This window comes from Falco peregrinus, chromosome 8, assembly GCF_023634155.1.
Source record: "Falco peregrinus isolate bFalPer1 chromosome 8, bFalPer1.pri, whole genome shotgun sequence".
Taxonomy (NCBI): domain Eukaryota; kingdom Metazoa; phylum Chordata; class Aves; order Falconiformes; family Falconidae; genus Falco; species Falco peregrinus.
Genome location: NC_073728.1, coordinates 33,222,074 through 33,502,936, shown reverse-complemented (window position 1 = coordinate 33,502,936; position 280,863 = coordinate 33,222,074). Strand labels below are relative to the sequence as shown.

The following is a 280,863-nucleotide window of genomic DNA, read 5'->3' as shown; positions in this document are numbered from 1 at the left end:
GTGAGCAACCCTCAGAGGGAGCTGGAAATATTCAGGCAAAATACTGTCTCTGTGGGTGCTTGGGAGCCATGATCTCAGCTGAAAATGGGGAAGTTCTTTGTCTGCAGAACAGGAGGTGGGTTCTTGCTGCCTCCCTGAGTGACTAAAGAGCTCTTGACTCCCCATTTAAAGGACTTGGTCCATCACATAGCCTGATGGTCTGGCTCATGAACCAACACAGATCTCTAGGACAGAGAAGGAAACCCTTCAGGGATGTTCCTCACCTCAGAACAGAGCACTTCTGTCTCTGCAATCTCATTTTCCTGTAGATGACAGCACCTGAAGGTGGCTTTCCTTACAGCTTCACCAACTTCTGATGGTGCCAATTGCTGGTCCAGAGCCACGATGCTGATGCTTCACCCAGTCGGCCAGCAGCCTTTTGCCAGCCAGGGCCCAGCAGGCAGGGGAGCTGGCAGCTGCAGCTGGGGACGAACATTTGCGAGCTGCCTGCGGTGACGGTGACAGTGATGTGCTCGGCAGGGGCTGGGGGCTGCTGCTTTGCATGGAGGCAGGAGCCCACCTCTCAGCCGAGTTGGCAGCATCTTCCGGGAAACTCCTGCTGAGATTCTAATATCACACTTAACCTCTGATTAGAAAAAGAAAATGCAGCCTGGCACGTTACCCAGGAAAGGTTTCCAGTCACATGTTATTCTGGCTAAGAAATGCAGGAGTACTCATTGCTTTCTCTGTGCTATGTACACTTAGAAAATAGTGTAAAAAAAAATATAGAAAAATAGCCAAGTACAAGGTCCTCTGCTAACTGGCATGTGTTTCTTTTCCTTGTAGTCCACCCTTGGATTTATTGCCTTGGTAATCAGCACTCTGCACACACTCACATATGGATGGTCAAGGGCCTTTGATGAGAACCAGTACAAATTCTACCTGCCGCCAACCTACACCCTCACGCTGCTCGTCCCGTGTACTGTGATCCTAGCAAAAGTCATCTTCAGTTTGCCCTGCGTCCAGCAAAGACTTCTGCGAATCAGGAGGGGCTGGGAGAAGGGGAGATACGTGAAGTTTGTTCTGCCCAGCGCAACGGGGGAATATTCAAGCGGGGAGACCTCTAGCAACGTCTAACAGAGCCCTCGGCTGGGACACAATTTCAAAGCACTATCAACATTTCTATAAAGGTGTTTCTTTTTCTTAAATATATGTATGTTTTGGTATAATTGTGTTGTGGGTAAATAATAAAGTTTGGTGACTTTAGAAAATGGATAACCATGAAGCTAGTTTAGACAGTAGTAGTTAAATTATATTGCTGATTTGCTAGGACAATTATTGCCTTAAAAATGACTGTGAAAGCTGAGCTGGCAGCACTAATATACAAGGGAAACTGAGGGACTCTCTTAGATCAGTCATTTGAGGTGCTGGCTGGCAGCTCCTCAGACCAGTACTTCTCAGTTGCTTCCCTAGCTGCTCTCATGAATTGCAATGCCTTTTTTTTTTTTTTTAATATGAAGTAGCACAGATTTTCTGGGTTTTGTGACCGCAAAGATATGCTGCCTCTTGAGTGTCTGGCTCAGTCAAGGCAGTGAGGTTTAGAAAAATGAATTGTCTCTGCTTTTGGTCTCCTCAGAGAACTCTATGGATAAGTAGGAAGAGCAATGTCCGTGTTATATAGCATCTGCAGATTTTACTAAAAGCATCCAAACCTGGCAGCAAGTCCAAGTATACCTGTTCTCTCAAATACATACAGCACTTCTGGTCCTGTAAACTGTGCCTGATGCACCTTTATAAGCTATAGAAATAAAGCACTTTTCCCAGCAGCATAAAAAGCATTTGGAGAGATGTCCCTAACATCACTTGTCTGGTCTGCACGGCTGGCTCCGAGATTGCTGCTGCTGCTGCACGTTCTCTGTTTTACTAAGCCAAAGTTTCAAGCAGTATTTCATGGAAACAGAGCAAAGATAATTATCAGAAAGACCTGCTGTTTCACGAAATTACATGGAGAAAACTAAGGCCCTCCAGCTGGCCTTACAGCAAATCAAAGGGTGAAGCTTTTAGAAATCATCTGTCACCTGAACATGCCCATTTACACAGACAAAACAGCAGCTCTAAACCCATTGTTTTCACTAGCAATAATATCTTTGAATGGTCTTACAAAGGGATCAAAGAGTCTTGACTGCAGTATAAAAATACAGCAGTTGTACATTTTGGGCACAGTTCTTCATTGCTTTTCTCCTTAAAAAGTCACTTGCTAGATCACAAAGCAGGTAGCAAATGCTGTTCTGACTTCACTCACACTTTGGATAAGGTACAGGGCAATGAAGATTTCTGTCCTAATTTAATTTTCCAACTGTCACTTTCTATGCCTTCAAGCTGTTACTCTTGATCAGAATAATTGTCTAGGTTTTGGACATCCAAATCACCAAACAGAGAACAGACAACCATTCACAAAAGCTCATTTGAGCAATCGGGATGACACGAGCAGTCTACCTCAGTCAGGTCAGATAGAAGGACACAGCTGTAACAGCCTCTTTTTCCTACAGTTAAGCAAAACCCACCACTTCATGTTCAGTATTGCTTTGAAAAACAACAGCTGTCAGCATCAGATGAGGTACAGTTTGTGGCACCAGTACGTACTTTTACTGGACCAGTTCACAGAAGGGGGGGGGGGGGGGGGGGGGGGAGGGGGGCAACATCAACCTTGGGGTGCATAAGCCTTTCTACAAGCCAACATTGCTTCTGTAACGTGAACGGTTTCTGCACAGACCGTTCTAAGAATTCCCTGTTTAGCCTCAAATAACAAAGTGAGTAATATTCTCCAAGCATTGCTTACAGTGCCAGTGATGATACTGAGGGATTTCAGCTTTTGCCTAAGGCATACAGTAGTCCCAACACCGCTTCCTTTCGCTGAACAGAAGGACATCAGCATGAGGGAAAAGCCTAGATTTCATAATCAGCTGGGTTTTTTTGGTTCGTGGGGTTTTTTTGGCAACATGGGGAAGTTACCATGCTTTCCCACTGTCCCCTTCATAAAGTCATGGTTATTCAGGTTTCCCCATCCACCTCCACAACCTAGTCCAGATCAGCACCTGATCAAATCACTCACCAAGCAGATTGATTACGCAGCACTATTTATTTGTGGCTGAATGGTAGGTTATGTTTCTGCATGGCTTTGAGACAGTTTCACCTGAGCATAATTCCACCCACTCCAGTTTAACTCATCCTTGAGGAAAAACTGGATTCAGCAAGCTTGTTCTTTTAGTCTTCCATTTCACAGAAAGTCAACATCAAGCAAAGTCAACATAAAAGCACCCAGTCTGCACATTTTTTCTCGTTGCAATAGTGTATTCCAGTGCCTCTTTTTCCCACCTAAGCTTCTCTTCACATCTTTAGGTCAGACAAGACTACTGCCTGGCGGGAAAAAAAAAAAAAAAAGAGGATTACAAGGCAGGGAAAGAACATCACACAGGCTTGCAGGATTTTGTCTTCAAGGGGCAAGGTGTGGTTTTATTGTGGGCACTGCAAGGTTGAAGACTCGCCTTTCTGAAGTAAGGTTTGCACCTTTGCTTTGTTTACATGACTTTCGTGCCCACATATTCTTTCCTATCGATGGCAAAGGGACAGTTTTCACAAGCAGAAGCAGAGTCAGGCACCCGGACCTAACCTGAGGAGCTGGCTCCGTTAGTGAGTCAGCATGGTGCCCTTCAGATGGACACAGGCCCAGATGGACGGACGAGCCAGCTCAAACTCCCCACAGCTACTGCAGCTCCACGGCGTCTAAAAAAAGGCTGGTCAAGTGTCTCCAGGTAACGCCTGTGCCAACGTACTGTCAGCCAGTCACCATCCCTTTGAAAGACTGAAACGAATTAGTGTAAATGCAGAACAGCGTTTCAAGTGGTGCCCTCTGTAGGCGTCTGGTCCTGAAACCCTTTGACACAACAGTTTTGAGTAATTTCTTCACATGGTGGAATGCTGAAAAGTAGTTTGAAGAATTTTTCAGTTATCTTTTCCTTACACTTTTTTTTGATGTGGGCAGGGGGTTCAGTGAGGTTAGCTTAAAATTTACCAATGAACCGGTTTTGTACTTGGAGTTTCTCCCTCTCTGTATATTTGTACACACATCCATATATATTATCGCAGAATATATAGCTGGAATGTAAATTTTTTATATTTTTATTTTCTGTATTGCCTACTATGTGCCTCTGGGATATGTAAGAACCAACTGAAAAGCTGTAAGAGTAAGCCCAGTTTTAATCACTGGCATCTGTAGTTATATAAAAGATATTCTGAACACGTCTATATAATTATAACAGAACTCGTTTGAGTCTTTTTTTTCTGTCCTCCCCCTAAACAATACCATTACCTTGATGGCAGTAGTAGTGTGATTATCTACAATTTAACCACTAGGAAATTAAGCCCACTACAGCCAGCAGCTGGTAGAGTCTCATTATCAAGGTAATAAGTGAAAATGATCATTGCAGTGACCCACGGTGCCAGGGTCTCAATTACAGAGTTCCTATGCATGTGGGAGGGCACAAGTGTGTACAGACATAAATTTCATTACAAGAGTGGTATTACACAGCACTTGTAGCACAGGATCAAACAAGCTTAATTCACTAAACAAAAAGTGCTGTTGATACAGAGTTCAAGGAAGAAGGAGTTCCAGATGAGGGTTTATGGGACTGGAAAGAAAAACGGAGTTTTAATACTATCAATTTGTTCTCTGTTTCTTAAGTAACTTCTTCACAGAAGTGGCATGCCAGATCAACCAACTTCTGGATCTGCAGCACTGCATTTTAATGAGCTAATTTGTAAGTTGATTTTAATGAATTCATTTAAATTCCTGTGCTGAAGATTAACCTCTGCAGGTACAGTTCTCTCACTCCTTCTGTTTGATAATACAAGGCTTTTAACAGCACGATGGGTTTTTTGCTCTTCAGGGATTTACTTACAAAGTGATATATCAAACTACAGTTAAATCATTAGGGGGATGCACTTGCTTCAGCATCTCTATGCAATATATTTCCTCCAGTCTCTCCAAGATGGCCAGCACAGCAGCATCACCTACTACAATCGGCAACAAAAGCCTGGTGTTATCCTTGAGCTCAAAAGTTCACACACTGAGCTAGCAGGATCTGCAGACTGCGCCTCAGGTTGGAGGAACCAGATTTGTTACAGTAGGACGGTTTTCTTTTATCTGTTTATTGTGCCTTAATAAGCAGCATCGGTTTTGCAGAATTTCTGCTCAAGTTTTTTTCAGTGCAAGTCAGAACCATGCTTATTTTAAAGCTAAGCATACGATATACAGTAAGAAGATACCATCTATGATTAGGGATGGTTCTTAGCAAAGCGTGTGCAGGACTTTCATTATCAAAGACTAAAAATAACTGTTGTATGTGGCCAGTCAGGAGGATCACATGTTACAAGCCACAGTATTACTGGAACCTTTCAAAGACTTAAAGTGCTACTACTGCAGTCCTCCTAGAAAGATAATCTGCTTTAGATTTAGAAACCTCAGCGCTGGAAGATCCACTACAGCTGCTGTTCAGCAGGTTAGTTACTCTTCTTATCAGTTTCCCATATCTGATATGCAATTAGCTAGCTTCAGCTGCCACTGCTGCATGCCAGCCTGCTGGCTTAAAGAGCTGTCTACAATCAGATGTCTTCGTTTAAGTAGCTGTCTCATTCAGTGCTCTAGAAAAGTTGCTGTGCAAGACTCGAGTCTGCTTTCCGCAAAACCAGGTTTACTTGATTAGGGAGGGATGGGGCAGGGGAGCAGCGAGAGGAAATGGCCACGATACTAATTGCTACGATACAAGGCTTTCATTTCCAGCTTGGTGCTTTGACTCTAAAACCAACTGCTGTGCTCCAGTTGGATGGACACAAATATATGCACAGAGCCAAAGACGTGACGTCAAAGCCGTGGGAAAAACAGGCCAACACCACACTTCTCATTTTGAAAACCTCAGTTCACTGAAGAACAAAAGCTTCCCAAACTGGCCTTAAAGTATATGTTCCCTGGGCTTCAGGTTAGAAAGCAGAATTAAACCTTCCCAAGACGTGGAATAAGAACAGACGGCAGCAGTTCTTACAGTACATGCTGACATTCCTGGTACACCACACTAATCACCTGCCAGAGAGCAGAAATGGACATACAAAAGTAAATTCTTATACTGATCCGTCATACTAAGCTCTTGAATGTATTCATTATCAATTGAAACTCCAAACTTTTCTGGCTAGCTGCTTTCAGCCCACTACAAAGGAAAGAATATTGCTATCAGAGGGAGGATGCTAGCAAACAAAAGGTACAATCCATACTGATAAACAAAATATACTGATAAACCAAACAAAAGGTACAATCCATACTGATAAAAAATATCTCTACAGGAAGACGAAAGCTCTATGCCCCATACTGCATCAGCAGCCCAAACACCCACCTGGAGTGGGTGAGGAGTCTCCACTATCTGCCATGCACGCAATGCCTCTAGACAAGGTCCTGGTCCCCAGCAAAGCAGAAATGGGTGCTGTGCAGAAGGAAGAGAAGTGGGAATAACACCTCCCAAACAACCTGCATCATCATGCTGGCTGCACCCATGCACACTGCCGTCTTCCCCTGCAGACAGCACAAGACTGCACAACTTGTAACCTCCCATGCATCCCCTCTGGATTGTGAATGGTATGTGAGGATTATAGTGATCATTCAGAATCAATAAGCAGTTCTCATACACAGCAAGCTGTGGTAAACCGCTAGCATGACACCAGTGCTACCATGCTAGAAGAAAGGAACTAAGCAGCAGCGCAAAACAGAAGGAAGGGAGAACTCAGATGACACAGGCTTTACCTGCCACTTCCCTCTCCTTGACAGACTTTCTGGCATCTGCAAGCGGCTGCAAGAAAAGTAACAGGAATCTCGGCAGAAAACTCTGTTGCACCTTGTCCCTGTATGCACACTTCAATCACTGACAGCGTAAAGCTGTGCACAGTGCTTGGGTTCAGGCTCTGAAACTCATACCTCACCACAGCTCAGGAAGCATGGCCCAGGGAATGCAGCACCAGGTTCTCCTGAGCCCTTGCACTACAAGGAAGAAATAGTAGGAGCTTAGGGTCAGAAGCATGGAGGATACATTTGCTGTGTGTTTAAGCCGTGCTGCTGAAAATGTTTTGCTCTGCTTTGCGTGTGTGTCTGTTCTGGGTGGTTTTCCTTGTGTTCAAAAAAAATAGGCATACTTAAAGTCTACTTTACAAAACCTCAGCAAATTAACACTGATCTTTTCCAGACAATTCTTCAAATGAATGTTCTGCAAATGCCTCTTCACAGCATGCAAAGATTTAGATACGCTGGAAGTGGCTCTGCAAAGGATGCTCTCTAACAAGAGGAATTTAAGCACTGATACCAGTTCAATTTGCCGCTTTTTGATTTTAATATAAAAAGAAATACTTTCTGCAAGGAAAGATTCAGCTTTCATCACCAGAACCCTAGCGCAGACTTTGCAGGCTAAACCAATTCACAGATGAGCACTTCTCATAAACATTACATATTTCTTTGCTTACAGGTTCTGGAGAATGAAAGAACAGGCTGTGCTGACATCTGGTGGCTTTCTCTGCAGACAAAGACAGTTTATGGCAATAGGTCTTGGCTTTTCACTGCTTCCCCCCCCATTTCTGATACAACTTCCCTTGTTTCCTTCTAAGACACAAAGCATTATGATAAAAACATTTTTGTTGCCACTGACCAGTGGACAGTGCTGTCCTGTACAAGTCCTCCTGTAAAGCAAGAAAAGATCCTTTGTTACGCAGTATAAGCAGCAATGTAGAAAAGGTCTCCTCTTTATTTCAAAGCATATTTCTTCATGAACAAAAAAAAAAGTGTACATTCACTGCCACAGGAACTGCTGCTATTGCATATCAGATGAGGTGCAAATCTAACCATTAAAGCACTGCAAATCAGCAGAGGTGGCAGCAAGGAGCAAAGGGAAGTGGCTGGGAAAACACGCACAGCTGCGCCTGTTTCTCTGAGTAGGAAAGCAGGTAGCAGGGAAAAGTCAATGTCCTGATAATATGAAAAGTAGCAAAGTTGCCTAATGGGCATCGTTGCTTGACTTAATCATTTGCAAACCTGTGTGCCAAGTAGTGCTACAAAAAGGAAGTCACGGAAGGAGGATTGGGTGCCAACCAGGAAGACTGTGCCCAGTCCAAACTGGTTAATAAGCAAAAATGTGCGCTTGTCTCAAGTATTTTTAATGGCTCCAGCCGGCTGCCGTTCCTCTGAAACCAAGATCCTATCAATCATATGAGGCCAAGAATGAGTACTGTATGTTCTGGGTTTTCATTCTTGATCTCTGGACACTCAGGATTTCTGTGGCTATTAGCTTCCAATACAGGACCCATGGATGTCCTGTCATGGCTGTGGTAACTCTTGGACTGTTACTTGCAAGCTCATTTCTAAGTAGTGATCTGTCAGGGGATGCGCTGAATACTCCCAGGGAATAAAAGAGGAACACCACAGCTCACAACATCTCTCTAGATCACCTTTAAGACAGAATGTTCACATCAAATAAAGCAGTTCCCCAACTTTAATGGTGATGCATATCAGATCTTTGAGGACTCCTTTGTCCCACTGGTCACTGTGAACATTTAACTCAGCTATTCACATCAGCAGTTTTCTCAGCTCTTGCTTCTTCAAGAGGCAACATAACTACTCCTGGACAGAAAAATACACAAGACTGTGTAATACACACCTTTGCATGCAGAAAGTATAACATGACAAAGCCAGAAAGACCAGGATGCCTATTCCAGCAGTTTATGAGTTCCATTCCAGAAATTATTAAAATGCATTATTTCATGCATTTTCAAGCAGCACTACTCCAGTATTTATGCCAAGAGTGCCATACATTGAAGATTTTGCATCTTTATTCAGTTACACTGTTACCTCTTCTTCATGATAACTCCCTTCCTAATTTCCTTTCTTCTCCTTTAGTAGCTATACTTTCACACCTTGTAACTAAAACACCAGTCTCTCCGAAGTGACTTTTTTCTCCAAGAAACACCCAAGTCACACACACACACACACATAGAGCTTTGTGTTAACTACCTTTCCCTCCTATAGTGCTACAACCCAGCGCAAGTATCTTACTTCAGCACCCACTCTGGATGCTGCTGTTCTTGTTTAAAAAAAAAAAGCTGGTGAAAGACCCAAGGACACCCTCTGAAAGATGAATCCTTATTAACCCCATGATGTCTTAAGAACACTAGCAAAGCTACATGACTTGCCCCACTACACATTATGGGGAAGCCATCTTTGATTAACAGTAATTGTAAAATGATGTAGTTCATGACCTCTGCTAGGATAACAAACCACGGTACCAACCTGTAGGTGGCTTCTTTCAATAGAAGGAGGATTTCATAACAACATGGGCAAAGATACCTCAGTCTTCAGTAATTTATTAGCCAGTGTGCACAGATTTAATTCAATACCTAACAGTCCTGGATCCAAACCTACTTTGACACAAGGCTATACCATATACCACCCAAAAACATTGGAACAGCAGCTATTGTAACAAGTTCTCAGTTACCATCCATGGTTTTGTGGGGTTAATTTGAAAGAAGTATCATTAAAGGTCTAAAAAAAAAAAAAAACCAAACCCAAACAAAACCAAAACCCCCACAGAAACCCACAGTAGAAAAACACTTCAGAAAGAAACCAGTTTACAAGTATGGTCATTGAGAGCATTACAAAAGGCTCTACTGTGCTGCTGCAGAAAGGGGCCAATGAAGTGCCATGGCCAGAGTGAGCTGAGCTCACAAAGCACTAGTTTAACTCTTCCCTTGGAAAAAGAAGCCAGACACATAATTCTTGAATATTTGCATTAAAACATTTACCGTTTTCTCGTTGACGCTGTAAGAATTGCTCTTTCACTGCGCCACACTTGATGTGGCACTGAACATTTGTAACTGTACTAGCCCAGAAAGGGCAGTTGTTCAAATACGGTGACTATTTCAAACACAAATGCCTTAGAGAAGAAGGATCACAAAACCAATCCAAATCTGTCTGAAAGGGCTGGAGACCAAATTCAAAACCCCAGAACATGAGGAAAAGAATGACAGTGTTTGCTCAAGTCTGAAAGCCTGAGTGTGCTGACAGATGTCATCCTGATGACTTGGTAGGACAGTCGGAGACATTGATCTCTCCAGTATGCCATCTACCTCTTACAAAGTTACCTTCATTATTATAAATTTGGCTGAACAAAGCTGGTATACTCTGGAGTGCAATGCTTTAGCTTAAACTGTCTGAGAAGATGAGTACAAATTGGTATTAGCCAGTATAACACATCTGCAAACTTGATGCACTGTGTAGGAAGGTAGCTGAGACATGGGCCCATGTTTAGGGAGCAGGTACCACAACAGAAAGGCAGCCTGGACAGAAAGAAGAGGCAAGTGGTAAGTTCTCCTCACAAATTCATCAGAGAATGCGTAACAGCATTGAAATCCCAAGAGAGCACATGTGACTTCAGTGACACAGGAATCCTCCTTACCAGATAAAGATACAATCACCTTTTTAATCACAGATGACAAAGTGGTAGACTACTTGCACAAGACAATAACTCTGTCTGAAGCAAAGCTGTTGGTAAGTAACACCAGCTATCAAAACCAGCTTAAACCAGAGCACTGTCAGGAATGATGAAGAAAATGAGGTGGGAACAATACATAGAGGTCTCTTTGGCCCTACATCTAAAGTAAAGAGAACTTTTATTTAGATACTTTGGAAATCACACATCTGCTTTCACTATCACATGTCAATTAAAAAAAAATATATCATCAAAGCTCTAGGAAACGGTAAGCTTATTTCTCTGGAAAGTCTCTTGTGGAAATAGTGCTGTCAGCTCTCACCCAGAGCTGAGGGTGGATGTGTGGGTCTAAAGCAATTGTACATGAGGTCTCATTTGATTTAGCAGAACCTATAGCCAAAAAGGCTGCTAAGGCAGAGGGCCAGCATAATTTCTGTTTCAGTGAAGAGAGACTTAAAGGCACAGTGTCCCATCTTGGTACCACCTAAAAAGCAGTTTCATATGCAGTATCTATCTAAAGGTACTTTATTGGATGCATGATTGGGTTTTCTGTTATTTTTTATTTGGTTAATGTAGTAGGAAAGCCTGGAATAACAAAGAACTAACATATAGCAATGAAGTATTTGGCTCTTAGAAAGCAGGAAAGAATCAATTCCCATCTTGACAACATGTGGCTCGCAGAATGGGCCTCTCCTCGCAAAAATGCAATCATTCAAGTTTTAGGCTTAAAACTGAAACCATCAGCTTTCATTCCACTTGGAAAAATGCCCAGTTCCTACTTATGCACACTGATGTCCTAGCAGAACTCAGGTTGGTACCTCTTACATGAAGGTGTCTCTGTGAAGTAAAACTAGAGACAGGCCAGCTGGTCCTTGAACACAAAAGCCTCCCAACAGTCACTTGTCCCTTTCAGCATGCTAAAGAGGGCTGGAAGAGAATATAAAGGAACACATTCAGAAATGCTTGCCAGTCTCCACCATTTAAACAAAAAAAGACCAAACATAAAATGAGAGAATTAAAGCAATGACTTGAAACAAAGATTCTCTTCTCAAGATCTCAATAATACCCACTGATTTGGTCATAAAACTTTTCCATTTTCATTATAAGTTAAAACTGTAATGGGATCTTCCTGTGTACTGTACAGTCTCCATATGTAACTAATGTCTACTGTAGGATCGCACCAAGAATGTGTATCACAGGTCAGAGATTGCACTGCTTGCATCATAAGAAGCAAGCAAAGGAAAAAGAAAAGCAAGAAGGACAAAAAGTAATTTATGTCCCCCAGTTTTCCTTCTCTCAGTCGTAGCATATCGACAGAAATTAATTTCTATAGGAAGGGAACTGCACTGTTTGCAAAGCAATCCTCTAGGATTTATTGATCTTTAAGAAAAATCTCATTAAGCAGAATAAGGAAAATTTACAACAGGTATGGGAAAACAAAACAATCTCTTGGGATCTTCACCAGGCTGAAACAGGATTAGCTTTGTAGTTTCTGTAATCTTCCTCACAGAAGAATGCTAATTCGGTCTCATTTGCTGGAATGAATAAAAAAATTAAATATTTAGCACACCAGTAAATGAACCACCCAACAGCCAGCTATTAGAATCTTAGAAGAGAACTGGCAACTTTTTTGTTAAAGACAATTATAAATCACCACACACTTCCCCCCCGCCCCAACATGCATTTTTGAAAAAAAGATTCTAGTATTAAAGATGTAATTTAACCTTGTTACAAAACAAGAACAAAAATCAAGAACCTGAATGTATAGAAGTAAATATGTACACAAGACACCTCAAGGTTTGTTTAACACAGCCTCAGAATTGCTTGTATAAGCATTCAGCAAATTAAGTGATTGCATTCCTAACGCCTTCACATGCTAAAAAATAATGAAACATTATTTTCTTTTTCTTTCTTTTGTGCATTTTTCTGTTAGGAAAGGGAAAAAGAAACAATTTTTTCGATTAAATTAGCCTGTAGGTATAATAATTTAATACTTAGAGGATCAGTAGAATATTTTACAGATCACTTTACATTCTCCCTCATGACCCATCAAAATATGTGTCTGAAGAAGTTAATTTTTTGCCCTGCTGATGATTAATTCATGAGGCTTCAACAATATGCAAAGTGAAAGACACAAATTGGCTTCTCCAGCAATACCTTCAAATACCTCTAATTATTCACAGGGGATATGGCAGAGCTAAAGGACCCACAAAGGTTCAGAGCAGTCACAATTCTTTCAACCCAGTAGGTCAAGGACTTCCTCTTCTAAAACAATAAGTCAGCAACATTACTAATTCAGAACAGAGACAAATCTGATGGAAAGCCTTCACAATTATTAAACATGAAATTCTTTAAGGTGCTGAGCCAATAAGTTCCACATTCGTTTTTTAAATTAAACCTGAAGTTAATGAAGTCTGCCTGTCTTGTAAAAAAGAAAAAAAAAAAAAAAAAAGAGCACAAGGGGTTTTAGAATCTCAACTAGAAAACCGACAACACTGTTTGCAATGAATACTGAACACTTTATTAACATACACCTTGCTTTAAAAAAAAAAAAAAAAAAAACACCACCAAAACAGGGAAGCATTAACTTTGCTGACTAGATAATAACTGTAATAATAATCGCTACCACAGAGGCTTTCCCGAGGATACTTATCTAATGTCCTCATAATTTATAACTCTCTAGCCCAACCCTGTAAAGTGCCAAGGGCAATCAACTGCAGCTTAGAAAAAACGTTCTGTGTATCTCAGAATTTCCCAGATTTTCGAACGGCAATTCTCTCTTTTATTCTAGCAAATGTTGTCTAGGCTAGACATTGGAAAAATGTAATATGTCAACAAGAGGTTTAAAACCTTACTGATTTAAATGAAACTGTAAAAAACAAGGACTAGTGGTATATGCTATCATACTTCCTTGGTTTACTCTTTCCCACTTCTTGTTGAAGAAGAAGTAGTAAAATCTTTAAGATTTTACTACAATGACCCCACTTCCAACTTAGCTAATTTTCCTACCAAGATATGCTAGAACATACCAAAATTCAAAATAGCATAATGGCATGCTGCATTTTACAAAGCGAGAGTTTTTCTTTTCTATCACAATTACCCATTATACATTAACAATTAACTGCTGTTAGTTATTCTGAAAAAAAATAGAAAGCAGCTTTGAATTATCTTGTGTCTTTAATAAGCCACCCTCTCCATGCAGAGACGCAGAACAGGCTGGTCTACTCCAGTTTCCTTTCATTATAACATTTATCCTGATGTTTTGACACCTTTTCTGAGATCACATCCAACTGTTTCACTGCTGTAGCTACAGCTTAGTTTCAAAGATGGATAATATATACAGATATTTATCAATGCTATCAATACCTTTTTGAAAGAAGGCAGCTCTGAACAATGCAGTTTCTAATTCAACATTTGGCACTGTCATCAGTCCCTCTCCTGAACTGCATTGCCTCTTATGCCTTAGGTAGATAAAAATCATGCTTAAATGAATCTTCTGCTAACTAAATGACAAATCTGTAAGACTTGAGTGCCATTAATCCTCCTTTCTGAGGAACTTTTTTTTTCTTTTCTTTTCTCTCCAGATAAAAAGACCTGGTTTAGTACAAACAGCCAGACAGTAACTATCATTCATATTATAGGAACACCCAGAGACCTTTAGGAAAGGTATACTGAGGCCAGCTGCAGTACACCCTAGAGAGAAACATTAAAAAGACATTCCAAATCACTTGAAACCAGAAAGTAAATGTAAAGAAACAAAAAAGCCAAGAAACCTATGTGAAAGAAATCCCATACCCCAGCTGGGGAGCTATCAGAGGGCAGCAGGAACAGGAGGGAGCTTTCTTTGCGAAACCCCCACACTTAGAGCACAGGCAGTTAAGCATTCCAGCTAGGCAAATCAGATTCAAATGAGCAAATGTCCATATCAAGGTGGAATACAACTACATCCCTTAAGTACCCTGCTGCCACAAAGTCATTCAGCCACATTTATGTGAAGCCCAAAGGACATCCAGGGACCATCAATTTTATCATGACAGACATTTCTTTACATTATTACCAAAAGACATGCCCTATATGTAGTCCCCTGTCAAAATATGAGAAATCAGGTCAAGTTTCAACTCTTTGCTATGTTCAGCACATTCTCTAAATGATAATGCTTGAGCTTTCCTGAGCAATCTGGCTATCAGGCACTGTATGCTGCACATTAAACAAATCTAATCTTATTTCATTATTCCATGCTGGTTCCACTACATACATTTCTAACCAAAACATCAGTTTAAATGTTACTGATAAGACTAAGCAGACATGGTACTAATAACCTATCTGTCAATCATTTAAAATTACTCTCAGCAGAATTATAAGCATACCCTCTAAAAATCACAATTTGCATTCTGAACATTTGAGTGCAGATACCTGCTGCCCTCAGTCCAATGATTTGAATGTACATTATCCCCCCCTCTTCCCTGCATAATTATCAAGTAGTGTAAAGAGCATCAGGAATAGCATTTACTTTTCGGCAGACTATCCAAACATAATCAGCCAGTTATCAATTTAATGACAACCACAATGAACAGCACCTTTAGTCAATACAAATGTACTCCTACCTACTCCAGCTCCTTTCAGCGTTTTATCTTCTTTCAAGATCAGTTTGTCATCATCTTCCAAACTCACTACAAGTTCACCAGTCTGCAAAACAGAGAACCAAAAACCAAAGATAATAAGAATTTACTGAGTGCCTCTGCCCCAGTCCTGTTTGACAGTGCAGAGATCCACTTCAATTAAAGCATGTAAAAAGGGAAGAACACAGCTAATAATCATACCTTAGATTTGTGTGCTTGGTGAATAATCTTCATCGTATCTGAAAGAAAATACAATGTTTTCCTAAAATAAGGCTTAACAGGCAGGTAACACTGAAAGTTGTACTTGGGGAAAGAGAGACAAACAAAGGGCTAAGGTTCAAAATCTTTTGTTAATAAAATTTTGTTTCTTCAACCTAAAAGAGGAGAAAACATCTTGATTTCCCAGTCCTGCAGACACATTCTTAAACCAATCAATGCAACATCTCAAGGTACCACATCCTATTGGGCTCCTGTCTGCTGGCTGAATTACAGTAACTAACTAATGACCATCCCAATTGCCAGTCAAAACACATCAATTTAAATGCCAGTTAGGGTGTTTTAACCTAACAGGTTTTACACATGCAGGTGGTGCAGGACAGACAGCATTTATGCACTGTCAGCTACTACAGTTCAGACGATAGGCAGCAAGTGATTAAGACAGAGTAACCTGACCACTTCAACTCATTCCTTCAAATTTTCCTTCTCATGAAGAAAGCACCCACCACAGAAATTTTGTTAAGCAAGTCCATTTTCCATGAACATGTACAGCCTCTCCTCTTTTTAATGCTATACCCTCTTCAATAATATTTACCTCTGATATGCTTGTGCAGTGTAGGACTTTTAAGAAATTATGTTATATAAAAAAAATACTGCTTTCCTCTGGCAATGTTAGCAGGGCTTTGTTAACAGAAGGGAGAAAGAGGGGAAAATAATGTGATCACTAAAGCAACCAGATGAGTGCAAAGATCCAGAGGGAATGGAAGTCAGAAGATGCCCATGCAGTGCTTAAAAAAAAAAGAAAAAAAAAAAACCTCAAACTCTAAAGCCTCTGTGTTCAAATTCAGAGTGACACATGAATCCCTTCCCAGCAAAAAAGCAAAAACCAGTTCTGCTCGGCTGGTCATTTCCTGTTCTACTTTGTTTTTGTGCATTAACTGAACACTACATGTTAAAATAGTCTAGTAAGAGAATGATGCAAGAAAGTTAAATATGGGCTGAAACAACTTCCAAACTACTGAAAGCAAGTATTCAGATGTTCAGAATAACAGATATCACATTCCCATTCAGAAGTTTGCTTTCATACCACCAAAATGGCCCATTTTGAACATTTTATTTAAAACATTATAGAAAGTAAAAACTACTCTGTATTCCCACTGCAGAGGTTACTGAGAAGGCAACCTTAATATGTTGTAATAATTGCAGCATTAGAAGCAAGACACATATTAATTTGCAATTACCAGGACCCATCTTGCATAGATGTGTTGCAAAAAAGACCAAGCAATCACAGCAAAAATACACTGCAATCATGAAACCTTTCTGCCACAGCAAATATAATCCAGCCTCTGCTTGCTAGTTTTAAGTTTCTCCATCTACTTTGCCACATTCCCTTTTCTCTAGCCTTTGTCCGTTCTCTGAACTGTTGTCTCTATTTTATTTGTTCACAACTCCACCACTGGCATCCAGCAGTTTATCATATATTCACCTGAGCTATTCAAAGGGCTTCTCTAACTCTGTCACAGAAATGAAGACTTTAATCATAATGAGAAGAGACCGTGGTTTAAGTCCTCTCAATAGCCTTTGTTATTTCATCCCCATTTAATTCCACTCAATCATATTCCCAAATTTTTATCTATCCTTTTCCAGTAGTAAATACTCTGTGACAACAGACAAGAAATCACTTTCTAAGTCTGATTCTGTGAACTGTCTACCACATTGCTCTGCATTCATGGAGAGAGGGAATTGAGAAGCAGCTTACGAGACAAGCTGGCACCCAGGCTGCCATCGTCAGTGAAAAGATGGCAATGACAGGGTAGGAAGATGAGACTATTGACTGAGAAGAGTTCTAGACCAAGGACAAGAACAGTGTCTACAGAGCAATGAAGAGAAAATGAAAGCATTGATACGTGAATTAGAGCACCAAGACAAGAGGGAAAATGTGATGTCATTATAGATGATGTTGAGAGAACAAAGTGGTGCTGAATTCTAGAGAGAAGAAGCCATAACAGGCCAGGTGAGAGACAGCCAGGTCCACCTGAGATTTCTGGCACTGCCAAACAAAGGAGGAAAAATCTGATTCTTACGAGCACTAGTCATGCAGAAGTCTCACAGCTCTTTCATCACCAAAATACAACAAAGACTGCAGAGCACACAAGACATGCCAAAAACATGAACCTAGATGATTCACAGCCTGAAGGGAAGGTGAGGAACTTGGCTTTGATTTTTCTGTGTGAAAATTTCCATGCAGCTAACACCATCCCACTAAAAGCAGGCCCCCACTAACTGGTATAACAGGTTTTTAAGTTCTGCAGTGTTTTTCACCCACATTATGCTCAGTTCTGCACAGCACAATCAGGCACTCAGCCACAACATACGCCTTGGGAAAAACTAAACTGATGCTCTAAGTGATGAAACAGCTAGCAGCAGGGATAGGGAACACAAGGAATACCACTGACAGTAGCAGTTCTAGATAGGACACCCTCATCTAGCCAAAGCCACAGATACTGGAGAGAGGAAGGGCACTCCAAATTCAAACTTACAGTTACCTAGATTTTAAGACCTTAAGTAATGTATTAAAAATAATCATAACATTCAAGTCTTTGCCACAGGCATAACATAAATCTCAACCCCTAACTCTTCTTCTGCTTTCATTTTGCACTATCTCTTTCACCATCAGCAAGAACACAGAACAAAATGCTTGGCTTTTTCTTTTTTTTTTTTTTTTTAAATAGGCAAGTAAACTCTATTACCATTCACATGTATTAAGTAGGTTCCTCATACAATTCGTTGAATCACTGTAGAGGAAGGATTTTGTTAACTCCAAGAACATGGGAGAGAGAGGATCCCTTGCAGCAAAACTCCAAGGGAACTTTCAGAATTGCCGAGTTCAGGAAAAGATACGTTACTCACATCTGAGTTAACAGACTCCAGGAAAGGAAATAATTTAGTCTATTTTGAAAGTAGATTCTGTCCCAAACAGATGAATTGCACATGTTCATGCCAATCTTCACAAAAAGGAAATATACACATAGCTTTACATAACTTCACACCAGGCTATTTCACCAGTTCCTCTGCTTCTCTTATATCATGTAAATTATTTAAGTATATAAGTCTTAAGCATTTTCTATTTACTGACTTCAGCTCCTGCTTCTGACTTCACAAATAGATACTAAAATACATAAGTCCATAGACAACTACAGTTTCAAAGCCTTTGAGACCACAAGCTGCTCACTACAGTAAAAAGAGCATTAAAAGGCACTTACAGAAGTAATAAAAAATTAATACTAAAAACCATTGGTACCAATTAGCAAATAATGTATAACATGCAGCCTAATTCAAAGATTAATACGGAACTTCAAAATAACAGCCAAGCTCTGTAGACATGATCCCAGTGGTACAACCCCAGCTACAAGAGCTGGACAGAGTTGCAAATGTAGGCAGGCACTGCCAGCAGCATGAGGATTCTACAGCAGTTTAAATTGTATAAAAACTGGTATAAAATATTATGTCTGCATTTTACAGGAATTAAAACAAAAAGAAAAAAACCACACCTACCATACTTGTAATTTCTAAAAGGAGGAGGAAGTGCTGTTCTTGAAGACACATCTATTAAAATATAAAGCACCAAGTTAAAACACAGTTGTCTTTTATTATTTCCAATATTTTACTTTTCATTATTGTGCAATATATGCACCCTGGACATCCTTTACATCAAAATAAATCCACAACACAGGAGACTTGTTTGAGCATCAAATACTAAAACACAACCTTTGGCTCAAATTCTGTGTTTTCTCCATACTGATTAATTTCACGTGAGCTTGAAGTCCCTCTGAACAAAACGACCTGTGAGGACAGTGTGTCAATACAATTAAGATATGATCACAGGAGTCTGATCCTTCAGAAAGCTGGCAGGAACATCTTGTTAATGGTTTGCACAGCATCTCCCTCTACCTTATACAAACAGCAAACAACTGTCACTCATAACTGAATTGTTCAGTAAATACAGCCATGGGAACCAGCCACAAAAAGGAAGCCAAACTGTAGAAAATTAACTCTTTAGACCCACGCAGGACACAGCCCATAAGCAACTGCAAGAACACTAACACCTTCCCTGGTGCCAACGTTTCCAGTGACACGCAGGGATTTAACCTGGGCCTTGGAAGGCCCAGCCACCTTGCGATGCTAAGCAGCAAGGCGGCTGAAACCGTACTTTCATCAGTAGTTTAACAATTTATCTCAAACTCCCCCTTCAAAACAGGTTACAGTAAAGGAAGGAACACAGCTTTTGGACCAAGAACAGCACTATCCATCTGTGGAATGAGGTTCCAAAAAGCCTTATTCAAGATGCTAGCTTTGTCTCAAATAACAACGAGTTGCAATACTGCACACATCAAAAGCAAGTTTCTTAGCATTGTTTTTTATTTTATCCTTCATAACAGCAGCTGTACCATATGTTTTGGAAGTGCTTGTAGTTTTCTCAAAGCATCCTACAATATTGCCATGCCTATCACTGTCAAGAAGTATGGAAGTTGCTGAAAACACTATATAGCTGCGAGGCCCAGGGCAATGTCCTAGAAGTTGCTCAAATATTATCAGCTATAACAGTTCGAGACTTGTTTAAGCTGACTTCATGTAAAAAAAAAAAAAAATCAAATGATGTTATATTGCACTCTTTGAATGTCTCCATTTAGGTGTGTAGAAATACATCTGCAAGATCAGGGTAACGCCCTAACTACTGAGTCACTGTGTGGGCTGGTCTACGTTAATTAACTTTCAGATACATTGTCACTTTCAGCCAGGCTTCTAAACCAGGAAGCTCATAGATGAGTAAATCTGTACCACAAAGCTCAAGATGGAGACACAAACTGGGCAGCAAACATGCACAGTTAGACCTCGCAGTGTCAAAAACAATTTTTTGAGGTCCTCTCTTCTCACAAATAGCAAACAGATTTGCATTCCCACATTCCACATATTGGTGTAGTTCCTAAGGATCAAAGGCTCTCTAAATTTTACTAATTTACTCCTGTTAATTTATGAATAGCTGCCTGACAGCACCACTCAAGGAGCCTGAAGCACTGAGCCAAATGCTCAATGCCCGCGTCTCTTTTTGACTAAACATGGGGATCTGGGCAGGGGGAGCAGTCTATCCAGATTCAGGCATGGCACATGGACCATAGACACCCTTATTAACTCCAGACCTTTCATCCAAGGGAGGAGAGCGCACAGGGGATGTAAACACAAATCTGGCATCTCTACCAAAGCCACAGAATTCCCATTCATTTGCTCCCCTCCACTTTCTTGTGCAGAGACAACAACACATGGCACTGAAACAAACGAGTAAGGCAACAGCCCCTTACCCTTCTGCACAAAAGTAATGAACTGCTTTACTGTCTGATCCAAGTTAACTCCATGATACACTACAGGTCTGAAATTCCGGTGTTCAAAAGAGCGAACAAGACGAACTGTGATGGTTGAGCTTTCTGCTGACATGAGAATTAATTCTGAATAACCTGGAAAACATTAAAGAGAGGAATGATTGCCCTTCCTCTGTGTATGAGCGCAGCTAGGAAACAAGGTACAAGCGGGTCTCAGGCAAAGATTAAAACACGGCAAGAAATTCAATAGCATTTTGTCTTTCAGGACTTTATTTCTATTATTTCTACAGAAGCAGTATCAGAATCTCAAAACAAACAGGGTTGTCTAGGATATTATTGATACTGCACACCAAATAGTCCAGTATTTGTACCTGTGCTGTGTAATACAGCACCAGACTCCCTATTAAGCACACAAAAATGTTGTAGATAAATGCAAGTATGTTGTTTGGGATTTAAGTGACTGAAGACTACCTGCTGGGTGAGTAACATTGTGCTCTAAAAGAATGTACTAAAATGAACAAACCCAAAACCTTCTTAATATACTTATATCATAGAGGACATAATACCCTGAAAAATGCCTTAAGCTGTTACACAATGCTCATTTTTACCTCCCTACAGAATGTGGAAAAACCTCCCCCACATACACATGCAAATAATTCTCCTGGTATACTACTACATAATTAAGAGGCTTGATTTAATTTAAAATAGTAGGTCTCTAGAATGGTCTACAGGGCTTATAGTACTTCAGCGGAGAGCAGAAACTACAACAGAAGCAGCTTATGAACCCAAGCCCCTCTACAAACAAGCCCACGTGTTGTTCCATTGGGTTCTTTCTCTCCACAGGAAAACAAGCTATTTCCTACCTTGACAATCTTCTCTTAATTTTGGTGCTGGGTATTCCTCAACAACATTGCTTTCTGGTCACACAGTAAACTGCCGTGGCTGCTGCAGCAATGAGCAAAGACTGCAGTCTAAGTGCTGCAACATCAGCCAGGGACACAGTACAGCCTCTGCATCTCCTATCCCTCAGCAGCCATTTCAGTCACCACTTCCAGTCCTGCAAGGGATTCTCTTGCCTATTCATCCTTTCATGTTCTTTTTTTGTGTGTGTATGGCTTTTTTTTTTCTCCTTCCGTGCTGCGAGGGGAGATTATCTAAGCACCCCACCATCATGCAGGTACCCAGGCATCTCCCAATCCTTGCTGTATTTGTCCTAGCAAAGTAAGCAAGCAGTATTTTCTTCAAATACTTTCTGCAGAATGGGGACACAGGCCTTCCACATCAGAAGGTAACTTGCTTTTACATCCCCTTGGTCAATAACTCCCAGAGCTCTAACTCAATTTTCATTGTAAATAAGCTGTGATACACAAATGAAAGATGCCAATCAAGAAAAGCATACTTTGTACCTTAAAATCACTAGATTTTTGCTATACAGCAAATATTAATATCTTCTTGATGCTGTTGCACATGGGCTTGAGACCTGGAGGGCACAGTAGAGAGTAAAGGAAAGGGGATAGCATTCAATTAACTTTCTCCTGAGCAGCGTGGAAGAATGCTGTAAGAATACAGATTTGGGAGCAGAGACCGCCGCTTTTCACAAGTACTGCACAGACCCAACAGACCGATTCCACCTCGGGCGGAGACCAGGTACCGGGGCAGCACAGCAGACCCCCTGCAGGCGCTGGCCGGGGCAGAGGCGCTACCGACCGGTACCTCTTGCGAAGGGGGCCCACCCCTGGGCCCGCCCAGCTTAGGCCCACCCGCTGTAGCACCAGGACCCGCGGCGGAGCACCGCCCGCCCCAGGTATCCGTTCGAGATCGAACGGCCTCCCTCAGCCCTCACAGCCCCCTCAGCCCCCGTCCCGCCCCAGCAGGGCCGTTACCCCCCCCTCAGCCTTGCTACCGACTGCCCCGCCGGCGCTTCCGGGTCCCTCTCCTCAGCCCGCCTTCGCACAGCCCCACCAATCACCTCGTTTCGGTGCCACCCACCTCACCGAGGGATTGGCTGCGAGGCGCCCTGTCCCCGCCCCCTTCCCGCGCCTCCGAGCCGCAGCGGGGCTGGGCGGGGCTTCCGCCTGCTGTCGGACGATGGCCAGGCGAGCGCCTCACGCCAGCGAGCGCCGCGGCTCCCTCGAAGCCCGCCCATCCCGCGCTGCATCCACATTGGCCGTGTGCCCGGCTTCTCCCCGCCCCCGGCAGGCTCCGATTGGCGCCGTGTTGCCCGTGGCGCTGGGATTGGCCAGCAGGCGCTCTGGCGAGGAGTGAAGCGGCCGAGCGGCGGGGGCGGTGCAGCAGACGCCGGGTGGTCGGTAACGCGGTGGGCTCGCCGTCATGACTGAGGTGCGGGGGGCTCTGAGGGGACGTGGGGCGGAGGGGATGGGTGCCTCTTCCCCCTTTCTGTCCTTCTCCCCTGCGTTGGGCGGTGGTAGTGGCAGCCTGCAGGTACTGACCCCAGCTACGCTCTGCGGCTTCCCCCTCTAGGCCGCGTTTCAGAAGGCCGCCGAGGAGGTGAAGCAGCTCAAGTCCCAGCCTACGGACCAGGAGATGCTCGACGTCTACAGTCACTACAAACAGGCCACGGTGGGCGACGTGAACACGGGTGAGCCTCGCCTCGGTCCCCGGCGGGCAGCGCCGCCCTGTGCAGGGCCCCCGGCGGGCAGCAGCCTGGCAGCTGCGGCTTGGGGGCTGGGCGGGAGGCGACGGGGGCGGCAGGGCCTCTCCCCTATTGAGTGCCACCCTTCCTGCAATCCCGCGGTTTAGCAAAAACGGCTCAATACCGACTTGGCATGGATTTGTATGCGGGCAGGCATAAGCTGACCTGATAAGGGTTTGTGCAATTTGTGGTTTTTAGATTAACCCAGCCGCAGTCATCTAAATCGTGTAGCAACAGTCTGAGAATCCTTTGTGTTAGCTTTTGCAGATGTTGGGTTTGGGATTATTGGAGACCTCTGTCAGCAAGTACTTGCTTAGGCGGAGGGATGCTACCTTAATACAAACACTTCTCAGTTAAACAGCAAGGCAAACCGTACAAGTGTGGAATTGCAGTAACTTTGAGGGGTGGAGTTCGTTTAAATTGGATTGGATGCTAAAAATAAACTGTAAAGCCAAAACAGAAAAGGGGACAAAACTTTATAGGAGCTGCAATTAAATACCACATCTTGGAAAGACTGTAGCAGAAATATCTCTGCAGGTATGCTATGCAAAAATCTCTCCTGCTACTTCTGTTGCTACACTTAAGTCACTGGCAGCTCAGCCTAAGAATGACATTTAGAATGAAGCCTGTCTCTATTGGCCTCGTATAACACTTGAGTAACTAGAATTAGAAAGGGAAAAGGTCATTTGTTTGGAGCACTGGCCTCCTGACCCAGTTGCTGGTGAAGTTTATTGGGTGTCGATTAAATTAAAAGCTGGCAGCGAAGCGTGCAGGAAATGGTAAGTATGGGCACTTGCAGTCTCTTACCCCCCCCACACACATACACACCCTGCAAGATGAGCAGCATGGAGGGGGAGAAGAACTAACTGGTTTTAAGGTTTGATCCTTTAGGTATGAGTGGACCTTAGCAGTATTAATGTTTGCTATGGTGAAATGGTGCTTTAGAGCTGTTAATATACCAATGTTTCTGCATGTTGCTGCGTTTTTGTGAAGCAGTAGCTAACAGGAGTTGGCTAGAAAAGCAGTCTGTGTAAGAGTAAGCTAATAGGGTTTTTGTTGGAGACCGGTGGAGCTGCCAACTAGTTTTGCGGGTCACATTGCCATGTGAGCAGTACAAGGGTATTTTTGTGGGTAATGTCCAGTTCCATTTGTTAATCCTAAGAATTGTCTTCAACGAGACAGGAAGTAAAAACACAGAGGGTTTTATGTTTCTTGCTATATTATTTTCCATATCAAGGGGACTTCATGTGAAGAATAACCATATACACATCCGTATCTCATTTATTTCTTCTTTATTTGGCCACAATGTAGCCTGCAATGAAATGAGTTAGAATTCAGAGCTTATATCCCGAGATGACAGAGCAAATGAAGAACTGTGTGTTAGAAACATACTAATAACTTGATGATAATGAGTTCTAAGCTTTACGCTACTAGTTTTGATTTCATGTCTCTGTGTAATGGACCTTAGGGCATTTCTGCTTTACTTTAAAGCTGATGCTCTTCAATCGGAGAGCTGACACGCAACAGCAGTCTCTTCAGAAAGTAGGATAAAACCAAATCATGCTATTTGGTGGTGATCTGCTCAAATGCTGCCGTCTTAGGGGAACTTGACAGAGAATATCTCTGTTGCCACCAGTAGCATTCCAGCATGCTTCCGTGAGGTGATCTTCTGACTACAGGTTAGTAAGTAATAGCTGCAAAGATGAACCATTTTATTTTATCATAGTTAAGAGCTAAAATATCCCTTTCCTGCAGGAAAGGAATGAGTACTGCCTACCTTCAGACCACACAAACTAATACTGCTGTTTATCCTGTCTCTCTCAGACCGCCCTGGTATGCTGGACTTCAAAGGCAAAGCAAAGTGGGATGCCTGGAATGCATTGAAAGGTAAGTGTCTGCTTAAAAAATTAAAAATTAGTAAATAAAACCACAGGCAAACTAGTCAGAAAAGCATATGTCGTTCAGCAAGAAATAAAATAGTGTGGCCTTATAAGACAAGAGTTCTAGAATGCTGTGATAAACTTACTTTTGATTACCTCTGCAAGGCAGAAGTAATCTTGAAAAATGTAGCCTGTGTGAAATGGAATTAAGGTGAAATATCCCCCAGCTGGCCCAAGATGCCACACAAAGGAGAACTGTAGCAGCAGCAGCAACTTGAGTCAGTTTTCCAGGTCCCAGCCTGGTACCCCAGAGACTGAGCTCTCCCTCAGTTGTTTCTTTTGAAGCTTTCCTAAGTGGAAGATGCAACTGGGTGCTGCTCTCTAAATAAGAGCCAAAGAAATTATTTAATCTACGAAAATGGGATTTTTCTGGTGTTTTAAGGAGCCAGCACCACATTTAAATGCAGTCTAAGTTGGTTGAATAGCTTTCCTCTAATGGTTGTTATAGCGTTAATAGAACTTTATTTGTATAGACAGCAACAGTGTATTTGCCACTTCGAAACATTGCTTAATATGTCTGTTTAATACTAGATTCACAGCCAAGTGACCTTCTTCGCTTCTTTTCTCTCTGGTAGCGTGCTGCTACACGCTATAGCAAGGAATTGTGACTTGCATGCAAAAGGTTCTGACTGCTTCCTGTGTTCTGTCCTTCAGGAATGTCCAAAGAAGACGCAATGAAAGCTTACATAGCGAAAGTGGAAGAACTAAAGGGCAAATATGGCATCTGAGGACTGGATACAGCAGCCACTTGCACACCTGAAACATGCCTTATTTCTAATACTGTGGAAAACTGGTTTCTGCAAATAATTTTAAAAACCTGTATATTACAGTCAGTTTTCCTCATGCCTGTAGTTCTGAGGAAGTTGTGTACCTGCCTAATGTACTGACACGTTATAAATTTCTTCTGGGAACAAAATCTGGAACTCATTAAAGTGCATTTGGTACTTTAGCTGTTGTTATGGTCATCCCTTAGCGATTATTCCGAATTCATCCCTTGTTTGACAGCTGCAACATGGCAATCACTGCAAGGCGCAAGCCAGCCTCTCCAGTCGCTGTGCCGCTAGAGGGGGCTCAGCAGTCGGCGCTCCTGCCGTACGGGCTTGTGTCCAGACCTGTCGGGTCACGCCTGGTACTGCTTTGCATCTGCCTTGTGTAAATGAGAGGCAACCCGCAAAAGCTGGAGCGCCACGAAGATTACTGTGAAGAGGCTCGGTCTAATGCTGTGTGTACAGAGTACTGCTGTTGCCATGTACCAAAGCTGCAGTGAGGGGTGAATCAAGTATAAACTAGCTTAACACTGGCAAGGCTGTTCAAACGGAAAGACTTGGTGCTCATCAGAAGTTTTATTACCAAACCCACAGCTATGACTATCTCTAGTAGGCTTTTACCTGTTTTGGTCTGCCTAGTATAGTCTGTTGGAGCTGCTGATGCTGGAAAAGGGAGACATTGCTTCTAAAAGGTGACATGTACTGGTTAGCATCTGAACAGGTGAGGACTTCAGTCTTCAGATAAGCAATTGATTTATAGAAATACATAGGGGTGAAACCTATCATTACCCATCTGTCTAGGTAAATACATAGTTTTGTACTAAGTTACACAGGCTTTGCTGTGTCTAGTGTCTAACTCATACTTTTTTTCCCTCTTATGCTGGTGGTAAGAGAGAGAGAAGATTTCAAAAACTAACCTTCCCCCTTTGCTGCTTTTAATGGGAAATGCTCTTGGAGCTCTGTTCTTATAAGGAAAAAGTTTGTTTAGTCTTATTCTTCCTTGTTCTTCTGGGTAAGCAATATAAACATTTGGGGTTTTTTACCTCCTCTTGTATCCTCTGTTAGTTTTTCCTTAATTACATTCACATTGCAAAAGAGGGGTAAGAGTAGATCTTCAGCATCAGAGATGTTTTTAGCTGTTTGCTAGCCTGAAATTCCACAGCCAGCTCAGTCTTCACAGCTGTATTTGTGAAGCTGGTTATCCTTGGAGGATTCTGTCAATCTGTAGCAGGATGTAACTCATTCATACTGGCAAATGCTTCCACTTCTGCTCTAGTTTGCTGGAAGCTGATGGCTGTGAGCAAGCTGCGCTTTGTTAAACATGCTTTCTGTCAAAATGGGTGTTCTCAGAATTTTTGACTGCTAAAGCAATAGAATTAGATTCTGTCTAAAGAGTGGGCTGGGAGCAGTAAGTTCTGTATCCTCATCCTCATTCTGCTTTATTTCCCTTGTGAGACGTTACTGATAGTTATGGTGCTGCTGTCCTTTCTCATACCTGTCTGGCATTAGGAAAACATTGCTACATACACAGTGCTTATCCCAGAGAGGGCTTGGTCTTGGCCGGGCTTTTATACATTGCCTTGTACTTGCAAATAATGCTATTTGCCAGTCTATGCCAGTGACTGAGAACTCTACCTCTAATGTCCTTACTTGGGATATTCACCATAGTAACGCCTTCCTGCTTGCAGCTTCACCTTCCTTGGGAAAGTAACATCAGTGGTCTTACTATTTAGCTTGCCCTTTGGCAATTAATCTACCCTTTGGCAATCAGTTGTGCATCTCAGGAATAAGCTAACAAAATTCAAGTTGTGGAAGTAAGAGCTATGCAGTAAGAGACTGTACAAGAGGTGCTAAGGCAGGAAGAAGCATACTGATGTCTGTGCACAGTGTCCATGATGAGACTGTAACTGTGGGTACTACCACTGCAGGGAGGGTGTTAAAAAAGGCTGAACTGAGTTGAGGGGCTGGTTGTTTAGCAGTAGGATGAATGTCTGTAAGTGCATGGACTGTTGGGCTGTCTGAAAATGTTGCTGACTTAATGGTGGCATAGTGCTGTTGGTATGGAGTATGCAATTCCTGGGTTGCTTAAGTAACACTCTGGCAGTAGTGATGCTAGGGCAATAGTTGTTTAAGGATATCTACGAACAGACTTGTGGGTAGTGGTAATTACTTTTATTAAAAGGATAAAGTAGTAAAAATAGACAACCAATAAAGATATATAGCCTTGAGATTTGAAACAGAAGCAGCAAGCCTCAAACCAAAATATAACTTCAAAACCATTATTCTGTCTGTGATAAGGTATGCTTGGTGGAGGAGCTTTTGATGGCTGGGCAGTGCTGCAAAACAGGGAATTGTTCTGACACCCATTCAGGGAGCTGCTGCTATTTCCTCTGTATTAGATCAAAGAAAGGCCAGTAACATCCTGATCCTCGCAGCGCTTGGGAAGGGGAAAAGACGTGCACTGAAACAAGCCCAACAAGCAGGAGGTCAGAGGCCAGCTGGCACACACGCACTCAGGTCTGGTTTGCTGAGTTTGCAGAGTGTGCAGGACGGCATCTGGACTTTGGATATAACAATAATAAATGTTAACTTGTGTGTGTGATAAGACAGTGTTCCTTCTATCGCACTTCTACGATTAGTTCTTGCAGAGAAACTTTGTTGATTGGCACCCAGTGCAATTAGAGATAAGCTGTAAAGGGTACGTTTTGCTTGGTTGTTTTTTTTTCTTGTGGGTTCTGCTTGCTCTTACCAAACATATGTGAAGGTTAAATGCTTGTAGCACAGATTTAACAAGTCAGTATTGGTGTGCTGCTTAAGACATAACAGATTATTTTTAACCCTGTGAATTTTTATGTTTGACTAAAAAGCACTCTGAGGCTGACTGCAGTGTGCAACTATCTGTCAAAATTCTTCATTCCTCATCTGGAGTGATCTTGTTTCACAATGCAATTGTTTCAACCTTTGAACTTACTTGACCCTGATGATACTGCTAAAAATAAATGACAGTTGTATTTGCTGCTGTTTAAAATATTTGCTCTGCCTGCAGACTGTTCAGAGCAAACAATATCAAGCAATACCACTTTGGGGTGACTATACATCTGAGCCATCTTGTGGGATTGATTATAAGCTGGGGAAGACAAAAAAGAAAATGTATTTTGGCTTGGATAGGTTTCTGAATGCCATGCACAGCTGTCACCCAAAAAAGGTTATGCAGTCTTCCAAGTTGTCAAAGCCGCTTAGAGGTAAGACAAGTTGATATTACATAGACGTAACACATTTGAGTGAGAGTCACAGTGATAAACTCAGCGATGTAGAAGTTGATAGCATAAAATATAGAGTCTGATTTTCTTTTTGTTATTTTTTCCTCTGCCTGTAAGTATATGAAGTATCTTCAGGCTCAGATAACTGATCTATGAATTAGCCAATCTTCAGTTGCTCACTTAAAGTGCAGATAAGATCGATCCATTCTAGGCATGACTGTCTTCATCATCTGTAGAATGAGCTTGTATTTGCTGTAGAGCCAGCATATCTATATCTGTGGAAGTTAAACACAGCTTGGTTTTGTTATTCTAGAATAGAGAATTAACGTGGAGCTTGGCTGCAGTGATCTTTAAACTCATTCCCATTTCTACCTGTAGCTACTGGATTTTGGGTTAGTCCCTGTACACAAACATTTATTTTTCAAGGTCTGACACTATTAATGATCACTAGAGGTGATTAATCTCTTACAGCTGTCCTGCCATCCAGTATAGTTCTAGAGCAATCTTTTGCTACCTCAAAAGTACCTGAAGATGTACAGAGCTGTTCTCAAAATCATTCAGTGTGTCTTGCCTCTAATGATTGAAACCTTTCCTACACTTCAGACTGTCTAAATTGATGGAGAAGCTGTTCACAAATACAGTATCATTAATGAGAGTGGGCCTGGGGAGGAACAGCTGGTCAAAATTTCTGGAGTTTTTTGAGCTTATGAAAGAGGTGATACGGAAAAACTGCTTGGAAGTGTAATCAGTGGCTCAACTAATCCCTTCCAATCCTTACATTAGCAAGGATTACTCTAGCTCTATGTACTGCCACTGCAATGAGCAGCTCTTTATTGTTATGTAAAAGAGGCCAAAACCCTGGTGCATGGGGATATTACATGATCTCTGCCCCGTCGGTTGTAAACCAGGAGCTTGTTCTGTTTGCAAGCCCGGAGTGCATCAGTCAGGTGATTTTGCATCCTGGGAAGAAAGAAAGTTATGTTACGTGGCTAGAACAGCCAGGAAGATGCCTTGTTTGTCTCCACCAAAGTGTGCTAAGGCACGGGCTTGTACTGTGTTCCCCAAAAGGCTGAGATGGTGGTATGTCATCGCCACCTAACAAACACTGCTCATTTGAATAAGTTCTGACTCTGAAAGGTGATCTCGCCAGTTTCACATACTTGGTATTTTTAAATCTGAGTTTTTACTGCAAGAACAAATTTGTATGTGACAACTGAGAAATGGAATATGAATTCCCCCAGCTTACATAGTATTGAAATATGGACCCAAATTTTTCTAGTAGTGCTAAAAGGGCTGAAGTTTTATTTTCTCTATTGAATGTTTATTTCAAAGCATCAATTTGTTGCAACGGACGGATGCAAGTACTTTGAGGTATGTCCTAAGTCAATGTAACTATTGCCAGAGGTCCCTAAAAAGGGCTGAATCCAAAGCAGAATGAGTGAGCAACCAGTGTTGGGTCTCTGCAGTGTGATGCTGAAGTAAGTCCAGAAACTGATCAGAAGTGAAAAAACAATTATTCCAGGATACAAAATGTATTCCTTTAAGCCTGTCTTTCTGCTTAAAGTCTCTTCTTATTCTTGGAGTTAATGGGGGTGAGGGGTAAAGCCACTGTAATGGACCAGCATATTATCAGCATGTTTCTAACCCAGCTATGAGTGCCTTAACGAGTACGGTTTGATTTGGATGAACAATAGGATCCCAGACCTCGGCAGCAGGTATTCTTGCTGTGTCCAGCAGCCCAGGTCTCGCACGTGTCCAGTGGTGAGTGGGAGAGCTAGGGCTGCAGGGACGCGGGGCAGTGAGCAGCCTGCCTTCCCGTGGCACGGGAGAGACCTCCAGCCAGGACGCAAAGTGAAACCACCTGGCCCAAGAGCTTTACGTGCTTGACTGCATCTCTCTTACATGCTAGGATGATGCTGTCCGCTTGGCTGCAGTAACTTGCAGCGATGAAAAGAAAATTGTGAACTCAAGCCATTGTGGTAAGGGGTTGGTGTGAGCTGTACAGGCCTTGGTGTACAACCCAAAACCCCCTAACATTAAGTAGGCTGCCTGGGGTACTATTCACTGGGGAAGGCTGCGCCTGTGTTCCCAGAAGCTGTCGATCTTGAGCAGCTTGCCAGCAACTTGCTGACTTTTTGCCCCATTCCAGAAGCTCTGTTTGAGCCCAGCTAGGCTGAACCCAGCCTGAGCTGAATGCAGCTTCTTCAACTTGGATTTTCAGTCTGCTGCCAGAAAAAAAGAAAGAAAAAACACTGCGAAAAAACAGTGACATGAGACAGCTAGCCTCTTCCTTCCTCATAAAATTTTCTATGTGCTCATTTTTGGGGGAAGATACCAAAGAAACCATTTTGCACTTTATACAGGCTTTGGGCATCTCCCAAAGACTCATCCTGCAAGATAACGAAGATCTCCAAGATTTGTCTTCAAGATCATGTTAATGTGTGTCTGGAAAGACACCTTAAAACAGAAGTCTGACAAAAATGAGGGTGTAAATGCCTAGCCAGATCAATTGCTATGCCAGGAATTAAAGATGTGATCAGAAAAAAAAATTATTCAACTGACAAGTGTATTTACAGAAGTAACCAACTTTCAGATCTGGTGAACCTGGACCGGTGGTGACTCAGTCACTTGTGTTCTGCTTTACCTCCAAGTGAAATACTTCATTGGGTAACTGGTCCCTAAGCCCCTGGTGACTCTCAGACTTCAGTCCTGAACCTTGTCCGGGCTTCTGCAGGAAAAAATCTGAAACAGATTCTTTAGTGTTAAACTTTTCATGGTTTTAAATGAACCAGATGAAACTATTCCATGTTTTACAGCAGTCTCTGGTAATTTCCATTATTTATGAACACATTTCCCTGAAAACTTTCTCTCCAGGGAGAGGATGTGAAATACCCACTTAAACAATAGAGAAAAGGGACTTTCTAAACAAAATAATGAACCTGGCAATATACCAAGAACTCTACATTAACACAGCTGAACCAAAAATACATCTGAAGTGCTTTAAAGGTCATTTACCGTGTTGTTATGATGTAAGTAACGTGTTTTTCAGACAAAACCCAAATCTTATTTTTCCTTTTAAAGCACTGAGCTCTTTTTATTGCAAAACACTTTTCACTTATGATTTTCCAAAATAATAACCTCGAGGCATTTTTCCACAATTTGTCTTTTCTTCAAGCAATTCTGTTATTTTTTTTTATCTTTAAAAGACTCAAACTGCCATTTCCCTTAATGAACCAGCTTGGCAGATAACTATGTAGCTGCTCAAGTATGACAGGGAAGCAGTTTTCCTTTCGAAAGTAACCACTTTAAAGTTCCTCATATTACAAAGCTTCTTTTGCACGTGTTTACTCATGTGAGCCTTACCACAGGCTTTTATGGAAAAAAAATTATCTTGTTCGGCAGGATATGCCCCCATTATTAAAAATTATTTTTTAAAATTACTAAAGTCATTAGGATGACTCACTTGTTTTAAAGGCAGATTTATGCTTAATAATTTTGCTGATTGGGGCCCAAATTGCCTAATGCTTTGCAGGATTGAGCCCATGTTACAGAAAGCATAAGTCATGTGAGGTTCTTGCCAGATAAGAGTTGGTGTATTTTGTCTGGCCCAAGCCTGCATTTGCTTAGCACGGTTACGTGCAAGCAGCATTCGTTCAGTTCATGCAACAAATGAGACCAGACCTGCTTGTGCTTTTTGAGCCAAAATTGCATAAATGTTGTTGCATTTGGAACTTAAAAGTGGAAGGGTATAACAGCAAGTGCATGTAATCAGTCTGAACACTGCGATACAGGAATGCTATTTAACCTGTGGAATAAATAGCCCTGGATGTTCATAACACTATTCTACCCTCTGATGAACCTAAAATGAAAGGGATGTGGCAAACATCAAGTTTGCTAGCTTGGAACGCACATTCAGAAAACAAAATAATATTGCAGACCACAAACCCACAGAAGTTTTAACCACAAACCTTGCAAAAATTTGCCCCGTCTTGCAAAAACAGAAAACCCCAATTCAGCGTTTGATGGAAATATAATTAATAATATATACAACTTGAAGAGAAACAATTAAAAAAAAATATTTTGCAGGAAGGGAGAAAGAAAAAGGTCAGAATTTGTTGTCAAAATGAGTGGTACAAAACTGAAACTAAATGTGTTGTTCAGAACGCTCACTCTTACTAGAAACAGTGTTAGAGCAAACACCCCCGGCCAAATCACAGCAAATATATATGTATTTTTCAAGGAAACATAGGCAGCCCCCATGAACTTGTGTGGAGATTGAAATAATGAGACAATCTTCATAGACAGCTGATCTGTTCAGAAGTGGAAGCTGGAAGAAGGATGAAGTTGTGATGACTTGTACCACTCCATGTTGGAGAAGGGGAATGGTCGCATTCAGACCCCGGCTACCTGTGAGGGAGGCCAGGGCACCCCGGAGACCATCCACTAGATCCTGTGGAGTCACCGCAGACCTGTCCACTGGAATCAAAATCAAAATTTGGCAGTAAAACAAGAGTTTCTGGTGACAGCAAAACCTGCCTTCCTTTTTTTTTTTTTTTTTTTTTAAGCCGTTTCAGGAAAAAAGGAAGGGGGGAGGGGGGAAAGAAAAAAAAAAAAGCAGTAAAGCAATCCGTAATTCATTAGAGGCTGGCGAGTATGAAAAAGAGCAAGGGCAACAAACTTTATGAGGGGTGGCGTTTTTGCTGACGGTGGAGGCAGCGAGATCCCCAAGGCCGAGCACGGCGGGGGGAGATAAGGGTGCGCAGCAGGCGGCGAGCGGCCGCACCCGCAGCAGGTGCGGAGGGCCCGTGTGCGAGCGGCTTCGCAAACAGCCGCAGCGGGAGCAGATACCGCAGGGAGCAGGAGGACGAGGGCCGGGGCGTCCCTGTGGCCGCGGCCGTTTCTGCGGCTGGGTGTCACCGCTCCGCAGCGGCGCGGCCCCGGCGGCTGGTGCTGGGCCGTGCAGGGGGCTCCTTTGCAACACGCTTCTGCTGGAGAGCGACACCCGCCCCGCGAAGGGCTGCGAGCAACCGGCACGGGGCCGCCCGGCCCCCCCGGAAGGCAAGCAGCCGCGGAGGTCGCCCCCCCCGTCACCGCCCCGTGCAGGCCGGGCACCGGGGAGAAACGGGCCGCCGGGGATGCACCGGCACTCGGGGCAGGGGGGCTAGCGCTAGGCCGGGCACGGACGAGCCCGTGCGCTGGGCCAGGGCAGCGCTGCGGTCCCCGCTACGCCGGGCCGCGGCGGGGGGAGCGGCCCGGGCCGGCTCCGGCCGCGGCTCCGCCCGTCGGGGCCGCGCTGCTGACTCAGCCGCGGGGGGGCCCGGAGGGCGCCCCGGCCCCGCGGGCGTGGCGGGCGGCCCGCCGCCCTCCGGGGGCATAAAAGGCCGCGGCCGGAGCCCGCCCGCGCCTCTCGGCGCCGCCGGCAGCATGACCGCCATCGGGGCGCAGGTACGTGGCCGCCGGCGCCTGCCGCCGGGGCGCGGGGGAGGCTGCGGGCACCGGGGCGCCATCGCTCCGCCGCTGTCGCTGCGGCTTGTCCCGGGGCAGCCGCGGCCCTTTCCGGGGCTGAGGCCACCCGCACCCCCCGATCCGGCCGTGGCTCACCCCTCCTCACCGGCGCGGCCGCTCCCCGCCGCACCTGGCGGGGCGCGCAGGGCCGGGGGGGGCTGCGGGGCGCTCGGCTCGGCTCGCAGTTCGGTGTCGGGCGCCCCCGGAGGATTTCGGTGAGGAGGGGGCGTGCGTTGCCCGTGGGGGCTGCAGCCGGAGACCCCCGGCCCCGGGGGAGCCGAGCCGTCTCCGGGGTGCAGGGTCGGGCCGGGCCGCCGCTGCGGGCGGCGAGCGGAGGAGGAGAGCCCGGGGGGCTGCGGGGAGAGGAGAGCAGTGCTGGTAACGGGGTGCCCCCCGCCCCGCTTCTGCCGCCTCTCCCTTCCCAGCCGCGGACCTGCAGCGTCCCGGGGCCGGCGGTTCCCTGCAGCCCTGCCAGAGCCGGGCTGTGCGGCGGGGGCGCTGGGGCAGGGGTCTCGCTCAGCCCACAGCCTTTGTGATCCCCAGCCCAGCATTGATGTGGGAGCATCGTTCGTGCAGCCGGGAGCGGGAGGGCTTCGCCCACCCTTCCCTTCTCCGGGGTACAGCCTGTAGCTGCGCTGCCCTCCCCTGCGAGACGGGGTTTGATGTGCCCGGGCAAATATTTTCAAACGCTGAAGCCCCACAACTTTGTCCCTCTGGTTTCATTTCACCCTGAAGTAGCGCCGTTAACCTCAGGGTTTTTTCTTCCCCCCGCTCTCCGTTAAGTCACAGAGGCTGCTGGCGCACCGGAGACCACAGAAATCCTTCTTTGAGACGCTCATCAGGAGCCTGATCATCTTGTGTGTGGCCATCGCGGTGGTCTTGTCATCCATCTCCGTCTGTGATGGCCGCTGGCTCTTTGCAAGGGGGCAGCTCTTTGGACTGTGGCACTTCTGCACCGTTAGCAACGGCAGCGTCCTGAAGTGCGTCACTGACCTCAGCCTGGCCAGGGTGGAGGGGCTGAGCGTGGGGGCGATTCCCATAAGGAGCATGGTGTCCTTTGCTGTTGTGGTCGCCATATTTGGCTTGGAGCTGCTGATGGTGTCCCAAGTCTGCGAGGACACCAATGCAAGGCGGAAGTGGTCCATGGGCTCGGTTCTCATCCTCTGCTCGTTTTTGCTGTCGGCCACCGGCGTTCTGAGCTTCTCCATCCTTGTGAAGGATCATCTCACCTTCACGGGCTTCACACTGACATACTGGTGCGAGTTCATCGCAGCCTTTCTCTTCTTCCTTAATGGGATCAGCGGACTTCACATCAACAGCCTCACACGCCCCAGGAACAGGGTAGGAAAAATCTAGCTGCAAAGATGTACCTCTGCCTTCGTGTAATCAGCTTTGCCAATTAGACTGGAAAAAAGGGAGTCTAATGAAGTTTGAAAAGGACACTGCGTCTTAAATTGTGTGCATGGAAGGGAAGCATGAGTCAGTCCTGGTGCTTGTGGAAGACATACCCACCCACTGGTCAGCATAGAGGGCTGGGCAACGTGAGCAAAGCAGAGACTGGGACTGGTTGCTCCTGCAATGTGGTTTTCTGGAGGAGTGGAGTAAAGAAGAGGGCATCCCGTTAAATGTGCGCAGGGTCGGCAGACTGCAATCTACATGCATGGGCTGTTTTGAAGCTTACACAAAGCCTGTACTGCTGTGGGTTGGGCGTTGCTAGGATTTCTCCCATACTCTGGAGCCTGTGAAGAGTGTGGTACAACTTTGGTGTGTCTCATAGCTTTGCTCTGTCTCAGGGACAAGTGATCGGTGCCTGGCCATGCTCACTGGTGTGGACTATTGAAAATCTTCATGGGACCTCACTCCTCCATTTCTCTTTCAAAAGAGAAGGCACGCAGTTCTTGTTCTGGTCACCTGTTTTGTTACCTGTGTCTGTCCTTTCCCCTGTGAGTTTTTCTGGGATGCTTCTGACAGAGGCCCAGGGAGATGCAGTTGTCTTGAGGCCAAGGGCAGGCGCTGAGTGATGCAGATGTACAGGGAAGGGTTGTGATGCCTTTTTCAGGCAGCAGTGTGTATTCCTGGGCTTGCAGCCTCCCCACTGGCACTGCTCCTCTGCCAGCCACGTAGGACGCATGCCAATCGGCCACCAAAATTGGTTCATTCACAGCCCTTGCAAAGTTCAATGTAACAAGGCATTGCTCCTCCTGGTTTCTTTTTTGTCCCTTTGGGGCAAGAGAGATAAGCTCTGCAGGGGCTTTAGGCGGGCATCGTGGCTGGGCAGACCGCCACACTTACTGGAGTGTGTTTTGGTTGTTGGTGTTTCCTGCTGGGGCAATAGGAAATCTGCTCATCCTGTAGCTGAGAGTTCTAGGAGGAGAAGGCTCTAGATCCTTCTGACTAGACTAAGTCCTTTTCTTCCCCTAATTAACAGTGAGCCTGGGAGAAGCCGGTGATTTCCGAAGGAGGGGCTGATGGGGGCAGCTTTAATCCATCACAGCTGGTGGAAATACCAAGGGACTTGGCCAAAATTATATTAATGGTGGTCTTCCTGCTGCCAATGCCCGAGTCAAGATCTCTAAAATTGCTGCAGCCTTGATGTTCCCCATAGTGTCTGATGTAAAAGAAGACCTCAGCAGGAGAGGAGACCTCAGAGGTTGGTGGCCCTGCATGTATTCTCCCTGTCCAACATACAGCACTCAGCTGCCCAAAGATAAAAATGTCTTTAGAGTATTTCAGGGTTTCTGGTTTAACATTTATTGGTTATTGTATTTGCTGGTAAAGCTGCTTGTATTCTTGTTTTGGAACAAATGTTTCTATACGTTTCACCTCTGTAGTTTGTCTGGTAGCTGTTGAGCAAGGTTTTCTTTTCCTGTGCGCTGAGTTTGACACAATTTTTCACCTGAAATAAAAGCATCATAGCACAAAGTCTGAGAAGGCTGTGTAGGTGAGCTATGGGTAAGCAGCTTTGTCTGTGAAAGCAAAGACTCTTAAGAGCATACATCCGCCTTTGCCGAATGTGCTCTTGTGGACTCACTTGCCTTCATGTGGACAGTGTCAATTCCTTCTCAGATTTCCGTAACTATAAGACGACACTCCTGAGCCTTTTTTTGTGGTGCAGTTTCAGACCAGGCTTGCTATAGACAGTGCCAGTTATGTTTTTACACATGAGTCTGCCTGTCTTTCTGGCAAGATAATGCACAGAGCTGTGCTACCCAGCCAACTCCTGGAACTCTTGCAATGTCTGGGGCTCTGTCAGAGTTTCTTGACCTGCTTTAAGGACAAGGACTTGGGTCCTGAACTTGCCTCTGGAAAACTGCACTGTGTGTGTCTTTGTGAAGGTGCTTTTGATTTGCTGAATTGAGCTGTGAAAGGTATGCTAGTGGGCTGAATTTGCAGATGCTTGTGTGAATAGTGCTGTGGCTTTAGCAGAGCCGATTACCCCAAAGAGTCTGCAAGGTGCAGTCCTAAACCGTTGCACTTTGGTGTTACCAGGTAGTAGAGTGCCTTAACTAACCAGTAACTCGGTTGTGGTGCCTAGGGCTGCACATGCCAGGCAGGAGAGTTCCCCTACACGAGGTTAAGGGTGTCCACGGCTTGTCTAGAAACATGAATGTAACTTCAGAGTGGCGCCTTGGTGACACTCAAACCTGGAAATCAGTTCTTCATGTACTCCCCTTTGTGCTAGTGGGAGTCTGTGCCCCCAGCCCTTTCCCTGGGGGAAGGCAGCTGTAGCCAGACTTGAGTCCCAGGCTGGTGCCTCCCACTCGGGTTAGAGGGAGGCAGTGGACAATCGGCCATTGAGTTCACCCAAGACTTGGTGCAATTGTGAACGGTTGCAGATGCCCTCTGCTAGCTGAAGAAGAGGCCTTTTGTTGAGGGTAGGGAATCCTTTAGAGAAAATACAGTAACTTTTTTTTTCTCCAGCTGTTTTTGTATAGTACCGCTTGACTTACTAATGCTGGGAGAAAGCACGTTTTGGTGGCTAAATATTACAAAACAGGGTTGATTGTCTCGGACACCCTTACATACAGAAACCTGTGCAGCAATGGGTAACTGCTAATTTTCTGAAGCCTGTGGAAGTGTCAAGCAATATTCCTGAAACTTGTTAAATAAATTTCTTTGAAATAAGACAACTGTAATTATCTCTTCTTATATTTAGATGTTGGGGTGTAGATTTAAGGGGACGAGTGGGGTTTACATAATCTCCCAGGCGCCATCCCCTTGTGTTTACCCAGCTAGACCGATGAAGAAACAACTGCCTGGCGCTTTGCCGAGCTCTGACCAAGGGAGCCAAGGCTGCTGCACACTCTGCTCTCCTTCCCCCCCCCCCCCCCAACCCAAGCAGCCAGCACTGCTTTCTGGTCTTGCAAAACAAGGGGTGTCAGCTGTGCTGCTTTGTGGGAATTGGAGATAACCTTGTAGGCTCTAAATGATTTCCTGCTGTTGCATGTGCTCTGTTTACCAGCTAAAGAGCTCTTTCCTGTGTCCTTCACCTCCCTTTTCCCACACCGCACCCTGTGTCTGAAGCATCCTTGCTCTTTTCCCCAGCTCTGCTTATTTGGCCTGCAGAAAGTGGTATAAGAGTACAAATGTATTTATACAGGTTTTTTTCCAAGCTTACTGTGCTAACAGATTTAGTTGAATGTCAGGAAAACAGATTTCCACCTTCAGCACTGAATTCATTTATGTAATCTCAAGTAAGTTAATTAGCACCTGGTGTTCTCTTTCTGATGGGGGAGGTCATTGGTCTGTCTCAGATGGTTTAACAGTATCTCTTAAAAGCAGGGTAATGAACATCACCTTTTGTTAATGAGCTGTTTAGACTTAGTTACTAACTTTAATTGGAAACTTGTGCACAAACCATTGCTTGCAGATAAGAATAACAAAATATCGGTACAGGGCATGCTAACTAGGGAGATATCCTGGGCTGTTCACTGGTATTTTGATTTTAAGTCTACAGTACCTTCATCAGCTGTGCTTGGAGGGACAATTGGTTTGGGGGTTGAGCTTTGCTTGCTTTTGTGAGTCAGGGAAAGGTGGTTGTAGGAAGATGACTGTCCTCACCTGCCTTCTCTTTCACTCTTCTGAGACCAATGGTAAGCAGGTAGTGGCTCTTCTAAATTTTCCACCGCCAGCTTGCATACACCAGAAGGGCCTCTGGGTGGAAGGCAGGTCTGCCCCAGGGGGTGTTGGCTAGATTCCTGGGTCCTGTCACCTTCACCTGGATCCGATGCCTCTGAATTGGCACCACCCACTTCTGAAACAGTTCATTTGAGCTCCCCTGATGCCCAGTGAGGCATTGTACAATGTAATTAGTTATTCACTGCACAACAATACTGCTTTTTGCTTCTGATGGTTTTGCTGGGAACTTCCTCGTTGCTGTGTTGGGAGAGAAAATCCATTAATCATTTCCTCTTAAATTCAGCCCTAAGGCCTTAGACTGCTGGTGTTCCAGCTGCTGGAGCTGCTGCCGCCTGCACTGCTGGCTTGCAGAGCCACAACCGGCTTCTCAGGGGACCTAGAGTGAATAGCCAGAGGCTGTCACAGCATCATCCCAAAACAATGATAACTACTTGACTGAAAGATGGCCCTATTCACCGATAACAAATTCCTGCTTTACCCTGAATACTGAGGAGCAAGTATAGAAAAAGGGAAGCTGGTGAATTCTGAATATGGAGTTTGCATTCAGTCTGTGTCAGTAGTTTCAGGCCACCGATGCTGGAGTCTGCATGCCTTGCACCTGTTCATCTCTAGCTTCTTGAACTGCTCGCTGAGATTTACTTCCCTGTTCCTCTTCATCTGCTTACAAACATGTCAGAGTTCCTGGAGCTCCTTCCACTGCATGGTGTATGTCCCGCTATGGTGGTGATAGGCAGCAGCTTTCTACCTCCAGGTCACAGCATCATAACACCTGGGGCTGTCTGCTTCTGGCACCTGCACGAGTGGTCATGCTTTTCCCAAAGAGCCAAAGACTCCAAGTGCCAGCTGACATAGAAGGCTTTTTATGGAATCAGCTTTTCATACAAACCAGGCCAGTGCTTGATACTTGAATCAAATGTAATACAGAATCTGAGAATACTTCCTTTTTTTTGGTTATTTCAGACAAGTCAAATAAAACCAAAATGGCCATGTAAAACAATAACATACTAGAACTTTTTTTTTTAACACAAACAAACAGCAGTGCTATATTTCAGGGCATGTGGTTCGCCTCTCTCACCAGGACTCCTGTACAAATAAGTATGACACTCAGCATGAGCTCCACCCGAACTTGTGCCATCAGTGCTGGTCTTAACTACATACTGCAGGGCTGGGCTCTTTACACTGGCTTGTGGGAGAGCCGGTAATTGCATCAGGTCTAATTAATTACATGTTATTATATCTTTGAATCTCTATTTCTTCATTTATGCCGGAAGAAGACACTTGCATTTAAAACAAACAGCTGCTTTGGCTTGGCTGGTAGATGTTTAATGCTCAGACAGGGAACATACAAGTTGTTTCACTCCTCTTGGCCTTACTTGTAGGCCAGAGAGAAAACTAAGCTAATGGTGGTATCTTTTCAGAAGTATCTGACTTGCTAAATGCTCTGGGACAGAGCGAACCCCCGAGAAGGTTGGAGGCTCTACTTGGCTTGGGTAAGTCAGGGAGAAATGAGATCTTTCACGCAAACATGCATGGAGGGGGTCTCTCTGTTCTTCCTTAGTCACTTCTGCTCTTCCTTCCACTTGCTTTGGCTAAGTTTTAAAGGACAAATCCAACTCAAAACCTTGCCATTTCCAAAAACTTAAGTTTAAAATTAATTCCTGGAAACACTTGCCAGCTCACTGCTTTATATTTGATTATTTTTTTCCACCCCTCCTGGTGTTAAAAGAGGTCCAGCTCTCCCACTGCTGGGTGACCTGCATCAGCTGGCAAAGCGAACCAGGCAGGGGAGGCTGGAGCAAACACCAAGCCCTCCCTCCTGCCGAGGTGCCCTTCCTCGCCTGGCTGCCCGCAGTGCCCGCTTCAGCGGGGAGGATACGGGCTGTGCAGTCTGTCAGAAACGGCAGGAAAAAAAAGACATTTTCCTGAATCTTGGGGTTTGAAACACTGCTAATAGCACTCAAAAACCTGCTCCTGCACAGGTAATTTAACTTTGAAAGCATCCTTAGAATTCTCTGCATGTTTGCCTTCTGGCAAAATGGCAGAAGTCTACCATGATGGTTTGGTGTGAATAAAAGCTGGTTAGAGCAGTTTGGGCCAAGCAGTTGGGGAATGCCTCTAGGTCAGCATTTGACAATGTCATGTAGGTGATTGGGAGGAGGGGGAAGGGTGATAAGCACACTTGCTTTCTGTTCAGTCATCTTTGCCCTTGAAGAAAACCAGGCAAGAATTGCCCCAACTAGGGAAGTGCAGATGCAGACTCAGAAGTCTTGATTGCATTTGACGTATGAATTTTTATCCCTTTCCCACTAAAACCAGGGAAATTTGCTTAACAATTTTATCCTTAAGAATGTAAAACTGTAATAGAAGCTCAGATACCTTGTGACAGCGTATCACAGTGCACAGTCTTGCAGATTTCAGCATGCTGAGTGATCATAGACTTTTAAGATTTTTGCCAGCCACTGTGGTGGTGTTTTTCACAAGATAGTTTGTGCTGTCCAGTTCAATTGAGTTTTAAATGTCTCAAGGGTTTCATTGCTTCCCTTCAAAGACTAGCTGGACAAGTCTTAGAGGTACAGACACAGTAGGAAAAAGCTATCTTAATGAAGTTTTCTTGGCCACCCTTGGAATATGCTATGATAGCTTTTTTACCATTTCAAGAAGATATGAAGATCAAAATTGGACCACTGTTATTTCCAAGGTCTCCATTGTTAGGAGAGGCAAAGGAAGAAAACCATCTGAACCTGCCACTGTCACTGAAGCAATGGATATGCAGTCAGAGGGGAAACTGGAGCTCAGCTGTGCGTTATGTTCTCAGTGTCTATCATTTGTGACCCCAACAGAAAGACTTTGAATGTTGGTAAATTTTAGAGATTCATTAATTTTGCATTTCAAACCCATGGGCTGTGTTAGAGGGTGGCATAACCTTCATAGTACAAGATTGAGTGTCCTGCCAGCTTCAACAGCAGAAGAAATAGAGAACACTCACCAACCTGGCTTAGCCTAGAACATGTTGAAAAGCCACATGGAAAATGAAAGGTCACATTTAAGGTAGAAATAGCAGCTGAAAAATACTGGTGTGGAAAGAAACACAAATGACTATGGCTAGAAGCCCAAGGAAAAGCATAAAGCTTTGGCCCATTTTGCCTTGCAAAATAACTCTGGTGCTACACAGGATATAAATGAACAGATGTGCTTCAAGAATTGTTGATCTATAGCCAAAGCCCGCTTTCAGATGCATACACAAGACTCCCAGCACGGTCCATGGGACTTAACCATGTGTATCTGAGCATGGAGGTATCCTCCAGGTGTATAGTGTTAAAGCACGCTTGATCTTTGGAGGGTTGCTCTCCTGTGCTCTGGTGGGCTTGACCTCACCATCTGCATCTCTTGAGTTAAGCCGCTTCCTCCGTTACTTGCTGAGGCACTGAGATGCTGACGCAAGTGTTTGCTTAAATGCCACTGCCTCCATTTTCTCTGAACTTCCAGCTGAACCTGGGTAGAAAGATCACAAAATCCTTAGTTCAGCTAGTTTATCTTGGAGCCCTGCATCATGGAGAGCAGTATAACAGGAAAAGGAGAGCAGGTAACCTTTGCCAAGGTTTGGATTTATTTCTTTAACCCCCAGTTTAAGGGGTTAGGGTAGGACCTGTTTCTTGTCACTTCTACTGATACTGTTGTTGCAGCCACACAATTTTCTGTTAACCTCTTTTTCTGTTTAATTGCATGTTAAAATGCTCACAGTCTAGCTGGCTTTAGTGTTTGGTTTAGATTTTCCCAAGATTTTGATTTTGGTTATAAAAATTGGACAATTTTGTATACTAAGGTAAAAAAAAATCAGATTTTCTTTTCAAAACAACTTTTTCTGAACCCTGTTGAAGGATCAGTTGAAGTATTTCAAAACCCTCCTCCATTTCAAAGTGACTTTTCTTCCAACCATAGGCAATAATGATTTTTTATTCCCTTACAACAACCTCAGGATCTCCCAGGTTTGGATGTTTTTCCCCACCTCTACCAGCAGCAGCATTTCAGAGCCCAGGTTCTAGCCCAGAAGCCTGGGAGTTATCATGCAGCTACAAAGGAATGGTCCCTCTTCCAAAAGTTTTACTTATGAGAGGCCTAATAGATTTGGACTGGATATAGCTTTTGATAAATTCCTTCCCAAGGATCAAGCAAAGAGAACAGCCATAGGATGACAGATAATAGCACCATACATCAGAACCAGTTGAATGCCAGTGTGACCGTGTGCGGGATGGTACTCCCAGCCTCTGTTCCCAGACAGTAATAATGCTATCAGATTTACTAAAAGGCTGCAATAGTTGAGAGATGAAGTTTGCATCTGGCATACAATTACTTAAGTTTGCCAGATCCAGGAGGTATTTCATGAGTGACGTTGGGTAGCTGGGAAGAAAACCCTCAGATAAAACATGCAATTCATTGGAGAACGTATCCTGCTGATTAATAAGGCATGCTTGAGCAATAAAAAAGAATGTTATATACACAAAACTCACCTCACCATTAAGAAAACAATAAAGTACAGCCACGACAAAGCCCTAAAAGATAAAAGAACCATAGCCACAGAATTAGAACTGCAGTTTCAGCTTCTTAATGGGGATGAAGCATCTCAAGGGAAATTGGACAGCTTGGTTTTGCCATTGGAACTCTGCTCTGTTGCAGAGTTATATGTTATACCTATTTTTCTTATTTTAAAGAAATAATAGCTTGTCAAATATTACCTGGAATGATCCAAGAGCCAATTCGAAAAACAGCTGAATTTCCATTGTGCCACTGCCTGTGTCTTCTGGGAAAAAAGCAAAGATGATGTAGTGGACCCCAAAGAGTGGGATGAGGAGGAGCATTGACTTTGCAAGTCTCCTGAGAATGAAAACAGAGGGGAAAGCCATTGTAGACAGAGCAAGAAGAGCTCGGGTGGGCTCACATGGCATAAAGTCATGATGTAAGGGACATACTTGTATTGGTTGAAATCACTGTTCCGTCCTTCAGGTGAGCTGAGCTTCCTCATCAAGATTCTTAAAATGTTGACAAAAAGAATGAAATTTATCTGAAAAAAAAGAAACAGACCAAAACACAAAAGGAAGGACATGAAAATAAATAATAATAAAAAAAAAAAACAAATGCCCAGTAAGCATGCACATAACTGCTAGGTATCAGCAGAGCCAGTTTGGGGTGTTTTGGCTGAGCAGGCAGACTAGAGGGGCTGGGACTGGCCTGTCCATGTCTCTGTCCCCATCCCAGTCCCTGTCCCTGCCACTCCAGCCTGCCCTGAAGTGCTGGCTGCTTTCCCTGCTGGATTGCTGCACCTTTAGTTGTGGGGATGGTGATCAGGGCTTATTATCTAGGCATATCACCAAATGGCAGGGAGACCAGGCACATTGGTAGGATCCCTTCTGGTGCCAGGTTCAGACAGCCTCTGTGCAGTCTTTGGATGCCAGCAAAGGGACAGCACTGGAGCTGCCCATCACTAACCAGGGCTGCAAATGCACTTTGTTCCGTGCCAGAAGACGCAGCACGGTTTGGGACGATGGAGGCAAAGCAGTTAAAAGTGGGGATAGGAGAGAGTCGACACTGAAGTCCTTCCTTTTGCATTTTCCCCCTCTGCAAGGGTGGATATCAGATAAAAATGCTGATGTCCTGCTCAGTTTGGGTGAAGGTGGGTGAAGCAATAGCTGGGTTTTTTTCATTCGACCCTCAGGCAGAGCAGGAGTGGCAGGGGAGGCAGAGCTGGCCTGAGCGTGCCCCTCTCCCACGGCCAGCATGCAGTACTGGGAAGCGAGCTTGGGTAATCTGCCCTTTGCGTGTGGGCTCCCAACATCCCCTGTGCTCCTCCTGCACCCACAGAGCCTACCACAGCCCTTTTGCAACACGCTGCACCATGGCAGGCCCTTATCCCTCCCCTGCTCCTAGAAACACCATCGCAGTGGTGCATCCTCTTCATGGTGGTTTGTACGTGCCTGTGGGTGATGGAGCAGGGGTCTGAGGTGCTGGGTTTTCCTAAAAGAAGTAGGTCTACTGTAGATGGGACAGATCCAGGATGTCCCTGGGTTTCCCGACTTATTGGATTAAGAGGGAGCAACTGTGGCTGTGTGGTCTGGGCTGCTGAGGGTGTCTGGGGAGGGCTGGAAGTTTGGGGAGCTGGGAGGAACAAGGGGTGGGGAACATGAAGGAAAGACTGAAATATTCTGGGGGTGTTGGGGGGGGGGGGGAAGAGGTTCAGGTCTGGGGGTTCTGGGTTCTTTTAACCCACTAGGCCAGGTATGCGCAGTGTAGGCTGAGCAGGACTTTTTGCTGATGAAAACTCCTGGGGAAGGCCGGACGGTGGGGTTCCTGCTGGGAGGGATTGCCCGCGGGCAGCACAGCAATGCATGTTAACCTAGGAGCACAAAGGAGGTTATCGGCGTCGATTTTCTACCCTTTGAACTGCTGAGGACTGTGCTGTGAGGAATAAAGAGATTAGATCTGAATTCTGAAGGACTGGCTGTTTGTTTGTCTGTGGCTATGGGCTTGAGAAAAGCCTCTACCTTTTTGGGTAAAGAGGCAGAGTCGTGCTGGCGGCTCCTGCCTTAAGTGGCTAAGCTAGATGTGATCAGGATATTTAGGAAACCTGGAAGGGCATAGTGGGTGGTGGTCATCAAAAGATAAATTAAGATTGTGCTTTTTGCCTTTCAGAATGCCTGGGCTTTGTTGGCATTTAAATAGTGCTGAGTAGCTCCTGGAGCATAAGGGTAGTTTCATTAAGAAAAATAAATGCTATGGCCTCATTAAGTTGATCCTGAATCACTTTTGTGGTCTTCTGCTGATCTTGTGGGCATGAAGGATTGCTCACTGGTAAATGGGAGCAGAACTTTAACCCACCACCTCTGCTGCCTGGGTTTCCAAGAGATTGTGCAAGTGTTGCAGTTTCTGTCTTGCAAATATTATGGCTTCTACGGGCAACACAAAACCCTCAACCATCTCTTGGGTTCTCACATGGAGTGTCAGTGGGTTACTTGATAGCCACTAGCAGTACGCGTGTTTCTAGTGCTAGGGCTTCAGATAGATCATTGCGGAGCGGTTTGTCCCAGAGCATCTCTGCTGGGCGGAACAACTATTTCGAAGAAGCAGCTCCAGCCCCTCGGTGCCTAAGGCTCTGAAGATGAGCACCAGCAAATACTCAGACTGTAAGTGCGGAGTATTATATGTACCAAACTACTGCCTCGTACTGGGTAGGTTCACACTGGGTTTCAGTGCCTGTGCCTTATTTCAGTGAGCAATGCCGTAACAGTATAATTGTGATCTACTGACATATGGTGCATGCAGCCTGTGAGCTGCTTTCATTGCTGAAAACAAAAGCTAATGGTCATGTAAGGCAAGTTGTTTTTGGCTTTGCTGAGAGAGGCATTGACCGGGAGACACAAAGGTGATTGTACTGAAATGTACAGCCACTTAATTTCTCCTCCAGAGCCTTCCTTGAAACAGTCCAAAACAAGCTTCCACAAGCCAGCCAAGTTCACATGAAATCAACAGGATGTGGAAACCTGATCTTCTTCAGGCTCTTGCTTCTTGGGAGGACACTCTAGCTTTCCTTGTGAACTTAGCTTCGGGGCGTTAGTTACTTGACTAAATCCTGCTGAGCAGAAGTTGCTTAAGCAGTAATTCATGTGTCACACCAGTCCGGGCACATGTCTAAGATCAGTTCAGTAACACACTTCTAAAACATGTTGAGCAAATGATCTCTGACTTCATGATATTTGAAAATACACTTTGAATCTGCTTGTCCCAGAAAAGACTTACAAAAATAGACAAAACTACAGGGCCTCTAATGATCCACCAGGTATTGGCATTAGTGTTAATATCCCAACACCTGTAAAAATAGAAGAGAAGGTGCAGTCAGTTATCAAAACACTGGTGTCTGTTCAAAGAGGTTTAGTCTGTTTTGCACTTTAGATAGGCCCCTATCCCCTTCTTCTACAAAATTATTTTCCTGTTCTCAGTTAGCGGTACAACATTGCTGATAAAAACCTGTCCACCTGCACTGGACAAAAGTATATCCTGCCCTTAAAGTACAACCACTGTTCAAAATTTTGGAAGGGAGAAAAGAAAGGAACAAAGTTTCACCAATCAGAAAGTCAAATACAGATGCTGAAAACATCATGGGCTGATGAAAATTGAGCCTTTTTCTTAGATTGCTCAGCTGGGTGGGCCTCTACATGCATCCATGCTAGGATCCACACTCACACCACAGCAGGGTAGTAGTTGGTTTATTTGGTTGACAGTGGTTAGGAATGAGCAGGAGCCCGTGGAGCAGACTGCATGGGTGGGGGCTGCATGCTCCCCCTGGCATGCCACCTTCCCCCACTCTCCACGCAACTTACCCAATATTTTCATGGAGTTGCCTCGCAGTTGCCCATGCGGCCACAAAGACGGTTGGGGCACCTGCAATTGGAAAAGCTAGTTACTGCTCCACAAGTCCCTCCCAAAGGCAAAACAAACCCACATTTATTCTTACTGAAAGAACCAGTACCCCATCCGAGGGTGATGAACCGCCAGAGGAACTTTGTTTCCGAGAAGAAAGAAATAACCAGGAGAGTATGGAGGTACAGTCCCTCCACAAGGAGCCAGCTGTAGTTAGACATGATGCAGTACTGAAAGAAGACCATGGTGAGCTTACACCCAGCCTGAGGAAAGAGAGGATAATTAGCTTCTGCCTGGGTTTGTATCTACCTTCTAACAAAGACAGAGCAGTAAATAAATCTTGGCGGGCGAACGGAGGGATCAAAATGGGTGGCCTCGAGATAGGCATTTACATGACAAGAAAGCAGGGCTGGCACTTGCAAATGCATTAATCAACTGCCTGGATAACCTAATGTGTCATGGACACATAGGTTTGGGTTACTTTCTCAGAGGAGTTTCACTATTACTACCTTATTAGTATCAGTAGCACTAATATCACCTTAGAGAAGCACGTGAATGTATTTATCAGTCTTTTTTTTTCCAAGAAAAAGGGTCGATAAGACAAGTTAAAATTTGCTTAGAACGTTCTTGTTTAGAAACAAAAATCCCGCAAAACCTGGGGGAAAAGTTTTTCTTTGGTTTTTTGTTTCCCTTCCAAAATCTTATCTTTTGGTCTAAAGCATTGAACATCATCTCCGGTGCTCACACACACAGAGACACCCAATTTTCAAGATATTTTGCTGCCAATAAAAAGAAAAAGGAAAAAACAGTCCAAAATTTAGGTGGTTCCTTTTCCAGGCTCTCTGGGTGCAAACCCCTGTCTTAATATCAGGTCTCACACTGCAGTGTAAGTCAGCAATATTTAATATGTTCTTGTACTTTTCCTGCCAGCCCCATCTACTGGGATCTAAAATTCATGTAAGAATCTCCACCCTCGTGGTGTATCCTGTGTTCACAGCCTAAGACACCTGTGTTTAGCCATTTCTGGGTCAATATGCTGAACTCCTGGTGTCTTCTGTGGCCATTTAGTCAATGCAGTCAAAGTGATGAATGCAGGTACCTACTTCAGACTGACCTTGGTGCCCTCTGCTCCAATACTTGTAAAGGCATCTATAGCCAGGAGAAACCACACCTGGGTTTCTGTGGTTATGCTCCAGCCTGGCCTGCTTTTGCATCCTTATGCCTCCTTCACCCACACAGAATACCATCAAACAGGGAAATCTCAACCAGGAACAACCCACACAAGAGATCAAGGGATGGAGAAGGGACAGGGCATACCTCTCCTCTCCCGTAACCCCGCATGCTGAATAGAAAGCTGGGACAGAGATTTCCTTCCCTGCGTACTAACTACTGCTAGGATCCTGCTGGGAAACTGAGGCATGGAGCAAGCTGGAAGGCAGAGGGTTACCGTGTATGCCCTGCAGTAATTTGCATCTTCAGAGGAAAACAAAACAGCATCCTTGATGAAGTTGGACGAGGCTCGCAAAATGAATGATGTGAAGAGATGCATGTGGATGTAGTTTCTTGTACAGCGAAGCCTTCTGTTGCAAAAAGAGAGAAAGATCCTGTGAGGTTACGTTCCTAGCCAATGTGGGCAGCTTGTGGCTGTAAACAGCATGTTCAATCCCTATTAATGCTAAACTGGCAAATTTAGAATGCTGTTTTTCTGTCTGTGAAAGGAAGGCTAAAGCATTTCTCAAGAGGGATATCCTAGAGAAGACCTTAAACAGCTAGAGTCACATCTGCTCCATGCAGGTACTAAAACAAGCTGAAGGTTGCCAGAAGGATTGTGATTTCACACCAATATACTTGTTCTAGCCTCTCACCCTCCCTTCTTTCTGGAGTAACACGAACCTAAGGTGTTTATCCACACCTGGGTGGATTTATTTCGTTTGCCTGCACAGTGTGCTTGTGTCTGGAATGTTTTCTGTACTAAATCTCCACATAATCTGGGTCCAGAGGCCATGCAGCCTGAAGACAAGTTTGCAAAGCAGTTGAGGTTCCTTCTGCCTGGAGGTGCAGCCCTGACACTTACTGTAAAGGAAATTCATTTCACTGAATAAGCAGCAAAGTACAAATTCCAGGTTATAAGGATGTGTGAAGAAAAGCTGACTGTCAGATCACTGCTGTAAATCTGAGACACCTTCCCAGAAGTCAGTGCAGCAGCACGTAGAGCAAAGTTTTAGCCACAGTCTCAAGTGGGGAAAAGACACTCTTCCCAAGGGACACTGAAGTCATGGGAAGACCTCTGCAGGGAGGTGGTGCAAGTGCCAGTCTGAAAAATACATCCAGCTACATTTTGAAAAGGACAGGGGAGCACAATGTGAGGAACAGCCCTGACATTTTCTGGGAGACAAGACTAAAAGGTCATTTTTGTTACTGATTTCTGTGAAGGTTTTCAGAAATACTTCCATTTTTAACTTGCCCTGAAAGCCAACAGAAGGATCTGTGTTGGCTGACATGACCAAAAGTCCTGGCCAAATGCCAGCCAGAGATGCTTCTCCTCACCTGAAAGAGGCCAGCACCGCTAAGGCTATCATCAGCGTCACAAGGGAGGTGCAGTACCCGATGGTGTACATGGTCTTCAGAATCATGAAATAGGAACGCTGCAGGGGAACATGTATTTTTACATCTTTACCTTCGACTGTCTGGTAGAAATCAGCCCATACCAAGAGAAAGATGTCTCCTCCTATTTAACAAATTTTCTTGTAAAATCAGCTACTGAAATTTTATCCCAAGCAACCTGTTCTGATAATTTGGAGGAAGTGTTTATGCTGAAAAACATCTGTCACAATAACCCCACCTGAGTTAAATCATAGCATCATTCAGTCTTAACAAGTTCCTCCCCCAGAGCCCCAAGGCAGCAGATCTGTGGTCACAGGCACTCAGACTCACTCTTGCCTCGTTTGCTGTGTCATTGACATTGTAGCCACAAGCGATATCAGGTCTTGGATATGGGTCTGACCAACCTTCGCTTGTACAGTTTCGGTAGACAAAACCTGTGTGGTAGCAACAAAAGAAAGACAAAACCAAGTGTGATCATTTCTGATTGTATCTTCATTCTCCTTGGGAGTCAGTCACAAACATGTAGGTTACTCCAAGAGCAAAGAGAGTATTGTCCCCAGGCAGTGCACTCCGCATAGCTGGTGGTGAAATGCAGCTGAGCTAATTATGTTGTTACTTGCCCAGTGTACTTGTGTGGGTCATAATATTGTTTGCCCGCTCACAGATGACTGTGATGGATGTGTTTTTATTAATTGCAACATAAATAATACTGTTCAGTACAGCTGGTGTTTCTTGGCCAGTATTCCAAGACCAGCAAACACGTGACTTGTTCAGTCACAGATTCATGCTCCACGCAAACCTGCTACTTTCCTGAATGCTCCCACCTCCTTACTGTGCTTTGTCATGGTCCAAAGAGAACACAAAGCCTTAGACGGTCACAGATTTTTAGTGAGATTTAAATGAAAACCAAAAAGCTTGATCCCACAGCCAGGTCTGGGCATTATCTTACACTGTTGATTTCCTCCCTTACGTGCAAATTAAAGGCTAGGATGGGATTTCCCTCACTTAAGTTAGACTTCTAAAAGCTAAATTCTTGAGTCCAACTGTGTTCCTCATGGCTGTCTTACTAGTCAGTGGAGAAAAAGAGGCATTTGCAGAATTCATCTCATTTTCAGACAGACATCGGCAAAGGACAGTTTATCTGACCCACTTCTGCTGGGATGACTGACTTTTAGACTCCTAAAGCTGAGTGAGATGGATCCCCAGCAAGCTGCATGCGGTTGAGCAGGGCAGGTTCAAACATGTCCATATTCATGTTTGGCACCATAGTGAAAGTGAAAAGTCCTGCCCTGCACACCTTACAATCTCATTGGAAGAAAATGACCCTAGCAGGCATGTAGGTTACGTACTGAAGAGAAGAGAAACTTCCACAAAGAAGTAAAACCGCTGCTGACTGTCCTAATCATGTTGATCTGTCAGGTAGGAGCCACACTTGAGAAACACAGAGTGAAATCCTGGCTTTGCTGTAGTAATGGCAATACTAGCAAGGACTTAGGACCTGAAATCAGCAGCCCTTCGTAGCAGAAGCCTTGCCAGAAGACACCATAGAAGTCTGGTTTTGCCCACACATTTAACCATGGGGACTCCAGGGCATCCAGTTCCAGCAAAACATCCCCACAGTGTTGAGGATTGGAGGGAGATGCATATACAGCAGTGTTTGGCACTGGTTTATGCTCTTTAGAGCCCTGCTGGGACTGTCAGGACAAAGTCAGGGCTCCTGCTACCTCTGGGCTAATTCTGGTGACCTGACAACATGTCTGCACTGGATTTGAACACTTCTGTAAAACTGCAAGGTACAGGAAACATGCTGAGACCTCCAAGTGGGAAGAACTCTGGGTATGTCAGTATCAGACCATTAATATGATGCTTTTGTGAACATCTTGTTCCAGCTTAGCATCTTTGAAAGGGGCAGGGTTGCTTTTGTAGCCAGATCTTCCATGCCCTGCTGCAGTGCAGCAACAACAGGAGAGAAATAGCTCTCCCAAACAGTTCTCCCCAACCTGCCTTGGCACTCAGCAAGGGAGCAGTATGATGGCAAATTCTCTACTTCAGCTTCAGTTGTTAAGACACACATACTAACTCGTAGTATTGCGTGTATAAACATGCCTGTAACTGTTTTTAGCCTGAGGATGTCACAGTAGATCAGACAAGAGGTGAATTTCTGTGTTGGTGTGTGCATGCAATTGTGTTATATGCAAGGCATGGGAAATAACGCAGGGCATATTATGTTGATGGATATAAGCAAAATTTTAACAGTGCTACTTGCTTATGGGTGACACACGGTGGGGAAACTGCAGCATGTTCCACTCTGAGCAGACTCAGGTCCACACTGTGTAAAGATCTGTGCTTGGTGTTTACTGGTCCTTAGAGGCTTTTGGAGTTGCCTAGGCAAGGGGGAACAGGGACTAAAGGGATGGCTGTGAAACTGGGGCCATCTGATGGGGCATTTTCTGGCTCTGAATCCCCACAGTTGTCACACCTTTCCTCATTTCTTGCCTGAGACACAATGTGCGGGTCTGGATGTGAACTTGGTTCCAGTATTATTTTGTTTCTTTGGTCTGTTATGTGGGAAGGGGCCAGACAGTCTGGGCTGCAAATGCAAGCCTAGATGTCAGCACAGAGCTCAACAGCATGGAGACCAGGGTCTGGTCAGAGCTCAGAGCTATCTCTGTCCCTGAACATATGGGTCTTTGGCATTTGTGGCTGCCCATCTGCTTTGTAAGTGGTGAGGAGAGAAAACTTCTATTTTTTCTTTAAGCAAACAGATTTTTGGTTTCTTTTGCAAAATTGCTTCAAACAGGGCAATGACTGTAGCAGTAATTAAATGCAGGAGTCACAAGGCAACCGCAAGTATAAGATCAGAGAAGAATGTGGCTATGAGAATAAGAATAAACTATTGCTGACTTTGACTCAAAATGCCAGACGCAGAGGCCGAAATAAGATGCAAATGCCAATGGACCATGTCTTTGGTTTATGATTTGAACACTGTCACTCTGATTGTTGCTTATCAGAAGTGGTTCAGCTCTCAGCTTCTCGATAAGGAGGGCAACTAAAGTTTAAAGCTGTTAGACTATCTCCAAGATAACCCAATGCACATTTGAGATGCAAGCATGACCTTTGGACGTACAAATTCCTGTTTTCTGCCCGGTGCGAAGGCCAGAGGCAGGGAGCAGTTCCCTCTAGCGGCTGAACCAGCAAGGAACCAGCAAGAACCAAATTTCATGCATTTACGGTCCGGCATCACTATGCTAAGGATTTGTGAACACATGCCAGATGGATGATTTCTTCAGCGATCTGTGTCCTTGTGTAGTTTATCCTCTGTCTTTAAACCAGGCTACAGGATTCAATGGGCAGCTACTGTTTGTGTGTACAGAAAGTAGCAGGGTATTTATTTTAATCTGAATGGCTCATGTCTGATTTTATTTAAAGAGTACTAAGTGCTTCTCCTCTGATTTATCTAATCTTTATTAGACAATCTAATACTTGTCTCCCATTCCTCCCTCCATAAAATGAATCTGTATGCTTTTCTGTAAGTAAATTAATCCATGTCCTATAACCAAAGAATGCAAAACCCTCTTCCAATTTGAGTTATTAACTCGCTAAAGAGAAATGTAAGCACGTTTCTTGGGTATTGCTGAAAATGAACAGAAAGTAAGCAGGGAGTCCTACTTGATAGCTTATGATTACTGTAGCATTCTGGAAATAAATTTCACTTCATTTCTAGCTTAGAAAGACAACAAATGTTGCTTGAGCTTATCTCTTTTTAAGTTGTTTGGTAACAACCTGAGTTCCCATGAACGTGTGCCACTTGTGTGGAGCTTGTCACAGCCAAGGGACAAGCCCACAGTGCAGTCTTCCTCTTGATGAAGGCAAAAAAGGGATCTTTTTCCCCTACCTGCCTGGCTGTTTTCCCAAAACTTGTATGAACTTAACTGTGTGTGAAATTTTGTCTCCGTCAAGCTCAGTTGAGATCAGCCACTGGCTCTAGGAATTATTAGAAGTGGAAAGACAGGCAGAAATACATAAGCACTGAGCCTGAGTGAAGAAGAATCTTTCCCTTAAGAAACCATGCTAAAACCCTGCTTTTCAGTATAGCATTTGCTTCCTGCACTTTTTTCCACCTGGCTAAGAAAAATAAACATCTTGCTACTTTAATTCCAGGCTTTCCCACATCTAGCTTAGTGTTGGAAGTGGAACTGCTAAGTGACCATCAGCTGTTAAAAGAAACAGGGACACAATTTCACTTCAAGTTCAGACCTGACAGTGGCATCCCTGTACATAACATTTTTAATCAAAAATACCTGAGCAAGAAAAGCATATTTTCAGTGTTACCTTTTTTCCCAGTCAGCATCTGGAAGAATTCAGGGCAGTGAGCACTGACAGTCTGTCCCACGGCAGATGAAGGCCAGCAGCTCATGTTATCCCACATTCCAACACATCTGCCTGTGGAGGGGGCAACAATGAAATACCATGCACCATCTCCCAGTGACAAAACACTGTGAGACTTCTCCCAACAATGAAACACTATGAAACATCTCCAAGCAATGAAATGTCTCCCAAGGACCATGGCAGCTAGAGGAGCAAAGATGCTCAGTACTCTGAAAAGCAAGGTGGATGAGATAGAGCAAGTCCTGCTGAGACCTGTCAAGACTTGGATGGGACAGAACAGGTCCTACTTGCTTCAAACCAGCCCCAGCAAGTTCCATGCCTGTCCCATTCTGGTCCTTGACTCCACTGGTCTGTACTAGCCAGAAAAGAGCAACTTGGGGCATTGTGAACTTTGCATCAGGCCTATGGCTAACCCTCTGTCTCCTGGTAACTATTGAATGGCCCTGGAAAGATGAAGGAGACCAGAAGTGAGTTTTTTATCCTACCTTTCTGTCTTTCTAAAGCTTCCACTTTCACCCTAATGTTTTCCTTCCATACCCCTTTTTGTAAACAGAAAAAGATACAACTTGACTAGGAGTTTAAACAGCTTCAGAATGATACTAGGGAAAGGGCAGAGAGGAGCAGTATCGATGTCATCCTGTTATCACCATAGATACACCTCTGCTTGTTCATCTCTTTCATGATGCCAAGACTGTCCTGGAGTGAATAACACCAACAGACCACTCACTGGGCTTGGCCACAGCTCTCAATGGCTTTTTTGCTGCAGGAGAACAAAACTTTGCCAAGCTCTATCAGTCCTTGGGAGTGTAAAGGGAAGGTCATCACATTTACAGGCCAGGACAAAACATGGATACACTCCAATATGGTGGCAAAATCTGACCATACTGTTGTTTTTTCCAAGGCCAGGCCTCTGACAGTATGACATACCTGTTGGAGGACCCAGCTCAGAGCAGCCATTGAACCTGGAGTCCTGCTGGACTCCCTGCAGTCACAAGCCTGTGGCTCAGTTGCCCTCCCTGCACCTTCTGCCACCCAAGGCCTCTATCAGCTGCAGGGACTGACTGCCACTGCCCAGATTCACCCCATTTCCTTCAGTTAGGCATGAGAACTCCTTATTTTAAGGCTGGGCTTGTCATGGTCCCCTCCTACAGTCAGGGTGTGAGGAAGGCTTTTCCAGCTGCACCCTTGCCTTGGCTGTGTTGCCTTCTGACAAGGCTGGTAGACATGCATCAAGGAGCCAATGGTCAGTGGAGCACAGTGTGACAGTGATCTCAACTTAGACATCTTGCTTAGGTGCTAGAGGCTGGCATGGATGAATTTTGGCCTGTGGTGCAGAGTTTAAGAGAGAAGACCTACAGATGATGCCCTTTGTGCTACACAGAAACTGCAATCCTGGCCTTTCTTGTTTTGCTCTTCTCCAGACATAGGCTGAAATCATTCAGGCTGGTTCCCTTTTGCCTCTGTTTATTGTCATTAGTTTTAGCAAAACCTTCTCTTTGGGTTTTGTAACATGACGGGGAAAAAAAGAGGCCAGAGGAGCATGCCAAGACTACTGTACACCTGGCGGGTCCTGACATGTGCCAGATGACCTGCATGCTCACTGAAAGTGGAGGGGAGGAAGTGCTGAGCACTCTTCAAACACTTCGTGCTTTATAAGGCCAGCCTCTCTCAGCCTGCAAAAATATTTACATTTCTAGAAATGTGTTGATTTCCTCCTGCACAACAGTCCTAGTGCCTGGAAATACAGAGCTTTTCACAGCCAGGGCGTTACAGCTCTGATGTCCCCGCCTGTGCCAGTGTGTATAGGACTTGGTAACCATTTACTTCCAAGCAACAGTTTAACAGCAAATGATACATCACCTTGGGTGACATTTATGCCTGGCTGTGCTGCATTGTTTGCGTTATTGAACCTTCATGCCAATGCCACTGGCATAAAGCCCCCAAATCAGACTCAGTGCACAGAAAAAACACGGTAAAATTATGATGTTGGGATGATCTCTGCCCAGGAGAAGAAAACAAAAACCAGCTGAGCCATTCCTCCTGCAGGTGGGCTTCTTGCCATTCCTCACGGAACAAAGCCAGTGCCACCCACCCCTGCCTAGCTAAAGAGCTTCCCGGATGGAGGCAGAGTACAACAGCACCTCCCTGGCATCCCTGTGCTCTTCAGGACCTCCCTCGAGCAGCAAATAGAGCATCCCCCCAGCAGAAGTACATGGTGTCACCATGACCAGAGCTCCAAGACCTCCAGCAGCTTCCCTCCCCTTTCTCCCTGCACCTGAGAGAATTATCCCACCTTCGCTCATGCACAAAAAGGAGCGTAACCATGACTTGAGTTATGTTAATGCAACACTTCTCCCTTCTCCAAGCTAATGCTATCAAAAGCACAGAGTCTCTTTTTCCTTATACTGCAGGAGCATAAGAACTTTGTGCTTGATTCACCCTCAATTAATCAATCCTGTGTGTTTATGCCACTTTCACAGAGATGTGAGCATCACAGCAGAGATGGCACCATGGAAGCTCTGTTATGTGACAGTAAGTTAGAGCAAGGAGGAAGCGATGAGGACCTTCAGGCCACATGATTCAAATGTTGGCTGTTGGTATTCATTGATTCTGAAAGCATAGTTAAGTAAATTTGCACTTACTGGGCAGACTTTGTAAAAATTTCCTTGCCCAAGATGAGAAGAATTCCAAATCCTCTGCAATTTGCAAGATTTTGTTGCTGATGTGCTCCCTAGTTGTGAGGACTGCAGTTGAGCAGCGGAGTAGAAGGCTCCTACAGCTCTTGCTGTCACAGGTCAAAATCCCACTCTCAGAGCCTTATAACAGATCTTACCTGTTTTTCTGCTCCTAAATGAGAGATACATATAGGGTGCATGCCTTCTGTGGGGTTGTCTGATTGTGAGTCCACGGAGCTCTGTGAGTCCACGGAGCTCATCTGAGAGTGGTTTTTATCATGCATATTAATTCAGCCTTTACCTGAGCTCAGGAGCAGATAGTTTTCAGTTGTTCCGTTCTTCACCTCCAGGGAAAGCGTCTCAGCACAGTTTTCTTCCTCCTTTTTCAGGACACTCAGGAGGTCACAGACAGGTGGGACAGCTCTGATCTGCAAATTTTAAAAGCAGTGGAATCAATTTTCCTCTTATAACTTACATCCCCTTGACAGGATTTACCCTTCTTAGGCTCACATTTCTCATGCAAGCCAATCAATATGTGGGCAATATTTCCTTGAAATGTAGTCTATTTTCCTAATTAAGTCTGCTTTTTTATCATAGCAGCAGGCAAGCACAGACTGAGTTTCTGCCTTCTCCTTTTTGCTGACATTACTGTTATTGAGAAAAATGTGTTATTCTGGGAAAGTAAACACATGAGCAGGATGCTCTTCCAAAAGACTGCAGAAACATCCAGGGCGCTGCTGGACTCTCGTAGAGCAACAAAGAATTACTCACTTGCCCCTGGCAGTGTTACACCATAGACCTGGCAGGTCATTTTTCCTGGCAGAAGTGATCCAGGTATGCCCACTGGTTGCAGACCACCCAAGCCTGTTTCACTGCTGCCGATTACGAAGCTGCAGGAGCCAACCTGAAGGCAGAATCTCGCCCTGATTTTTGTGAGAACCTAGACAGTAATTTGCTCTAAAGTCGTTTTCTCATCTTCCCGTCTTGCCCTAATCCTCCTTTCTTACAAAGCAGTGTGGAAGTGTTAGTCTTAACTCAATCCTCATGTAGAAATTAAATGTGCAGTTCATTGTATGTGTAGCTGAACCAAACCGAATGTACAAAACAGCTACTGACCATTAAAATGTCATGTATTAAAAATCATTGCAAAATTATTTGCAGGACAAGGTCCAAGTTGTTATGTCTTGCAGGAAAAAAGTACTTGTACCATTATTTTACCAGTTTCTGTTATTTTTTACAATAAAAATACTGCATATAAGTGGGTTCCCATTAAAAAGAGTTAAGTAATTCCTCCCTCATGAACAAAACCAAAAATTGATCAATTTCCACTATGGAACTCATAGGTACATATATATCTATATATGCGTATGTATATACACACATACTTAAAAGATTAAAAACAAGTCATCAGGATCTATTATTTGAAAATTATCAGACAGAATTTTTTAATGTACTTTATGCAGGAAAAGTTAACCCAGCAGCATCATATTACTACTCAACCTAATCAATCTTGTAGCACTGCTGATCACTTTCAGATTAGATTTAGGAGAAAGAATGATTACTGAAAACCTTGTAATGAGAATTATTACTTTTCTACAATTAAATTTTAGCCTAACAGACATCAGCAACTATATTCCCACTCATTTCGGCTGGAAGTACTCTGGGTATTGTATTTCTGAACAAAGTTTGATCTTTCCAGCAGTGTATCATGCCTCATCTAATTGGTCTGTTGTGTTTAACTTCAGCATCTTTCTCCCTTGTCTTTGTGCATTATGAAATAAATAAACTGAAAGCCATTTGATTTTGCATAATGTAATGAATTTTCTGGAATCACACATGCAAAAGATTCAGATGAAATAAACTATCCTCTGATGCCAGGACTTAAATGCATTTGTAATGCATGCAACATTTGGGAAAAAAATAATTTTAAAAGCCGCTTAGTCTTTGAAAAAACAGAAATGTCTGACTGGCGTAACATGTCTAAAAAAACATAACTGCATTTAGTAGTTTCAGTTGTTAGCTGAAGGTTGAATTTGACAATTTCTAAATAGTGACAGGTTTTTTCAAACTTCCATTATTTATCATTCTATTCTTTATATTTTATTATGATAGTAAAACAATTTAGCACATTTTCAGAGTTCACAAGTACAAATGTGACAATTAAGACCAATAACATACTTCTGCTGTAGTATCTCTGTCTACAAGTTGCTGTGAAAATATGTTAAAAAACAATGTTACTGCTGAACATTTGAAGTTGCTGACAGAATGGGTCTGGTTTGGACGCAGAGTATTGAAGATGATACTGAACATACATAAAAATAAATGCCACCAATCACGTTAGTAACAATCTCAGAAACAGGAAAATTCTTCATCTTAAATAAGCTTACACATCTTGTGGGCACCATTTTCTTTTAAGAAATGTAGGTCCTAAGAAAGCTTTTACTCAAGAAAGATTTAAAGCCTATGTTATTTCTTTATGACTAGCATGAGGCCACATGCTTTTAGCGCGTTCAGCTGTAAAGACCATGCTGATGCTCTGACACAGCATTATTTTCTTACATAAAATGTGTTGCTCAAGCAGCAATGTGGTGTAGTTAATGCTTTACAATTGCTGTTTTAACTCACCAGGTGATGTCCACCCTATTCTTCTGATCAAGTAGATATCACTGCCTGGTAATAGACATGTGGGGAACAGGCTTTTAAACCCAGAGGAAGCAAAGAGCCTCCAGGTGCTAAAGACCTTGTTTTCCACAAATGCTGTCGCTTGGTTGGTCTTTGCCCGTGCTGGCATCTGATGGGACAGGCTGGGTGCGAGTGGGGCCATTGCAGGTCTGCTGCCACTGTCTGCTGGGTGCTGCAAAATCCCACTTCCCATGGCACGGCCAGGTAACCCAGCTCTACTATCAGCTGCACTCAAGTCTTGCTCATATTTACCATCCGCAACTGGGAGCAAACAGTCTGTCCCCACGCCTTGAAATCAAGGAGGTAAATGGGCTTCTCTGTGCATGGTTTCTTTGTCTCTTCCCGAACAGTTCACTGAAACAGCTCACAGCCCACAGGCTGTCAGATTTTCATGAGGTGGCAAGACATCCTCATATTTTCTTTAAAGACAATATAAGATACCAAAACCATTCCAAACAGAAATAGCTGTGATAACTGGATGTCCAGAACGGGCGGAAAGCTGCAGTTTGTGACATTGTCAGCAACAGCCCACTACAGTTTTTAATAGAAATAAGAATAGATCTAAACACTACTTAATATAAATAATATTTGCAGCCGCAGAATTCCCAGCTATTTATTTTGAAAGTAAGTGGGTTTAGTTTAATGAGAGGATTTAAAGGAGAACAAAAGATGCCTGGCAAAATCAAAATAGATATTTTGAAGGATTAGGAAAAGAACAAGTGGAAGGAGACGCTCTCGGTGGCACCCCGAGCAATGACATCTATTTACAGAGTCCTTTAGATAGAATCTAAGAATAAGAAACGAAAATTACAAGAAAACCATCACAGTCACTATTTTTATTGTGGAAGACAATCAAAAGGAAAAAAACATTTGCAGATTGCATTCACTCTGCAATTAAAATGTCTAGGCAGAGCTCAGGTTTTCTTGGAGTTTGAACCAAATCCCCTGCTGTGACAGACAGACTGATTTTTCCATTAGTTGCAATGAAACAGTGATTTTTTTACAATTGCTAAGAGTTCGCTCCTTTCCCAATTTCTCACACCCAAGCTGAACATATTTCAGTCTCGGTTTTATATGTTTTCAAAATCTGAATAAGCTGAGCAGCACCTGGACGTCACAGCCCAGGTTCAGCTGTTCTTCCTGACCGGTCTGAGCACGCGGAGCTCAGCAGCAACAATCTGCCACATAAATTCCCAGTAAAGTGATAAAGCTAAAAGAAATAAACCAAACTTTGTGTGTCAAACATCACTTTGCATCCCTTCAGTCTGAATCAAGGGAAGCAGTGGCAGTCGTGGGTATTCCCCTTTAGGGAATTGCTTGCTGGTGTAAATCAGCAAAGCTTCTCTAAATGGCATCAAATCTTTTCTCCTTCACCACAGAACCTGCTATGTTTACCAAAGCAGGTTAGTAACACTGCTGTCTTTATAATAGGTGGGGAAACTGAGGCACCCAGCATCTAGCCATATGACCACTGTCAATTAGTGCAGGAAGCAGCAGAATCAAGAAGGAAATAAAATAATCCCAGGCTCTACACAGACCTTTTTAAACAAAGACACCACAACTTCATGGAATAGAGGTGCGCACACTCAGACAATATGTGATTCCATGCAATTGGGAATAAATAGCTCTGAGCTATTCCTCAGAGAGGAAGCTCTGAGCTGTACCTACCAGTACAGTTGAAATCCAGAAGATGATCACCCAGACAGTCCACATAGTCAATCACAGTCTGTTTCTTTCATCCCTCATGCATCAGAGGTCACTGATCTGTCTGTATGCTCTCCAGTTTGGTTCCTAGCTCCTTTCACTTCGTCCCTTTCCCTCCTCCTTTTTTTCCTTCCCAGCTTTGACCATCCTTAGCCAATGTTTCTCTCCAGCTGCTGAGCCCTAGAGAGCATCAGCAATGACAGGACACCTCCCATCCCCCTCCATCTTCCAAGCTCTCCTCCTCCTCTGCAGAAACCTCCTGTCCCAAGAATAACAGCACCTCGCTTGAGCATGGTCCTACTATCGTTTGCCTTCCCTCCTGACTATTATTCACTGTTATCAATGGGTGTCCTGGGGAATGATCATTCCTCATGATCCCATGATAAGGGACTGAGCAGGACTCTCATGTAAGATGTCAGTCCCACAATGGCAGAGGCAATCAATCAGGGGGAAACAGAGTCCTGGAATAAGTGCCCTGCTGAGAAACAAGAGTTGGAGGAATGCGATTCAGGCTGCCTGCGCTGCCTCTGCTCTCCACAGCTCTGCACATGCCTCCCGCAGGGAGCACACATCCCAGAGAGCCAGAAATCAGGAGGCTGGCAGAGCCTGCTGCAGGAAAGCCGGCTACCCGCACCTCCCATCAAGCCCAGGCAAGCACAGCTGCCAGAGCTGAAGGCAACCTTGAGTCTGGGATAGGTACCAGAGAAAGGGCAAACAGGGGACCTGCTCTTCCCACCCCTTGCAATGCTGAATGCTCCTGGGGCTTCACTATCTCATCCAACATCCAACATCCAACATCCAGAGAAACAACCAGTCTGCATTTCTTCCCAATGCTATAGGTTGCAAGATGTCATCACGTTTGGATCCCTGTGTACCTTGTTGGTGTGATACAGATTCCAGCTGTCCTGGGTTCCCCATAGGCAGTTCCTCAGGAGCCCCCTTTCCCTGGCAGCAGAGCGCTCTTTTGTTTTTCCAGGTTTTGTTTGTGTGGCATAACCATTGTAAAGGGGATGTGTGCTTACCCTGGTTGTGGGCTCCCAGCTGCCAAGGCAGGCACTCTAAACTCTTGCTTGCCAAGTTCACTTGTGGCTCAATAATGAATATGTCTTTAAAAAAGTGCCGAAGTTTACACGATGCACTAGTGCTCTTTCTCAAAGCACTGTAGTCCTCAGGTTGTGTCAAAACTTCTTTTACTACCTATTCCAATTTACCACTTCCCATCACCCCAGACAGGTCACATGTGATGCGGTGCTGCCCAGAATGAGGGTGTGCTCCAGTTCTACCAGTAGAGTCAATGACTACGGCCATAAAACATATGGCTCATTACTTGTGCACTGAAAATCTGGCCATTGGATTGAGCAAGTCATCTGCTGAGTAGCACCATGAAGGAATCCGGGTTTCCTAGTGAAAGCTGCCCTTTCCCGTGCCAACTCTGACCACAGTAACTCCAGCTCATCTCTATATGTGCTCCTTAGGACCATTTAATTGCAATGCTCTTTGTTTCCCTACACACCACCCTCATTTCTCCCCACATGTCCAGAGCAGGAGTCTGGCAAGTGGCAGTGTTTGCTCTAACCCCGCACTATGTCTGTCCTGCCCTGCTGCCCGGTTTGTGTGTGCTAACTACCCAGCTAGCACGCTCACACAACACTTGCCCTTGCAATGGGCAAACGGCTCAGTCTTTGTTGCCCCTGTCCACACTAAACTTGTAGTAATTTCCATTTCTTGAAGAGCTCTGCTTTCCTGCAGAGTTTGGTTGAAATTGGTCAGAGGGTTAAACTGTTGTTTAATTGTTAAAAGGGGGTCTGAGAGGCAGCCAGACAATATCATTACAGTAGTCTGAAGAAACCACATTGGCAATGCTTCATCATCTCAGTGGGGTGCCAAGTCATTCTCTCTCTTCCTTTGGATGAAGGAATATTTTATTATTTCATTCATATTGTAACAGCTTCCGCTGAAAGCCACTGCTCTTGCTCGTGTTTGTGCAATTGAGGGAGCTTTGCTCCTGAACGTGCTTTCGAATGTGGAGCATTTTCTGAAATAGGCGATGGTTGCCCGAGACTTTCAGAGAGACGATGTTGGACTTAAATACCAACAGTGTGAATGAAGAGCTTAGTATTTTGTGACCCTTCCATTATATTCGTGTGTAGGCTGAGTGTCTGAAGGAAGCTGGATGCAAAATAAAACCTGGAAAATTTTCATCTGTGCAAATCATTGCTTGACTCGCAGCACAGCAGATGTCAGTGCAGCTGGACAGTTTGCAGCAGGCTGTGAAACCTCGGAGCAGCAGCAGACTACAGAGAATAGTTACCAAGAATTCACATATCCTGAAATTACATGTTTGTTTAATTAAATAATGTAGCATTGCACTTGGCTGCATGCACCTACCTTTATTCCTACTACATATAACTATTTTACATTTGTCACAGCTGCAATTTCTTTCAGGTCTGTAATCTAAACCAGAAATAAAACATCAGAATTTGTTCATGCAATCTTGAAAGACTTTTAATTGTAACTTTAGGAGTAAATAAAATAAATTGCTTTGTATTACTCTGGTTGTAGGAGTGTTTACTTATCAAACACTAACCAACTTTGATGTTAAGTATTTATCTATTAATACTTAAAATTTCCGTTAGTACTTCAGCCTAATAATTCATTTTTCTCCCTCCTTTGCTAAATAATTAAATTGTTTGCAATGCCTCTATTACAGCTTCACAGTCAGGCCACATATTTTTCATCTGATATTTGCAGTACAGAGATAAAACTGAGGTGAGAATCACCTATTTAAATCCTAGTTCACAATCTTTATTTAAACTAGCCTTCCCAAGAAAATCTGCAGATTTGTTGGTTGATAATCTCCTCTTTTCACCTACCTTTTCCACTAATTTGCTACCTCTTAGGGAAACCTTAGAGAGCTTTTCCAGAGGTGCATCATACTCAGCTCCTCTGATGTGGAAGTGGAGATGGATTCTGATTTACACTCAACTATGACTGTCCAAGCGGACAGAGAGACAGACATGTGAACTGTGTTTCTGTGGGAGGAGAAATATGTTAGCATGCTATTTGCTGTACTACGTTCCCAAGGCCTTTTTCTTGGAAACAGAAACAAAACCCTGGCAAGTCTATAGACCTAAGCAAGTTCAGCACGGGGCACTGTGATTAAGCTCTATAGCTGGCAAGTCTATTTTCAGTGCCAAACTGTGCCATGCAAAAAACATAGTATTATGCAGAGACATCTCCCCTTGCCCCAGGGAGCCGACTGGAGGAGCCCAGCCTGCTTAGAGAGTTCTCCAAGAGATCCATTCTGGCAGAGAAAAGAATTTCAGCCATCTCCCCAGCTTGTCAGGTGGAGACCAAGCTGTCTGCCTTTGTTTACTCAGCTATGGTGAATGGATAGTTCGGAACAGTGCCAGCTTGCTTTCTTCCCTGATGCCTGAAATGGTCAAAGCTCCATCAAAGGCAGACAGCTGTGCACATGGAGCTACATGGAGGAGGTGCATGCACCCAGGAGAGGAAGGCTGAGATGGGAGGTTAGGTGGGCAGGAGGTGTTTCGGGTACATCTTTGATGGATTATGTGCCTTTAGAGTGGTGTAGCACATGGGGGCTTATATAGAGGTGAGGCGAGGACCAGCTCCAACAGAAAACATGCTGTGAAATGGTGGGATAGCGAGCTACTGGAGTTCACACAAAGGGTCTAGAGCTGATCCTGAACTTTCGCCTAAAGCCAGCTTGGATGTTGTCATCACTGGGCATCTCTCCACAGGCTTGTCAAGGGTGTAGGCTCCATTCTTTCCTAATCTATAGCAACTACATTTTGCTAAGTATGGGAGCTACATTCTGGGAGTTGAATTTTATGATCTGAAGTTTTTTCTTCCTTCCTTTTTTATTCAGAGTGTTGCACTAATTTTGGTCACATTTTACCTCTTCTAGAAAAGCTGAAAGGGAATAATTTTATTCTTAGAATACATAAGAAAAATAAAAAGTTCTGGAAATATTTCTGGCTTTTTATACTAAGCCTATGTTTAAGATATCACGGCAAAAACAGCAGGGCTGTGAACACAGTTTGTCCCAAACACACACTCATGGCAGAAGGAGCTGGGGCAGCCAGTATTCTCAGATTTATTTTTCATGTTGCCTAGTGCAGGGTATCAGTGCAGATTTCTTCAGTGTTAATCTTTCTCTTGGGCTCCTCCATTGACCCTGCTGGGTGTCTGGAGGGCTTACAGCTCTGGGACAACATTTATAAGGGAACGCCAGGGGATCTTTAGAAAAATAGGTTGTGTTACCCGAGGGAGCCACACTGCTGTGTTTAATTCATCATTTCTCAGCTTCGTCAATCCATCCAGATTGCCTGTTTAAAGCAAAAAAAAAATAATTGTGCTTTCCCTTCTCCCCTGTACACATGCAGGTGAACGTATCATCAGTCATGGGTGGTAAGAGCAATGCACTGAAAACTGTTTTTAAGATTATGTTTCGGGGACTGCTGTTTAACACTGAAAAGTAAGAATATATACGCAGTGGAAAAAAGAGATGGTCTTTTTTAAAAAAAAATATTGTAATAAAACTTTCAAAGTCTGTTTTAAGCCAGGCGGGCCCCAACAGGCACTGCAACCCCAGCTGGCCTCACCTCGGAGCTGAACCTTTATCTGAGCCTTACCAAAGAAGAACAAGTTAGATGCTAATACAGGAGGGTTTTTAAAAATAAAAGCGTCGGTGCCGTGTCCGCCGCCACACCGTGGATCCTGAAAACGATTAGTAGGGGGGGAAAGGAAAAAAAAAAAGAAGAAAAAAAAGGGTGTTTTTTGTCTTTTTTGTACTTCGGCCGTCAGAGCCCGCCGAACTGCAGCTGAGGGGATGCCCCCCCCGCCCCGAATCGGCGCTCCCGAGCACGGCGGGTCGCCTCAGCACCAATCCCCCCCGCCCCAGCCGCGAGTGGTGCGGCCCAGCGGCGGTGCCCCGTTGCCTAGCAACCGCCGCGGCCCGCCGCGCCGCTGAGGTGAGTGCCGGGCCGGGCCGGGCCGCGCAGGGTGTCCGGCGCCGTGAGCCGCCGTGAGGGGAGGAGCGGGCTTAGCAGCGGCTCCCTCCGGGCCGGGGGGACGCCTGGGGCGCGGGGGTGGGTTGTCTGGGCCTGCGGCGCGGCGTATCGCTCGCAGAATCTCAACAGGGCAGGGACGGGACGTCCAGCTCCCCTCCGACTCGGCTGGAGGTGGAGGAGAATGTGGCACCGACAGGGGTTACGTGTTGTTCGTGGAATTTCTGTCCGCTAAGAAAATCAGCTAGAATAATTATTTAAATTGGACCTTAAAAGCACGTTTTGCATTGCTCCTAAAGCACGGGGGATGCTTTTGCAGGTCTCATGCAGTATGTAAGGGCAATAAACTGCATCCCTTTCTGGTGGTGAGGTGTGCTGGGAGCTCTGAGACCCAATGGGATTAGAAAGGCCAAGTGCTGATGGAAGAAGGGTGATACCCTGGCCTGAGGGCATCTGAGGTGAGTTTTGCTGTTACATCCAAGGAAACCAGCATTTCACAGCCTCCGAGTTCTCCTGTGGGTGGCTTTAAACACACACACACACACACACACACACACACACACAAAACCCTCATGTTAAGGATAGCACAGGTATATAGGTATCCTGGAAAACTTAACCTTGGCATATAAACATTTGTCCTGTATTAGCCCTCTGAAGAATACTGCAGTGTGTTATTAAAGTTGGTGAGTGATGATGATAGCATCACTTTAAATTACTGATAAGATTACATTGGGAATCCTTTGTAATATGTATGTCTACAGTTTTTCAAAACTTGTATTCCTGATGGAGAATACTGACCAAGAGAAGGAGGGTGACAGTTGTATAAGTTAAAGTTGAACACCACAAGTGGAAAGAATGTAAGCCTTATATTTAGAAATTTTTTTAAGTGTGTTTTTCTCCAAGTTTGGTTGGTCTCACTACCTCAGAAGAAATTTACTGTTGTGCACAATAGTACAGTTCCTCTTACAGATTTTCTGCTGCAAGTAGAAAATCTGTACTTGGAGTTATGGAGTGGAAAATATTATTGGGGCTAGGGTTCTGGTAGCACATTATTTTAAGCTTCTTGCTTATTTATTATTTAATACTGCACAAGGCCATAAATCCAAACAGCAGCTTATAAGCCTGAAGCACCTCTCGACTTCTGCCTGAAAGATCTAAAGCAGACTACAAAATCAGACAAATACCAGAGATGAGACCAAAAAATGTAATGGGGGGAGATGGACCTCTTTCGTCCTCAAAAGTCCTGATTCGGTTATGTTGGGCATTGCTTTGCTGCTCTCTTCTTCCTTTCCTCCCTCCAACTTTTATTGATCAGTGTTAATTTTAGGTTGGGGCCCTTTAAGGTCTTTCAAGCCAATATGAAAGTGTTAAAATAACAAAGAAAGCACAATACCACTGCTGGTATTAACAATTCAATTTTGGAACTGTTGAATCTTCAAGTGCTGCCACGGTGTGGATCACACGGTGGAACTCTGTTGTCTGAGCAGCTAATCAGCCTTTGTGGCACTGCTCCAGGAGCAGGAAGGTGCCTTGTGACCGGAGCCTGGCAGGAGGAGTCTATATTCTCTAGCATTGGGTGGGTTCAGCGGTGCACTGATACTAATGTGGCACCATCCCGAGCTGCACACCCATCTTCCCGTTCATGAAGAACAAATACAAAATGAAGGGTTTTCAACCCACTTCTTGATGGTTGAGAAAAACCCAGCATGGCTTTTGAACTCAGTACTTTTTCCAAAAGTATCTTGTCTTTTTCTCCATGCAGTTCTCCGGTTCATAGGAGAGCCAAGGACTATGTGCTGTATTTATGAAGATAATTTTTGTGGATGGATTGTGTCTGGTGTCCTTATTATGTAATATTTGAACTTGTCATTAGGGAAGTTTATGTTCTGATAACAGTGCTTACTTAACACAGGATCTATAATACCTATGGCCTTCTGAGTTTACAGTTATCTTCACTAAACAAATAGCCCAGATGATGCTATCCAAACAAAAGATTCACATGCCAATTTTCTTATCCCTCTTATTAATATTTAAAAACTAGAAATGCGTCTGCAAGTTAACAACCCAGTCAGGAGAGATTAGAAGAACATCTCTGCAGAAATCAGTTTGTATAGTGGAATTACCATAAGAGCCTTTTCTTCTCTGTGCTGGAAGACACGAAGGGAGAGGTGTTTTACACAGTGCTGAAAGCCAAATGCCCCCAGTAAGCCTTAGAACAGATGAACATGGCAAAGTGCTAGGGCTTACAGTGGGAAAAGGGTTTCCTGGAATCACTCTGTCCTTGTACTTACCACACACACAGTAATCTACTTCAGTAGGAAGAAAAATAACTCCTGCTCCTAAATGTTTTTAGGCAGTATTAGGCAATAGATGTTACCAATGCAAGGGAAGGCATTTTGATCATTGTTATTTTGATCTGACCCCAGGTGCTGAAGAATTTTAGTACCATTCAGACTCTCATTTCTGTTCTAACATGGATGTAGTTCAATCAGCCTCCACAGAAATCACAATCGCTAAGAAATCCTTCAAGAAAATACCCAGTGTCCTTCTGGGCAGCCTAGTGGAGCAACCTAAAAAAAGACATGCTGTCCCCAATCACCTGCTGGAATCGAGTAAGTTTCTGCCTTCTGACTGTTCCCCCACCTTAGAGCAATCCTAGGAGGCACTTTGCTATTATTTTTCTTTGCAACTTGCAAGCAAAATGCCCATCCTGTTGCTTAAATTGTGTCTTCCTGTGAGCCCAAATTGTAGAAGAGGAGTCAGGAAAGAAAATAGTGGTTGTACTGATCCTGGCTGACTCATTTGGGCTGACTCAAGTTTTGGCGTGGCTTGTTGAAGCTGTGATGCCAAGACATAAACTGGCAACAGGATCATGGCTCAGCTGGTATAGTAGATGCTGCCTTAACTTTCCATCTAAAAAGTCATGCCCCCTTAACAGGAGAAGTAATCTCTGGCTCATTTTTTTCCTCTATAATGCATTGGGTACAACGTAAATATATTTAGTCAATGTAAGTAACAATCATCATGTGTATTTCACCTGGTCTCCTTTTCTCCCTGTTTTATTATCTGTCTCTGTAGAGATTTATTCAGAACTTCAGAAGAGCAAGGTTATACAAGCTGAGCCTGCTGTGTTACACTATGGAGGGTATGAAGTTGGAAAATGTCATCGACAGATACTGGTAAGTGTCAGAGCAGGGATCCTCTTGGGGGTCATAAAAGGACAACAGAAGCTGAGTAGACTGCTTGTGGTCATGAGGCCTTTTGCTCTATGGAGTCCTCCAAAAAGCAGCACTCAAAATCAGTGGCCCTGTGGTAACAAAACAGACGGGTACCATGCTGTGTACATCAGTGTCCTTTGCGGTCTCTGCTCTACCTTTGTTTCCTGTGTCTGTGAGCAGTGTTAATGATATGTGACTTGCATGTCATAAATGAAGGATGCATGCTTTAACTCCATAAGAGATTGTTTTCAAAATGTACTTGGGCCGTCACTGGGTCTGCAAACATGTTCACTGGCGGGAAAATTTTGAAAGCACCTCTGGCTTTCTGCCAAAAGCAATTTAATCTAAGGAAAGAAACTTGGTGCATAGGTTTAATTGTCTTTCCTTGTGAATAGTTTGGATATTTCCTTCTCTCTGTTTTCCCTTTGTCTGCCTTCTTTACGCATGTGGTGTTTTGAGGCAGTGGTTGGGTGATTATGGTGGACTAGGTTCTCCAGATATAATGAAAGTAAACAAGAAGCAGGAGGCTCTGCAGGCTGAACTGTCACATCCAAAGGTTTGTTGCTTTGTGATCCAAAACAAAACCATGGAATATTACATAATTTCTGTTGTTTCATACCTCTGTAAAAGCAAAGTCAGTAAGTTGTTTCATTTTTTGTTCCTTTTGCACATAAACAAAACGACCAGAATTTGATTCAGCAGCAGCGTCTTACAGTAGTATCTTCTTTAGCAAAACTGTTATTCCTAAGGAATTGTCATTGGTTCCAATGAATAAAAAATCAGAATGCAAAATTTACATACATTTCTTTTAAATTCAGAGCATATTCAGAATTATTTTTACTGAAGTAAAAATTATTACTTACAAAAAATGATCTTACAAAATGTACAGTTGGCATTCTCAACTGACCTCTTACATTGTAAAGTGTTTTGTGGTCTTGGCTTTCTTTTGTTCTACAGAAGCTGATAAATATTTCTGGTGATGTAACAAACCTTCACATAATACCACCCCAGACAAAGTATTTTCAGATCAAATACAACAAAACAGTAAGTGTCAGAAAGCCTTCACACTGCTTTTTGCATGCAGCACCAGTTTTGTGTCACGTAAGTGGCTTTTACAGGCCATCTGTTTTATTTTGGGTCATTTTCTAGCACCGGCTTGTCCCTGGCTTTTCATATGTGGTTACTGTTGACTTTTGTCCCGATGAGTGGCGCTATTACTATGACTGCATCCGAATTCACTGTCAGGTGAGGATTTATTATAAAATATATTTACATTTGTAATGGAATGAAGCAACTATTAGGACATGATGACAGTGATAAAGTAAAGGTACAGTTAATCTCCTAGAGCCACATGGATTTATTCCCAGTAAGTCTGGATTGGATAATTTCATTTTGAGCATTTAACATTTTTCTCTCTGTAAATGTCCTGGAGCTGTGGCTAAAATATCTTCCTTATTCTGTTATTCTTTGCCAGTAGATCAATCTTTGTGCAACTCTGATGTAATGTCTTAGCTGAGCAGGCTTTGAGGAGCTCTAGAGAGCTGCTGAAAGTATGGAAAGACAGATGGATACTGAAAGGATGTAGAATGTCAATATCCTGAGGTGCAACACGGTGATGATCTTGAAGACGTTTTGTGCCCACTTACTGGCCAACTACTACAGAAACATTTTCTTTCCATATTTATTCAATGTAAGAAACAAATATTTATCTCCCTTTTTTCTGCAGGGAGATGATACATTCATTGTTCCTGTGCATGCTTACCCTGCTGTGAATGTTGTAGAATTTCCATCTTTTATAAATCTGTCTGATGTATCAGTTGGTCAGAGGTGAGTTAAGGATAGACATTTGTCCACATTTTGTGAGACATGCACAAAATCTGAAAAATCTGATTCCTAAAATTCCTTAAGTACAGCTTAACATATTGGAAGCTTTAAGGAAGTCAGCTGCCATCTGGACTGCAAAATAATTCTATATACGAACTGTTTCAGGCACTTGTTCACAGGAAAGTAAATGCTGTGCAAACTAAGCATATATATAGATGGAACTGGGTTTTCAGTCTAAGTTGTGCTGACTCACTTGATTCATCATATGGTGAAGCAGTATGGCTGCTGTCCATAATCTGTACACTCCCAAGTGCTATGTCCTTTTAGCATTATTAAGTCCTAAGTGAATGAATCTTCCTTTCAAGATGAAGCATTCTGGAAATGAAGATATGGTAGATATAAGTGATAGCAAATACCTAACCTCAGTCCACAGATTGATTAGTCATTAGATTCGCTTCTTCTATTTAAAAATATTGAAATCTTCTGATGTGGAGCTCTAAATGGCACAGACTTCATCTTGCTCTGTTGCATAGATGTAAAACTGTTTTCATGAAGTTATCGGTAATAATTGTGAATAGGAAATGGGGAGGGGAAAAGGAGAAGGGAGATCCTGTTGATTAGGGTCTAGTCCTGTAGTATATAGACTATATTAGTTGTAATTATGGTGATCTGTGTTAGTGTAAAGATTTGAGTGAATTCTAGGAACTGAAGTTCTTAGCAGCTGGATTTTGTCTTAGCTTGTCAGTTGGAAGCAACTCATTAGTTTTACTGAAGCACAGAAATATGAATAGGCAAGGCACATACAAGGAAAATGCAAAATTCTGCAGTAATATGATCCCAGAATTGTAGAATGAACATTTGTGTGGTTTTGTTTATTTGCTTTTCTAGTATCCTTTAATCTGTTAAACTCTAGTGAGTCCATCAGAATTGATGTTACAGCTTTCTCACAGGACTGAACATAACTCCTGATTTTTTGGGTGCCTCTAGGCATGATGTAATTCTCTTTATTTGCTCCATTTTTGTAACAAGTGCTGAAATATACAGAATTTTCATACTCTCAGAATACAGAGAAGAGATTAGAAAGAATACAAAAGACAATTTTAAATGATAGGAAAAATTTTCAGCACAACAGGGATGCTCAGAGATGCCCCTGAGGGAATTTGGAGGAGTTCCTGGAAAGAAAACTGATGGTTTCAAACCTTAATTTTTACTAGTATTTTTCATCATTAGGCTATTAAAAATTTTCCTAAAAAATTAAAGCTCTCTGAATACATGGTACTGCGCAGAACCCAGGGTACTATGAGCTCAGTCCATAGCCCACTGAAGTCAATGGAAGAACTGCCTTTTACTTCCATAAATGTCAGATAAGACCTATATTTTACCACTCAGCTTTTTCCTTAGGTACAGAAGGTCCATCAGGCAACAGGTGACATAATTGTTTTTAAAGCACTTTGGCTACTGTACAAGCTGCACTGTACCCTAAAACAAATTGCCTCCCCAGTCTGCTGTTACATCTTCTTTATGAACAGGTCATATTAAGGGAGAGAAAAAAGGACTTTGCTGTTATCATTTCCTTAAGCATTTCAAAATGTGCTTTCCAAAGAAACACTGTGTATAACATGCATTCTTTGCTAATCAGTAGGATAGGATTTCAGCCAGTTTACAAAGAACAGAAATAAGCCTGGGTAAACTGGTCTTGATTTGTAGGATGATATATGGTGTTACCCCACTGCTTTTGTGTTTCAATTTGGTACATGAAAATAGATGCATACAAAAGTAAGGCAGCTTGAAAAGATATGTGCTAATACCCTCACACAACCTGTGTGAGACATAAAGAGCTTTTATGAAAATCAGGCCGTGGTATCTTTATTTCCACAGTGGTTAAAGCCTGGTCATTCTGATGTGTTGGAGTTTTCAACACTTTTGAAGACTGCATAGTCTTTCCTCATCGTCTTTCACAAAGACGGCCATGGGAGAAGGCTGATTCCTGGTTCTGTACTTATTGTTGCTCCAGTTTGGATTGTTTGTACTAGCTAGGTACTGCGGTTTGTAAGAATTTGAGGATACATATAACTAACTTCTAAAATCTAAATTTTATAATTTTTTCTGTAATCAGATTATGTATGGGTAAGACAAAGTAAGTCAAGATGTAAAATATCCAGCATTCAAATCAAGATTTAGCTCTTATTTCATCACTGAGTGAAAGATCTGAAATATTTTGCTCTTTTGGAAAAACGAGGAATGACTATTTTCACATAAATAAGTAACCCATCCCTCTGAACACAGATAAATTCAGTGCATGTTGTGTATAATATAATTGTTCAGCTTGTAATTGATGATCAACTGTAGTTTCATTAATTTATTTCTTCCTTTCTCTCTTTTCAGTAAGGAGTATGTTATCCCGTTGCAGTGCAGCTGTCCAATAGATTTTGAATTCCACATTGATTTTATTCAGCCCCACAAAGCCTTCACTGTCCAGCCAATATTTGGTAGATTGAACTTATTTTAAATGTTAAATCTGTATTTATTAAGTGTACTTACTTGTGATAGTGTATTCAGTGCTGTACAGAAAAAGCCTTTGCCTCAAAGTGTTTCCAGGTAAATGCAGGCTGATAAATATTAGTCACGTACAGCCTCATGGCAAATAGCCTTCTGTGGCTGGTAGATTTCTTTTGTCAATGCCCAGCTACCAACCTCTGGCAAAATATGGGACGTCCAAAACCGTCCATCCAGCCTTTGTCTTCTGTCTTTGCTGGTGCAGCCTTTGGAAAGGAGAGAGGCAGGAAGCTCAGCACTCACTTCTTTATCACAGCTTTCCCCGTGGAGTGTCTGGCTTCTGCCCCATAAAGGAACAGATATCTTTGTGGAATAGGTATGCATCATGTTGCTTGACTGGGGGCACAGAGGAAATAAAAATGGCCTCTGTTCTATCAAACATATCCCTATACCTGTCTTCCCTCATGGTCTAGAAGAATTTGATGGAATTATGTCTGTTGCTTCAAGAACTGTTACAGTGATGGGCACAAAACACACTGCTGCAGGTGTTTCATGGCACAGCAGTGGATATTAGATTCATTCTAGATCTCTGTCTATGGGCTTTACAAGAGGCAGGGACTTTTGGCTGCAGTATGCTCAGCTATTTTCATGCCTCATGTTGGAAAGGGCTCTGTCTTGAGGCAGATGTAACTGTTTGCAGGTCAGTTGCTATCATATGTAACAAATTTGCCAGGTGCCGGCAGGAGCATATAAGTTTTCAGGTGTTCTGACAAAAATACCGAAGTGAGTGAGACCTGGCTGAATAATTCACTTTGGCACTCTGGTCAGTCCCATGAAAATACATAAAGATCTAAATAAATAAAAATCTTCACAGAACTGGTGCTTAGTGCCATTTGTGACACTGGAATTTAAACTTTGATTATTTATGCACTTCAAAAAAAGTTGCTATTGTTCCTGTATGTACAATGATATGAATTTGCCCTGTCTTGTCAGATGGATTTTCATTCTTCAGGGGTAGTAAGTAGTTGGATTCCATCAATCAGATGTGTGGTTCACAAAGATAAACTGTGCTGCTGCCTTATTTTGTGTCATTCTTACAGGATAATATTCTTTCTTACTTTGTGCTTAAAGAAGTTTTGATATATCAAGGGAGGAAAGGAACAAATTAGTGTAACTAGGGAGAAGTAAAATTCATCAGGAAGTTTTTGGGGTTTTGCACAGTCATAGACAAAGCAGCTGGAACTAATTCATGCTTTCTAAGTTGGCTTAGTTATTGGGAGTATGGAGAACAAAAATATCACAGAAAAAAAAACATTAACCCAGTAAAAACTAAGTCAGAAACTTTGGTAGCTAGAAACTCTGAGGAGCTGAAGGCCATCTGAAAAGGACTAAGTTTCAGCTCCTGTTCAGGCCATTGTGCTCTGAGATAGTGATGAAATAATCGAACAAATTACACACACAAAAAACCACCCAACCCAACGATGAAACTAACTGGTTTTAACTGCAGGATGCAGAAAACCAGGCAATGGTCACTTTACAGATACAAGAAATTAGTATTTCTGATGATCTGAATAAATTCCTTGTTGCAGAAATGCATCAGGGCTTATATCCTGGGATTGCACTTAATGTTTAGGGATACGAAGGGTGGTTAAAGTGGTTGAAAAAATAATGGAATAGGTAATAAGGAAATAAGACCAAGTAGTGACAGGTAGCGCATCAAATCCAGATGATTCCCCCAGCTTGGAAGAGCACAGAGGAATATGTTTATAATGCTTTGCTCATGAAAGCAGAAAGTGCCAGAGATTTAAGACTGGCAGATGCAAGTGAAGAGTTTCTAGATATAAACAGGCAATAATTTTCGTAACAGTAGGAAATATTATAGTTTCACTGTCAAATCTCTCTGCTATTGCAAAATACCTTCCATTATCTGGCAATGGATATTTCTTGAAAGACACTTTGAGATTTGAAATATTTTCCAGGCCTGCTGCCATCCATTCAAACGTTAATATTGTTTTAAAAAAATGTAGTCCAGAATCAATTTCAGTATACTTAAGTGACCTAACATTAGATGGACTCTTACTGGTTTTCTCCTCTAATCACAGGAATCATTCCAGGCAATGGGAAAGTGGAAGTAACTGTGAAATACTCCCCACTTGAGTATGGAACAGCACAAATGACAATGCAGTTACGGATTTCACAGTTTCGTTCAAAACCCTATATTTGTGTATTCACAGGAACATCAACACCACATCTGGGTCTAATGTATGTGTGGCTGACAGGCCTTTGAGTATTTTTGCCCAATGCTAAAAAAATTCATGGATTTAGTGCCATTTTGCTGGAATCATTTTAAGCATTTGTATCTATGGAGATTTAAAATACAGTAATGTGTTTCAACTGTTAATACATGTACCTGCCTTCTTACATCATTTGCTCAGAACGCCCTTAATCTATGTGAAGTGAAACTGTACCAAAATAAAAGTAATGAGAATTTACATGTCCTTAAAGAAGTGTTGAGCATCCTCAGCTTCCATTATGCCTGCTCTATGTTATAATTATTGCTGAGGTCTTGCAAGATACAGGGGGTTTTGAGCAGTAAGATCTTTTGGGCTGTATCTAATTTTTTTGAACTCTGAAGATTAGAAAGTTTGATTCCAGTTGTAATATGGGAGAGAAATTTCCAGTCTCCTTCTATATCTAAAGGGGATGTAAATGCATGTACTAGACTTATATGCCATTTACAGAGTACTTATAAGAGCAATATCTGTCCTTTTGACATCTAGAAAAGAACATTTTGACAAACAACGAAGTCGTCCAGAGAAAAAAGCTGTGTCTGCAGGAAAATCTGTGGTGTGGAGAAGAGACCAATTCAGCCAACCACGTTCGAGTCCTATTCAGAAAGTAAAGGTGTGAAGAGATAAATACACACAAGTACTTTTCTGGGCTGAAAATCTTTCATGTTTCTATTTCTTCCTATTAATTTATATCTCATAGGAAATTGAATACCAGAATCTGAGATTCCCCACAGACTTGTCAAATCCATATGCTGTAGCTACTGTTTTGAATCAGGAACCAGGCAAATTGAAGATTAAGGACTTGAAAGAAGGTAATGTAATTAAGCAGCATAAACTTGGTCTTTAGTGTTATTTGTAGGTTTCTGGTGAGGAACTCAGCTTCAGAATTGCTGAGGTGATGTCACTGTAGTTCCTGTAAGAAGTCTCACCTTAGCTTTATGTATTAATGAATTCAGTTATCATAATGGGTGGGTTTCCCAAATAAAAATTCAATTTAGTCTGATGTGTGATATGGCTTTCTGATATTCCTGCAGCTCTTTGCCAAGGCACTGAAGGGATAAAAACAAGACAGATGAAGGAAGCCATATTTCACTTAAAAGTCAAACAAAATATTCAGGAAGAAGCAGCAAATTATCTGAAGTGGTAAGTGTTAGTTAACCACATTAAGAACACTGGGGTTTGCTTAACTAAGGCCTCTATGAATGATGTATGCAATATCCACTAATGCATAATTCTGCCATTTCATATCCTGATAGTTCTGGTTTACAGCTAAGTTACTGTTGGTTTACTTCCATTTTTTTATCTTCTGCCTAAAAGCAGTCTCAGTAGTGATCCATACTAGTACCCAATGAGGTCTTTGATTGTATAATTACATTCAGAAAGAAACCTGCTGAAAACCTTGTTCACCTAACCTTATTCTCAGGCATCTCATCTTGTGGCCTTAAGGGCAAGGGAAGCTTTTATCATGGTTGGCAATAAATCAAGGCTAAAATGTGTAATGGAGTGAACAGAAGTGCACATATACATCAAATGGCCTAAAGTAAAACACTTAAATTGTGTCTGTAAGCACACTGTGATTTCATTTGCAATCCAGAGATCTACCTTTATGCTGAATGTTACAGACCTCTAGATGCCTTAGGAAGAGGGTAATAAGTCTGTTAGTCTTTAAATAAAGCAAACTGTGCATTAAGTAAAGCGTTTTTCTTGCCTCCACTGTAAATGCAGGCAAGTTCGTAAAGGCAAAGATCCGATGTCTCTGGAATTTAAAAAAGAGATTCTTGAAAACCGACGGAGGGAAGAAGAGCAGTACAAGGTTAGTCTTTGTTGGTTTTTCTATAAATCTAAAATCAAATTTATATTTTCAGACTACACAGTGCACTAGTGAATTGTATCGAGCTCTCTGTGTCTTCAGTTTTTCTTTATACATCAGTGCAAACCTATACTAGCTGTACTTCTTACTGCAGTTATATCTTTATTATGCCTGTGTATCACTGTTTCTGAGGTGGTTTTATCTTGGAGGTAGATGGAGAGGATAAGTTATTAATGGAAATGTAACGAGATATTTGCCCAACCTAGCAGATTTGCACCCAGCTGCATCACAGTGCAGCTTTGCAGTGTAAGTCTGTCGGCATCATGGCAGCATCCAATCTTCTGTTTCTATTGTACCTCTCTGAAGAGCTAATGTCCTGAATTGCTCACAACCAAAAGCTAAACCCAGTCATTACTCTCACACAGAGCCATGGGGAAATAATTCATCAGGTTGTTCTACACCTTTGCCCTCCCTCTCTTTGGTTTCCTCCAGTCACCCCAGACTGTGGGTCATGTTCCATGAGGGTGACAGCAGCAATACCTGGTGGCAGGAGATATTTCTCCCCGTATGGCACAGCCCTCAGGGACAGGTGGGGTTTGTCCCTCTTATCCTGCCTTCTGGACATTCAGGTAGCTTCTGACATCCCACTGACTTCCAAGGAGCTGTTTATGGGAGTAAAATTATTTATAGATAGGGTAAAGGCTTGATTTATACATTGAATTAGGCACTGTGAATTAATTTAAACATTGTATTTAATACTAACAAAGGAGGAAGTCAGCAAAAAAAGGATCTAAATTGTGAGATTGTTGTATCACTAAATCAGATGTATGTTAGCTTTGTTTAAAAACATTTATTTACTTACCTGTTGGCCATAGGGGCTGTGGAGATCTCTGGTTGGTTTCACAGTTGCCCCCATGCATTTCTGACCGAGGCGTATTTTTGCTCATGCTGTCAGTTTGTTCACCTTGAATGTCATGAGGCCTCACAGAGTATTTATTATCCCTCCATCATTTATTTGCTCAAGCAGCCACTATGTTATACAGCCTGGGAGTGGTTGTCCTGGAGACCTTTAACTGGTCTGTCTTCCATTGTATTAACTAAAACCTCAGTCCATGAAAATCATGGGACTTTTGCCCTGCAGAATAACCCCAAGGTCTTTGTTTAAGACGTAATGGTATCTGGGAAATGAAACAATAGGTAAGGAGGACTGGGATGGAAGAGGCACGATGAAAAGAAGCACTGGTATTCATCCAGCATGCCTGAACACTTTGAGAGGATCTCAAAGAGGTGAACTGATATCAGTAGTAAACTGTTTCACACATGAACAGATTGAGCTGGCACCATTGGAAACCATGACAGAGATGTTCACAGAACATGGGAAAGCTGCAGGAAATTTCTGTAGCGCTGTCATCTGGGAAGATTTGTTCAGGTGCTAACTTATGCTGTTGGTTCTGTAACCCCTCTCTTGCTGATTCTGGCTATGCAAAGCAAACTGTGTTTCATTAGGGCAGAGATCTGGTTGAAACTCAGACCCAAAAAGACATTATTTTACTTTGTTTGACTTGCTCAGGGCTTGCAATAATCACTCCCTAGAAGGGAATGAAGTCTGTTTTGTCAAGCTCCCCGCAAACGTTACATTGTAAGTGAGCTCCACTATTTCACTAATTGTAAGGGAGGAAAGAATTCACTAAATGTTTTGTACTAATGTGATTGTTCATCCTGGCGACAAATTAGATCCAAAGAGGAGATCCTATCATAGAACAGGAGTTTCAGAGGAATGAAGTAGAAGTTGCTTTCAGACGTGTTATCCGCCCTGTTGACCAGGTTTGTTTATGTGTTTTTATTGCCTGCTGTATGTTATTATCACCTACTAAGCTAAGTAAATATTTGACACTGAATACTTTTCCTCCTAATATTCCCATTTCCGTGTTAGTGTCTTATTTCCCATTTTACTTTTAGTACAGTAGGGCAAGCATTGTGCTACAACTTAGCTTCTGATGTTCTGATCTAATATGAGAGACAAGTGGAAATCTGCAGGCCTAACCTGATATTCATATTGCTTGCTTCTGAAAGGTCTCTCAGGAGTAGTTTTCTCATGCCTAAACCTAAGGTTAAGCATATCACAAGATTTGCAACCTTTACTTGCAGCTCAGATTGACAGGAGCCTTTCTGGTACTTAGATTTTTTTGTCCTTCTCTGTGGTGTAAGGTACTTCCTAAGATCCATTTCCTAGGATTATTGAGCTACTAAAGGAACTTTGAATGTTAACAATATGAACTGCTGCCTTCTTGAGGAACATAATAGCTGTGGGAGTTGGTCTGTTGTTATACACCTGTTACAAAGTGTTGAAAATTGTTTGGTGAGGCATGGCATGGTGTTGTGTGGAGCTGGTGTTCTGATAACCTTCCTAATCTAAATGTTGGTTAAGCAGCTGCCATCCTGTTGAGAGATACTGTACTCTGGGTTTGCTGGAATTCCTTCTAGTGCCACATTCTTCTGTTACATTGGTTTAAAACTGGAGAAGAGATTAATGCATCAAGAAAGAGATTTTCTTGTGTTCAAAGAGTGTTCCAACAATTTAAGGCATTAGAGACATCACCTCTGCCTCAAGTATGTCCAGAGCCAGACCTCACTACATGTGAGGAGGTTATTCTGAGAAATTATCATTCTTAAGTTTACCCCAGCCTTTTGCCCTTCTGTAGTATGTGCTATCAGCCATTATTGGAGACACAGGATACTGGTTTTGCTGGGCCCCTGGTCTGAGCCCCTACAGCTATGTCCCAACTTGATATCTGTGCAGGATGAAGTGTGTAAACAATAGAGACCTAGTCCATTCATCCCACTGTCTGACTGCCCACGTATTTGTCCTGGTTTTGGCTGAGACAAAGTTAATTTTCTTCTTAGTGGCTGGTGCAGTGTCGTGTTTTAGCTTTGGTGTGAGAACAATGCTGGTAGCACACTGACGCTTTTGGTTGTTGCTAGGTAATGTTTATACTAAGGCAAGAACCCTTCAATTTCTCAGACCCTGCCAGTCAGAGGGTTGGAGAGGCACAACTGGGAAACTGGGAGGGGACATAGCCAGGACAGCTGACTCGAACTAGCCAAAGGGATATCCCATACCGTATGATGTCATGCTGAGTACATGTAAGCCGGGAGAAGGGGCAGGGTGAGGCATTCAGCATTACAGTGTTTGTCTTCCCAAGAAACCATTATGCGTGATGGAGCCCTGCTTTCCTGGAGATGGCTGAACACTGGTCTGCCCATGGGAAGTAGTGAATGAGTTCCTCGTTTTGCTTTGCTTGTGTACACAGCTTATGCTTTACCTATTACACTGTCTTTATGGCAACCCACGAGTTTTCTCACTTTCACTCTTCCGATCCTCTCCCCCATCCCACTGTGGGGGGAGTGAGTGAGCGGCTGGGTGGGGCTTGGTTGCCGGCCAGGGTTAAACCACAACAGTCTTGCAGTTAAATCATAGTGTGTGGTTTTCATTTGTGTGGATGCAGACCATGCTACATTATCTCTGCATTCCCCATACTGTATCTGCAAATATTTGGTGATTACCTCCCATTAAGCCCTACAGTAAAGGCTTCTGGTTAAATGCCAATACTGCAAACGTTTTCACTTGACTTAATTCCAGTGTTCAGAAATAACATATGGATTCAGGCCAGGGATTGGCTTGGGCTGGAGGAAATTCCTCCCTTGTATAGTTGTAAAAGGGGTGTCCTTTTTCTTTTCTGTTTCTTTTTTTAAAAAAAATACCATGCAGCATCCAGGTGTCCATCCCACATTTGACTTGCTCCGTAATGACACTTGGGACAACAGAAACAGGATGCTGAGGAAATTCCAACAAGCAGCATACAAGGTAGCGTGAACAACCAGAATGCAGTGTGATGGCACGATGCCTTGGAAATAGCACAAAAGAACAGGCAAACTAGCACATAAAGAGTCTTCACAGCTAGCTAGGGATTTGATAGTTTGATAAATATATCCCCGCTTCACCAGGAAGTAAGGATCTGGAGTAAGTTTTGCATTTGCTGGTGGTTCTGCTGGTGCTTGGTATTGCAATCAATACTGAGCAAATGCAGATAAATTTAGGGTTTTTTAAAAAGTAAAAAATATTTCTGCACAAAAAAGAGAAGATTTCAAAATGCATATAGAATACTGTGCCCAGTTTTGGCATCCCAGTCATGAAACACATCAATAAGCTGGATCATCAGTGTAGAGCCACCAAGATGGTCAGGGTCTGGAGCACTCATTCTGTGAGGAGACTTTGTCAGGATGCACTTACTCAGCCTGGAGAGGGAAAGTGGAGGGAGGGAGCAGCACCTTCCAACATGTCCGAGGACATTATTTGTGATGGAGCCAGAATCATTGCAATGGTGCATGGTGGGAACATGGGAAACAATGGTCATAAATTCAAATAAGAGAGGCATAGACCATGTATAAGGAAAGCCTTTTTCACCATGAGGACAGTCAGTCATTGGAGCAGGTTGCCCAGAGAGGCTGTACAGTCTGCATCCTTGGATGTTTCCAAGACCAGACGGGATAAAGCCCTGAGCAACCTGGTCTGATCTCATCACTGACCTTGCTTGGAGCACGAGGTTGGACTAGGACCTTCTAAGATCCCTTCCAATGTGGAAGATAAAGACTAACCAGTAAAATCACTTATCTCATTGGGTTTAAATATTATTATGCATCTTCATGGCTCTTTTCCCAGTAAATCTAAATGTAGCAAGCAATATGGAAATTTCATGCTCTCCTAGTATTCAGTTTAGATACTCTTCTCCAATCCATTCACAATATTAGGCTCGATACGTAGGTCCTGAAATGAAATGCTCTTTCCTGTATTGCACAAATAAAGAGGTGGCTAAATGGCCCCTTCCAGTATTAAAACCTAGGATTTTTCATCGTTACCCTGCGATATGTGGTGCTAGGCAAATTGCACAGTGCAGGTTACTACTTATTCTTCTCATTCACAGAGCCCCAAGTATTCATATGACCCTGATCAACTGACTGTTTACCCATTGTTAAATCTGTATATACCAGTAGACACAGCTGAAGGATCTAGCCAAAAGAAGTCTGACCTGTAAAACTAAATGGTTTGAACTGGTTTTGTTGTGTAATGGCACTGCAGAGTTGAGATCCATTCTTCATCTCTGCTTCCCCATTTTCTCCCTCCTGAACAGAAAACAATAGTAAAAATTCTGAAATAGAGATGTCTAAGTCAGCTCTGTAGAATAAATACAGTTGTAATGTATGTATATTTCTCTGGCTATACTTAGAGTGTTTGGCTTAATTATAAACTTTAAAATCATTCTCTCAGATTGTGATTCAGATTCGGCTAAATCGTTTACTGCTTCTATTCCGTGGGCTAACCAAAGAAGCCAGAGGTTTGGAGGAAGGCTCTGTCTCTGGTAAGGAGTAGAAGAACAAGTTGGTATTTGTCCATGAATTATGATAATTCAGGTTGTACTGCAGTGTGTCAGGTGCATTACATATAAAGGTGAAGACAGAGTTCTTACAAAGGAGTCTTCCAGCAAAAAAGAGAAGTGTGACAAGGCAGAATCATAGAATAGTTTTGGGGTGGAAGGGACCTTTAAAGGTTGCCAGTTTGAACCCCCCTGCAACGAGCAGGGACATCTATGGAAGGGATCTTTAAAGATCTAGTTCCAACTAGTTCCAGGGGCAGGGACATATCTGTCACTAGATCAGGTTGCTCAGAGCCCCATCCAACCTGACCTTGAATGTTCCCAGGGATGGGGCATCTACCACCTCTCTGGGCAACCTGTGCCAGTGTTTCACCACCCTCATCGTAAAAAATTTCTTCCTTATCTCTAGTCCGAATCTACCCTCTTTTAGTTTAAAACTGTTACTCCTTGTTCTATCACAACAGGTAGGAACGGCTGTACTCAAAATACATCTGTTTTTCATGCACATTATTTACCAGATTTTAAAAATATGATTAACTCTTCTTAGGAACCTTATGACTTATCTGCTTAATAATAGGGCAGAAGTTGTGGATGGTCCATCATTGGAAGTGTTCAAGGTCAGATTGGATGGGGCTTTGAGCAACCTGGTCTAGTGATAGGTATGTCCCTGCCCCTGGAACTAGATCTTTAAAGGTCCCTTCCAACCCTCCTGGAATAACTTCTGTGATTCAACTTAAAGAGCTGAGGAACAATGAGAGGGCAGATGGGACTATATGAAAAACAGAGAGGTGGGTAAACAGATCAGGTGGAGCCCAAGAGGTTCGAGTCATACGTTAAGAGGAGCTTATTGCATGGGGGGTGGAATATGGAAAGACACCTCAGTATGATGAAGGCAAGATATCTGAACTCAGTGAAATGAGACAGTAGGAAGCATGAGATACATGGCTAGGTGGCCTGTACTGGGTTGAGTTTTCCTCCTTATTGGTTTCTCATACAAGTGCTTTCAAGCAGTCACTTTTCAGTGAGGTGGAAGTGCTGGCCTGGAAGAGTCACTTGTTCTTTAGCAGTCATAGAATGAAACTGACCTTGGATGGAAGTCACAGTTGGGTACACTGGGGACAAAAGAGAATTTGTGTCTCTTATTTCCCACTCCCTTGTACACACACCATTTGACAACTGCTGAAGCACCTTTGCATGTCAGGCCTTTTCCTGCCTCTGCAAGTTGGCACTTGTAATTCCTAGTATGCAGGAGCTGCAGAGATGCTTCCGGTAGAAGGTGAATGGCAGTTAGTGTAAGAGAGGCCTTCTGACTTGTTTCTGCCTGGCTGAGCGGAATGAGTTAGAGAACCATGCTGGAATGAATAGGCTGTAATGTCCTTTTAGGAAAGGGGAAATTAGATCTGTCTGCTAGTCAAGGTATTGTGCCTGTTGTCTTGTAGATAAGGCTTTCAAAGCCTTTAAGAAATATTACCTTACTTCTTATATTAAAATTACTAGACACATCTGTCTTAGGAAGATGTTAAATACATCTTGATTCTATTTCTGAAATGGTGTATTAAGATATATTACAAAATCTTTATATTTGCTTTCCATTCATGACAGAAAGCAGGAGTTTCAGCAAACAAAAGAAGAGTGAAAAATGTGAGGGCTTTTCTTCCAGCATATCTGAAGATCGTATATTGCCTTTTGAATTCCCATTTTACAGTTCCCATGAATTGCACCGTGACTTGGTAAGTATAGTAACTGAAATGGTGGCCAACACTCAAGGCAGAATTTTGTTGAAGACACTGGCCCAAGACCCAGTACTGCCTTTGTTAAAATTTCACAATGTGATTGGTGTTCTGGGGTTCTGACAAATTAATTCAGGACTTCAGATTTTTTGAGGGTACTGCTGAAAGCAGTAAAAAAATTAAAATCTTTGCATTGTCTTAATTGCATTTTAAAGTTCTGATTAATACATTAACGACCAGAGTTAGCTAACATCCATGATTTTGCAGAATAAAAGAAATGAAAAAAAACTGAAATGCTGAAGTCCAAGAAAGGACAGGAGAAATATCAAACAAAATGTTTGCATAATTATTTCCATATATTTTCAAGTGGTTGTGATGATGGATTGCTGCCAATGCAAAACAAAGTGCCCACCATATTACTGAGTTTTAAATACTGTATTCTTTCAGGCACCTGATGCTCTTGGCCTAGTTCCTATCGAATCTGTAGATGTGACAGTCAGACACATTCTTCCTTTTTATGATTTGAAGGTAAGTCAGTACAGCTCCCTCAACTGTATCATGGTTTTCTTCCAGAAATCCAGTTGGACACGTTTTCTGCCTGATTCAGTGGCCCCAGTGTGTAGCTCAGTAGAAATGTTGCCTTAATATGGCTGTATGATTAGCATGCTTTTTTTAAAAACAAATCTCACCTGTTTCCATAAGTAACAAGCTTATAGTTGGCAATAGTCCCCTCCAGACAGAGAGGTGAATCACCTCAGCCAAAATTATAACTCAAGCAACAAAAATCCTTCTATGAATGATGATGCTGCAAGCCCTGCACACTACACAGTTTTTCCTTTGGTTTTACAGTTTTATAAAAGCGACATTGTAAAAGGGTCCTTCCTTTTACAAAGTAATGGAAGTCTTCTGTTTATTTGGCATCCTGTTCTTCATGCTTAGTTCCTTCATTCCTGTATAGGAAATGCGAACTTCTCCTTCTTGAAATAAGTAATGTTTTTTCAACTTTGTGAGTACAGAAACTTTTTTTTTTTCCTCCTGACTTCTAAACCCTTTTCTCTCCAATTTTTGCATAGCAAAAGTTCAAATTCTGCACCCCATCCCAGTAAAAATATTTCCTTAGGCTCGAGTCAATGCAGATTTTGGCTCAATGTCCACCTTCTTTTTTTTCAGGTGGTGTAGAAGTCTAGAAGCTTTCTTATAGTGTCTTTTCCCCTTATTACGCATTGGTTCATCTGTCAGTGTTATGTATATTACTTAACACAGCTTTTCTCCACTCCATTAAGTACAGTATATTTGATCAAGAAACCATTAAATCCATGCTCTTTCATAGAAAAGAATGGAAATATTCCTTTATGCACACATTCAGCTTCTCCTGGTGAAGTATGGGTTCTTGAAGTTTTGTTCATATACCATGTTCCAGAATAGTGTTCCAAGTATCTTTTACCACAGAGACGTGATGTGTCTGTGATGAAGCTGGAATGTTCCATTCCATCTATGAGTTAATCAGAAGTTATTATTGTCATCTCCTGCAGCACATTTTTTTTCTTTGCACTTAGGTTCCTCAGCATTCCAGCATTATGAAGTATCAGCCATTTGATACACACTATGCAGCCACAAGTTACAAGCCTCGAAAACTTTCCCGACCACTGAGGCAGGGAGCCCAGGTAATGAATCATCTCAAATACAAACTTGGCTGAAGTCACTCTCCACCCTACATTTCTACATTATTTGTTTAGTTTTGTCTTGACATTTTATACCAAAAAGCTTACTACACCCTGAAAACCTTTGATGTCTGTGTTTTTCAAGGATGAGTTGATTCAAGTAGTTGCTTCTCCTGAGGGGCAACTTAACCTGGTCTCCCAGAGGATGGATTTTTACAAACCATCTCCAGAAGATGTAGAAAAAAGGAATATCAGCCTCTTAAAACTGGTTCCTCCCCAAGCTTTGGTTCACCCTACAGAGAGCAACCCACTTCGCATTTTTGTAAGTAGGAGTTGACTACCACAAAGAACCTAAGAAAGAAGGGGAAAAGGTGTTTGTTCCATCAGAAGCCTGATGTGGAATTGGTGCGCAATTTTCTTACTCAGATTGGTATATAAAACTACCCAGAGTGAGAGTAATCCTTCCAGGTGCAGGCCCTGGTAGGTAGGAGTCACAGAGCTCAGCCCACAGAGAGGGGCATGGCTTCACTCTACAATGGAATTTGATCTGTTTAGGGCAGGGGATGATAAGGCAAAGTTGCCAATGATGGCAGAGAACTGGAGACCCTTCCAGTCTCACACTCCATAATTGGTCACTGATCCCAGGATTCCCTGGAACACCATGGGGCCCCTCACTTCTCCATTTCTTCCCCCATTTGGATGTTGGAAGAAAAGCCATGATCTTGTCGTCTCAGTCCTTCTATAACCTCGTGCTCTTGCCCAGATAGATAGAACAGGTGCAGCCTTGTCCTTCTGTTCAACTAGGGGACTGCAGTTCTGCCTGATCCTTAGGTAAACTGAGAAAAGTGAAGTCAAACTCTTTGCTCACAATGCATCCTGCTGCCTTAGAGTTTCCAATAGTTCTCATAGCATACCAAAACCACATTTCCAAACTATTAGGCACAGAGATTAAAAAAATTACAACCACATGTGTGGGAGGTTTTTCTGTTATTTAATTGTCATATAGATTATGCTACTTGGCACCAACTACGGAAGTCATTTCCTGCGCAGTGCAGTACAGCCTGAAAGTCCCCGAGGTGTCTCAGAGCAGGAAGAGCCAGCTGTATAGCTCAGTTAAGTGCTGTGCATGGCAGCATCTCCAAGCCAGCATGCCACTGTGCCTGACTTGGGTGGCTCTGTCTGTCAGCATTACTTAGATTCAATGGCTCAGAGCCTAGTGTGCTAGTCTGGTGATCTTGGCATAACATATATGGCATAGACTTGCCCTCACTGCATGCAGCCAGGACTCCAGCGGACTTACTGATGAGATCCTCTATGCATCTCTTTCATCCCTCTGTTATGTCAGTGTAAGAACCAGACACGGTCCGATCCTAAACTGCCCAGCGTTAGACTTCATTCAGGAACAGATGCTAGTGCAGTGAAATAGCTGGCAAAACGCTCACTAGCTTCCACCACAGCAAGGCCAGTTTGCATTCTTGGATTTTAAATTGTTCAGACAATCAGCAATGGAGTTTGGAATAATCAGGCAAATTTTTTTCTTCCAAACCTGGAGACAACACCTAAATTGCTGTATTTTAGACAGCAGAGAACATGGATAAACCAGGCAGATTATGGGTCTGTGATGACAAGAGACAGGAAATGAAGGGTCACACGGAACAGAACAGTCACAATGAGACAAAGGTGTAAATCTGGGGAGACTACATTAATTGTAAGAACTGAATTTTCATCAATTAAATTCTTTATGGTGCTCATAACAGGTTTTAAAAATAATCCTTTCTTTGTTTTTAGAACCCCACACCAGGATTAGTTCCATTTTTACCTCCTTTGGCCTATTCTGAAACAAATATTGAATATCATCTTTGTCCTCATCCAAAATACACCTTTACCAAGGAATGCCCCAAAGGATCCTGTATTCCAGTCACACAAAAGAAATTTCTGCATCACAAGGTATGGCCCTTTGGGTTTCTTGTACAAGTACCTGGCTTCTTGATATCTTCTTGCTGAGAATTTGCTCCAAGGAATGAAAAAGGAAGATGAAGAGTCGTCCTAGATAGAAGACATTTTCAAGTATAAATTATGCATGCACCTAAATAGTCAGTACATGGGTCAGAATAACTTGTTCTTGTTCAGCTTTATCCATGTCTCTTATTTATCCCTTAGTATTTCTCTGCTCTTTCCTTCTTTTTACCATCTACTTTATTTTCATGACCTTGCAGTGGAGGTAGCATCTTTTAAATATGGAGAACTGCAGCTCCTCAGATTCAGTTCTCAGCCAAGAAGTCAGATGCTCTGTCCTACAAGCCTCTGTCCCCACTGCATTATGTATTAGAGGTCCGATCGCTGTAGCTCTTGTCATTTCAGGAAGTGATTTGCGGAGTAATGGAATGGAGAAGATTCTTACCAGTAGTGTATTCCACTTTTTCTAACACTCCGACATTGACAAGTAGAACAGCTAGGTAAGAAGGAATTTGAACATACAGTGCCTCTATCCTGCACTAGTTTCTGCTGTCTGTTACTCCATTTGACCAGTAACTAGTCCCACAGATAAAAGTGAGCCTACACGTGCAATTAACTGCTGCTCAGAAATCCAAAGCCGATGGGGAAAACCCCTACTGACCTTCTTGAAGGGTGGGTGAAGAACAGTATAAGTAGAGGAAATACCTAGCCCTGGAAGGAGAGTTACAGTTGGGACTTTCAATAACATCTTTCCTGAATGCTTTTTGATTCAGTGCTAGAAGACCCTGGGAGGTACAAACCCTGTCTGCCCTGCAGCAGTATGAATGGTAAAACCTTTAATATATGGGTACCTGCACCCATCTGGTAGCTAACATCTCCCGGGCTCAGGTTCCCTCATATCACAGCAGTTTCTGGTGTACTCAGATTTTCCAGGAATATTTAAAAGTACATAATTTTCATTGTAACTACAACTACTGTGTGAAGCTTCAAAATATAAATATTTAGTGCAGTTGCCATCTGCCCATCTTAAACTAATACCATTTCCATCACAGGGATCCTTACAGTTTAGATCTGCTTCCAAGAGATGTACCACCAATGCTGCATGGCTTACCTGAGAGAGACAGGGAGAACATAACTGACCAGTAAGTTTTTCCACTATTTTGTATTCAGTGTGATTGATTATGTCTTAACCACTTGTATGAACGTGTCTAAACCTGTACTGAGAGATCCTCCAAGGCAAAAGCACAAAGTCCCTCTTGCATAGAACGTACTTTTGTTTTTTGTTGGCTAAACCCCACTTTTTAAAGGATAAAGCCCAATTCTTCTTCATCTTGCAAATTTTTAGGGAGACAGATGAAGCTGAGTTCAAAATGATTCTTACTCCAGAGATGGTGAGAGCTCTGTTTCCACAAGTTGGGGAAGCACTATCAGAAGGCAAAGAGAAATCAGCAAAAAGAGAAGGGTAGGTATCATTTGAAATTAGGGAAGAAGAATGAGAGGGAATCTGAAGACAAGCATCCCTTCCAGATCACGTAGAAAGTCATACTGAGGTGATGTAGGGGCTCCATCACAAGTGGGATACAGATCTGGTACTTTGAGCAGATTTGCACTTCAAATGTGATCTCTGGATTAGACTGCAGAAAGCAGCTGTGAATGTGACACACTGGCCTGGATGTCTCTTTGACTTCAGTTTTATCAATGTGAGCTAACACTTGAGGCACTTTTCTTGCCCTTGCAGAGATAGTCAGTGTTCTTGGACTAGTGGCTTTTGATTTTCAGTGACCGTTTTTGTTAGATATTTACTAATGCTGGCAGAGCAATAAGCCCTTAGAATCTCCCCTGGCATGGTGCTTTTTTCTCAGGCTTTTCCTAGGAGTGGGTCACATTTTCTCTCTGCTGTCTGAGCTTCACATTCCACCAACACACAATGTGTTTTAGGCATACAGCACAGCATGTAAAATAGCTTACATTCATAAACATAGATTTACCTTCTCCCTAAAATGTTGTGAACTGACCACTGTAAGGGCCAAGTTCTGCCCTATGCCTCCCGTACTGTCAGGCCAATGTCCTGATTTTGCAGCTCAGCAGAAAAACCCTGAGGGGCAACCTGAGGACAAGGAAAGCTCTGAGAGACAAATGGGTCTTTGATGGTGTTGATGATTACCACCGTGGTTTGAGATCAGCATTTCGCAGTTCTGTGGGGCTGGAAGCAGAAGCGGATGAACTGTGTGAAGCCTGGGGGTATGTGATGTTGCAGGAAGGATGCAAGGAGGTATATGAGCTCTTAAGTGGGACACTGAGGACAGTGGGCTTGAGCAGCAGGCAGTATGGGAAGGATACGTGGTTGCAGAGCAACAGAGGAGAATGTGCCGAGTTCTAACCCTGTTTTCACAGGTACCTTGTGTGACTTGGAGCAAGTCAATTAATCTTTATGTCCAACAGTTTGTCCCCTCTTTAAAGTGATTGTGATGTGGCTTAGATGTCAGGATGTGCATAATAGCCTGGAACTTTCAGAGCTATCAGAAGATTTGAATGTCTCATTTTCTTTAATTTTAGAGGGAAATTATTTGATTGACATTGAAATCCTATGCAACTGTCAGCCATTAAACTCAAAAACAGTGCTGCATATTATAAGCTCTCTGACAAAACATTGATTGCTGTATTGTGATTACTACAGCATTGATTGAAAATAATTTGCTCTAAAAACACAAATGTGTCAGACTCAGTGCTGTTTTTTGCATGTTATGACACTATGCTTGTCAGAACATGGGCATTTGGGCTGGCTTGTGTAACTAAAGGGTGGCCTTTTTCTCCACAGTGATACAGTGTTGGATGGTGCTTTTCCTGGGTAAGTAGTTTTATAATCATAAGGATCTTTCTTTTTGAAGTTTTAGATGTTTCCTTAAGAAATAAAAATGCTTTTCTGTATTAAACACCTCTGGGTATTTATACTTACTTGTTGAAACCTTCCCTATTTGTTTGGCTTTGTAAAGAAGGAAACGAAGAATTATTAGTAAACAATGAAGCCTCAATCCATTTTTTTTGTCACTGGAAGGTTCTTTGTTGTTATCAGTGGGGTGGTGTTTCACCAGATGACAGATATCACATTGCTCCTCTCCAGCCGTTTCAGCATTTTATCCTTAAGGCAAATCAGTTTTTCATGTGGATGCTCTAGTTCTGGCCATTGCAGCATATGTTCCTTCATAAATAAAACATAAAACTCAGTCTGGTATGTGTTTACCTGTCAGATGGTTAGCTTTACTAACTGGACAAGCCAAAAGTGAATGTTCTTTTCACAGTTTCATTCATTTTCCATTCTGCATAAGTAATGGAATACCCTCTGTGTTCATTTTAAAAAAAGAGAGGAATGATGTGTGTCTCTTCCTTTGTTTTTGTCAGCATTCCTAAGTAGCTCCCCCAGCTATTATAAATACAAATGGCATTTTAAACTTCTTGCAGAGACCTGCACAACCATCCAGATGGACATTTTCAACCCCAAAACAACGAGCTCAGAGAGAAGGTTCAAAAACATGTGGAGAAAATGAAGCTGAAAGCACTTAATAAAACCCTTATTCTGGGATAAGAGTAATTTTACGAAGTCCATGGCTTGGCACTGTTTATCCTGTTAATGTGTGAGGCCTTCTATGTCCCACCTACATGTATTTATGTTCAGTGAGGTCAGCAACGTCTTATGCAGAGAAGAGAACCACCAGTAATGCCACCTCTGCCAAGGACTCGCTTGTGATCATTACCCCAAACAAAGTAATTGCTCCAGTGAGAACCCTCAGCCACATACCTGCTCATTTTGTCCTGGTGTGAAGGACCAGAAAATGACAGTACTACCATGTAAAATAGTTTGGTAATTAATTTACAGCCCACTGGTTTCAAATAAAATGTGAAAAGTCTTCATGACCAAATTATTCTGATTTTGTTTTTTTAGTTATGACCTGTCCTTGAATTTTTGCAGGTAAGTCACTACATCTCAGTCATGACTGTAAATTATACACTTGAGACTTTTAATGAAAAGAAAGACTTGAACACAGTTACTGTCTACAAAAATAATGTCCAAGCAGATCTCATTAGCTGTTCAGGGGGTTAATTTAATGCACGGCTCTTTTGGCAAAAGGGTGCATGGATTGGGTTGATGAACTCTAGAGCCCTGTGAAAGCCCTGTAATGCTTGGAGTATGTTCCTCTAAGAAATGAGATTTCTTCAGCGTATCACCTTTCAGCTGAGATGTCTCCTACTTTCTTGTGGGCAAGCTGGACATCAGACAAAATTGGTTTTATCTGCAGTGAGTTGAGGGCTCATTTTGAAGAGTGGTCCAGGCTATTTGCACTACAAAGCAGATATCCTCTGTACTAAAAGGCATGTAAGGTGCAGCAATACATAGTACGTTTCTAGGAGCCATACTTCTTTCCAGACATACTTAAAACCCCTAAGAAAAAAAGTTAATTTCAGAGAGAGATCAGTGTAGACAAACTGTAAAAAGCCCAGGGAGATAGAAAATGAAAAAGTAGGCTGAAAATAAAGCTGCAGAATAGTCTGTATTATACTAGTGACATACTATCTCTACTCACTTCAAAGAAATTAAAAGCTGATAAATTTCTGCTAACTGTCTAATCCGCAAGGGATTGTTCAGAATGCAGGTCTGGATATCTGCAGAGTTTCTCTGACTACAAACAACTGCTTAAATAGGTACACTTTTTTTTTTTCCTCTGCAAGTCTTGAGGAAAGCATTTGATCTTCTAAGAGGCACAACAAGAATTGAGCTGTTATCTTAACATGACCATGACAAAAACATTCACATTTCATACAGTGAAAGCATTCACAGTTCATAATTCACTGTTTAGGTTAAATCAAGCATAGATAATTCTTAGAAACTGTTATTCACTAGCTAAATTTCAATGTCTAGTAAAGAGGGAATAAATGTTCAGAAACAATGGTGATTAACCAAGGTTGTTCTCTTTTTGTTACAGTAGTATCCTCTTTCCTCTCTTCAGAGTGTCCTGGTCATCCCAATGGAAATTAGTCATGCTTCTCCATTCTCCGATGGTAGACACCAGCCTTCAAAGAAATGAACCTCCTTTCTATTAAAGCGATTCTTCTTTCTGTGTTTTAAGGTTTTTATGGGCCAGGTTTCAGTGTGCAGAGAAGGTAAGAAAAAGGTATTACTTTGCCCTAAATCGTTCCTAAAATCCAAAGGGACACTTAGTAATGCATAGACCTCTGTGCATTATATCTCTCCAGAATACCTCGTAGTATGAGGCTGACTCTTCTCAAGGTGATAAGCAATCAGAGACGATCCAGCGGTGTCTAAGAACGAGAAATTTGGCTAAATAATTGAAGTCTTAGGTTTTAATATATGAGGCCACTTAGGTATTCTCCTACTTGACTACTGAACACTTTCAGAAATGGTATATACACTATAAGAATTATAACCTACGGTTGGTGGTTATTCACAGTTCTATGCCTGTGCAGTGTTTCATGAAAAGGACTGAGGTGTTACAGAAAATAAATCACAAGAAAAAGGAATGATGTAATGGAAATTTTGCTTTTGGTATAACATTACCCACTGTATTGAAATATTTCTGACAGTTGTTTTTATCTGGATTATCATTTATAATGTACTGACCAGAACATAAATTTTGGAGTGCACTTTTATGTGTAAAAGACATATACGGTTGTCTCTAACAGACTGCTAATACCTGTTAATAAACACTTGGATGATTTGTAGGGTCTTTTTTAAGGATCAGCTAGCAGGATTCAATAGCAATTGTGTCAAATGCCAGCATTCAACATCAGTGCTATTTATAAAAGCATTAGTGCAAACTTCAGCCTTAAGGCTATGTTTTTACAAACTGTGGAAAACAGTTTGTTAATGCATCTTTTAGTGTGCTTTCTTATGCCTCTATTAAAGATGTAAATCACACTTTTTTGAAGGAAACATAGCATTCAATTCTAGATTAATACCATGAATGTGTGGATTGAATTCACATACAGATTGCAAATCATGCTCAATTATTATGTTATATATAGCCTTATTTCCATACATACCGATGTTAATTTCTGGTTTGCCTTATTTTGGGAATAAAAGGGCTGCATTCTTACTGATATAAGTGGGAAAATTAAGAATGTGTAAATTGATATGCAGAATGTGACAAGTTTATTTCCATTCATTGCAAATAAAATTGCTGCTGCTTCCCATGCTTGGAAAGGATTAATTGGCTAAATGATGATGCAACAGTTTTAGTAATTAAGATATATCCATCTTGCCTGGAAAAGACTGTCTTATTAGCAAGGTTAATAAACACTGACTCACTCTTTAGCTTTTCTCCTTTTTAGTACATAAGAAATGAGCATTAACCTCTAAATCAAATAAAAGGTGCATTTTAAAAATTAAGAAAATTTTAATGTTCTTATATGGAATTGATCCATGAGCTTAAGTGCTTAGTAACTGGGTTATTAATCTCACTTACTGTTCCATGATGAAAGAAAACCCATCAAGGTCTTTAACACGTAAATTAATTATATTTTATAACAAGGCTTGGAGAAAAACAGCAGTGTGTTTCTGATGAGAAGAAGTGGGTGAAATTATGTTACAAGAATTGTTTCATGAACCCCAAACTAAAGAAATGTAGTTACCTTTAGATTTGTAATGGAAGGCTCATTTATTATAAGCTCCAGTGGAAATTTTTGTTGTGGTCAGGAGATTTATTTGGTCTTTCTCCTACACAGGTTTTCTCGTGTTTAATTAGAGCTATGCTCACATTGCATCCTTCACCTTATGGAAACACTCTGAAGGCTTCTCTACAGCTGTTTCACCATGGAGGATTTTAACTCTTGCTGAGACCTCTCCTGCTCCTTCAGTTTGGTTGGAAATAGCCAGCAGGTTTGGAATTTATCAGGTGAGATATACATAAACAGTGCCATTTCCTTAGAAAGCTGGATACAGGCAGAGAATAAGGACTTCTCTGTGTACTAGTGTGTGTAAATTTCTTTGTAAATGTAATTATGAAGTGCTGCTCTGCAATCAGTAAGTATATTATTCATACAGTTCCTATATAGATGCCAAACAAACTGATGTGCTGACAGCTTCTATGACCTCTGAATACCATAGCTGTCACTGATGTACCTAGGTTTTGCACAGAAGTTATTTTAAGGCAGAATTGGTTAAAAAATTATTTTTTCCTCCTCTGTTTTCTGTTTCTTCTGCTGTCAGCCTGTGGACTGAATACCAACAGTGGTCACTTGGAACAAGTCCTCTTCTTCAAGTGGTTGTAGCTAGCAGCATGCAGTGGTAAGACAGCTTTCTCAAAATCTTTGGGGTTTTTTTTTCTGAAATGTAAAAAGCCTTCTGAGAGGATATTTAGAGCAGTGAGCAGTGTCTATAGCTGTTTGGTCTGGTGGCACATGGATCAGCAATTCTAGCCTGAGCAGCCTCTTCAGCCTCCTCCAGTTCTGCCTGCTGCCAAAGGGTAGTCAGTGGTAGCTGCTTTGGTGCAGGGCCTGGAGAGCCATCAGGAAGGCAGTGCTATAGTCGCATACAGTTCTCCTCTGGGCCTTGTGGTGTGGGGTATTGTCAGTAGCAGGGTCTCAGCATGTGCTCAGAAGAGACTTCCTGTCATTCCTAGGAACAGAGTGCCATTCATACCGCTCCCAAAGACTGAAGGACTTGGGCATAACTATCTTGTGAGTCTTCGTTTTTATGAACATCTCAAGTAAGATGTATCATTTCTATGAAGCTAGAGTTTGTCAGAAGTCTCCCATAAATACTGCTGTACTGAGCCATCCTTTCATTAGCTGTGTCCCTCTGTGTCCTCTTAATGAAGCTGAATTCATTAAAACCAAAATCAGTGCAATATCATGGCAATAACTTCAAGCACAAAAAAAAGATCCAGAAATCACATGATTTGGCAAAAAAAAAAAAAAAAAAGCCAGACACATCTGACAGAGCTATCTTGTGCCACTTAACACCTGCAGAAGAATTGGTCATGAGGGACCTCCCAGATTATGTCTGTATGACCACAGCAGGGACTTGAAAATTAAATCAAGTAGCTCATGAAAAACTCCAGGTGATTGCAGAACACCTGCAGGAAGTATTTTTCCATAGCACTGGTACATAAAAAAAATAAACTGATGAGCAGCTTACTTGTGCCAGGCACTGTTCAGTTCCAGCACATTCATGTCTTATCGTCCAAAGGTTAAGCTGCATTTAAGTGAGCGGGGGCTCTCCAGGGTGAAGAGCAATAGCATGTCCTTCTGCCTTTAAAGAAATGAAATTTCCAGGACCCAAATCCTACTGTTAGTTGAGCACATTTTTAAATGGTTACAGGTTTTTCCTGCTGTTAGAAGGCCTTTCTAACTACTTCAGTCAGGCTCTATGAGATTTTAATTGCACAAGGGACTGAGTTAACAGTGCATTATTTCTAATCAGTTGGGTTTATCTGGCTTCAGAATTCTGAACCAAATTATACCTCCGTCACCAAGTAATTACTGGTTTATAATAATTTCACAGTGTGGAGACTCTGGTAATCCAATATGCATTGCCTACAAATCAACAAGGCACTTTGTCACCTCAGGGATATTGGTTGTATGTATTGTTGGCTGAGTTTCAGAGCACCAGATGAAGAAACCAAGGGTTATTTCCCTTGAGTTTGGATTTGCATGATTAGTTCTCTCTGTGTTGCCCTGAAAATGGACACAAAGTATCAAGAGAGAATTGCTTTCAAACAATTCTCTCTTTGCTTCCCTGCCTCTGAAGCACCTTTCCCTGCAGGCAGCATCATGTTTCAACAAACTTGCTACTTCTGGTAACGCAGTAGGCACAGATGTCCCCGTGCAGGTACTGCGAGCAGTCATGGAGCATCATTTTATATATTAGTACAGGAAAGTCACACACAGCTCAGGATGCGGAAAAGTGTTGTTGATGAACGATGTCCACCACCAGACCTAGCAGCCAAAAAGCTTCTGATTCTGCATGTAGCTAACAGGCCAGGGAATCTCAAATTTCAGCAGTTCAGTTCTTCCTGCTAATAACCCCTCCATGTTAATGTAATTCCATCCAGTGCTGGAGCATAGCATAATTAGTAGTAGCTGTTTGGTAACACTATAGAAAGCTGAAAAGGAACAAACCAGCTATGTCTGCTATAACAATAATATCCACCTTGGTCAATCATTTTTGCCTTATGCAAGCCCCTCTCCGGCTGCTTGTATGCACACTTCCTCCCTGGATCCTTCTTCCTGAAAAGTGCTGAAGATCCTACTGGTGAGTTGTCTTTCAAACCTGCCTTCCAGAAGCATAGTGCTGGAGTCCTAGCCCAGTGAGGTTTTCCTGGCCGCAGCCTTACCTTTTAATCTGCACCTCTGGAAATACTGGCTTATGGAACCAGGGGAATTTCTGTGCCATTCTCAGTGCATCATCCATCATTCTGCTATCAGTCAATTTAGTATAGTCACATTCTTGCCTTGCTAAAAGCAGGTGACATAGAAGCTGTGAGCTTCTATTAGTGATACTGATAAAATCATTCACACACTTGTTGAGAGGAGTGACTCAAGCTAAACTGGACTGTTCAAATCCTGGTAGAAAAAAAGGCAGGCTTCAGTACAGGCTGGTCACTGACATCAGTGTCCAGCATCCAAGCAGGCTCACGTCGCTCACTTTTAAATCGACCTTGATTAAAACTAGCACAGACAGCTTTTTTGTGCTAGCCAGACCTCCACCTTTGCAGAGACATTCTTGAAGACTCCTGCACTTTAGAATGCAACTCTGCTTCTTTAAAATTAACAGTGCTAATGGTGGATGAAAATAAGAGTTATACATTATAAGTGATCCTGATTACTCGATTAACAAGCAGGGAAAAAAAGAGTGGCAATCTGAAAAACCACCCCTGGGGTATCAGCATGAAGCTTCAGCTGCTGCAAACTGATCCAGCCCTCTCTTGAGAACACACTGAATTTTTAACGTTGTTTGTAGTTCATATTGAGGAAGTGAGGGAAGAAGAGGTTCATATGCTTCAGTGTTATGAATGAGTGTCAAAAGGCAAGACTGATGACCAGATCGTCAGCAGTGTGCTCGGTAATGCCAAACATAGGCACTGAAAGCTTGAGCCAGATCCCTAGAATGTCTGAATTATTTTTATTCAGTCTGTATTTCTTTCTCTTCTACTCCTGCTTTCTGAGCTGCAGGTTATACTCAGAGTACATTCTCAAGCTTTTTCTGAAATTATGAAAGCTGGAACCTTAATTTCAGATATATTAAATTAAAAAATGTGTTGTTTAATCATCTGCAAAGCAGTCATTTATAACAGCATCAGACACTTTGAGACTCCAGACTGTTACTGCTGGTGTCCTAAAACTGGTGTTTCTCTCCTGGTATCAATAAAGATGGACCAGCTTCACCTGAAGTCTGGTTTGGGATCTGGTCCTGTTTTTATGGGAATAATTGAGCCTCTGAAAAATCACCATGTTTATATATATTTGATTATTCCTTCCTGTCAGTGGTGTTTGAAATTACTGGCTGTCATCCATGATGCTTTCTGATCCAGAGAAGGTGCAGTAAGGGAGTAGCAGGCTTCAAGAAAACTTGAGCAGAATACCTCTATAAGAATTAAACTGTAAGAAGCAGAGTCTCTGTTAACATTAAAACTACTTCTCTGCCATTTCCTTTGGAGACTCAAACATTATGTTGGTCAGAAGAAATTCTTGGTCACATCTGGAGTGGGTGTGATAATTGTGGCTCTGTCTAGCCATTGCTGGATTCATTATCCTGATGTATTATTTAGAAGACCATTTATACCAATAGGCAGATAAAAGGAAAGTTAGTTTTGTAAAAGTGACATACTGAATTTTCTACAGAAGTTTTTGAGTTTTGGCTCTGATCTGCCTTAGCTGAAAACAACAGGCATTTTGTTACTGACATCAATGGCATTAGTATGAGCTCTTTCAGGCTGTGATGTTTCTTGCTGCATAAAACATTGACGTAATCCTATATTTAAGGTGATAGATAGGAATTTGGTGCCTGAGAGACCACTTCATCCTGCTAGGCTGGAATTACACAGGAGAGGCCTGAGAGCAGCCTGCTTTCCTTGGAAAGCCTTTACTTTGTTCTGCTGTTAAATGCTGTTAAGTGTTCTCTGTTAAATCTTGTGTGTTTATAATGGCATCATATACTGCTGCAAATCACTGAGGGAGCAGATGGCAAAGAATTCAAGTACTTAACTCCTTTTGATGCCCCTGGCAATGAAGCATCCAAATATCTTCATAGATCTGAGCCAAAGAGCTGTGACAGAATGCAAACAAAGGAATCTTTTAACCTCAGACATTGCAGCAACTTGCTGATTGTGGACGGCCCTCCTTTCAGTCTCTCAGACCCCACAGGTTGTTTGTTCTTATTGCTCTGGAGTATGTTAGACTCCCAAAGGGACCGAGGGACATTACTAATTTATACTAATCACTGTAAAAATAACCAAAAAAGCTGTGGAAAAATATCAGGGAGGAGGCAATGGAAAAATACAACTTTCCTATCTGGTCTTTCAACCCCAAAAATACCAGATCACAGTGAAAATCTCCTTTTTAATGAAATGTGATGACATAACTTTGTAATGCCCTAAAAGATGTCAAAATTTCCCACTCTGTGTACTGATGACATCTCACACAGGAGAAGTAAAGCTATTCATGTACTTTCAGCGAAGAAGTGATGAATTATTTCTGTGATTATAGTTATTATTTAAGTCAGTGTCTGTTCCGGGAGTTTGAGATTGATGTATTGAGTTGAATGTCACTGCTAAGGTGGAGTTTATGTATTAGATTAAAATAAATATTCAAGGTAGGGGGGATAGATGACAGAGGAAAGTGCTTTCCAAAAGAATGAACAGAGAATAGATTAAGTCCATGAGAGTGGCCCAGTTGAAAAGTACTTTCCCAAAGGGTCTCTTCATCAAACCAGAACAATCCAAATCTGATAAAATGTTGATAAAGAAAACCAAAGGGGGCATCTGTGATGGAAAGAGGTGCCTGTGTTTGATCACTGGATTTTTTGTCTTTAAGCAAAAGTTACTGGATGAGACTGAACACATTGACCATGCAAGAGATAGTCTCTCTTATCCTTAAGACAAGTGAATATACTAGTCTGTCTCTGTTTAAGTATGCAAATGTGAGGAAGTGATGTTTGCAAACTGATTTCAGGCCCCTGAAAGTAAAGAAATCCAGATGTGACAAGACAGAGACAAAAATAACTATTTACATCATCAATTATTTGTTTGACTTGCAGGCCAAACTCAGATCAGTTTGAAGTCATTTATATACAGCTCAGAACTGGGAAGTCTTACATATGTCCAGACTCTTGTTTGGTTTTGTAATTTCTGCATTTGTTTATCTCTTATCTTGTTCCCTTTTGAGTATTTGCTACATTTGCCATGTGTGACAGAAACAGTGTCCGTAACTACCCAACAGAAATCTAGCAACAAAAAGCTTTCTGCTAATAGCAATGGAGTAATACCTTCTTGGCACCGAGCACTCTTGGAAGGCCTGTTTACAGATAATACACCTGAGGCTGCCAGCTGCCAAAAATAGGACAACAGCAGGGCAATCCAGAGTTTCATAGAGAAGACCCTAATAATGTTTTAATTTTATCACTCAATGTAATATTGGAGTTACTGGTCCTTTGTCTTTACCCACAGTAGCCAGATCTCAGAAAGCTACTTGGCTCTAATGGATTCTCATTCAGCTGGAAGGATTCCTGGTCACTTGTAACACTTGAACCACTGAATGCTTTAAGGTGTGCTGCCTTTTACAAATATTCTCCAGAAGAGTCTTTTTTAAAATACATTCTTATTGTGGCTGTCATGTAACATGGCAGTTTTGCATTTTCTTATGTTATACTAGACACTGCCAGGGAGATATTTTGATTCTTGTAAAAGTCGTTCTCTCTGTTCTCTTTTCTTAAAGATAGGATTACACTTCTGGTTTCCTTCAGCAAGAAAGGCCTGACTTTTTCAGGCCCATGTGGTCAAGATAATCTATTTCTCCTATTCATTTGGGGACTTAACTGTTTGTTTGAGGAATTCTTAGCATTTCTTTGTTGAGATTAGTGGCAGCAGCTCAACTCTAAACACATCAGCAATCATTACTAATGGAAGTACCCATATCATCACCTTATTCACATCTCCAGGGAAGACTGTAGTTCACATTTCAGAGAACAGATACTAATTTATCTAAAATCTGCAGCTGTAGACTTGGTCAGATGTCTCTATGGCTGTTAGTGATTTCAGATTGGAGTTATTCTGGTCTAGATCCTGATTCTGATTTAGACTAGCCTTCAACTACTGAAAGAATTTCTGTGGAACTCTTAGTTTCTGTCTAGCCCTGTTAGCTGTATACTGTATGGCCAAGATTTTCAAAAAAGGTTATAGATATTTTGTGAGACCGACCAACATTAAACACCATGACAGAGGTATGAACTTACTGACTCCATGTGATTGTAAGGTGTCTCCAGCCAGGCACCCAGAATTTCTAGTCGATTTTAGAATTTGGCTTGAGTGATTTCATTAAAGGCAGCAATTCATACCAGAAAACTACCTGATAAAAAGCTCACTGTCTCTGAGCAATGTATCTATGCATTTTGAAATCTTTTGACTTATGTGCTTTAGTTTGTCTGTAGCTACTTGACTAATGTAAGAGGGAACAGCTTGTCTCCTTTGGAGTGGAGATACTATTTGTGAAATAGCCTTTGCAGGAGTGAGTCACTGATGGAAGGAGGAAGTTACTTTAATATGCTCCCATGAAAACTGCAAAGAGAAAACTGAGTTTTCAGTTTGTCTGAAAGAAAACTGAGGGTTGACAAAGTTGGGCAGCGCTAAATACGGGATTTTCAGCTGCCACATGAAATAAACTTTTTCCTTTTGTTCTGATTTTGATGGCACTCAAAGCAAAAAAATACCTGGATTGTCAAAGGTTTAGCATCTCAAACTGCTAAGCCAAACTCAGTCTTTGCTAGAAACAAGTACAGTATGAAGTATTTGATCTAGTCACATGTAATTAACTCCATGGCAGTAGGGGACCTGGCAGTAGAGAGTGCACAGATTGCAAGTCCAGGGAGTGGGACATCAGGTGCCCACCCACAGCCCAAGGTCTGGTCTGGCTGGGAGTCTAAGGTGGAGCCAGACACCACTTCTGCCTGTGCACATCAAGTGAGTCTCTGGACTGTACACACAGGCACAGAAAGGACCTCCTGTGAGGCACCTTTCACCCCAGCGAGCTCACATCACAAGTCCTGCATGCCCATGCTGGAAGGGAGAACACATGAAACCTGTGGGCCAAGTTCAGCCCTGGAATTCAACTCCACTGATTTCAGGTGGTGGTTGTCTGACCAATACGGTTGGGATCAGTCATGATAGGTTTCATTTTAATTATAGTCAAGGTCCAAGGCTTCATCTGGGACCCTTCTTATTAGACATGAACGCTTATTAGACCCTTCTTATTAGAGCTTTCATTTTGTAGACTATACATCTGTAGTCATGAAACTATTCATTCAAGAGAAAGACTCTCTTAGTTCTTAACTGTTGAGTACTGATGGACTCATCACAGCTTTCATTCAGCAGAACATAACCTTTTTATCTTTCCTTCTAGGCATTTTCAGCGTGTTCTGCCAGATTCAGGCCTGCCCTCCAGTGGATATTCTGCCCTTTGATGTGGCTTACATTTTCTGTAAGAAAAAGCGTTACTGAAAAATACCAACCATAATCACACAGTACTGCTGGAAAGGCTGAACAATTTTCAAGGTAGTTAAGTCTAGTGGGCCTTTGCTCTGGTCCTCTGAGCAAAAGATTTTGTGCTAACAAACATACTAGAAAGAAATGAAGGAACTGGAAAGAAAAGATGTTTTTCAAGTACAAGCTAGTTTCCAGGAAGAAAACAGATGCAAAAGAACTTGGACAAAGAGAAGGAACAGGACTACTATTGTATTTCCAGTTTGAAATCAATCATGACTTCATTGGCTGTGGTGCTCAGAAGAGGAGCATTTTCTCAGTAGACAGAACCTTAGTCTTTTTCAGCTCCATTGTGAATGGCACATCTCATCTCGCCAGAATTTTGTTGGTAAGTGGGGTAGGACAGGCTTTTGTTACTGCTGTTAGCCTGCAGGCTACACTGGGACTCTGACCCTGCCGTTGTTGAAGAAGCATCCCCAGATGACACTTTGAAACAAATTGAAACAGATTGAAGCAAATGCAGTATTTTAGCCTTTCGCCAAAGAACTCACCTAAAAAAGAATTATACAGGACTCAGTTTCTATGATTTCTGTTGCCACGACAATGGATGTCATGAAAAAGACAGCAGAGCAGTTCTGCTGGTGGAGATCTACGAGTAGACTGGTTTGACTTCTGCCCCCCCAGTCACTGTAAATGGGAGCATAAGCGAGTGGAGCACACAGCTGGGAGGGGAGCTGCCCTCACGGTACAGCCACTATGCTGTGCACTTAGCCCTCGCCTTACTGCCACCTTCCAGTCCCCCAGCAACGTGTAAAGGAAAGCCACCAAGCTGTGATCATATGCTGTAAGGGAATGAGGGGACTTTTCACCCTGCCCTATTGGTTTGTATCATGGCAACATAAGAATGGCTGTAAGGGTTCAGACTGAGTTATCCTGGTATCCATAAGCAACCACTTAGGGGAGTGTAAGGACAAGCACTTACAATACTCCCCCAAAACTCTCCCAGCCTCCAACTGTTCCCATCTGAGGGATTTCCTGAACCTGATGTGCTAAGCCTCAGCAAACCTCTTCTCTCAGTACTTGTCCATTCTCCCCTTGATTCCATGTGAGTTTTTGCCTTTCCATTTTCCTTTGGTAAGGGAGTCCAGAGTTCTTTTACCATGGCATACTCTCTCATGTTTTCCCCAAAGATTCCCAATTTTTCCTGTATTGGGAGAGAATGATAGGAACATTCCTGCCTTGGAGTTTTTCTGATTCTTCTCTCTTTTTTTTTTTTTTTTTAATTTTAAAACACGATGCTCTTGCACCTAGTCTTTGTCTACATTTCTCAGCAGATATAGTTTTGACTACTGACGGGCTGCAAGGTAGCATCTATCTCAGTTATTTACACATAAATTCAATGGTGATGGCAACCTTAAGCTTATGTTCTAATGATTGGTTTGCTTGTAGGGAAACAGAAGTTCTTAATGATCTCAATAAGGAAAAGGCTAAAGGCAAAATCTCCTGTAAACCTTTTAATTAGAACCCTGCCAGAGAAACTTGGGGGAGGTAGGGGGGTGGGGTGATGTTTGAATATTTTTTTCTTTATAATATATGAAACCCAAATTTTGTAGGAATTCTCTTGAGCAGAAGAGGAGATACTATATTTATTTTTTTTATAAAATAATCAGTGTTTCTCTTTTCTGTGTTAACAGGCTTTTCTACCAGAAACTACTGGAACCAGGAGCTCATAAGAGATTGGAAATTGATTGGAAGGTAAGGGAAATAACATGGAGCTATGATATCTCTCAAAGAGAAATCCTTCAATGGAAGATCACCAAACTCCCATAGAGAAACAAAGAGAAAAATATCTGTTAAAAATGACAGGGTAAATTTATATGCTTCTAGCAGCAGAGGATTTATACTCCGTAGCACAGGGAAGGTAATAAGAAGAATAATATAAACTGGAAAGCTGAGTTTACACTAAGCTAGGGAGAACACCAGGAGAGCAGTCTTATTTTTGTGATGGTCAGAAAATACCAGACATATGTTTTCTGCAATCTTTTTGGCAAGATCTCTCAGCTGAAGCACTGAATAGCCAGAATGATATTTTCCATTTCTTTGAGAGCACTTCTGTTCACACCTTTACCATAAAAATGCTGTTCTTGGAAAAGTAGATCACTCCCAGCCATGCACACTCCCAGTTAGTGTCATCTTTTATGATATTCCTCCAGCACCACATAAAGCTGAAGGTTTAACAGATGACTCAGTTTCAAATCCGAAGACAGCAATCACATCCAAAGTTTGACTTCAGTGATTCTGATTTGCTCTCATCAAGATCTTTTTGCCATAAATATTTCAAGTCCAAAATAGTGGAACAGTGATTTCTAGTGAGAACTTTCTGCGGCCATCAGTAGTGAACTTGTTAAGGATACAGGAACTGACATGAATGTCTCTCCATCAGCTCTGTGTTCTGCCCTATCATGTCATCTTCTTGTGCAAAATGCCAGACCTATAGACCTGACTTCCCATTCTTTGTCTTTCTCAATAATGTCTTTCCTTTTTCAACTTATTTCTAACTTATGCTGCCACCTTGCATGTGCTGTCCATAAGCAGTACAAGCTTCTATCACTTGTTTGTCCACTTCTCTGAGTAGTGTCTTAGCATGAACTTTAGGGTGTTTTGACTCCTGTCTTGTCTGCCACTGAGATTGCTCCTGTTGGCTACATAGGTGGGAAACAGTCTGTGAACTTCTGTAGCTCAGCATTCAGTCAGAACATGACTTGCCCTTGGCCCATTGCCAGACCACTGTACACTGATCCTGGCAGCATTTTAGGCTTTACATTCTTTCCCAAAAATATTTTATAATGACATTTTTTTCTCTTCCTCTTTTTTCCCCCAAGACCTATTTTGCTGTGGTTACTCATGTTTATTGTATATATGTCTATTTGAAGGAAAGTGAACTAATGAAAAACTGTCTCGCATAGCTGAGGTCACTTTTAAACATACCTTAATCAATCTGATTTCTTTGTACACTTGTTGCAACTGTCTTCAAATTAGATCCTAAATTCTTCAGGGACTGGCCTATATTGTGGGAGAATGTAAACAGGAAGTTCAAGAAAAGATGTGTGACTAGCAATCCTTTTTTAATTTGTTGCTTGCTGCAATCTGGAAACAATGTTGCATCATGTAGATCACAACAATTGTGAGCCAGACAGCTCTAGCAGCAGCAAATGTCTTGCGCTGAAAACATCCTCTGTTTAAGGGGGGAAATGACAGTGGCTTTGCTAATATGAGAAGGTTTAGCACCACTAGGTGTATACAGTGCCAGAAGCAGAGATGGCAGCTGCTCTCTAGCCAGGTGAAAAAGTGATATCTTCATTGTTGTGCCAAAAAGAGACTGTTGTAAACAAAGCTAGCTGCAAGCCACAAAACTGAGGACACCAAAACCAAGGGACACAAAGTCCTTTCCCCCATGGTTTCTTTGTAGCATAGTGTACTATAACACAGAGAGGCAAATTTTATTTTCTGGACAGCACGTAGCTCATTTCTTTATTGATTTTTTTTCCCAATTTCAAGCCTTTTCAGAGTCTACTAAAACATACAATCAGATAGCACTGTACAAAAAGTAAAGAGTACAAAAATTAGTACTAATTAGTATCCTGCTAATAATATTCCCTGTCTGGTTAAGGAAGCCATCTCAGCCTGTGACAGTGCCTCTCCTTCCTTCCCTGCTTGTGAGGAACTATAGACACTTGTGTCTTCTCTTTGCAGGGGGAGAATTTGATCTCATTGACAAATACTTCCTTGGAAAAAAATGTTTGCTTCCTTAAATTTCCTGTGTATTAAATGTGACCTGGTAAAGGATGGCTATAAATGAAGGTGGTGAGCCTGAAATTTTAGAAACTGAGTGGCAGAAGCTAGCTGATTTTCCAGACAAAAGCTTTTTCTAGTGCAAGTACATAATGAAAACGTAAGAATCTGATGGCCAGATCTCCAAGTGATCACACTGAAATGCTACTTCCTAAACACCTGTTTGTGAGCTTTTAATAGGCAACAGTTGAATTTACCCTGAGAATGAACGACATTTGCTATCTGAAATGAAACTAAAAAAAGAGCAAGATTATATCAACTGCTACATTTTTCCTAAAGCAAAAAAATTGCAATTTTCATTTAGAGGTTGTATGGTTTGGGTTTTTTAAACCTTAGAAGTCTAATCATGAGAGTAGTAAACAATGACTCCAGTTAGCACAAGCCCAGATGTAATGCTGGCTTCCGTGATTCAATAACACTCTCTCCTGCTTTCTGAATAAGACCATGGCCACAAATACATTGCAAACATTGGCCTGGAAACCAAAGACCATCTAGGATTCCTCATTGTATTACTGAGCCAGTTGTTTAGCTTCTCTACCCCAGTTTCTGCTCTTGGAAGTGGGCTTCAATAGCATTAGTGTTAGGTATGTTGTACTGCAGGTCAGACAATCAGCTGCCTTGTATTAATTCAGCTCCGCTAAATGTAATGGAGCCAACATAGTTTGCAACAGCCAGTTATGTGTTTCTAGTCACTTATTCTGACACTCCTCAGTGCTAAGCATTTGCTTACTTTTATGTGCACTTCTCTTTTTATCCATAATGGAGGACATCTACCCTTGACTACCAATCTCAATATGCCACTTATGCCCTTACATATCACTTTCATACTTTCATCACTTACCAAAGAAAGACTTGGGTGACAGGAGAAGTCTTTGGGAAAAGTTTTCCCTGGGACATAGCTTACAGAGCCTCCCATACTAGCAAGGATACCTGCACTTGCACATAAAAGTGAAGTAGGAAGGACTTGGAAAATCTGGGGTATTTTGCAAGACCCTTGCTATTGTACTGCTGTCAGTGACTGATCTGAGCAATGTGCTCAGCATCAGGTGGGATGCTCAAGATTAATGCAGCGCTGTAGATGGTGTCTCTGCTGTTGTCACCAATAAAAATATTTATGTAAATCTTGGCTGGATTCAGGCCTGCTAACACTTACACAGATGCCAGATCTCAGTCCTGGCCAGCAGAGGCCACTACGAGATTATAGGAAGGGCTGTTGTACAAGGCCCTGGAGGCCTTGTTCAGCATGGTCACTGCCAGAGAGCATCTGGTCTGTGGATTAAGACTTCAACTGAAGGAGAGGAATCTTCTGAAGGTTCTTCAAAATTTCCAAGATTTTAAAAATAATCTTGGGATGAATATTACTTTTGCTGCTGGTCTGCACTCTGAGTGGGCTGGTACCTGCCAGCAATGAGCTGGAGCAGGTGCAGAGGGGAAGCTCTCTATAAAAAGAGATCCAGGATACTATTCTACTTGTGCACAGTGCTAGGGAGGACTTTGTAACTACACTGTGCAGTTTGGTACAGTTAGCCAAAGACAGTCAGCAAGCTTGTGTCGGGGTTTGGTGGTCAAGCTGAGATGTCGCCTACCACCCCTTTTGGATGGACAGTAGTAAAAGCTTAGGTGTAGCCCATGTGGCCCAGCTGTCTGTGTCACAGGGATGTGGTGAAGTGGCTGAGGTAGGCTTTGAATCTGATGAGTTTACTGTAATCTCATGTTCTTCTTGATGAGGATTTTGTGTCTGTGAGTGGCAACGTTAGCTTACTCCAAAGTTATCTTCTTTCCCCGTTTTTCTCAGTCCCTTTGGGTTTTATAAAACCTACCTAATACCATTACATCTTTCTCCAGTTCAAAAAGTTCATCATTCAGTTCTAGACTACACATTGCTGCAAAGGGAGAAGCATTGGGTAAAGGAAGCCAATTTTGGCTGCTTAGCCTGCTTCCACAGTACTGCATAATTCCTTTAATCTTGAGCTTGTTTGTGTGCTGCAGCTGCTCATGATGAGCTAAGAAAAATCATCTGAAAATTCACCCAGTGCACATCTTCAAGTGCAAAAATCTGGCACAGAGCAGTTCTGCCTGCTCAGAGAGATTTCAGGACACTATTGGATTCAGCACTGATTCTGCTGTGAACAGGCTTTTCACTGACCTTTCTGGAGCTTTGAAGGCAGCACTTCCCAAATCCAGGGCTTCATTTTAGAGCATCAGCTCTTTGCTGGAAGCACACCCTGAAAACAGGTGGTAGGAGCCCTTCCGAGGAAGCTGTTCAGACAGGCTTATGTATTTTCCTTGCTCAAATAAAAGGCTAAGCACACTAAGCAGAAACTCAGCAGGGGCTGGGAGGTGCAGCCTCACAGAGAGAGAGGCAAGATGCTGTCACAGCTCCTTGGCAATAACTTCGCTCGAGGAAAGTGGCTTCTGACTGACTGGATTCCCAGCCCTGTGCCAGCCTGGCTGTGCCATTGCAAACTGTGCCTGTGCCATCTTTGGCAGCCCACACTCCAAGTGGGAGATGGCAGGCAGGTGTTCCTGTGTCAGGATGCATTACAATGAAGGGATGTCTGAGCAGGCAAAAAAACAGTTTCACATGTGTTGCTCCTGTTGTTACTCTGTAGGTCCGAATCTGATCTGTGTCCCTTGCCATGTCAAGCATAGACCACAGACATGAAGAGTCCTCTGGGAAATCTGCACTTTATTAAAGGTGCAGTTTTGACTGAGCCCTGCAGCAGAAAGGAAGGAGCAGAAAGTGTCAGTTTTTAACTCCCTCTTTTCCTTCTGGGGAGAAGTAAATGTAGCAGATGACATATCCATTACTTCTTCAAAGCCCAGGTGTAAAGAAACTAGCTTCGTAGGGATGGTGTTATTAAAGGTAAAGCACAGAATCATAGAATAATTTAGGTTGGAAAAGTTCTTTAAGGTCTTTGAGTCCAACCATAAACTTAGCACTGCCAAGCCCACCACTAACCATGTCCTGAAGCGCCACATCTACACATCTTTTAAATACTGCCAGGAATGGTGACAGAACCACTTCCCTGGGCAGCCTGTCCCAATGCTTGACAACCCTTTTGGTGAAAGATTTTTTTCTAATACGTAATCTATAAGCTATAAATTATTGATAAGCTTGTTCTGAAAATTCATCATGCACTTGAAAGGCAATTTTTGTAGCCTAATGTGTCAGTAGCCTGTACCAGCATGCTCTTCCACTCAGCAAAGTAGAAAAAGATTTAAAAGGATGTGGATAATATTTTTTTCCTAGGTTTTTCTTGCTTCCCTTTCACTAACTGACATAACAAAATCTGTAAAATATTTTATCCTCTGAGAAATGTCTTGGGTTGTTTTTAGACTGAAGACATTGTAACTTGTGCTTAGAGATCCTGTTGCAGATACAATTGCTCAAACAGAAAAATGGAATAAATTCATGTTAGAACAATGACAAAATTTAAAACAAACAGATTTAACAGAATGTGCTTCTGAGATTAAAACGTGTAGTACAATAATAAAAATTGTACTTGGCACAGACTTATAAAAGTTGCTGAAGTTCCCCTGGCTCATTGCAGTTCCCTGCTGATTCTGTTATATGTGAAATACAGTCTAATTTCAGCAAGATTTGACTTTTCAGGTGGGAAATTATTTTTCCTCAATCCGGATTATAAATTACCTACCAATTCTGGTTTGCTTACTAACGTCAATAATGGCATGCAAAGCCACCTTGTGACCCCTAGGTGTAATCCCCTAGGTGGATTAGGTCACAACTACCCTCCGTTAAGTGCTGCTCCAGCTTTTTTCTGTAGCCTGCCTTCCTGAAGTAAAAGCTTTTGTGTTCAGCAGGTGGCACCAGCTGCTTACAGGTCTGTGCAGGCTCCGCAATGACACACGTGCGCTGATGTGTCTTGTGTGAATCGTACCCAGAGCCAGGAAAGTGACAGCTCCAACTTGCAGGCTGTCTCTGGAAGCACTGGAAAATACTGTCCTTGCTATTAGGGGAGTATATTTTTTCCCCTCCCTCTGCTACCATCATAGATTGCGCTTTGTATTCTTTTGCTTTCTCATGCCTCACCTGTGCAGTTGTATTACTTGTGTATACAAGACACAGCTTTTCTCAGTGCTCTGCTAACCCAGATGTTCACTGCGACTCACAGTGTCAGAGCAGTGTGGGATTCGCTGGCAGAAAGGCAAGGCTGAGCAAGGGGCGCTGGGCCACACCACCCTTTTATGTCCTGTGGTGGATACTCTGCACACTACTGCAGTGCCCTCCCAAAGAACAAGTAGATGTGTGAAATAAATTGCTGTGACTGGTTTTGTTATATTGCCAAAAGTACCAGCTGTTCAGTGCCTCTCTCTACAGCCTGTTGTACAAAAGCAGTGAGAATCCATGAACCAGGCAGACACAAGGCACGATATAGGAGAGTGAGCACAGTGAAGCGGAGCCCTTAAAAGCAAAGGTCATGTACTCCCAGCCTGGCTTTGCACGTATTCCCAACTAAAGCCCTGGTCTTGCAATCTTCTGTATGTGATTATTTTTCACATGAGCAGAAATCCCATTAGCTTTACCAGTGCAGACCAAGTTTATACGTAATACGAGTTAGTCCTAGATTAGGTATGGTTTAGCTAGTCAGTGTCCTACAGCTAGGCTTGAGGTTGGTATTGTTTTATGCCAAAGGAATGATTCCCAAAATGGGACATATGTACATAGTAATTTTCATGACCAAATTACACAGCTCCAGCCAGAATAATCTACCTGGCCGAACAATGTAACAGGGGCTCATTAGAGCTGTCCAGCTCATATTTAATTTCTGGACAGAACCGGACAGAATGAAGGAGCCCTAGCTTTCCCTGGGGAATGCACTCCATACTCGGTGGGAATGTTTGCTTAGAGAACAGACAGTAGGAGTAGATACAAGACTTCTGTGCTGTGATAGGCGGAGTCTAGATATGGCTTTGCTTGACAGGGTGAGCAGCACACGGATGGAGAGGATGAACCCAGAGGAAACTGAACAATAATTCCTTGTCAAGTGACAAGGAGTGCCAAAAGGGGTAGCTGCTTCAACCAGGTCTTGTTACAGAAGTCATTCTGTGAACTCAAGGAGTAAGTTTTTATCCTTACATAAGTGTTTTCTATTTTGCTGTGGATGCACAGAGAAAAGACGCAGTGCACCTCCAATATTTGCTAGCATCAATGAGGGAATTTCACACTGGTCACAAACCTTGAAGCCACAAGAAAGTTAAGTTAGGAAGTCATCTTCAGTAAAGCCTTGATAGCTTGGTATGTGCTTAAATTGATGTTTCAGATTAATTCCGTTGCATATTCTCTGTAGTTAAAAGAAAAAAGCGTTGGCAGTGTTTTTTCTTAACTCCCCACCTTGAAAGTGGGTTGCCTTAGTTACCATGGCCAGCTTGAGAGACAGCAAATTTAGTACTAATACATTTTCAAAGCCCTGCAGTTTCTGTAAAATCTCTGTGTCATAATCAGCTACAACATATGCTTTTATCAGTGTTAATAATCTACAGTGGTGATATCTAATCAAGTTAAATCAGAGGTGAAGATTGTCACAGGCCAGAACAATAGCCTTGGGTCATTACCTTGGTGACTGTCCTGTGTATATTGGGAGAAACAGGTTGTGAAATTTCCCTGTAATTGAAAATAAGATTGACTTCAAGTAGTTCAGCTATCTGGTGCTTGAAAGTAGTCTGCTGCAGTCAAGGTCATACTTTCCCCAATAGGACATCGATAGGTCTTAAGTTGTCCTCTTGATCAGTGGCTCAGTATTTCCTCTGACATTTAAGATAAACCACAGGAAACAATTATTCTTTAAAGGGTAACTACTATCCATCATAAACAGAGTTAACAGAACTCTCAAAGGTTTTTGATTCATCTTGTTCTCATGAGCACGGTATTTGGTTTGAGAACAGCTCTCTGTGTAACTAATTGTGATAAAAGTAATTTTTCAGTTCTACTCCCCTTTTTCTTTTGTTCAACTTCTAAAATTTTAAGTAGTATGAGCTAGAGTTTAGAGAAACTTTGTATTATTTGTGTAATTTTTTGAAGTTCTTAAAACCTCTTTAGACCTAGAAAGGAACTGTCTCTTCACAAGGTAAAGAGTTGGCAGCAAAGGAACGAGCAGTGCCCAAGAGAGTGTGGCTGTTTCCGAGCTCAGGGTCTTGGGGACTGTGCAGGATGGGATGTGGAGTTCTGCTTTCCTGGAAGCATTTCCTTCACCAAACAGCAGCTGTGGGCTGTGCTGCAGGACTGGAAATGCTCTGATCATTTGTACAGAGGGAGCTCTTTTATTATCCTTTAACCTGAACCTAGGTTTTTGTGATCAGCTGAGTGAAGAACAAGAAAAAACAAAAAATTGTAGTTATTTATGAAATTAGCCAGTGTGTATTTCAGTGCAGCCCCACTTTTTCCTGCTCAATAAGCTGCCACCTGTTGGTTCTTCTAAACTGCATAGCTCTACAAATTTGAGCTAAATATCTCAAACTTCGTAACAGTAGTAATTTTAAGGAGGAGAACACTGGATCTACCTTTCATTATAGCTTCTCCTTGTAGCAAAACCAACCTTCTAAGTCTTCAAAATCACTAGAAGAGCCCCTTTTTTTTCAGAAGTTTCTGTTTTTCCAAAAGGTCAGACTTTGGGGCTGAGATTATCCATATGAAGAATCACGGCTGAAATGTCATACTGAACATGTTTTACAAAGCTTTAAATGGCAGTGGGAAAAATAAATAACAAGTCAGCCTCAGTCTCTGGTCACAGCACAAAACCAGGTGTGCTTTTGCTTGCAAGCATATCTCCTGATGTATATAGTTGTGCAAGTTAACCATTGCATGTTTTTTAATGTATGCTATCAAGAGGGCAGATATTCCTTCAGCTGTTAGATCCATCAGTTTCTGGTCTTCACAGCTTTACAAACAGAAACAGACCCCCTGGGGTCAGCCCACTTGTCCACTTGCTCTGGGTGGCACAGAAGTTGCTGTTTAGGCAGAGAGCATGTGCCCAGTCATTTCCTGCAGTCCTTTCCCCTCCACCTCTCCCAGCATCCACAGCTGCTGTATCCCTGACGTTAGGGAGTACGTCTGTGGGTCCTCTTGTTTGAGAATTTACCTAATCCCCGTTGGGACCTGTTGATACTGTCTACCCTGCAGCCTCCTCCAAGTTCTAGAAGTTTACTGCCCACCGTGTAAAGAAGTACTTTCCTAAGTGTGTTTTATAATGATTTATCTTTGCAACACCCCCAGGAAGAACATACTCATCCTATTTGACAGAAGGGAAAGACTGGGGGGTTTGTTTCCAAAAGTATCTGTTAATAGTTGATGTCTCATGCATGCGTTTGTCTAGTGTGAGGCGTTTAAGGCTTGTTTTTTTCAGATGCCTGAACTGATTTCTATCCCAGATCAGTCATGCGCAATGATTAACATACAAATGAGGATCACTTGCAGTATTGTTTGATTTACTGACTGACCCATAATTAAATATCAATTCCATGGCAAAGTACAGACCAAACCTAGTTCTCCCCAGCCACAGTCAACTTCCTTTTCTTGGGGGTTTGCGTCTGCTTCATCATTTGTTATCTTGTGCGGCCAGTACTGGAAAGGGACCACAATAAAAGCTGGCATCATTCACTGATGTTCCAGACTTATCCACTGAACAAAGAGTAGCATTTGCCTGATCCAGGGAAAACTGCAGTGAAAAACAATGTGGGACCATACCATTACAGCCTGTCTCTTAAGGCATATACAGGAAGGTATAGAGTTGATACTGCTGGGGGCAAAAGCATCTCAAAACCGCATCTTTCGTGGCTCCCGAATAATGATGCATTCCCTAATGCGTAATTCTCAGTGTTTCAAAACTTGAACCCCCACCAAAATCAAAAGAGGAGGCAAAAAAGCGCTCTTATTCTTCAAGCGGCAAGTGTCCAGAACCAACAGGTTGTTCCTGCCTGGTATCTTTGTGTGTTCAGCAGGAAGCAATCACAGCGGGATTCAGCGAGGGCCACTGCCAGGAACGGACCCGAGCGCTGCCTGGAGCGGCTGGGAGCGACCCCTTCCCAGCAGCGGTTCTCCGGCGGGTCCCCGGCTGCGCGGCTTCTCCCTCGCTCCCCTCTCCCTGCTTGGGCGAGGCGGCCGCCCCCTCCCCGGCCGCCCGTACGTGCCGCAGCGGGGCCGCCCCCCGGCCGTGCTGCCGCCGCCTGCCCCCGCGGCGCTCTCGCTGGGGGGCGCCGTAGCGCGGCGGGGCGGGGCAGGCCGAGGCGCTGGCGGCGGGGCCGGGCCGGGCCGGCGGCTGCCCCGGTTCCCCGCCGGGCGGGGGCGGCTGCGGCAGCGGCGCGGCACTGCGCACACGGCAGGGGCGACCCCGCGGCACCCGGGGGTCCGGCGCGCACCATGAACCCCGCGGCCGCCCGCCGCCCCCCCGCCCGGCGCCCGGGCGCCCTGCCCCGGCCGCTGCTCTCGTCCGCGGCGTGGGCGCTGCTGTGCCTGGGTCCCGTCTACCTGGCGGGCTCCCTGGGGCTGAGCGGCAGCTGGCTGCTGCTGGGGCTGGCGCTGTGGCTCTGCTGGGCACGCAACCGGCGGTGGAAGCGCGACCGGCTGGCCGCCGCCTTCGCGCTGCTGGAGGACGAGCGGGAGGCGGTGTGCCGGGGCCTGGCCGCCCGGCACCTGCCGGCTTGGGTGAGAGACTCCGGGGGTCGGAGGGGCGCCGCGACCCCCCCCCCCACCCCCCCCCCCCGCGGCGGCGGCGGGAGCCCCGGGAGCGGGACCCAGCGGGCTGGTGGCGGCGGGGCCGGGCGCGGGGCGCGGCGGTGCGGCGGGAGCGGGGTGGCCCGTGGCGAGCAGGCGGAGGGCAAAGGAAAACGGGTGGCGGTGATGCCTTGGACCGAGCAGTAACGCCTGTGATTGTGAAGTCCTGCTCGGTGCAGTGAGTGCTAAACTGGAAGTTGGTTCGGTCCAGGGGATGTGCGTGTTGCTGTAAGCGTGCTTGGAAAACAGACTGCCGTATCCCCGGAGAAATCCTTCACGTATGTGCTGTTGCATTGCAGGTGTTTTGGTGTAGAGGGTACTTAGATTTTATATTTTGTCGTCCAGAATGTTTTCTCCTCTTCTCTTCAGTGTCATTTAAAAAAAATAATCTGTAAACGTAATATTCTCTGTCTGCTAAAAACCAAGTATTTAAAGAGCTGTCTCTTGATGGTGTGGAAAGCCAGCCTCTGTTCTTCACATTTGTTCTTAGCCACTCTACGTTTTAAAGCGAAGAAACTTGAAAATCTAGCTTCACGTTTTATTCTTTGTCTCTGGTTCTTTGTGCAGTAGCCTTGGTTGGCTAATGGAAATGGATGATGAGGGGTTTTTTTTCTTCATTGTCATTTGCTTAGCATTTAAAAACATGTCAGGGACTGGTAGGGGAATGCTTTTCTTGTAAGAAAGAGAATATCAAAGAGGTCTATTTGTAAGGAGTGTTGCATTGAGACATTTATAGTCAGCAAACTGTTTTATATAGCCTACAGCGCTTGGCTGTCTTTAACAGTGTGGGAAACGAAAGCAGTTGGCACTGGTGAGAAGGGAGGCCAGGGTCTCCTAGCAGAGCTGCTGTGGCTCCCTGCACATGTTCCCTCCCGCCGGGCACCGAAGTCTCTGAATGAGGTTTCTGCTTGTTTGTATTGACAGAGCTTTTAAAACAACTCAGAGCATTAATGAGTGTGGTGGTGTCAGCTCTCGCCCTGATGCTGTGAGAACAGTGCCGTGCTTTATCCTCAAGCGCTCTCAGTTTGGGTAACGAGAAACTGAGCCTCTTAGTGCTGAAAAATCAGAAGCGCCCCCCCAGCACACACACACATAGTCTCAAAGTTCTTCAGTTTTGTGGTTGAAAGTGTCAGGCTTTATTAGTGCATGGGCCTGTGGTTGATTGGTGGAAGGTTATCGATTGCCCTGTACTTGAAATGCAGTGTCCCCCAAGCAGGGGGTGCTGACAAATGGGGATGCTCCAGCAGAGCCCACTGGGATGGTCAGGGGCTGGAGCACCTGGGGTGTGAGGAGAGGCGGACAGAGCTGGGGTTGTTCAGCCTCCTGCTGGAGAAGGGAAGGCTTAAGGGGGATCCCACTGCTGTCTCCCACTGCCTAGTGGGTGCTGACGGGGAAGATGGAGTCCCTCTGCTCAGAGGCCTAGCTCCTGACTTGTGAGTTCTTGGAGCTAGCTGCCAGAAGGCCTGATACAGGAGAGGACCTAAGGATGAAGGGGCTGCACCATGTGCTTTTAGTTTTAGCTTTTATCGGTGTTGCTGCTTCTCCTCCTTTGCTTTCCTGTGTTGGTAACTTTTGTTCTTCATCTGTTGGTGTTTACTTCCACACCACACTTGTACTTTTTGTGTGATCTTTTAAGTCCTCAGTTTTAATCTTCCTTCTATATCGCCTTCTTTGATTTGATCTTCTTCTCCTCTGTGCCAGTCTTGGAGGCTGATTCTTATCTGCTGTCTATTCAGTTTATTCTCTGTGGTGTCACCTTTTTTTGACTTTCTTCTTGGCCTCGATGTTCATGAGCCTTCAACTGAAACATCTCTAAAAATGTCCCTTGTGTTCTTCTCTCCTGTCATGCAGAGGTGGGAGTAGGAGCACAATTCAGGCAAAGGAGAGCATGGGTTGGATTTGCCCTGTTGTAATCCTAGGAAAGGTTCTGTTGATGTGAAGCAATGGCAGTGTCTTAGGGGATGGGTAAATAGTTGTCTCCGTGCGTGCCCTGTAGTAAAATGAGGAGGATCTGTCCAGTGAAGAGTGAAGACTAAACACTGATTGTGCTTGCTGGTTAAAACCCCTTCTCCCTAAGAGCAGTGCAGTGGATCCTTCAAATGTGACTCAGGTTCTGCTGGGCCCTGGTATCAATTGTTAGGAGATGCATTTACATTCCAGCCTTTCCTCCGGGGGGGGGGGGGGGGGGGGGGGGGGCGGGGTGCTGGGAGGGTTTCCCTCATCTACTCAGCCATCTGTTTCAGGGAAATTGCAGGGTTATTTTGCAGCACCAGTTTCTTGGCTGAAACCAGCCAGTGAGTTTGGAATAGAGGCATTCCTGTGCTAGACAGCTTACGTGGGCAGACTGTGCTTCCTTAGGAAACCAGGCTGGAAACCTGCTCATGTTGAGCAGAGTCAGATCTGTGTCCTGGAGAGATGAGGCTTTCTGACTTGAGCCTGGGCACCCTTTAGCATGACTCCTGTAAAACCAGTGCCTGGGGCAGAGGTAGCTGGGCTTCTACCTTTGTTCTGGCTCCTGGGGGACCATGGTGGTGACTTCTCCGTGTTGCTCTATCAGCTCTTGGTAGGTTGCAGGTGAGAACATCCAAGTATGCTGGATTTCTTCCTGATGTTAAACTCATTTCACCAGGAGAAATGAGTGTTACTGGGTACAGAGCAGTCCTTTTAAAACTTTGCCTGTTGACTCCTTGTTTGTGCAAAAGGCTTGTTTAGACAACACCCCTGCACAGGGAGCTAAACCCCCATTCCTTAAAATAAAAAAAACCCAAACAAACACCCTCCACCCTGCTCCCAATGGATAGATTCCTGTGCTGTATTTGAACAGAATGGCACTGTTGTCAGCTGCAGTTTTTGCTATCACGATGGTAGTTGCTGTGGCCAGCTCCAGGGCAAGGTGGAGCCATGCAGAAACTTACACATTTTCTTTACTTGCTGGTAATTGGCCCTTACCTGGCGTTTTTGATCTTCAAAGCTCTTTTCAAATGCTAAGTAATTTTTGCAGCATTCCTGAAATATTGGCACAAGTATGCCTTCTGTTGTAGATGGGTGAAACTGATTTTGATAGTGTGACTTGCCCAAGGCTACAGGATTAAGTCTTATTCTGGAACAGTGTTAACTTTGGCAGCTCTTGGTGGCTGGTTCTGGGCTTAGTAGGAGGTGTTTTGGGCTTATCTGTGCTGTACTGATGACAAACTCGAGGACAAGACCTTGCTGCCAGGGCTCTCACCAGTAGTAAGGGTCAGAAGTGAGTCTGAAGTCCAGAGTACGTGATTAGAAAGTATGGAGCTCCAACTGGTTTTTTTCCAGAACATATTAGGACACAGTAAGTTCTTGGAGTAAGCTGTTGGGTCAAGAACAGAGCTTGGTGGTATCACTGGACTGAAATAGAGCAGAGCCCATCCTCTCCTATCAGGATTTGCACATTATGAGAATACCCTGTGGGTATGGAAGGCTTGGCTCAGAGCTTTATATCTTCCTGGACAGGGGATAATGTGGATGCAACACTTTGGATACCTAGCTCTGCTTCTGCGGAACTGCACACTGAATTTGTGCCATTGAGTGCAGCTGACCTTTGGTATTCGGAACCCACTGAAATTTGGTGGCCTTTCATAACAGGCAGAAAGCTGGTTTTCACCAGAGACCTGTAGTCGGCCAATTTCTGTGGTGTTTGCCTGGGTGGGAGCCCTGTTGTGTTAGCCAAGGAGCTCCTGGTGGTCTGCGGTACCACAGAGTTACAGCAGTGCTATTTCTTCTGTATGCCAAAGGAAACTGAGGCACAGAGTGCCTGGGTAGGAGCCGTGTTGCAGACATGTGAATGAGGGGGTGTCAAGCGGGATGGAAATGTACCACAAATGGCTGCTAATCCTATCGCAGCAACCTGTGGTGTGACACACTGGGACGTGATTCATTGCGGTTGCTTTTGGAGTTTGCTGTGGGCTGTCTGCTTTGGGTGTCTGTGGCTCAAATAGTGAATTCGGTTTTGTTTTTTCTTAAGGTGGGTTTAGCTGCTGCCTCCTCATGGTTTTTGCCTGTTGTCTGATGCTCCTCTGTGCTGTTCCAGCTCTCTTTAGCCACCATCTTGCTTTTTGGTCACCTCTTGCAGTTGCATCTCTAGCAGCTTTGGCTCTAGTGAATAATCCCAGCCAACTTTAGTGGTTTATTTTGTGCTGCATTTCTCCCCTTAACGTTGGTGGATCTCACACATGGGCTGTAACTTTCTCACTGGGATGTGGTGGCCTAACTATGGCCCTGAGTCCTGGTCTGTCCTTCCTCTTGGGTCACATCCTCTCTTCACTGTAAGGTCTTCTGAAGGACAGCTCACCATGCTACTACCACCCCTGCTCTATCCTACTTGTGACTGATCCAGAGCTCTGGCACAAATGCTGTGGGACACTGGTGCTTGGAAGTTGCACTGGAGCTGGGGACCAGCTGCCTTCAGGCTACCTGGGGTTTATGTGCCGTGATGGAGGACCTTTTGGTGAAAGATGAAAGTCTGGCAGGTGAAGTGGAGGTCCCCCGGTTCACATAATCGATCTTACTGTAAAATGTCAGCAGCGGTTGATCAGTATTGATTGTCCCTTCTGGTGCTGTGTTCTCACTTTATCATGCAAATAGAGCTGGGTAGGCTGACCTTTCTGTGAATTTTCGTTGTCTTATTTAATGGAAAACGTGCTATGTAGAGCATCAAAAGAAGTTGCTTATGGAGTATATGGTAATATCACTTTTTTATGTAATAGGAGATAATTTGAAGCATTATTTGAGCAAGGAAAATGGGTTCTGAAATCATCTGTGAAACTGGAATAAAAGACAAGCTTCTGTCCATTCCATTTGAATGACTCTGAGCACCTTTGAAAGCTGCTGAATTAAATGGCAAGCCTTTGACTGAAGAGTGTGATTCACAGCTCTTGTATAAGGAGGCAATGTATTGTCCTACCCAATTACTGTTATCTGGCTAGATGATGGCTGAAGGAGTCCTTTTGTGTTCCTGCACTCTTGTAGAGCAGAGCAGGGCCCAAATGTCCATTCTGAGAAGCTGCTGCACCATCCTTCCCCTGCTACCAGCTTGTAGCACTGGCTGAAGATACCACATCTATAAGACTAATGTGTGGTTGTAGTAAAGGTGATCGTGGCTCATCACTCAGCAACTTCTTGGTGTGAGGTCTGAGAGACTGGTTAGTTACTTGAGAGCAGACTCGTATCCTACTGCCCTGGTGGTGATCAAACAAGTTCTTACTTCAGGAAACCGGAGGGATTTTGTAATGAACGTATACACTTCTTGCTGGCATTTGATGTATGCACATGAAAACATGATGCATAAGTGACTACATTTTAGTTGTCCTTAGTATCTCAAAAAGCTCTGAGAGGTGAAAACACGGGACTGTTACACATGATAGTGTATGCTAATAGGTTTGAACTCTGACAGTGCTGCTTTTCCCTGAAGCCATTGGCACTGTGTTAGTGGAGAAATGCTGCCACAACCAATACACTGAATTTCCTAAGCAGGTTGTTGTTTTCCAAAGTGCGGTGTCCTGGTTGAGGTGAGCTGGTGCAGGAAACAGGTCCAGCACAGCCTGTGATCTTGAAAGGAAGCAGGTTCTCGTGGCTTCCCAAGGTATGACCAAAAGAAGGATGAGGAATCTGTAATACTGCTTTACGTCACAAACAGGATATGACACTTGCTTTAATCATATAAATGTGCCTAGCAGCACACTGGTACATCAGTGCACGTGTGTTCTTTTGCCTTCGATTGGTTTTTTTTACTGTTTTATTTGCCTTTTACAATTTTTCAGGGAGGTAGTAAATTATAATGGGTGTATGTATGAGGGCAGAGGGATCTCTGCTTACTCTAAAACTTGTTCCACACTCCGTGGTATCTTTTGCATTTGTTAAAGTATGCTGGAATAGATGGCATGTGCCACTCACTGTATTTTTCTTTGCATGCAGGTTCACTTCCCTGATGTTGAACGAGCAGAGTGGCTGAACAAGGTGAGGAGCTCTGAACTCCGGTTTGTGAGGTCATCTGCTCCGAGCTGTATCACAGCACAAACTCTGCAGGCCAAGTTTGAGGAAGTTATGAGCTCACTACAATATGGTTCAACCATATCAATGTCTGTACTTAAGTCTTGGAGCCACTTAAGTACAGAGATGCCACTGTGGTTTTGGTGAGAGCCAAACGTGTACCTGGTTGATATAAGTTAGAGTTTGACCACAATGCTTCGTTCTGAGATTAAAAAAAACCCTAAAACCAAGTGTATGTATGTGTGTATATATATGTATGTGTATATGTGTGTGTGTGTGTATGTATTATTATTATTATTTTAGCAAAAGCAGTGTCATCTCCTCTTACCAGAGAGGTTCCCAGAGAGCTCTGAAGTGGGTGCTCTCATCAGCAGGTGTCGTCAAGCTCTTGCTGGAACTGGACTCTGTGAACAGCAAAACAGCTGAACTTGCAAATTCACATCCAGTAACTATCCTGTTTCTAGCAAGCTTTCTTCTTGATGTAGAAGCTCATCTTATTCCTATCTGAATAAACCTAACTCCGGAACTTCATGACATTTAAGAGTAATTAGGGACTTGTGCTTTAGAGAATTTAACCCTGGGCTTTGCTGGCTCGGCCCCTGTGGTCAGAAGCAGTCAATAGACTCTATGGTGCTGAAAACTCACATTTTGGTTCCTAAAACAAATTCCTTTTCTGAGGAACTGAGGTGGATCCCTATATAGGGATGACTTATGAGCACAAATGTGACATAGTATTTTAAAATGACAGACATTAATAGCTGAGCATTCTGTAATCTGTGTGTCTGTTTCTCAACAAAAGTTGTCTTACACAAAGAATCTTGAGTGTGTTTCCACTTTTGCTATTGTTTAGGTCCTTGTACAGGCTTGGCCATACTTTGGGACAATCATGGAAAAAACATTTAAAGAAGTTCTTGAACCAAAAATCAGAGCAAAGAATGTACATCTGAAAACATGCACCTTTACCAAGATCCACTTTGGCGAGAAGGTAATATGAATCCTTTGCAACACTTGCAGTTCAGTCTTTTCTGAAAAGTTCAGATGCAAGGGGAGTCTGTTCAGCTCTGAATATTTAACAAAATGGTATTGGTACAACACTACAGCCTCCTGTGTTCCCTCCTCATGTTGACTTGAGCATCTTCACCATGAAGGAAAGAAAGATCATATAGGAGATACACACATCCCTTCCCACTGGCTGTCAGTATCCTGGGACTGGAGATACAAAAAGGGGCATGTCTCCATGGGGTTTTTTTACGTTTTTTTAACGTTTTTGTAACGCACTTGTGACGGGAGTTTTCAGTGCTTTGAAGGCTTGCAGCATGTGCTGCTTGCAGCCAGCCCTGTATTTGAGGAATGCCAAGGCTGTTCACACTGCCTCTTTAAGGGAAAAACTTGTGTGGTTTACTCGTACTTTACATGCAGTCGTGCAAAGTCTTTAATGAATGCTTCTGTACTCAAATTGATTGAAATGAGTAGGGCTTTTTGCTTGGACTTAAATTGAAAAGATATTAACTGTGTTGTATCTTATTTGTCTTTATTTCAGTGCCCTAGAATCAATGGAATAAAAGTGTACACCAAAGAAATTGATAGAAGACAAGTTATCCTAGACCTGCAGATATGGTAACATTGCATCATCGATTATGTAGACGGTTCTTAACTCACTGCCCACTTGACACCTGTGTGTGAATTGTCATGCAGGACTGGACATTCGGTCCACTAAAATCAGCATGAAGTGGAGGGCTCCTTATCTTATTTAAACCTAGAATGATATGAGATAATCTGTCCCCCAGCTGGATGTCCTGAATACTTAGAGAAAGGGATCTTGTGCATCAGCCTGTAAGTCAGAAAGCAGTGTCACCTGTGCAGGTCTGGGTGTTACCTACTCTGGCTTAGCACTGCTGCCATGGTATAAGGATGTGCCCCTTGGCTTTGCATGGCAGGAAGAACCCAAGTTTTGGAACTGTATTTCCTGTTCTGACAGCTCTGACAGCTCTCGGGCATGGAGGCACTTGGTCTGTCTGGCCCCAGTATCGTTCCTCTTCAGTCCAACCTCTCCCGTTCTTCCAGAACTACTTGCACTATTTGTTTTTTAATTCCTTCCCCTGGATTAATCCTCTTGTTTTACTCACCATTTGTTCCATGTGCCACCCAACACATTTGCTTTTTTTGATTACAGCTGTTCTGAGCAGAAAACTGCCTCTAGCTCTGTTAACAACAACAACAAAATTAGATAAAACATTTGATACCTCCCAGGCTGTTTTGAATGAGCTTGTGTGTTTTGTTAACATCAGAGCCACTGCAGAGCTGAACTCTCTCCTGGTTTAGCCTGGAGAATGGAATTACTGCGGGAATTACCACTTGCATGCTGCTGTAGCTCTGTAAGTTAGTGAGCAATTGAGATGCCTAATTTAAATGGCTTTTCTTCATGGTAGGAAAAAGCAGTGTGAAGTTACGGATTGTCTTGGCAACAGCACAGAGCTGCTCAGAACTGTGCCTGCTGCTTAATGTGGCAATGGCATGGCAGCATCCCTCAGCCCTGGCAGAGCACCATCGCTCCCTGCAAAATGACATGCTTGATTTTGAGCCAGAACATGTCGTGCTTCAGTGCTCTCAGTGAAGTGCTCTTTGTAATAGCCAGATCAGGGCCTTTGGCAAATCATTTGTGTTTTCCACATTCAGATCGAGGGAATTGATGCCTTTAAGGCTCTGCAGGAGGTTACTGCTATTGTCTGTTAAACTACTCTAGGCTGCTTCTCCCACATACTCATTTTTACTGTCTTTTACAATCCTCTGCAGAGGGATTCCCCCACCTCTTCGTTCCTGTCCCTTTGGCAGACCCATCAGCATCTCCAAACTGGCCAAACAATTTTGTTCCTCATCCTAATGCAAACTTCACCTGAACTGCCATCTGATAACCTAGTATTTTCTGTATTCACACAGGAGTCTTCAAACTACCTTGTCTCTCTGATGGGCGTCTCTTCTCCTGGGCTGTGTTAAGGACCCAGCTTCTCTTACGTTAATACATTAACATCAGTTTCTGCAACTAAGTTAGGTTTTGTGCATTGTACAGTGTCTGCAGGCGGTAGTGTATTACTTCCAGGAGTGGGCAGAAGCAAATCTAGGGAGCAGGGGTGTTATCTACCTGCCTTTTTCTGGATTGTCAAAGGAACATGTGTTTTGTTGGTTTTTTTTTCTGCCCCCCTTTTTTTTTTGTTTCATCGGAGAGATGGGTCGTCCACTTTTCTGGAGTGAGGCAAACCCCCATTACAAAACAGGCTGTCTTAGCCACACGGATAGCAGTGAGTGTCTGCACTAGTGCAGCTGGTGTTGGGAGAAGAGCTGCTTAGAGGAGATGGACTTGATCTGTCCGCATGTGAGGCTGCTGCCCTTTGCACCACCTCTTGGTTGCTGCACGCTGGTGAGGGTTAAATGACTGGATCTGCCCACAGAGCTGCATCCCGGCATCACAGCTCTGGAGAAGAGTGATGGGCTGTGAGTTCCAGTGTGGCACACTTTGCAGTGCTGGGACCACAGTGACTGGCTATCTCCTTTTGGGTTAGGCTTCACGGAAGCGTAGCTATGTTACGGTGGACATTAAAGGATTAACATGTCTGCATCTTATAAACGTGACTCCTTTGCCTTGGTGCTTGCTAGCTGTAATTTTGTGGGAGTTCCCTTACTGGTGAGCCCACGTGAGTGTGACCTGTTGGCTGGCTCACCACTGCACGCAGCACTGACCTGGGCAGCAGCAGGGAAGGCTGAGCATCCGCTTCACGCAGGGTGCTGTTATCCTGGTGGGCAGCACCCCTGCCTTGGCAGCAGCTCTGCTCTGCTCCAGTGCTTGCTGAGTTACCCTTTGTGTCAGGCAGTGTCTTGCATCCAGAAATCTTGGCATGCTCTGTAAATGCAGCTTGCTTGCAGTCTCACAGCAGTACAGGAGGAGAGAGATCTGCCCCCCACCCCCAATTTTATCGAGGAGGCAACTAGTCTTTGAAACCCAGAGTCTCTGACCTGGCCAGGAAAAACACAGGAAGAGGGCAGGAGTGGAAAAAAAACTTTCCTCCTTAGCCTTCCTTTGTGGTCTGTATGGAATCATTTGTGTAGTTTTAATAGCCACTTGTAGATATATGGTCCACAAAGTATTTTGTTTGATCTGTGCTCCTGATCTCTGCAACATCATCCAGTGCGAATGCTGTGGTTCAGGTCTGTGCTGTGTGAAGAAGAGCTTCCTTTGCTCTGCAATTTGTGATGTTACATCACAAGTTTAACACATCCTTTGCTTTGGAACTATGAAAAATAGCACTGAGAGGGCCCTTACTTGTATGGGCAGTAGCTGCCAGCAGAGCCAGCGATGCAGTACATCTGGTATTGCATGGAGTTACCGAAAGGAACTTGAGAAGCTGCTTTAATTAAATCTATTAACAACAGCTTATATGTCCATAGCATCAGAGCATTGGGAATAGTTATGTAGAGCACTGTCTCATTACAGTCTTGACTCTCCCATGTGAGAGGACTATACTTTGCTTTTTTGGCAGGAAAACCAAGGCTCAGAGGTGATTACTTGTGAGGCACGGGGACCTTTTGGCAAAGGGAAGGAAGGATGCTGTATGTAATCTTTCAAAAGCTTTTGCTTGGTCCCTGAGATGATGCACCCAATTGGTGTAAATTAAGTTGTGTACATTTTGTCACAGTTTATAGAACGGAACAGAAATGTTGAGATGATCGCCGCTTACCCTCAGGTCTTCTGTACAGACGAAGTTTGTCATTTATCTGTCTGAAGGTGCTGGTGTCTGTATTCATACCTGAACTACAGCCTTCACATGACACATAAGAAAGTATCGGCATTCTTGCAGGGGCTAAATGAAATGTAAAATCCCCACTAGATTGGGATTTGAAATCCCCAAATCTGAAATATGACATCCCAGCTGGAAATAAACTGGCAAGTGCTCTGGGATCTGCAAACAATTTGCCGTAGATCTAAATCATGGATCTGTCCCCTGAGCGTAGGGAGCTGACAGTTGCGTTCTCCAAATGAATTAAAGTCAAAGCATTTCAGAAATATTCTCCAAAACTGCTTTTTTCAAAATGGGGAGTTTTCAAGTGCAGCCACTTGACCTCCTACAACTGCTTTCCTTCCCACTAATTCTGCAATTGCCTGAGCTGCTGTGTAGCCATGTAATCATTGGCTACAATCATCGGAGTTTCAAAGTATTTGAAGGCACTGTTACCTCCCAGAGAGTATCTCACAATCCAGTTGCTTCCTATTTCATTGATCTGATTTAGCAATGATATTCATTTTTTGTTGGAAATGTTTTGAATTTTCATTTCTGTCTTTTCTGTGGCATTTACAGTACATGAGATGTCACAGAAAAATAGTGTAATAATATGTATTAACAAATGTATGCATTGTAATTTACTTTAAAAGGTGATCTCTGGACTCCCTAACTGGCAGGTTTTCAAATTGGGAAAGACAGTCTCTGTCATCTAGTGCAGGACTGGAGAGAGTAGTCAAAAGAGGAAGTGTGCAGCAATACTTGGCGCTTTGGTGGAGTTTGGGTTAACTAATTTTGTAGGATCTTAAACTAAAAGCGTTTTGGAATCTTATTGGTCTTGAGCAGAAAAGGAACATCTGCCCTGAGGAGCCTGACTTGACAGGCAAAAGGGAAAGGCAGAGGTAGTCTGTTTTTTCTCATACTCTGTGGTACTTGGTCACGTTTTCTTATCTCTCTTATTTGTCTAATTCTGCTTGCTTATTTACCCAAGTCCAAAGACTAAGGAATAGCCTGCTTTACAGAGCACTTGAGGAGGCCAGACTGAAGGGGGCTTTTAGCATGCGGGCCAGTGAGAAGATGGGGCCCATGGGGAGGTACTTCGCAGGGAGGAATTGCATGTGCCTGTTCTGAAGGGTGATGTAGACACCCAGGTTAGTCAGACTTGTCAGTGTGTGCACTTGTAGCATCCTTCCCTTCAGCCAGTGGATTACCATTGTATCATAAACACGGCATTTCCATCCAAGTACAGAAGAGATACGCACTCGTACAAGCTTCTCCAGTTCTCATCCATGGCACAGGCATGCTTATCTGCACCACCTGGTGCAATAGGTGATTTAGGAGAGAAATGGGTGGTCCTTCCACCCTTCACAGGTGGGTAAAGCTTGGTCCTGTGGGTAGTGGCAGAGGGGCTCAGCCCTACATGCTTTTGCTTGTCAAGTTGAGTTTGGCTCAGGTGTGCGGTCTGGGGGCGGACAGCAGAGAGCACAGCCAGGTTACACTGAGCAAAGGGGGCAGGCGGTAGCATGAGGAGCCTGGACTGCAAATGAGGAGTAAAACAAATGAACAGAGTGCATCCTTCCAACCAGGCACCCTGGCGTGGGGGTCATGCCTGTATGAAGCAGTCTTAAGGATAATTGAAGGTTCAGGCTCTGATAAGAGGGGTAAAGACTACTCTGACATCTAGACTCTAAAACACAATTGCATGTATTGAAGTGTTACTGGAGAAAAGAGACATCTAGACTCTAAAACACAATTGCATGTATTGAAGTGTTACTGGAGAAAAGAGACATCTAGGACTGGGTGCGAAGAGTTTTTGATTGTATGGAAAGGCATAAAGGTTGTAAATTGAAACACCACAACTATTATTTGTTGTCTTGGATACTGGCAACAGCTGAATCAAATCCTCTTGGATTAACTACTGCAAACTGAGGAACTCATTTTGGCTTCTCATTTAGACTTTTATTGTGACAAAGCTCTTCTAACACCCAGTGTAATGAGCTGTGATAATGTCAGAATTTTAGAAATTAATAAATGTAAAAATAAGTTTAATTATGTGACTAGCTTATAAGGAACACTGTGTTAATTTTGGCATGGCTTGTGAGGTTGGTTATTTAAGAAATGAGAATGTTCTAACATTAAAGACTTTGTTAGTTATGTGCTTTTAAAATTCTGCTAAGTGACTTATCTGTAAACAAATATTTGATAATTTTGCTTGCAAAAATGGAGAAAAATTCACAGGGTTACATGTTCTTGGCAGTTTTTTTGTGGGGGGAATCCATCTGTGTGCAAATTACAGTGTGAATTCATGGTAACTGCAGCACCATTTGTCCGTATACATGTGGTCAGAGCAAAAAATCTTGTCCTTTTTCTTCATGGGGTGAAATTATGCATGCAGGTGGCAAGCACAGCACATTCACTGTGCTGTGGTACCTTTACACCCTGCCTTACCTGCAGGGTGTTTGTGTGTCTGCATCCAAAAAGAGCTATTTCTCAGAGGACTGAAAGGATACTTGGTAGCTCCTCTCAATTGTTTTCTGCCAGAGGCATCAACAAATCTTCTAGGTTCTGCTCCCTGTGGAGTGGCTATGGGTTGCTGCATAAGGTGATGTTTGTACTTTTAAAAAGTCTAAGGTGGTTTCCAAATTGCAAAAGTACCGCACTTGCGCTCGGCATTTGTTTTATTTAGAGCCTGATGTTCTCCATGGCAACTGACCAAAATCTGATCTAAGTCATTGCCTTTTAATTCAGCCTCAGTGAAACCAGGTTATTTTTAGTGATGAATTTGCCCTTCAAGTGGGCTTTTGGGTTGTGCGCAAGGGTGATGTATGGGCTTTTTTGTTGTGGGCAAGGTGAGGACTGCATGTGTCATGGCAGGATGGGTCTGCATCAGCCTGGGGGCTGGGTCACCCAGTTGTGGGGTAGGATCAAGCCTTTGGCTGAGAAGGGTGCAAGAGGGCAATTGCTGTGACACTGAATTTTTAATGAGCCTATCGATCCCCTCCTTGGAGCGAGCTTGCCTCAGCCAACTGCCAGTCTTAAGAATGGAAAAGTAACCTCGAAATACAGATGTTGCTTTGACATTTTGCAGGTAGATCAATAACCCAGCTGACTGCAGGGTTTCTCTTGTGAAAATCTGACCCTTGTTTGATGTGCTCAGCTTTCCCTTTTCAGCTGCTTGAAGATCTGTCTCTGCCTGTTGGGGTCATGTTGCCAGTCATTAAAACTAATTTCATTTATACCCTATACAGCTCAGAATTTCTCATTGGACTGTTGCAAACTGTGGAATAATGTGAGAATTTTCTTTCAGTTACATAGGGGACTGTGAGATTCACATGGACATATCGAAATTTAATCTTGGAGTGAAAGGCATACAGGTGCGTGTAGCGCTAACATTGTCTGTTCAAGGCTGTGTGTGGCAGGAGGTAACAGTGTCCCAGTGGGGAGGTCATGGCACTAACTGGGAAACCACCAGCTAGCAGGCTTGGGATGGATTGGCTTTATCTCCTTGTGTGTTGGCTGGGGAAACGATGCCTTCCGTGGAAAGCATGTAAATACCACTTTTAAGCTTCTTAGTGCAACTCTTCAACGGGGTCACTGCTAGAGCACGAGCTCATGTGGGCCAGCTTCTGCCACTGGGCTTCAGAGGAGCTGCATCTTGGTAGAGAACTTCAGAAGAGCCGGTTCTGCCAGGGTGTTTGTAAACTGGTGTAGGTTAGACTAACAAGCTGTTCTTGCAATGTTGAAAGCTAATAGGGAGGTGATTCCATTGTATGGCAATCGGGATTGCAGAGAGACTCCACAAACTTAGAAAGGATTGCCTGATATCAGTAGCAATGATCTGAGGGGGAGGAGGTTAGTGTTGTTATTAAATTCTAAATAAAATCACTTCAAGTAGGATTTTTAAAATTATTTCCATCATTGAGAAGCTCACATTTTTGAAATTTGTGTCCTGAGGGTACCTTCAGGCTCAGTTTTCCCTGGTTTATTCTCTTTGCAGTTGTATGGGACCTTGCGGGTGATACTGGAACCTCTTCTAACTGATGCACCTTTTATTGGAGCGGTGACCTTGTTTTTTATCCAGAAACCGGTGAGTCAGTAGTGAGCTGCACTGTGCAGTCTTGCATCTTGGTCTGTCTTCATGCGTGGATAGGTCTTCAGTGAGTGGCACAAGCTGTCTGTCACTGGTAACCCAAACTGCATAACTGCGAGTGCCTCACAGCACAGGTGTTTGAATAGCAAATTCCTGATTGTTCAGTGCTGCTCTTGAACTCTGAGATGACAGGAATGAATTTGCCCAATTCTTTTGTAGTAGTACCTGAAAATTTACTTGCTTCAGTCTGAGAATGGGAGGATTTTCCAGGAGCTGTTTCCTTGCTGCAAGGCTCCTGCCAGGTGGATTTTAAATCTTCCCATTTGTAGATTTTAAATGCAGTCATCTTGGAGACCATGCTGTCATGGTCATGCTTTGAAAGCTTGCCTGTTTAAGGTCACTTGGCTAATAAAAGATGAGAAACCGTCTAGTCTTACAAGTACCAGTTATCTTATAGCACACAGCTTTGCTTGTTTGTGGGTTATGCTCTGCTTGACTTCATGGAAGTCATCCATTTTTGATCTTGAATGAGGTGTTTTTGTGTTTAGATGTAGTAGCATTATTTTAGCCCATGAAAAAAAAGCTTTTTGTTTATTGGGTGAATAGAAATACAGGCTCCAGAAGTCAGGTGGTGTTTGTAAATCTCCCTGCCTCAGGGCATAGGCCAACCCCTAAGTGAAAGGATGAGGAAACAACTTCAAAGTCTAGGCAGAGCTGTTGGATTTATTATGCTTGACCCCAGGGCATCTGCCAGTGGCCATTGCTAGAGGCTGAATGCTGTCTTTCCCTGTGCTTGCAGGATAAGTCCCAGTCATAACCTCATTTCCGGTATGGCAGGTAAAATAGATAAAGGAATTGATATCAGCTGTGGTTCTAATGTACAGATGCAGTCACTTACTAGTGCTGGTTTTGCTTGCTTTAAACAGTGGCTTTGTTTTAGAAGCATTTACTTCCCCTTTAAATTCTACATTTCTTCTGAAATAAATTTTAATGGTCCTATATATTTTTTCTCCCTGATCTTGTTGTAGCACTTGGAAATCAACTGGGCAGGCATGACCAACCTTCTGGATGTCCCAGGGATTAAGTAAGTGTCTACTTTCCTTCACTTTATTCTTCTTTAAAAAGCCTTTGGAAGTTGGGATGGGGTTCTTCAGTCATCATCAAAGCTGTTGTCAAAAGTGTTGTGTAAAAGGTGTTGTGCTGATACTCATCCCATCACACCTGACTGTGGAGTCTGCAAAACCTGAGGAGGGTGCTTTTTTACATTCTGTCAAAATTGCTTCAATCGCTTCATTGCATTTAGGGTAGAAATAGTAAATGCCAAAACCTACAATAGCCTATAAACTAAAAAACAAACCCTTCCACTTCCTGTGTGGCAGTTACTTGCAAAGGTACATGAGGTAGATCTAGGTGACGGGCAGTCTGTGCTTATATTTGTTTAGTTTAAAATGAAAAAAAAAAGGTAAGGCATCACAGAGTTGCAGTCCCTCTGACAAAGAAAACCATACCAGATTTATGAGGGGAAATGTTCTTCTCTTTCTGTGTAATCTGCTTGCTCTTTACTTCTCCAGAAAATGTAGCTCTTCCCCAGTGCCTCTTGGGTTGATCTTGTACATAAAACGTGCACAGCAACGATGAAAATCTTAGCAGTTTTCAGTACTGTAAGTTTCAAATTTTCTCCAGATTGGAGATTCACTTTGTCCTTGTTCCTCAGTGTAAGCAGAAAATATTGTTACGCAAGAACAAAATATATTTGGTTACTCAGCCTTTGCCCTTCTCCCTTTAAATGCAGACACAATGCAAATGCAGACACTTCTGTTCCTCTCTCTTCGCCTGCAGCTCATGGTTTGCAGACTCTTCGGAAGTGGATGGCCACTTCAGGTGCCAGCTTATGCATTAAAGGGCCTCTGAAGACCTTTGATGTTGAGCAAGAGGAAGCTTTCTTTTTCTCTTAATTTGAGGCCAGAGTGGCCTGTTGCCCTGAAGTTTGCCCCGAGAGCTCTGGTTTTTATCAGAGGAATTAATCTGTCCTTTTCTAACATGGTTTCCTTAATCCTTGCAGGGAGAAGGTATGTAGGTGTTCCAACCTACAGCCTCTCATATAATTAAGTGCAAATTTGGTGTCCTAAATTTTCACTCCCTGATTCTCTCACAGGGATTTGAACACAGAAACCCTTGCTGGTTCATCAGCACTGCACATGAAAGCTGGGAGCAAAACATGCCTGACCATGAACAGGCTGAAGTACAGGTTGAACAAGAGCTCTCCCTTTTAAATGAATGGGGCTTTCTTAAGAGAGTAAAGGAACTGGATGCAGTTGTCTGTCCTCACGTACAAGCTGTGTTCAGTTGTGTCTACCCTGAGACTCGACAGAAGGGACAATTCTGTGACCTTCCTGTGGGTTTTTTTTGCAGGAAAGCCAACAACAGCCTGACCAAGGGCTTTCAGGCTCCTGTTTTGACATTTGGAGTAGGAGAGGGCTTTCCTTCTGTGTGAATCCAGCCTCACCTATGCACTGTGACAATGTTGTTGCACAGTCTTACCCTGAGAAGCTGCCTTATAAGCACTAGATTTATCAAGAGGATGAAAGTCTTTCAGGCATTTGGTGATCTTGGGTTTTCCTCTGCTCACACTGAGTTGTATGTGGAAATCCTCTCATGAACCACCTGGAGATTGCCAGATGACTGTGACAGCCATATACTTCTTGCTCAGGAGAACTAGGTCAAATTAGTTGTCCCTACCATGCAAATAGAGCAATTATAAAGAAAAGATTTTAACCGAAAAGCTAAAAATGTGTAAGTTTTAATTAGACTGGAAAGTTCCCTGAACTCAAAGCCAGACATACCCTCAGCTCAGCCTGTGTGATCTGTGTGCCAAAGGCCCACAAACCTTCAAACAAGATTTGCCGTCTTAGTGCAAAATATACCAAGATACAGAATCTTAATCTTTTGCTTGGTCTTCTATTAAAAAAAACCCTACAAAACTAACAAGCCAAACTCATTTTGTTTTGGATGTGCTGGCTTCTTCCATTTTACAGTAAGGTCTCAGCATGTGGCCAAGAGCAGACAGCACTATGCACTGGAGTCATGTTTTAAGTCTAAAACAAACTACCTCGAGGTCTTGAGTTCCCTGTGAAATGCTTTTTGGAAAGTTTCCGATTCCTTTCTCACCTTAGTCTCTGGTGTCGGCATTCCTAAGGAAACCCAGAAGGCACATGAGTTTGTATGACTTGTTTGGGTGTGTGACTGTCTCGTCATGTGGCCCAAACGCCCATTCATCATTTACCAGCTGCTAGAGCAGAATTCACATCCAGCCCTAGTAACCCTAGACTGGATCATTCCTGCATGCAAGTGGGCACTTGCACCATGTGTGCCACAAGGCAATGGCAACTACGTGCAGAGCAATAGGGAGTAAGATTGAAAGACATCTTGAGAGGCTGCCCCACGCTCGTATTCTCCTCTGAGCAGCTCGGCTGGATGCAGGTTATTGATAGGAGACAGCATAACCTTCCACAGTGATCCCCATTCACCCTCGGTGACTGATTCTGGTGTTGAACTGTCCTCTCCATTTCCTCTTATTCTAAGCTAAATGTCACAAGCATGAGTTTCTTCTGCTCCTGTGCAGTTGTACATAGACACTTTTCATGGAATCATGTAGGTTGGAAAAGACTCTTAAGATCATCGAGTCCAGCCATAAACCTAACACTGCCAAGTCCACCACTAAATCCATGACCCTAAGTGCCACATCTACACATCTTTTAAATAATTCCAGGGTTGGCAACTCAGCTGCTTCCCTGGACAGCCTGTTCCAATGCTTGACAACTCTTTGAGGGAAGATAGGCAGTACCACTCGCTTTGCAGTGCCCATTTCTTTTGCTGTGCCTCATTCTTTCATGCTAACTGAAATTGTGATCGATTGTAGACATTTGGGTTGCTTTTTTTTGCCCCTCCACCTGCAGTGTAATGTCAGACACGCTAATTCAAGACTTCATTGCTGCACGGCTGGTTCTACCAAACAGGATCACAGTGCCGCTGAAAAAGAACATGAACATTGCCCACTTGAGGTTCCCTATCCCACGCGTGAGTTGTTTTTTTCATTGAGGGTGTTAATCTACCTGAGTGCATTTGCTGCAATCTGGATGCATGCAAGCTTAGTGTCTTAGGTTCCTGCATCAGCTGTTTCAACCTGGATTGCAGGCTTTCTGTAAGTAATGTTTCAGAAATATAAAAGCAGATGTTGGATAGTTAATGACTGAAGGTGGGGGGAGGGACAGCGGGGGCGTCTTACCCTCTATACATGGCATAAAATGTCTATTTAGACATTGAGCTCATTTACCAATTTAAACCTTTAGTCTCATTTGAGAATACCACAGATCTTCAGTTAGAGAAGGTGCAATGAGCGCCACTTTAATTTTTTTTACTAATGCTGTGAAGGGGTGTAATTTATTTAGGGAGCTCAAAGGGTGACATGTCTGTTACAGAAAAAAAATAAGGGGAAACCCCCCCCCAAACAACAGATCTCCTAAATGTTTGACCTATTCAAATCTTCAGTCTCCTTCATCTATCAGGTACCTAATACAATCATTAATAAAGGTAAATATAAATGAATGACAAAGGGATGCTCCCCATTACAAACTTGCATCACCAAATTGTAGTTGAATGGCCACACTGCAATGAAATAAGAACCTGCCAGTGGCTGCTTAGTTACTCGTTCAGTCAGTGGGAATTGATCTTGACTCTACACTTGATTTGACTGTGGCTGTTATCCTGTGCGCATATGTACGTTTCTGATTTAAAAATAAATTGAAGAATATTTCCTACCCTATTATCTAGATAGGATTGTGTATTTGTTTAAGGTTTTGGGGTTTTTTCCTTCTAGGTAAGTGGTGGAAAAGTGTTTTAATACAGCTGTCATTGGAAATATACTGCATCACAATACACGTCTTTGCAAAACTGTCATGGTGACTACCCATGCTGCCTGAAATAACTCATTTTAGGAGGCTGCGTATTATAATTATCCAAAGATTGCATTTTCATGACCAATTTTGTATCTTATTTTATGCAGGGAATAATAAGGGTTCATCTGCTAGAAGCTGAAAACCTTGTCCAGAAAGACAGTTTCCTTGGTGCAATCAGGGGGAAGTCTGACCCGTATGCTCTTCTTCGTGTTGGCACGGTGCAGTATCGAAGCAAGACAGTTTCCCGAGATCTTAATCCCATTTGGAATGAGACATTTGAGGTACTGAATCTTTCGATCTTTCCATCTGTAGGATGCACAGCCATTTACATCCGTGTGCTTGGAGGACCTTCTCTTAGCTGACTGCACGGGAGCAGGTGGTCTACTTTGTTACTTGATTGAGGCATTTCTGTCCCTTAAACAAGTTCAACATTTACATTGCAAACCTGAAATGTCATTCAGGTTGATCTGATTTACATACGTGGGGTTTTGGAGGAGGTGCAAAGCACTGATTTAAATATCAGTCAGTTCAGCAGTCTGTGCAGCTGTAGCCTGCTCTAGCATTGATTCTTCTCTGCTTATTAGGGATACCAGTTTGAGGGGTTTAACTTTGTAGTTCAAACCCAAACAAACTGGTTTTGAAATATTTTCACCTATAATCAATGGTATTAGTTACACAATTAGCCATGAAACAGTAGGGAATGCCCTTAATGTCTTGTACAGCTGTGAAGTGTCATGTTCTTGTCTACAGCTGGAGTCTATATAAACCTATGTGAATGCTTTTTATTTTTAATAAATACATCTTTCTTCTCCAGTTTGTTGTTCATGAAGTGCCTGGTCAGGACTTAGAAGTGGACTTGTATGATGAAGATCCAGATAAAGATGACTTTATGGGCAGGTAAGTTAGCATGACCCTTGCTCAGGGTCCAGTAACCTCTACAACAGGACACCCAGATTATTCATACCAGAAATTTAATATTGAAGGAAGCTATTCCCTTTGTCTAGATGTTGATACCAAGTTATTAGTTCCTAGTGCAACTAACTTTGAACAAAATAGAGAATGGTCAGAGAGTCCTGTAGGGAATCATATGACTCCATTAGAAATGAGAGTTGAGATTTACTTCAGATTTTATTTTAGTTTTGGAAGTATTTCAAGGGGGAGACTTCAGAAGGGTAAGTGCGTTCCAGTGCGCACACAGACAGGTAGTGTGGAGTTGCTATTTGGAACAGATTTGAGCATGTGCTTTCTCGGTGGTGGTTTCTTCTCTCCCCAACAGCAGTATGCTGTATGCCTAAGCATATGCTGACATGCTTGCTTTTTGTCTTTCAGCTTGCTTATAAGCCTAGTGGATGTAATGAATGACAAAATTGTTGATGAGGTAAAGATCACAACTTATTTCTGAATATGGTTGGTGGTGTATGCTTATGTGTACTTATTTGTGCTCTCCCTCTGCTATTACGTTGGTTTTGTGTGTTTAAAGCTTCCTTGCACACTTGCACTGTAGTATTTTCACAAAAAGAAAATACCTTTGCTCAGAAAACTTAAAGTAGCCATTACAATGCTTATTGCAATCAAGCTGACAACTTCAGACAGCTCTGAGGTTATGCTGAGCCAGCAGTGAGGTATCTGCTGTTATTACTGTGTGTCCTGTATGTACCAAATGTTTTTGTACAAGGCTACAGATGAAGTTTGGTGAAGCAGTCTGCTGAGGAAAGAAATGATCCGATCTTACTGTGGTTCACCCTGCAACCCAGCACTCTGTAAACAATGCCAGGGTGCCTGTCGTGTGCTGCTGCTGGCTGGAAATACCCATATGCTTTGTATGTGTGTGGGTATCTTCTGTTTTTTCTGACTTGTGTTTCTAAGTAGATAGACATGCTACAATCTAAGTGTCAAAAATGCAAGCTCTAAGGCACTCAAAGTACAATTCTTATTGTCAGTTGTACGTGAGTCTCAGACTGCAACAGATCTATAAAAATTACTCTGCCTTACAGGTCTCAAGTTACTCTTTATTGTCTCCATTTAGTGGTTTCCCTTAAGTAAGACAACAAGTGGACACTTGCATCTAAAACTGGAGTGGCTTTCACTAGTAAATGACCAAGAAAAGCTACATGAGGTGGGTATATTTGCTTAAAAGATTCAGATACTCTGATACCTGTCCAGTGATCAACAAACGAGTGTGTAAAATTAGGAACCCCAGGCAAACTCGTGGGAGTTTTGTTTTTTGTCTGATGTCAAAAGTTTGGATGTGATTTCCATCTCCCCACCCCTCCTGAAGAGGAAGGGCATTTCCTTGCCCCAGGTCCCTTGGTAATTCAGGAGTAACTCAAATCTGGCAGCTATTTTTGCTTGAATTAGCAAAGCTTTGTTTGACTGACTGCAAAGTGGCCTCTCACAGATCCCTTTTTTGATAATTTTTCCCTTCCCTCTTCATCTAGAATCTGTGTAGGACCTTTGTCTATAACCTGTACTAGTCATAGACTGATACCTAGCACTGGTGCTTTGTAGGGCCGTGGTTCCAAATGGTGTCCTACTTGTCCAGCAGAATTGCTTGGATAAAGCCCATCTCCCAAGGATGCTGTTTCTTATAATCAAGCAAAAGCATTTGAGTTCTGCTGCAGTGAATAAAATTTGTTGCCAGGCTTTTTTCTGCTGACACTGAATTACTGATGATGTTGTTATATGGCTGAGCATGTTTTTAGGTGTCTTGCTGCACTGGGGAATCCAACCAGTTCTGCACTAGAGAGACTGAAGAGCATTAAGGCCAGTAAATTGAAAACACTTACGCCTCTTCTTACTGGTCTAAGTGCTTAAAACTGTCATGCTGTATTGGCTGGTGCTCCTCAAATTGCGAGTTTTTAGGAGAAAGGTGAAGAGCTGCTTAGCTTTCAGAAACTGTCCTTTGAATCTGTGTTGTGCTTTACACTGCTGTTGATGGGTGATCAAGCCTACCTTGTGTTTTGTTTTATCTTTCTGGCCTTGACAGGATAGGAAGGGTCTGTCTACAGCTATTCTGATAGTCTACTTGGACAGTGCCTTCAACCTTCCAGTAAGTACAAACCACATGCAGGTAGCCTTCACTCCTTTTTCTTAAAGCCCACAAACTAATTGTTTTGAAATACTCTGTTTACTAATTCAGAAAAACCACTTTGAGTATTCGAATGGCGAATGTGGAGCGAAGAAGATCAAAAATAACAAGTACCTCAAGGTAAAATTTGAATTCTTCTCCCATACTTGCAAAATAACATTCTGCATTATGCAGTATCATAGCAACTGAAGCTAGCTGTGGGTAAAAAAAAACCCTCCCCAGCATAAGAATCTAAGTGACCAGGGGTTCAAATTAGTGACTGAAAGCCCATGCCCTGCCCCAGTGAAAGAGGTCCAAGGGGGAAATACTTGATTGTGTCAGGAGTTGTATTTATTTTTATTTTATGCTTTGGACAGAGAGACTCCAGACATCAGACCTAGTCATGTTATCCTTTCTGCTGCTGCAGGGGTTCTTGCCATACTGAGCTGTTCCAGCTTGACCTCCCGCATTGGGATGGGAGGAATATGCTTGTTCATGGTAACCTTGTCAGTTGGAGACCTCACTGCCGGATTCCATCCTTCCTCAGCTTTAGAGGGATTCGGAAGCCACTCTGTTGTTCATGCCTCCTCTCTCTTTGCTTCTGTTTACTTTTTCCTCCAAATACTGCATTTTTAATTGTGATGTAAATGGTGGGTATAGAGAAGAATGTCTTTCTCTCTTTTTTCCTGAGCAAGCTACATACAACCACAGCTCTGAGCAATGGATAAAGCTTCCCATTCTCTGTGACCAGCTCCCCTCCTAAATACAATCTTTACAATTTAGATGAGTTACCAGCACTGATACACATTACATTCGATACTCTTTAATTCTGGACTTCATTGTATCCACTTTGTATACAGTGTTATGCCCAGACCAGATCTGTTGCAGCACAATCAAACTAGTAGGCTGCGACAAGGCTTTACCGTTGGTCAGGTTCTACTGTCTGTGCTGTATCTCCTTCCTCCAGAGGTCAGACCACACTGCTCCTCCTCTATCTAACCCCAATCCCCCCCTCTCTGCCATCCTCAGGGCTATTTAACCGCTTAGCGGAACGAGCTACACCTGCACATCATCCGTGTCAACCAACCCACTGCCCTGGGGCAAGGCCACAGCTGCATGTTATCCATGCTGATCAACACACTGCCTGCATTCCTCTACACAGATCCTCAGCCTTAGCTTCTATAGCATTAGTGTGGAGAAGCACAGTATTACTGCTTCTGGAAAGGAATTGTTTCTTGGTGCCAATGACTCGCTTCTGGCTGCTTTACAGTGAGTCCTGAGCCTCAGAAACCAATTCTGAGAGTCCTGTTTCATTTAGGAATGATGAAGACATCCCACTGAGCCTTCAGCTCTCTTCTCTGTTACCTCCCAGCTTTTGACAAATTTTTAACTGCTCACCTGTTGTAACCTAAATACATAAAACTGGCTTAAATGTGTACTCTCAGTGGTAGAGGGTAAGACTGTGCTGTGTTATGATGGGAATCTTTCCTGTGTACTGCACTCTTCAGATGTCCCACATCTGAAAACTAGTGTCAGTTTTCCAGCAACTTCTTTCAAATAAGAGCAGTGGTTTGATATTGCTTCTTGTAAGCTATAAATGTCTCTTCTTTTTATCTTTTTTTTCTGCTTTCTTTTTCTTCCTTGTGTTAAATGACAGAAGATGGAACGAGAACCTTCCTCCTTTGTCCTGCTCACAGTAGGAAACAAGACTCAGAAAAGCAAGGTGAGGCTGTTTGACTCTTGTGCTTTCCTCAAATACTTTCTATTTCATGGGTGATTATCTCCAGGTAGCCCCTAGGAAGGGTAGGACTAGTGAAGGTGATATGTAGAGCTGTAGTTACAGTGATAGCGGCAGAGGCTGGGAGGTGAGGGTCAAACAGCACGCTGGAAGCACTGTGTCACTGAGTTGTGCTTGATTAGTGGGTGTGTGATCAGCTACTGTACAGATGTGTAGTTTTGTGCTCATGGCCACAAGGTCATGTTGGTCAAGATACTTTAGTTTTACAGGGATTGAAGAGGAAAAAATGATAGGTCTGCAATCTGGCTTGTGCTTTCTCAGGGCAGGGTGTCATTTGCATCAAACTGGCATTTGTTCCCTCATCAAATTCTCCTGGCTCCTGTGTTTCACAGTTTTACTGGATTTTTTTATTTTATTGTTTAAACTCGGACAAGATGTATCTGGTTCTTCTCCACTTTACTTTCAGTTCCTTTTGCATTATTTAGTATTTAATTTTGCCTGATGAGTATGAGCAACAGCTGACTTCTGCCTGCCCAGTAGCTGCTGTGTTTATTGCCCTGTGGCTGGATGCTGATGAGGGTGGCCCTGTGTTCTTTTGGACATCCAATAAACAGGAATTAATCCTGTTGGTTATATGCAGGCATACAGGTCTGGCCCCTGTTTTCCCTTGTTTCTTCCACCTGCTCCATCCAGAAATCGGGTTCTGCTTGCCTTTTTACCTTTTTTGGCTTTCCCTTTTCCCCACCACATCACCTGCCTCTCCCGAGCTAGGTCAGACTTCCAGCTTTCCCCTGCTCCTTTCCCCTTGCTGCCAGCACTCATGACCTGGTGGAAGCAGCTGGTTTACCGAGCAGCCTCAGCCACAGCCCCTGTGGGTGCTTTCCATGCTCTTTCATCCTTGAAGTGGATGGCACTGAAGCTGTGCCATCCTACTCTTCTTGTGAGCTCTGCACTCCTCAAACGGCCCCTCTAGCTTTCCTGCCAGCTTGCTGTGGCTTTGGGAGCTGGCTCTGGGTGCCTGCAGGCTGGAAGCAGCACCCTGGCTTTCCCTGGGTGGAGAGGTGGGAAGGAAGGAGTGGTGGCTTGCTGCAGGTGAGGCTGGCTGCTGGTCCAGGCAGCCCTGGCTGGGGCCAGCTGCAGCTCACCAGACTTGTTCTTCGGCATTTCCACGCCCTGAAGAACTCATTCTGGTTTGGTGGTAGACTTCACTTCCACACGCTTCTGACCTGGAAAATTCCCACTCTCCATACAGCTGGGGTGTAGCATCACTGAATAAAACAAGAGGGTCACCGTGACCCTCTCTGGTGATCAGAGTGATGGTATTCTTTGCTGCTTACAGAATAAGACAACATGTATGCTACAATCTTCTTGTTGCAGACCTGCAATTTCAGCAAAGATCCCACGTGGGGCCAGGCTTTCACCTTCTTTGTCCACAGTGCTCATTCCGAGTCGCTCCACGTTGAGGTGAGAGAAGAGCTTTCCTTTGAAAACCAAGTGCATATTTGTAGAAAGAAGCCTTTTTTATGGCAGATGTGATCTCAGTGCTGGTTGTTTCTGTGTGCTTGTGCTGGGGCCCTCCTATTGAAACGGTGGAAGAAGTACCTGCTGTTGCACAGGCAATTCTCTGTTAGGTGATGCTGGTATCTGCCTTTGCTCTAGAATCATGTAACACGTAATATCTTAGTTCAAAACATGGGATGTTTCTGGCTGCAAAGTGCAAAGGAGGTATATACAGGTCTGTGTGTAGTAAAGCCATGAGTATTTTGCTGTCAGAAATAGCAGCCTTCATAATTCTCAACCTGAGTCCTCTCTCTTCACTTTGGTATTTTGGCTCGTTAAGAAATCCTGTATCTCACAAGCATGTGTTGCAGTCACAGCCAGCTCACTCGGCTACAGAAACGGATTTGAACTCGGAAAGTGTTTTGAGGTTAAATAGGCTAAACAAACTATTACCTAAAAAGCTTGTAAAAGTTTAGACCAGTTGACATCCCAGCAGCCTGGGATGTTTTCCCCAGAGCAAGTGAGGAAAGTGAATACTAGGACCCAGTTTTTCTGCTAAGGCAGTTCAGCAGTTCCATCTCTGCATAGTTTGGCATGGGATTTTTACTCCAGACATACTGATTATTATACTCCTGAAATATTGGCAAAACCGACTTGGAAGTAACCATATTGATGGTATGTCCTGAAGTAAATAAGCTAATTGTAGTCTCTGCTTGAAATACCTTCTTGCTTTGCTGTTCCTGGTGGTACGCTTTCCAGTCTGCCATCTAATAATTTTTTCTTTGTTTTTTTCCCCCACCCTAGATAAAAGACAAGGATCGGGATAGTGCCCTGGGAACTTCAGTAGTATGTCTCTCCCACTTGCTTAAGGACCCAAACATGACTCTGGATCAGAGATTTCAGCTGGACCATTCCAGTTCAGGCAGCTTCATTAAGATGAAACTTGTGTTGCGGGTAAGGTGTGCTTTGCCATATTCACTTGGCTTCCGCAGTGCCATCTTGGAGTGGCAGTTAGACAGAACTAACATGGAAGTTAGAATTTCCATCCAGTTCTAGCCAGGTGTAAGATGGGTGTGGAGAAATGTGACTTTGCTTCACAGATTAGTAGAAAGTAGAAGTGTGACAAGGTCTTTTAAGTGCAATTAAGAGTGTGTGGTGGAGCTGAGAGGTATCCCTGAGGCTTCCTAAAACTTGGTGCTGTGCCATTGCTCAAAATCTTCTCGTGACAATAGAGAGTTGGACTGGGAAAATCTAAGCTGGGGAAATCGAAGCTGCTAAACAGTAAGAGAGACTGATGCTTAGGAATTGTTTTCTCAGTGTGCTCTGGATCAGTGTTTAGGTGCTGTTAAATACATCCACCACAGTAGGACAAGAGAAGAGAAAAGCACAGCTAATCCCGTAGGCCTCTTTCACCTGCAATAGCAGATTCCTGCTGTCACAGGGTTGTGGTGAAATTTCATCCTAGATGGTAATGTTGGCATTAACCCCGGTGCTTTGGGAGCAGCACTCATTTCTCTCCCTTGTGATTTTTAGGCCTTGAATGCTGAAGAACCCGATTCACAGAGGGTTAAGGCTGGTGTTAGTGCCTTGAAGCAAGGTCCTGTGCATGTCGTGGAGAAGGGTGGAAACCAGCAAAAGTTTGTCTCCCCACCAAACCCAGAAGTCTCAAAAGTACCTCCTGTGAGCAAAGACTCTGAAGCAGTTGAATCCCTGCTGAAAAAGGACAGCAGAGAAGACCTGGACACAAATGACAGTTCAGCAGCACCTGTACCAAGTGAAACTGTTGCTGGCCTTAACGAGGCAGAGCATGAGCAGAATGCAGACTGTCCCCCGCCGTCAGCATTGCACACCAGGGCAGCGGTAGTGCCCACTCTGCCAGCCGTACAGGAGCTGAGGCTTGCACCCAGTGTTACTTCGCTGGGCTCTCTGCCTTCTTCGTGCTTTGAACTAAGTAGCAGCAACCTGGACCTTCATAAGTAGGTGTTCTTCCAGCTGAATTGTTCTTCTCTTGGGCACGTTTAGGTTTTATAGATTGCCGTTGCATACTGTTGAATTCAAGACTAAGTCATTTGGAGTCTTGGGTCTCAAATCATCTTACAACTAATTGACCTAATTATTCTAATCAACAGCGACAGTCAATATCCTGGGTCCCATAACACTCCTGGTTTTAGCAGGATATTGGAAGTCTGAATATCTCATTTCTATAAAAACATAAAATCTTGATAGAAATATCTGGCTGCTTAAAGTTTTGGATACTGTATTTTATGCAACAAATTTTAAGACTTACAATGCTGTGAACAAAGTTTTTGTGGATAGGTGGGCTCGTGTGTGTGTTGGTCCCACAGTGCTAAGTGTGAGGCTGCAAGGCAGTCTGCTCTGTTGAGGAGGACAGAGCGCCAAATTTGTCTCTCCTGGGGTGCAAAATGGAGCTATTGGAATCCTTAATGAACTGAAGTAGCAAAGAAGATCCACCTCAATTAAGAGCATCAGAGCAGTTATAAACCTGAACATCAAATGCAGCTCCAGCTGTGTTCCATCTAGCACCTCTGGACTGGCAAATTCTCTATCTCTGAACAGGGCCTCCTTCATAAGCCGTTTTTAAGCGATGTTTTGGATTTGAAACCACTTGAAAAGCATGCAGAATGGAATATAAGAAAGGTCCCATTTTGCATATACAGACATCCTTAAGGAGCTGCATAACATGCTAATGTGTGCTTTGCTGCTCCATCTACAGCAAGGCAAGTAGGTGCTTTGTTTGGCAGTTTGTACTGCGGGACTGAAAGCTGTCCTGTGCTCCCTGTACGGAGGGTGGTAGGCAGTGCTGGCACTGACCTGAGCAGGTATCTGGGGAGCCTCTGCGGTCCAGCTGCTTTCTGGATAGCAAGCCTTAGGGTGCCAGAAAGAACAGTGCCCTGAAAGTTGCTTTTAGTTGAAAATGCATCACCAACTTCTGAAGCTGGTGTCCTGTTGCATGCTGCTAGGTCTGTGCGTGTGGTCTGTTAAAACCGTAGCTGTATTTAAAAGCTTTGGCTGTGCAACTGTCTTACAGCGGGACTGAAATGTCTCTGGGAGAGATTCAGCTCACGGTGCGGTATGCTTCTGTACGGCAAAGCCTCGTCGTGCTGGTGAACGGCTGCAGGTAATGCTGACGATGGCTTGCATGTATCTGTGAAGGGAAGGGGAAGAGCTCTCCGAGCCTGTGTCAGACACGCAGCAAAGCCGGAGCGTAAGCTGCCCGTTGAGGTGCCTTAGCCCTGGCTGGCTTCAGCCTGCGCAGCCTCACTAAGCCCAGCTCTGGTCAGGCCCGTAGCGGGTCTGTGAGAGCAGCCAGCGAGCAGCGCTCCATGCAGTAGAGATACTTTAACGTTCATCTGCCCAAAACTTCCTCTGAACAGCATCGACAACCGATGCCTGTCTTGGGATGTCATGACGGGCATCATGACAAGGATTGATACCTATGACTGAATTTGTAAATGTTAATGTAGGAACCCCAATAAGTGGCCACACACTCATCAGTGAAAATTGTGTTTAATTTCACATTCTTAAAGTTTTATTTGCTTATGTTCCAACTCCCAAGATAAATGTTTTTGGCCCATGAAGGGTTGGCCTGATTTGAAGAGAGAAGGTATTAAAGCACGCAGCGGGAGAACCTGCCTTGCTTGTCAACACTTCTTCTTTTACAGAAACTTAGTACCCTCTTCCAATCGTGGAGTAGATCCATACGTTCGTATATACCTGCTTCCAGATAGAAGATGGGCAAGCAGGAAGAAGACTTCTGTTAAGAAAAAAACTCTGAACCCCCAATATGACGAGAAGTAAGAAAATGTTAATTATGTAATTATTGCTGCCAAAACAGTTATGATCCCTATACAACGAAAGGGCTTACGTAAGGTATGCATGCTCCCGTTGCTCGGAAGGTTTGTCTCGTGAAAAAAATTGTCTTCTGAAAAAAAATGGCACTTCAGCTCTGATGTGGGAGTCCTTGGGGCAGGCCTGGCTCTGCTGTGGTGGTGTCTGTCCCTTGAAAGAGGGCACAGCTTCCTCTGCCCCCTTCCCTGATCCTAGCAGATGGGGCTCCGCTTGCTGCTTTGCACAGACATTCCCCTTCCCGTGTCAAACCCCCTGTTGTTGCGGAGGCAATCTTTCCATTTGGGTACCTCACAACGCCTCCTTCTCTGTCCATACTTCTTTGCCTGGTGCTTATTCTGACAGCTTGCCAAAAGTCAAAGTAGTAGTAGTAGTAGTAGTAGTAGTAGGCAGCCGTTTGAGGCTGGACCAGTCTTTGGACAGACGGGTGGATGTTGTCATGAAGACCTGGTGGGAGCAGGGTAGAATGCTTCCCCCTTTTTGCTGACAGCGTCATGTCCACAGCTCTGCCTCTGAAATGGAAAGTGTTTTGTATAAACCCAAACACAGTAATGCTCAGACACAGAGCTCTTTTGAGAGGTGGTTTTAATCCCATATTTAAAGACAGATGCACATGTGAAAATACATGAATATTGGGTGGCCTTGGGTGGCTCACTTTTTTCCTGTGTTGGGTCCTTTCTGTATGTCAGTATAGGTCAGAAATGGAGAAAAGATTTTTAAACTATTTCATCTTAACACTCAAAACACTACGGTTGTGGATTTTGCTTCTGCCTACTCTCCTGTAACTGCTGATGAATTGCCAGCACAGCTGTTGGGAACAGCATCTTTTTCCTTGTCACAGTATTGGTGCATCCCATACATCCTCAATTAAGTGTAATAGGTTGAGCAATACTTTGCTCCAAAACACATTACCTGTTTTACAGCTCTGACTTGAGAAAAAGCTATTCAGGTGGGCAGAACTGAAGTGATTTAGGGTGGACAAAACTCACTTGACATTAGATGATGTGTGCCAGAGGCGTGAGTCAGAGCCATTAAGAATTTAATTGCCACAGGTTCCAACCTTTGTGTTCTCTTAATGTGGTGTAAGCTTACTTTGGAAACTTGGCGGGTTGGCTCAGCTATTTCCTCTGAGTAATAAGGGTTGCATGGAAAATATGCTGATCTTCCGCGGAGGGGGAAAATGATGGTAAATAGCTTTTCATCAAGGATGCATGTTTTCCTCCTTGCCCCTGGCACAGCGAACAGCCTGAACAGATGTCGCAGTCTTTGATGAGGCCAAGAAGAGATTTCTTACCATGTGAATCCAATCTAACTACAGAATTGCCTTTTCTGTCTCTTCCTTCTCTGTTAGACATTCTGGCTGCTGGTGCTGTATTCTGTCCCTGCATTCTGGCCACTAACGCTTATAGCATTTTAATTTTTTTTCTTTGGTGTCTCTTGTCAAAACTTTTAGGTTTGAATTTTTTGAATCTTTGGAAGATGTCAAGAAAAGGACACTGGACATTGCCGTGAAAAACAACAGGCCGTTCATTTCACAGGAGAGGAAGGAGCTGGGGAAAGTAAGTTTAAAGAAGCTACGTTACCGATTTAATAGAGCTGCGCTGTCGGAGCGATTCCTGTAATCCTGAAATGCGGTTCTAGTAACTAAATCTCAGTAACAGGACTAGCAATCTGGAAACAACTTTTTCTGCCAGATTTTCATCTGAAATCAGGCTGTATCCATGTGGAAGCTTGTGTGGTCTCACGTGATGTGTGCTACGCCCCTTCATTTCAGAAGGGCGCTTCTGAAATGAAAAAAATGTTTCCTTGGAATCCACCGCTGCCCATTTGGGGAGCGGCTCCGATAGTGCAAACTCAAAGCTGAGAAAAACGTGGGATTAAACCCCAGAATTTGCCAACAGTTTTTTAAGCTTTGGTTCTGTGAAAAGTACGGTGGAAGTGCTGCTTCAGTGACAGATAAGCTTCCAAGTAGTGCTACTAGGCAGCCGAGCTGCAGTGCTGAGGCTGGGTACCGCCCGTGTCCCATGTGCAGGAGCGCAGGAAGCTTGTTTTCCCTTGAGCCTGAGCTGCCGCCCTAGAACTTGAAAGCAGGTCTGCCTTGGGAGGGGAGCTGGCTCATTAGCTCATTTACTTGTACGCTGAATAATACACGAAGAAATAAAATGTGCTTTTTAAAGGTGCGGATCGACTTGTCACAGGAGGACTTAATAAAAGGTTTTGCACAGTGGTAAGTTTTCACCTCGGTACTTTCAAACCCTGCCAGTTGTTTTGCTGGGAGTTTGTGGGGCTGCCGGAGGGCTGGAAATGGGCTGTGCGTGCTGGTGAGTGAGAAAGTATTCGACCTGCAAATGCAGGGCTACCTTGAAATAATCTGGTAGTTTTATCTAAGTTGTATCTTAATCCGGTTGCTAGTGCAATACCTGCCCTGTGCAACATTTTAATAAGAGGCCTATACGTCAGTTACAGTCTTCAGCATATTTAAAGTTACCGTGAAAGCCACCGGGACACATAAAAGAATTATGTTTATTAAAGTAATCTCGCAACAAATTTTAACCTGGATAATGAACTCAACTAAATTAATATGATCGGCAATATATATATATATCATATATATATATATGATAAAACTTTAATTACAAAGCAGTTGTAGAAACTATTATTATAAGCCACTTACAGTTTTGCTTGTATTTTCGCTGTGGTTCAGAGTTACACCTTAAGCATTGGTCGGAGGCAAAGATTAAGAACCAGGGTGGTTTTTTCTCCTCCCCTTCTATGTTTGTAGTTAATGGCAGTAGTTCTTCCCTGTTTCTCCTTCAATGGAGCCTCAGGAATGCAGGGTGGGTAGTCCAGGAGCTTGCCAGCTGCACAGGCAGGGGGCCAGCGCTGGCCAGCAGGGTAGGAAAACCGGGCTCCCCAGCCCAGCCTGCACGGGTGTCTTGCGTCAGCGTGTGGCACTGGCAGGAGCAGGAGAAAAATGACACATCCAAAGGTCCTGGTAAAGAGCTGAAGTTTGAGGCCATCTCTGAGGCCTCCTTTGCCACGCTGCCTGTGGAGGAGCACAAGCGGTACAGCCCAAGTTCTGTCTGTTGTGCCAGTTAAAACTTTAAAGAAAGTCTTAAACTACTATAATCACTAATTGTATCTGTCTTGCAGGTATGAGCTGACAAGGAGTAGGCGCAAGAAAATTTGATTTCTTCTCATGTACAGAAGTTGCTAATTTTTCAACTTTGTATGAATGTACATATCTCTTGTAATTAATGTGTTTTGAACAGTCCCTGCACATTTGAAGCAGTCTCCAGCTCGGGACATATAAACTTCATAATCATCATCCTCAGAGATTAGTTCTCACTGAAGTAAAAAAATAAACAAAAACCCCACATTGGGAATAACAGTGTCCTTTATTTTTGCTGTTGCTGGCATATCTCCCCCAAAGAACCCTTAAGTATGAATACTCTCTTAAGGAAGTGTTATACCTGGAAATATTCTAGACTGTCAGGTAAGCGTCACTTCTCTGTGGGGCAGTCTCATTTCCCCAGGATCCTATTCACATTGTTTTTGACATGGAAGCATTACTCTTTCAAAAAAGTACAAGTTTTTAAACAGCATTCTTCATCTGTAGGGCTACAGCAGCCTCTGAAAGAAACTGTTTAAGACTCTTAATAGCAATTGCTTTTTAAGAAACTAAGTATTGATATCTTAGCAGATCATGGCTGCAGGTATGTATATAATTAGTTTACTATGATGTCATTAAGGTTTTGGCTTGTGATGCCTTACCATGTTTTGTTCTTTGTTACACTACATTTCAAAATCTTGTGAACTTTGATAGTAAAGCATTCCACCTGCGGAACAGCAGAGTTTTGTAAACTAAGCTTTATTAATAATCAGAGCAAAATATACGAAAATATTTTTGGAAGCTTGGTGTACTTGTTTCTGTACAATAAACTTCTGTCTTGCATAAGAAACTTGATCTATGCCTTTCTAAAACTGACTTTTGAAATGTGACCATAATAATTTTAACTCAGTGCTAGGCCGAAACCCATAAGCCACCACCTGAAACAAGCTTAAACTGTTTTAGGCCTAAATTAGTGTAATCTAGTCTGCGTCAGTCCATAACCAGAAAAAATACTTGCCGAGCATCCCAGACTGATCTGAAACTGTAAACATTTTAAAACAGGCTCTCCAGAAGACCAAGATAGGCAAATGATAGGAGTGTTACGGCTAAGGCAGTGAGAGCAGCACCTTTATCTCATACTTACTGCGTCAGAAACATTCAAAATGCTTAGTACTTACACTATGTCTGGCTTTGTGTGGGGTTCAGTTTCTTAGACCGATACAGAGTGTATTGGTTCTCTCCCTGGGATTGAGCAGACCAGTTGACAGCAGTTATAGTAAGTTATTTCTTAAATTGACCATGAAACAAGAATTTAAAAAAATGAAAAAATGCAGCAGCTTTTATTTATGTAAAAATCTGAACTTGTTGATTAGGGTAACTGAGGTTCGAGGTAGCTCTAATGTCATATGCATCAACAGGTACATTCGCAGGCGAGATAAATCTTGCTAGAGAAGACCAGAGTAGCTCTTAGCTGGCTACCAATTTCAGATTTCGCACAGTTGGTAAAATATCATCCAGGTTACTGATCTCTGAAATGGAATGAAAAGCAAAATGGTAAGGTGCATGTATCTAGAACATCTTCAAGTTCAGCCAAGATTCTAACTTAATGTTAAATACAGGTAGTGAATGTTAAATACAGTAGTGAATAAAATAAGCTCCTCGCGCATTTTAATGTTTTTGGAAAAGCCTCAATTTAGCTTATCTTATGTGATTGGATATATGCAACCCCATGTTCAATGAAAACTATTTTGCTCCCTTCCATGTTCAATGAAAACTATTTTGATCACTTCCCATCAAAAGGGGGAAAGAAGAGTAGAGGCAGGCAAAAGTTAGCACCCTCCCTCACATCATTGTGTTTCAGCACACCAGGAGTAAACAAAATGCTTGTTAATTATTTAAAGTTTTAGGAGGAAGTGCTGGCACAACGATAATTACAACTCTTGCAAATATTACTCACCTAGAAGACAGAGCAAATCTTGAATGAGAGCTTGAAATGGTGGAAAAAAGCACTTGTGTTCTTCTAGCTTATTGATTATGCTGAAATGTGTAAGTGAGACTGTCAGATAAAAGGTACAAGGGTGCTTTAAGCTCACCTCCTCGGCTGTGTTCTCGTACTACATCATGACTTTCTGGAACACACTGCTACTTAGTAGTATATAAAACCATCTACACCAAAAACGTGTTCTCAAGTTCCAAAACCTGCAGCCAGTGTTAGCTGTCAAAAAAGCGTCTCTAATTTTGCTGTTTAAGCCCTATACACATCCTTCCTTCTTACACGGCACCAGGTAAGTTTTTGACTGGAACATTAGTCTTTACATGCTAAATACACTGCCTGGGGGTGGCTGATATAACTGCCTCAGAGGTGGAGCAAGAAATATTTTATAAGCTCTTCTCTCATTACAACAGGAGCGCAGAAAGGCTGAGGAGTTAGTATCGGTAACTCGGTGTGTGTCAGACTTGCCGCCTGCTGCAAGGAAGTGTCAGTATGTTTGCAGAGCGCACGCTGAATGCAAGCTCTGATAGTCCGCTACCACCTACGTGTATGTTGTCATCAGCTGAAGATATGACAGGATTTGTCCAGTTCTCAAGGTATTTGTAGGCAGCTCAAGGCATACGTTCTCAGCAATACACCTCCGTGTTACAGCTGAAGCCCTGCAACACTTTCTCCTCCCTACCCACGTGCAGGATCTGCTTTGTCTCCTTATGAAACGTGTCCTGTTAAGGCTTATTTGATCACCTTCCCCATGCAGACCAACAAGGTATTTTGGAACCTTCTAGCCTTCATTTTTCTCTTTGCCAGCTTTATCCTTTGGAAAACATTCAAGATTTGTTTCACGTAGGAGAGGAGTAACTCCTTTACCATCACAACTCACTGACTTTTCAACAAGTGATTAAAGTTTCTTGCATTATCAGTTTTAGGCCGTTCTCCCAATTATTAAATGCGGTGTTGAAGAACAGCTGTCAGCGGAACAGCCCACATACCTGTGGATGTCTTGGGTCCCCAGCAGCTGCTGTACCTGCTCAGTCATGTTCTCATTAATTACGGCACACAGTTTCCCAACAGTATTCACTACCACAGTGGGTGGAGCTGAACTGTCTGTGGAAAAACAAACACTTCATGTTTCTTATAACACTAATAACAGGAAATTATTTTAGACACAATTAATTCTTGCAGGTGCCCAGATTTTACTCAGTTTTCACATATCTAGGCATACAAGTTCCATCATTCACAGAAAATGAAGTGCCTGTGGTCAGAAACAAACTAGTGTTAGCTAGGAATATCGCATCTCTCACAAGTCCTATAGCGGCCAAAAAACCTTGTCAGAGCTGTGTGCTTTCACAGCAGTGATGGTACCAAAGTGCACCCTCCAATGTCAACAGATATCAGCCAACTGAAATTACAGGGAGAGGGTTACTCATTAGCTTCTGGTAACAGCTGCAGCACGGCACAGGGGCTAGGCCAACATGGAACCTGCTCAATAAATACCTTGTTAATGCCCAGAACTTGTTTTGGTATTGGATTCTACCTTCACTGTCTGCTGTGACTGAAGGCAACAGGCTCCTTTGTCCTTTTCTCCCTCAATTTCAGAAGAGCTAGGCTTGGAGAAGGCATCCTCAGCTCGGTTTGTTATTATTAAGGCGACACACGGCTTCCTCACCTCCTGTGCTGGCTGCGGGCAGGAAGACTGCTTGGCTCAGAAGACCTTTGTAGCCCAGGAGCCTTGCTCTGTGGCTGTACACCCTGCAGCACAGCCAGACCTTTAAACCCAGAAGCAGCAGCAGCTGCTGTCATCCAGAAGTACAAACCAGAAAGGAATGGCACTGGGAGGTCCCCAAGTTTGCCTCTGGGTACTGGCACTTAATTTTTTTTTATTTCTTCAAAAGATTTAACAGTGTAAGACAGGCATTTCTGAGGATTAGACAGAATTACACTTGAATGAATTACTGAGTAGAAATCAAGAGCAGAGTTTGAATTTTTTTTCTTAAACTTGTTATCTTTCAAGTGGAGAATGAAAGATGGTCAAGAATTACAAAGTCAGCTCATAGAAACAAAGCTTTGTGGAAAAAAAAAATAATTCAATTTCCTCTGTTATTCTTTTCTTCTGCCTCCCTGATATTCTTCAGCAACTGCTGAAGGCTTACAAATAATGAGGTTTTGTTACTTAAACTGCTAATTGACAGCAACCTATTTTTAATCTTCCCAGTGAAGAATTTACTCATTTCTTGGAAGCTCAGCATACTTTCTATGAAGAGATCAGCCTTTCACTTGTCATATTCCTTTCCTGTGGAAACAGTTTGAATAAATGCTAGGTGGTATGGCTTTACCTAGTTCCAGGAGCTCATGGAGATTTTTCATAGCGTTGGTCATTTCCCCAAGCTTTGTGTAAACCTCATTCATTCGTGGATAAACGCCACTGAGAGAATTCACATCAAACAACTTCTGGAAGTGAGAGACTATTGCGAACACGGTCGATAAGGGCAGTGCCTGGCTGTTCTGTAGCAAGCAGGAAGAAGATCTCATCAACGTTACCACTTAATAAAGCAAGGATTCTTTTAAACCATGAAACATTCTTAAAACTAGTCTATGAAGAAAACAGGTGTAACTTCCCTTATTAAATCACAGCGTTTCAAATATTCTTAAATCCGAAGACATACCTTAAAGTGAGTTTTCAGACACAAATATCCAGCAAATCAAAAATACTTTTTGAGAGCCGCCTTCTCTGTTGCTTAGTAAGTATGCTTATGTTCTCAGCGCTAACTGGGAAACAGAACAGGGTAACTGAGACTACAGGACAATGTGAATTTATCATTGGCCAAATGACTGAAGAAAGCAGCCTTCCCCAAGGTGAATTTATCCATTATGTTAAAACAGTCTTTGATTACTGAATTATCTTCAAACACCTGTTCCTTAAACTCTGCAAGGCTTTCAAATGCACAAACCTAACCACCCTGTGAAGAATGTGTTTAAGAAGTCCACACTAACTTGTGATTATAAACCCTTGGTAAGAATTACCTTTTCCTTATTCTCTATTTCTTCCAAAATTGCATCTACTGTGAACTGGAGGTCTTCAACTCGTATGAATTCTCTGTTATCCTGTGGACCTGCAGTGTGCCAGGGCACCAATTCCAGAGACAGTTTTCTCAAGGACCTATGCAAATCCTTTCAAAAAGAAGGGAGGGGACACAACTCATTTTAGTAAACTGCTTAAGGTTGTTTTCTTTAGAGAAACAGGCAGATTTTCTGTTTCTCACATGCCAAAACATTCCAGTACTGGCGGAATTCAAACACAGTATCTTGCTTACATTCTTTGATTTAAAAATAACACCGAGAGTCTAAAAATTGAAGTACTTCACACCTTATAGTTTCAGTGAAGTAAGAAGTATTAGTCACAGAGGGTTTGGTTTTAAACAAAATTACTTCGCTTGTATTTTGATCAAAAAGTTACTGCTCTGGCAGGACGAAAGGAAGAATGTGTGAAGTACATAGGCTCTGAAGCTTAAGTGTCTTCTTAGGGACTCAGCCAGTGAACAAAAGCATTTAGATGATATACACAGTGCAGTATGTCTGGTGTGTAGGAACACTGTGTGTTCTTCACCCTACTATGTTTTAAAGTGGTATATAAATGGACAGCAGAATTATTTTTAAAATTTAACACCAAGTCAGGCAATAACAGAAGCTACACACAGAAAAAAGCGCTACCTACAGGGAGGGACCAAGGAGTGCTCAGCAGATTAAAGGAAAGATATAAAGCCAAACACAATAATGCATTACCTTTAAGGCCATTAGCTGATCTGCCCACATTTCTATAGTAAGCGGAAGGTGCTCAAATCTGCTCTCCCTAATAGAATTTTGCACTGGCCCTTTACTGCGCCTGTATATTAATGGAGGAGCTCTTGGACTTCGCAAAATAGAATCAATATGGGACAAAACCTTCAACGACAAATAACAAATGTTATTGCTCAAATACATATGACTTTTTATAATAAAATCCTTCACTACTTACACTAAATCATAAATAGCTCCAATAAGTTACTATCGATGAATTGTACAGATGTATTCAATATGTAATAGATTGAAAGATTTTAAAATATACCAGCTAGAAGATATGTAAAAGTAATACAAATAGACTTCCCTTTAAAGGACATTTAATATTTATCCACCTGAGGCACTGTGGATAATATTTATCCACAGTTTGCATGTTGCTAAGGTTTATTATATTTGCTTTTTAAAAAAAATCAGATAAAAGACACTGTCTCCTCGGGCATGTTTAAAACTGTAACACAAGGATCTCTTTTGTCCAAGACATTGAACAAACGCCCTGTCCTGGAAAGACTTCAGCTAAATCATTGATTTGATATTTGCCGAGCTAGTCTCTGCTTCCTTGCTGTATTTTCAGGTAGTTTACACCAAGGCATGACAATGAAGAGCAGGCCTACATGAACTGCCAAACCCAGAACATTACACATCCTGCATAGAGGACTTTTCATATGAACAGTTAGATTCAAAACAGCATGCCTCAGTTTACATGGTTAAACAAACACTGAAACATTGCTAGATACATGCACAGTACAGATAAAATTTGCATACCTCTAAGTATTGCTGGCAAACTGCCTGCAGCTGATCTACTTCTGTGGTACTCTCAGATTCTTTCTTTTCTTCGGTTCTTTCTCTGGTACTACTTCCCGAAGATCTACATGCCAAATAAATACAGTAGGTTACACCAGTAGCCTTAGCAGGAGATACCGCTTTCAACCTGATTAAAGAATCAGGTAGGTAGCACGTATACTTACACCTACAAACTAAAAATCTCCATTTTATGATGCCTGCCAATACAAGTCCATCAAACTGATTTAGCTGAAGAATATAATACCTGATGTAAATATAATTCCATTTTCTCAAGTCTCCGGTTGAGGTTATTCCAGACTGCATGCAAATTTAGAATGGAAACCACCAGGTGTACAGTTGCTCTGCTACCAGAGGTTCTACTATGGCTGAAGACTTAATATCCAGAATTTTACTCAAAAGGGTCAGATTCTGTTTTCACAGTCTTTATCTGCTTCCGCTTGAACATCTTACCTGGCCTACTGTATATAGCTCACTACCCTTCTTGTCAAATCTAAGATGACTTTTTTTTAAACTACTATCTAAATCATACCCACTGTCTGAGAGAAAGGACCATTTAAATACACATGGCGTAAAATGAAGAACTGAACATTTTTAAAGTTTAAGTGATGTTTTTTTCAGGCTATAAAATATTTAGCATATGAAGTGGTATTACAGAAAAAAACACTTTTTCAAGCGGGTTCTCTAATACCTTCAATGTATTTTCTTAGCAATGTTTCAGAAAAAACCTAATTTCTAAAAATAATACGGACATAACTTCAGTAGCTGCAGTATTTTGCCAGCTCCTATTTTCTCATTATTAATCCATAATGTAACCAGTAGCTTGCTTCATAGCACACGGAAACAGCAAACACCACAGTTTGGTCCTGTCCATATCGCCTGCAGTAGCCCTCAAATCAAATCCAGAAAGGCAAAATGCAATAAAAAAAAGGCACACTGCTGTGCTCCCTTTTGGAGACCTTGCCTTCACTTCAGAGATTCACACAGAGTGTCTGGGGAGATGCAGTAGCACTTGCTGCCCATAACCAGCCTCAGAGGAACAGTAATAAAGGTACATGCTTTAAAAGCTACTATCTGCATTACAGGTTGCAGGGTATCTTTGCCTTACAGAACTGCAGAGGATTCATGAAAGTCACTGAAGAAATATACTTACTGGATAGTTTTCTTCAAAGTTTTCTCCAGTTTCTTCACTTGGTGCTTGTAAAGTTTTAATTCCTGTGCAGTTGGTCTGTTAGAAAGAAAAAGTACCATACGGTATGTCTTGCATTTGAAGGTATCTATAAAACCCAGCCAAGCGAAAAAGAAAGAAAGCTTTGCTAGTGCCGCAGCATCATTCTGGAAATGAAATTCTGCACCATTTCGACATGGCAACAGCAATAAAGAGCAAACTAATCATTAGCAGTTGTAGTTATTAACAGTGTAGGGAGGGAAGGCTGACTGTTGCTGCCATATCTTATTTCTATGAATCACTTTTAAAGGTAGATTTCATGCTACACTTTTACAAGTGATGGTGCTTTCTATTTCTTTCTTTGTAAAGCAAAGTCTACTGAAGTGCTCCTAAAAAGGATGATACTTATCCTTTCTCACCTTATTTCCAAATCCTTCTTAAGATTTATATTTTCAAGCAAAAGCTGTTCATTCCTGGCTTTTGTTTCAATAAGTTGTTTCTGAAAAGACTGCAACATACACTGTTATTTATTTCATTCGTTCCATACTCAACAAGCTTGAACAATTTAAAGTACGCACATGCTAAGAAGGGTTCCCAAGCGCCTATATCGCAAGACAGCATGGATGAGGACTTACTTGGCTAAGATCAAGAGCCTGCTGCATTAGACCACAGGTGGAAAACCTATGATTAAGGAGGTCTGCGCAGTCCCCAACTAAGACAACTCACAACAACATAGTATGAATCTTTGCATAAGGACAGTGAATCCTGCCCAGAGTTTACAAGACGACATGGTAAGAACAAAGGGATAGAAATCAAACACATGTATGTTTCTATGTGACTCTTGAAGGGTTACCATTTAGAGATCTGCGCTGACTTACTCATTCTTAGCAGTTCCATACCGTAAGCAGCGCTCTATAATTAGGAGTAGCATCTAGATTTAGGAATTCTTCCTTGCTTTTTCCTTCTCTCTGTACCTGGTCTTCATCTTTTTTATATTGCCTATTAATAAAAAAAAAATTGTTTCAGCTTACTGTACTTCAATTTCCTGAAAGATCTAAGTTGGTTTAGTTAGCAGTTATATATGATATTGCTTTGATAAACGGCAAAGTAAATAGAATAGCAACTCCGTCCTAAGATCCACTGCTCTTCTTTGTTATTTCTGGGAAGCAGTTTCATGTATTAATTAAGTGCACTTATTCCTTGAGAGAAATTCCAGTACAAGCAAATCACATTTCAGTCTTCAAAATAATAATCTCAAATTATAGGAATGTCTCAGGTATGTGCTTGTTGCTTTGTACCATGTAGGCACCACGATGGATCTAAAAAGCTGGTATTCCTTTTGGTTAGGGAGATCAGTTGACTGAGCACAGCTAATGCAGTAATTCTGCCTGTGAACCATGGCAAAAGAGGAAGGGAATTTAAAAAAAAAAAAAAAAAAAGAAGAAGAAGAAGAAGAAGGAATTATAGCTCCAATGCCTCAATACCCCCAACTTCCTAGCTGTCCTGGCCAAGCAGCTGCTTAGTCTGACTGACAGGTACTCCCTGGATGAATCCAAACTTCCATGACCATTAAAATCCTTTGCTGTTTCTTACATGCTAGTGATGTATGGAACACAGAATTATTTACCATTGTAAGATTTAAGAACAGTAAGAAATAAGAAAATTTTGAACAGTAGAACCATAAGTCATAGACCTACCTGAGCTCCTTTTTCATTTGACTAATTTGAGATTCATAATAATCAATCAGACAAAGGAACCTGAAGAAAAAAAAAATGGGATTTTGAATTTCAGATACTCTCAGGCATGATTTTTTGAGAGATACTGTGACCAACCCATAGGAACAGGCCACCTTACACAACTGCACTGAAGTGACAGCTTCAAATAGTGGGTTTTCTCTCATGCCAAACAAACAGGCTTGTGGTTTTCCAAAACAGAGAAGTAGAGACATTAACTCTTTACTAGTCTACAAGTGGCAAAATTATTAAGAGGAGAAAAAAGCTAAATCCTCCCGACAGCCGCCTCATCTTGTGATTATGGTTACTCAGCAAGCTTCAAGTGAGGCAAGGTCCCAAGCGCTAGGACTCAGCGACCATTGCAGGAGGTAGAAAGCACAGGTCCCACACAGCCCAAGAACATCCATCTCCAAAGAAAGTAAAAGTGCTTTCAAACCAAGTGTTTGCAAAAACCAGAGCCACAAAAACATGAACAGCTGAGAAACTGCATTTCCCCTTGAGTGCTCTCAGATTGTCTGTTTTGGAGAGACAGATGAGAACGCACAGGGAACAGAATTCAGTGATCCATCCTACCATACAGCGAGGGCACAAGAAAAAGGTTGCACACACACAATCCCTTTTAAATGCTTCCCAGGTAAACATCGCTAGCCAGGCCTAGAAAACCTGATGACATCAGTGCAGTAAAGTGATGGCTACCTGAAGCCTAAGAATTGAAAAAAATCTCTGATTACAGAACTATGGAGGTCTTACTGCAAGACACCCAGGCTTGGAATACTTTTAGAACTCTCCCTGAAGTACCTGGGAAGCCTTACAGCAAGCCTGCAGTCAGCAGTTGCAAAGATCACTTTCCAAAACCAGAAGGGCTGGTTTTGGGGTGGTGGCGTTTTTTGTTTTTTGAATTTACATTTTAAAATGTTAGAATCCCAGGAGGAGATCACCCTAGCAGACACTGCAGTGCCAGAGCAGAGCTAATCATTCCTTTCTCTTTGCTGACACCTACTGCACACAGCGGCTCATAACTTTTTATTTCTGCCGTGGATTTATCCAGCTCACGATTTTTATACAAGAAAAAAAATCACTGAATTGATGTACCTTTACAAGACTTCATATTTCAGCTTGCACTCCTAAGGTCCCCAGCTTTTTTTTTTTTTTCCATATAAATATCGAGAACAGTTACTTTGAGATCCATTTCTTCATTTAATGTTATAGATCATTCACCAACCTAAGAAAATTGCTTACTGCTGATCTAGAAGAGACGTGGGGGCTCTTTTGCAAAACCGACAAAACATCTTGTTTTGAGTGGTAACACGACGTTGCTCTTCCATCCCAACTTTGCGCAGTTCCTTCTGCAAATGGGCAATAACCTCTTCCTGTTCTTGCAGCTTTTCCTGTTGCTGTTGATATTTGGCCTATGAACAGATAATGGGAGCATTCTGAAGTTACATTAACCCATAAGCTGGAGACTGTACTATACACGCCCAGGTAGGCACTTGGTCCCAAAGGAGGCTTATACTTGGGTTTTAGCAGTGGAAGAAGGATACATATATTTTCTAAGTTGTCGCTGGAAGATTCTGTATGGATTGAAAAATCTTAGCTATAAACTGTGTACTAACTCTATGACCCAAGACTCATGTTTATTTTGATCAATGTAAATATTTTTAGAGCTTTTAAAAAAGTCAAAAGTTTGAACCCTCAGACAGCGCTATCTGGATTACCTGTGAATCTTTCTGAAGTTCTTTGAGTTGATTCTGTTGCTGGCAAACTTTAGCTATCGTCTCATCTTCCAGCTGACAAATATTGGACTTAATGTTTTTTACCACATTTTCCAAATCATTAGCCCGTTGTTCTTGTCGAGATGCCCGACCTCGTTCCTGTCGTATCTCATCTCTGAAAAAAGCAAATGAATCCTTTATTTAAGTTAAACTCACTTCCCTAAAGACAGTGAAGGAAGCATAGGCCTGACAACGTGAAGGAAGCATAGGCCTGACAACGTGAAGGAAGCATAGGCCTGACAACGTTATCTAATAATGCGCAATAATAGCCTGCGGCAGCAGGTACAGGAAGTATGCTGGTATGGGAAGAAGCAGCAGATGAAAAAACTTAAGAGCTCCAAAGGAACTAGGCCAACACTGCTGCATATTGGACAATAATCTTGGGGAAAAAGGTCCTAGACCTCTGGTGTGGCAAGAGTCCCACCTGGCAGGACACAGACACTCACTCTGGATTAGCAGGCAAGTTCCTTCCACTGCGTCTTACCTAAGACAACGATTAGCCTCCAGAAGCTCCTGCATCATCTTCTGCTGTCGGTCGGTGTCTTCCACCAGCGTTTTTAATGCAAGCCTTATTCCTCGAGAAGCTTGACTGTCTAAAACTATCGCATCTGGAGATACATAAAATAAACCCAGTCAAAATGAAAGGTCACATCTCTGCTGCCATTTGCAAGCGATGGGTTTAGAGATGCCTTATGAACTTAGCTATGTCCACATAAAAGCACGTGTAAAAATCAGCATTTCCTTACCTGAGGTGCTTCTGCAGCTCTGGGGGGCAGCAAGGCTCACCGGTTCCAAGCCCTGATGCATCAGTAGCTTGTTTAAGCTTTCCCATTCAGCCTTCTCCTGGTGCAGCGGGGAGGGGGGGAAGAGGCAGAAACCCCAGTTCCCACCGGCAGCTCGCGGCCCCCTGCCCCCCCCGGCTGTGTGGGTGGCCGAGGCCACCAACTGCCCCCCAACAAAACCAACCCGCCCCCCAACAACACCAGACGCCCCCCAACAAAACCATCCCGACCCCCAACAAAACCATCCCAACCAACTGCCCCCCAACAAAACCAACCTAACCCCCAATAAACCAGACACCCTCCAACAAAACCAACCCAACCCCCAATAAAACCAGACGCCCCCCAACAAAACCATCCCGACCCCCAATAAAACCAACCTGACCCCCAACAAAACCAACCCGACCAACTGCCCCCCAACAAAACCAGACACCCCCCAACAAAACCAACCTAACCCCCAATAAACCAGACGCCCCCCAACAAAACTAACCCGACCCCCCACCCCCACGAAGCCCCAGCCACCACAGGTGGGCGCGTGAGGCATTCCAACGGGATCTGCGAAAATTACTGGGGAACACCGGCTCCAGCCCTGGGAGGAGCCCCCCGAGGCGGCAGGAGGCGGGTGCCGGCCCCGGGGGGCTGCAGTCCCTGCTCGCGTTCCGCCCTGCTTGCAGCCACCCGGCAGTAGCCACGGCCGCCTCAGGCCCGCCGCCGTACCTCAGCCATGGCGGGGGCGCCCGCTCCCGCACCGCCGGCCAAGGGGGCCGCGCCCCGCGCCCCCGCCGCCCGCAGGCAGCCGCCGGCACTCGGGAGAGGAGAGGGGTCGGGTCCCAGGACTCGGGAGCTCAGCAGGTCCCGGCTGGTGGCGGGGGACGGCCTCGTAGGGAGCTGCCGGCGGCGGGAGGAGGCGGAAGGGCCGGGGGTAACGGCGGGGGGGCGAGGGGAGGAGGCGGGCGGCCGCGGGGCGGCGCTGGCCGCACGCCGCCATCTTGAGGCGCAGGGAGCCGGGGCGGAGGAGAGCGCCGCCGAGGTAGGAGCGGGGCCGGGAGCAGCGGGGCCGGGGGGCGGGCTCGCCTCATCCCTCCTGGGGCGCCGCGGAGCTGCCCTGCCTTCCTGCCCCGGGGCGTCCCCTCGTCGCTTGGCGGGATGGCAGGGCCCGCCCGGGCCGAGGGAGCGTCTGCCTGGGCTCCTTGGAGACCGCCGGGCCGCTGGAGGAGGAGGAGGCAGCCGCAGAGCGCGTCTGCGGTGGCGTGTGCGCCTGCCCGGAGGCGCGGAGGAGGGGCGGGACGCGCCGGGGAGCCCGCCTGGGCGGCACCGGGGGCGGCGGGGCTGCTGCTGGGGGCGGAGAGCGCTGAGGCCCCTCGCTGGGCGTGGAGGGTCGCGGCCATCAGCAGCGAGCTGTTTGAGGAGGATTTAGAAAGGGGGCTGTTGGGGCTTCATTGAAAAAAAAGCTTTTTGTTGGCAGTACGTGCGGGTGGTGGGGAGAGATCCGCCGCCTGTGCAGGCCGTGTGCTTCCCAGGGCGCACAGGCCCCCGCCTTGGCTGCTGCCGGGCACGGGTTAGGTGGCTGCAGAGCGGTAACCCCGTCGGAGCTTTCAGAGCAAGGCCTTATGTATAAGGAAGCCAAGCTCGTCTGGGGCTGCTGGGTTGCCGGGCAGGAAAGGCGGTGGGGGGAGGCGGCCGGCGGGTAGTGCCAGCCCGGCCCTGGGGCCCTCGGGCTCCGCCGGTACCCGCGGCGCTTCAGAAACTGATAAATACATTTTTAAAAAGGAAACCGTGTGTACTGGGATGTTCCCTAACCCTTCCAGCATTGATTATAATTATCGGCTAATACTCGTGCGGCAGGGCTGCGTACTGCCTGGGGTATGTGGCCTCTGGGTAGACCCTCACCAGGTGCCACCCCTGGTGGCATTCCTCCTTGTGCCTGAGGCCAGCTGCGGTGGGGATCAGCTGGCAGGGTCTGCCCTGAGCCCTGCTGCCCGCTCCTTTGCCCAGAAGGGGAAGGGGGAGACACAGAAATACACCCCACCAGGCTGCCACCCGTGCCCCGGGGACGCCTGCCTTCACAGAGATCAGCAGTAACTTCAGGAATCACCAAAACGATCTCCTTGGCATCTGTCAGGTGGTGTAGGCTGCTTGCTACTGTGAGAATTAAATCTTTAGAGCCTTTAAATGGTTTCACTGGCTTTAAAACTTATTTTTCAGTTCCTGGAACAGAAATGGGTGTCTTCCCTGACAAAAGCACAGACAGTAATACAGCAGCGTACAGAGCACCTTTTAAAATAGAAGCTTAAGACAGGGTGAAAGTTTAATTCTTAAATGGCACTCTTCTGCTGAAGAGAGACCCTAGAACTTACAACTTTTAAATTAATTTTTCACTAAAACGTACAATTTGTCAAAGTCCACTTCATTTGTACTTCCTTAAATTATGCTTATTGATATGCACAGACAATGCAGACAGCTCTTAATTTGTTCAGTGAAAATAATAAATGAAAAATAAGTCAGCAGTGTTGTAAAACGCAGCCATGGTCTAAAAATCTCCAAAGTAAGAAACAAGTGGTTTGTTTGTGGTTTACACAGACTGTATGACTGAATTGCCAGGTCAAGTTGCTAGTATGATTGTTGAAAACTACTCCAGTCATTTAGAACGAGTAGGTTGAAATGGTTGCCTGTGCTATTTTACTTTCCCTGAGGTGGCAACAGTCCCTAGTTTGTTAAGTTTGTGACTGAGACGGGCAGCTCTGGATTGGGTTTCTGCTTTGGTCAAGTTGTTTGCTTCTAAGCTTTTGCTCGATAGTTAGGTAAACCATTTTTACATCAAATAATTGGCAAAGTTATGATGTGCTAATAAAGTTAGGATAAATTGTACGTACTGATTTAGTAAACGAATATTTACATTTGCCTTTCTGTCTAAGAGCAAAAGTTGTTTGTATTTCATTGTATGTATGGCAGCACACAATAGTTCTTGACACTTCAAAAAATGTCTTTTATCTTGAACGGAGAAAATGAGGAAAACTTAGGCCTCAACACCTCTCTGCTGCTATTCTGCTTTTCTTTTTTTCTTGCTGCTAATTGGATTAAAAGCTGTTTTGGTTACTATGGCATCCCGTGAGGAGATTACTGTCTATGAAGATGAAGTAAGGTAAAAAATCAGAACTGTGGTATGAGCAGATTTGGAAAGATGTCCCCAGTTTCCGTGGTCATTTGTGTCTGTATCTAAACTTTAAAAATTACTTAAATGAAATGATATCTTGCCAGATCTCCTCCCCTATGGGTGTTTGTGTGTGCAGAGTTGCATTTCTGAATGATGTAGGTAATGTTTATGAGAGAGATTACAGACAAATCTGTTAAAACAGGTAATAGCTAAACTGGTTATCCTAACTGGTTTTCAAGCTTAAAAGGTTAAAACACTTTCTCAGAAACCAGTCAAAGTACTGTATGTTAATGCCTGCTGAGAAATTGCAGAGCTGTCCAGGAGCATCTGAATTCTAAGTATAATTTTATGACCATACTGTCACCTGAAATGGAAGTTTTAGAGGTTAGATGGCTATATCTGTCTTCATATGGTGTTTGTCAAAGTGAGTCTGTTTAACTGTCTGTTTATATTTTGTGATACTTTGTCATATTTGAATGTTTGAAAAACATGAAAATCTAAGCAGTTCTGTGACCTTATTCTTTCAAGTCTCATTTTTCATGTGTAAAATGTGGCTCGCCCTGAAGCGGTAAAGCTTTGAACTATAGACATAGTAGTTGAACTCTTTCAATGACTATTAATTTACTCTGTTGGTGTTTCCATAGGTCTCGGTACAGCCACTTAGAGAAGATGACAGATTTGGTGGCTGTTTGGGAAGTAGCTTTAAGTGATGGTGTTCATAAGATTGAATTTGAACATGGGACCACTTCAGGAAAACGTGTTGTCTATGTTGATGGAAAGGTGAAATTCCTATGTGCTCAAAATTCACTATGATACAGATTATATAAGTGCACTTCCATGCAACAGGCATCAGAACTAACAAAAGACTAATAAATGCAAGTGAGGTATATTCAGTTGATTAACTTTACCTTATTTAATGAACTGCATAATTTTTTTTTTCAGTTGCAACTAAGGTGTGAGTATTCATGAAGTGCTTTTCTGTCCTTGGGCAGAGGCACTCTAGACATACAAAATACCATGTATTCATTCATTCTGAAATAATAGCTAAGTACTGAGCTGTTTCCAGAGTTCTGGTTCAGGGTTTTTTTGTTACACTGTAACATGCATTCAGGTTTATCAATTAATACCTGTTGTCTTTGTTTTATTCTACAGGAAGAAATAAGAAAAGAATGGATGTTTAAATTAGTGGGTAAAGAAACATTCACTGTTGGAGCATCCAAAACAAAAGCTACTATTAATATTGATGCAGTCAGTGGCTTTGCATATGAATATACTTTGGAGATCAATGGAAAGAGCCTCAAGAAGCATATGGAGAACAGGTTGAAAACCACCAATACTTGGGTACTGACCTTGGGTGGTACAGACTATAGAGTTGTTCTAGGTAAGTAAACATTGAATGACTTCGTGTTGCTGCCTTTGAATAAACTTGTATGCATTTAATAACTTGTAATTGTAATTAGCACAGTTCAGTGGCTAGGGCTGTTGCAGTGTAAAATCCTGAGTGGTCTGGAAGTTTGCAATGAGATGCCAAAGGCAGTCTGAAAATAACGGTCATTTTACACCTGTGTGAGCCTGCTGTCACAGCAGCACGGTCTAGATATTAAAAAAAAGAAAAAAAAATGTTTGGAAGGAGTTAGGGCTTCTGTATCCATACAGCTGCCTTAGCAAGCTTGCTGTATGTGCAAGTTCGTTAACCAGGCCACCAGGCTGTCCTTCCAAAAATCATAAGCTAACCAGGTAACCAAGCTTTCCTGCCAAAAATCGTAGGCCGAAGTCAAGGAGTCTTTAACTAAAGAAGTGTGACAATTTTATTCTACATTTTTGATAGATTAATCAGCATCCTTTTTTCTGCATAACTTAACTACAAATTCCATCTAAAAACTTCAAATTATGTTTTTTCACTTTCTTAATAGCAAGGCAGTATTTTTATTCTCTTCTGCCCCCCATTTCCAAATATATTACAAGCAGATGGGAGGAAGGGAACCCCTGAGGAATTTGTCAGTGGCATCTAGTAGGAAAACTTCCCCTTAGGTATTGCTGTACAGTTAAACCTGGAGATAAGAGATCTTGGGCTATGATTTCTTCTTAAGCCTCAGGACAGAATGAACTGCCGTAGGATGACAGGGGGTGGGGAAGAAAGACAATTTTAATGCCAAAACCAGATTAGTGTCCTCGCAGACTTGTAATCTCCCTATGCTTACTTTAAAGGCAGGCAGCGTTCAGCTCTCTGCCAAGTCCTGTGGATGACAGTGTCAGTCATGTGAGCTCTAGAGCAAAGTTAAGGAGGATGTGCTGGGAGAAGTAAAAGAATATTCTGTTTCAAATGCAAAAAAACCACCCCAACTCTAATACTGATATTTAAAGCAGTATTTGGGTTTTTAAGGAGATTACAAACAGTTTGATGGATGTTAAATAATGCTGCTTTTGAATTAAACTGACCTGGAAAAAATGTTAAGAGCTTCATTGAATAAACAGCACTCAAATAATTAGCAGAAATTACTTCATTTTACTGTCTTCAAGTTTTTCAGTTTAACAATGACAGAATATCTCTTGACAATATTTGGAACAATCCAGTGTTAATGGGAGAGGTAAAATTGTGTGTTCAAAAGTTGTTTGCCGATTGATGACGGAGCGTCCCATCTCTCCAGTATAAGAACAAACCCTGTAGCTCAGGTACTGTGGCCAATTAGGAACTTCTTTTGGGAACTGAAAGTGAAATTCGATGGTAAGTTTTTAAAATTCCTAGATCTTGTCTCTGTGTGTGGGAATATATCTTGTTCTTTCTACTCTTTGTTTTAATTTTCCTTCACAGAAAAAGACACTATGGATGTGTGGTGCAACGGTCAAAAACTGGAAACAGCGGTACGTGATCATTTCCAAAGGCTTTTCACGGGCTGTGGCTAGATAACCAGAGCTTAGCAAATTAAGGCACAGGGGGGCATGTTACTGCACTTTACCACAAAGTATGAGCATATGCTGAGACAGCCAGTACGCTCTTAGTCTGTTCCAAATGTCCTCCGCTGTATTTCGTAACTGACAGTATTTCAGTTAGGATGCCCGACGGCTGTCTATATTTAAGGATAAACAGTGGTTTTGCTTACACTTCTTAAACAAGCAAAATTAATCTGGGTCGGTTGTCCAGGGTTTTTAGGGAGAAAACTTTCAGGGAGCGGAAGGGACTTGAGTTTGGTGCAGTGTAGAGCCACCTCATCCAAACCTGCTTGTGTTAGTGGTGACTGAGAAGTGGAACATGAGTAGCCTGTTACAAGTCATGATTTTTTTTCCGTCTAGAGATGGTCCCTAACACTTTGCCGTAAGTGTCTCGTTGGAACAAATCAAATCTCTTGTCTTTCTGTTACATCTTCATTAATTTTTAGAGCAGGGTGACAGCTAGAAAGCCTTGCCTATTTGGCATCCTTTTGTATTACGATGGCTTTCAGTATGCATACTGTGTAGTTGTCCTCGTCCTTGAAGGATGTGCTTTCTCACCAGAGTTGTCACTGTGATTACTACTGCCCCTGGATGAGTACTAATTGTAAAATCAACAGTTTTGCTATACTTGAGAATAGGATGAAAAGATTCACCAAATGTTTCTTTGGTGATCATTGGAAGAAACTTCCTCTCTCAGTGAATCTGAACTTGCTCTTGATGGTTCTCAGCCTCTTCTATAATGTAATAAATTCACTAGGTGATATTCTTGCAAGCTACGAGTACAAGTTTAGCTGTCAAACTGTACTTGCATTAGAGCAGTGCACACTTTTCTGCTCTCCCAAAGATGGTGACAAAACCAGAGCCATGCATGGCAAAATCCCAACAGGAAAATACATAACTGCAGCAGGAGCTGTGTATCCAAAATACGCAACAGTTCAATCAGGGATCTCTTCATCCTGCTGTAGAACGCACCACTAAATACTTCACGTTTTACTGCCACTTCAGCATAGGTTTGTGTGGTACTTACTGGCTGCACCACACAACCCGGAAGGAAACTGTCTTTTCTATTCGTTTTACTGACATGGATCAATGATGCTCGTTTACAAACTCCAGCTTTAACATTTCTGATTATGTGAAATTTTGACTGTCATCTAATACCCACAAATCTTTAACTGGACACCTTGACAAAGCCCTGTCTGAGATTCTGCAGCTTTGTTCAGCATTCACACTATATTTGTCGCAGGTACCTATGGCTGCTCTAATTGTGGGAACTACAAGTGATCTTGACCTTGGAAACAGTCTGATGCACTCAAGCTTTTATTTTACTAAAATGGCACGTGCTGGTTTTATTCTTTCTTTCACTCCTTTCTTCTAGGGTGAATTTGTAGAAGATGGGACTGAAACTCACTTCAGTGTTGGTGATCACAGCTGTCGCATTAAGGCTGTTAGTAGTGGCAAACGAAAGGAAGGAATTATTCATACCCTTATTGTGAATGACAGAGAAATCCCAGAGGCTGTGGAGTAGCCTCTAGTTAACTGATTATTGTAGGACTAAGATCAGGAATTTTCAATTACTGTGGTAATTATTCTAATATGTACTACTTGGTACATCTAGTTTGTGCTGCGTTTATCTTCTAGTTTCTGTATATGAAATTATTCTTTTTGAGGACCAGATGAAAATAATTATGCACATCTTACATTACCAGTTTTTAAAAAACTATATATATTGAATATATATTATATCACTAAGTGCAGAGAACACTGGTGAACTTAAGTAGAAATTATATACTAGGAAAAAATCTCACTATAATAAAATGGGAGATAAATACTCATTAAGACTGAATCCTTATAAAATGCATGTGTGTGTGGAGGGAGGTGGATGCATGTGCTGGGCATTTGAGTAAGCTGCTACAAGTTTTCTTGGTAATTACTTTTTCTATTAAACTGACTACCAACCTTTTTCAGATGCAGTTAAGAAGAGTTACAAGTTAATAAAAAGGTTATTAATGAAATACACTGTTACTTGTGTAAGAGTATTAAAATAATACCGTGCTATGAAAACTGTTCTTTATTCCGAGTAGGAGAAAAGATGTTACATTGTTCTGAAAAAAAAATTCCTTACAAGTTTTCTGAAAACTGATGCTAGAAATAGAAATTGTTGTAGCAGTTCAGAAACTCTGTACTGAGTTTTGGAAAAAAACCAAACAAAAAGTTAGGAAAAAAAAATCCTGGCATGAAACTCCTTTAAAAGATGAAACCTCTTGAAGCAAGCTGAAAGAAGATCTTATTCTTGTTCAATGCTGTTGAACAAACCTTAGATCTACAGCTGTGTGTTACCCTGGCAGTGATGTGTGAATCAAGATATGTGAAGAAAAACGGGCCAAATAGAGAAGAACTGGCTGCTTAAATGGAATAGTTAAAATGGGAATAGACTAATTCTGGCTTCAAACTTCCAGCGTAATATCTAAAAGTAGCCTTGGGATTTCTGTGAGAACAAGACTCGTGTATTAGATGGTTCTTACACCCGTTTAACATGATACTAGAACATACTAGGCTTATACACTACAAAGGCTAACCTTTTGCAGCAATGTAGACACAGCTGATCTTAAACATAATTTTAAAAACCAAACTGTGACCATATTTATTTAAAAGTTTGTTTTGCAATGGTTCAAAAACATTTCCACTTGCAACCTCACTTAGAATTCAGAATTGGACTTCTATAGCAATTTCTCTGGACTTGTGAGTGGTTCCTAGCACTATGACTACTATCTTGGGAGTTGCAGGTGCAGCCCAAATGTGCTGGGAATTCATTAAGAAGTTATTTTATAAGTTTTATTAAACGCTAATTTCATCTGTGTTTTAGGGTTTGGACCGCACTCCATTAGCATAGCACTTTTACATGTGGATTAAATGCTTTTCATATGACACTTTGTTTTTTAGTGGTTTTATGCAAGCCCTTCTCCCCAGACGATTACAGTTTTAACCATAGGTAACTTTTCAATCTAGAAGCAGAGCTGATACCAAGTGATAAGCCTTTATTTCTGTATTACAGCACTCTTTATAAGCCATGTAGGTGTTTAGTTAGGGCCGTAACTGGTGGCTTTAAATGCTTCTGATTGGACAAATCTGGTAGTAACTTTTAGTTTGGGGCAATAGATTTGTTTTAAACCCTGTTAACATCATAGTTTCAAACTTTAGTACAGAAAGTTTCAAAGTACCTGGGAACTGGGCTGAATCCCCTTTTATATTGAAGTGAGTATAATGGCTCTTGGGCTCTTCTGTTTACTGGCTTCAGGTCACTGCAGAAGCAGTGTGGGGATACCTAGCTGCAAGGCTGACACTGTAATCTTTAAACCAGATTAATTGAAGAGCAGTTTCGAGCTGTAGCTTGAACCAGTTCTCTGCTGTTCTGCAGCTTTTCAAAGAGACTGACCACTGAGAAATCTGAATCTCAAATACAATCCAAGTCACATTCTTAAGACTGTATGGAAAAATAACAGGTTAGCTAATAGCATCATTCATACTTTTTATTTTGAATACATGTACCTACAATGCACGGAATATCTTAACTAATAAAAACTGTAACACCAAATACTCTTAGAAATGATGAAGCATTGCCTTAACATCTGTCACAACCATGTATATTTGATGGCATGCCCCTAAGTGGGAAACAGCTTTCACCTGATACATTCATCTATTTTAAGTCAAAAGAAAGTGTAAGAATCGAAGGCACAACCAAAATTTCTTGCATTTTGCTAACATATGCAGTATCTGAGATTAAGAAAAATGTAACGGAAGAATGACAACGTACACAAATATCAACTGTATAGTCACATGCTCAGGATATTTTAAGGCATAAAGTAAATGACCAGATAAATGTTAAACTGTATTTTGTGATGCTTTCCCTTCCATTTCCACTCACAGATAATTTTGTTCTAATCTCCTTAAGGTACTCGTGTACTTTTTTTGTTCACGGATATTTCAGAGCACTTTGCACAAGGCACTTTGATCACAGCATGTTACTAGGTAGAGCATCCTCTTAAAATCTAGTACTAGACTTTGTTCTGGGGGGGCCTTCCCAATAGCTACCGTTTTGATTAATTCATACTCAGCATGCTGCTGTATTCCTCAGGGGGCCATATAGCTCTCCTTCACCTGGGAACAAATCAACAAATACTGTGGCAGGGCTGCAACACCGTTGAAGATGACAAAGGTGCTGGGATTGTTGACATCATCTACTAAGCTATCGTACACCTTACCATCATCTCCCTCGACTGCTGGTGGCATAATACAAGACTGCTTGCCTTTAGTATATAAGCCTGTTAATACATCAGCCTCAAACACATACATTTTAGAGTCTGTCTCCCACATGTCTTTATCCTCGATTAGGTTTTTCAGGTTCCTTTTAAAGTAGATGCCAGCTCCGTATTTTTGATCTGGAAAAAGAAAGAAAAATTTTCAGAAGAAAAAAATAAAAGCCTTCAACATTTGGTTATTTTGGGGTGGTAGTACTAAGGGACTGCTGCTTCATTCAGTATTATGTTTTATCTTACAGGTCAATGCATGCCATCCTTTTAGAAGTAAATTTGCATTAAGTGGCTCTGATGCTAGCACTGACCTCCCATTGAAATAATAGGCAATGACAGCTGATAGCCGTTCTGATTTAACTGATACTCCAGTGGTGACCTTTTAAGGTTTAACTGTTAATCCAGTGATAAAAACATCAAGGTATAATGTATTTATATAGACACCTTAGTCATCACGTACTAGGGACTCTGAAAAGGACCAGGGAAAGTAAGATTTTAATAATGTAAACTGTGGGAAAAAAAGCTTTGCCATTTATAAGGGGAACGCGCCATAAAAATGCTATTATAGTATCATGTGGAAAAGCAGAAATAAATTAGACCACCATCCTATTTATTACTTTGAAAATGTGAGAATGTGCCATATACATTGCATAGGCAAAGAAAGGCAAATCTCCGCTTTTTTTAACAGTTTATAGCCTGAAATCCCAATTTGCATTTGACAAGAAAAATATCACACCCTTCACCTATTGCAGGATGGAGTGCTAAATGTTTATTCTCCATTTCTGAAAGCATCCGTCTGCATAGACATCACAACTGTCTTCCGAAGTGTACTCTAGTTTGCATGGCAGTTGGCTCACTCAGATTATCTGCTGCCCCTGATCGCAACCGATTCGAGCTGGGGGTTAGGCTAGCTGGCTTTCAGAAGTACCTTTCAGCCTCAATTATTCTGTGATTCCTTTGAACACAGTTTAAAGCATCGAGCTGCTGAATGCATGTTTGCAGTGAGTAGATAAGGATGCTGACTTCCTTTTACGAGTGACACAACAAAATAAAATTTGGACATGGCATTATGTGTATATTAACAATTCTGTCAACAGTGTTTGGGGTAGGCTAGAATCCAGGCTTACCCTCCCAGAGCTCTACTGGCTACAGTATCAGGAAAGAAAAAAAGGAAGATCTTATTGTAGACAAAGAAGTAAGCTTCTATGATTCTAAATGGAGGTAAGAAACAGTTCTTGTTCAGGAATGCCATTTTTTCCGATTTTAATCCAACTGTAGTAGTCAGTCACTGTTCATTTTAGTTAAAGATGCCAAAGCAACTTTTTACCTGTTGGTGGAGAATACAGCCTGTGAAATCCAGTTTGGCATACTGAGCTACAGAACTGAGCAGGAACACACTGGTACAACTTGTGGGTTATTTTGGAGGTACGTTGGTATTCTTCTATGTTTTTTTTCATTTGGTGGAATGCAGCAGATAAAAGAGGATTATGTATCTTTTCAATCTGTAACATAAATATAGTGTAGTAAGCAAACGGAGACCAGTATCAATGAAGTCCATGAGTGCTCTTGTTCAGGCTATGCTCTTCAATCTAAGAACCTTTGTTTTAGCTTAGATGCGTTGACCATGAAGCAGATAAGGTATCTGAAGTGTGCAACTGATCTGCAGAAAAAGAATCATGCTACTATCTCACACCTCTCATTGAAATCAGCAGGAATATATCCTAGTGTTCTGGTTTCCAGTACTTGCGCTGTTCTGAACAGATTCAGTATCAACCACGTTGAGAATAAGCTGTGTGGGTGCTTACTGCCTGCTCTTGTAAAGAACTGCAAGTGTCCTGTACGGCATGGAGAACCTCAGCTCTCACTGATCAAAATTTTACAGCTTTCGGGGGGGAAAAAAGGGTCCACAAGATGAGAGGGCCTTTACATTAGCTGTTCTTTCAAAAGCACAACTGCATGCAGTGTAATACCACACAGAATGTCAGGTGAATCAGCTACACAGCAGCTCTCGCTGGCACACCTGACTCCACCAGTGGGCCACTCATGGTCCTACAGCAAAAGTCAGTGCCAGGGGCCTGCAAGGCCTCTTCTCCAGCAACCCGCTCATGCCAGACCTCTGACCGCTCAGCTAAAAAATGCAGGTGCTGAAGCACAATCAAACTTCTGCTCTTTTAAGTCATTTCACTGAGCTATGACTGAGCGCTGATCCTCGGTGCAGCATCGATTTAAATTCTGATGTAGCTTTTGCATTCAGACTCAAAAATCTTTAGCTCTACAGATCAAGAAGCACTTGCTTTTATCTGGCTGGTATTTGCTATTATTTTGAGAGGCAGTCTGACCCACTGGCAGTCTGGTTTCCAGTTACCTGCTGTTATTCCTAGGCACACAAATCCCTGTTTACAAACTTCTGTACTTCTGTGTGTTGCACAGCCTCATCCTCCCGTTCAGTAAAGCACTGAGAGGCAAGCAAGATCCCAGCTTCAACACACTACTAATCAGATCGTAACTCTTGACAAATTCAGTTGCTAATTTTTGGTGTCAAACTCACAAGAAGAAAACAGAGACACTGCATTAGTGTCCTGGAACATTGTACTCATTCTAGCATACCAACCTTGTATTTCTCTAGAGTCCTATAAAGGACCATTTGAAGCATGAAGTAAGACACAGGGTACACCGTTCAGTTAAAAGAACTTCTCAGAACTTAACCACACTCTGTGAGTGATTATTTGCATTATGTTTAAAATTTATTAGGAGTAATGACTATCTCCTTTTTAAGGATTAGGCTGATTTGATCTTAATTTTTAAAAGCAATATATTGAAATAGTTAATCTGTGTTTTTTAAATGTACGTTAAACATGTTAGTTCAAATATATCACCTGAGATTTAGTTTTTCCACAAATACCCTCTTTACCTTGAGAACACAAAGCCCAGCCTTTTCAAATTGCTTCTGTCTGTCCTTAAACTCCTGAAGGTGTGATTCCACCAGTGAAATACGGACGCAGTTGGTACTATCTGTCTTGTGACTGCCTCCTTCTGAAAGCTGACCTGCTTCTGGTTGGCCTGAATACAAATAAGGGAGTAAAATTTGCAAGTTATCATAACTTCTGAAGCGAAGGCAAGCGGGAGAGATCCAATACTTTAGTTTGGTAGTTTAGTTAAGAACAAAGAATGTTAAATATTCTCCCAAGTAATGCTAGAGCCTAATATTGAGCGGGACTGATACACACTCATTTGTTCCTTTTTTCTACATTTATTAAAGAAACCAGAGAGAAGGGACCAAAGAAAAGAACAAAACCCAATTATCTTCTCCATTACATCTCTCTACCATTATATGCAAGTTGGGCTGTATCTATATTGCATGACTATACAAACACGAGATAAAAAATGATCACTCAGTAGCTTTTTGTTCTAGTTCTATCAACTGTTAATGAAAGTCAAGAATTCTGTAGAATAGGTCCATTGGTGGGTCCTGCAACAGTGGTCCAGCTGTAGCTAGCAAGAGTTCAGCAAAGGTATGTGTTAATTAAACAGAAATTTTGCCAGTCTCCAGTGGCCAGGCTTTAAAGTGAAACTGTCCTGGAGGAAGTCGGCATTACAGCTGGGTGTACAACAGCTAGCCCTGTATGAACGGTGCCTTACTGGGAATACTGCCGAGCTAACAAATAGTCTTTCAGAGGCTCCTATGTCAAACTACAGTAATAACGGTAATTAAAGCAATGCTCACTATCCCTGTGAACTAAATGCGTGTCTGTCCACTCTCAGCAATACACAGATGTATGTTGCTTCATGCTTGACCTCATTTAGGTACTTATTGATTAGTCACTTGTTTACATACCCACTAAGTACAGCAGTTCCTCTTGTCTGGCTGCAGTATTCTGTTGCATACGGAGCAGCAATTTTTCAGTTGTGAGCACTGCATCAATCACAGCATCAGGAGGGCCTTGGAATTCCAGCCTTGCTTTTCCACCTCTCACTTCTTCAAGTACACATACGCTAGAGTGCCACTCTTGAGACAGTTCTGCAAACTCTTTTTTACCAAGGCTAAAGATGTAGTTGTTTTCAATAACAGCACGGTGAGTTTCCTGAATTTGTAATATGCCTTGGATCCATGATTCTGCTGTTTCCAATATTGTATGTGTATTCCCGTTAAGTTCAATAGCTGGTTCATTATCTGCAGTCTCTTTTATGCTTTGACTGCCTGACTCTTTACCTGGAAGAAAGATTTTTTTAATTTTTTTTTTAAATGCAAGTGAACTGGAAGAGTGAAGAGCTTTCAAGTGCTATCATAAATTTCTATATCCAGCCCAAGATGAACACTGCAAGAAACACACTATTCTTTTGGTAAGCTCAGAAAAAAATCAGATACAAGGAGGTAACGTTTCCAGGGAAAAAGAAATATTCTGCATTTGTGTGCGGTTGTTTATTTGCCTTCCACTAAATGACTTCCAACAAGTTAGGCACTGACAATGATTTTTATGTTTGAAGATTTTATAAAGGACTGCCCAGTTCCTTTCCTATTAATGTAAAAATGCAAAATGCTCACACATTTTTGCCTCCCCTTTTCCCCAAGACACATATGCAAATACTAAGCTCTTTTTAAAGGAATGAGGTTTCAGATTCTCAAGTCTGGAGTGCTCATCTACTTGAAATGTCCCTTCCGTTCGTTACTTACTCAAATAATCACTGCTGTTGTAACACTGCTTTTCTCCCAGTTTGTGTGTTGCTGAATGAAGTTTCCTCTGGAAAGCCTTGAAAAAGAAAAGTTTAGGGGCAGTTTGCCATTTATGTTGTCAAATACACAATTTGTCTCTTCAAAACCCTGTTAAGCAGCAGTTTACAGCTGTAGTTACACCACCCACCCACCCCAAATTCTGAAAATGTTAACAGCTGACATGTCAGCTTTTCCCAAAATTTTATTCCTGACAGTATCAAATGCATTCTTGTTCTTCTATGTCTCCTAAGGTAAAACACCTTACACACTGAATGGTACCTTTACCAGCTCCTTGTGGTTGTGGCATATCTGGAGCTCATGGAAGCACAGCAGATAAAGGTGTTTATTACTTGCAGTTTCATACTGATGAATCCTTACTCAGTTTTAAAACCTAGACTATTGCCCTGCCTTTACTCCAAAGCTCCTCTTCATGATCACACCTGGAAAGCCTCTGGGAAGCGCTGCTCTGCTAGGCAGTGGATTTGGCATTGGGCAAATTGCCCTTCCTTCTTTTTTCAGCAAAAAGAGTTTCTGCTGTGCCCTGATTATCAAGGGATTAAGTGACGAGTACGTAGCTGTCATACAACTTCCTTTACAGTTTATGGGACTGTTACAGAACATGGATCTGATCTTAGAATTATAGAACAGTTTGGAAGGGACCTTAAAGATCATCTAGTTCCAAGCCCCCTCCACCTAGTTCTTGCACCCATTGAAAGAATGGATGGTTGGAATTAAATGGGAACAAAAGCAAACTCTGTACTTTTATAATAGATGGCAATCTAAAATAGTTGTGTATTAATCACATCAGCCAAATATTCAAAAGGCGGAAAATGGCACACTGCAGTTGTAATTATCCACTGTTTCTAACCCTTCACATTAGGTCATACGTGTTCATAGGGTTCTGCCCTAGGAACTTCATACAAAAAAAAGAAAACAAAAGTGTGAAAGAAATTTCCTGAGAAGGAATGAGTTTATTTCCTAATGAATTAAGGGTAGACTCTCTCTTACAAATTTGCTGACAGTCATGAGAATTTCACAGCTCCCTCCCTTTGTTATCACACCACAGGGTGACAACTTCAGGTTTAGTGAAGAGAAAATAAAGATTTGTAAATATTGATAATACCTGTTAATGAGACAAATAGTTTCATAAAGGGACCTGCCACTCAAATATTAAAAGTAGTGCAGAATTCAGTTTATTTTAATTTATAGGAATCTTTGGGTATATTTTTACAGTTTGGGGTTTTCCTTATTGGTAGTTAACAATCTGTTACCTGATAGGCATTGTTGTCATCGGGGCAAAAGACAAACTGCACATCTATCTTATTCTCAGGGTGTATCCTGGCAAATTTTAAAACCTCTTCAGTCATGATCTCTGCCACTGTATCAACAGGCAGCATTAATGACCAAATCCCGTCTGCTGGAAAAGAAACTGAAGGAGACTGATAGTCCTGAAGACAATACAGGCATCTTGTCACTGCATTTTTTAATACCTGTAGAAAAAGACCCAAGTATTTTAGTCCTCATACCATTCAACACGAAAATAAATTAAAATCCAGTCTAACTGAACATTACCTCACACAGCAACACGGTGTGGTGGTATTGCGGCCATACAATGTGCAGTACAAACTCACAGGGCAGATTATACCCTTTTGTTACTACGAGTTCTTTATAAGACGAAGAATATCTAATCTGAGACATAAGTTCATCCTGAAGAGCTGGACCTGCTTTTTGCAGCAGTCTGCCTGAAACTGGAACGTAAGGCTCGCCATTCACAGACACAGTATTAACAACAGCTGTAGTCTGGAAGAAAAGAGTGCTAAGTTTCAGTATAGTTTAAGTTTACTATTTGCAAGCTTTGCTACTATAGAGAGCATTCTTTCAAGGAACAATCCCTTTTAAGAAAACCTCACTGCAGCAGATCAGCTGTTAGAAAGCTTCTCTTACTACTAAGGGCAGTGCTGGAATACATCAAAGTATGCACCTTCTAGTGGCAGTAAACGCAGACATTTTTTCCGAAGCCAATAGTGTGAGTCAATTGAAGAGGTCAAGTCATCAATGTGTATTCAACAGAATTATTACCCCAGCTACAGAAGTGACCCATATGTGCCTCATCAAATGCAATTCTGCAGCTGATTATCAACGAGCAGGTGAAAACTACAGTGCGCTCCATTATCCCAGCCCACACGGATGCTCCCCATGTGAGGGCAGCAAGCATTCACCAAACTAGCAGGACCAGTGCACACAGGGGAGCTGCAAAGCCATGGTTGCTTCCAGTTCCCAGTGGAAACAGCAGATCCCTGTAGTAGGTCTTCTGTATTTCGAATTAAATATGTAAACTGCAAAACACTTGTTTACAGTAACTGTTCTAACTTCAATTGTTGAAGATTACCTAAAGATACAGGACTTTGGAGCATATTTTCCTCATAGCCTTGAAGGCACAAGGTATCTTTCACTGCTGTAGAACTGGTTAATAAAATTCCCTACAGTGTCAACTTTGTGATCCTTTGCTCTCATATAAAAAAAAATGAACTTCCTACTCAATTAAGACACTTCTTTAAAACAAGTTACGATTTTTGTTAAAGTACAGTATTTGCTAAAAGCAAATGCCATTTCTGTGATGTAGCTTCTAGTCTAAGAGCTCTGTTGGATTACTATGACTAAGCTCATGTATTTTGCAACAGATTTTCTAGTTAAGTGAAATGAATCCATTTAAATGATGCACTGTTTAAAGGTAAGGTGCACATCATCTGTGTTATTTTCTGTGTTATCATCTGTGAGTTATTTTCAGCTGTTACAGTCTTTGTTGAATAACTCCAGTAGTCACATCTATGAGAACATAAATGATAGGGAAAAAAAGCAAGGCAAAAAATAGGAGTAGACTTCTAGGGAATGCATGATAAAATGTGAACTCCCATGATGTTATAATAAGAATATAATAATATATCCCTATGTTAATGTTTATTAATCATGCAATCTTTAGCTGCTTCCTATTATACCATGACAGCATGTACACACAAAAAAATACATTCCTTGCTGCTATCATTTATTTACCACTTGTAAGTTCTCACCAGGCTGAGAAGATAACTACTCAGCGGACCAATACAATATGTGTTCTGAACTCTTGGGCTCCAAATCCTGTCAAGACTTGGTGGCAACTCCATGTTCAACACATTACGGGACAGACTTACCTTCTGCTCGTCAAGGAATCCTCTTATGATGCGCAAGCGAGTGCCTCCAAGTTTGATGAAAGTTGAAGACTGGCTGGGTGAAACTGAAAGAGTTTCTGGAAGTGAACTAGGATCACCCAGAAACTTTTCACAGGCCTTCTTCATTTCTGCAACTGCAGGCTCATAGATGTTCACCAGGCGGATTTCCCTGAGACAGCTTGGTGGACCTGCCTCAACAAATTCCTTTATAGCCATCACAATTACCTGAGCACACAAACTGAGCGGGAAGCCAAAAATACCTGAACTCACTGCTGGGATAGCCACAGACTTTATAGCATTTTCTGGAGCACTAACGTATTTCAGAACGTTCACAATAGCTTCGTGAAGTAGGTCACAACATCTTTCGTTTTCATAAATGGTCCACCTTGGACCAACTGCATGAATAATTTTCTTACAAGGAAGCTTCCCTCCACCTGTCACTGCTATTTTGCCAGCTGTGAGTTTTCCATACTTTTTAATATGAAGATTGCTTTGTTCTTGTATTTCTGACCCTCCAGCATTCACAAGGGCTAAAGCAAGGCCTCCTGCATGATCTAGATATTCATTGGCTGCATTCACCAAAGCATCGACCTTGTGTCTTGTGAGATCATCCTTACAAACACAAATGTAAATTCCCTGCTTCAGTTTTTTCCTGTACACTTCAACAGCACCTTTTGTACTTTTGAAGGTTGATATACAAACAAACTTTTTATAAATGAGATTACTTAGGCAGTTCTCTCTTTTCTTAAGAACTTCATAGACATCTTTTTTGATGGGGATCACCAAGCTGTCCTCATCCATTACCATGCTTGGCCCTAGGATACAGAATAATACAAAGTGAAACCAAAGATACTACTGTCAAAACACTGGGTTTTATACAGAAGCATGGTTTATAGCTTTCAATTTTATCCTACTGCCATTACTTATCAGTATTTTCTGGCATAGTCTGATCTTCTTTCTCCCCCTTTCATAGCCTTAGAAAGTCCAACTAAGCAACGAAAGGCAGACAACAGTATCACTGAGCCTGTGGTGACTTGAGAGTTTAGGTTTGCCTTACCCTTTACTGGAGGAGAAAGCTTGGTTAAGATGTGTCTCCTCATGTTACTTGTTCTCATCCCCCGCTCCCTTGCCTCCCCTTTCCTACGGTTTATTCTCCCCACCATTATTAGGCTGACAACCATTGTCAGGGCCATATTCATAAATGAATCAGTGACATGATCTGAATTAAAAAAAAACAACCAACCAAACAAAAAAACACAACACACCAGAAAATTTGAGTTTGAGCACCAACCTCAAAACCTGATGCAGCAGCATAACTGAATGGTGAGGAGGAAAAAGGAACAGACAAGTGGGAGAAGAACATCTTTGAAAAAGATGCTGTTACAGGGCTTTAACTGGCTGCAATGCTACTGTTAGCTGTGCTTGCCACTAAAATTCCAGCTGAGAAAGCAAATATGAAAAGCTACGCCATATCCGGGGATTCAGAATGCTTGTAAAAGCAGAAAACCAACTTGTTCCCCTCCGAGCTTGTTTTCTGGAAAGGCTGAAGCCTGCCTCTGCCCTCTCCAGGGCGTGTTTAGTATTTTTTGTTACTGATTTCCCGTAAGGTCCAAGGCCTTTGCAGAGTCAGTGACTCACAGCACACAGGCAGAGACACACAAGAGAGAACTTGCCAACACGTTCTTTTAACCGTACCACAGAGATCTTACACTGAGCTTTGTCTTTAATTCTGTGGCTTTTCTTTGGTCTGCACATAAAGCCCACAAGCAAGTTCTTTCTTTGTATGGAACTTGTGAATTCAGAAGGGCTTTTTAAACCACTTTTATCAGTGAACAAAAATAATGGTAAAGAGTGGGGCAGCTTTGACGACATCACTGTAGCTATACAGCCCTCTCTTGGCAGATGTCAGCAGTACTATAGGCAGTAGTTCACGTTAATTAGTGTAAATCAATTTGTAACAGTTTCATCAGACTTTTCTCTGGAATATGCTAACCTGCTTTTAAAAATTCTAACGTTTCTCACAAAGTATTACACACCGACTCATCAAAACACTTCGGAACTCTTACTCTTAAAAGAGAAATGCAAGCAAATTCTGTTGAAGTAATGAATAATAACGTTGATTCATAACTGCGTCTAATTCATACATTTCAGATTGCTTTTGGCTATTCCATGTTGATGTTTTCCAGTTTGCTAGCCGCAGTTGGCAATGTTCAACTTACATGGGGGAAGATGGCTTACCTGAACTGCCCGCTGCCCAGCTCAACGGACTGTAACTCTATTGCAAAAAAAAAAAAAAAAAAAGAAAAGGAAAGAGAAAATACGCGTTACGGCCCGATGGGCTGCGTTCCTGCAGGCGCGGTTCTGTCGCAAGCAAAAGCAGCAGCACCGCCTTTTGCAAAACTTTATTTGCAAAAACTTTGCAAAAACAGGTTTTCCAACACTTCAAATGCCATTCCCAGCTGAACCCGCGGGCGGTGCCCCACAGCCTCCCCCAGCCTCCCCCGGCCCCCGTTGGGCCGCCGGGGCAGGTCGCCGCCGGCAGCGGGCGCGGGGACCGACGCGGGGACCGACGCCCTGCCCGCGGCCCCGGCCCCGAGCCCCGCCGGCAGCGCGGTGCGCGCAGCCCCGGCCCGGCCCCGGCACCGGGGCGCCTCCCGCCGCAGCTGCCCCGGCTCCTGCGGGCGCTGCCGCCCCGCGTCGGGCCGCCGCCGCCAGCCCCGGGCCCCCCCGCCCCGCTCCGTTACCTGCAGGATCCCCATCAAGCGGCGCTGCGCGGCGCAGCCGCCGGCCCCTCAGCGCTGGGAGCCCGAGCAGGGCGCGGGGCGGGGAAGCGCGGCCCCGGGCGGGAAACGAAAGCGAAAGCGGGCAGCGGCAGGCGTCATGGCGGCGGCGCTGCTGGTGCGGCTCTGCCCCGCGCCCGACGCCAGCGAGAAGCCCCTGCTCAAGCTCCAGAGCTACTTCCAGTCAGGGAAGCGGTCGGGGGGCGGCGAGTGCGAGGTGCAGACGGGCCCCGAGCCCGGCACCTACTGGGTGCGCTTCCAGCAGGAGCGAGGTAGGGGCCGGAGGAGAGGGGCTGGGGGCGGCGGGGCCCGCGGCTCGGCCAGCTCCCGCCGCCGCGCTGAGGGGGCGGCCCTGGGGGGCTGGCGGCGCGCTGAGCCCGCCGCCGCCTGAGCGGGCGGGAAATGGCGGCCGGGGGCACCATCTTGTGCCCGGGGCGGCGGGCCCCGGTGGGCGCCCGTAGCCGTCAGGGCCGCAGGGGACGCGGTCCGCCTCACCGGCGTGTTCCCGCCTCGCTGCAGATAAGAGGAGCGTGGTGTCGCGCACAGATCACACCTTGGAGATCGGAGCCAGGCACCTGAAGATAATCATCGAGCAGGGAGAAGGGGACCCGAGCGAGGGCCGAGTGACAGAGCAGCCTTCCCCCAGCGGCCCCGTCCGTTCCAGCTGTCCCCCACCTCAGCAGGAGCAGCAGGCGGCCAGAGGCCATGGGGGCACAGCAAGAGAAGTCATCACCAAAAAGGTACATCAGGAGAGCAGTTAACAAGCAGTGTCACTGTCACCGAGATCGGGATTGAACCTTTTCACACCCACGTAGCGTCAAGGAGCAGGCGTACCCCAGGGGGATCGCTCTGCCCGGCGTGCACACCCGCTCACCGGCAGGCACACGGTGGGAACAGCAGAGTACTTGCACATGCACCGTGCGTTACATATTCATGTTCACTCACGCACGGGCTTGCTCACAAGTTTCTCACTTCTAACACAAACTAGTATGCGTCCTCAGGTAGCACTGCTGATGGTTTTTTACTAACTACACATGCTCCCGAAACAGGGGTTTGCCCTCTTTCGGGGGACTATTTGAGTCAGAGGTCACAATCTCCCACTACCACAATTACTTTTGTCCTACTTTCAACTACTTTTCTGTGGATTGCAAAACTTTGTCAGCTTGTCTCCTCTTGTGGCAGAACTTTCCTCATTTGGAGGCTTCTTTCTTTATAACTTAAATAAGTGTGCTTTTCACCATCCATTCTTTGTTTCCCGTCCTTCCCAAGGCTGAAGTCCCTTCATTTGTCACTTTTAGCAGCTTTAGAGAGTCAGCTTGGCCTAAACTTTGTGCACAGATTTGTTTAACATGTAGTTAAACACTAAATCAAAGTTTGGTAATTTGTGTTTAGACAACATCAGGACCTGCCATTATCTTAGTCAATAAAACAGGAGCAGGGAGCAACTTTTGAGTGCTGGATGACAGGTCATCCACTCCTGTTAACAGGCAGCATGTTTTTTACCATGGCTTTGGTGTGTACCAACCACTGCTCCTCAAAGTGGTACCCTGGCAGGTTTCAGGGGATAGTAAGCACCAAGGACCGCTCCGAAAAGGTGGAAGAATTGTATGAGATTTGGTTCCCTTCCTGCTACACAGACCTCTTAACACTATTTTAGCATGCACCTTCAGACAGCTCTGATTACTCTGATCCCTTACCTCAGCATTCGGTGTAGCACAGCAAACACTATTTCAGACACTGTGAACTAAAAGTTATGCAGAAAAGATCGGCTGTGTGTCAAGAGACACGGGGTAGGGCCAGGCTATGTGATGTGGTTGTGGTGCTACCAAGACACCAATATCTGGCCCAGAGGGTGTACCTTCTTTTGCACAGTAGCTTAGATGTAGTTTTTGAGATACAGCGTATGCTAACATAGTGGTACCTGACATCTGTAGCAGTATACTGCAATTTCCCTATCCTTCTGTCTGTGGGAAGTAGATGTGAACATGTTTGTTATTATTTTTCAGAATCCTGTTTTCTGCCTTAACCCTGAGGTACTAAAGCATGACTTTTGGGAATTTTTTTAAGAAAGATGCTAAGAGAAAACTGAAAAGTCTAATATAATTAAAGAACAATGTAAGATAACTTGTATGTGCTGTTAAAACATGTTCTGTCTCTGTCATCTGACACTAAGGGAACAGACCGGTTCTTTTGGGGATCCTTGGTAGAATGGTCATGGCACTAAACTGTAGTTACAATTAAAGCTTTATTTTTTTTCACAGGATTTTATGATTAGCATAGCATAGAATTGATTATCAGAATTTCTGCACAGGATTTCTGCAAGCAGAATCAGTGTGGTACAATTTTGCAGCGTAGCACTGAGTTTTGTAACACAGTTTCATTTATGGTTTCTGTAACCACCTGGACCCTCTGTAGATCATGCCAAATCTCTAATACTTGGCATGCTGTATCGATACAACAGTCATAATCTAGACTCAAAAAACACATAAAAGAATATGAATCACTCGGTCCTTGGAGGAAGTGGAGGATGCTGGGGGTGTCCCTGGCCACTGGGGGATCACAGGTCTCACTGTTCAGCAGCAGTTGTGATCCAAGTTCCCACTTAGCACTTGTAACTGCTTGATTTTTTAGACAGTGCTCTGCATGTGGTTACGCTTCCCATGATGATGGGGTCATCACCATCTGGTTGGCAGGGTGCCTGGGACTTTCAAGGCCAATAAGGAGGGGAGTAGTAGGCCGCTGGTGCCCAGGAACCTTGAGAATGATAGAGGGGGGAAGAAGAAATCTGTTTGCTTCGTCTGCTTGGATGAAGGTCTGCGCAGGACCTTCCAGGGCCGGATAATGAGGGGAAGAGGGACTAATGCATAACTAGCTTGGTCACAGAGAGTGGCTGTTTGCCTCATAAAATGGCATCAGTAATGCTAGCCATATTACCAGAGGTCAGGAGTAGAGGGTACAAGTCACAGTCTCAAAGTAAGTAGCAAAGTTACTGTCTTTGTTCCTGCAATGCAGGTGACATTAGCAAATTTCATTTTTGCTGCTGACTTAGAAACAGATCGCTTTACTTCAATGTATAATATCAGTGTACTGTAATGTCAGTGTACGTGACTGAAAAGAAACACTATGTGCAAATGTGTCAGTAGTAATCTGGCCCTACTGAGATGTACAGAGCTTTTCCTTGTTCAAAATACAGAAGCAGCAAGCAGAGAACCATGGAAAAAAAAATACCGCTATCTTCTTGTCTTCTCTTTAGATATTTCTTACAGTATCTGCAACTTTGAATACCAGTATGTTCACTGAACAGCAGAGGGAGAAAATTACCATTGTATGTCCAAATTTAAAAAGAGAAGGAAATCCTAATATTGATGGCTCTGAGAAATTGACGGGAGATTTTACAGATATTGAAAAAGCTTATCGCTACTTCAAGGATATCCTTGCAGGCAATGACCCAAAACATGATTTTTCACATTCTGAAAGTGAAAATGATTTGAAAGATGAAAATGTTCTGAATACTGAAGAAATGAATGAGCTTACAGTTCTGTCAGCTCTCTATGAATATTTCATTCACACCTGCAAACAACAAATCAAAGTACTACGTGAACGTTTTGGAGTGTGTATAAGAAGTAAAGATAATGACAATGGAACCACATCAGTATGTCTCACTTCTGATAAAAGCCCTTCATCAATACAAGAAGCTAATGATTTTTTTATCAGAACTTTTCAGAAAAGTGTAGAAGATCTGAAACAGGAAAAAATTCCTATAACAAACAGTGACACATTAAATGAGACAATAATGAAATTAAATGCTAGGTTTAGTAATCTTCTTGCCAAAGGGGAAGGGAATCAGCTGCTACTCCGTGGTCCAGCGAGTGTGATTTTACTTGCCAAAACGTTTCTAGCAGAAGAAGCTAAGAACAGCCAAGCTGAAAAGAATATGAAAATATCATCTGAACTATACAAGTACAGGAATGGAATTGAAGTTGATGCTTCTCTGTTTAAACTGTTGGAAACAAAGATAAGCAAAGAAATTGAAGGCATTAAAGACAAATTTGATACAGTAACAGAAATGAGAGTCAGTTCATGTAGCCAGAAGATGCTCATAGTATTTAGGCCTAGGAACAAAACTACTGATATGTCTTCACATGCTACTGAAAGTTTCATCAATGCATTTCAGAATGCCTTTGCAATGTTAAGAGAAAAACACATCAGCTTGAAACTTTCAGAAGGTCAGAATAGAAAATTAGATACGCTGTTTAATGGAAAACGATTGGAAGATCTGCATGTAAAACTTACAAAGAAGGAAGACAAAATCATCTTAAGTGGTTTACCAGACAATCTTTATGTTGCTGAAAATCTTATTGTAAACCTTCTTAACACTGAAGACTCACCACAAACTAAAAATAGACCACCAGTGTCCTCTGATCTCAGCTATCAAGCTACAGGAGCATCTGGGAAGAAACACAATGGCAGGCAAAAGAATAATGTTTCTTCTGAAGGACAGGCTAAGGCAAAGACAGAAAACGACAAAGATATGTGTCCAATTTGCATGGAGAGAATTATTGATAAAGAAATACTGAAAAAGTGCAATCACGTATTTTGCAAAGATTGCATCACCCAGGCCATGTCTTACAAGCAAACTTGTCCTATTTGTAACACCTTCTATGGACCCATGAAAGGAGACCAACCAGAGGGAATAATGTCAACTAGAACACTGCTGTCATCTCTCCCTGGTTATCCCAGATGTGGTACTATAGAGATTAAATATTACATGCACGGTGGTATTCAAACTGTAAGTATATTTAAAGTTTCATAAGATATATTTTTCCCACAACAAAACCAATAGTGAATATAAAATTAGCTATTTTCCCCTCATTTTAATGCATATCCAGGAGAGATCTTTCTTTGTTCTGTATAAATCTGCAGGTACTTAATTCAGTGGTTTTGGTTGAAATTAAGTAATATAGTAGGAATTAAACAGTCAAATGGTAGCATTCCATTTTCTATGGACCAGGACAGAGCTACCTGTCTTTAATTTGTACATGGTGAATAACTAAACTGAAATCTATGGAGTGATTTGTAAACAAAATTTTGTGCGTATAATGAGGATTCCCTGAGGCATTCTTGTAGCTGCCAACACCAACAGACAAAAGTGAATAGTGAGCTGGCTTGCAAGCTTTGCAGGTGAGAAACCAGCTTGTGTTATGTGCTCAGAGCCATGTGCATAGGACTGAAAACGGTATAAATGAAAAAGCCAGGGTTGGGGTGACATGCATTTGGGAGAACAAAGAAGAAAAAACAAATTTAAAAATAGCAATGGATGTGTGCTAGTTTTGGCTGGGATGCAGTTGATTTTCTTCATAGTAACTGGTACAGCGCTTGTGTTTTGGGTTTGTGCCGAAAACAGTGTAGATAATACAGAGATGTTTTTGTTGTTGCTGAGCAGTACCTTTTCTGCTTCTCACACATGAGTGATGACAAGAAAATGTAAATGAAACTTAAATGACAGAAATTATCTGATGAGAAAAAACTCCTCAAAATCAGTCATTAGTCATGCTATGTCCTTCTGAATCAAAGAAAGGATAAAAAGTATTGCGAAAGCTGGGATGTATCATTTTCACGCTTTCAAAGCATTTTTGATTTATAATGTGGTTTTGTTTTGTTTTTCTGCAAAATAGAGGAATCATCCAAACCCAGGGAAACCTTACAGTGCAACTTCTCGAACAGCATATTTACCTGACAATAAGGAAGGGCAAGAAATTCTGCAGCTCCTCAAAAGAGCCTTTAACCAAAAATTGATTTTCACAGTGGGTCAGTCTCGTACTACTGGCGCAAAAGATGTTATCACATGGAATGATATTCACCACAAAACTTCCATGACTGGAGGACCTACCAAGTAAGTAGTCTTCTCTTTATGTAATTTTATTGCTACTGTTGTCAGGAAGGCTACCCTGAATGTTTTGCACGCAGAGCTTTCATATTTTGTCACTAACAGAATGATTGTGGAATGCTTTATGGAACCAGACTTGAATCACCTTCAAACCAGTTTGGACAGTTGGAACAAGGATGAGCTCGTTATACACATCATACTCACAAGGTAGTCTCTGGTTGCCTCTCAGGCTGCTCGTTCACCAGTGAGCTGTGTAAAGCACCTACTCAGCTGATAACTGTTCTGATTAGAAACCACTTGTAGTAGAGGACAGGACAGCAAGCTAAGGCAGCTTGATAGCAGCTAAGGTTGGACTCCTGATCTCAGCCTCTTCTGTCACCTGCTGGTTTGCACCAGGAGGTGCTGGTCCATTATGATCCTGGTAAAGATGTCAGTCTGTGAAATACGACTTGAAATTCTACTTATCGGAGCTAACAGCGAGAAGAAAGAGATTGTAGTATAGATGTGGTTATGTCCTTTTAGATGCTAGGCACCCTGAGTTGCGCAGCATTCAGTGGGCCTCTGGTCAGAGCACAGGACACCATGCTGACCCTGTCCGTAGAAAGGGTTACCCTGTTTTGGTATTTCTAGCTATTACAGGATTTTCTTAGTGGAAGATAACTATTCAGCATTTCTTGAGGACTTCCTGCACTTGTAAATAAAGGCAAGGACATGCAGGTGGCGTAGTCACTGGTACCGAGTGGGAGCCGCCCCCACCTTTCTTAGAGCGAGCTGGCTGAGTCTGTCATGCGGCCATAGGGTGTGCACAGCACAACACAGGCCTGAAGGCCACACCGCACCTGCAGCGTGGCGCGGTACAGCACGGCACAGGCCTGGGCCTGCTCCCATTCACGGTTGTGTGTAGCACTAATTCCTCAATGGTCTTCCAATTAGGATCGCTACATTCCAGCCCTTAATGCATGTACAACTGACCATTCTTAAAGATATGATTAACTATGGATTATGTCAGGAAAATGTTTGGCTCCTGGAAAAAATCTTGGAGAGTCAAGAGGGAGGCTTGGAACAATCCTTCCAAGCTTGCTGCAGCCTCTCAGGGCCAGGCGTCTTCATGCAAGTTCTGAAGATTTGTGTCCAGATCCTCCTTTCTGGGCTAGAATCATAAAAGAGCAAAAAGTATCAGTTTTACTGTATAGCCTGCTCTGCCTAAATGCTCTCCTGAGTTACCACTTGCTTCATACACTCTTCTGGTGGTGCACTACCTAAAATCCAGAGGTGCCGTTATATTTGTGTTTTGAATGCTCAGTTGGATATGCTTCAGGTCTGATGTTCAGAAAGATGCGTACCCAAGCACCGTATCATTTTCAAGTGAGACAGCAGGCATCTTTGAAAATCAAGTTCTTAGCATCAGTTTGGACAACCAAATTCAGCAGTTCCTTTTCTTAAGTTTTTAGCTTTACCCTGTCTGTACCACCTCTCTTGACTTGCAAAGTAGGGTCTGTTTTCTCTGTAGAGTAAGAAGTAAGTGCATAAAATTTGTGAAGTGTTTTAAGAGATTTTATGGAGAAGACTCTGTAGAACTGTCAAGTACTTCATTGCAGAAGTAGCCCAAACAATTCTTTTCTTCTTCTCCTAGTTTTGGTTACCCTGATCCTGATTACCTGCAGCGAGTTCGATCAGAACTGAAAGCAAGAGGAATTGAATAAAGAAATTTATCAGCTGTCAACTCTTAAGTGTAATAACTGGACATGTAGCAGTTACTTTACTATTCAAGCACTAAGGAGACAGGAGTTACTTTGTTCAGCTGCTGTACTTAAATCACTTGCTGTTCATGGTCAGTTAAGAAAAGTAATCTTTTTTCATCAAATGGTATGTGTTTGGTTTACACATCATTTACTTACAATACTTATAATTTAATACTTATAATACTTACCATTTACTTATATAATCATGCTTCTCTGTATGTGTAATTTTTACAGAATTTGGGTCTTGTGAGTGCAGCGTCAGTACTTGTTTACTTGACGAGTATCAAGTTGTGTCTCTTATTTTAACAGTGAATCTGATCAGCGCCTTTTTCCCACAAGTCTTCAGTCTGACCACGAAAACTGTTAGATCCACTACTAGCTTTTATTCGATCAAAAAAACTTCCTTTAGCTTCGTGTGTTTACAGCTGTCATCATGGGTAGCATCATGTAACCCATCTGCTGGAAAATTTTTATGCAGCTATAGTATCAGCTGTGATCTTTCGCTTCTTTTCATGACGGAACTGTCACTAGTGGTTTGGGTTTTAGACATGAAATTAGTGGGGTAATGTATGAGGGGGTATGTGGATGGTGCTGTATCTTTAATCCTGCGGAAGTGCTGAATGCTCAGAGCCACGTTGGAGGAAATGGAAAGCAACGATGCCTGTGGCCATCTCTGATCATGGGGTCCTGGCTCCGCCTTCCATCATGTTTAAGCTTAAATACAGCTTTTCACTCAGTTTTGCAACTGTAAAGTTATGTTCTTCCCGTTGCTTCCAATATATGGCTTAAACTGTATCATAAAGATACTTTGTTGCTACTCTGCACTAAATAGCCTGCTAATTACCTTTGTGGTGGTGGAAACTAATATCTTTCACTTAGTGCAGCCGTAATATTTAGTGAGTTAAACCATTTCCTTTAGGCTGTTGAATATAATAAATAAAATATAAAATACCATCTGTACAGGTTTTTCCTTCTATTTTAGGTATGTGTAGTTGCGTTTTTTTTTTTTTTTTAAATTTAGGAGCTTCCCAGCAACACCATAATTTGGGATGGTTTGGATCCTATGCCACCTGCTTTTTTTTTTTTGAGGTTCCCATATAGTGAACAGGCAGTACTACTTCACCACCTTGACTTTCAGATTCTGTAGTATTGGGCACTTTCTGGTTTCCATGTGGGTTGGGATGTCTTTCTTTCTTTTGTTCTTACCTTATTTGTTTTCAGATTTTACACTATTTCACCCCTCCTTTTTCTATGCAGTAAGATACCAACCAACATTCCAGCTGTTTCTAAATGACTGTGCTTTTGTGCACACTGAAACCAGCCATGAAGATAAAATCTCGCCAACTTCTTTTGGTCTCTGGTTTCACTTTCTCTCCCAGTTCACCGAGTCAGACCCCTCCCTGGTAACGCACAGGCTCCCATTTTATTTGTGGCAAAGCTTGCAGGCAGAGTTTTGAAGCGGAGTCCTATTGACTGTCACTGAAAGCTCCCAAGCCTTTATCAACAACCTTTACTGTCTAATCATAGCTGTGCAGTCTAGGAATAAATTTACCTGATTTGCAATCAAAGTCAGATATTTTGCCTGGCTGACAGCAAGGGAGGGCAGCATGCACCGGAGCAGACTGCTGAGAGAACAGTGCATTAGGAAACAGAAGATTATAATCGCCCACCGAGAAACAAAAAGGCATCCCGTGGGTCTGCTCAGGCGCCTGGCTGACACCAGCAGCATTTAGCTGACATCCACCTGTGCTTACCGTGTTTAATGACATGTGGTTATTATCCATTTCCTCAGTGAACTTCCAGTGAAGTTAGGGGGGGGAAATTTTCATTTAGTTCCTATTCTAGTGTCTCATATTTGGGCACTTTAGTGAAACGCGCAGAAAGAAACAGCTGAAAACCAGCCTTGGCAGGGGGATGCCGGGTGCACTCGGTTGGAAGTGTCTCAGCTAGCAGCCGCGTTGGTCTGGGGAAAGTGCCCTTTCGTGGCGATCTTGCCCAGTTGTAGGAGTACTTCTGGTGGAGAATGATGGAAATGGGTGACTTGATTTTGCATCACGACTCGATCTGAGAGGGTAACAGTGCCCGAGCGAGCGTTACCCGCTGCCCAGCCGTGGTACGCTCGCCCGCTGCGCCCACCCGCGCCTCTAACACCGGCGCCGTGGGGGCCGCGCTGCCTGTGCCCCGGCCCGCCGTGCCCCACGCCCTGCCCGGGGAGGCGGCACCGGGGGCGGGCCCGGCCAGCGCCGCCGCTCTCGCGGAAGAAATGAAACTGAAAGCGCCGGGGTAGCGGCAGACGGGGAGGCGGCCATGGCGGGGCAGCGGCCGGGGGCCTTCCCGCTGCTGGTGCGCGGCGACTGGGGCGCCGCCGGGCCGCCGCCCGCCCTGAGGAAGAAGCTGCTCTGCTACTTCCAGAGCCAGAAGCGCTCGGGCGGCGGCGAGTGCGAGCTGCGGGCCGGCCCCGGGCACCTCCTCGTCTGCTTCGCCCACCCCGAGGGTGAGCGGCCGGGGCGCGGTGAGGGGGGCGCGGGGGGTGGCCGGCGCCCTCCCCTCACCGGTGCCTGTCGTGTTGACAGTGCGGCGGCGGGTGCTCGACCGGCGGGTCCATGAGCTCGACTGGGGGCCCAGAGGGCGGCTGTCGCTGCTCGTCACCGAGCTGCCCGCGGGCGGCGGCCCGGCGCAGGTGAGGCGGCGCTGGGCGGGGAGGGCCGGGCGAGCGGGGCCGTGGCTGCCCGCGGCCGTGGGTCACCGCTCTCCTCTCTGTTCCGCTTCCAGGAGGTGGGACACGCCGGCGGGGCGGCGGAGCCAGGTAGGGGCGGCGGGGGGCCGGGGTCGGGGCTGGGGGCGGCCCGCCCGCAGCTGCCGCTAGCCCGGGAAGGGGCCGCGGGGAGGCGGCGGGGGCCGGGGGCCCGGCAGTCTGCTCCTCGAGTGCTTGTCCAGGCTGCCATTGAGCTGTGAACTCTCTTTTCCCCTTTTTTCCCCGCTCTCCAGCATTCCACTTCCTGTTTGAAACCACAAAGTTTAACCTCGTTGACAAAGCACAGCCCTCAAGTAAACTCCAAGGCATGCTTAAAACTGAACGAGCTAACGTTCGGGGCAGGTTGTGTTCCAGCTGCCATGGCATGCGTTCTGCTTTGGGGGTGGTGGGCAGGCGAAGATCGAGGGCACAGAAAAGCGGTTTGGCAGACGGTACTGTTATCTTTTGTTTTCCGATGCAGCTGTGCTCCACCACGTTTTAAACTGGCAGGTGGAGATGATGCGCGGAGTCAGGATACAGCACGAGGGACGCTTTCACAGCGGTGCCTGGTGGCTAGAGGCGCTCCCCTCCAGACGGGGCATGACCTTGACCGGTCTCTTGTTCGATGGCGCATTTTTACCTTTTACCTGAGGATAGTGCGGGAATGTGTGGGAGGACCTGCTCGCAGCGCTTCACACAGCATGGCTATGTGATGGTTTGTTTTTTAATGTGATGCCTGAGGCTTCTTGAGCTTAAAGAGAGTTTCTGTAACCACTTTCAACACATGGTTTAACAAAAGGAATGTATGGAAGTCTGTGATTCAGTCGGTGTCAAATAAAACTAAATTCAAGCTGTGTTAGCTCTTGGGTCTGCAAGAGCGTGACCTTTTTCTTCCTGAAGTACCCAGTAACTGTGAAATCCTTGTCATTTATCTCTAGTTAGTGAACCCCAGGTGTCTCTTCCCGCCAGCCAGGATAAAGAGGCTTCTGTGTGGGCTCAGCAGGAGAATACAGGTAGGTGTGCCACTTATCAAGCAGAAACCACTGTGTTCTTGCTTCCCTGGTTTTTGTTGACCTTTATGCTGCGATAGTGCCTCGGTCACCTGGGTGGCTTGTGGTGTTTGTCTAATGTAGTGTTGAAATCATGCTCTCAGGCTAAAATAAGTAATTCTTTTCTTTGTATGAGTCCCTTTAGGAAACTCTGCACTTCACTGGCTGCCTCAAGGCATATTCCTTAGGGAGGGTATGCAGTGAATGCTGACCTTTGTTCTGGGTAGGGCTGTCCCAGCTGCCACCAACCCCACCGGGGTGACCTGTGGTAGAACATCAGTAGCTGTGTACCCCAGGTACACCTGAGCTCTGTGGCAGCCAGTGTGTGTAGACCTGTGGTGGCCCACAGCAATGACTGGATGTGAATGGAGGGGTTGTACAGGCAGAAGAGTGATGGTTCTCCTCATCATGGCTGTGTGAAGAAGCTTTCATAGCCATTATTTCTGCTGCCCTTGCCTGGTGGTGAATGGAAGACTTCTCTTCATCTATTGATGCAACAACTCACGTTAGTGATATGCTCAGCTTGTTTCTGATTTAAAGGCTGTTGTGGAAAAAAACAACACCTGAGTTACTGTTTATTTGCATGTTCTTTTCCCTGATCTTATCTGTGATTTGAACAAAAGTAATGTGAAAGCTTGGAAGATAATAAGCTTGGGTTTTTTCTTAACTTTTGCCAAACGCATTATGGTGTGATCTTTCATTTCAGAATCATGTGAGAAATCGGAAGCGAAAAAAGCAACCCCTAGGAAATCTGTCATAGTAGTAACCACTGCTTCTGGGGAGGAAATAGAAGATGAGATTGTGGAAATGTACTTTGAAAATAAAAAGAAGTCTGGTGGGGGGGCCATCGAGTCCTATGTCAAAAAGGATCAGCAAATGATCATCAGCTTTCAGGATGAGGAAGGTATGATTGTATCTTATGGGTGTTACATTACTGAGGCTCCCTTTTAAAAATAGGCCTTTGCTGGTGCTGGGTCTCTCTGTGAGCATTGCTTGAGCAGAAGTGGCATGTTAGTCACAAAGAGTGACAGGACGTAAAAGGAGCCTGTCTGTCTGATGCAGATGTGGGTTTCTGACAATGTTCATAATAACCCCTGGGGAAAGAAGTGGTTCTCTAGACCTTTCCCAAATGCTTGATCAAGGCTCACAGAGAATAATGCAGGAGAAGTGATGTCAGGAGCGCTGCAGAATAAGTAGTCTTTAATTCTAGTTCAGGAGATTGGATAAACAGTAGTAAAATATTAACTGCAGTTCATGGCTAAATATTATGTTGTTGTATTTTCTTTCATATTAATTTCAATTGCCAGGATTTTGGAGACTGGGAGGAGGAGAGATGGTAAATATTACGTATTTGTAAGACAGAGAGGTGAATGCTTACCTCTGTGGAGAAAGTTATTTTAAAGTAGCCTCAATTTATCTGCAGTTCTCTAATGTTTTCCTTTACCCTAAGTGCTGTTCACTGCTTGTTAGAGTGCGAAGGAGATATGCAAAAAGAGGAAACTGTTTATTCAGGAAAAACAGTTAAATATTTAACATAGTCAAATATAGTTACGTAGTTTAAATAATTGTTAAATACTCAGGGTAAACAGGATGGAAAACCCTTTCTTTGTTTGCTATTTATTAGATGTTACTAATCTGGAGAACAGTTCCTTGCACTTGAAGGAGGTAGTGCTTACCTCAACAAGTAATTTTTTTTTTTTTTCCTTTGAGGAGGCTGAGGACATCTAGATCATAGGGTCAGGATAAAAGCTACTCTAACTTCTGATGTAGTTTTGCCTTATTTCTGTTTATTCTGTGATACAAGAAAATACATCTGGCAAGATTTTTTAAAGTAGAGTGTAATTTAACATGTTGCTCTGCTATGATGGGAAGGGAAGTTCACATTTGTTCTCCTGTGGAACTAGATGCCCAAGAAGTTTTGCAGAGGAAGCATCACTCAGTGAAGAAAATTGATCTGTTTGTGGAGCCATGGCAAGTGGAGACTCCCCAGGAGCCGTGCCAAGTGGAGGACTCCCAAGGATCCCTGCCTTCCACCGTATTTGTGCTTGAAAATGTGCAGGAGACAGTAAAAGATTGCATGTTAATTATGCTGGTAGAGAACATCAGTGGCTTGTCAGAGGATGATGGTGACTTCAGTGTAGAAATGATACCTGAAATACATGCTGCTGTGGTTTCTTTTACTGGGAATACTGGTAAGAAGGAGTCAGAGTTGTGGATCTTTCTTATTAGTTGCTTGGTTGTGTGTGAGAAAGACTAAGCAGGAATGCTTTCTGTCATAGGTTTAAGGTTTAATCTAATACTACATTTTAAATGAGGATTTACTCTACTAAAGTTAATGACAAACACTGGCCTCTAAACCTTACAGATAAAAGGTAGGTCAGAAGAGGGCTAGCTCTGATTTCAGTAGTGAACAAAAGAAGTAGGACTAAAAAAACCTGTGACTATACAAGCAACAAAAGGATATATCCTGCCTTAGAACAGATCAATGGCAAGGAGAGCCTTTATCAAAAGATCTTACATGTGTAGTACGTTTCTATGGATTTGAGGGAAAATTGAACAAGTATGTGGAAGAGAGCTTTTTGAGGTTTTTAAATGGACTGCATCAGAGTTGGGATATCTGCTGTAATAGAGTGGAGGCTGGTAGAGGAGTAGGGAAGCAGCAGCATCTTACAGCTGTTCTCTGATACCTGCTGTGGCCATTGCTGGAAACAGGATTCTAGGCTGAATGGACCCTGGGATGCCGAGGCAAGTCCACTTGTCCTTATGCAGAGTGACAGCTCTGTGAAGTGTGGAATTAACACCATATGCTTTGCCTGATGTTGCAGCTGTTAAGCTACTGTGTGCCCACTGTGATTTTTTTTAGTGTGTTCGATACCATACACTTCCTCTTCTGCCTTAGTAGCGATTGATGACAAAAGCATCTTGCAGGTGATGGAGAGGTGTCTGCTCCTACTTCTCACCAGTGAGAGGTTGGGGTGACTTCCTGGTTGACTTGCGGTTGATATTATTAATGAATTCCATCCCATGACATGGGCAACAGTAAGTGGTGTGATAAGACCAGATTCAGAAACAGTGTAAGCCAGTGCCATAGCTGGTGGTGTAGAAATAACAGCACTGCGTTACCAGGAGAACTCAATTAAACTGACAGCGGTGAACTGGCTCCAGGATTCTTTGAGTTCTTTTAAGGACAAGGTGATTTTATGTGTACTTGATTCTAGGTGAGGAGGTGGGATAGGAAAGAAGAGAGAATTCTGCCTTCTGTGTGGAAAAATTGTATATTTCATTAGAAGGTAGAACACGGTGAAAACAAGTTATGTGCTGCTTTGAATCAGCTTTGTGGGAATAACTGTATTACTAGTAACATGTAAGAATTAAGTTGCTCGGAAATCTTAAAGTTGTGAAGGGTTTAGTCTGTGGTATAACTAAACTAAAAACATTTTTAGTTCTCTGCTATAGAAATTGTTTGTGCCTCATATCGTGGTCCAGTCCCAAATTTTTGTTGTAGCCTTTAGGAAGTAAGTAGATTCTTTAAAAACTTAATGGTGTGTTTGCCTGACAAACATAAAAATAACTTGATTATCTTTCCCTGTGATGATAACAAGGGGGGAAATAGCTGAAAATAGACTGTGTTTATCATAAAACTGAAAGGATCAAAATTTGAACTGTTGAATCATGTCTAGTTGTGTATAAAGCCATAGCACGAAAATTAACCTGATCTTGTTTTCCTTTGGGGTTAAAGAGACCCAGTGCTACTCGGTAGGAAAACTAGTGAAAAATTCTGGCTATGGTGGGTGTAGTCAACAATTGCGATCAGCCACGTGGTGAATACTAGGTGACAGATGCTGAATATGTGGAAGGAAGTATCTTTGTGGGCACCTCTGAGTTGACAGATGGTTTGTAATTCAGTGCTTTAGTCAACATGCACAGCAATACTCTGCTAACATCACAGTAGAAAAGTGAGCTACTAGTTTGATCTTGTGGGTTTTTGTTTTCTTCTCCCTTCTCTTTCTAGCTGTAGGGGAATTTGCGAAAATGCTTAATGAAAACCACAGAGCAAAGCAACAAAATATTACTGCACGGTGCCTTGAGCTAACAAAAAGCATTAGGGCTGAAAATATACCACCTAACACACCCAGTGACTATATAACCATCTACTTTGAAAATAAGAAGAATGGAGGTGCACAAGTGGTGGATGTTCAGCAGCTGCCTGATGAAGATGCAGCTATCATTACATTCAGTGACCATAAAGGTAATGCAGAAATTCAAAGCCTTTAATTCTTTGAGATCCTTTCACTTAAAGATCAAAATGTGGATTTTCTAGAGAAATGCCTACTTTGCCCTAATATAGCAGCAGATCTGGTGCTTTGTCATCGGGTCTCTGCTAACTGGAGTGCAAGCTTAAGTGTTGGACTGGCTGGACATGAAGCATAGAATTTTTTCCTTTTCATGCACAGTTTACTTCACCCAGGCCTTGCTCCTTACAAACAAAGTTCAATTTACAGTTTGAGTTCAATAGAGAAAGCACAGCCCCACATAGCACGGGAGACTTTTTTTTTTTTCCCCGCACCCACCCCCACCCCCCCACTTCAGCACCAGCTGCCCCATGGCAGTGTGTGCTGTCTGGCTCATCTGAGGACAATTCCTTGGACAGCTTTTTGGCCAGAGAGCAGGTGCTGTGCCTTGTCCAGCCAGTGACAGAAACTTGAGCATCTGTGCAAGGTGGAGGACGGCGAGATGCTGGAGGCATTACAGTGAAGGGAAGGGCTGAAAGGAAGTTGAAGAAAATAGATGGTATTTTTGGGGGAAGCAGAGGAGCTGTGATTTGATATTGCTGAGTAATAGCCCAAATAACTGCTGAGCTGGGCACTTCAAGTACAGCATACAACAGAAGTGGGGGCAGAGACAATGCTGTGCATACCTGTTCCTGGATGTGGACAGTGCTGACTCTTAACTGTCTCTCTCTAACTTAGTTTTTGGCATTTAAAACCAGTAACTCTTCAATAATTTGGAATTATTTCTACCTAGGAAGGGGGGAAAATGCATGTAAACCTCTCCTTAGACATAATAGATGTTACTATGTAGAAACTAAAGATTTAAAAAAGCAAATCTTTGGTTTTAAGTGCTAGCATTAATTGTTTGGGGTTTTGTTTGTTTGTTTTAGATGTAACCAATATCTTGGCAAAGCAGCATTTACTCAACAAAACACCAATCTCTGTCTATCCTTACTACATCTCACTGGGAACAGCTTTATATGGAAAGGAAGGGCCACAAATAAAGAATCCAGATCCAATTACTGTGTCTCTGGATCCGTATATCTGGTGTTACTTGCAGAGAAATAATAAGATAATTGAGGCAATAAGTTGTGAAATGGCAAAGTGTAATTGTGTGCTAACGTGGCCTGAACCCCACTGTGCAGACCCAAAAGTTACTTTGCATCCTTCAGCTACTTTGTCTGAGCAGAAGAGATTAGCATCTCGATTGATCAAGACATGGAATGAAAATGTTTGCACCGCATTTTCACATAGCATATCGAAGTACAAAGCAATAGAATGTCAAGTAAGTTCAGAGGTGTGGGAAGCCATTAGAAACAGCTTTACCCACGATGAAGTTCTGATAATGCCATATATTTCGAAGGATTTACTTGTTTTAGTAGGTGAAAAAGAAGTTGTGAATAATGTTGAACAAGAACTGAAGTTTCTAATAGAAAAGGCCACCAAAGAAATTGAAAGAGAAAAGCAAAGAACTGAAGAAATAGTGGTAATGAGTGCAGGGGAGTTTGCAATTTTACAGAGTACTGGTCTTGAAGAAAAAATTCATAAGGAGTTCCCAGCCCTGCGGATGACTCCTGATCATTTGCAGAAGGTAATTAACCTACGTGGAGTGCCTGAGGAAGTTTATAAAGTAAAAGGGGAAATATTAGATAATATACGCAAAATGGCAAAGAAAACAGTCAATATCCACCCCCATATTTTCCAGTTTTTAGAGCAAATTGATAATGAAACCCTGTCACAGAGCCTGTTTATGTCAAAACAAATCAGTGCCTTTTATGAGCTTGACACAGAAGGTGTCATCTTGAAAGGGAGTGCTCCTGAAGATCTCCTAAAAGCAGAAGAAGAAATAAAGAAGGAACTGGACTACAAAAGCATTACTTTAGAGGATGAATCAGTCCTCCAGAAGAAGGAATGGAGGATGCTTACCAAGAGAAATTGCTCTAATGAAGCTGTAATAGTCACTCAGGTAGAGAGTCAGGTCATTATTGCTGGTTGTTCTCAAGCTGTAGCAAAAGCCTTTGAAGAACTTCATAACTTTGTAGATGAAAACACGCAAGTACAAAAGGTCATTGGTGGAAAGCCCACGGTGGTCATAATGTTTTTTGAGACAGAGAAGACCAGTGTTTGGGGTGACTTACAGAATAAAGGTGTGAAAGTTGACTTTAGCACACAGAAAAAACATAGAGTTATATCCTTGAGTGGGCCGAGAAGAGAAGTGCTGAAGGGAGTCACCTTAGTTGAGGAAATTCTGTCTGGCCTGCATTTTAATCGTGTGGTAATTAGAGAGCCAGGAGCCGAGTCATATTTCAAAGAGCGAGAACCCTTTTTTGCTGCCAGTGTGAAACAAGAATTTAAGTGTCTAATCAGGCTGGAAGAGCAGTCAGAACAACTGGAAGAACAGCAAGAAAATAGTAATACAGGCAAGTCCTATACTCAAGTGACCATAGGTGGAATTGTAATAGCTGTTTATAAAGCTGACTTGTGCACTTATCCTGTTGATGTTGTGGTAAATGCATCTAATGAGGACTTAAAACACATTGGTGGCCTTGCTGAGGCACTGTTAAAAGCGGCTGGTCCAGAACTGCAACAGGAGTGTGACGAGCTGGTGAAGAAGAACGGGAGTTTGCAGCCTGGGTGTGCGGTTATCACGGGCCCTGGGAAACTCCCCTGCAAGAACATCATTCATGCTGTTGGTCCCAGGTGGAGGAAGGATGAAGCAGAGAAGTGCGTGTTCTTGTTAAGAAAGACAGTGAAGAAAAGTCTGCAACTGGCTGAAACATACAATCATCGCTCCATAGCTCTCCCTGCTATAAGTGGAGGGATTTTTGGCTTCCCACGGGAGCTGTGTACGTATTCGATTGTATCCTCCGTCAAGGAGACCTTGGAAGAATCCATGGGGGACAGCAGCTTGAAGGAGATTCATCTTGTGGATGTTGCACAGGATAACATTCGGGCATTCAGCAAGGCACTGAGAGAAGTGTTTTCAAATTACTCTTCCTACAAGTCACTGCATCAGGACAGTATAGTTCATCAGCCTAGGAAAAGGAAAATTTCTCAAAATAGCAAGAACTTCCCATTGGTAACAACTGAGGAGGGCCTCAACATCATGCTGAGAAAAGGAAGCATTGAAGATGCTACAGTAAGTGTTTTAAATTACTTGTTTTTAAAATGTCAAGTGGGGGTTTTTGGTTGGTTTTTGGTTTTGCATTTGTTTCTTTAAAAAACAAAACCAAATGTGAGGTGTTTGATAAGTTACTGAAATTGGCTATCACTGCGGATAATATTTGCTATTAGGTGACTATCTTACATGGTAGGTACAGATGGCTGTGCAGCATTGCATTTTGTTATGTACTGACAGGCACACAGATCCCCCGTGGTACACGGTGCATTACAGTTTAAGCAGAAACAACTAGGGTCAGCAGGAATTTTCTGGGCTCCAAATCCCCCAACCCTACCTTGCTGGGCAGGAACTGGCTGCATGCAGCATTGACCTTCCTAGAAATCCTGAGTACAAGAGTGTGGTACTAGCGCAAAAGCAAAAGAGGGTGCTCGGTGTTGGTTAATGTGAGTACGCTGCTGTGTGAGAGTGGCTGGGCTGCTTCCAGGTCCACTGTGTCCCAAGGCAACACAGACATGCACATCTGAGCCCTGGGCCCACAGGAAGCCTGGTTCTCCCTCCATCTGTAGGCTGTTGATCTGGGGAGCTGTTATTCATTATGTTGTGGTGAACACTGGTACGGAACGTTTGGTTCCTATTGCATTTCCTGTGGAGAACGAACTTCACTCGCTGATTTCCATTTGCCTTTGGTATTGAGTTGTCATTAGCTGGCAGATAGCTACCTTACTGGGATCACTGATAGTGGAAGCAACTCCTTTCAGAACCTTTCCTGTAGTGGCCAGCAAATCCTTTCAGGAGTGGATGCCTCCCACAGCTTGTGCGTGTGGCTTCTCTAGTTGGCCAGGGCAGAGTATACGTTAAAGTGTATATTCTTTCCTGAGGAGCTCAATATAGTGCTTGACACAATGTTAATAGCCCTTTGTACTTCTCTCCCTTGTAAGTTACTGCTTTTCTCACTTTTTTTCACCTTAGCTTTCCTCCAGTCTTGTTTGTCTTCAGCTTTTCCCTTTTCTCAAGACCAATCGTGCATGGGAGGTCCTGCTTACCTCAGTGAACAGAGATTTTTGCTCTGCAGGCTTCTCTTGAAGAGTGGACTTGCATAAATGTTTTTCAAATGGAGGTAGAACAAATAGACCAGGAACGCAGAATTTAACTTTCTCCTGTTGGGTTGAATTGAGCTTTGCTGTTAACTCGGCTTTTGTGTTGCTCTGGGCAGGCTCTGGATAATAGAATTGAGAATAACTTCTGGTTTGCTTTCAGGTGACTGTCCCAAAATATTTACTTTGTAAATCAGCAGGCAGGCTGTATCTGATTAACCAGTGCAAAATTTAAATTTGATACTTAAAAGCTAGAGTTCTTGCTTGCGTGTTTCAGACAGACATTGTTGTCATCAGTGTTGCCAGAGATCTCCAGCTTGATAAAGGGCCGCTTGCTAAAGCTTTGCTAAGCAAGGCAGGACCGATGCTTCAGATGGGCTTGGAAGAGGAAGGCCTAGCAAAAACACCTGAGGAAGGCTCTGTGTTGAAAACAGAAGGTTATGATCTGAGTTGCAGTGTTGTGCTTCATGCTGTCGTACCTGCATGGTCCCAGAGACGCACATCTTCAAAGGTACAAGGGTTTTTATTTTCCTAATTTGATTGAGCTTTATAGTGGGTTTAATGCCACTTTCCCCTTGCAATGGGGGACAGTGTCGTAAGAGATGAGAGTTTGGCCTGTTCCTTTTTAACTGTGTGGCTGAACCTTTCTTGACTAATACATTCCTTGTGATGTATGCGATTATTGTATCTTAATACCAAGAGATAGCTAAAAAGGAAAGTGCTATGTTGCACATGCTGGAAATAAAATTACTTTCAGTAACTGAAAAAAATAATTGTGCTTTACAGGTCTTGGGCGACATCATCATAAAATGCCTGGAGATTGCTGAGGAACTATCTTTGAAGTCAATTACTTTCCCAGCAATTGGGACAGGGAATTTAGGATTCCCAAGGTCTGTTGTTGCTAAATTACTGTTTGACAAAGTGTTTGAATTCAGTAGTAAAAATGGAGTAAATTCTCTCGAGGAAGTTCACTTTCTATTGCATCCAAAAGACACAGCTAATATTCAGGTGAGTTACCGTGGTTTTTTCTGTCTCTATTATATGCTGGTTTATTTGGGTCTATGTCATGGTACTTGGCTATCTGGTGATCTCCAAGGAATCCATGGAGTGCTTGTTCCTATACTAAAGAAGTAGTTTGCTGGTAGTCTCCCTTGTCTGTACTGAAAGTTCTCTTTTTGGTTCTACCCCTTGTGGTCTCCAGCCTGTCCTGGACAGCCCTGCTCCCTTCCTGTCCTTTTCTGTTCCCTGGCAATAATACAGATGAAATTGCAATTACTCTTTCTCTTATGAACTCACCTAATTCTTCAGTTATATAGGTCTTGCCTACAGATAAATTCGCTGCAGCTCCTGCATAGATGCCTTCACTCTTGGAAAAAGGAGTGCTTTCAATAGAGTGCTAGTGTCTGTTTAGGAAGAATAATTATGCTAGGATTGCTGTGCTGGTAGACTTCTCCAGTAGAAGCATATCAGTATTCTGCATCCTCCTTTCTTCAGTGTCACGATAGCACAGATTTTTCTGTATCCATGCTCAAGTTACTTCACACATGAATCTTTCAAAAGAGAGCAGTCACACTGTGAATTAATGTCCAAATAAGTGTTTCTGCATCTGTTGACTTCTGTTTTGTGCAACAGCTAATACGGTTTGAAAAGCCAAACTTGGAAGTTACGATGCCAAGGTCTGAGCTATTGTGCATAGATAAAGGTGGCATCAGCTGGAAGACTTGGGTTCGAGAGTAAACTAGCCCCTCAATGTAAAGATGCCTCTGTTACTGTATCCCTCTGCAATTATAACTAGGGCTTTGACTTAATTCTGGCTGTTGCTCATTCTGAATAACCTTGCTCTCTGAGAACAAGTATGCCCAGACTTGCCATCAGCACTATGCAGAGGATATGAAGTAATTTGCATTGAGCTCTTTCTGATTTTTTTTTTTCCTTTTTTAAATTGTCAGACCTTTATTTCTACTGTGTAATCCAGGGGTCCTCAAACTTTTTAACCAGGGGGCCGGCGTGCAGATGAAGTGGCAGGCAGTCATCTGCGGCTGCTTGGTTTCCCCCCCAACCCCCGGCGGGGGCTGGGGGGGCAGCAGGGAGGGTCTGGGGTTCAGATTGAGGACCCTGGGGGGCCGTATCCAGCCCATGGGCCATAGTTTGAGGACCCCTGGTGTAATCTAAAGACTTCTACAGGGGTTGACTGTAACTTTCTTCTCTAGGAATTTGCAGCTGAACTTGAGAACAGGTGTGGAAATGCTGTAGATGTTGAAGTGCAGAAGACTTCTCCAAATAAAGCTAGCCAAGGCACAGGTGAACTTTTTTTCATAGCAGTTGTGTGCCTAGTGGATTTTTGTATTCTTTTAAATATTCCATGGATTGCATTCATGATACAAGTTTAGATATTTGTTTGGTGAGCATGTCATTCCCAAGGTCCGTGTAGCAGTCAGTGGCTGCTGTAGAGGCAGTATATAGTATTTTCTGGCTGAGTGTCTGTCATGTCTGAAGCAGTGTTGGAAATGCTAAGCAAAAAATATATCTGTGATTCGTTATCGGGATGGTGCCCCTACAAATCAGAACAGCAGAAGCTACCATGTGCCAAGAGCACAAGTAAGGCTTTTTCTTTTATTGCTGCAGTACTTGATTAGGTCACGAACAGGTCAATGTCTCCCCGTTTCCTGGGAAGGCAGGTGGGTTCCTGGTTATATGTCTTAAAGTGACCTCTTTGGAATACTCTTAAGTCTTGTACATGTTGGGATGAGTAACAAAAACCAAAGTGAAACATCTTTGCTGTTATCTTAAGTGATGTGTGGAATACTTAATCAAGTTTTTACAAATAATGCATAGGTAAAAAGTTCCTGTCACGCAGTAGAGAACCTGCCTAAAAATGCTGGGAGATAGAGGAGCAAGGCAATGAGACTTGGAAAGTTTACTGCTCTCTTACCTTGGAGTTTCAAAAAGGCTTATACAGTAAAAGGTCACATAGTAGTGTCTGTATACCAGGTGTGCAGCAAATAAAGATTTTTCTGCCATCTCAGCATGAATAGCAACGATGGGAACAGGTGAAGTTTGATAAGAGACTCCTGTGAGAAGGAATGATTTTCAGTTAACGTGGCAGGCAGCCCTCTTCACAGGCTGAGTCTGAAGTCAAACTGTGGTCTCTGTAAGCTTTGTACCCATGAGCAAGGTCCTTATCTCTTACCTCATTGTCTCCTGCTCAGGGTCTGTATTTCTTTCCTGCAGCTTTCTTTGGTACCTCTTCAACCTCAGCACAGAATGTATATGAAATGACGATTGGCTCCATCGTGTTCCGGGTGGCAGAAGGCGATATTACCAAGGAAGAGGGAGATGTCATTGTAAACATAACAAACCAAACCTTCAGCCTCAAAACAGGTATTTTAGTCAGTATTACGTGTGAAAACAGTATGTGTGGTTGGAAGGGCTGGATAAAGAGAGCAGGAAGTATTTTTTTCAAACCCTTTTGTTTCATGGTCTAGTCTCAGTTTTGCTTCTTAGGGTACAAAGGTTCAATTAGGAAGTGTCTGAAACTTTCCTTTTCTTGTTAATCTATGTTCCAGGGTGGCCTGTTTTAAGACTTTTACAGAAAGGGAAAAATAATCTTTTTCATAGAATCTTTTAATAGAACACTTCTTGGACTAAAGGAGAAGACAAACCTCAATGAGGTTTTGACCTTGGTGAAGCTTCTTAGGTACATTAGACATCACTGTGAATTGAAAAGCATAAGCCTAAAATTCAGGCAACAGAGCTTTGCAATGATAACCTTTACTGTTATCAGGACTGAGATATTTTAGATATTATGTGGTACACAATTCTGCCTCAGATGGGACTTTAATGGCACTAATAGTAGTAACAGTGGATTGGTCTGCCTCTTCTCATTTAAGGTGTCTCTAAAGCCATTCTGAATGGTGCTGGAAAAGCAGTTGAAGATGAATGTGCTCAACTAGGTATGGTACAACATTTCTGACCTCCTTTCTGAAGGTGTTCGTGCATGGCAGAGAATCTGTTGGAATACTCTCAGTACCTACTGTACATCCATCTGTATTATGCACTGTTATGTCAGCTAGTTTTTAATCAGTTAATGTGGAAAGGAGAAGAAAAATCTTCAAGAACAGAGCTTCTAAGCATATATAAAGAACTAAATCTATTTGATATTGGATCCTCTTATTCCAATAAAGCTTTGCATGCTAAAACCTAATTGAGTCTACATCAAACACAGCCGTGAGCAAGGGTTAATGTTGGCAGAAATCTCGATAGAGAAGCCGTACCTCACTGGAAGCAACTGTCTACTACTACAACTGCAACTCATTTTGTCATTCCAGAGTGAGAAAATGTTTGCTGTTGGCTTAACTAAGAACCCACTACCGCATCCTCTGTGTGACCGAGAGGGAAAACTAGTGAAGTTGGGTTCCTGCCTTAGAAGAGGCATTTAATTGTAGACCAAATTCAGCTAGTGAACAGAAAATATAATAGACAGGGAGTAAGGATGGACACACGTGTAGTTTAAAACCCCACAAAATAAGGGAAGTAGGAAAGATGTTGGTGTAGAGCTCAGCTTGTAAGACCACCCAAAGGAAAAGAATTATGTGGAGGAGATAAGTTAAACTTCTGTTGCACAGACCAAGAGAGTAATTCAGGCTAGGTGGCATGCTTGTGTGTTTATGAAGACAGAGTGTAGTACTAGTCTGCATTAAGTTCTCCAAGTCCGCAGAGCAAACTTGACAAATAAAAGCACACACAAAATTTGACAAATGAAGCAACTATTTGACAGATATAAAACAAATCTTTGTGCCTTGAAAGTGAAAACAGAGAGGGGGGCTGGTACAATTTGTAGGACACTTGAAGCGTATCCTGGGGCATATCTGTCATCATTTATTATCTCTTAATGAGGATTAGTACATATCTGTATTGTGGATAATTTTTGATTGATTACATTCTCCTACTTATGTTTCAGCCTCACAATCTAACAAGAGCTGTATCACCACCCAAGCAGGAAGTCTGCCATGCAAAAAAATAATCCATGTTGTTGCCCAAGATGATATCAAGGCGCTAGTCTCCAAAGTGCTTCAGGAGTGTGAATTACAGCAGTATACCTCTGTCACCTTCCCAGCAATTGGAACAGGTCTGTGTCTCCCTTTCAAAAGGGGCTCAGGTCACGTGATTCTGCTGATCTCAGGGCACAAGTGATGAGTTTAATTTATCTGGAGGGGTTATTTGATGAAAATATATTCAGAAACCGCAGACTTGAAAACTGCTATTAGAAGCTTATGAAGACCTAGAAAGCTTTGCTCCTTGCAGTCAGCTCGTATGTAGAGTACGAGTGTTCTAGAGCTGACGCTTCCTTGATAACAGGGAATGAAAGGTATGTCTGTACTTGCTGAAGGACTGTAAATATTTGTCACAGCAGCCTAGTATGTGCAGGCAGCTCATTGGAGAATGTCCAAGGAGCTACCTGTCCATTGCTGAAATCAGTAGATGATGCCGCTCCGGCTAGCAGCCACACAAGTAGGGTTGATACGGATGGAATGTGAACTTGCCAAAAATGCCAGATTGTCCCATTTTCTTCTATTGTTATTTTCAGTTAGTTCAGTAGAAATCTCTAGTCAGAGAATCCAGAACTGATCTCCATGCATGCAGGGACCTCTTGCATGAATAAAACTAGACTCGCTTTTTGAGTGAAGAGTTGGCCACTGGCATATTAAGTAACCAAGTCGTATCACCTACACCATAACCTGATCAGTTGCCATGTCAAAAAAAAAATATTCCATTTTTCCCTTGCTGGAAAGGTGGTCTCAAACATCCTTTTCCTGATAAATAGAAACCTTTCCTAATTGCTAGCCTGAAGTTGTTTCTGACCTATTTATGATCCAGCTGATTGTGGGTATGTTCATAACTGTTCTATTAAAGACACTTTAACTATTTCTAACAGTCATTAATGCTTTTTAAAGACAAAATGGTTATATACCTTGTTTCAGGTGAGGCAGGCCGTGATCCAGCTGTAGTAGCTGACAACATGATAGACGCAGTAACTGATTTTGCAAGAAATAACTCTGCTCCTTCTGTGAAAACCATTAAAGTTGTCATCTTTCAGCCACATCTGCTGAATGTGTTCCATAGAAGCATGCAGAAAAGACTAAGTCCTGCTAAAACAGGAGCCAAATCATTGCTAACCAAGTTAAAGTGTAAGTAGATGTTACTTAAATATGGGTTCTAGATCAACGTGTTTAGCACCAGCTGATAATTGTTAATATTAATTACAACATTTGTGTGTTTCAATGTAGCATTCTGGAGCTCTGACAAATGTTCTCCAAAGGAAGAAACCAAAGCAGTTTTGGAAAAGAGGGTTGACCTGGCTGTTGTGCAGATCTGCGGTGAAAACAAAAAGAAAGTGGAAGAAGCTGAAAAGTGGTTGAGGAGTGCGATTTTAAAGGAGCAATTTCAAACAGAAATCGTAAATGAGTCTATCGTTCATTTTGGTGAAGCAGAGAGTGAGAAACTGCGTACCCTACAAAAGAAACTAAAAATTGCTCTTCATTTGGATGGTACCTCTATTAAAATTTCAGGTCTTGAGAAAGATGTATGGATTGCTTATTCAGCTATCCAAGAAATGATCCATGGCGTAAAAGCTGCTAAACAGGAAGAGCTCAGGGCAGAACTTTTACAAAACTTAATTGAGTGGAAATATTTTGAAAAGGATTCCTATGTGCCCTTCAATAGTCTCACAAATATGCACTTGGAAAATGCTTTCATAAGAAAGCGGAAAGATGTTCCAGTTGTTATTGATGAGAAAAAATACACAGTGAATGTAGAAGCTAGATATGCTGTGGATGACCAAGGGAAGCGTATACCCGTTATACGTGTTGATAAATCTGAAGGTAAGTAAAAGCATCCTGACAGACTGGCATTTCCCATGTTAAAACCAGGTTGCATCCAGCCTCGTAAGAGTAAGAAATCGTAAGAATATGCAAAACATTGTTAGGAGCTTTGTGTAGGTCCATTTCTGGAGAATGTAGAAAGGAACTGAATTGGGAAATGAAAATAAAAGAATCCTGCAGTTGTTCAAATATTTTTGAGATGTAGGTAATGCATTCTGAGGTTCTTAACAGGCTTACCAGCAACAATTAGATGTTAGTAGCCGTTGTTGTTCTAGATCTCAGCTCATTTCTGTTCTTGAGATGTACCCTCTTCCAATTACTTCTGGCCCTTTGCAATGTGAGTAGCTGCTTTTTTCTTACTCATCTGTACAGGACTTTTCCCAGTGTAGTATTTTAATTTGTTCTGCTATGACTCAGTTTTATAGGGCCACATTTCATATCTTAATGGGAACAACTTTTTTGTCCACTTAATGCTTGAAAGAGGGTGGGTTTAAGTAACTGTGCAGCTACCGGTGCCTTAGTAATGACTCCTGCACATATTTTTAGGTTTTTATTTTTTGTTCTTTTACCAGAAAATGTCACTTCTAATGGAGGGGGGCTATAGTGCTGGATGTCTATAGCATACACATCAGCCAGTGTTACTATTCAACAATACAGCTAGATACTAGGGCTCACGTGAAAAGAGAGAAAGGAAGAAAGGGAAGACTTCTGCTTTTCAGATAGATAGTATATTCCTGAACTTTTTTATTTAAAACCTTCCTTGTTCAGATGCTTTGCTCCTAGTCTCCTAGATGATGAGAATTAACTACTCAGTAAATGTGCATTTGCTCCTTGTCCTTGAAAACTTGATTTGCAGGGGAGGCTACTGGTAAAAGATGTTGCAAAGGATCCCTGTTCAGCTGTGAAGAGCAGATTTGTCTAGGATCTACCAACTCAGGCACACTAATAGCCAGTGCAGAGGCAAACGAGAAACTGCAATGCCCTAATCCTCTAGTAAAAGACCTGTGGAACACACAAAAACCAGTAGGCACTAGTGATAAGCTGGATGTATGGGCTTTTGGAAGGGTTTGTGGCAGGGCATGCCTTCATTTTAAGCAGAGGATTTGGGTAAATACGATTGTTTCTTGTGCAGATCAAGAGTCAACAGTGCTCCCAGCAACGTGGGATGATATGCAAAACCAGCGACTCAAAATAGTGGAATTAAAACCAGAGACAAGAGAATACAGAGATGTGCAGGAAAAGTTTCTGAGTACCTGTCAGTCATTAAAAATTGAAAAGGTAAAAGGATATCATCACTTCTAAGCATAAATTATTTGACCGCAAGTGAGTGAAGAGTACCAGTAACAATGGAAAAATAAATTCCACTGGGATTTCTGAACCTGGACAAGTCTGTTGCTGTCACTAACTTGAATTGTCATCAGTGTAATGTTGAAGTTAAGGTATTTGGAACAACTCTTAAGCGTCTGCTTCTTCAGCACCAAGGGAGAGTGTTCTTTCTTAAAATCTTTTTGCTATAGTAGAGCACAGCATTTGGTCACTTAAGCCACATGCTTGCAGGTAGGTGTGTCATCTATGCCCCAGCAACCTGTAAAATTCTCCTATATTGTTTCTTATGGAGTGTTTCTGTCAGGCAGGTTCTTCTGTTGGTCTGTTATGCCAGTCTGGAGTGATTTGGCTAACATTTCATAATCTAGTATACATGTATTGGAGCTAGGAGGAGAATCTCGGAAGCAGATTGAATTGTTGATAGAAAGTAGGCTGCTGTCATGAAAAATATTTGCCTTTCTGTCTTATTTTCAAACTTGGCAGATTGAAAGGGTGCAGAATCCATTTTTTTGGAAGACCTACCAAATAAAGAAGCGTGAAATGGATAACAAAAATGGCAACAAAAATAATGAGAGGCTTCTATTTCATGGGACAAGTAAGGAGTCATTGACCTTAATTAACAACTATGGATTTAACCGGAGCTATGCTGGAATGCACGGTAATGTGAATTTCAAAACAATTTGAATGACTAGCCATGTCATCTATATAGTCCTGCCTTGTATGCAGAATTATTTGGCTGTATCTCCCTGTTGCAAATAAAAAGCTAAATTGTCAAGTGATTTACAGGCTCTGAAGGTGGCAGATAAGTGATTGCTGCTAATGAAATGCTCACAAATGTTTGGTTTTCTGATTACAGCTGCAAACTTTGGGAATGGAACATACTTTGCTGTTAACGCCAACTATTCTGCCAGCGACACCTATTCTAAACCAGATGCGAATGGGAAGAAGTACATGTACTTAGCTCGAGTCCTTGTTGGAGAATATTCTCAGGGGACAAGAGGATCAATTACTCCAGCAGCAAAAAACAGTAGTAGCTCTATAGATCTGTTTGATAGTTCAACTGATAATATGAAGCATCCCTCCATGTTTATCATATTTAATGACATTCAAGCTTACCCAGAATACCTTATCACTTTCACTAGATAAACATTTTGATTGCAGCCAAGATTGATATGTCTTTCAATCTTTGTGTGGGACAGAAAAACTTAAAACAAAATGCACAGTGAAAACAACAAATAGTTGTAATATTTCTTGGAGCTTGTTTACATTTAAGCAACTTCTGGCAAATTTTGATAGCACTGAAATAGGCTGCTTGTTTACACTCAGAATAGCTGAGCATTTTTAACACTTGAGCTCAATATTGTACTGAAAACTGCTCTTACATTAAGTCTATCAAGCCTTTATACTGCGTTAGCCTTTCTGTGCAGCCTTACGGCCATCCTTGTTGTGGGAGACAGTAGGGAGTGCTGGTGGGTGATTGAAAGGGATCTTCTTTCAGCCACTGATCGCTCGATGTTGCATTTCTGATGGCTTCTTACACGCTGTAAATGACAGTCTGCATCGTGAATTACAATACAGTGGTTTTCAATAAATGAAGCGATCATAGTTAATGGTTTGTGTTGTCTAAACCTCTCCAAACATTTAGCATTGGTTTTCAACCGGTGAACTTCAAGGAACTTGACATCTCAAATATAGATTTGCTTGGGTTTAATTACAGTAATCCTCCCTAGGAGGTTAATCAAAGGTTCTACAGAAGGTTATAGAAGTTGCCTTATCTATAGCCTCAGACAGGAAAGTAAATTTTGGGAAGGTGTTGTCATACGCCAGCTCCAGCAACCTTCCTGTGATCTGAAGGGGAAATGAACAGAGCAGAGAAAAGCGCGGAGTGGTTGTTACAGCTTACATGAATAGGTTATCTCAAAGGGGTGATCATTAACAAGCTGAAGTTCAGAGTTCCCAGCTGGGAGTGGGGAAGCAAAGCAACATCATCTGTGTTGACAGAATTAAAAAAAACCAAAATGCCCCTCTCAGCCTTAGATACTGTAAGATCTTCCAGTGAAAAAGCAGTCATGCAGCACCTCTAAATTCTAAAAACCCTTGGCTCCTCTGAAGGCAACGGCTTTGACTGGCCTGGTTGGATGATTAAGAGAAAAGTATCCAGTATTTGCTTTACTTTGTTAGGTTGCTTTTACTTTAATGTTTCACCATGAGTTGATGTGTCCATGCTATCAGTAATCATCGCAGGGCAAACATTGCCGAGGGGCGTGTTTTCTAGGAAATGTGGTATGAAACAAAGTGAACGTGCACACCCCATCCCATGGCTCCCGCTGCCGTAGTCCTGGAATGCTCACTTTGGGCGTTACTGCTTTCGATTACGTCAGTTTTCTAACTGCTGCAAAGTGCCGACTGTTGAGTTTCTAGTGCTTGAACTCAAGATACAGGCATGGGAGCCTGAAGTATTGTTTTCCTTTTGAAATGAATAAACATAATCCCTGTACCAAATGTGCATGGTGAGCAGCCCATCAGTGTGGCGGGAGGCATGGGGTGCTGCACTGCAGCAGGCAGGCTGCCTGTACCTGCCCTGGCCGCCTGTACCCACCTGGGCCGCCTGTAGCTGCCTGGGCTGCCTGTACCTGCCTGGGCTGCTTGTACCTGCCTGAGCCATCTGTACCTGCCCAGGCTGCCTGTGCCCACCTGTACCTGCCCAGGCTGCCTGTGCCCACCTGCACCTGCCCAGCCTGCCTGTGCCCGCCTGTACCTGCCCAGGCTGCCTGTACCTGCCTGTACCTGCCCAGGCTGCCTGTGCCCGCCTGCACCTGCCCAGGCTGCCTGTACCTGCCTGTACCTGCCCAGGCTGCCTTTACCCGCCTGCACCTGCCCAGGCTGCCTGTACCTGCCCAGGCTGCCTGTACCTGCCTGTACCTGCCCAGGCTGCCTTTACCCGCCTGCACCTGCCCAGGCTGCCTGTACCCATCCATAGCGCCTGTGCCCGCCCGTACGGGCCGGTGCCCCCTGCCCCTCGCACGGTGCCGCCGCGGGGCTCAGCCTGGCCGGCGGGGAGGCGGGCACCGAGGTGTTCTTCACCGGCGCTGGCGTTACAGGCGCCTGGGCCGTCAAGCGGCGAGCGGGAACCCGCAGCGCCGGGCCCTGGGCAGGCGAGGAGCAAAGGGCGCTGCCGCTCCAGACCAGCTTGTGGCGACCGAAAGGTGCTGGGGCAGGAGGAAGCGTCCGAGGGGCCGCGTTCCCGGGCGCCGGGGGCGTTTTGTAACGTGACGGGGGCGCCGGGGCAGCTTCGGGCGCCTGAGGAGACGCTGGCGGGAGGGCGCGGGGGCCGGGCGGGCCCGGGGAGCCGCCCCGGGGCAGGGGCGCTGCCACAGGCGGCGGCGGGGACGGGAGAGGCGGGGGCCCGATCCCGGCGCAGCGCCCGCCCCTAGCTATGCTCCGCTGCTTGCCAGGAAGGGCCGTCCCGTCCCGTCCCGTCCCGTCCCGCCCCGCCGCGCCGCGCCGGGAAACGAAAGCGAAAGGCGGCGGGGACGGGAGCCGGGCGGCCATGGCGGGGCAGCGGCCGGGCGCCTTCCCGCTGCTGGTGCGCGGCGACTGGGGCGCCGCCGGGCCGCCGCCCGCCCTGAGGAAGAAGCTGCTCTGCTACTTCCAGAGCCAGAAGCGCTCGGGCGGCGGCGAGTGCGAGCTGCGGGCCGGCCCCGGCCCCGGGCACCTCCTCGTCTGCTTCGCCCACCCCGAGGGTGAGCGGCCGGGGCGCGGTGAGGGGGGCGCGGGGCTGCCCCGGGCGGCGGGGCCGGGGCCGGTTCGCGGCTGGGCTCCCCGCCGATGGGGGCGTCTGGGGGACTGTAACTCGCACCTCCTAACTTTCCGCAAGTAAAAAATGTATACTGACTTAATTATTGCCTAGGATGTAGTGTGTACTGGCTAGGGTGTAATACACAAATCCGTAGTATATAACACGTCATATACGTAATGTGCAGTATACAATGAATAATATTTATTTGCTTAGCTATATATGCTTAAATTCGGTGCTTAGTGCTAACCTGTAGGTTGCATTTTGAGTAACTCTAGGCTATAAGTTAATAAGTCTGTCCTGCCAGGTATCATATATTAGTTTCGATGCACAGTAGTAGTCTCTGCACTTGCAATAATGAAGCTTATGTTAATATGACTTAATATATATCGTGACTACAGATGCATATTGAGAATATGATATGTGATATGCATGTATTTATATAAACTTGCAGCAAGGTGGAAAGCATTTTGTTGCAGCTATGTTGAATGTGTACATATACATGCTTGTACACGTATGTGCATTAACACACACATGTATACACCTTTTTTTTTTTTTTCCTGCCTTCATGCTTCCCGGTTGCTGACTCTCCCAGCTAGCGAGTTCTGGGCATACGGCCCCAAGCTGTTTTGACACAGGCTGGAAGACGGTGTGCAGGGTGTGGGACTGGTACTGGGACCCTTGTGCTGCAGCCCCTGCCGGGCACCAGCCAGGAAACATGTGGTAGAGCTTCGCGTCACATCTCTGCTGTTTTTTTGCAGAAATAATATCCTCTGCTGTCCTTCCTTTTCTTTGCAGGAAGAAAGTCTTGTGTGCGCTGTGTCAGCATTATGAGTTTAAAACTCTTTCATTTTGTGGGACAGAATATGCGTCCTAATGTAATGGTGGAGAAGTGCTACATAATTATAGTTGTATTTCTGTTCAGACTCTCACTGTGTTTTTTTTTTAATTATTTTATGTAGTGAAGCAAAGAGTTCTTGAAAGACAGTCTCATGAGCTGTGTGTGGGAGAAAAAAGGAAATTGAAGTTGATTGTCACGGAGCCTGAAACGGCACTAGCTCCTGAAGGGGAGGCAGTAGAAGACAACGTAGTTCCCACAAAGGTGAATAAAAATTGTAATCCTAACCAGAGCTTTGAAGTAGCAGTGAAAGTGTCAAACCAGTCACTGATATTTTGCTTTCATTTTGTTTTAGGCTCTGAATGCTACGAGCAACTCTCAAACAAAAGGTAAAATGTTACCCATCACTCTCAGTGCTGATTATTCATAAACCAAAAATGTTAGTGCTTTTCTCCACACAATAACTCCAGGTCTGTGGGGAGTTGCGTGGAAAGTTTCTGAGTTTGGCAGCCTGATTTGGTTTGGTCACCAAGGGTGGAGTTCACCTTGCCAGACTTAGACCATGCACCTGGATTTAGCTTCTAAAATAGCCTTTTTAATCAGAGAATCATCTCCAGAGAGGGATTTAGTTCCCTTATCCTGCATAACTGCTCTGAAATCTGCATAGAAACACCTAGGTTGAAGGTCTGAAGCCCAGGCCTGGCGTCTTTGTGCTCCCTACAGTTAGGAGAGACTGTAAAGGCAAGTGGTACATCTCCCCGGTACCTCAGTGACTTCGGTTGGCAGAATATTGCTGAAAGAGAATCTAAGCTTTATGATTCAGAAAGCAATCTCGAAAAAAACTGCACACCCAAATATACCTGCATCTGGGAAGAGTAAATACTCAGCCCCAAGACAGACCAGTTAATCAGGAGGTCCTTCAGTAATTACCCCCCTAATTTTACTTTTCTGTATGAAGCCTTGTTTGAAGCCATTTTGGATGGGTTTCCTCCTTTCAAAATCAGGTACTTAAAGTTGTCATCTGCTGTTTTCTTAGTTATACTAGAGAGGACCCTGAAAATCTCCAGATGCTGCTTGTAATTGGTTTGTTGGGTCAGCCTAGCTTTTGGTTTTGGTTTTTTTTTTATGCTTTCTTCATTGGACATAGTGGAGCAGATGATTTCTGTTGGCAATCTAGAAATTAATAACTAGCATCTGTAGAGCTATTGCTTCTGTGATTATTATTTTTTTTTTCCTCTTGGGATAATGCTGGTAGGCCTTCGAAGGCAGCTATCTTCTGTAAATGTTATGGCTTTGGTATTGGTTATGGTACCTTGGGAGAGCTTGTAAACCTGGCGAGTGGGCAGAGGCAGCCTGTTTGTGCTGCCACCCGCTCAAGCCTTCCCACCCCGTGTCTCTGTCCTTGGGGCTGCGCCCCACAGCTGGCGGGTTGGGCACTACCCTGGGATTTAGGGATTTTTGGGTGTTCTTGAGCAAAAGCAAGCAGAGACCTTGCCCCTGCTACGCCCATCCCCAGTCAGGTGTACAGCGGCTCCACAGAGCTCCGCTCCCCTCAGTCGCATGTGTCCTGTGCCACAGCCAGAGGTGGTAGCCTTGGAGGTTTGCACTGAAGGCGGTGAGCACCAGGGTTTCATTCGATGCTCATTTCCCCACCATGGTGCAGGGATGTGCTGGTTTACCAAGTGGAGATGGACTCCTGCTCCTGCTTGTGTTTGTGGGGGCAAGGAGTGGAGAGCTGCCTTTGTTTGTGAGTATGGCCATCTTGAGCACCCTGGGGTGCCCTTCAGCCTGTGCTGGTCCCCCACCATCCTGCAGTGCTCTGTAACTTGTTGGACAGTTGTGTCACCACATACCTGGGTGACACTTTTAGTTTACTCTGGCACGCAGAGGAGCACGTCATTCCCGTTCAGAGGTTCTCTCCTGCCTCCACCCTCATCTGCCCGCAAAACTGGGGACATGCCTTCCACTGGCAGCTGCCAGACTTCTGGAGTACTTGGTGGGCACCCCTGTTATATCTTCTATCTGCAAAATTTTGTTGCATCCCTGCCAGACTTTTATGGACATGGGTCCTTCAGTGCTGTCATGCTGCACTGATGGTGGGGCATGGTGGTCATCGGGAGGCTTTGCATCAAGTTGTGCAGAGCTACTGGTGGTCTATGGTGCCTGTGGATGTCCCGAGCTCTGTTCAGGCTTGGTATGCCTGCACCCATGTTAAGAAACAGATGCAGAGGCTGCAGGGTCTCTCACAACCCTTACCAACACCTGAGCAGCCATGGCCAATTATCTCAATGGATTTTATTTTGTTTTATTTATGTCTCTGACCCAGACATACACCAGTGATCTTGCACTTGTTTACTCATGGCTGGTTTTGTGCCACCAAAGAAGCTGCCTGCAGCCCCGCAGAATATTGCATTTGGGCTGTTTTGGATCACCCTATGTCCCAGGGTACCCTGCAGGTAACCTTTGATTGGTTAGGTGATCTCTTTTCTTGGGAAAGGAAATGAGAGAAAGGGTAAGAAAAATGTGTATTCCAGGAAATGTGTACCAGTGTGTCATATTGTTTTATTTCTCTTTTTATTGAAGATGATGCAGAAGTCTTGCAGAAAGCAGAGAGTTTTGTTCAAAACAGTGAACTCCAGGAGGAAGCTGGCTCTGCAGAGAACATCACAGAAAAGTCTACGGAGACCTCACCTTCAGTGGTGCTTGAAAACATCGAAAGATGCAGTCCAAAATGCTTATGTATGCTGTTGGAGAACATCAGCGGCCTGGCGGTAGATGATGACTTCACTGTGGAAGTGATACCTGAAATAAATGTTGCCGTAGTTACCTTTATAAAAAGTATTGGTAAGACAGGAGGAACATAATCGTTTATTTCCATGTATGTGTATGGGTAACAGCTTTCGGAGCTTGATTCCTCTTCCATTAGAGATTCAGACAGTTTTAAAGAAGTGCCTGGGCTGTAGTCTCTCAAGAAAAATCTAAGTCCTATAGATATATACAGCTCTGTGAAAATGCCTGTGATCTAAATATTGCACTGAAAAAAAGAAAGTTGTGGCATCTTCATTGATTGAAATTGGATGAGAATGTTTCATTGTCTTTGTCTTATTTTGGGTTGGAATGATTAATTAGAAGTGCACTGAGTGTGGAGATGAATTCTGTGAGTTATTGAAGTGTATGAAGTCTCCATTTGGGAAGACAGCGAAACAGTGAGAAGTGCTTAGTTTTGTTATACAAGAGGTGGATGGAAAGGGAGCACAGACATTGTGGTAGTGAATAGCAGAGTAACACGGCTGTGTGCATTTTCCCTCATGTTATTACAATGGAGTTATTTGGAACCAAAGACAGTTTTGCTTCAAATGCAGGGAGAGGTAGACTCGGCTTTTTTCTCTGCTGGAAGTGATAGCCAAGGCTGATAATGACCCAGGAAAACACAGTAAGCTTATACTGCTCTTCTGTTTACAGATACTGAAGAATTTGTCATAAAATGTTCACAAAACAAGAGAGTTAAAGAATTCAAAATCACTGCCAGGCTTCTTGAATTGACCCAGAGCATCAAGGCTGAAAACATACCGGCCAGTGTTTCCACAGACTACCTCACCATTTACTTTGAGAGTGTGCGGAACGGAGGGGGGCCCGTGTCAGACATCCAGCTCTTCCCTGAGGAGAACTTGGCCATCATTACTTTCTGTGATCGCAAAGGTAACGCTGTCCTTCGCCTGACCAAAGTGCTCCCAAGTGGAGGACCTGAAAGAAAATTGCCACAGAATTGGGCACTGGGAGAAGCCTGGCTTGCTGTCACAAAAGCCAGTGTACGCTGTCCCATCCCTGGGAGGTGCTCTGGATTTAGACATACTGCTGTGTGTCTGGGGTTTCAGAAGCTCTCTGGGTTTTTATGTTACTGAAGGTTCATTTTAATACCAGCTTTGTGCATCAGTTGTTTCCAGTGATGTTTTTTCCCCATTTACGGAGCTTCTTAGCTGCAATACAACATTAATTGTACTTACAGGTATAGGAAGTAGGATCTATCAGTGACTTCAGCTTTCACAGTTAGCTTTCAGAAACTGATTAAGGTCAAATATCTTCATTATTAGGTAAGAATAGAGCTAAATAACAATCTTGTTACTGTTCCTTGTGTTGAATCACTGTCCCGTTTTTGTGCCAGTGCAGCCTCTGGTAAATATCTCTGTGTTAGGAGGCTTTTGGCTTAGTAAATTCTTTTACTTTTAATTAAAGGTATCTGTCAGATGATTGGTTTTCTTTTGACTCTCAGAATTTACTTAAGAATGTTTTTTACATTGATTTAATATGTAAATTGGATCATTGTAATGTGGTTTTAAGACCCTGCCAACATCATAATTCCTTTCCTTTGTCTATTCCCACTGAAATGGAAAAAAAAAAAGTAGTAAAAAGCACTGGCACAAAGAATTTTATTTTAATTTGAGAGTAAGGAGCATTTCATATTAATACATTGATATGGCCCTGCTCTGTGGTGGAGTTTCCTTCGGAAATGAGAGCAAGGTGTAGCTGTACAGGTAAATACAGGCACAAGCATATTTACTGAACTGATTGGAGCCACGCCTCTTGCCTTGTCCCCTGCAGAGTGGTTTGGAAATCAGAAAGACACAAAAATAACTCTTTCAAATTAAAAAAATAATTGTTATCGTATTCAATGTAATAGTTATAAGAACAGAGTCATTTGCTTGATTTGAAGTTAATGATGTCTATGTGTTTGTATGTATGTGTGCTAATTTTAGATCTAAACACAGTCTTGGAAAAGCAGCATTTACTGCAAGAGACACCGATTTCTGTGCATCCGTATTATCACTCCCTGGGAACAGCGCTCTATGGAAAAGAAAGACCAACTATCAAGATGCCAGACCCCATTGGGGTGCCAGTAGATCCATATGTATGGCAGTTTCTAGAAAGGCAGGCTCAACTGATCCAAGACATAAACCAGGAAATGGCACTTTGCCATTGTGAGCTAAAATGGCCCCAAGCAGACTGTGCGCACCCAGAAATTATGTTGTGCCCGTCGTCGTCTCTTTCCACGCAGAAAAGGCCAATGATGAAGCTGATCAAGACATGGAAGCAAGATGCTTCTGCTGAGTTCTCACGTATCATGGCACGCTATGTAGCTATAAAATGTAACGTCAATTCAGTGGATTGGGAAGACCTGAAAAACAGATTGCTGAAAGATGTTGCTTTGATCATAACTGATATTTCTGAGGAGATGGTGGTGATTGCAGGCAACAGAGCAGCCGTGGACAGTGCAGAGAAAGAAGTGAGGGAATGCATGGAAAAAGCCATGAAGCAAAGTGAAAGGGAAAAACAAAGCATAGAAATTTCTGTGTCGGTGATCCCAGGGAAGTATGCTGTTCTGTGCAGTGCTGGGCTAGAAGAGAATATTCACAGGGAATATCCATGCTTAAAGATCTTTTATGATGACACAAAAAAAACTGTTCAGTTGTGTGGATTACCTGCAGAAGTATATAAAATCAAAGCTGACTTACTTGAAAATGTATTGAATATGCCATGTACCACAGTTAACATTGATCCCCATGTTTTCTGCTATCTACAGCGTGTAGATAATAAAACAATGTCAGAGACGTTATTCACTAGGGAAAAAATTAATAGTTTTTATGAACTTGAGGATGATACTGTGTTGCTGTTTGGAGATACTTCCAAAGATCTTTCAGAAGCAGAAAAGCAAATAAAGACAGGCTTATGTTCTAAGTGCATCAGTGTGGAGGATGGTAAGGTCATTAAAACGGAGCAGTGGAGGAGTTGTCTTGCCTCCTTGCATGAGAAGTACAGTTCTTCCCAGGTAACTGTAGTTATTGATGAATCTGTTGAAACCAAAAATATAGTGATTATTGCTGGCTTTTCTAATGCCGTAACAGAATTTTATCAGGAACTTAAAGATTTTATAGATAGAAACACACACGTGGAAAAAGTAATCCCGGCTAAGTTGGTGGTACTAGTGGAGTTTGTAGAAAAGGAAAAATCCAGTGTTTGTCTTGAATTGAAGAAGAAGGGTGTGACAGTATGTTTTGACACCAAGACACCATGTATTTCCCTGAGCGGACCAAGAGCAGAAGTGCCAAAAGCAGTCACCATGTTTGAAGCAATTCTCTCAGCCCTTTACTCAAAAATTGTGCCAATTGATAAACCAGGAGCCAGAGAGTTCTTCACTGAGAGGAAAGAGTCCTGTGTTTTTGAAGCAAAGCAGAGATTTGGCTGTTTGATTAGGCTAGAAGAACGACAACAACAACAGAAAGGTGAAAAAGTTGGTTATAAAGAGAAAAGAAAGCTCTACTACAAGAAAGTGCTGCCAGGTGGAATTGTAATAGCTGTTTATAAAGCTGACTTGTGCACTTATCCTGTTGATGTTGTGGTAAATGCATCTAATGAGGACTTAAAACACATCGGTGGCCTTGCTGCGGCACTGTTAAAAGCGGCTGGTCCAGAACTGCAACAGGAGTGTGACGAGCTGGTGAAGAAGAACGGGAGTTTGCAGCCTGGGTGTGCGGTTATCACGGGCCCTGGGAAACTCCCCTGCAAGAACATCATTCATGCTGTTGGTCCCAGGTGGAGGAAGGATGAAGCAGAGAAGTGCGTGTTCTTGTTAAGAAAGACAGTGAAGAAAAGTCTGCAACTGGCTGAAACATACAATCATCGCTCCATAGCTCTCCCTGCTATAAGTGGAGGGATTTTTGGCTTCCCACGGGAGCTGTGTACGTATTCGATTGTATCCTCCGTCAAGGAGACCTTGGAAGAATCCATGGGGGACAGCAGCTTGAAGGAGATTCATCTTGTGGATGGTGTGGAAGAAACAGTTAGGGTTCTGAGCGAGACAGTAAAAAAAGTGTTTTCAGCTGAATCAACCTCCCCGATACTGCTGACGCAGCACTTGGAAACCGATGAGCTTAGAGAAAGCCAGAAGGAGGAGAGAAAAGAGGATCTGCAGGTGGATAGAGGTGATCTGCAGATGGTTACAACAAAAGAAGGACTTTGCATCCGAGTAGAGCAGAAAAGCATTCAGGAAGCCATGGTAGGTCTTTGTGTTAAAAAGTTTGCTTTGTCCCTAAATGAGAAATATTAAAATACTTTCTAGAAGTAACTATGTGATATGTAGCTAAGTTGGATATTACAGGAAATCGGCACCTGTCTGGGCCACTGCTGTGAGTCATGCTAACAGGAGAATGTAGCTTTTTTTTTTTTTTTTAAGTTCCCTTGGATGGGTTAAAGACACAGTCTGTGAAGAAGTTACTGGGCTCTAGAAAAGTGACCCCATAGAAGGGTACATGCTCAAAGTCTAGACCTGATTTTACTTACTTTTTTCCCTATCTTCTTTTTTCATTCTTTTTGCTAACAGAGTTTAACTTACCTAGACCATCATGGCTCAATTTACACCTCTGACATAGCTTCTTTCCCTTATAGGTTTTTTCTTCTTTTCAGTGATGCAAAGTGCATCTTGATAACCAGCACCTGATTTTTATACTTTGTCATGTTTCAATATTATTTGCTTCAGTTGTCATTTTGATGCCTGTAAAAGCCTGTTCCAATAAAAGAGCAATACTAGATGTAAAAAAACCCTCAATATGAGCCACATTTAAAAAACTTTGTAATTAAAACGTCTCCGGTGGAACAAAGAAAAGACTTCAGGGCTTTGGCTGTTTTACTTCATGAGAGCACAACCACCTCCTTTCATCTCATTTTGGTGCATGAGGTGCTGCTTTTCTGATAAGGCATAGACAATCCCACTTCAGTGAAAAGGAGGAAAGACACATTAAACTTCCTACATTACGTGTACCTTCTACAGTACATACATTTTGCGCCCTGTGGTGATGCTAGAGAAGAAGGAGCAATGCTGCAGCAGTTCTTTACAAGGAGATGTAGGAAGGGCAGGGTCTGGGGAGCGGGGGATAAGGCAGGCTGCAGAGGCTGAGTTTATTTCACCTGCCCAGACATTGGTGTCTGCTCAGGGTGAGGTGAGTCACAGCCTTATTTCCACCACGGGCTTGACAGCTCTGCCTGGGTGGATGGATGACCTGCTTACACACAGATACCTGTGGTCTTGGTACTTAAGTGGGTCTGGTGCTGCCAATTGTAGGTTTCCTACAAGCTCAGGAGTATTCAGCATGCAGAAAGTGTGCTGGAAACCAGGTTATTTCTCCATTGGCATCTTGTTTCTTGTGCTGTGTGTTGCTTTGGTAGTGCTATTAGTCTCTATTCATATTTTTACTTGAAGTCTGGCTACAGATATTTTCATTTCAATTTGTTGCAGACAGACGTTATTGTCAACAGTGTTGGCACAGATCTGAAGTTTGGTGTGGGGCCTCTTTGCAAAGCTATGTTGCAAAAGGCTGGATCAGCACTCCAAGCAGAGTTTGACAAAGCAAAACAAATACAGGTTACTGGTCAAGGGAGCGTGATCTGCACCAGTGGATATGCTCTGGACTGCAGGTTGGTGCTTCATGCCATAGTTCCCCTGTGGGATGCAGGAAAAGGACAGGCCCTGAAGGTACATTTTAATTTTTTTTAAAAAAAAATATATTTTGAACACAGATTTATTTGGGATCTTATCCTGAAGTTTCAGGATTTAAAATAGTTTAGATGACTTGACTGCATTTACTTCTGTTGTAGTGACCTTAATGATGCCTTGATGCACTGAGAACTTTTTCTTGTACCAGTGTAGTCTCTATGGAACTAATAATAAATGATGCCTTATCCTTTTTTTTTTTTTTTAAAAAAAGGATCTTTGCTGTGTTTTACAGACCCTAGAATGTATAATCAATTCCTGCTTGAAGAAAACTGAAGAACTTGGACTGAAATCGATCACTTTCCCAGCTATTGGAACTGGAGGATTTGGATTTCCTAAAACTGTTGTTTCTAAATTAATGTTTGATGTGGTATTCAAGTTCAGTAGTAGTCATGCTCGGAAGACTCTTCAGGAAGTTCATTTTCTCTTGCATCCAAGAGATACAGATAACGTTCAGGTAGTTCTTCTTAGGACAAAGCCCTGGATGTTATGTACTGTTCTAGTTATGCCTTAGCAATCCATTGTAGTTATATTGCTTAAGGGAGCACTTTCTTACTGCTGTGGGCTGGTGACAGCGGGATGTCTCTCCAGTGTCTCACTCAGCATCTCTGAAATACAAACTCTCAGCAAGCACAAGCTGTAGACAAAATTGGCCTTGCTGCTGGCACTGTGTAACACCTGTAGGTGCTCACACATCTTCTGACAGAGGAGTTCTGGAAATGCAAAGGCAGTATCTATTATCACACTCTCCACACTAAGTCTTCCACTGTTATTAATGATAGCTGAACATGACTGTAAAATGTGTCAGATAGCTCAGCTACATAGCTGTTAATGTTAATTACAGAAATATTCAGTATATAAACTCTGAAATACTATCTATGATACCTTTTTTCTCTTCTTAGGCTTTCACCATTGAACTAGAACATAGGATAGCTGGAGGTTGCAGTGCTGCAGCACCACGGTCAAGTAAGTTGTGTAGGGGCAGGAGGTGGGACACTGAGGAGAATGTAAATACTGTAAAATGGTTTTATACCCAGCAGGAAACAGATGCAGTGTTATCAAGACACAGAACATTCTTTTTCCTCCCAATGGACTGGCATTCTTAAACTCCATTTGTAAAAATCTTAGAGGAGTCTCTTTTGTTGAGGGCATGCTCATCTCTTGGTGAGGCCACTCTTACCACATGGAAGAGGAGGGTATCCTAGTAGGAGAACCATTAGTTTGTCCTACTCAAAGGGTCGAAGAACTTTGTATCACTTTGCCAGACAAGCCATAAATAACATGTATTTCTGTACTTTTACTCTCCTGTATGGATATACAGAATGGGTAATTTCCTTTCCATTTATTAATTGACAGTTTTGTGACACAATAGCAAAAACATATGTGAACTGCATCAACAGCAGAGCCTTATTCATAAGAATATATAGCACTTTCTTCTCAGTTGCTGTGAGTGTCGGTAAAATTAAGTTAAAAGTGTGCAGATAGAATATGAATTAGATAAGTTTAGACTAGAAGTAAGGAATAGTTTTATATATGTGAGGGTAAAGATGAAATAACTTACAGAAGTGTTGTGGTGGGATCTCCGTTACTGGCAATGCTTAACCTGGATAGGATACTCCATTTCTTGTAAGAGTTAATTCAGGAAACTGTTACAGAGCTGGTCAGAACAGATAACCCCAAGAGTCCTTTCTGAATTTATATTGTGTGAATTTACAGGAATAGAAATGGTTTCACTTTCATAGTACTTAAACAGGAAGAACACTATGCCTTCCTGCTTTCAGAAATGGAAGGTAGAGAAAGGCAGAAACGCTCCAGGTCCATCGAACTGATGTAGAGCATATTCCTTGAAAGGATATTTTGAAGTTGCCATCATTGGAAGACAGCAATACCCTGAAGTAAAGAAGTGGTGTTTTAAGGTATCTTGCTTTCCCTTGCAGGTTTCATTAGGCCTGTTTCAACTGAAGGATTGGGAGTTCATGAAATGCAGATTGGTTCCATTACGCTCCAAGTAATTAGTGGAGATATTACCAAGGAGGATACAGAGGTTATTGTAAATATATCCAATCCAACATTTAATGCCACATCAGGTATTGTATTGAATATGTAGTTCTTTAGTGATAAATTTAGGCTAATTTTTAGAAAGGTGTAAGGGAAAGAACTGTCCATATATAAAACTTTCATAAAGTATTTTTCAGATGAAAGAGTCAAGAAGCAGATCTTAAACAGGTTTTTACGTGTCCTGATAATCCCATTTAGTTTCCAAACTACTCAAACAGAAGGCATCTGACCAGATTTTTCTTGTTTTAAAAAAGAAATGCTTAAACAAAGGGGAATTTTTAAGTCAAATACAATTCTGAAAAATTGCTCTTGTCCTGGTATGTTTCACTGTAAGCCAAAGCCCTGGTTAAGTAAATTGACCCATAAGAAGCAGAGGATTCTTTGGTGACGTTGTGAACTGCAAACATGAAAGACACCAAATGATATAATTCAAAGCAACTGGAGAGTTTGGTGAGGGCCATACTACTGGCTGGTGAAATGATAAAATAGGAGTTTTTCTTAATGATTTCTAATCATAACGAAGGCAGTGTTCTCTCTGTACCCAATGCAGTCTGTCATGGTGGGTACTTAGGGGAACTGGCAAGGTATTGCACTTTGTGGGATCTTGCCATATGAGAATTTGGAGTATTTGTAGAGTACAGAAGCTGGGTAGAGTTTGAGGAGAAATAGCTAAGTTGACTTAATGAATGTGAATGCTTTTCTTTTCTAATTTAAGGGGTCTTCAAAGCAATTATGGATGCTGCTGGGTCCCAGGTAGAAGGAGAATGTACTAAATATGGTATGTTAAAGTGTACTATTGTGTTTCTTTTTTTTTTTCTCTCTGAAAACTTAAAAGTTGTTTTACAATTCTCTATTCTGATGGTATAATACATATTTTATCTGAAAAAGTTGTTTTAAGATTCTTTTCTCTGATGGTATAATATATATTTTATCTGAAAAAACAGCTTGCTTTCTTGGGAATTTTGAAAAGTCCTGTTGTTGTTTTGACACCTACTTCAAGAATTTTTATTTTCATAACTGAACAGAAGATGGATACAGTTTTATGATGCTAATAAGTGCTGGGAAATTATTGTAATTTAAGTTCTTTATCCCTGAAATTACTTAAGCATGTTCCTGATGTAAGAACAGAAACAGTCCCATAGACTTGAGCATAATTTTTAAGCTCATCTATTGTCAGCTACAGGAGAGCTGAGTTTTGAAACTGTACAAAGTGGTGGAAGACTGTCTTTTGGTGTAAGTGCACGCAGAACTGGCTTTTAAAAGCTAATAGCAAATCTGGGCTTATATTCACAAATACGTAATTATTTTTTATTGGAATAATGTAACTCTGCTTATCACCTTGATCATGAGTTCTTTTGTAGTCTGCATTCTGCCAGACCAGTAGAGCAGTAAAACACCAACTCACTGTCGTTGGCCTCTATGAGCACCGAAGGGAACATGTCCTGCTTGCATAAACAAAATGTTCCTGCTCTGAGTCTACAAGTTAACTTTCAGCATGGAGTTTCTTGGATATTCTTCCCAGCCTTTGGCTCTGCAGGCTCTCCCCATTTATCAGCCTGATCCGAGTGCATCTAACAGAGCATCTTACTATCAATTGTTACCTTTATGACCAGTGAAGTGGTATGTAACTCTGTGCTCATCAGTCCATTCATCCTCACAACGTGACTCCATTTTAAGGTGTTTGTAATCAAACACAAGTGCTCTGAAAAACACGAATGTCTCTTTAAAGTTTCCATACCACAGTTCTTAAACTGGTTGGTTATTATCTTAATGCTATTATTTTAACCATTCAGCTCTTCTGCAGAATAAGAGTTCGAGCTTTCAAGGAGTAAGTGGCATAAGAAAGGATTTCTCATATAAATGAATTGTGCACATTCTGCTGGCATGCTTGTAAATAGAAGTGAACTGTGTTTTAAATTCAATGTAAGTTTTTAAGTTGTACTTACTAGGAAACTACTTTGTAGCAGAGATCTCAGGGAAATCAGAAAACACACCATTACTTGAATTACTCTCTCAAAGAAATTCTACAATCAGAATATTTACAGAGAGAACCAGAATCAACTAAAACCAGGATAATATAGCTCATGGTGGATTTCTTTCCACTTTTTCCACTTCTTTTCTAGCATCAATACAACCAGCTGTCTTATTTGAAAAGATAGCTGCTTTGAAAATGTTATGTCTCCATCTTCTCTCTTCCAGCTGGTCAGTCTCAAAATGGCTTTATTACTACACAAGGTGGGAATCTGTTGTGCAGTAAAATCATCCACTTGATTCACAATAACAACGTGAAGAGTCAGGTCTCCAAAGTGCTTAACGAGTGTGAGCTAAGGATGTACAAATCTGTCGCCTTCCCAGCAATTGGAACAGGTTTGGATTTTCTTGGGAAAGTGAAGAGGGCTGTGATGGGGGATAGTTCAGAAACTGGGACTGAGTTAATAACTTTGATATGGATAACAGTAGGCTTGTACAAGAAACCCTGTAAACTGTGATTTGTGAAAGTTCATTTTAGTCAGTTCAAACACCACTTGCGCACTTCAAAAATTCTGTTTTTTTGAAGTATAAATATTACAGTCAATATTGATCGAGCATGAACACCTAAAGAAAAACTACTGCTCCATAAAAGACATTCTGCCCCAAACCAGACTGTGTATCTCAGCTGGCCACCCTGCACCTTTCTTAAAACTTCCCATAGACTTTGCTTTGGGATTTTCACCATGCAGAAGGTCTGGAGTTGGGGTTTGTAGGCAAAGAAAGATGGAGTTGTCCCGAGACCAAAACCTTGCCTGGCTGACTACAGAAATTGTGGGCTGGGTACCAAATACCTGCAGTTTACACTGTGTTTAGGTCTTGTTTCAGCCTGTCTGCTCCAGCAAAGGGCTTGAGACAGGCTGGCTTGCTTATTTGGCTTAAACTTCCGGTTAGCTTGGGGAGTGGGGCTTGAAGCAAGCATGGTATCTTCATCAGACCAAGGCTCCCCTTGACTGGAAAAAGAAATTGTGAGCTGGTCCTTGCTCAGCGTGCCAGGTCAGTGTTTGGACACTACAGTGATAGTTATGTCAGGTCACCTGGACAGCCAACATCTGCGTGCTGGTGTCACGATGGCTGTCCAAGGGATGTCATAGCTGAAACTGGCAGGAGTCCCATCAGCGTTTCAGGATAAGCTTTAGGTTGCCCTTCAGGCTTGTTGTAGGGGAACAAAAGCAGTTGTTTTGATTGAGTTTGGTGTTCCTGTTTGTTGTGGTTTAACCCCAGCTGGCAACTAAGTACCACGCAGCTGCTCATTCACTCCATCCCCCACCCCACTTGGATGGGGAGGAGAAACAGAAAACGGTAAAACCCATGGGCTGAGATAAGGACAGTTTAATAATTGAAATTAAGTAAAAAATTACAATAATAATTGTAAAGAAAAGGGAGATAAAAAAGGAGAGAGAGAAATAAAATGCAAGAAAAACAGGTGATGCACAATACAGTTCTCACCACCTGCTGACCAATGCCCAGCCAGTTTCGGAGCAGTGACCAGCAGCCCCTGGCCAGTTCCCCCCAGTGTACATACTGGGCATGATGTTCTGTGGTATGGAATATCCCTCTGGCTAGTTTGGGTCACCTGTCCTGGCTCTGCTCCCTTCTGGCTTCTTGTGCACCTCCTTGCTGGCAAAGCATGGGAAGCTGAAAAGTCTTTGGCTTGTTGCTAAGTAGTGCTTACCCCAGCTAAAACATCAGTGTGTTATCAACATTATTTTCGTACTAAATCCAAAACACTGCACTGTACTAGATACTGTGAAGAAAACTATCCCAGCCAAAACCAGGACACTGTGTTGAAATACACTGCAGGCTTGTGCCAAAATCCTCTGCTGATTTAGGTTTGGTTTTACCTTGGTACCCAGTTTAAAGATGGAGATAGAGTTAGCGATGTGTGGGTTTGAAAATATTGGGAGGGATGCTATGGCTGAAGTGCTTGTTAAGCCCTCAGTGTAAACGGGGGGTGAATCTCAGAAGGGCTTCCTGGGTCTGCGTAGGGTGTCAGTTCCTGAAGCTCACGAGCTTAGGTGTAAAGCTGAGGTTAAGCCTGGGGCTTTGGCTAGAAAGCATCACGGGGGAGGAGAGGGGGGCACCAGCGTGTATGGACTGGGGATGTGGTCTCTGTTTTCTGGATGCTGCCTTGATTTAAGTACTGTTCACTGATCTTTTTATTTTTGTCTAGGTCAAGCAGGACAGAGTCCAGCAAAGGTAGCTGATGACATGTTGGATGCTATAGTGGAATTTGCAAGCAAAAGATCAGTACGGCATTTGAAAAAGATTAAAATCGTAATCTTCCAGACAAATATGCTTGGAGACTTTTACAAAAGCATGAAGAAAAGAGAAGATTCAGGTTCATGCACAACAGATTCATGGATGTCTCTGTTTAAATGTAAGTAGGTGGATTTTCCATGTGTGTGGGCACATAAAATTAAAGATCTTAAATAAAAAGGCTAATCATTAACATATATTTCTTCACAGCATTTTTTGGGGGCAAAAAACAACTCACTGAGAAGAAAAAGCCTGTAGTTTTGGAGAAGAAAGTTGATGTAGCCACATTTCAAATTTGTGGAGAAAGCCAAAAAAATGTGGATGCAACTGAGTCCTGGATAGAGAATTTAATTTTAAAGGAACAGTTAGAAAACACTATTTCAGATGAGCTAATCGAAAATTTGGATGAGAAGCAAATTGCCACTTTGGCAGATCTCCAGAGAAGAAAGCATGTTACCATTCAGCTTGAAAATAAACTTTCCCCACCCCACATTAAAATTTCTGGTATTAGCAGGGATGTCTGTTTTGTTTTTGTGGAAGTTCAAAAAATGATCCAAAAAATTAAGGATACTGAAGAAGAACGATCCAAGGCAGAACTTGTTTGTAACCTGGTAGAATGGAGGTATTCAGGAAGCTCTGACAGCTTTGTTGCTTTTGATAAACTGACAAATATGCAGCTGGAGGATGCCAAAATAGCTAAAAAACGACATCTTACTGTCAAAATTAACAAGAGGAACTACAAAGTGGATCTGAATACTCTAAAGGCTACAGATGAGCAAGGAAGAACTATAAACATACAACGTGTGCCCAAGAATGAAGGTAAATTACAGCTTTGTTAATTAAAAAAAACCTTTACTAGTGGTTATTGAATGATAATTCTGATAAATGCAAACTCAGGGATTCCAAAGAAGTAAGCTATTCCATAGCTTTTTTTTCCATTTTCTTTTTTTTTTTTTCTTCTCCTTCTCCCCCTCCTCCCACAGGCATGCCATAGCCAGCAGTTCTAGTTTCATAATTAGTGGTAGGTATGACTGAAATCAGATCGTCTGTTTCATATACAAGTATTCTCCATACATATGTGACTAGTGAGCATAGATTTCATGCTTAAGTCTGACAAAGGAAGAGGTGTATGAAGACTGCATAAAATTCTTCTGTGGTTTTCAAACTTGTTTTCATTAGATATTGTTATGGGGATAATTAAAGAAGATGTAAAGTCTTAACAGTGCATTACAGAGGCAGTGATGTATTGGGGGGAGAGAGAGAGTATTCTTGGAATAAAGTATTGCATAAGGTACTGTCCTCTCAGCCTTCTATATGCAGTTGGTTTGTAAGACATGCCTACAAACCAGAGCCAGATATCTGTGATAATAATGCAATCTTTGTTTTGCAGATAAGCAGTCAATAGAGCTCCCTGCGCAGTGGGAAGACATGCAAAGGGAACGGGTCAAAGTGGTGAATCTCAGTCCATCACATCAGGAATATCTGAAAGTTCAGAACAAATTTAAGAAAACCTGTCCCAGCTTTGTCATAGAGAAGGTGAAATCCTGGGGGCGGTGCAGAGGCGAAGTGAATTCTTGGGCTGAGAACATTAATATACTTTCTAAACATTTGTAAGGTGTCTGCAGCGCAATACACCTTTCATATCTTAGTCTCCCCAGCACTGTACAGAGTGGATATAAATCAAATCAGATTTCTTAGGAGTTGCCCTGCCATTTCTGCCTTCTAATAATGCAAAACCAGTGACCATCAGTCTTCAGGCTGACTGTGTTCAGCTAATGTGGTACTCGCTAGTTAATATGTTATTTCCAATTAGGGAATTCTTTATTGCAATGGAAGCAAGAGCAGATGCATTCAACATACAAAGGAAAATGCAAAGTCCTTGCAGACTGGTCATAAAGCTCTTTACTGTTTTATTACTTCTTCCTTGTCAGTCCCAGAGCCTTTCAGGCTAGACTGTTGGTTTTGACCAAAGTGTCAAGATTTGTGATCTAGTGCTCTTGTTTACTGAAAAGTCTACAATACAGTGCACAGTTTTAATTGCAAGGGAGAAGATAGAATTATTTAGAATCAGAAGGAGCAATAAATAGGAGAAAATACAATGAAATTAAGAATAAGTGTTTTAAAAATCTTCCATCATGAGATTCAATCAGCATGGTCAGACACAAATAGAAAAAAATATTAGTGTACAATAGAAAAAATCAGGTAATGACATGAAGTCTTTTCCATTGAAGATGGAAAGCTGCTACACCAATGCCTTTAAGATGATACTTTGATGCAGACACACTGTTTCCCCCCGAGCTATATTCACGTTGTTGGCATAGGGAGCTAGCAACATCTATCCTCCCACCAATTTATTTTTATATAGGAGTTTCTTATGGGTTGCTAAGCTACACAGTAAAGGAAGTAATTTTGACTTCCAAGCTGAGCTCTAGAAGAGAAACTTAAATTCAACGTAATGCTACTGCTACATTACATTGCAGTAATGTTTCTCACTCTTTAGTGGGAAAATCACCAGTAAAAATGATTAGGATGTACAGAAGGCGTCTTACCTCTTTGCCTCTAACAGTGGTACAACAGACTATTCCTAAAAATGATAATGCATAGCTATTGTGATTGCCTGTGTACCTGGTGTATACTAGGCAAGACAAATGTATGCCAAAAAAATCCCAAGCTTGAAAACCTCTTGTAAACTACCTTGGTTTCTGATTTTTCAGGAGGCTCACATATTCAGTTCCCCAACCCAACCCACACACTAACAGGGTATAGTGAAAATTACCATCATTCTTTCAGTTTGGTTTGGTTTTAATGCTTTCCTGCCATGATAAATGTGGTCCCTACCAGTGTAAATGTAGCTCTGTTTTGTAACTTTGCAGATTGAAAGAATACAAAATCCCTTCCTCTGGCAGACATACCAAATAAAAAAAATATCTCTCTGCACAAAGAACAACAATGAAGATAATGAGAAGTTGCTATTTCATGGGACAGCTGCATCCTCACTGAGCACAATCAACTACAGTGGGTTTGATCGAGGATTTGCTGGAAGGAATGGTGAGTCATTATCCAGATCAGTTTATTTCCTAGATGTGTATGAGGTGCTAAGGAATGTCAGCGTTACAGTGTTGTCAGCACAACATGAAGACTGAATAAAGCTGGAGAACAAAATAATAACTTCAGAGCGTAATCTATATGGACAGAGGAATTAACCTGTTCGGTTAATCCCTTGTTGATGAATGCCTCCATCTAGAGGGTATCAGAAAAAGCTCACCTGCCCTGAAATCAAGCCTGGGCAGCTTTTGAGAAATGGTTTGTATGATCTGCCTACAGAAAGGAACAAGGACCACTGTTCAACATCCTCAGCTGAGATACCAACCACTAGCTGCTGGTATCTCCTCTCTTCTTGGACAAAGGCAGGTAGCAAAGTAGAGATGCAGATACTTCTGTTGCTTGTGCTATCCTTATCTTTGGAGGCAATCAGAAGAACCCACTCCCCTACTGTTTTTATGCAAATGAAATCAATTTGAATTCATTAATTTAATTCTTCCCCTTTAATAGTTGTTGGGGACAACTATTAAATATTTAGCAGAAATACTTTCCGCATTAGTTCAAAGATTGTTTTGTTGTGTGCCTCTAGTACAGTCATGTTATGTTTATTATTTGGTAGCATTCAAAGATGAAGGACAGGATGCAAGAAGTGGAACTTGGGCTGAATTGAGGTGCCAGTCCTCTTAGAGGTCCTGCAACCTTACTTCAAAATCCTTACTTTCTGTTCTTAATGCTTTCTTCCTTAAGATGCAATTGTACCTGCCTAGGGCTGACTTGATCTTGAGAGAGCTGGACAGCTTAAATCAGATCAAGTTGACACTTCAGGGTGGTCTGGATCCACACGCAGACATTTCTCTGCATCCTCTGGATGTACTTATGCTGATATTTCCTTGAGAAAATGAAGCCCAGCATACACAAAACACATGTGAGGCTGTGCACAGCTAGAAATGGCAGCCACTGTTTCTTTTTAAGACATGACCAGAGGAGATGTAGTTTCACTTACCTGCTCTTTGGTAGTGCTAGGAGGTTGAATTTACTTGGGAAACAAGAGCCCTCGATCCCCATGTCCTCTCCCTATGAGTATTGACATCCATCTCTCCATCTCAGCCACGATTTACAATAGGAAAGGTATGCTTCCCTTCTGTCAGGCTGGGTAGCCATGCAAAAATATCCAAAGATCAGAGCAGCCAGATAGGAAGGACCTGCCTGCCTTGAACAGCTTTCTACCAATGTCAGGAAGAAAGAAATCTGTCTCAAAGAAATGTGATTTCATCTAACATGCTGTGAAGTATAACTAGAATACTGTAATTATATGGTCGTTTTAAGTGGAAAGGGCTCTGAAGATTTGCAGTTTGATGGATTGCAGGGTAAACAACAAGACTAAACAGAGACAAACCCTTTTCCCCATAGGAAAAGGCAGTCAAAATCTGGGTGTTGATACTTACCCAACATCTATGCAGATTCATATTTGATTCTGATACAACAGATTAGTACTAAAATTTGCTGTTTAAACTTTAACCAAATTTATAATGTCTGCAGAGTTTTAAAAAAAAAGGGGGGGGGAGCTTTAGAGATTTTTATTGAACTAAGAACACTAACTATATTTGAAAATGTTATCTTTCCAAACAGCTGCCATCATTGGAAATGGAACCTACTTTGCTGTTGATGCAAGCTATTCTGCTCAGGATACCTATTCCCGACCAGATATGAATGGCAGAAAATACATGTACTTGGCTCGGGTCCTCACAGGGCAGTACTGTGTTGGGAGCAGCGGACTAATCACGCCACCACCAAAACACTCAGCAGATCCTACTGACCTGTATGACAGCGTGGTTGACAATGTGAATAATCCAACAATGTTTGTCATATTTAGTGACATTCAGGCATATCCTGAATACCTTATTACTTTCAGAAAATAGACTGGAAAAATTTAGCGCCTTTTACATGTGGGAATTAACAGGGTAATTCTCAATGCTTGTTTACATCTAGGTTTCTTAAACTAAGTGCTTATCTGTGCGTTTAAATATGTCTTCAAACTATCAACGCAATGGGGCCAAGATAAATAAGTATTTTAGAACATGCTATTTCAAAACTCAATTTCAAATTCAGTTATGCAGAGGTGTAGGCAAGAACTGTGAGAACAGCCCTGACCTCCTCCTGTGCAAGCCAGAAGGGACTGGTAGGAGAGGGAGCTGCTCTGCCTTACTTTTAGCCTGAAGTAAGAGGTTCAGATAGGTCAGCGCACCTCTGCAGGTTCCTACTGCCGGTACTCACCATGAAGCACCAAATCCTACCCGTGAGGATTTATTTTAAATGCTCCATGTTGGGAGAATAACCTTGCTCACCAGCAGAGTTTTCAATCCTCCTCAGGCATCCGCTCACCTTTGTTGGTGCTAAGAGTCCTGAAGAAAAAAAATCCAATATTGAACAAATTTCATTATTCCCTAGGTATAATTTCCTATATTCATACCTGTTTCTTAGGGTCATTCTCCACGGTCCCCCACATTATGTACGTCCAACTTCCACACACAGTGTCATTGCTTCTGGAATTTTCAAGACAGTAAAGAGGGACTTTTAGTTTCTTTTGGTCAGTACCGAAACATGAACCCTACTGTAGAATTACTATTTGCAGAGAGTCATTGACAGGGGCATAACTCAGTTACCGCACTTAAACCATTTGAAAATTTTACAAGTTCTGTAAAGCAAGTAAATAATGACATTTGTACATCTTACTTAAACTGTACACTTTAAGTGATAATCTTACAACTGCCAATCAAAAGCCATGTATACCTGTTTAATAAAAGTAGCTTTAAACAGTTACATTGTATTATCGAGTTGGTTATACAAAGGAACACACTGCAAGTGGAAGTGTTGCTTTACGGTTTAATATCTTTGTTACAATGATGCTATAAATAGTGAGAAGTTGAAAAGTCATATAGGTCAAAATTGTTTTCTATATTGTCTGGATGACAGATTTGTGCACACAGACTCCAGGAGAAGTTACTCTGCCTTAGTCCAAAGGAGACCTGTGCTGCAAATAGCTGCCAGGATGGTTTAAATACCTGCCACAATGATCTCATTGCCTACAAAGGGGAAAAGTGCTTGTAGTGTCTGTAGGTGGCAGGTGGCAATATAAAACGTTTCTGCTCTTCACAGCAGATGCCTGTGCAACACTTCAGATGAATGTCCTGCGTGAATTCTCACTTACAGCAAGACAGAGTTTAACCCACTCCTGCTTTAATAGATTTTGTTCCCTGTGAAAAGGTGAGGATGCTTTTCTCCCTTCTCTGCTTTTTGGGGTGCTTTTCTGTATTGTGGAAAGACTGCAGCAGCTAGAGTGCCTCGGTTTAACTGACAGCACCAGGCACCTGCCAGCTTCTCCCCTTGCTGTCAGCCAGCTGCCAGGTGAGCTGGGACACACCGGGACACACCGCTTCCTATTTGCGTGGCCCTCATTTTAACCGAGCGCCTTGGCAAGCAGCAGGAGCTGCAGGACGAAGCACTACAACCCTGACAATCTTCACCCCCAGCGGTGGGGTAGAAGTTTCTTTACTAGTTTCTGTGCTAGAAACTCGGGGACACCGTTACAGCATTGGTGGACTGAGAAGCTGGAAAAAGGCCGTGTTGCCTGTCGAAACCGCAATCCCAAACTGGAGGGCTGCGATGGGCTGGCTGCTGGAGGACCTTGGCTTCCAGGCAGTAGATTTTCACAGTCTGGAGCAAACTCCTCAAAGCACAGGACTCGCAGGGACAAGGAGAGCCGTCTCGGGGAGGCAATGAGGGGCCTTGCTGAGCCAGGGACCTGGTGCGCCAACCCTAAACTGGCTTTAAGAGCGGCTGGGCAACCACAGCCCGTGGGGTGCGCAGAATCTCATGCAGCAACGCGATACGTAGCTCCCCCTGCGCTGCATGGGCCTAACCGGACTGCCCCACAGCACGCAGCACTTACTCGGATTGCACGGCTCCGCACAGCAGCGCATCACGCCACGCCGCACCCACCCGGACTGCGCGGCGCTTCCGCGCAGTGCTGCAGCGCCCCCCCACCACGCTGCATCCCATCGCCCAGCACCGCCCCGCCCGCTGCTGCGTGCGCCACGTGCACCGCCCCACCACCCTGCACGCCCGTGCGGGAGGCTGCACCGCACCGCACCGCACCGCACCGCACCGCTGCCCTGCAGAGCGCCGCGCCGCGCCGCATCCCCCCCGCCCTGCCCGCGCCGGCCGCGCCCGCCGTCACCTTCACTTCACCTCACCTCCTCGGCCCCCCCCCCGCCTCACACCCTCGGTGCGCCGCACCCAATCAGAGGCGGCCGCCGCCTCCGCCCCGCCCACTGCCGCTCTTCCCGCTCGCCCATTGGCGGAGGCCGCCCCCGCTGGCGCTGCCTCCATGGCGACGCGGCCGCAGAGCAGTGGAAGATGGCCGTCGCGCCGGGCGGTGGGCGCCTCTGGCCTCGCCGGCCCCACCGGCCGCTGCTCGCCGCCCTGACCGCCGCGCTGCTGCTGGGCTGCGGTCGCACCGCCGCGTCTCTCTCCTCTTCCTCGCCCTGTCGCCACCGTGTGCCCAGCGGCGAGGAGGTGGGGCCGCCGCGGAGGGGCGGTGGCGGGGGTCGGGGGAGCGGGAGCTCCCGCTGCCGGGGCCGTCCCCTCACGGCTGCCCCCGGCGAGCGGCCCCCGCGGACGGGGCAGGCGGGCGGCGGCTGACCCGCGCGGCAGCGTGAGGGGAAGGGGCTCGGCGCGACGGCGGGCGGGCGGGAAGGGGCGAGGGGTGCGGTGCGGGGCGGGGGGCGCCGCTGGCCCGGCCGCCCGCCTCATCCAACCGCCCGCGCCTCTCCCCGCCAGGTTGTCTACCAGGTTCCTCTGAAGGAAAATCACGTCCTGAAACGAAACGTGGATCAGCAGCTAAGGATTAAGATTATATACGATAGAAGTGTGGAGGAGTGAGTATGATGTCGTGGCAACCTTTTTTTTTCCCCCTCCCTCCGTACCTGAGAATGGAAATCCTATTAACTGAGCCTTGTTTGTTTTGATTCTTAAATATAGTTTGCCACCTGAGAAAAGACACCTCATAAAGGTATGTCGCATTCACATCCCCTTTTTGTTTGTATGTATCCTGTCACGTGGATGGAGTTAAGTTTAAGGCTCAGTGTAATTCTAAGTTGCAAATACCAGCAATTTCATGTCTTTTAGCCTGGGAAGCCGAGGCTTCGCGTGCGGGTTGTGCCTCCGTTCCGTACTTCCAATGCTCCTTTGAATGTTTGGCAGGTGTTTGCTGTATCCCAGAGTGCAAAGATTTCAGTAAGCAACGTGTATAGTTTTTAAAGCCTCTTTGAAGCTGTACCTTCAGATTAATACTGGCTCCCTCTCATTTTGTCATTCCAACAAAACACAGGAATGCTGAAACAAAGTATTTCCTGAACATGTTGATACCAATTGAACTTATTAGGAAGTTTTCTGCTATTCTGCTGTGCCACAGCATTTAGCGAGTTTCATGTAGCTCGGTAGTTAATGCTTTTAGGGTGAGTTACGTCTGCATTGCTACTGGGTGACTTTTGTTTTTGTTGTATTTAGAGCAAACTTTTTCCCCAAGCTGTATCTTATTTGGAGAAGACATTCCAAGTGCGCAAATCCACGGGTACTATATTGCTAAGCAGGTATGTGGAAGTTTTTTGAAAATTGCTTGTTATATTCAGTGTTTAACATTGTGTTATACAGCCTTCAAAATAAGAATGGAATAAGAGTGTAAGAACTACCCTCCTGAATCAGGCCAGGGACCCGTCTGACATGGTGGTGGTAGTAGGTGCTATTTAGGGAGCATACCGAAATCGGCCAGCCTTCTGTGATCAACATTCACGTTTGTTGTATCGGAGATGTTAAAGGGTATATGTGCTGCCTGTTTCCTTTTATATGTACTCCCATTTATGAATTGGTTCCTAGTCTCTCTCTCTCAACCTGTGAATACTCCATTAACAGCTCAAAGCATTATGTCTCCTAGAGCAGGGTACCTTACAGTCCTGACCATGGAAATTGCATTAAATACCTCTATTCCAGTGTTGTTGGATGCTGTAAGACTATTCCACATTTCTTTTTACTTATCAAACAGTGCTGACTGTCTTTTGTGTTTTATTGAAGGCAGTGTGCAACAAACCAGTATTTAAGGAGGAAGGCTGACCCTCACAGATACTGCCGAGGAGCCTGCGCAAGCCATACGAGGTGTGGGCCAGTTATAGTTCCCGAGAAACACCTCCAGGTAAACTAAGCCATCCAAGTGCTTCCTAACTATTGAAATACTGTTGTTTGTGGAAATTAATAAAAAAGTTAATATCGCTAACCGTGCATAAGTGACCTGTTTGCGGGAGATCACGGAGTTTGAGTGACAGAATAGAACAACTTGAGTTAGTGGAATTTTCTTCAGTTTATGCTGTTGAACCGAAAGTTGAACTCTACAGAGGGGATGAGAGTCAAAGCTTGTTAACATTGCTACTAGTCACTGTATTGTTCACCTTGGTCAATGAGTTCATTATCACAAAATTGATAGTAAGTTGATTATTGTTTGGTTTTTTTTAAGACCTCACTTGAAGAGGTTATCTGCTGAACCAGGAGCATGGTGCACGAAATGCTTCTAACTTGTGTTCTTGCGTGAATTTTTGATTCAACTACAGTATGTGATCAGCAGATTTCTTTCTTTCTCTTAGCTTGAAGTTTCAACTATGGTATTAAAAAGATACCAGTTAACACGTGAAATGCAATTGCTACTTATGTATACTATTTCTGTAAGCCAAATGTTTCATTTGTAGGAAATAAAGGGTGCTAATTTGGGGATATCTAGCTTGGCAAACCCTTTTTTCTTTAAAAGCTGCCACTTTCCTGGTGTCCAATAAATCAGAAGAGCTCTTGATTTGAAAGTTATTCCTTGGCTCTGGTTTTGTTTACTGTCCTCGTGGGGAGTTTTCTCATATTCCACTGTCTTACAATGGGATTTATTCTTGGCCTCAAACTAATTGAGTTTTGTCATGCAAAATTTTGGTCATAGCTGAAGTATTTTAATTATTCCATTTGAACATTGTCAAAGCAATGCAGGGTGCACAATGAAAGTGAATGGCACCATGGACCCACTGGCTTACCGGATCAAGAAGGTGTTCGAGATGCTGACTTTGTACTTTATGTTAGTGCTCTCACTACTGAAAGGTGTGGCCATGAAAACATCATTGCATATGCAGCCTATTGCCAGCTGGAAGCTGAACTGGACAGGCAAGCATTCCCTGTTAAAAAAAGAGTTTGTAATTAAACTTTCTAGCATTTTAAATGTTTAGATATGTGTGTTTGTCTGTGTTGTATAATATAACAAAGTGGAAGTCATTATTGAAATAGACAAGCACTCTTTATGTGAAACCACAAAGCCATCAAGTAGTGCTTAACTTGTAAAGCTGAGGCATTTTAAGTCAAAGCTAATCCTCCGCTGTTTTTGCCTAAATTTTATCTCAAGATCCTGTTTCTGTTGAAACCAGTGTCAGACTTGCACAAATTTAAAGGAGAATGCAAATGTTCCTTACATGGTGCTTGTTTCTAGTTCCAGGTAGTCATTGTAACAGACACTTTGTACCTCTGTAGTGTCTTGCCTAAAATTCAGATCTCTTATACTGTTGTCACTAATAGCCTGTGCAGAATATTGAATATAGAGATTGATCCCATTCCATCCTTTCCTGTTTCAACAGTAAACTAGTCACTGTATTGTTTGTTTACAGGATGTTTATAAATGATTGGGGAGGATGTTTGGAAGGACTTACTTTTACATTAGTCTCCATTTTCTTTTAAATCTTCTGCCTCTGCAAGTGAATATGACTTGAATTTGCTAATACTTTACTGAAAACAATTTAATTTTAAAACTATCTTCCAGGCCAGTAGCAGGATATGCTAACTTGTGTCCAAATATGATTTCAACGCAAGCTCAGGAATTTGTTGGCATGCTGTCTACAGTGAAACATGAGATCATCCATGCACTGGTAAGGACTGATGTTATAAAATGCGTTTCCGTGAAATTTGTGCCTGCTTGGTCACATACCTCCAGCTCGTTGCAAGAGAAGGATGTTAGGTGGAGGAAGGCTCTTGCTTTGCCTACTTCAATTTGTCTGGTAACTGCCTTACAGTGGAAGTACTGGCACTTGATCTGCACTGGGTGTGATTAACTCTTTCATGGGATTTGACTTTGTATGTGAACATCTTACCAAAAGTTTCTCTGTGCTTGGTTTTTAACTTGAAGGGTTTCTCTGCTGGACTGTTTGCATTTTATCGTGATGATGATGGAAAACCTTTGACAGCAAGATATGCAGATGGACTCCCTCCTTTTAATGAAAGGTGGTTTTTTGTTTTTTGTTTTTCTCTCCATACTCCCATTGAAGGATGTTTTCACGTTTACTACTTAAGATGTATTCTTGCCTGCTGAAAATCCAGCTTGATTCTGTTATTAGAATGCTTTGCCTTTATGTTTAAATATTGACATGTAGTGTGTTTTTTTAGTTTTTCCTTACTTGCATTAAGTGCTTGTATTATCCACGTATATTACAAACTAAGGCAGGATTTCATTTATCAGGAGGCTCGAAGTTAGGCATTAAAATTACCCATGCTTAAATTTTGACACTTGCTGAATGCCTTACTAAATTGAGACTTGTATTTTCTGTAGTCTGTCTAATGTCAGTGCGGTATATTTTTAAGACACGTATCATTCAAACGCAGAAGTGACAGTGTGGATAGCCTGCTGCATGGTTTTCTGACCTGTTATTGAATGAATAGTTTGCTTCCCCCCCCCTTCATTTAATTTATTGTAGAAATGCTATTTTAGGATTTTTTTGGAGGTGGAAGTGTAGAGAGGTTTTGGTTTTCTTCATCTTTTTATAATAGCAATTCTGAGGATTTTTGTTTTGTTTCTTACACTTCTGGTAACTAAAAGCTATGTCTTGAGTCTACAGACATCTTTTTAATAATCTTACTCTGGCTTACTGAATCAGAGTTGTGTATATAATGAACACATATCTTACAGAGGAGAAACATTGCATAGTAAATTTAAACTTCAGAAAGCATGAGGAAGTATAGAGATTATTTATGGTTCTGTTTCTTATGAAGATAAATCTTTACACAGTAGCATGTAGTTGTGCGAAAGATTTGTAACCAAACCATTCTTCTTGCAGTCTAGGTTTGTATCAGTGGAGCAATAAAGTCGTTCATAAAGCAGTGAGGTTGTGGGATGTACGTGGTGGCAAAATGCTGCGCCATACTGTTTATCTTCTGGTAACTCCTCGTGTAGTTGTAAGTGTGGATTAACTTTTTTAAACTTTGTATACCAAGGTTACAGTCACATTCTGGAGTCATAAATAATTCTTTAAGAAGTAATAACCTAATATTGAATACCCTTTTTCTGAAAGTATGGCCCAAAAGCTATGCAATTAAGACCGTATAATTAGTTGAGAGGGTGTGTCCAAAGCAAAGTGGAAAATGGCTGACAGATAATCCTACTCATTGGATGTTTTCCTACAGTCCTAGACTTCTAGTACTCCTGTTGCCTTAACAGATAGTGCTTTCATCGCTTTTCTCATTTAAAAGTTCATCCTATTTTCTACTTTTCTCCTTAAAAGCATCGCTTTAATCTTTTTCTAATTTTATTGATTACAAAATAATAGTTAACTTTTTGTCATGCTCAAAAAGAAATTCCTCAGGTATTCTTGGAAATCTTTCTTGCTTTCCATGCCTCTGACTCTCCCTCTGGCCTCCAGCATAACATGCTTAAGTGTAATAGATTGGCACTGAAAATAAGTTACAGTGTTGATCATGTTTGGCAACAAATAATGTTTCTTTTTTACTTGAAGTCTAACACAGTATGTAGAGCAAACTTGGCTTAATTACCCCTGTTCTGAAAATTTGCCATGCTGGTCAAACTGTTCAGAGCATTAAAGGTGCTCCTGGGTAACACCACGCTGACAAAGGCTCTTCTGACTGTGAAACCATGGCATTGTTGTGATGCCTCTTAAGATTTTTCAAATATTTTGTAGAAAACACTTCTCCATGCAAAACTAGCTGATAAAACTGAAAAAAAAACCCACTGTTTTTTCTTGGAAACATTTGACAGAAGTAGGGTTGTAGTGTTTCTACATTGCTTGGGACTTTGTTGGTGGTGTTTGTGTTGTTTTTTCTTTTTAATATGGTCTTTAGTGTGTGCTTGCTATTCTCAGCTAATTATGTTGCTGTTTTATTCTTGTAAACTTCCATCGTTTATTTCTAGGAGATAACTAAACAGATTGTTAGGCTTGGTGTTGGGGTGCTTGCTGGCTTAGTCAGCCTCATGAGTAGGTGGTTTTCGTTCAGAGGAAAACAAGATGGCAGAAAAAGAAATGCTGAAATACTTTAAAAAGATAATTCTATAACATGAGGACTGCATATGGGTATCTGTCTCAATGTTTTGAGAATTGTGTTGAAATGTTTTCTTTCTAGGAAGAAGCGCGAAAACATTTTAATTGTCCAATTCTAGAGGGAATGGAGCTTGAAAATCAAGGTGGCATGGGTACTGAGCTCAATCACTGGGAGAAGAGATTGTTAGAGGTTAGTGCTACTATTGGGAATGGAGCCGGATGAGGGAATATCTGCTCCCCCTGACTTCATTGTTAGGTTTGTAGTGGTACCTACCTTGAAAATGCAGGTGTATCAAACCTCACTGAAATGTATCACAATCAGTACTAAACTACAAATACTTAAATGTCTAATTTCTAGATAAATCTTTTTACCTTATTGCTAAGTCTCATAGTATGAGTTTGAAATAAGCTTGATTACTAAAAAACTAGACATCTACTACCTTTGTCTGCTAGTTACCCTTTTAAGAAGATATGCTCCCTGTTTATGGGAAAGGGGGTATTACTTTTAGTCAATTCAACTTTGTCACCCTCTGCCTCTTATCCATTGAATATTTGATCTCTCTGGCTATTCATTATCTTGACTTCATCTTTATTTGTGTGCCCTGGGGTTAGGTTTTCCCATCTCTACTCCAGAACCTCATCTGATCAAGGGAACACTTATTTCTGTCCTGACACTTAAGCTTATTTTTATTTATAACTTTGCCTTGTGTGATATTTTTGCAGAAATATGCTTCCTTGTTACTGTTGTGTGCAGCAAGGTAAACAAGAAGGGAAATACTTTAGGATAGACCTCTTTGTGAAAGTGATCTTGAAAATTATGTATTTCTTGAAACTGAAATTATTGGGTTTTTCCTGCTTTTCAGTAACCTTTAGTGTGGAACAATAGTTTAAAGCCAACTAGGACGAGTGCCATTAGAATGAGGATAATTTTAAGGATTGAATAGGACTTTAAAAAAGGGAGATTATTACTAGTCTCCTTTCTACCTTTCCAGAAAAAGATTGTACCTGAAAAGTAACATGTGTAGGTTGGTTTTGGTCTTGATCCAACTAAGTATTGCAGAGATGCAAATTTGGTGCTAGTAAGTCTGCTGTGGTAACTCCTCCTAACCACACTAGTTGGAGAGGGAAGGCTGGAAAACTACATGTTTTGAAGAAATAATAGAAATGAGATGAAGTTCAGTAACAGAAATCCCAGAGCTGTGTAATTAAAGGTGAGTGACTTGTGCTGTAAACCTGAAATTTATAAGATGGAAACAACTAAGCAGGAAAAAGACACACAGATATTAACAGTTGCCAGTTACAAAGTCATTAGGGAACTCGAAGGTGACAGGAGTTAGGTTTTGAGGATGGTGTGAACTTGCTTATTTTTAAAGGAGATGGAAAATTCCACAGCTACGCTAATAAAGCTTCCTTTGGAATGCTGTGTTCCTTTAGTCATGTGTCCTGTGCACCTCACTCCTGAAAAGGACTGCTAGAAAGTCTAGGAAAACTAAAAATCAGTCTTGCACAAGAATATTAGATGAGCTTGGCCTTTATCTTACCAAAAGGAAACAGAAGATGTGGTGTGATTGCTACTGATAAATATGCTAGGAGAAGGAAGAGTTTTATTTTACCTAAAGAAAAACAAGTACACACTGGTCATGAATAAGGTTTATCTGGAATTTGGAATAAGGTTTCTGACTTCTAGAATTCTGAAGCTTTGTAGGGTGGAGTAGGGAAGGGAGTTGCACTTTTGATCCCTTTTATGAAAGAGGTTGGGATTTGCTTTTCAATGGTAAGAAAAGACAGGAAATAAAATACTTTCACAGTAAGTTTTCAGTGACTTGCTAATAGTAACTGGTAACTTTCAGAATGAAGCAATGACTGGATCCCATACACAGAATCGAGTCTTTTCCAGGATCACTTTAGCATTAATGGAGGACACTGGGTAAGAATTAATAAGAATGGGATTGTTTTTTTGGTTAATTTGTGGGTTTCATTGTATTGATTTTACTTGAAATTGATGCACTTGTGCTTATCCATCTGCAACAGTAGATAATTGGTGTAATTAGCATTGTTAGGCAAGGAAATATGCCTAATAAGTTAACTCTTCTTCATGCATTTCAAAATCCATCCATTCTTAATTTAGCCTTAATAAACCCCACGCATTACATGCACTACAGTGTTGTAGTGTCTGTTTTCTTTTTTTAAAATGTCTTCTCTGCGTGCAGTACATATTATTTTTTTCAGCTCTTCTTGTAGATAGAAACATAAATTGCCTAAAACTTCATCTTTCTGTATATGTTGTTCCTTTGCAGATCATAATGCATTGCTGTTGAGAAAATAAGCAATAAAATTTTCTTTTAGTTCATTGCGCCTTGAAAAATAGCGGAATTGTAATATATTGTGTTGTAGGCAGAAAGGGATGCAGTTTCCCTTTTTCTTCATTTGAAGCCCTTAAGGCATAATATGAAGTTCTTTGAACTGTTTTATTAATTAGAATGCTAGTTTCTGAAGTAACTCTATTCTCATTTCAAAATACCATTACAGCTGGTACAAAGCAAATTACAGCATGGCAGAGAAATTAGACTGGGGACGCAATAAAGGCTGTGACTTTGTAATGAAGAGCTGTAAATTCTGGATCGACCAAAAGAAACAAAAGTAAGAATACAGTCTTTTTAAAAAAAAACAACAGAGAGGAAACCCTAATGCTTGTTTACATTTGTCCTTCCAGTGCAACTCAGTAAAATGAAGTAGAGGTACATACAGGTTAACAAGGAATGCTGTCCTAAGAACCTTCAGAATGCATGGAAAAAGGGGCACACCAAATCTATTAACAGCAGAAGCATCCCCCCCAATAAATACAAAGCCAAACGTTTTAAGGTGTAGGATGCATTTAAACTAGAAGAGGGCTGTGCTTTATCTGAAAGTGTTTGCTTTCTTATCTTGTCTCTTTTAATTGGAAATGTAGCCTGTGTCGCTTTGCGTTACTGGATTGTACTTAAAGCAACAGAAGGAAGTGATAGGCATCTTCAAAACAAAGCCAGCCTTGTTTGTTCTTACAATACTCATAAATTTCTAGGACACAGCTGCATAGGGAGCTTGTTTTGCTTGTGTGGTTTTTTTCTTTTAAAGCTTACAAAGCAATGACATTAAATGGGTGAGTGCATTGTAACTTTGTTTGCTGGCTTGATATTCTTTAAATTAGAAAGGTCATAACTAGACAGATAACATTAGCCTCCAGAGAAGTTCATGCTTTGTGTGATTGACAGAGTGTGGGGGAGAGTGGGAACAGTTTTGACTGACTGCTTAGTTAAATTATGAAAAGCAGGTTAAATGATCTAATGTGATTTTTATTCTTTTTTTTTTTTTTTTCTTTGAGGAGGCAATTAATCAGTCCATACTGCGACACTTTGAGGAGCAATCCTTTGCAGTTAACCTGCAGACAGGACCAAAGAGCAGTAGCAGTGTGCAACTTGCAGAAGTTTCCAAAGCAGTTACCTCAGGAATATCAGGTATAACGGCTCTTATTTTACCAAATAACTGTTTTTATCCTTGTGCTTTGCAGCCAGGTGATTACATTTGTTTCATTTTTTCTTCTGAATTAGTAGATGAGAGTAGATATTGCGAAAAATGTTTCCTTAGTTTGTTATAAGGAGTCTGGAGGCTGAAAAAAAGCCTTGTGATCATAATAAACAATAAGCATGTCACTTGGCCATTTAACCAAATATCAGATGGCAACGTTGCTATATAACAGAAGTCCCCCAGAATATTTTATTTGAGGTATTTCTTCACCCAGTCTGCTGCCTTGTGTCACTGTATGCTAAGAAATTTGTTCTGTTTCATCCCAGAAAATGCTGTGATTGCTGGGGCAGGGGCAGGAGTGGGGAGTGATACATGCAAATGTGAATCTCTGCATTATTTAAGTATTCTTTAATACTTCTGGCTCATCTGGTTCATGGGTATTGTAAGTTGCTGTTAATAGCATTCCTGAGTAGTAATAGTTGATGTTCTTACAGCTGTAGTGATTAGTTCTATTTAAAAAATAGTTGTACGCTTCTCTTATGCAAACTGCTTCACTACCTATTTTGTTTTGCAGTATTTTGACAATCTTAACGGAGTACCAGCAGAAGAATTGCCTTATTATGGTGGCTCAGTAGAAATTGCTGACTATTGTCCCTTTAGTCAAGAATTTAGTTGGCATTTAAGTGGTGAATTTCAGCGCAGCTCGGACTGTAGAATAATTGAGAACCAACCAGGTCAGTCTTCAAGACTTCGGTATGGCATTTGAGAGACTACATTTGTTAATCTGGAATGGACTTCCTATATAATCTAATATATAAAAACTAATTGGATGCAAAATTAGCTTTACACTGCTGGCTGTGTAAAAGCTGTGTTGAGGTGAGAAGCACAGCACAACTACCTTGTACACCTAGGAAGCAAACACTCACATCTAATACAAGAATTGCGTGAGAGCTGGACAGAAAATAATGCCAAATGATCTAAATATAAGACAGAGGGTGGGGGTGGGTTAGTTGGTTGTTCTTTGAGTCTGAAAAATAGTTCTGCTTTCAGGTTTTGTAGGTTTTTTGCTCAAGGCAAGGAGCTTTGCAAATTACCAGAACATGGGCTCATCTCCTAGGGTAGTGCACAAATACTTAATATTGGAGAGCTCCGTAATACTGTATCATATTACCTGTCTGTGCAGTTGTCTCAAAAACAAATAAATGCCCTCTGCCCTCAAGCCAGCAGTGACAGCCAGCACTCCCTGGAGGCAAACATATCTACATAGTTCTGATGGAAAGTGTTTGCTTTTTCTTTTTTAATTTGGTTTTGTTTGTGTTTGTTTTGGGTTTTTTTAATATTGGGTTTATTTTCACTTTATATTCAAGACTGTATAATTATATTCAAGACTGTATAATTCCCAAAATTATATTATGATTCAGATTAATGGTCTGAAGATTCCAAAAGTAAATCTTGAATTGCGTGGGGTGACATTGACTAATTATAGCATATTAAGTTGATGTGGACTTCGTTCTCCTAGTAAGTTGTAATTCAGTATATTCTTTCTACCTTAGATCCTACCAAAAACTATGGTGCAGAGAAATACGGACCAAACTCTGTATGTCTTATTCAGAAATCTGCTTTTGTCATGGAGCAGTGCAGGAGAAAACTCAGTTACCCTGACTGGGGTAGTGGATGTTATCAAGTAAGTATGTGTTGGGGTTTTATATATATATATATTTTTTTAAGTTACACTAAAGGAGCAAGTCGGGCATAAAATATGGGCCATCACTGTTTGAACTTTGCACCTGGACATGGTACATCATCTTCTCTGCCTTAAATAACTAGATTATATGACATGCTTTGAAAATATCTTCCAGCAGTAAACGTGTAGTTCAGATCACACATCAAATTAAGTGTGTGACCACCGTGATGGCTCATGTGTTGCTTCCAGTCTTGCTAGGGACTTCATCTGTCTTACCCCTGCAACACTTTCTCCACAGCTAAGTAGGAATACTTACATTGGAGTCTTCTGTTGTTGAAGCTTAATGTTAATTAGTCACTTTGATTTTTTTTTTCAAAGGTGGAAAGCACTGTGCATGCATCACTCTTCCTCCTTCTCATCAGGACTGTCTTGCTAAAGGTGTCACTTTCAGCAGCCATACAACTCTAAAGTAGTAGTCATTAGCAGAAGCCAAATTTTACTCATTCTCAGTTGATGATCTGCATAGTTGCACGAGAAGAGTACAGGCAGTGCTTGAAAGCAGTCTTGAATTAAATAGTTTCTCTGAGTGTGTTACAGTACTTAAAATTAATCTGTGCTCTAATACCAGGTATTTACTGAATGGGGTATTTACTTACTGGAAGAGCCTTCAAACACCAAAACATATTTCTGATAAATCATAATACAGACTTGACTTTTATTCTTTTATTTTAAGGTTTCTTGTTCTCCACAAGGGCTGCATGTTTGGGTAAAGGACACCATGTACCTATGCAGCCGCTCAGGTCAGGTGTTAATGGTGAGCATTCAGATGAATGGCTGGATACATGTTGGGAATCTGATCTGCCCAGCCTGTTTGGACTTCTGTGACTCCTGTCCCCCAGAGCGGGATCCTCCACCTTCTAACTTCACAAAACCTGCACCCATCGGTATGTTGCCTGGTTTGCTGAAATTAAACTTTAATATTAAATGTCTGAAAACTCTATAAAAGTTTGTCTACCTTGGCTGTTGGGGAACAGAAAAGGAGGGCTGTGGTCTGGCTATTCTAAGATCCTAAGCGTAGGAGTTAAAGGAACAGCCAAAGGGGCCCAGCTTTTTGCTGTGCAGTCATGCAGCATAGCAGCCAATGTAGGAGAAATGTATCTAAAACATAACTACTTCATGTTGTATCTCCTTCTGGTAACCCTCCCAGAAATGTAGCTTTAGCCTAGCAACTTACGAGAAAATCTGATATACAGCCTTCAAAGCGTGTCATTGTTACAACCTTCAAAATTATCACCTTGGTGGAAAGAGTTCTCGCTTGTTTGTATAACTTCCCATTGACAATGTTAATGCTGTAGCGCAGAACATGGAAGATAAGTGTCAGTTTGCTTTTTAAGGGAGGAAAAAAGCTTAATTCACTGAGTACCACTGAGTACCAGTTAATGTTTTGTCAAGAGCAGATGGCTTTCTAAAAAGCCAGTTGATGAAAGAACACTTTTTTTTTTTTTTTCACTACTGGCTTATTTTTAAGCCTTTAAAACCAGTTCTTTAATTTTTGGACGTTCTGTCTTGGACTGCAGTTTTCAAGGAAAAAATAAACCTGTTTAGTTTACCTGTACACTCAATTCTTTTTTCAAAGTGGTCACTTGGGTTTCTGTGTACCATTTCAAACAGTTTTGTTTTGTCTCAGAGATGGCAACATTTCAGTGGTTGATGGAGTGAGTCCTGTAAGTTATGTTTTAGAATGAGAAAGCTGTAACCTAGGAGGCTCACACCTTCTAGCATTTATTTAAATTCATGTTGTTTGTGTGTGTGTATATATATATTAAAAAAAAGGCTTTTAGCTGTGCAAGTTTACATTTGTGTCCATGGTTTTCTTAAGCCTTGCAGCCATATGATTACCTGACACATGGACAAACTGCCTGATTTCTATATTGGGTTCCTTCCTTCCCCCTTCTCTCCTCTTCAGCTTGGTGTTTTGGTGGCTTGGGGTTTTATTTGACTTACAGCCAATACAGATCAAAAGTATTAATAGAACAGTCTTTTGAGAGGTTTTGAAATGCTGTTTCTCCGCAGTCATGGCACAGGGAACTTCCTGCTTATTTCTTGCAATATCAATAAAATTTTCTCATTTGTTCTCCTAATTGCTATTAGTGAAGGAATGCAGAAATATATTTAATTATAAAGGGAATAATCGTGTTATTTGGTTGGTTTGAATTCCTAGCCTTGAAAGCTAGAATAAATCTGTGCAGATTGCTGCAAATACGTTTTGCTCTTCTCGTGTTTTAGTGTTCTCTTTCTTATTTTATATTCTCTTCCCTAACTATAATATTTATGTTTTATGGTGTTTTGTTTTCTTTATTTTAGACTTATGCTCCTGCTCGTCTAGCCTGGTCGTAACCCTTTGGCTGTTGATGGCTAACTTGATTCCCCTGCTAACAGGATTATTTCTCTGCGCATAGAGTTAAACACGGGGCAAGATGATATTCAGAGATGATACGCCATCATGTTGCACTCCTTACTGTGGAGCATGGAGGGCTTTTTTGTCTCCACAGACAGCTGTCTTCTGCTGAATCTCGTCTCTCCTGGCAAGTATCAGTGCAGACAGCAGTCCAGGAGGTACTGACAAAAGCAGCCAGAGTTTAAGAGGAGGAAAATTTACTTTGTCATTTCAATAAGTGCCAGTATTTTCCTGAATTGCAACCTTTGATATTATTTTTTTTTTGTTACATGGTAGCTATGCCAACTGTGTTAGACTACCTGGCAACTTGGTCAAGATTTGAAACAAGAACTATTCTGTAATAGAACTGAGGGTTGTTATTTTATGTCCTCTGTGTGACTGGTAGCAAGGCATCCTCAAACTGGAAATATACCTCAGTGGTTTAGTCAAAAGCCATGTAAAAATCAGTTGTCATCACTGCTAATAACCCAGGCCTAAACAGGTGTGGGGACAGTTTGGCGGGGGGGGCGGGGGAAATAATTTAAGGGGATAGACTAACGGTTGGCAGTTGTCTCCACAACTGGATTCTGCAGCTTTGAGGCTTCTTGGAATTCATACTAGTTTGCAGTAAAGTGGCTAATTCCTGGGACTCACTTAAACCTTCTTACATGCACAAACTGGAATTTCAGACTGGTAACTAAGATAACTGTCTAGAAATCCCGTTCTCATTTAGTATGTGCCAGTTCTACTGTGAAATTTAATACATCAAATGACTGAATATTCCAGATTAATTTGCTAGGCAAATGCATTTCAGTACAGACACCCAGTCTGTAAAATTGGGATAGGATTTCTGATTAATTTTGTTGGTTTGTTTCTTAAATGGCATTATTATTTTTAAAATAGTGTGAGCATAAATGCAGCTGCTCTCACTTTTTGTTGAAAGGCAAACCAGTAGTGGTGGCAGCTAGAATCTTACAGGACCTTATTGACTTCTCTAGACCAAAAAATACATTGAATGTCTAAAGAAAAGTCTTAATTTTATTTTTTCCTACCACTTTTTCTTAAAATGTAAATACTATGCATTATTTGAGTATTTGTAATAAGTTGAGAATCAAACATTTTGAACGCCTGAGGGCACACCTTGGTACAAAAATAATCGCCTGATGGACAAGATACATGAGAGGAACAAAATGAGCAAAATCTGTCTAGCTGAGGACAGCTGCTCTATAGGACGCTTGTAAGGATGTTTATATTTGTTTCTGACTCTATAATGTGTTACAAATAATTCCGTTTGGAGTGAAAGAAGCTTATGTGGTCCAATCTGTTGTGTCCAGTTAGGATAGTTTTCATTCTTGGAAGAGTGTTAAACTTGAGGGAGTAGATGTGCCTGGTGCACTAAAAAATGCAAATATAGGCAGAAAGATGATGTTAATCTGCTTCTTTAAACGTGCTGTGATGTGACAATTGTGAGGGACTAGATACCTTTCTAAAATGAAAGGTAGGGGGATGGAAGGGGTATGGAGTAAAACTTCCTTAGCTCCAATGAAACTTGTTTTAATAATAGGACTTCCATTGTAATGGTAAGAAAATGTTTGTACCTACTGGACTTGTGAGGTTTTTTGGTTTTTTAAATTATTATTTAAAGAAACTCTTGCAACACTGCTGAGGTGCTTTAGGTGCTAAGCTGCAACCTAAAACTGAAGGCATCACAGTTGAGAGAGTACCTTGCACTGGGCTAGTTTCCCCTTAACTGCAGGTTAAGTTTGCTTTGAATTATACGAGGCCTAGGCTAGCCTTAAATAGGTGTTTTCTGAGAAGCAATACAATTTAAGAATCAAATGCTTTAAATGTGTATATGTCAGAATTAAACACTCAGATTAGTACATGAACACTGATTACATCAAGATATGCACAATCAACAGTTGGTGTAAATTGATTCCTTGCAAATGTAAAGGTTTGAGAATACATCTTAGGTCCCAGAGGCTGATACTGTATTTTTTGTCTGTTGTGCAATAATACGGTTTAAATGGTATGGCTCAACAACAGTGCTTTTGATACTTGAAAAGAAATTATTGGTTATTTTTTCTTACTGTGAAATATTTGCACTGTCTGAACTTTCTGGTTAACTTTATAACTTAAAATTTTTTACTGGTGTTAATTTATTGTGCTCAGTATTTGATATGCTCATCTCCTCTCTTGTGTAACTGTGAAATTTGTCATATTTAATTGAATATTTTATCTTCTACACAGTTGTTTATCTTGAGGGCTTTTATTCTCTCTTCTTGAGAATTAACTGAAAGATCACTTAAAGTTGATGCTTACCTACTTCTGAATTGTATGTGCTAATTAAAGGATGAGGCTGTAGCGCATTGTACCTACAGGGAAGAATCAATCTGCCTGTCAGAGCTCTTGTGGTCAGATTCACCAGTACCTGCTGAGTAGCTGCATCAGTGAATCCAATGAAGTAAAACTATTACTTCCTTAATAATCTGAGGCTTCAGTTGTAATTTCTTCGACGTGCAGCCCTTCAGCTGGCTGTGTACTGCAGAACTGGACGTGACTTTGTGGGGTCAGGGGGGAAGGTACTTTAGCTGGCAAAATCCAACATGTTGCATCCCGTCAGTGCGTTAGCAGCTGTAGCTGTGTTGGAACTGCCAACAAATGTGTCAAGCTTAATTTGAAGTGAGAATGAATTGGTGATGGTCAAAAAGAGTATTTGAGTAAAACTGACTACCTCAGTTCTGTTTGAGTTAAGCTTCTAGCCTGCTGTGAACTTCCAATTCTTAAGATGAATTAAGTAAAAACATGTCTCAGGTTATTAAGAGCAAAATAAATACAGTAGGAACTATAAGCCATCTCTGAGTGTAGAACACAGCTTAAATTGTAGCTTAAACCAATCAGTTCCATAGCCTTAAGTGTAGTTTTCCCTATAGAAGTCAGTATTGGTATTTAAATACAGAGTTTGCAGGCAGCTACTTCAGGTGTCCTGACTATATTGTGGCAAGTCCACCCTGCTGGATCTCTTATATGTGAAACCTTTGAAATTTGAAAGCCCAAATAAGCCTTTCTGTTTTCACCAGGGTAGATGGAGCATACCTCAGGAACACGTTTTTCTAGTGTTTCAGACAACTATGAGGAGGAAGGATAGCTTGTGGCTGGAGCATGCAGCAAGTAAAATTACATTGAAAAGCAGGCAAGTCATTCCTCTTGAAGTGAGTTGAAGTCTTGGGAGACTGTCACGGCCGTGGATATAGGTTAATTACCAAAAGATAATTTTGACCCCCCATTAGTTGACTGTCAGTCCAGTGCAGGTCATTTTGCTACTTCTCAGCAGAAAGAATTAGGATGACCGATGTCGCTTAAGAGCAGATGTATCCACAGTCCCCTTACAAGGGTCAGTTGTTGTTAATCCTGTCTTGCAAATCTTTCTGCTTGAATGTATTTTGGTAGAGAGGGAGGCGTTTGTCCTTCCTTCCCCGCATTTCCTCCGAGTGACTTTCAGCCAGCTGAGCAGGTCAGGGTCTTTCCCCTGCAAGATTTAACAACCAGCTTTTGCTTGGCTGGCTGAACGCATGGGTGGCTGCTTGCATGTATAGCTCTTCAGGACTTGGGTCTATTTGTATACTAAATTACGAGATCAATACAACCACCAGACTTCCAAAGTGCAAATGTTGCCTTTTTAATGTGAAGCTTAGACCTTGGAGATAAAACACCTCTTTAAAGAGAACTGGCTGACCTTGAACTTGTGTTTCCTATTTTGGTACAGAATGTAAATATAGAACAAACTATTTTACGTAGACTTTGAGATATAAGGGCTACTTTTTGTTATTTATGGAGTAAAAATTTCCTTATCTGCTTAAAAAAAGCTATGTCATAAAGAAGAAAAAATTGTTCATCAATAAACTGTCTGTAGAAAATTGACCCTTCTTGTCCTTTTCTTTGAGAGCTGATAATTAGTAATTGCAAGAATGACAGCAATAAAGGACCACCATTACAACAGTCTTTTATTTGGTGACAATTCTGATAAATGAAACTACATCAAGTCTGCATATTGATCGCTTTGCTAAACTGTTACTTGATACACTTCGAAAGTAAAATGTTCTATGTTGTAATTAGCTGAATTAAATGACTTGCCAGAAGTTCTGCCTGCTGGTGAAATGAGGAGGTTCCTGAATTCTTTATCCCTTCCTCATGTATTTGATACTTAAAACCAATGCACTATTTTAAGTCTTTTTCCCCTTGAAGCGGAAGATCACAATTCCCTGTTTTGTGGAAAGGATTTGGCCACCTGATTCCCATTTCAGTGGAAGGAATGTTGGTGTTGCCCTGCGGAGCCCTGAGCCATTGGCTGTGACCGGACTGCAGGCTGGCGGAGGTGAGCTACCCTCGCTGCTGTCCTGCAGGCCTCGGTGATGCTGCAGCCGCTGCTGCTCGTACCCGAGCTAGCATTGCTAGCTGAGATGGAGAGTTTTACAATATAATAATACATTCATATGTATCTGTTACTGTAATAAATGTGAAAGACATAACAATATTCCTTTAAAATGCAGAGTGGATGATTTTATAATCTAGCTTCTGTGCCGCCCCCCCCCCCCCCCCCCCCCCCCCCCAAGCAATATGTCAGTGAATACATAGAGATTGAAAAAAACAACTTGCCTTCCTCTCTGCTATTTTGGAAAATAGGATAAAGCAAAGGAAAAGTAGGTTACTCTTCCTTTTTGTTTGCCTTGTCTCAAAATAGGACTCTTTCAAAAGGGTATTAATGCTTATAAAATGTGCCACTGTTCATTTCATAGATGGCTTTAACTCTGAAAAACATCAGGTATGTGAAGTCACCCAACTACAGCTATAACGTTTAAAAAGTTATGTTTGTAAAATTAATGCTATTGGTAGCAAAATAAAAAAACCTGGTATATGAACCAGTTTGTGTCTAAAATCCAGAAGTAGATGGATCTCTCATCTGGAGTATAAGATGCGTTGCTTAAGGTACAGCAAGATCAGGGCATTAGTCTGCAGTCTGGAAGGATGTGAGGAACTGCACTGGTGTCAGCCCAGGGGAGTTTCCCAGCGGAATTAAAATGCAGCCCAGTTTCAAATGCAATTTTACAGGATTTCTGTGCGTCTATAGCGGTCATTTTGATGCATGTATAAAAAGTCAAGTATCACAGAGGAGTTTTCACTGTTACCTCTTATATCCTTAAAACAGTAGCATCGCACAAGCATCTTCCTTGTTGGCTTCCAGTTTTCCCCTCTCAGCTAGTACCAATTAATGAGGATGTCTTGCTGAGAAATCTAACATAAATGTATTTGGTTATTCCAAACTTTTTTTCTGTATTTCAAGGAAATTTCATGAATTTCAAGTAAGTTTCATGAAGGTCAGACTACTACTGAGGATTCCTAGTGTCCTGAATTTGAAACAAACCAACCACCCCCAAAAACCCCTTCTTTCTCCTTCCCCCCTACACCTTAAACTGTTTTATTTATACATCTGAACATTCGCGTGTGTCTGAGTATGGGAACAATACCTATTTTTTCAGCGAGGCTTACACTGGGAAACAAAATCAAGGAAGGACCCCATGTTGCAAAACACAAAAGGTTATTTGTGTGTGAAGGGAGTTATGGAAAGCCAACATTTGCCTATGTGATTACATCTTATTGCTGTCACGTTTTTTCTACTATAATTTTTCTGTTTGGATGAGGTCTTCAATTTTTCTGTGTCTTGTGCTGTTTTGTAAGTAATATCATTAGACAAAATGTTAAGGGTGATATGAGCTAGGTTGAGCATTTGTTATGGAAACTACGAGGGAAACTGTTTTCAATCAACAAGAAAGTAATTCTAGGGAAATGTCTGCGTTACTAACTCAAATCAAATACTGTTACATTTTACATTTGTTTCCTGTTCCTTAGGTACAACATTGAAATTAAAGGCAGATTTATAGGGGTTTTTTTTCCCCTCAGAATGAGGATACTGAAATACATTCTTTGTTGCTTTTACAGCAAGTCTTGTTGCGCAACGTGTTTCTCTACTTTTGCAGTGGAGTGGACAGAAGTCCTGGGAAGATGAGAATGCAACCAGGTGAGGAGAGGGGATCTCTAAATGTGCTCTGGGTGGTTCTGTAAGCACGCGATGAAATCCTGGATCGACTGACCCTCATAGCAGATCTTGTAGATGGTTGTAAATAACGGAAACCTAAAAGAAGCGTATAGCAAGGAAAATAATCTGTAGAGTTTATACAAACGTTTATATTCCCTTTATAATCTGGGGGGGGGGGGGGGGGATCTTTCTCTCTGTTTCTGTTACATTAAAAAAAGTGAAAATGTTTTCTCTTTACAATGTAATTTTAACTTCGAGGTGCCTTTATTGGAAGGCTATGTAGGACAGTCAGGAGGAACTAAGGGCAGTTCTTGGGGGTGATGGCTGAGAAAAGCTGTTTTGGAAACAAAATTCCTATTTAGTATTTTTTATTTACAAAAGATCTTGAATTGCATATCCTCTTCTTCCTCCTGCGTGCAAAATGCATGTATTATTTGCATCCATTACTGATATCTAAAGGACTAAAAAGGATGAAAATGTCTAATTATTTTCTTTTCCTGGCTTAAAAGATTCTCTCTCTTTTACAAGCTTAGTCATTATGTGGTAAAAAATGAGTCCACTCAATGACTTGGAGCTGAGCGTGTAACTAAGTGCAATTATAGGACACTTATTACATCAAGTTTTGGTTTAAAGTTCATGCCTGTTGAGAATAGCTTTTCTTTTCTCTCTCATTTTTGAAAAATAATGCTACTCAACTCTTCTGTATCTGTTATAATACTAACAGTCGGGGGTTTTTTAGTACTCATTTAGCGGTGTTTGACCTCTCACTACTGCTGATATATGAGAGGGAATGGGATGGAGGGAAGTTTAGCTCTTCTGTTGTGTAAGCTGAGACAAAAGGTTTCAAATTATAAATAATCTTACATCGTCCCAAACAATTAGAAGTACTTTTTATCTCTGCATTATTGTGGCACGAAAGCATTGGTATCAGTGCATATTACCTAATTAATGCATATAAATTTTTTTTGATGAGGAGTATGCTCCCATATTTTATACTGACTAACCTAGTTAATGTTTGCACTGAGCAGGATTGCTGCAAGCTGTAACGGTGATACACTGAGAACAAGAAACCCCTTGACTCACAGACTGTGTTTGCAAGCTGACTCTGTATGGCCTTTAGTCTTGTTTAGGGGGACGGGGATGTCTGGGTAGCTCCTTCAGAGCATTATTTCTTTTGTTTCCTATATGTCTGTGGCTTGTTTCTTCTAATACCATTTAGCCTTCATTCCATTCTACTGACCATGGCAGTGAGGAGTCAAGCTAGGCTGAGCTCTAACGGTGGCCCAAGATGTAGAAAGCAGTTATTGCAGAAAAGAACAACATAATTAAACACAAGTTAAGGAGGTTAAGAACTCATCATACTTTGTTCTTGTTTTTTTAAATCAAAGCACTTACTTATCAAGCATATTTTTCTGTTTCAGAATCTTGTAGACTTCAGCTGAGGTCTGAGGACCTTGCAGCTTTTGTCCATTCAGCATCTCATTTTCCAGCTCCTCGATGGACTAGAAGAGAGGAGACTTGATTATTTGGATCAGAGGGGATACTGCTGTGATGCCAGCAGTTATCAAGAAGGTAAACAGCTAATAACTTTGTAAAATACAGTAGGACTTCTTCATATGTTAGTGTAAAATATTTCAAAATCCTTACCTTTCCTGTGCGAGCAAAGGCTTCTGCTACTTTTCTGTTGCGTCCCCCATAGCAGGTAGTGATTAGATCAGCGACACCACAGCTTTCCAGAAAAGTGGCTATCGATACCGGTCCCCTGCAGAACATCTTGGCAAAGGCCACCATTTCCATAAGGCCCAAGCGTATGACTGCTGCCTTTGTATTATCGCCGAAATCCAGTCCATCGCAAAAGCCAGCTCCCACTGCTACGATGTTCTGAAAATGGTTTAGTGCAAAATATAGAGGAAAAAAGGAGACAGTCGGGCAAGACGTGCAATTCATCAGCATGCACTGAGCTTTAAGAAAACCCCACAGATCTGTCTTCGCCAGAACAAGATGCAATTTCCAGTGGCCATAGGTTTATCTTATGAAGAAGGTGTTACTAGTTACTGTTGAACAAAAGTATCTGGGCTTCTAGATTTTTATACGCTGTCCACTGTTATTCCTATGGGCAAAAAATCTAAGCAGCTTGTTTAATGTAGCTGTATTGCAATCACGTAGTATCTATGCAAATGATGTTCTGGTTTTCTGCTAGTTCCGAGTTGGGACTTGCTGACCTTTCTGTTTTAACTATTTAAAATATCCCACATGGAGTCATGCCTTTCTAGGTTTTCTCTGTGTGTCTCTAATTGAGACAGGTATGGGTTCTATGTGCAGATGCTGCAGTACATCAAATTCTGGTTTTGCCTGCAAAAACAGTCAGTAAATTGCCTTTTCCCACAGTTTTAAACAAATCTTTTGGGATCCTAAACATCTTCATTATTCCTCACCATTATCCTGCACACCTTCCTTCCCAACTCCTGATTCCCAGCCCCTAAATAAGTCCCCAAATAAGTGTTCACTGTATATGAGTAATATGTCACCTAGTACTGCTGTTGAAATGTTTGCTCAAGACACGCACACGCCCAGCTGCACATTTTTCTTTTTTTTTTTTTTTTTTAGCAAAGGCAATGCCAAAGCAATGATTTCAAGAGCAGCAAAGATTTCCCACAAAGCAGAAACAACCTCTCTGCTCTGTTTCTTCCCCCAGTTCCAGTCTATGGACAAAAGCAAAATCTGGGGATATTTGGTTTTGTATGAAAACAAACTTTTTGTATGTAAGGTTAAACAGGACCAATTCTTTCCTTGCCAGTAATCCCCCCTCCTCCAAGGAAAGGTGCATTATTGAGGTACAAATAATCAAACCTATAAAAAAGTACAAAGGATCACAAGCTAGAGTCACTTTAAGCACTTTTAAAAGCAAACTCCGAATCTCACTCAAGTGCTTCCTCATTGGAAACTTGGTGGGTTTTGGTGTCGTTTCTGATCCAGCCTGGGATCTCCACATGGGCATGGCTGAATGCCACACAGGCGTGCTGCCAACACAGAGCATTGCTTCTATTGCAAACTTACTAGCAGGCTACTCAAACTAAGTTGAACTACTTGAAATAAGTTATTAGTGGGAGCTACTATATGTAGTAAGAGTCTTTGTTCTATGTGCTTACAACAGGCAGACAAGACAATACAGTGGACTAAATTATGCCCTCAGAAGATAAAAATACAATTATTTTGAAATGGTTTGCCAGCAGTTATACTTTTAAGTAAATTTCCCTTTTTTACAGGTTGGAAAACTGGCACATGAACTACACATCTTGTCTGTGCTCACTCAATCACCCAGTGGCAGGACTCAGACCCTGTGGCTTACAGAAGACTCAGGTGAGGGTAGAATTTGGCCTTAATGAAAACAATTTGTTTTGAAATCACTCACTTTTAAGGCTCCACAGATCTCCACTGTATCAGAGTCAAGCACCACGGTAATCCTGAAATTGGGGGTCTGCATTAATTCTTTAAAGATTTCCCCTTGTTTTTCATTTTTGCACCCTGTGGGAAAGGATGAAAATTAGAGTTTTTGCAGAGTTTCAGAGTACACACAGTTAACTGAAACCTGAAATGAGGTCCTAGGGACCACTTTAGGTTTTGTTGTCCCAGAAACTGGGTGTTGCTAAACAAGAGATTCATGTGACAGCAGTTGCTGCTGCTGGAAGCCAGTGTTAAATGTATACAAGTCCCAGGGTATTGACCAAGCATCCCTTAATAACACTTTAAAGGGCTTAAAACTAGACAGCCTCTAATGCAGCTTTCTGCCTGAGAAAGCTTGTATAACCACAAACGGTAATATTTACAAATCACTTTGTACAGCACAACGGTATAATTGCTGCTTTGAAAATGTAAACTGGTGTAATCGCTAAATATTATTATGGGGCGCAAATGATTAATGCCCAATTAATTCCCAGTTATAGGGAGATCCACAGATGACTAAGTTGAATGTTGGCACTGCTGGAACAGGTTTGTTACCAGTTCTACAGAAGTCATGCATCACGTTGCTACAGTGCTCGCCCTAGGTACCAAGAGCAAGGGTAGAGAGAGCCCTCGCTGGCAAAGGAGCTGGGGTCTGCTTTTGTCCGAAGAGCCCATGGCCAGCTGGGCAAAGACTTTTGACTGGAGTTTCACTTCACTTTTATACGAGGCAGCTTGGTTTCCTTCAGAGAGAGAGCACAGCAGGGAGTTTTATTACCCTGAGGCACTGCACGCTGCTAGCTGTGGGGTTTCTGCCCCATCTCATGAGAACCTTCGGGTCTGCTTCTTGTTCTTCGCAATAATTGATGTTGCGTGCTACCTGGTCTCCTTGAGGTGGCCGTTTCTGGGCTCTGTGGCTTTCCATGAGGACACAAACAAGGGGCAAAGCTCTTCACACAGTCATCTTCACAGCATGGCTTCAGACTGGGCCAGCAGAAGTTAAATTCCCCCCAAGAAAATGAATATTGCTCAACTCTCCTTATCATATCCAGTCCTATCTGTACCTAGCTGCTCTGCCAGAAACAAATGCCCAGCTGGTACAGTTTTCACTATTACTGTAACATTTGCAGGACAAAGGAACAGTATTGCAGCAACAATTTTGGGTTTGTTTTTTTTTTGAGGGGGGTGGTGTTGGGTGTTTTTTGGGTTTTTTTGCCTTCCCTAGCTATGGAAGGATCTAACTTTAATTTTGACTAACTTCAAAAATCAATGGGTTTTAAAAACTACTGGATGAACTTTCCAAATCAGGTCAAACCCAGTTCTGGGAGGATCTGAAGCTATGCCTTGGCAAGCAGCCTGAATGCAAGGGAGGAACAGAATGTTACTGGGTTTGGTTGTTTTTTTTTTTTTTGTTTTGGTCTTTTGGGTTTTTTTCAAGCAAAGATATTTGAAGATGGAGAAATACACCTCAGAAAGTGTGAGTGCATACCAGCTTCTCATTACACTTTTCTATCTAGACTGCATAGTGTGTCAACTGCCAGTGTGTTCAGCGTTGAGCTGTACAGGCATAAAAGCTGGCTCTTGCCAGCTCCTACAGAAACAGGATTAAGGTGTGATTTTTTAATGGATTAAATTAGCTCTCAGCACTGAAACCTGCTGTCAATTTGGATCCGATCCTGCCAGCACCAAGCTCCCTGGAAATAATGCTGCCTCCCTGAACAAGCTCAGTGGGCACTGCACCACTCGGGAACCGACTGGGACCTGTTGCACCCCCCTGCTCCCTTCAGAGAGGTTATCCTGTTGCCCAGCCACGGGTGACATTAAACCCCAGCTAGCAGCTCTAATTTGCAATAGTTACCAATGGTGGTTTCACAGAACTTCTCATCAGCCACTTCTTTGGCTATGTTGGCCCCCATAAGCACACTGATTTCTATTTTCAGTTTCTCCCGGATGAGGTCAGATATGAGCTTCAGGCCATCGGGACCCTCATCGATCCCCTGAAGAAAAGACAATAGTCAAAGCCAAGTTATTAGAGTAGGAAAATGACAGCAGTAGAGCACCGGTAAAGCAGGTGGTGTCCTATTGCCTGCAGCTCCCTGGTATTAATTGGAAGGATCTGGGTCTTGTATTAATAGCTAATGTTAGTGAATATAAATGCTATGGGGTTGTACTTCAGTAACTGCAAATTCAAGGCGAGTTCAGGGAGAAGGTAGCAACAGTTGAGGTAACCCTGCAAGAGGCCTCACACCCACTGCTGCTGTCCTGAGGTTTTCTTTGATGCTGTATTTTTCCTGTGTGTTAAATTCCTGCGGTACAGGACCAGACTTTTAAATTAAGCCTAAAAGCAGTGGCTTTTTTGCAAGATCTAAGTATTAAACTGAGTGCTTCATTGGTATTAAGAAGTATACTGAATTGTCTTTGAGGTTTTTTTAAGCTAAAGAAAGAAGTAAATTTTCAGGTATTTCCTTCTTCTCCCACCCTCCTCTCCTCTGTGTACTGCTGCTTGTGAGATAAATTGTATAAGGGAAAGGGGGCGGGGAAGGGAAGAGCTGGTATTGCAGTCTAAGAACTCAAATTACATTTCTTTACTACAATTTTAAATTGAGTATTTCCTGTAATGCAATTGAAAGAAGAAGCAGTAGACTATATTCTTGTGCTTTGCCTCTGGCTTTTAGTTTGAGATTCTCTTAATTCATTTTAAGATTATGATAATCTGGTACCTCTAAGATGAAAAAGAGATTCCTCAGTTCATGCCACATTGAAATTGCTTCAGTTCTGCAAAATGATTAGTGTTATTGTGCCATTTTAATTGCCAAGAACGGGTTTTGTGTGTACTTGGAAGAGGGACTTCCAAGACCCATTCTTCTTTACAGTTAAGAGTTAATTGAGGTTGTAGTCTGGTGAGTATTTTTTCTGGCAGCAGCACCGGTCTATGCAGCCCTCCCTCTGCCCATTTTCACCTCCAAGCTGGTCCAAGCAGGAACTGATCCAGGCTAAAGATGGCTGGCAAAGACATACTCCAGCTGGGTTGCCCCATCTTTCGGTGGCCACGTGAGCAGCAGAAGGACTGGCAGAGGCTGGGTAAGTTTTTAACTCTTGCACAAAGAAATGCCCATGTTTATCCAGAGCGTATGGCTGAGGGCTGGAGCTCCTACCCTTAAACTGAAGCTATTTATTTACTCCGTACAGACTGAGTCTGTATGGAGTCCTGTGGAAATGACAACTTACCTTGATCAGGGAAATCCCAAATGTCCCGGGTTTTATCTGGCCTGCAATCTGCTCACAGATTCGTCCAATGAATTGATGTGGCAGAACAAACACTAGAACATCTGCCCCATTTGTTGCTTCAGCCACGTCTGGTACAGCCACCTGGGATAAGAGTGACAACCAAAATGAGCCCCAGGTAGGAATCCTCACACCTTGCAAGATACCAGCATGGTGAAGCCATAGCAGACTTGTTGCAAATGGCCTTAATTTTAACTGGTGCTGTGGTGTAGCTGCTAGTTCTTCAGGCAAGCAGCTACAGATTTCTTCTGAAATGTCCAAAGCAGCCTGTTTTAGGTATGGATTCCTAACAATTTTTTTCATCATTTATCCCAGCCCTATGTGGATAACCTGGGGAAGATGATATACTTCCTAAACTTGCAGCATCCTGGGAAGCCCCTTTGCTGGTTCAGCTTCTTAAGGTGGTTCCTGAAGATACTGAGCAACCCCATACAGTTCTGGAATGAGTGGTAGCACTGGGGAGCACAGGAGCAAACCAGGGTGGTGAGACAGCATCTTCTGGCAGTCTTTAGTTTCCATAGGTCACTAGCAGAGAATTCCTCAGGAATCAACTATATCAAAAGGCAGAGATATCATCATCTTTGGGGGGTATGTGTCTTTGTTTTAAATATATAGTAACTTGACCAATAGTTACAAAAACTATAAAACATGCTTAATAAGTAGCAAGCTGTATCTTCCTCCAAATGCTAACATTACTCAGAACAATTCAAGCCATGCTACAGAGGCAATGGCAGGTGAATTTGAGCCTGCTATCACCAGCAGTTTACAATCGGAGAAAATACCGCCCTTGAATGCAGCCTTGGAGCATACAGCCTTTGAGCAAGCGGGATTCCCAGCGGGAGAACCAGAAGTGCTGCCAGCAAGGCTGCTTCTCCAGGAAAACAGCAAAGCAGCAGAGGCTGGCAGTGCTGTACAGACAGTGCTCCTGTCTCTCCAAAATCCTGCAGAGCAATGCAAGGGAAAAATTAGGTAGGTGTTTTTTTTCTTGTCAGTTGGAGATGAAGGTGTGGGGGTCCCCCCAAGCTTTACCGCAACCAGACGATTTCTGCTGGTAAAGCCTCAGACTTTGCTATAGACAAGATGAGGCTGATCTCAGGTGATGATGCCAAGCCTGTTGATCTGCTAGAGGGTTGTAAAAATAACAGTGACAAGTCAGTTGTAACCCAGGAGAACTGTGGGCCAAGTTCAAACCACAGAGTGCAAATATACAATCGCAGCACTACATAAAACCATTCTCCAAGCAAGGAGACCCACCACATGCAGCACCTTAACTGCCTTTTACAACTGAAGCTGTTCTGGAGTTGCGGTGCTACTTTCTTTGACTCACAAAACAGTGGCATTTGCCAAAACCTTTAACAGCCAAAACCCCTCACCTTGCTTGCTTCAGTAGCAGTAAATTAGGCAAGATGGTTAATTTAAGTCGAGGGGCATAACTTGGTATTTTAAATGTTCATGAAAATTAAATACCTTATATTTTTGTGGAATTTACAGCACTATTAATTACAGCAGTATGTTGCTATCCTGAAATCACCCTTGAGTCAACAGCTCCTTATTCATCTCCTTGTAAACCGCAGCTGTTAGCTGTGCTGTTGATTTCTTTTTTTAGAAGAAGTGAGAGCAGTAGCTTTCCCTTTTTTTCCAGAAGATGCTGTGGGTTTGACGTATCTCCGTTCTGAGTAGACAGATCTCTGCCTGCCCTTTCTAGAGTTATGCTGCTTTCCTGCTGGAGAGAAGGACGGTGCATTACCAGCACCCAGCACAGTCAGCTGGGTGTTTGAAGTTGCGTGTGACATACTAGACAAGCAGAAGTCACAGAAGTGAACTATATTCCAGTGAGTTATATGTCTATATTGGAGTAAGTTAGGTGGAAAACAAGAATAAAGCAGTGAATTCCTAGTTTTAGCTTTGCCAGACGTTGCCTCCCTTATAAAAAACATTTCAGTGTTTCCCCCCTGCCAACTTACCACATTTTTGGGTATCTTGTATCCACGTAGGTATTTAACATTTTCATGTTCCTGGTTGATTATTTCTGAGAGTTTTCTTCCATTGATGATCTCTTCAAATACCCACATCTTGACAGTAGGATCGAATCTGTTGGACTTCTGGACATTTTTGCCGATGATTCTTGCTATGGCTGATCCCCTTTAAAGAGAAAAAAATTGAAATAACTAATAGGGAACAAAGAGTTTTATTGTGACTGGGAACACAAATTACTTTAAACACAGTAACTCATGAAAGGCCTGTGTTCTCAAGCTGTTCAGATGCTTGCTATACTTATCAAAAAGCTTTATCCACTACCCTCCATCAAACCCCCCTCAGTTTAAAAACACAGCAGAATCAGAGAAAACATAATTGTAACAAGGGTTCTAAAGTCCTACAGAGTGGGAATGTGATTTATCATCGACAGTACTAAAAATACAGTATCTGGGATTAAAATCTGTCTTTCTCCTCGGGTAATTCTTTTATTCTGAAGACCAACAAAGGTAAAATAATGTAAAGCAGTGCTGAATAATCTTGCTGTGACAGTCTTCATGCATCTCATCTAAAACAGATGCATCCCTCTTTCCTACCAATAACCAAACAGTTGCAATAAGGATTTTATGTAAGAGCTAAATCCTCAGAAATTGTTCCTTTCTTAAGAAAAAAACAAAATGCCAAACCAAACTTCAACCTGATGGTTTCTCTACATTTATTGTTCTAATTAGTACTGTAACAGGATCCGTAGTAGCTGCAGCCTGAGGATATTTTAACCATCCAGTTTACTTTTCTTCAGTCATACTGAGCATTTTTTGATCTCAGTTCAGACAATTTTATTTCCCCATTGCCACTGCAGCTTTGCAAACATTCACTTGTTTTCTTGGCAAGAGAGAATTAAAAATCCAGCAGAAAATATTGGCATTGTTGGTTAATGCTCTTTAAATTATAAGAGGAGGAGTAGTGATTATTTTTACTCCTCTCTTCCCTCTTTCCCTGTTAATGCTACTTTAATCTTTCAAGTACTGGCCATTTTACTATCACAACTGAAAGAGCAGCTCCAGTCCTCTTGTCCTCTGACCCGCTTGTGAGGAGCATGAACAAGATTTAGCTGTGCTGTTTTCTGGAACTGATAAAGTTCCCAAGTATATCCGAGACGAAGTCCGGGCAGGTCTCTGCTGTCACTGGCTCAAAGGGAAACCATGTTGTAACTGACTGTCCTTGGCTTAACCATATTTTTGATGTAACAGGTTTGAACAAGGCTGAATTGCTCAATAAGTAATAAAAGAATAAGGGCTTTACCTTAATCCTTAAAGATAAAGAAATCCTACTGAGATCAGGTTTCACTTTGCCCAGTGTTGACTGTATGCTATATCCTAAGCTGCCATAATGCTTTTTTGGCTTTTGGGGATATTTTGTTTGGTTGGTTGCTGTGTGTGTTTGTTTATTTTTTTTTTTGGGGGGGGGGGAAAGATTAGTTGTTTGTTTTGGGGTGGGTTTTTTTTTTGTTGTTTGGGTTTTTTTAGTGGTGGTTGTTTTTTGGGGGTTTTGTTGGTTTTTTTTTAAAGGATGATTGGGTTTGGCCCATTAAAATATTTAGGGAAATGTTTTAAGGGTGAACCTTTACTGTAAGAGTTCTGCCTTTTTGAAGGAAAGCATGCAGTCATATTGTACGTTTATATTGTCATATTGTTTATAAAATTACTTATATTCTGGTTTTCTTTCCCTGCTATCAACAGAGAGCACAATCAAGGCTTGAGCTGAGGATGAATTCTGGTTCTGCATGAGATGTATGTATTAATAAGAAAAGGGGGTTTTGGGTTGGGTTTTTTTTCAGATAAACTTGAGGTCTAGATTCATTGTCCTGGTTGTGCTGGAGTCTCCACAACCTGGACAACAAACTTAGACCTTAAGCCAATCCATAAAAATAACTTTTCAAGTTATGTACCAAGTTCATACGACTTTCTGTTGAAAGATGCAGACTCCAGCTCTAACTTCTGAAATCCTGATTAGAACTTGCAACTCTCAGTAGATTAATCTGATCTTGTAGCAGAACTGTTATTACCATAGCACTTGGACACTGTCACCCAAGTATTTTCCTGTTGATAAGATATCGGTGAAGGTATCTCAGGCATAAAGGTGGCTCCATAAATGATAGTATTTTCCTTTGGTTTCTATTTAGATGAAGATTCGGGGGAGAAACGGTTTTAAAAGGCATTGAGTAGTCAGGGAAAATACCTCGCCACAAACCCATTAAACAGTTCAAAGCCTGATGCTTTGTTTTACTTGGTCCATTTAAAATTCAGCCACCGCTTATCAGCCTGGGGAAGAACAATTGCTTTGTCTGTGAGGACAGTGTTTGGTAGACTATGCAGGCTTGGCAGAAGGTGGCTGCTCCTTCAAACAAAACCAAGGATGCTCATATATGAAGACCTTGCCATGGTTTTATTTTCTCTAAAACTCAGTTTAGAGAAGATTAATAGAAGGCAGAGAACTCCACTTCCATAATTTTAAAAAGCGAAAACTGCCAGTCAGGGTTTTTTCCCCCCAATTATGTTAATTCCTGTTGGAAGTGATTTAAATATTGCTAAGAAAAAGAAAGCTTTTATCTGGAGGCTTCCTATCAGTATAATGAGAAAGCTTTGATGTGGAATATCTCAAATAAGACCCATTATTTCCACATGTGATTATGAAAGTGTTTGTGGCATACATCAGATCTGGTGAAAAATAGAGCTTAGGGGACCCCGTGAAGCAGCTAGTTCCTTCCCTATACAAAGGACAGTCAAATATATTTATGCTGTTCCTAATAGTTTTTCCAGGGCGGTCTTAAAGACCTCAGCAGTTGCCATCCCAGCCAGCCCATCCCAGGACTTTGTTATTCTTAGTATTAGAAAGATCATCGTCATGTTTAACCTAAGTCTTTCTTATTGTGGTTTAAGCCCATTTCTGTTCTAGAAGGGTGGAATATTGGTTTTCTCCTTTAGATGCTTGAAGATGATTATGTTTTCCTCCAGTGTCTGTCTTAGTCAATTTTTTTAAATTATAGTATTGCTCAGGTTGGGACAGTGAGGGATCTCCAAAGTGGGAACAACAGTGCAGTCATATGGGTTACTCAGGACTTTATTCAGTCAAGTCTTGAAAACTCTCTAAGGACCACCTCCTCTCTGGGCAACCTGTCCCAATGCTTTATTATTCCATATATTCTATTCTATTATTGTATATATAGGTGGGGTTTTTTTCTCTTCTCTCTTTATATAGAGAGTCAGAAGTCAGAAGCTCTCCTGGTTCAATTTATGTCCATTGGCTCTTGTTTTCCTTCTGTGTACCTCTGTAAAAAGCCTGGCCATCTGTTCATGTGGGAGACAGGAACCCTAGTTCAAGCTGGATCTTTGCTGGGGACTCCACAGTCCAAATGAATCTTAGAAGACTGGGAGAGCTTGTGGGTTCTGAAGGGCCAGGAAGTGAATTAAGCCTCTGTTTTTAAAAACAGGTAACTGAACCGTGATCAGCGTAAACACAAACCCTCCTGCACCTGGCTGGCAACCGCAAAATGCAGTGCAGCGCTTATTTCACTTAACCACATCGCTCCTGAATCTCCTGGCAGCGTTGAGTTAGTAAGTCCCTGTGACCTGCTGAACTTCTGCAGCTGGCATCAGATATTGCAACATGCTGCGTCATGTGTCAACCACGTTTCCGAGCTGCAGGAAACACTCAAAAGCAGCAATCTGAACTGTCACCCAAATATCCAGGAGGAACATAAGAAAAAATGTTTGCCAAAGATAAATATTGCATTTCTATGTTGTGCTACGACAACCTGTTTTGCTACAGCAGCTATGAATAGATATGATTTAAATATCAGAGCACAATGCTTATCTCCTCCCCAAGGATTTTACAGTCTATGTGTATAGTAGGAAGCAAGAGCTGGGCCCAGACAGACAGGCACTATGAGTAAGCAGGTAGTATTGAATGAGCTGGGGTCTCTGTCTCTGTGGTATAACCCTTTCCAGGTTTGTCGGTACAAGTGAAAAAAGAACTTTGAGTACAGATCTGAAGACAGACAACTACGTGGCTTTGGAGGATGTGTTATGGCAAGGAGACAGCCTGGGAAAGGCAGGAGGTTCTTGCCTCAGAACACAGCCGAAGAACGATGAAGGCTGTCGCTGAGGGCTGACCAAGTTAAAAGCATGTGTGGCCATGGCTGCTGAGGGGCTTGGAAGCGACAGCAAGCTGCCCGCGCAGGCTTGGCTGCCTGTGGTTAAGGTGCGGGAGAAGAGGGCAGCAGGGGAAGGATGCAAATGCTGCAATGACATGGTCAAAAGTGGCAGTTGGGGAAATGCTGGTGCAGAACTGATGGGGCAGGACTCTGTCCATCAGCGCCAGAGACAGCCAGGTGCGTGATGATGAGTTCCCGAAGAACAGCTGTGCAGTTACCTGTGAAAGGTGGTATCTGGGAGGTGTCATGCACAAAGAGTCTGTGATCCGGAAAGAGCATGCATGTGGGGGCTCGGAAAACACTGGACTGGTTTTGCAAGGCAGGAAGGCAAAGAGCCATGCTTTAACTGTGCTATGTTCTCAGCAGCTCACAAGTAACCACTCCCTCATCTATTGATTTTATTTTTTTGGCATTTGCTTCCACTTTGCTATCAGATATTTCAAAAATCTTAAGGAACTTGCTTTCCTTGTACAAAAACAGTCCACAAAGCTACCTGAAGGCTGGGTTTGCGGATCTCAAGCACGTGCATGGTGCATGTTGGTCTATTTGTTTGTGCTCAGCTTACGTAAACCGTAAGAAAACTAAGATGCAAATTGCAGTGGGATCGGGTTTACTGACTTCAGTGGGGTCTGTCAGACCCAAGGAGCTCTGGAGAGCCTTGCTTTTGTCCAGGCTAGGAAGGACTGAGCAGTAGCAAACATAGCCTTATGAATGGGGCTAAACGGGGGAGCCGAGGGCAGCGCTAGTACACGGCAGTGTCTGCGCCAAGATGCGAAGCGCTGTGCCGAGGAGGAGGGAGGTTGAAGGGTGCTGCTCAGCTCTGGCTGCGAATGCAGCCTGTACCCCCGTTCCTTCCAAAGAATGCGAACAGCATCACCGCTCGCCGCGCACTGAAGGCTGGAACCGGGGCCCTGCCGCGGGCACACCCGGCCGCGGCGGGGTCCCTCTGCCTGTCCCCGGGCTGCCCCGGCTTCCCCCGCCTCGGCGCGGCAGGAGGCTCCGGCCCGTCCCCGGCGCTCGGGCCGGGGCACCCGCGGGGGCGGCGGTCCCTGCCCCGCAGCCCGCCGGGCGGAGGCCGGGCACGGTGGCGCCGCGGCCGCGGTTCCAGGACCACGGAGCTCCGCCGCCCTCGGCGCCCCCCGCCCCGCACCTGTTGCGAAGCCCCCGGCGGCGGCGGGGCACCTCTGGTGTGCCGCCCCGGGGGGGGGGGGGGCGGGGGGAGAAAACGAGGAAGGAACGGGAAAAGGGGAGAAAAAAAGGAGGAGTGGGAAAGGGGGGGGACGGGGGATGCCCCCCCGCGCTGCGGCACTCACCAGTTCCCCGAGCCGACGATGCAGACGCGGAGCGGCGACATGCTGCGGGCTGCCCCCCGCCCGGCGCTGCTGCCCGCGGCTCGGCCCGGCCCGGCCCGGCTGCCAGCACCGCCCCCACCGGCCCGGCCCCCGGCGCCTGCGGAGGGACGGGCGTCAGCGGGCGGTGGCACCGGGGGCAGTGCCGGTACCCCCCCCACACACACACCCCGGGGGCAGTGCCGGTACCCCCCCACACACACCCCCCGGGGGCAGTGCCGGTACGCACACACACACACCGGGGGCAGTGCCGGTACCCATACACACAGCCCGGGGCAGTGCCGGTACCACCCCCGCGGCCACGGGGGCTCTTCTGCCTGGGCCGGTGCCGGGCCCCCAGGTGCTGCCCGGCGCCGCGGGGATTCAGTGCCCTGGAAGGGGAGCGGGGGAAACGGTGGTGCTCTGAAATTGACGGGGGTGAGGACCTGCGTGGGGAACAGGGGACAGCCCGGCACTGCTCGGCGTGCGGGACCTTCCTCCCATCAGCCGCCCCGAGGGTTTCTGCAGGGTGGGTGAGGTGCCGGAGTTTGGGAGGGATAGAAGCTGGGCCATCAGGGGCAGTGGGAAACATCTCGAGGTCCCACCTGTCCTGCCAGACATACAGATGATGGCTGATGTTCTGCCGATAGATGATGGGCATACCAGGGAAAGGCTATGGGTGCATTCACAGAGCCAAATTCAGCTGATACAGCATGGACTATGTCACAGTTCTTAATATGGGATGTTAACTAAAAGCTCTCTGCAAGGAAGGATGAAATGGTGTTGTTCCTCTTCCCCTATATGGTCTAATCATGCATAACGCCCCACAAATTGCCACATTTTACCTGTTGGCCCTCCGCTACACCCTGTCTCCTCTTTAAAGCAGCCTTCTCTATAATTTTTGAGCCAAAAAGCTGCATTTGCTTCCTTGCTCGCGCTTGCACTCCTGCTTCCCCTCATCCCACCATGCCCAGGCTCCTTCCCTGCCAGGTGGCTGTAGGCTCAGCGGTGACCACATCTGCTGCCCTCGCACCGCAGCTTGGCTCAGCGGGTTTCTGGCACCACGAGGCAAGGATGCCTGACCCTGTGATTCATAGAGCCAGGCTGGCTGCCAGCCTTTCAGAAGCCCATGGGTGTTTCTGGAGGAGCACATATGTTCAGCTTGTCTGCTGTCAGCTTCATCGGCCTGGCTGTTTGGTATGTCCTGATGGTGGTGAGAGTGTTTGGGGACGTAACAAACTAGAGCAAAAGCCTGCAAAGTAATATCTCAAGAAAATTACCAGGACAGGCTGCTGAAAAGGAAGGTGTAGCTGGGACCCTGGGCACATGTGAAGCCTGATGGGGAGCTCTGCAAGAAGAGGCAATACCCGCACGCAGTTTGAGCACAGCCGAGGCACAAGAGCCTTTCTCCGGTTCCAGGTGCATTTCTTCCAGTGGCCTCCATGATTTGCTCTTTCCCTGTGTGTCTTAGCTCTCTTCTCTTTTTAACTTATTCCCTCCCCCGCATAAAGATCTTCTGTGGAGGGCACATAAACCCATCATCCAGAGGCCACCAAACAGTTCCCCTTCGTAATTAAGAGCTTCCACATTAATTTAGATTAAACCATTACAGTCTTATGTACTATATAGACTAGGGACATCTTCTGTTGCATGCATTAGTTGCAGAAGCCAGTGCTTCAGTGTGTCCTCCCCTTGGGGCCTGGGGACAGAAGAGCTTGCAACAAGCAGAGAAGTCTCAGGGGCTGTGGCAGGTGACGAGCAGGCAGATGGGTACGGCAGCACTCGTGAAGGCCTGGGACTCTGAGTGCACCCATTAGCTCATGTATTTGTGGCAGTAATCGGCCATGGAGGTAGATAACTTGTGCTGCTGCTGAACGGCCCTCTGGATTTGTGCAGTCACTGCTCCATGGTGATGGATAGGAAGGCGTTCATGCACAAAGGACTGCTCTAGGCAGTCTGCAGGCAGTTTTACGTGGCAGGTTGGGATATCAAGGCTGTCTCAGTGTCAGTGTTGTGTGGGGACACAGGATGGGCCTGAGAAATGGGTGCCTTGTCAGATCCCAGAGCCCCGGAGCCAGGTAGCACACATTGGTGAATGACGATAACTGTTGTTTCATCAGGCAAGGAGAAGGATCTGCTCTTTCCCACAAAGGCACAATGTTTGTTTTTCACATAAGCACACAAGCACAGACACAAAAGCTCAGCCCGCCTAATAGGAAGGATAAAGACAACCCTCCCAAGGCCACCCCCACCCAAGCTCACCTGATCTTCTGCACCTAATGGGTCATGCACGTGTCAGCAGCTGCAGATAACACAGCACAGTCCTCCTCTGCCTAGCAGCTGCTAACAGAACCTCGCTGTCAGTGTGCAAAGCTAGGGCAACCAAAGGGCATTTTTTTGCTAATCCAGGTGTGGCTCCTTCCTACGGCGGCAATGCAGTCTTTGAACACCCTGAAAAATGTGACTAAGCAATGCCCAACTCGGCAGGCAGAGGTGGGCAGGGAGGAGAGTGGGACCCGGTGGCCTGCAGGGAGGGACCTGAGGGCGAGGTAAAGGGCAGTGTGCTTTGCCCTGTGGTATAGATGTAGCCATTGCATGCTTTGCTTCCTCGGCCACTGGTTGGTTATGTTGGGCACCCTATACTATTGGGTGCAAAAGGTAAACCAGGTGAGTATGGCATAGGGCCAGTCCTCTGCTCTCCTTCCCTGGGCGAGCCAGGGCAGGACCTGGAAGGACACTCTGTCCAGTTCTTGCTGCCAGCTCACAGCCTTACCATGCTCTGTCTTAAAATCGGTTAGGTTTTTTGCCCTCTGTTCTCCCACTGAGAAGCTGCTTGTTACTCCTCTCACAGTGAGATCCCTTCTCCCCATTTCGTATCCAACTCACGCCCATCTGCTTTAGCACAAGTGCTATCTATAAATGTGAATGATTCTTCTGCCCTGGTGCTTTTTTTCCCCCTCTGCCCACCTTCAACCTCAAACATGTTTACAGAGAGGAATAGGGCTCTTCTCACCATTTATTTTGCCAAGCTCAGCAGGACACACTCTCTTACCGCCTCTTTTCTCTTCCTCTGACTGTTTGGATAGCACTTCTCTGTACCTGTTCCAGCATGAATTCAGGCTTGCTGAACCCTGATAACCTGAATGATGCCCTAAAATATCAGCAGAACTGTACCCGGTACCTTGTATAGATTTCCTGGAAAAACGTGGCTTGCTACCAGTAAGACTGCGTTTACCTTTTTAATAACCACATCAGGCATGTGGCTTTTCTGTTGTTCATAGCAGATACATTTCAATTTACAGCAGAAACGTTATCAGTCTCTCAGTGCATGTCCTTACATTTTACGCTGTTACATTTCATCCCATCTCTGTTACCAGGATATACCAATCCTGTAGGACTTCCTCTCATTGAAAATGTCTCCCAACTTTGTTGTTAGCAAATTTTGTTTCCCCACTTCTCAATTTTTGTGCCAAGCTGATTAATAAAATTATTCAGGTAGATTGATTCCTCCAATCCTATGATTTTCCTATCAGCCCCATCAGCAGATTTCACCCCCAGTACTATTCCTTCAGCATTTTATAGTGTTTATGTCAATCCTCATCTTCTCAAGTTTCACTAATAATTATCTAGGTAATGCCAAATCAAATGCTTTACCAAAGTCCAGGTTGATAAGATTTATTAGTTTTCCTTTGTCTGCAAATGCAATTAGCAAAGAAAGATATTGGGTTAGTCTATATATAACTTGCCTAGCTTGCACATTAACCCATTTTCTGCTTCCCTCCATGTCTTTTGTTACTCATGGCTAACCTTTGCTCGTAAGAGCCTATAGATTTCAGTGATGGAGATTATTCAGTCTTCAGAAGTGAAGGGTAAAGAGTTCTTGAGTTTTGTGGTTGTGTTGCATGTGGTAATATCCGTATGCATGCCCTTCAGTCTAAGTGTGCTGCCTCTGCTCTCTGGGGTTGTATTTTCTTCCTTGTGGAAAATGATGCAATATATTCCTTCAGCTCTCAGGTATCTGCCCTGCTGTTACTGTTGGCGATGCATTCCTCTGTAATCATGCAGCTAAACCTCTTTTGTTCCTGTTTTCCTTCCCTGTTCAGGTATGATTTGTTTTGATTTTGAGCTGTACTTTTAATTTTGGATTGCTGAAGAATAGTTTTCTCTGCACATCACTCCCTTCTCCTTTTTTCACTCGGCTTTTTGCATGCTCCTAAGGTGTCCTGCATTGTCTGCATTACAGTTCACATTTGCCTTATTTTGTCTCTTCTCTTTAGAGAGAAGTAAGATTCAGGGAGCCTCTTCTGTCTTGTGAATACTTGAAAGCCAAACAGAATATGAGTTTTGCACTTCCTGGGGATGGTGACCAGATAGCACCACTCCTCAGCATCCCTAGGGATGCAGGCTTCAGAGTTCAGGGAAAGAGGATCTGAAAATCAAGCATTTTGTGCCAAACCTTGTGGGTTGATGTCAGCAGGACACAAACATTTAGTTTTCTCACCTGTGGAGCCTTGGGTAGAGTTAAGGTTGGGGTAGGTCTGAGGTTTAGAACAAGGGTTTCCAAGTTCAGCCTGGGTGTGCAGGAGGAGCCCCCCTATTGTAAGTGTCCACAGAAACCTTCCACTGGCTGAGGCCTGCAGACCATAAACTCCTGACCACTTCAATGTTACCCAAACTGCAAGTGCCACGCCTGACTCTCACCTGATGCTAAACAACCCAGTAGATGGCATTAGCATCAAAATTACTCATACATCATGGGCCTTTTTGTTTGCCAGTGGAAAATTTTTGCACATAAGCTTTCCCTGAATTCTATTCTAAATGGAAGATTTGCATGGTTTTAAATGTGTATGTACATAACCACCAGATTATTGTATTCTTAATTACTTTTAATTGTAGGTAGTAAATAATAACCATTTATACTGATGTAGCATGTAATATCTCAAAGCACCTCTTCCAGGATGTTAGGTACAAATAAATAATGTCAGTTTGTGTCCCTAAGAGCCGACAGGCCAAATTACTTACAGCTTTACAGCTTCCACAGGGACTTCTTGCAGTCTGCTTTTACCGATTCATGGGATCTAGAAAAAAACAAATCAACAATGAAGTTTTTACTCGACTTATTCAGCTGATTTCTCTGCTGCGGGTTCCAATCAGATTATATCAGAAGAACTTTTTTCCCCCACTTAAGTTAGTTCTCCAAAAAAGTACTTAGCAGAAAATGAGATTAGATTTTAGCCCTATAGAAATCTATGTAATTCCAAGTAATTTAAGGCATTCAAGAAGAAGAGACTGAGAGGCCAACTGCAAACCATCTGTACTCTTCAGGGTTTTCTGTAATCCAGTGCAGTAGGTTTTCAGGAGAAGCAACAGGACTAGAGCAGAACTGAAAAATGCATTTGCAGGAAGAAAAACAGTACTGGTAACTCAGAGTTAAGTTCCTATGAAATAGGTGTCAAACTCCAGGCAACAGACCTACAAAGGCTTTCCAGAATCCAAATATACCACTTTGTAGGCAGCAGAGGCTGCAAAGAGAAGGATGGATGGATGTCGTTTGGAAATGATTAAGTGGATGCAGAATTGGTTAGTGCGCAGATACAAGCAGGAGATCTGGTAATGAGAATAGCTCAGCATCAGTGTATCACAAGCAGAGCTTACAGAGTAACATAGCAGTCAAATTATGGAGGACAGGTTTGCCTACAAAATTATCAAGTGCTTTGGTTTGGTTTCCAAACTGATCTTGTTATCATGATACACCTGGAAATGGCATTTGACTGAGATAACAAGCAGCTAAACATGATAATGGGGATCTACAGCAGATGGAGAGATACTCAAGTTGCCATAGGAACCATGCAGGAAAAGTGTAGGAGTAAAGCACGGAACAGAAAAGCTTCTAGGAGAAGGGGCTAGTGACTGAAAAACAATTCACACAGCAGCTGTAAAGGTTAGTTGAGACATTAACCCAGACTATTAATAAACTCAAGCATCAGTTGCCTTGAGAAAGAATCTAACCCTAAGAACTATTGATTGTCCAATTAACAGACACAGATGTGAAGTGCTATTAGCAACCTTACTTTTCTGGTCGTTTTTTCACGAGCTAGCAGCTCCCCCAGTTCAGCAATGATTGTGAAAAATCCCACTCCTTGCGCAATAAAGGCAGGCTGCGCTTTCTGGCTTTCCCTTCCCAGGACTGATGCCGTTCCTCTGCATGCCTGTAGAGGCTGCGGTTCCCCTAACAGACCGGAGCACTAACTGTTTATCTTCCGTGGACCAGCTACCAGGAAGGCACACATTTAAAACTATGTTAAACTTGGTCTCATCCAAAGATACTTCTTAGGTCAGGAGAAAAATCCTGTCTGATCAACAAGGGAGTGGTAGAAAACTTGTATCATCATTTCTATTATTTTTTTTTTTTAAGCAAACTGGTGATGAAAAATATATTGGATTTTATAGCTTTACTCTTTGAAGACAGATCTTTCTGCTCTGAAGAAATGATACCGATCTGAAGAGATGCTTGTGTGTGTATTTATATATTTACATAAAAGCATGCATAGCCAGACTATAAGCTTTGAAAGAAATCAGCAAGAGCACTGCATAGTTTTGATCAGATCCCAGTTTTCTAAAATTAACAGGATGATAAATTATGGCATGAATTATAATAAAATATGATCCACTTCAGCTTGTAGCCACATCCAGGCCTGCAAGGATTTGATATGACAAATGTTGATAATTGTATGTTATCCTATTCCTGCTTTCCTCTTCCAGACCTGCAGCTTTTCCTTGTTTCTTCCTCTGTACCTAGAACTCAGGGCAAGTGGCAAGGCTCAGGCAGGGCACTGCTGTGAGACCTCAGCGCTCGCCCTTTGCTGTGCTTGCATTGCACAGGCCAGGGTGGGATTTTGGTCATTTTGAGCCACTAAATCATAACCAGGGAAGAAGACTGAGAGCCTGAAAGTAAGTTATAATTAGTAGCAGCTGTAAACTAAAGATAAAAGGTAGCCTGAACTGCAAATCCTTAGCAAATGTGGTTAAGCTTTAAGCCTTTCTACGCTATTAAGCATTTTGTCAATGCCATCTTACGACAAGTTCTGGTTCCAAGTGCAACACTTTTTTTTAAGAGAGAAAAAAGCAAATGTATGATGGGGGAAGCAAATCTGCGTTTACTACCCGGTGCTCCAGGACCAGATGCTGAGGGGCCGCAGAAACATGCACTAAAGATAGCTGGCCTGTCTTGGGTGTTGGAGAAGTCCTAGGTGGAGGAACCGATCACCTGTGATGGTTGGGAAAGGTCTAGCATGGGTCAATCTGTGTCTCTGTTGGGACCGGTTGTCCTCAAGCAGGAGGGAAATAAAACACACAAGTGGAATTCTTGCCTGAGTTGTTTTTGCTTAACATTTTCCCAGGAAAATTTCAGTGGTGGTGGCATGCATTACAATACCATGCAATTATATTATATTTTCAATTATTTAAATTAATTCAATTAAAATATCAAGTGATTGGCAGGGGAGGAACTAACATGTTTGGAGGGCAAGAGGAGTGCAGTTCTGGCCAAAATGTTCTTTGATAAACAACATGACTGTGCTGATCTCTTTGCCTGTGGTTCCAGAGGAGAAAAATGCAGCTGAAAAAGCCCCTTTTTTTTTCCCCTGCAGTGACAAGGGTGCTTCTAAAAAGGCAGAAGTGGGGAATTTTATTCCTGTGCAGTGGTAATATATTATGTCTCTGTAAGAGAGATTATAGGCGTAGGTGCAACAGGCAGTCCTCACCAGGGGTCTGTTAGCTGATGGATGGATATGTGCTAAATTAGAGGCCAATTAAAGCTTATAAATATATTTTAAAGACACAGTGCTCATAAGGTGCTATTCTTATTTGCTAGCCAAAGGCAAAGATGTTTTGAATGTCACTAGGAAAGCAGGAATGTGCTGGTAGAAGATGGGAACGTCAGGGTGGCTTTCATGGGGCACGAAGCTGTTACTGTGGGGATGTTCTAAATAAACTATTTGTCTGAAATATGTTCTCCTTTACATTTTTGCTTCTGTGTGGATTCTCACATAGGGAATCGCTAGCATCTTTTGTACGATGGTTGTTATAGGTGGGTAACAAAAGAGCTGGAGAGCAGGGGAGGGCATTTCGATGAGATGTGGAGCAGAACCACAACCTTGCTCAGCACAGCTGCGTCTGATCCTGCCCTCCTCTTGTGCTGACTGATTGAAGCCAGAACAAGGGGCCTCTGCCCCCGGTTTTAAGAAATAACGCGGCTGCAGTCCATTTGGTTTTGTTGCCCGAAAGCCATGCCTGGCCTGAGAGCTCACACACAAGCAGGCCCCTCT

The 280,863-nt window shown here is 42.8% G+C and overlaps 15 protein-coding genes and 2 long non-coding RNA genes across 38 annotated transcripts in view; 12 read left to right on the top strand and 5 right to left on the bottom strand.

The window, feature by feature from the left end:
- The window catches only part of STEAP3 (STEAP3 metalloreductase), a 26,438-nt gene extending 23,780 nt beyond the window's left edge, over window positions 1–2,658 (top strand). For 5 of the 6 annotated variants that reach the window (XM_027777384.2, XM_055811770.1, XM_027777383.2 and 2 more), the window contains exon 5: window positions 826–1,805. In XM_027777384.2, the coding sequence (XP_027633185.1) occupies window positions 826–1,116 (291 nt within the window). In that variant the 3' untranslated portion in view covers window positions 1,117–1,805. Of the gene's footprint in view, window positions 1–825 lie in introns of all 6 variants that reach the window. The other variant, XM_013305462.3, reaches the window with a different exon arrangement.
- A 6,750-nt stretch (window positions 2,659–9,408) lies between these two features.
- On the bottom strand, window positions 9,409–22,723 carry C8H2orf76 (chromosome 8 C2orf76 homolog). 6 transcript variants are annotated; one of them, XM_055811764.1, is made up of 8 exons: window positions 22,664–22,715; window positions 22,167–22,315; window positions 20,743–20,895; window positions 18,941–18,991; window positions 15,371–15,408; window positions 15,155–15,236; window positions 12,013–12,085; window positions 9,409–11,477 (listed from the first exon to the last, which is right to left on the bottom strand). In XM_055811764.1, exons 3-8 carry the CDS (start codon window positions 20,873–20,875, stop codon window positions 11,468–11,470), a joined length of 387 nt encoding a protein of 128 aa, XP_055667739.1. In that variant the 5' UTR covers window positions 20,876–20,895; window positions 22,167–22,315; window positions 22,664–22,715; the 3' UTR covers window positions 9,409–11,467. The 6 variants fall into 6 exon arrangements, with proteins under 6 accessions (XP_055667739.1, XP_055667740.1, XP_055667743.1 ...); XM_055811765.1 differs by having other exon boundaries at window positions 22,167–22,240; window positions 22,664–22,712; XM_055811768.1 differs by lacking the exon at window positions 22,167–22,315 and having other exon boundaries at window positions 22,664–22,723.
- A 221-nt stretch (window positions 22,724–22,944) lies between these two features.
- On the top strand, window positions 22,945–26,302 carry DBI (diazepam binding inhibitor, acyl-CoA binding protein). The gene is made up of 4 exons (XM_005230803.4): window positions 22,945–23,100; window positions 23,242–23,359; window positions 25,238–25,300; window positions 26,008–26,302. The coding sequence occupies exons 1-4, from the start codon at window positions 23,092–23,094 to the stop codon at window positions 26,079–26,081; spliced, it is 264 nt and encodes an 87-aa protein (XP_005230860.1). The 5' UTR covers window positions 22,945–23,091; the 3' UTR covers window positions 26,082–26,302.
- Window positions 26,303–34,671: 8,369 nt separating this feature from the next.
- Window positions 34,672–39,015, top strand: TMEM37 (transmembrane protein 37). 2 transcript variants are annotated; one of them, XM_055812568.1, is made up of 2 exons: window positions 34,672–34,825; window positions 35,669–39,015. In XM_055812568.1, the coding sequence occupies exons 1-2, from the start codon at window positions 34,805–34,807 to the stop codon at window positions 36,239–36,241; spliced, it is 594 nt and encodes a 197-aa protein (XP_055668543.1). In that variant the 5' UTR covers window positions 34,672–34,804; the 3' UTR covers window positions 36,242–39,015. The 2 variants fall into 2 exon arrangements, with proteins under 2 accessions (XP_055668543.1, XP_055668544.1); XM_055812569.1 differs by having other exon boundaries at window positions 34,721–34,825; window positions 35,675–39,015.
- Window positions 39,016–39,606: 591 nt separating this feature from the next.
- On the bottom strand, window positions 39,607–64,994 carry SCTR (secretin receptor). Its single transcript, XM_005230802.3, is given in 14 exon segments — window positions 39,607–43,516; window positions 44,533–44,574; window positions 44,758–44,896; window positions 44,992–45,083; window positions 47,813–47,882; window positions 48,394–48,454; window positions 48,543–48,696; window positions 49,881–50,013; window positions 50,981–51,078; window positions 51,368–51,471; window positions 55,370–55,480; window positions 58,403–58,529; window positions 62,452–62,553; window positions 62,556–64,994. Coding segments are annotated over 14 exon segments (1,635 nt in total). The 5' UTR covers window positions 62,781–64,994; the 3' UTR covers window positions 39,607–43,339.
- A 4,957-nt stretch (window positions 64,995–69,951) lies between these two features.
- CFAP221 (cilia and flagella associated protein 221) lies at window positions 69,952–93,834 on the top strand. 2 transcript variants are annotated; one of them, XM_013305464.3, is made up of 24 exons: window positions 69,952–70,132; window positions 70,599–70,699; window positions 71,696–71,782; window positions 71,888–71,983; window positions 72,465–72,565; window positions 74,948–75,051; window positions 77,161–77,320; window positions 77,839–77,962; window positions 78,050–78,161; window positions 78,384–78,492; window positions 79,075–79,162; window positions 80,894–80,983; window positions 82,929–83,024; window positions 84,486–84,576; window positions 86,194–86,321; window positions 86,769–86,849; window positions 87,878–87,985; window positions 88,128–88,304; window positions 89,771–89,929; window positions 90,344–90,438; window positions 90,991–91,080; window positions 91,284–91,400; window positions 92,757–92,786; window positions 93,398–93,834. In XM_013305464.3, exons 1-24 carry the CDS (start codon window positions 69,994–69,996, stop codon window positions 93,519–93,521), a joined length of 2,607 nt encoding a protein of 868 aa, XP_013160918.1. In that variant the 5' UTR covers window positions 69,952–69,993; the 3' UTR covers window positions 93,522–93,834. The 2 variants fall into 2 exon arrangements, with proteins under 2 accessions (XP_013160918.1, XP_055668330.1); XM_055812355.1 differs by lacking the exons at window positions 69,952–70,132; window positions 70,599–70,699; window positions 71,696–71,782; window positions 72,465–72,565 and having other exon boundaries at window positions 71,896–71,983.
- Window positions 93,835–116,782: 22,948 nt separating this feature from the next.
- On the top strand, window positions 116,783–151,195 carry ESYT3 (extended synaptotagmin 3). Its single transcript, XM_055813167.1, has 23 exons — window positions 116,783–117,160; window positions 123,173–123,214; window positions 124,098–124,232; window positions 124,788–124,864; window positions 131,324–131,390; window positions 132,014–132,103; window positions 133,135–133,190; window positions 136,063–136,183; window positions 137,169–137,342; window positions 137,876–137,958; window positions 138,391–138,439; window positions 139,088–139,177; window positions 140,048–140,110; window positions 140,201–140,269; window positions 141,786–141,851; window positions 143,244–143,330; window positions 144,171–144,320; window positions 144,900–145,342; window positions 146,416–146,505; window positions 147,050–147,181; window positions 148,687–148,792; window positions 149,411–149,460; window positions 150,387–151,195. Exons 1-23 carry the CDS (start codon window positions 116,876–116,878, stop codon window positions 150,421–150,423), a joined length of 2,562 nt encoding a protein of 853 aa, XP_055669142.1. The 5' UTR covers window positions 116,783–116,875; the 3' UTR covers window positions 150,424–151,195.
- Window positions 151,196–151,656: 461 nt separating this feature from the next.
- On the bottom strand, window positions 151,657–163,264 carry CEP70 (centrosomal protein 70). Of its 2 annotated transcripts, none has more exons than XM_055813171.1 (15): window positions 163,140–163,264; window positions 162,390–162,486; window positions 162,128–162,251; window positions 161,587–161,758; window positions 161,111–161,280; window positions 159,836–159,895; window positions 159,038–159,137; window positions 158,558–158,646; window positions 158,124–158,198; window positions 156,935–157,037; window positions 156,119–156,277; window positions 155,360–155,506; window positions 154,672–154,840; window positions 153,328–153,442; window positions 151,657–151,874 (listed from the first exon to the last, which is right to left on the bottom strand). In XM_055813171.1, the coding sequence occupies exons 1-15, from the start codon at window positions 163,146–163,148 to the stop codon at window positions 151,865–151,867; spliced, it is 1,599 nt and encodes a 532-aa protein (XP_055669146.1). In that variant the 5' UTR covers window positions 163,149–163,264; the 3' UTR covers window positions 151,657–151,864. The 2 variants fall into 2 exon arrangements, with proteins under 2 accessions (XP_055669146.1, XP_013160922.2); XM_013305468.3 differs by lacking the exon at window positions 163,140–163,264 and adding an exon at window positions 152,303–152,382 and having other exon boundaries at window positions 162,390–162,590.
- FAIM (Fas apoptotic inhibitory molecule) lies at window positions 163,146–170,568 on the top strand. 4 transcript variants are annotated; one of them, XM_055813173.1, is made up of 6 exons: window positions 163,146–163,280; window positions 166,221–166,356; window positions 166,729–166,957; window positions 168,389–168,438; window positions 168,868–168,889; window positions 169,883–170,018. In XM_055813173.1, the coding sequence occupies exons 1-6, from the start codon at window positions 163,147–163,149 to the stop codon at window positions 169,885–169,887; spliced, it is 576 nt and encodes a 191-aa protein (XP_055669148.1). In that variant the 5' UTR covers window position 163,146; the 3' UTR covers window positions 169,888–170,018. The 4 variants fall into 4 exon arrangements, with proteins under 4 accessions (XP_055669148.1, XP_055669147.1, XP_055669149.1 ...); XM_055813172.1 differs by lacking the exon at window positions 168,868–168,889 and having other exon boundaries at window positions 169,883–170,568; XM_055813174.1 differs by lacking the exons at window positions 163,146–163,280; window positions 168,868–168,889 and adding an exon at window positions 163,366–163,452 and having other exon boundaries at window positions 169,883–170,568.
- A 1,445-nt stretch (window positions 170,569–172,013) lies between these two features.
- On the bottom strand, window positions 172,014–183,603 carry PARP9 (poly(ADP-ribose) polymerase family member 9). The gene is made up of 10 exons (XM_055813168.1): window positions 183,476–183,603; window positions 182,970–183,006; window positions 180,714–181,546; window positions 179,098–179,325; window positions 178,797–179,015; window positions 177,487–177,562; window positions 176,650–177,024; window positions 175,726–175,874; window positions 174,142–174,316; window positions 172,014–172,943 (listed from the first exon to the last, which is right to left on the bottom strand). The coding sequence occupies exons 1-10, from the start codon at window positions 183,488–183,490 to the stop codon at window positions 172,636–172,638; spliced, it is 2,415 nt and encodes an 804-aa protein (XP_055669143.1). The 5' UTR covers window positions 183,491–183,603; the 3' UTR covers window positions 172,014–172,635.
- Window positions 183,539–192,100, top strand: DTX3L (deltex E3 ubiquitin ligase 3L). Of its 2 annotated transcripts, none has more exons than XM_055813170.1 (5): window positions 183,539–183,783; window positions 184,031–184,251; window positions 186,765–188,300; window positions 189,317–189,404; window positions 191,032–192,100. In XM_055813170.1, exons 1-4 carry the CDS (start codon window positions 183,612–183,614, stop codon window positions 189,386–189,388), a joined length of 2,001 nt encoding a protein of 666 aa, XP_055669145.1. In that variant the 5' UTR covers window positions 183,539–183,611; the 3' UTR covers window positions 189,389–189,404; window positions 191,032–192,100. The 2 variants fall into 2 exon arrangements, with proteins under 2 accessions (XP_055669145.1, XP_055669144.1); XM_055813169.1 differs by having other exon boundaries at window positions 183,544–183,783; window positions 189,187–189,404.
- A 1,324-nt stretch (window positions 192,101–193,424) lies between these two features.
- On the top strand, window positions 193,425–213,226 carry LOC129785086 (protein mono-ADP-ribosyltransferase PARP14-like). Of its 2 annotated transcripts, XM_055813165.1 has the most exons (19): window positions 193,425–193,634; window positions 193,714–193,820; window positions 193,913–193,946; window positions 194,813–194,887; window positions 195,630–195,827; window positions 196,828–197,115; window positions 198,936–199,172; window positions 200,085–202,333; window positions 203,687–203,920; window positions 204,196–204,417; window positions 205,620–205,710; window positions 206,641–206,790; window positions 207,300–207,362; window positions 208,370–208,537; window positions 209,391–209,597; window positions 209,697–210,290; window positions 211,423–211,568; window positions 212,100–212,274; window positions 212,473–213,226. In XM_055813165.1, the coding sequence occupies exons 1-19, from the start codon at window positions 193,448–193,450 to the stop codon at window positions 212,760–212,762; spliced, it is 5,715 nt and encodes a 1,904-aa protein (XP_055669140.1). In that variant the 5' UTR covers window positions 193,425–193,447; the 3' UTR covers window positions 212,763–213,226. The 2 variants fall into 2 exon arrangements, with proteins under 2 accessions (XP_055669140.1, XP_055669141.1); XM_055813166.1 differs by lacking the exon at window positions 193,425–193,634 and having other exon boundaries at window positions 193,715–193,820; window positions 194,356–194,887; window positions 209,364–209,597.
- Window positions 213,227–215,119: 1,893 nt separating this feature from the next.
- Window positions 215,120–236,999, top strand: LOC101923732 (protein mono-ADP-ribosyltransferase PARP14). Of its 2 annotated transcripts, XM_055813159.1 has the most exons (17): window positions 215,120–215,359; window positions 216,375–216,514; window positions 216,606–216,639; window positions 218,834–219,094; window positions 219,713–219,949; window positions 221,005–223,301; window positions 224,538–224,774; window positions 225,028–225,249; window positions 225,695–225,758; window positions 226,730–226,879; window positions 227,566–227,628; window positions 229,050–229,217; window positions 231,052–231,258; window positions 231,348–231,956; window positions 232,528–232,673; window positions 234,011–234,185; window positions 235,809–236,999. In XM_055813159.1, exons 1-17 carry the CDS (start codon window positions 215,167–215,169, stop codon window positions 236,096–236,098), a joined length of 5,493 nt encoding a protein of 1,830 aa, XP_055669134.1. In that variant the 5' UTR covers window positions 215,120–215,166; the 3' UTR covers window positions 236,099–236,999. The 2 variants fall into 2 exon arrangements, with proteins under 2 accessions (XP_055669134.1, XP_055669135.1); XM_055813160.1 differs by lacking the exons at window positions 215,120–215,359; window positions 216,375–216,514; window positions 216,606–216,639 and adding an exon at window positions 218,508–218,706.
- A 1,563-nt stretch (window positions 237,000–238,562) lies between these two features.
- Window positions 238,563–252,713, top strand: LMLN (leishmanolysin like peptidase). 2 transcript variants are annotated; one of them, XM_055813162.1, is made up of 17 exons: window positions 238,563–238,754; window positions 239,019–239,116; window positions 239,220–239,250; window positions 239,748–239,830; window positions 240,309–240,426; window positions 241,249–241,427; window positions 242,074–242,179; window positions 242,437–242,531; window positions 243,362–243,479; window positions 244,659–244,766; window positions 246,427–246,503; window positions 247,106–247,216; window positions 247,941–248,070; window positions 248,655–248,814; window positions 249,634–249,764; window positions 250,498–250,708; window positions 252,129–252,713. In XM_055813162.1, exons 1-17 carry the CDS (start codon window positions 238,596–238,598, stop codon window positions 252,221–252,223), a joined length of 2,010 nt encoding a protein of 669 aa, XP_055669137.1. In that variant the 5' UTR covers window positions 238,563–238,595; the 3' UTR covers window positions 252,224–252,713. The 2 variants fall into 2 exon arrangements, with proteins under 2 accessions (XP_055669137.1, XP_055669136.1); XM_055813161.1 differs by having other exon boundaries at window positions 238,564–238,754; window positions 247,938–248,070.
- A 3,729-nt stretch (window positions 252,714–256,442) lies between these two features.
- LOC114011100 (uncharacterized) lies at window positions 256,443–263,586 on the top strand. The gene is made up of 5 exons (XR_003552853.2): window positions 256,443–256,576; window positions 258,199–258,277; window positions 259,717–259,867; window positions 261,562–261,655; window positions 262,240–263,586. It is a non-coding gene; the product is annotated as an uncharacterized LOC114011100 (long non-coding RNA).
- LOC101923280 (glycerol-3-phosphate dehydrogenase 1-like protein) lies at window positions 256,803–272,676 on the bottom strand. Its single transcript, XM_055813163.1, has 8 exons — window positions 272,522–272,676; window positions 266,986–267,163; window positions 264,965–265,105; window positions 263,595–263,733; window positions 261,708–261,820; window positions 259,943–260,176; window positions 259,691–259,797; window positions 256,803–258,391 (listed from the first exon to the last, which is right to left on the bottom strand). Exons 1-8 carry the CDS (start codon window positions 272,560–272,562, stop codon window positions 258,295–258,297), a joined length of 1,050 nt encoding a protein of 349 aa, XP_055669138.1. The 5' UTR covers window positions 272,563–272,676; the 3' UTR covers window positions 256,803–258,294.
- Window positions 263,745–270,855, top strand: LOC114011101 (uncharacterized). 2 transcript variants are annotated; one of them, XR_008748618.1, is made up of 4 exons: window positions 263,745–265,990; window positions 266,664–266,853; window positions 268,735–268,789; window positions 270,265–270,855. It is a non-coding gene; the product is annotated as an uncharacterized LOC114011101 (long non-coding RNA). The 2 variants fall into 2 exon arrangements; XR_008748617.1 differs by having other exon boundaries at window positions 263,745–266,853.
- Window positions 272,677–280,863: the final 8,187 nt, after the last annotated feature.

Bases quoted from the DNA above. Each gene is read 5' to 3' on its own strand.
- CEP70 (XM_013305468.3), bottom strand. From the start codon at position 162,450: ATGCATCAGGGCTTGGAACCGGTGAGCCTTGCTGCCCCCCAGAGCTGC. The intron at 159,896-161,110 runs GTAAGCAATTTT...TTTTTTCTTCAG, and splicing joins ACGTCTCTTCTAGATCAGCA to GTTCCTTTGTCTGATTGATT. The intron at 155,507-156,118 runs GTAATGCATTAT...TCTTTTTGAAAG, and splicing joins ATCAGCTAATGGCCTTAAAG to GATTTGCATAGGTCCTTGAG.
- PARP9 (XM_055813168.1), bottom strand. The intron at 179,326-180,713 runs GTAAGTCTGTCC...CTTTTCTTCCAG, and splicing joins GATTCCTTGACGAGCAGAAG to ACTACAGCTGTTGTTAATAC. The intron at 177,025-177,486 runs GTAAGTAACGAA...TCTTTCTTCCAG, and splicing joins CAACAGCAGTGATTATTTGA to GTAAAGAGTCAGGCAGTCAA.
- C8H2orf76 (XM_055811768.1), bottom strand. From the start codon at position 20,875: ATGTCAGCAGAAAGCTCAACCATCACAGTTCGTCTTGTTCGCTCTTTT. The intron at 18,992-20,742 runs GTAAGGGGCTGT...ATATTTTAATAG, and splicing joins CATTACTTTTGTGCAGAAGG to ATGTGTCTTCAAGAACAGCA. The intron at 12,086-15,154 runs GTAGGAGTACAT...TATTCATTCCAG, and splicing joins GCTGAAAGGAGCTGGAGTAG to CAAATGAGACCGAATTAGCA.
- TMEM37 (XM_055812568.1), top strand. From the start codon at position 34,805: ATGACCGCCATCGGGGCGCAG. The intron at 34,826-35,668 runs GTACGTGGCCGC...CTCTCCGTTAAG, and splicing joins TGACCGCCATCGGGGCGCAG to TCACAGAGGCTGCTGGCGCA.
- LOC129785086 (XM_055813165.1), top strand. From the start codon at position 193,448: ATGGCGGGGCAGCGGCCGGGGGCCTTCCCGCTGCTGGTGCGCGGCGAC. The intron at 195,828-196,827 runs GTATGATTGTAT...CTGTGGAACTAG, and splicing joins CAGCTTTCAGGATGAGGAAG to ATGCCCAAGAAGTTTTGCAG. The intron at 203,921-204,195 runs GTACAAGGGTTT...TGTGCTTTACAG, and splicing joins AGAGACGCACATCTTCAAAG to GTCTTGGGCGACATCATCAT.
- ESYT3 (XM_055813167.1), top strand. From the start codon at position 116,876: ATGAACCCCGCGGCCGCCCGCCGCCCCCCCGCCCGGCGCCCGGGCGCC. The intron at 124,865-131,323 runs GTAACATTGCAT...ATTTTCTTTCAG, and splicing joins ATCCTAGACCTGCAGATATG to TTACATAGGGGACTGTGAGA. The intron at 140,111-140,200 runs GTAAGTACAAAC...TTACTAATTCAG, and splicing joins ACAGTGCCTTCAACCTTCCA to AAAAACCACTTTGAGTATTC.
- LOC101923280 (XM_055813163.1), bottom strand. From the start codon at position 272,562: ATGTCGCCGCTCCGCGTCTGCATCGTCGGCTCGGGGAACTG. The intron at 267,164-272,521 runs GTGAGTGCCGCA...TTCTCTTTAAAG, and splicing joins ATCGTCGGCTCGGGGAACTG to GGGATCAGCCATAGCAAGAA. The intron at 261,821-263,594 runs GTAACTATTGCA...CCTTTCCCACAG, and splicing joins GTTCTGTGAAACCACCATTG to GGTGCAAAAATGAAAAACAA.
- DTX3L (XM_055813169.1), top strand. From the start codon at position 183,612: ATGGCGGCGGCGCTGCTGGTGCGGCTCTGCCCCGCGCCCGACGCCAGC. The intron at 184,252-186,764 runs GTACATCAGGAG...TCTTCTCTTTAG, and splicing joins GAGAAGTCATCACCAAAAAG to ATATTTCTTACAGTATCTGC. The intron at 189,405-191,031 runs GTAAGTAGTCTT...TTCTTCTCCTAG, and splicing joins ATGACTGGAGGACCTACCAA to TTTTGGTTACCCTGATCCTG.
- FAIM (XM_055813172.1), top strand. From the start codon at position 163,147: ATGGCGGGGGCGCCCGCTCCCGCACCGCCGGCCAAGGGGGCCGCGCCC. The intron at 166,357-166,728 runs GTGAAATTCCTA...TTTATTCTACAG, and splicing joins TTGTCTATGTTGATGGAAAG to GAAGAAATAAGAAAAGAATG. The intron at 166,958-168,388 runs GTAAGTAAACAT...TTTCCTTCACAG, and splicing joins AGACTATAGAGTTGTTCTAG to AAAAAGACACTATGGATGTG.
- LMLN (XM_055813161.1), top strand. From the start codon at position 238,596: ATGGCCGTCGCGCCGGGCGGTGGGCGCCTCTGGCCTCGCCGGCCCCAC. The intron at 243,480-244,658 runs GTAAGTGTGGAT...TTTTCTTTCTAG, and splicing joins TGGTAACTCCTCGTGTAGTT to GAAGAAGCGCGAAAACATTT. The intron at 248,815-249,633 runs GTCAGTCTTCAA...TTTCTACCTTAG, and splicing joins AATAATTGAGAACCAACCAG to ATCCTACCAAAAACTATGGT.
- CFAP221 (XM_013305464.3), top strand. From the start codon at position 69,994: ATGGATGTAGTTCAATCAGCCTCCACAGAAATCACAATCGCTAAGAAA. The intron at 87,986-88,127 runs GTAATGAATCAT...GTGTTTTTCAAG, and splicing joins CACTGAGGCAGGGAGCCCAG to GATGAGTTGATTCAAGTAGT. The intron at 88,305-89,770 runs GTAAGTAGGAGT...CTTTGTTTTTAG, and splicing joins GCAACCCACTTCGCATTTTT to AACCCCACACCAGGATTAGT.
- DBI (XM_005230803.4), top strand. The intron at 23,360-25,237 runs GTGAGCCTCGCC...TGTCTCTCTCAG, and splicing joins GGTGGGCGACGTGAACACGG to ACCGCCCTGGTATGCTGGAC. The intron at 25,301-26,007 runs GTAAGTGTCTGC...TCTGTCCTTCAG, and splicing joins TGCCTGGAATGCATTGAAAG to GAATGTCCAAAGAAGACGCA.
- LOC101923732 (XM_055813159.1), top strand. From the start codon at position 215,167: ATGGCGGGGCAGCGGCCGGGCGCCTTCCCGCTGCTGGTGCGCGGCGAC. The intron at 227,629-229,049 runs GTATGTTAAAGT...TCTCTCTTCCAG, and splicing joins AGGAGAATGTACTAAATATG to CTGGTCAGTCTCAAAATGGC. The intron at 234,186-235,808 runs GTGAGTCATTAT...CTTTCCAAACAG, and splicing joins AGGATTTGCTGGAAGGAATG to CTGCCATCATTGGAAATGGA.